Source organism: Xenia sp. Carnegie-2017, unplaced genomic scaffold (assembly GCF_021976095.1).
Source record: "Xenia sp. Carnegie-2017 unplaced genomic scaffold, XeniaSp_v1 HiC_scaffold_26, whole genome shotgun sequence".
In the NCBI taxonomy this organism is placed as follows: domain Eukaryota; kingdom Metazoa; phylum Cnidaria; class Anthozoa; order Malacalcyonacea; family Xeniidae; genus Xenia; species Xenia sp. Carnegie-2017.
Genome location: NW_025813489.1, coordinates 573802 through 823845, shown reverse-complemented (window position 1 = coordinate 823845; position 250044 = coordinate 573802). Strand labels below are relative to the sequence as shown.

Genomic DNA, 250044 nt, shown 5'->3' with positions numbered 1-250044 from the left:
CTTCTCGTCCTTAATACGTACAACCATTAATGTGCACATTAGTTCGTGGTCTTAATCGACCAAAAAACCTGAGTGGATATACAGATAAGAAAATAATACTCACCGGAGGCCGTCATATTTTCAGTAGTCGAGCCAAGTCTTGACAAATACGAATTTATTTGCTCATCTTCCGCTCCAAATAACCTAAAAAGTGTGAAACGAATCATCTATTCAAGACAACTCATTTAAGATTTATGTAACCACGGTTTAGTTACGTGAAATACAGTATTATTACAGTTTGAAAAAGCACGCTTTGTCTCATAACATCTTTAATAGAGCATTATCGTCGGCGTATGTGGTATTTAGCTTACGAGTTATTGGGTAAACAATCATAACTTACGTATGTAACGTACACCTGACATGACCAACTGTGTGATTTCCCATGCATTATAGACAGTGCTGGTGCAATATTTTTTAGCGCATTTTGATTTTCTTCCGATGTAACACGTAGAGCCCAAGGCCAATATTTGCATATAATATCTTCCCACATATATTTAACTTTATGTGGTTGTAAAAAATTCATATGCAAGTAGTGAGCATAGCCATAAATTTCTCCTCTGAACATGTTCAAAGTAGCTTGAGCAATCGAGTGCCTGCATCCAGCAACTTCAAGTCCAGTCTCGTCTTGGTTTTTCTTTGATTTGGAGACCATTTTGCAGCTTTCCAATGGGTGTCGCCACAAGAATTATCTTCATTCTATAAAAATGCTTTAACCTAATAATAGATTACTACCTTTCAATCCTACTTCATAACACATTACCTGAATTGACTTTGAACCAAGACTTTTAAATGAGAGTCCACAAAACTATTGTTTGCAATCAATACATCACGATAATAACACTGGACTGGACCCTGTGGTAAAAGTAAGTTATCAATTTAGAACACAAGCACTCATAAACCCAACAATGCAGGTAAAGAATCAAACATGAGCAGTAGGTCTTTTCTTGGATTTGTTAAATTGGTTCAATTTATTAAAACATAAAAGTATCTGAATCGTTTACAAAGGGTAATTCCATTTTACAAGTTTGAGAATTCGCCATCCAATATCACAAACCTTGGTACTTTGCTGAATCTGTACACTTTTGATTTCCATCAACATGACATGAATGTTGATCAATACTACAAGGAGGGCAATTTTTCCATGTCTGCTCATGAAGAAGGTCAATTTCATGTTGGCAATAGCTCCATTCAGCAAATGATTTTCTGAATGTGACTGAATTGATAACATTTTCCTAGTGAAACCAGTTCCAAATCAAAACATAGCACAATTATATACTATTTGTTGATTATGCAAAACCCCACTGTACTATAGTATAGTTCTCATACTTCAAACATACACATTATATGAAGCCTACAAAAATTGACATGTGCTTGTTACAAATTTTAAACAAATTTTCCTTGACTTCCCAGAATTTACCAAAATTCACAGAAAGAAATGATCATAAAGGATTATTTTGAAATCAAGATTTACGTCTTGTAGCTTTTGGTTTGCAAGACAAAAAATATACACAAAGTAAAAAGCACACTAACAAAGATATGTAGATAGCATAAAAAATAATCACCCTTCCTCTAGAGCTGGAAATATCTTCCAAACTTCTTACAAAAGCAGATTGTGATGACCCAGGCATCCTCTTTCTAAATGCATCCCACAAATTAAAGACATCTTGACTAAATATGTAATGAAAATTTTCAGGGCTACCAGGCCACCAGCCACTCTCAATTATACTGTCAACAGAAATTGGTGACCACTTCCATTGACAAGATGAGCAATGTACAGTGAACCAATTAATATCAAATCATCCTGTTGAAGAGCTTATACCATTAACTCTTCACAATTAAGGGAACTCTGCTCGGTTGAGGTAATATATTGCCAAATGTACTTGCTATTTCAAATTCTCACTATGCAAAATGACGTAGAAAATTGTATAGATAGGACATTACAAAAACCTAAATATTTTGAGAATGAAAAGAGGTATGCATAAACTGTTTTAGAAAGTACACTGTTATTTTCAAAGTTCTATTAAATGAAACTATAATTTAAGTAGTAAAATTTTTAAGTCATATGCCCTTTAAGAACTACTCAATTTCAATTGTCATTCACCGAGTCAAATACGATATTCAGAGCAATAGTAAAGTTTGTAACACAACTAACTCGTTGTTTTACAAATCCAAATTTATATTTAGGTGGCACTCCATATCCAAGCATACCGCTCGAACAACTTTTTGATTTTTTGAAAAATGGCTACAGAATGGAGCCGCCTGTAAATTGTCTACAAGAACTGTACGTTGACACTCGCCATAATCAACGGTTCAACGTAAAATACTTAAAGGTCTACATTTTTTTCATTTCAGTTACGACTTGCTGATGAAATGTTGGAATGAAGAGCCTCACGATCGTCCAACATTCACTGAACTCGTTGAAGAACTGGACGATATGCTGTCCAAAATGACCGACGAGGTATGTTTCCTTAAGCATAAAATGTTGCAATGGTTTGAAGCCAAAAATCCAGAATTAGTTTTACGAGTGGAAAACTCGACGAAGCCATATTAGCTAGATTACAAAAATTTGTAATTTTTTCAACCCAAAATTAAAAATCTTCAGACAATTCTATTACTTCGGGATTGGGGAATTGTAATCTAAGATGGCTTTGATTCCAAGAGATTTGATTTTTGGCTCCAAACCGTTTTTGAAAGTGTGAGGTTTGTAATCGTAAATCGTTTTTTTTAACAAACGTCTCATAACTTTAATTTATGAAACAACTGACAATGGGCATTTTCTTTAACAACAGCAATATCTTGATATTGGAGAGCTTGTTGGCCCAATGCAGCCACAGGAAACTCCGCTTCAAGAGCCATCAAGTCCAAGCGGGGAATCCACTTGCCCAAGTGTATTTTCACACATGCAAAAAGCTTCCGATGAAGATGAAAGTCCAAAAACAAGTCGTAATTCTGATACTACGTCATTTGAAGAAATTCGTGAGATTACGTTGAGCATTCCAGTTGCAGCCGACGTAGAATGTTGAATGTTACTGATAAGAGACTATGATAAAAAGCATATTTGTTAAGTAGTCAAATTTGTATGACCAGTTCATACACCAATAACTACAACTTTTCCGAACCCCCGAACCAACGCTTGCAAGCTATATTTATGTGTAATTATTCGGAAGTGGTTTTTGGGCGTTTGCATGACTTGCAACTACGCCATTCCGTTTATACCTTATAATCAAAAATATGACACAGTCACACACTACGTAACATAACATGACAATTTACAACATAATGTTAAATATGGTGAAACTGCTACTGCTAGAGGTGCTGACTGATAGAATCTTCATAGCAGTTACCACAGCTACAAGGATTGTACCAGTAAGCACCTCTACGAGAGTTACGTCAGTCACCACAGAGTAACATCTACTGAGAAAAAAACATCTATATATCAATTGAACTCTGGTAAATTTTACCAGACCTTAATTGATAAGTAGATATTTTGTTCTTTATTATCAAGTTTTGTGAGTTTTTTGAACTCATTACTTGCGACATTTAGAATTGAGACATCGATAGGGAGAGTTTTCAAGTTGACGGCTTTCGAACCAGTGAAAATATTTCACATATCAAATGTGTGTGATAAGTTTTAAAACTGCATGCCGTCATCGTTTCCAGTTGAAAGATACATCATGAACTAAACGACCCGTTCGCACTACATGTAGTTAACAAACCACTTCGGTCAGATAACACATATGCCACGTTGTCCAGGCAGGGTCACAAAATGCACTTGCAACTTCCGTAATAGTTACTTAGTACTTCAAAGTTATTTTGAACTAAAAATTCCTGTCATTGACAAATGCTATGCACAAAATTAGTGCAAGCAATTAATCGTTTTTCTGACGTCATGAGTATATAGCAATTAAACTAATAAAGAATGTCAAATACCACAGAAGCTATCCCGCAGCGTGCTAATTTTACATATTTTATTTGGCCATTATTTGATCGCACACATAAAGACTTTAATCCCTTTAGAGTGCATGTGAAGCAGATCTTGCTAAACTATTTGTATATGTGAAAATTTGAAAAGTTTCGACGAAAGGAAGGAACTTGAACATCATTGCTCAGTTGAAGATGTTTTGGTATGTGAAAGACGTGTGTATATATGTTTATTGCCGCCACGCTAGGCTTTTACAGCGTACGACCCATGCTTAGCATAGAGTCTATCAGTAAATCACTTAGTCATTCCGAACCTAACAAATGTAAGAGCGTACTGGCATGGTTTTGGGTTTTTCAACATCAGTATCATGCGTATGTTCATAGTTATATGTTTCGACCCAAATCCTGTAATCGTATAAAGCTATTGCAATGAATACTTGGGGGCATTTACACACCAATTATCTTAAAGAGTAACAATCCACCGAACACCACGATGCACAACATCATCCTACAGATTACCCTGCTGTAAAACACCACGATGTGGAAAGTCATTCTACAGACTACCAAACTACCATACACCACAATGTTGAACATCATCCTATAGACTACTACCCTACCAAACACCACGAAAGTTGATACCACCCCTGGCAGAACACATTTTTCTCCAACATTTTTCTTTAAAATGAAGACACGGTAAAACAGACAACTGGACTGACAAGATCGAAGACTAATGTTCACAAAGGTCGTCGTCAAACTTACAAGACGGTCAGCAAATATACGTGACCATGTCTTACCTATAGCAATTATAATAACAATAGCAGCCTCATGAATATTTTAGAGGTAACCAGTCAAATTTCAAAATTAAATTGGGCGGTGAGCCTCACGAACGCACTTTTTTCTTCTCAGAAGAACCTCAAATTAACTTATACCAGAATTCAAAAAAAATCTTAAGACAGGAAACGAAACATAGTTTCCCAGACAAGAGACATAGTAGAAACCTTCCTATTTCTTCAATAACGAGTACAGTAGTACTGCGCTTTATGTCTTCATTCTTTATTTAACACCGAAGGCGAAAATCATGATGAGAAAAATACTGGTTTTGATTAGAATGGACCATGAATGTAGGAATCTCAATAATTTGGTGAGCTCATATTCATATATGCCTGATCGCCATTCCCTGACACCCCTCCACCAATTATTGATCTTCCTATAAGCCCATGGAATAAACAACTCTCTTTCACTGGGAGGGAAGAAATATAAATGCATGAAAAATACTCTGAAGACTTACAAAGTCAACATACTATTTCGATAGTGAAAATTTACACTTTGTGTATAGTTGAAACAATGACCATATTCAAAACTAAGATCGTCACTTTTTTGACCGTCGCTCATCCGCCTCAATCTCAATAAATAGAAAATTTCAAAACCGCACTTGCGGGCGATTCAGATTTCAGAGAATTTTAAGTTGTCGTCACCAGGCCTTCGCATCGCTTGCTCGGACGTTACCGAAAGAATGTTAATTGGCAGTGGATGAAGGCTAAGAGAAGAAGCTATTGGTGAACGATTGTCAGTGAATTAACTCAAGATTGTCAAACTTCATCCTACAGACTATCATGCCGCCGAACACCACATTATGGACTCTCTCCTAAAAACTCTTACGCTACCGAGCTACGATCTTTGGGCATCACTTTTGTCACTTTAATGACTTTAACCGTACACCATATCCATACTACTGTGACCTATACTGCGTTTACTTCGACAGACGACATTAAAATTTTTCAGCCTCTATTTATAGTAGATACAATCGAACTGTACAAACGATGGGAAAGTTGCTTTCGGTTTCCAGTAATTAAGTGTTTCATTGTCCACAGTGCGTAAAAACTGCAACAACAAAACAATAATATCGTCATCCAACTAACAAGACTCATAGTAGAATTTTTTGTAAAATACACTCAACAGTCTTTATTACGTTGTTATGAAGTATTGACTATGTTTAAAGGTTATATCGTGGGCGCATGTGTACGTTCGCTTTCTTGCTCGTTGTTCTTTCCTTTTATCAGTGTTGCCAGATTGTGATCCAAAGTTCATAGATTTATGAACTTTTGATTTTATTATTTTGAATTTTATGAACAAAACGATTTTGTAAAGCGTTTCATGAACTTTACTAAAAATCAAAAACTTTTTTATGCAATTATCAGTAATAAAGACAAAGGTTGTTGTTACAATGAATATACACTGGTTTAGAGATTCGAGACAAAGCATAATTCATTCTTCAATGTTGATGTGGAGAGAATTTGATGTGGAGAGAATTTTTTCTTCTGTGAATGCAATCAAAACTAAAGAAAGAAATAGGTTACACACAAAGTCAGTCTGCGGCATTCTAAAAGTTAAGCAAGGAGTGAAAGAATCAGGAGGCTGTGTTAAATATTCTCCTTCGACCAATGCTTTAAGTCGTATGCAGTGCTGTAGAAAGGGGGGGCTCTTGAAGGAGGAGCCCCCCTTCTATCTTTGAAATGGGTAATTTTTCATAATTTTAATGACTTTAGCTTCCTCAAGAGAGCCCCCTCTGATAAATTTAGTTCTACAGCACTGGTCGTATGACATCCGACATTCTTTATGCTCAAGACTCTGACTCAAGCGACGAATCTGAATCAAACTAAGTACAAATGTGCAATTTGCATCATTATAAATTTACATGTGATTTAGCTTATTTCATTCATTTGGTGCAAATTATGCAATTTTTGTCGATTTGTGAGCATTGGTGGATAATATGTGAACTTTTTGAACATGCCGACATGAACTTATTTAAAATTCATCTGGCAACACTGACTTTTATCGTAATAAAACTTACTTTTATGTTTAAAGTGTTTTCTCTGCTGAAATATATCGTAATACTAACATAGAATTCTATTGGCTACGCTACTTGCAATCTATTTTTCAATAAATAACGAGTAACGAATGATAACGCATCAAGAATTCCAATAAACAAATAGCGAGTAGCGATAAATAAACATCGGGCTGTTGACACTGTCTCGTCTTTGTCTTAGGTTTCTGATTCATAAAGTGATTTTTATTTCATAAAGCAATTCTTGAGAAGAGTAAGGTTGCTACTGTCGTTTTAAGATATCTAAATTTAAATTTGATCTACGTAACTAAACATGCATTGAACAAGAGTCATTCATAAAGTATTAAAGAAAAATATAACAACCCTTGGGCCTTTTCTATATGAATACTAGTATTCTTCCACTAAAACAATTAGTTGTTAAATATATATGACGAATGTCAAGTGTCTACATTACTTACATATTATTTCCTGCGATGTGTATCAATGCTTGTAGCACAAGAGTAAAATTAACAGGAATTTTCAATTTTTAATTGAGTGATAATTCTATGGCAGCAGCCAATGCAAACGAAATTTCAAGGCCTCAAAATCGCTAGCGTCTTGTCATTGAGAATTTGGGTCACTATTTTTGCCTTGAAAAGTCAGCAAAATTATTTTTGTCAACTTCCTTTTCAGCTAGATAGCACAAACAAGAACTAACAAGAACAAACAAGTTCTTCTTACTATTTTACAGACCGTGTCGATCTTATGAGTTGACTCAACCAGAATTTACAAACCTGAAGTGCATGAAAATAATGTTTAGAACTTCTGTTGATATAATACTGCTTGTGTTTATTGGTAGCTACTACCTTTCAACAAATGCTATTTTGGACTACCTGTGATATAATGAGGCGAAAACAATCACTCTCGGTTCGTCTTCTTTTAAAATTATGCCGTTGATAATTATTGAGATCTCTACAGCGCTTTGTAGCTAGATCGAAAGAAAGAGAAAACCTCCTGTGGTTGGTCATGTTACAAATATATTATTTATAACTGTAAATAGCTTTATGAGGAACAACGGAGCGCTGAATTACCAAAATATTGCTCTGAATAGCGAAAATTTGTCGTGGGCAATGACAATAAAGTAAATCTTAAAAGAACTGGTGTTGGAAAACCAAAAAAAAAGATGGCTATCAAATTTGATGATACAATGCATACTTCTCACCAGGTGCTACGTCTGCTTAAATGAAGATACTAACTTATATTTACAATTTAGAAGAATGACATCACCCTCAATTAACTTCATGGAACTTTCTTTTCGAATGGATGTCTTGAGGACTATTCAACACACTGTTTTCATCTACAAAGATCAACGACAGAGGTCTTTTGGACCTGCAAATTGCCGTGTTTTTTATAGGCTTTGAACGATATCGAGAGAGAAACTAAGAGAATAACAGCAAATTTGTTTTCCACAAGCAATGTCATCCTTATATTGAGTGAAAAACTCGTCTGACGCCCACCACAAAAGAATCTCTGTCTGCCATAATGTCTATCAATGTTGTTTGTGAATTATGAGTGTAAATGCAAATGTATGTTTGCTTTCTCAAAGGTTAAATGATGAAATCAAATAGATGTCTAGCAATTTCTATCAGAAATAAAACTATTCCTTCACTACAACAATCAAAGCATTACTGTATTAATTGAGTTGACAAATTACTTGCTCTTCGGTCAAAGTAAAAGGAAAATGTCCTTAACTTGTCTCTGTTTTAAACGTCGCCTTGTTACCGTTTGCACGTGATGTCATTCTTCCTTTTGTTCATTATAAAAGAAGTAAATTTTGGTTTTCATTTAAGAAGACGTGGAACGTGATGACATGTTTCGAGTCACAATGCATTGTGTCGTTTAATTTTATAGCTATCTTTATATTGGTTTTCAACAGTTCTTTTAAGAATTACGCGATTGTTATTCCCCATGACAAATACGCTATTCAACGTATATAAACGTATATAAACGTATATATACGTTTATATACTTTTTTTTTATACTTTTTATATACGTTTTTAACCACAACCAAGTTTGTTTTACAAGTAGCTACAGTTAATTTTACTACACTAGGGGCATATATTTTTCATCATATAAGAGTAGATTCAAGTTTGCATACATAGCAAAGACTTTCTGTCAACTTAGAATAAACTTTCTTTCAACTTTCTACCCAGCAACACTACAATTTAATTCTGTGAGTGATAAATTTATTGGTAATACGAACGGAATTTCAAAGCATCGGTATAATTATAACAAAAGATTTTCATTTTCGTGCTTAATTAATGCTATGTACAAAGATTCTATGTTTAAAATTATCTTCGTGGCCAGCTACATGGCAATGCCATAAAACTGATTGCAGAAACAAGGCATAGCCACTTTAGTTTGGTTTATGACAACCAATGGTGAGGAGTTGAAATTGAAGTTAATTTTGATGATTAAAAATGAAATGTGATTTAAAGTTGATATTTTTGCTCTTTGCGATGATGTGCCTAATAAATTTTGCGAATGGTTGGAGTAGACGTCCTCGTTTTTCACTCAGAAGGTAAAATATGAACGGAGATCGTCTATTATGTATGAACAAGCCATATATAAGTGTGAATGAAATCAGAATTTGCGAGTCAAGTGATAAGTTCTAATGGTAAAGGATGAATTTTTAAGGCATGAAAAAAGATACTCGATTCGTCTTCTTTCATAATTATGTCGTCAATAACTATTGAGATCTCTACGGTGCTTTCTAAATTGACCGAAAGAAAAAGAAAACGTCCTGTTAAATGTTACCAATGTATCATTTATAATTAAGTTGACCGCTATTCACGAAAACGTTAATGTTTTGATGCTCATATTTGGTTTGTTTTAGGCCATGATATCACCAACAAAAAAATATTTTCCAAATTGACCGTTCCAATGGCTGCCCCCAATACTGAAAAATGGAGACATTTGCAAATATGATAAAGAAGTAAAAAAAAAAATATATGAAACCTTAAAAACCAAATAATTATATCAAAAAATATATCAAAAGTACTAAATAAGTAAATATGAGAGAGTTATGAGATTTACATATACGAGTTATGAGATTTATGTTACTTAGACTTGATAGAAAGATTTTTGTTTTGAACAGTTGGAACTTCATCAGTCTTTCAACCTCTTTTTGAAAAAAGGCCGTATTTTTAAGACTGCATATTTCTTGTTGGATTCTATATTTTATGTTTTATCATGGATATTTTAAGTGTTACCTTCATGGCGGTACAGTTTGTCTTCGGGCCCATCATATGCTACCTCATATTGCTGCTTGTACTGGTACCAAGCTGTTTGTAAAACCCACCTGTTAAGAAAAACAGGCTCAAACCAGGATGTTGTGTAATGCACAAAGGGACTTCGGTGGTCTCATTCGTTTCTACTGCCTCTACATTTTTGTCACAAATATTGGAAATCTCTTTGCAGCATAAACATTCCTCGTTATTGTCCATTATTTTGCAGTTACCACATTGACACCTGAATATGTTAAAAGAAAGGATCTTGAAAAGTAAATATCAAAATTTCAATAAAAATTGTATCTTACAATAAAAACTTTAAAATCTGAAGTATTATGTGTGTGTAGACGTGGTCAACTTCAAAAACGGCAAACGTTCTTTCGAGATCGAAACAATGGTCTAGAATAATATGACATTTTATTACTCACCATTCAAGATTGTCGCACCGAGATTCATCCTCAATATACACAAATTCCTGTTCTTCGTTGTCCTCAAACTGGCGAGCTTCTTCGTGTTCATCAGCCGGCCATTCGAGCTCAAACTGATATGGCCGAATATTGTTCGCTGGATTGTCTTCCATTTCACTATCGATTGGTGAATTAGGCCGAGGTTCTTCCAAAAAGTCCATTATAAGCGATTGTTTTGTTTTTTGTGCTAAGCTGTGCATTAGTATTTTACTTTGTTGTAAATACAACTCCAAATCGGTTTGGCGATATGACGTCAAAATAATTTCCGCTGACGCTTTCTGTGCCCACGCTGCTAAGCCTCAAACAACATTGTTCATTAAATGGTGATGTCTACTTCTGGGATATTTTGGATGGTTCTGTCATTACTGTAAGTATAGTGAACATGGCAAAAGCCTTAAATCAATGGTATAGCAAATGTGATCATTGTGTGTCTGAGGGGCGGAGGGGACAGTCTTTAGAAAGCAATGGATTTTAAAGGAACTTAATATGTCAGTACATTCATGATTCATATATGAATATGGTCCCCCACAATTATTACATTTGCTGCATCATTGTGTATGTTTTAAATATTAATACTATAGAGATTGCAGTCCGGGTAAATTCATATATTTATGTGTGTCATGTTTTTTCACTTTTGGCTAATGCATGAAACTTGGTTTAGCACTTAGATATGTAGATTTAAAAATGTAGACAATGTTTTTATAGAAGTGCAAATCGCAATATTCTTTACATGGAGTTACTGTTCACAAGGACCATCCTAATACTTTGTTTATTGTTAAAAGAAATGATAAAAGTAAGTTTTTATTTTGAAGTACCTTAATTAATTCCAAAATTTTGTGAACTGAGTCCATTTTATTTCTAATCTTTTTTAAAGAAGGATAAATTTTTGTTTGGAAAATCAAGCCTGTCTTAAGAAAATAAGGGCCTTCATGAAGTCAACTCATGTTTGAAGTTTGACAAAATTTGCAAAATTATAAGTTGCCCTGATTCTTTTTGCTTTAGCGAGAAGGTAAGTATTTTATTCTATGTTCTTATGTGTATGATGCTTAAATAGACAACAATATTTTCCAGTTTTATATTTTAATCACTACCATGTTTTGACTTAACTGTAAGTCTTCATATGAATGAATACGTTATTTATAATATAGAAATATGATACAAGTGAGATGATACTTAATGAGTACCTTGACTTTTTGTGAATGTGTTAGTTTTTGTCGGAGATTTTGAGACTTTGATCCTTGTGGCTAACTGTTTGCTGGTTTAACCAATAAAACATGATCTACATTCATTAAGTGTCAGCTCACTTGTATCATATTTCATATTATTAACCTGCATTTTAAATGTTTGTGATTAAAAATATAAACTAAAAATATTGCCATCAATTTAAAATGTTTATTTTAAGTATTTTATATTACGACTACAATTACCTTGGTTTTGAGGTTTTTTATTCCGTCCACCATGTTTTGTACAACGGCAGTCAAATACACGTACATGTCACTTAGTAAACGCCGGTGAAAATGATAGAGAAATTTGTATACGTGATTGCATCCCCTTTTTGTGTATGTTGCAATTGATAAGTTGCAACGTGCAAAATATATTGGTAATATAATTTGTAACTGCAAGATTTGATCTTGGCACATTTTCCTAAGCACTAGTGACATTGAAAAAACTTGGGAGAAACTCCTGATTTGACGTCATATCGGGAACATTCTACAAGAAAGCACTGCATTTGAAAGCATAACTCAAAAGCATAGCTATTTGTCGCATTACACGCGTGTTTCACATCTTGTTTCGTGGACGTTCATAAACTCCAATTTTAAACAAAATACGATGGACGAATTCACGTTGTGACGTACAGAAATAAGAATAAAAATGCTCAAAATAGTAAATTATTCAACGTTGAGTATCAAAAAAACCTAGCAAAGTCATACTTTCGAATTATAAAATGTATCTCAAAAGTTTCTAAAGTAAGAGCAACTATGTAAAAATGTACAAAGACATAAACATCATATACGTAGACACTTTTGGCATGTGGCTCATTATGTATTCTTCTTTCCACATATTTTTCTTCCTCTAAGTCTGTGGACTAAGCACAAGAAGAAATGGCATTTCAACTTACGTAGCTATAGCTATTTCTCGTACAAATCATGTAATTCTCGTAGTGTAAAAAACACCAAACGATTAATTCTGGAGCCTCTTACCCTCGATGCATTGTTACGTGTACTTATTTAAATTAGTTTTGATATATCACATAGTACAATAGAATAATATATGTAGTTCAATTTCTTACGACAAACCTTATCATTTATTCAGGGTGAACAAGTTGCAGTTGTATCAAAGCACAACTTACAGATTTGGTATTTCAAGGAAGAGATACTTCAAAGGTAATGTTTTGACAGCAATGAATACATTCACTGTATGTTCGCACTGGAAGCTGTAACAAACGCTGTAACCGTAAGCTTTAGCACGTCCAAATTAATCTCTTACGTATATATTTCTTGATGTCGTTAGGGATGGGCCGAGTCTTAGTAATTTTGCTGTAAATTATTTTGCAGATAGCGGATATCGCAAGGAATTGTTTAGATTTACATGCTATAACTCTTGTGTTGGAGGGAAATTGGCGGTACTTGTTTCTACGTCACAGCTTTAATCAAAAGTTCGTAGAAAAAAATAAAAAAATCGCAACTTTGAGCGGCTGCAGAACGAGTTTGAAAATGCCAAATTTAAATCTGTTTTCATATATACAATCAGAAAAGAGAGTTAAGCTAATAAAATAGGTAGTGAAAAATTAAATGCATAACCACTTTAAATCATTTTAAACAAAAATTACTCGTTCATTAAAATGTTAAAATTGTTGGTTGGCATATTATATTTCCATGAAATTGCCCTTTAGAAAGGAGAATAAAATGCACATGACCTCATATCACAGACATTTGTGTAGAGTCACATAATTGAAAGTGTATGCTGTATGTAGTTACATTTACAATGATAATTGGCTTGCAGTATAAGCAATTTAACCAAGACGTTCAGTAGAAATAAGTTATAATATGTGATTTAGTTTGTTCAAAAGCAATTAAAACTGCTAAAATGCAAAAAATACATTCGTACTAGACAATACCTGACATAATTTGTTTTCTGCCGTTCCTCCTGCGACAATTGAGATCTTTAAAGCCATTACAAACCGAAGCAAATGGTCGTGTTCAAAGCCTCTATACTTTGAATAATGTGAATGTTGTTTTTGCAATATCATAGTCATCTACGGCCGTTATCATAGTGAAAACAGCGAAATCGAAACGCGCGTGCATCATGAAATAGTTGGCCGCCATATTTGTATTGTCACCCGACTCGATGCAGTCATCAAGTTGCTCTCTGAACCAATTTTGGCACCAGTTGTAGAGCAAAACAGCCCTCATGGAGCCAAAACGGCCCCTCTTGTCGCCATTTTGGCTCTCATTGTTAACCAGTATGGCTAGCAGTTTCAAAATCCAAAACGACCTCATGCGGCCAAATTGGCCCGTATATTTCTATTTTGGCACCAATTGTAGAGCAAAACAGCCGTCATGGAGCCAAAAGAGCGGCTCTATTGTCTGTTTAGCCCTTATTGTAGTGGCATTTTAGCAATTTCAAAAGCAAAACGATCTCATGGGGCTAAATGGCCCTTTTCTTTTTACTGTATGAGTAAGTTATGTAGCTATCAACGCATGAAGAAAAGCAGTGTACGAAATGCCAAAGGTAATAACACTGAGTAAAATATGTAGCTATCAATGCATGAAAAACGGTGTACGAAATGCCAAGGTAGTACTACTGAGGTAAGTTATGTAGCTAATATCAATGCATAGAAAAACAGTGTACGAAATGCCAGGTAATGTGCTGAGTAAGTTATGTAGCTATCAACATGAGAAAAAACAGTGTACAAAATGCCAAGATAATGTTACTAAAGTAAGTTATGTAGCTATCAATGCATAGAAAAAACAGTGTACGAAGAAATGCCAGGTAATGTTACTGAGTAAAATACGTAGCTATCAATGCATGAGGAAAAACAGGTATTGCAAAATGCCAGAGTAATGCTACTGAGTAGAAATAATAGCAGCTATCAATGCATAAGAAAAACAGGTGTGCAAAATGCCAAGGTAATGTTACTGAAGTAAAATATGTAGCTATCAAGGCATGGAAAAAACAGTGTACAAATGCCAAGGTAATGCTACTGAGTAAATACGTAGCCTATCAATGCATGAGAGAAAAACAGTGTACGAAATGCCAATGTAATGCTACTGAGTAAAATACGTAGCTATCAATGCATGAGAAAAACAGTGTACGAAATGCCAAGGTAATGCTCATTAGTAAAATATGTAGCTATCAATGCGCCAGGAAAAATAGTGTACGAAATGCCAGGAAGTAATGCTACTGAGTAAAATATGTAGCTATCAGTAAGCATGGAAAAACGGTGTACGAAATGGCAAGGTAATGCTACTGGTAAGTTATGTAGCTATCAATGCATGAAAAACAGTGGCGAAAGGAAATGCCAGGTAATCATGCTGAGTAAAAATATGTAGCTAATAATGCATAGAAAAAACAGTGTGCTTGCGAAATGCACCAAGGTAATGTTATGAGTAAAATATGTAGCTATAATGCATGGAAAAACAGTGTACGAAATGTAAGGTAATGCTACTGGTAGAAATATGTAGCTAATGCAGTACATGGAAAAACAGTGTACGAAATGCCGGGAAGGTAATGCTACTGAGTAAAATATGTAGCTATCAATGCATGAAGAAAAACAGTGTGCGAAATGCCAAGGTAAATGCTACTGAGGCAAAATATGTTGGCTATCAGTACATGAAAAAACAGTGTTAACAAAATGCCAAGGTGTTACTGAGTGAAATAATGGCTATCAGCGAGGAAAAACGTTGTACAGTATAGGTAATGCTACTGAGTAAAATATCAGCAAGCTATCAATGCATGAAAAACTGGTGTGCAGAAATGCCAAGAATTTTACTAGATGAAGTTATCCACAACTATCAGTGCATAAGGAAAAACAGTGTACGAAATACAAAATTAATGCTACTAGTAAAATATGTAGCTATCAATGCGTGAGAAAACAGTGTACGAAATACCAAGATAATGTTACAGAGTAAAATATGCTAGCTATCAAGGGCATAGAAAAACAGTTAATACAGTACTTGAATAATGCTCTGATAAAATATATGTATCAATGCATGAAAAAGTGTGCAGTACCCAAGGTAATGCTACTAATTAAGTTATGTAGCTATCAACGCATGGAAAAACAGTGTACTGAGAAATGTAAAGGTGAAATGCTACTGAAAAAATATGTAGCTATCAATGCATGAGAGAAAAACAGTGTGCAAAATGCCAAGGTAATGCTACTGAGTGAGATTTACAGCCTATCATCAGCATGAGAAAAACAGTGTGCAAGAAATGCCAAGGTAATGCTACTGAGTAAAATATGCTTAGCTATCAATGCATGAGAAAAACGGTATTGCAAAAGAAATGCCAAGGTAATGTTACTGAGTAGGGAATGTAGCTATCAACGCTGAGAAAAACAGTGTACGAAATGCCAGGTAATGCTACCAAATTAAAGTTATGTAGCTATCAGCATAAAGGAAGAAAAACAATTAGCCGCGAAATGCCAAAGGTAATGCTACTGAGTAAAATATGTAGCTATCAATGCATAGAAAAACGAGTGTGCAAAATGCCAAGGTAATGCTGCTGAGTAAGTTAGTGTAGCTATCAACGCATGAAGAAAAACAGTGCTGCGCGAAAATGCCAGGGTAGTGCTACTGGTAAAATAACTATCAATGCATAGAAAAACAGTGTACAAAATGCCAAGGAAAATGTCTTTCTGAGTAAAATATGTAACTGCATCCGTGCACATAGAAAAAAGCAGTGTGCGAAATGCCGAGTAATGCTACTGGTAAAGATTTGTAGCGGCTATCAACGCATGAAAAACGAATTATTACGCAATGCCGGGGTAATGCTACTGGTAAAATATAGCTATCAATGCGAGAAAAAACAATTATTACACGAAATGCCAGTATTTACTGGAAGTAAAATATGTAGCTATCAATGCATGAGAAAAACAGTGCAGAAATGCAGGAATTGTGCTACCGAATGAAATATGTAGCTATCAATGCATGAGAAAAAGCAAGTGTTGCAAAATACCAAGGCCAATGTTACTGAGTAAATAATAAGCTATCAATGCATGAGAAAAACAGTGTACGAAATACCAGGGTAAACCGCTGCACTGGTAAAATAGCTATCAATGCATGAGAAAAACAGTGTACGAAATGGCAAAGATAATGCTGAGGTAAAGTTAATGTAGCTATCAATGCGTGAGAAAAACAGTGTGCGCAGAAATACCAAGGTAATGCTACTGAGAGTGAAAATATGTATCAATGCATGAGAAAAACAGTGCGAAATGCCAGATAAATATTTTTGAGTAAAATATGTAGCTATCATTGCATGAAAAACAGTGTACGAAATGCCAGGGTAATACTACTGAGGTAAAATATGTAGCTATCAATGTGAGAAAAACAGTCATTTTGCCGAAATGTAAGAATAATGCTACTAGGTAAAATATGTAGCTATCAATGCATAGAAAAACAGTGTGCAGAAATGTAAAATTAATGCTAATTAAAATATGTAGCTATCAATGCATGAGAAAAACAGTGTGCAAAAATGCCAAGGTAATGCTACTGAGTAAAAATACGTAGCTATCAATGCATGAGAAAAACAGTGTACGAAATGGCGAGATGAAATGCTACTGAGTAAGTTATGTAGCTATCAATGCATAATGAGAAAAACAATTAATATAAAATGCCAAGGTAATGCTGAGTAAAATACGTAGCTATCAATGCATGAGAAAAACAGTAATGCAGAAATGCCAGATAATGCTACTGGTAAAATATGTAGCTGTCAATGCATGAGAAAAACAGTGTACGAAATGCCAAGGTAATGCTACTGAGTAAAAATATGTAGCTATCAATGCGCCAAGGAAAAACAGTGGCCACGAAATGCCAAGAAGATGAATTTTACTGAGTAAAGTTATCTAGCTATCAATGCATGAGAAAAACAGTGTACGAAATGCCAGGTAATGCTACTGAGTAAAATATGCTTAATATCAATGCATAGGAAAAAACAGTGTACGAAAATGCCAAAGATAATGTTACTGAGTAAAATATGTAGCTAATCAAAGGCATAGAAAAACAGTGTACAAAATGCCAAGGTAATCATACACAGAGTAAAATATCATAGCTATCAATGCATAGAAAAAACAGTGTACCACGAGAAATGCCAAGGTAATGCTACTGAGTAAGTTATGTAGCTATCAACGCATGAGAAAAACAGTGTACGAAATGCCAAGGTAATGTTACTGAGTAAGTTATGTAGCTATCAACGCATGAGAAAAACAGTGTACAAAATGCCAAGATAATGTTACTAAGTAAGTTATGTAGCTATCAATGCATGAGAAAAACAGTGTACGAAATGCCAAGGTAATGTTACTGAGTAAAATACGTAGCTATCAATGCATAGGGAAAAACAATTAATGCAAAAAATGCCAAAGGTAATGCTACTGAGTAAAATATGTAGCTATCAATGCATGAGAAAAACAGTGTACGAAATGCCAATGTAATGCTACTGAGTAAAATACGTAGCTATCAATGCATGAGAAAAACAGTGTACGAAATGCCAAGGTAATGCTCATTAGTAAAATATGTAGCTATCAATGCATGAGAAAAACAGTGTACGAAATGCCAAGGTAATGCTACTGAGTAAAATATGTAGCTATCAATGCATGAGAAAAACAGTGTACGAAATGGCAAGGTAATGCTACTGAGTAAGTTATGTAGCTATCAATGCATGAGAAAAACAGTGTGCGAAATGCCAAGGTAATGCTACTGAGTAAAATATGTAGCTATCAATGCATGAGAAAAACAGTGTGCGAAATGCCAAGGTAATGTTACTGAGTAAAATATGTAGCTATCAATGCATGAGAAAAACAGTGTACGAAATGCCAAGGTAATGCTACTGAGTAAAATATGTAGCTATCAATGCATAATAGAAAAACAGTGTACAGAAATGCCAAGGTAATGCTACTGAGTAAAATATGTAATATCAATGCATGAGAAAAACAGTGTGCGAAATGCAAGTAATGCTACTGAGTAAAATATGTAGCTATCAATGCATGAGAAAAACGTGTGCAAATGCCAAGGTAATGTTACTGAGTAAAATATGTAGCTATCAATGCATGAGAAAAACAGTGTGCAAGAAATGCCAAAGTAATGCTACTGAGTAAAACAGCTATCAATGCATGAGAAAAACAGTGTACGAAATGCCAAGGTAATTTTACTGAGTAAGTTATCTAGCTATCAATGCATGAGAAAAACAGTGTACGAAATGCCAAGGTAATGCTACTGAGTAAAATATGTAGCTATCAATGCATGAGAAAAACAGTGTACGAAATGCCAAGGTAATGTTACTGAGTAAAATATGTAGCTATCAAGGCATGAGAAAAACAGTGTACAAAATGCCAAGGTAATGCTACTGAGTAAAATATGTAGCTATCAATGCATGAGAAAAACAGTGTACGAAATGCCAAGGTAATGCTACTGAGTAAGTTATGTAGCTATCAGCATAGGAAAAACAGTGTACGAAATGCCAAGGTAATGTTACTGAGTAAGTTATGTAGCTATCAACGCATGAGAAAAACAGTGTACAAAATGCCAAAGACAATGTTACTAAAGTAAGTTATGTAGCTATCAATGCATGAAAAAACAGTGTACGAAATGCCAAGGTATGTTACTGAGTAAATACGTAGCTATCAATGCATAGAGAAAAACAGTGTGCAAAATGCCAAGGTAATGCTACTGGAAGTAAAATATGTAGCTATCAATGCATGAGAAAACAGTGTACAGAAATGCCAAGGAATAATGCTACTGAGTAAAATACGTAGCCTATCAATGCATAGAAAAACAGTGTACAGAAATGCCAAGGTAATGCTCATTAGTAAATATGTAGCTATCAATGCATGAGAAAAACAGTGTACGAAATACCAGAGTAATGCTACTGAGTAAAATATGTAGCTATCAATGCATAGAAAAACAGTGTACGAAATGGCAAGAGTAATGCTACTGAGTAAGTTATGTAGCTATCAATGCATGAGAAAAACAGTGTGCGAAATGCCAAAGGTAATGCTACTGAGTAAAATATGTAGCTATCAATGCATGAGAAAAACAGTGTGCGAAATGCCAAGGTAATGTTACTGAGTAAATATGTAGCTATCAATGCATAGGAAAAACAGTGTACGAAATGCCAGGTAATCACTACTGAGTAAAATATGTAGCTATCAATGCATGAGAAAAACAGTGTACGAAATGCCAAGGTAATGCTACTGAGTAAAATAGCTATCAATGCATGAGAAAAACAGTGTGCGAAATGCCAAGGTAATGCTACTGAGTAAAATATGTAGCTATCAATGCATGAGAAAACAGTGTGCGAAATGCCAAGGTAATGTTACTAGTAAAATATGCTAGCTATCAATGCATAGGAAAAACGGTGTACGAAATGCAAGGTAATGCTACTGAGTAAAATATGTAGCTATCAATGCATAAAGAAAAACAGTGTACGAAATGCCAAGGTAATTTTACTGAGTAAGTTATGTAGCTATCAATGCATGAGAAAAACAGTGTACGAAATGCCAAGGTAATGCTCATTAGTAAAATATGTAGCTATCAATGCATGAGAAAAACAGTGTACGAAATGCCAAGGTAATTACTGAGTAAAATATGTAGCTATCAATGCATGAGAAAAACAGTGTACGAAATGCCAAGGTAATGTTACTGACTAAAATATGTAGCTATCAATGCATGAGAAAAACAGTGTGCAAAATGCCAAGGTAATGTTACTGAGTAAAATATGTAGCTATCAATGCATGAGAAAAACAGTGTACGAAATGCCAAGGTAATGCTACTGAGTAAGTTATGTAGCTATCAATGCATGAGAAAAACAGTGTACGAATTGCCAAAGGTAATGTTACTGAGTAAAATATGTATCAATGCATGAGAAAAACAGTGTGCGAAATGCCAAGGTAATGTTACTGAGTAAAATATGTAGCTATCAATGCATGAGAAAAACAGTGTACGAAATGCCAAGGTAATGCTACTAAGTAAGTTATGTAGCTATCAATGCATGAGAAAAACAGTGTACGAAATGGCAAGGTAATGCTACTGAGTAAGTTATGTAGCTATCAATGCATAGAAAACAGTGTACGAGAATGCCAAGGTAATGCCTACTAAGTAAGTTATAGAAGCTATCAATGCATGAGAAAAACAGTGTACAGAAATGCCAAGGTAATGTTACTGAGTAAGTTATGTAGCTATCAATGCATGAGAAAAACAGTGTACGAAATGCCAAGGTAATGCTACTGAGTAAAATATGTAACTATCAATGCATGAGAAAAACAGTGTACGAAATGCCAGGTAATGCTACTAAATCCAAGTTATGTAGCTATCAATGCATGAGAAAAGCAGTGTACGAAATGCCAGGTAATGCTACTAAGTAAGTTATGTAGCTATCAGTGCATAGGAAAAAACAGTGTGTACGAAATGGCAAGGTAATGCTACTGAGTAAAATATGTAACTATCAATGCATGAGAAAAACAGTGTACGAAATGCCAAGGTAATGTTACTGAGTAAGTTGTATGTAGCTATCAACGCATAGAAAAAACAGTGTACGAAATGCCAAGGTAATGCTACTGAGTAAAATATGTAGCTATCAATGCATGAGAAAAACAGTGTACGAAATGCCAAGGTAATGTTACTGAGTAAGTTATGTAGCTATCAACGCATGAGAAAAACAGTGTACGAAATGCCAAGGTAATGTTACTGAGTAAAATACGTAGCTATCAATGCATGAGAAAAACAGTGTACGAAATGCCAAGGTAATGTTACTGAGTAAGTTATGTAGCTAACATCTAGTGATGGAGTTAGTGTAAGTTAAATTAAATTATAGTTGGTCAATTTTGAATTGGACAAACCTTCTGAACAAAAAAAATGGTTATGAGTTTTTAAAGATTATGAATAAAAACAATAAAAGGCGTGCGGCGATTGGTCTATAGCTGTGTTTACACTTTTCATTAGCCTGTGCAAACCGATTTGAGCTCAACCATCAAATCAATCAAGCAAAGAGAATTTCCAAATAGACCATGAATACATGTTAGACGAAATAATAAACATTTCTTTTAAATTTGTTAATCTTGCATTATCGCTATTTCATAAAAGACACGAAAGAAACTTTTCGTGTTTCCACTGGCTTATGCTAACCTCGGAGACGTTGTGAGAACTCTCGTGTAGGGGCAACCTTGTGCTGATCTGCTCTGGTGTTTTCCTAAAGGTCGCCTCGGTTTGAATGAGCCTGTGGAAACCTAGTAAACACATTTTATTTCTTAAATAAAATTTTACAAACTAAACTGCCTCTAACGTATTTGGAAATGGAAATACATTGTAATTTATTTCGAAAACTGGCAACACCAATATTTTTATGAGTTGCTCGTTGCATCATATGTACCATCGGTAAAAGGAAGCGAAAAACCCTTTTAGACAAAATAATTATTGCACTGCAAGTAGCAAAATTTCAAAACACGTGTATCTATGTCTGAATAGACAATGGTTAAGTGTAATCTATTTGTTTTACGCAAAATCGAAGGAATTCAGGCAAACAGTTGTATTTTGTTTCCTTCGACGTTGGCAAACCGTTTTTTTCCTTTTCTTTTGTTCAAATACGTCAACCGCCTCAAGTAGGTTTATTTTAAAGAACTTCATTTGTCCAGGGATAAATTCTCGTATAATTATTCGTATAATAAGATACCATTAGATATTTCTCGACTGTGATTGGATGATGGCAGTGCAGTTTATCTGCAATTGCACCGTTAAAATTTGTAATTGCAATGCTGAAAATCTCTAATTGCACTGTGAGAGCTGTGAAAGCCAAACATACTTCTTTTTGATTAAAAAGACATGGTGGAAATTGTAAGTAAACAAGGCTTTCCACAATTGCAATCGTTTGAAATTCAAGAATTGCAAAAGAATGCAAAGAATAAAAACAAAACAGCAAGTACTGTTTTTTTGGTGAACATTCCGTGCCTCTTTCGTAGACAAAATAAAATTAATGCTTAAACTCTTGACGTTATCCTATAATATGCTGAAACACAATATGTTTTTGGATTATACCTTCGCATTCTCTTAAACACATATTTAGTTTGTAATTTTCTTTCTTCAGTTTGGTTTTCTTTCTTTAGACTGTTTGACAACTTCATTATTCAGCTCGGCGATTCTTGCATTTCCTTCGTCGATTTGCAGACGGTATTTATCTTCAAGCTCTTCCTCCCTATCTCGTTGCAGTTGAAGACATTTCGCCACCGAGTCGTCAACAGCAGTGGCATATTTTTTTAACTGCATTTTAAGTTCTTTGGTCTCGTCTTCAAGAACTGCGCATTTCATTTTAAAATCTTGTATCACGTCTACATGATGAACACAAAATTAATCGAATTAATTTTTTTCAACTCAAGAACGTTCAGTAATTTACGTTTCTAGTTACGTAATTTGAATGCTCTGATGACGTAATTCTAACGCTTGAAGGACTGTATTTTGACTAATGAGATAAATAACCGCTGATGGAGCTTCAAACATATGAAAGTTGGGAAAAATAAAACACAGACTTACCTTCGAATTCCTTTAAACCAGTGTTCAGTTTTTGATTTTCGTTGTTCAGTTTTAGATTTTCGCAGTTCAATTTTCATTTTCTCGGCGTTTCTGTTCAAGTAGAGCAGTCTCTTTTGTCAATTTCTCTTCACTGGCACGCAAATGTGCATTTTCACATATCACTTTTTCATAGTCGATGACATCAGATAACGAAAGACGTTTTTCATCACTGACTAAAGTTCAAAGAAACATAAAAGGACGTTTGATCTTTGACGCTTGAAGAAAGTCAATGCAGTTGACTTATTAGATGAAAAACTATGCAAAATAAAAAATTCACATGGACTTCGCTGTGCGCATGCCTTATTATGTTGTTACCCCAAGGAAAATGATAATTACGTTGCACATTAGATACTTTTACATAGCTTTCTCTACCATGCTTTTCCTTCAGGTTTCTAATGCCAATGACATCCACCATATCATCATGATGTTCTGTGTCCAAAGAACTGTTTTTCATCCGTTCATCAGCTACCTAAAATATTCGGTTACGCATAACTATTGACTTTAATTAAACAAGTAACAGCGTTGCAAGTAATTTTTAACTATAGCAATTAACATGACTAGAAACTGGACTAGAAAGAACAAAAAGTCGGGAAATTGGGGGGTAAAATACCCGGATCGCCACCCAAAAAATATCAGCGCGCAAGCCCATGACTTATCGTGAATTTTAAAAGCAGTTACTCGAGTCACTAGAAGCACCTCGTTCTCATAGAAGCGATAACGGAAACTACTATCTCCAAGAAATCCATCCCCAGTCCAAGGTCCGTAGTTTCCGTTATCGCTTCTATATAATGTGTAACCTTCCAACTGTTGCTTGTGTTTTTCTTCAAACTATCTGTGAGCTTTTGAAAAATTTCCTGAAAATATATATTTTATATGTTGTATAGAATATAAACTGCTTTGTATATCATTTATATTCATTCAACAACGAAGGTAACTAAAACGCGATTGTGATTGCCTATGAGAATACACATAATTCTCAATGTCTTGCCGTCAGCAAAAGATGTATGTAGGTGACGTAATTTTTTATGTGACAACTGTAAACACAAAGAGTAAAATGGCGGAATCTTCCTAGACATTTGAGAATCTTCCTAGACATTTGCCAAGGTTTACCAACGGATTTGGCTGAAACTTTTAAGGTTAAGGACGCAAAAACCCGAAAACAGCAACACGATCGGGAGTGTTTTTAACGATTTTTACGGGCGAGAACACAAAAGCAAACCATTAAAACCTCGTGAATAAATAGACAACCTCGTCTCACTCATTACTTCTTTGCGCATGTAGATCGTCCAGAGTCCTGAGAAGGACCATTGGTGTTGATGTTGACTGACGTTTTGAAAACCTTAGCGGTAGTCATCTTCAGAATCAAGTCACTTACACGATACAAATACAGAAATGCTTTATATGGATACCATTTATCAAATTCGTGATATCGTGTTACATCGTGGCGAATTTTCTTACCTGCTTTCGCGTTCTTCTCGACAGTCAGTTCATCCTGGGAGCGTTCGAGTTCGACGTAATTCTGTTTCATTTCATCTTCTGAATCAAATGAATTTGTTGATTTGTAAATGCCACTCTTTAATATGATAAGAATCGTACCCGGAGAGAACAATGTCCTAAATTGCGGATAGGGATGGGGGATAGGGGGATAGCGGTTGTACTCCACAGAAAATACACATTTAAATAAAACAAAGGAAAAAAAGAGTCTACCAACATATGCATTGCACGCGTAATCTGCAATTTTTTGAAGCGCAAAATGTACTGTCAACAGTATATTTGCGATTTGATTCTTCGTCATTCCTGTAGTCATGTCGCAATTAGTATAGGTAGTAGTAGTTTCGAGTTCGAAGGACGAGCGCTATTTTCAGTCTTTAAAAACTCAAAAGTGCATGTTTAGCCGTAATTGCACGGGTAACAAAACTACTACTTATAAATAATAACATACTTTAAGATATATTGGCTTTCAGCGGTTTTTAGCCAATCAGGTTACGGTATTTACAGGGCAATTATACTTTTCCACAGTGCAATGACAGATAAACTGCATTACAATCAAGCAATAACAGTCGAAAAATATCTCAAAGTATGTCAATCATTATATTTTTTGTAAAAGAGGAAAGGCGAAATTAAATTTCGACTTAAATTCAACGACATTCAAGTTTTGTACAAACTATGACATACAATCACGGCGGGTCATACCTTTTTGTTTAAAACAGGTTATTTGATCATTGGAATCAGCTAGGATTAATTCATATTTTTTCATCAAGTCAGCATTTTCCGTTTCCAGTCGAGCAATAGCTTCGTCCTTTGCGAGTATTTCTATCTCCTTCTCGTCCAAAACGAACTGCTTTTGCTCCAATACATCTTGATCAGAGATCAACGCATGTCTTAACTCCTCCACAAGCTTGTCCTGAATAAACAAATATAAGCATGTCAGATGTATGTATCCACTCGTGTTTACCGAGGTAAAAGCCGAGATCTAGACAATGTTCTTCCATCGTCTCCTTTTAGATGTTAATATACTCAATGGCCGTTCTTATGCTAAAAACTGTTAATAGACGTCAGGACAGATGATACGTCCAGTTATGTCAACTGTCAAGAATGAAGAAGGTTCGACTCGTCTTGTGACCGTTTTTATCGTTCCGACAAGTTTAAGCCGCGCAACAAAGAAATCCGTCTTAAGTCGTCCGTCGTAAAACGCATGATATTAACTGTCTTAAGCATAAAAACGGCCATTGATGTCTCTCGTGTTGTATGCACTGTTGACCGGATGTTAGTAGCATTTCTGCAACGTAAAGATGAGATCTCAATGTATTGTTCCTGTTGGAAAACTCCTCTCCGCTTTCCAGTTGCTGGTTCAATAACACTCTGGAGATTGTATCTTTCGACAATTTTATTGAACACACTCACAACTCTCACTCAAAAACTCTCTAATTAATTACATGTATTTATACTGATTGCTTCGGGCAAACTTCACAGCACTCCATTCATTAGGAACTAAGCTTGTGGGTCTTAATTATGAGTACATACTACACCTACCAGGACATACACCTAAAATAGCTGCACGTAAATCTGTTCTTTTCAATGGTTTTAATTTACATATTTTTTTTCGATGTCATGCAATCTGAATAACCCCAACTCTATCTGTATTCAAAAAGAATTCCTTAACAGTTCCTCTTTCAAAAAGGTAGCCCCCAGTCTCCCAGATGTTGTTTGGTAAAAGAAGATCCTGATTCCCGGAACCTGCGTTTTGTTGCACAGCACCCTTCGACATCTTGGTCTTCTTCGCAATTATATGCGCTGAGTCCAACTTTCATTACTCAGAGCAATTATTAAGCTCTTAATAACCCGAGCGCGAGGTCTTTACGGAGAAATATTGGACCGAAGTTTTTCCGTACAGACCGAGCACGTAGGGCGAGGTTCGTACAAAAAGACAGAGGTCCCATATTTCTCAGTTAAGACCGAAAAAGCGAGGTGATGGTGATTAAAAGGTTTATTATATGTCATTATTTGACCTGAAATGAAGCTTGCTTTCTTTCTCGTCCTTGCTGTTTCTTACCGGTTGGCTTTCCCTTTTCTAATTTTTGTCCATTAAAAATGAATCGTTTCAAATTATATCGTCTGGATAGTTAAACTGTTTTCAAGTGTTTTTCCTTCGAATCACATTCGAAAATGATTCTTTGTTTCGTTTATTTTGCGTTTTGCAGTTTGCATTACGAAGTTTGTTTACATTTGACTGTAAAATTACGCGTTTTGGACAGTGCTCGATTACGGGAAAATAATGGACCGGCAAAAATGTTTCTGAGCCAATCAAAGCATGCATTTTGCCTGAAGTGACGCTTGCCATGCAATAATTGACCTTTTATTTCTTCATTTTTCTCTTTTTATCATCTGTTTCGCCGGAACATGTGCACGAAGTGATCTGGTTTGCTGCGGGATACTTTAACATCGTACGGCAAATGACTAGACGGAATGTGAGCGTCATTACCAATATGCAATGTGAATATTCAAATCTCTTAAAATCATGCATTTTCGCAACTCATAAAACATTATTTATTGTAAACTCAAACGAAATATTGATTGGACTAAGACTTTTTATCCACGTTAGAATGATATGAAATTTGAAGAATACAGAAACACAAGCATGTAGCGGGTGTATGTTGGACGTTGACTTACAAACATTATGAAACGCTTCTGTACAGATATTGACATTCGACTAATTTTTACATCATTCAAAATCGAAAACCTTTTCTTATTCAAAGACCCAATCCCTGATTCAATTAAATCTATGGTGGTATATGAATTCAATTGCGCGGGATGTAATTCCCGAAACATTGGTGAAACTTCGCGCCATTTATCCACCAGAATCAGTGAACATATCACAAGAGACAAAACCTATCATATCTACCGACACCTTCTTAAATCTCACTCATGTAAAACCAACTATTCACTTTCTTGCTTCAAAATCATCGACACTGCCGACACCTCATTCACCCTTAAAATCAAAGAAGCACTACACATTAAAAAAACTAACCCTGACCTCAATGTTCAACTTTTTAAATTCAATACAATATTTTTTTCATAATACACGCGGACGCTCCCCATTAATTCATCTTATTTCCTTTTTATTGTTGTAATTTATTTATCATATTACTTTTATACAAACCTTGCATCACTTATTATTTCACTCATGCTGAAGATGGCATCATGAGATGTCGAAACATGTCTATTTTCAAAAAACTTGTCGTCGTTTATATTAAATGTAAATTAGCAATAGTGCTTTTACGAAATTATACTAAGGTCTTACTATGTTTGCAGAATTAATTTAGACAGTGCTCCACACACTGTAAACGATAGCGTCAATTAAATGTTCGTGTGAATACTTTGTGGTGATTTTGATTATTTCAAGCTCAAAATTCGGGATTGTTAGCGATACTACCAGCACAGAGGACGGGCAAAGTCGTACTACTTGTAATACGACTGTTGAATTTAAATAGTTGAATTTTAATTAGGTAAATACGTTGTCAATTCGTCTTACTGAAGCAATAGAAATTGTTGCAACAATGGTACTACCATCGTATTTTTATAAGTAAAACAAATTAGGCACAAGAAAAAGACTCGTGGCAAAGGAAAAATGTGGAAAACAAAGGTTAACATGCAGTAACATGGGTCACAAACCTTTGCAACATCGTCAGTTCCAATCTGTTCTTCGAAATCGACGAGTATCGCTTTGAATATTTCACTATCCCGTCGCTCGGTGCCAGCCTTATCACGCGCGCGGCACATTGGACATGAAACCTGTGTAAGTGACGGTGAATTGAAATGAAATAAGTAAATGACACGAAACAGATAGAAATGTGAAAATTATTACAATGATCTCAAAAACGTTTTGACGCCTCACAATTTTTGTGGTTCAGACCACGCATCTCAGAGATGGATTCTGGATGATTTCGTAGAAAAGGTACTCTGGTTTGACAATTCTATTTTTTTACAAGTGAATTCGATGGTTCCCTTCATTTACGAGGAAATCAGACAGGCTAACAAGATAAACTGAACTAGTAAATGGTGGAAAAAGGCTCATTTAATGTAAACGACGAGGTTTTGAAAATAGACATGTTTCGACACGTCATGATGCCATCTTTAGTATGAGTTTAGAATTACATAAATAACACAAAGTTTATATAAATGTAAAACGATACAGTAACATAAACATATAAATATGGATAACTTATAACAATAATAAGGAAATGAGATAAATTAATGGGGAGCGTGTTACAAACTAAATATTGTGTTGAGTCTAAAAACTTGAACATTGAGGTCAGGGTTAGTTTTGTTAATGTGGAGTGCTTCTTTGATTTTAAGGGAGAAAGAGGTGTCTGCGGTGTCGATGATATTGAAGCAGGAGGGTGAATAGTTGCTTTTACATGAATGAGATTTGAGAAGGTGCCGTTTATTCACAAGAATCAAGGAACATACCACAACAGGCAAAAACTCTTATATCTACCGTTACCTTCCTAAATCTCCTTCATAAAACCAACTTTTAACCCTCTTGCTTCATAATTATCGACACCGCAGACACCTCATTCTCCCTTAAAATCAAAGAAGCACTCCACATTAACAAAACTAACCATGACCTCAATGTTCAAGTTTTTAGACTCAACACAATATTTAGTTTGCAACACGCTCCCCATTAATTCATCTCATTTCCTTATTATTGTTATAAGTTATCCATATTTATGTCACTGTATCATATTACTTTTATATAAACTTTGTATTATTTATGTAATTATTCACTCACACTGAACATGGCATCATGCGATGTCGAAACATGTCTGTTTTCAAAAAACTCGTCGTTTACATTACAATCAAACCGAATGTCGTGTTCCCCTGAACATTTGTATCTTTTTTCAAGACCCAAATCCGATTATTCAGCTCATCAACTTCAATTTTATGTTCGCTGTTCATGCTTTCGACAACATCTTCATTTTTCGAACGCAACTCCTCCCTTACGCAAACTAATTCGTTTTGTACACGAAGCAACTCAATCTGAAGCTCATCCTTTTCCGCCACGAGTGTATCTTTCTCGTCCGTGGCATCAGACTCACTGGCACTGCCAATTTCCGTCTTCAATTTTGATTCCAAATCAACTATACGTGACTCTTTTACCTTCAAATCGTCGTTCAAACTTTCCATCGCCGACTCCATTTGCGTGATTCGTTCATTCAACTCCACATTTTCATTTATAATATCCTCGTTCTTTAGGGTCTTTTCCGCGACACAGTCTTTAAGTTCGCAAATTTGCGACGTGTTTTCTTCGATCAATTTGTTCAGACGCATTCTTTCTCTCTCGTTACTCTCGTCTTCCTTCTGTTTGTCTTGTAATTTCAACAAAAGAGCGTTCACTTCATCTTGCTGAATACGACTCAACTCTTTTTCTTTCTCGCAAATTTTTTACAATTAAAGATGATTTCTCGTCTATGAGCGCAGCCTTTTCTTTCAAATTTAACAGAAACGTCTCCTTCTCGTCTGAATAAATATCTGCAGTTTTTAAATTTCCTTCTAATCTTTGAAGTGCTTTAGTCTTCTCTTCTAAAGTTAGTTGCGCATATTGTAAAGTTTTTATTGTTTCCTTCAGCACTGCTGTGGTCTGCTCATAGTTTATAGTAGCTTTAAGTAAATCTTCCTCAAGTCTTACCCCACTAGATATACTAGATATAAGATCTTCGATGTCGGATTGCTTTTGAATAAGCTCCGTGGTCATTTCAGATAAATCGCTGCTTAAATTTTCCTTTTCTTTCAATTTCTTCCCGCATTCTGCTTCGAGTTTAAGCGCAGGAGCTTCGCTGTCTTTCAACATGCACTAACACGACGCTAACGTTTCCTTCAACAGACTCATTTCCGATTTACACGTTTCAATTTCGATTAAAAGTTTTTTATTTTCAATTATCATATTTTCCTTTTCCGAAATAACAGCTGCAAGACTGTCCTTTAAGACTTCAATTTCTTCGCCCATTTTTCTTTAGTTTCTTCACAGCGAATGTCACTTTTCTTCAGCAAATCTTCCACGTCTTCCTTACCAACATCTTTATCCAAACTACCAATTTCCTTTATTTGCAACTAGATTTGACGGAGGGGGAGAGGAAATGAAAGCAAAACGCTAAGACTATTTCATGTGAAAAACCTTGTGGTTTTCGTACAAAATAGCTTGAAGGCTTCTGCATTTATCATTGTATAATACAACAATTCTTGAATTCTGCTTTTGCATGTTATCAAGAACTTTGCTTCAACATATAACATTAACCTCGGGTCTGAGCAATTCTTGATATCATGCACAACGTCGTCCAATAATTATCAATAAACATACCAATTTAATCTTTTCATCTTGTTGTTCGACTTCATTAAGCAGTTTCCTTTTCTCCTCCTTGCATTTTTTCACCTCATCTTGCAAACTTGAGATTTCTTTTTCATCATTCTATAACGCAAATAAAAAAAATACAGTTTTGAAACTTCACAAGAGTTTGAACATTCCGCGAATGTCAGTGACGGGGGAAAAAAAGAGTCAAAATTATTTCGGGTAATCTGAAATTAAAGGAGGAAAAGCCGGTTTTGCATCGTTTCGATAGCTTTTTTAAAACTCTCGCAAAAAGAAATAAAAGCTGGCTTAGCACGAATATCGTCAAATCATTCAACAACAAAATATTTGTAGACTTTACACTTCAGGCAAAAAAAAGTTTATTTTGATCCAGCAATTTAAGAAACAAGAAGCACACACGAAAATAAAATAATCCATACCTCGGCAGATGATCGTTTCGTTTCAATTACAGAGCAAGAAATGGCTCTATAAAAACAAAGCGTACGTCCAAAGCATTCACGGACCTGCATACCATTTACCTAATCGTAAGATATATTAAAAATATCTCACCTAAAACTTGCCGTATTTTGTAAAGCGACATTAACTAAATTTCCATAAGACTATACTACACGCTAAAAAATGTAGTAAACTGAGTGAGATGATATGTGCAGGTATTTACAGGTCAGTGATGTTAATAAACCTCGTTTCATGTTGCAAGCACACCGGTTTCCAACGGCAACAAAGCTGTCATATTTTTATCGAAGTGTCCCCATTCCTTTTCGTCCTAACGAGTTGAATTTCATCTTCGGAAGAAATGAATTACCGATAATGACACGGGGCAAAGGTTAGGTTGGTTGGTAAACGATGGCATTAGCGAGCTATGACAACAAACTACGACACCTTGTCGTAGTGGTACTCTTGCAACAGCTTACCATTTTCTCCCTCACGAAGAGTGGAGTCTGAACAAATTTTTTTATCGCTGACGATTTCAAATTAAACATTGCAATGCCAGAAGCGTAATGGATCTAGTTATCTATATGGGAGATTGGGATGCATCTATGATGGAAATTGGTTTAAAAGATCCACCTACGACACAACCCTCTCACCAAAATTCTGACTGTTAAGAGCTAAAAGCCTACAAAAAACATATCAATGCGTTGAATGGGCACAACTTTTAGATACCCCGATGAATAGGTATATGTTGCAGATGATCTCACTGCAGATATTAACGAACCCAGGAACATTAATGAAGCATGGTCATGTGATCAGAAAAAGGAATGGATTGAAGCCACTGATGCTGAGTATATTTCACTGATGGAGAATAAAACGTGGGAGCTGGTATCTTTACCCAGTGGAAAGAATGTAGCTGGAAGTAAATGGGTTTTCAAGGTCAAGCGGAATGCTGATGGATCGATTGAGAAATTCAAAGCGCGTCTGGTAGCCCAAGGATACTCGCAAGCTGCGGGAGTTGATTTCTACGAGGTATTGTCGCCTGTGATACGCAACATTTCAATGAGGTCTTTACTTGCTCTGGCTAACTCTCTGGATTGGGAAGTTCATCAAATGGACATAAAGTCAGCGTTTCTACAAGGAGATCTTAATGAAGAGATTTACATGCGTCAGCCAGATGGGTATGTTGATAAAGGTAATCCTAATCATGTATGCAAACTGAAAAAGAGCTTGTATGGCTTAAAACAAGCAGCTCGATGCTGGAATTCCTTAATAGATCATTACTTGAAGACAAGTGGGTACAAACAAGCCGATTCAGACAAATGTTTGTATATGAAATCAATTAACTTTAGTCTTGTTTAATAATGATATCCTCAAGGGGGAGTGTTAGGAATGACGATACATGACATATGTATTAAACAAAGTATTATACATCTGGTCATAGTGCTAGTCACATGATCTAGTAAGCACTACTTATTGTATGCTAATTTATCTAATTTATTGTATGCTATATGCCAGTTGATTAATCTATGATAAACCTTTCACCTTTTAACTCTGCTATACCGGTCACAAGCCCGGGACTTGTAGCGTATAAGACTCTCTGCTTTTGAGTAGACTTGTCTGGTTTACAAGGAAGAGGAGTGGAAGGTTAATTTCTCAAATGTTGTTAGATAAGGTCGTTATTGTTTGTAGTTGTTGGTTATAGCGCTGTGCTATCATTCTCTTTGTTTACTTTAACTTGTGTTCTGCTCGACACCGCATGGCTTAGATCAACGTTCTTTATGTAACTTAAACTATTAAATATATGTCGTTTTGCTTCTGCTTTAACAATAAATTAACAGGCTCATTCTCAAAGGATGAGATTTCTAGGGAGACTCCATGGCATGCCTATACTTTAAAAATTTGATCTCCTGAAATTCAATAGAAGGATTCCTCCGTACATATGATATCCTACAAACACATGATATCCTACAAACACATGATATCGTACAAACACATGATATCCTACAAACACATGATATCCTACAAACACATAATATCGTACAAACGCATGATATCCTACAAACACATAATATCCTACAAACGTATGATATCCTACAAACACATGATATCCTACAAACACATAATATCCTACAAACACATAATATCCTACAAACACATAATATCCTACAAACACATAATATCCTACAAACACATGATATACTACAAACACATGATATACTACAAACACATAATATCCTTCAAACACATAATATCCTACAAACACATAATATCCTACAAACACATAATATCCTACAAACACATAATATCCTACAAACACATGATATCCTACAAACACATGATATACTACAAACACATGATATCCTACAAACGTATGATATCCTTTGCATTGCTTTTGTGGTTTATATGGGTTTACGAGTGGTGAATGCATGTTTCTTTGTCGTTTTTATGGACCTAATACGTAGTTTTGTGGATGTATTATGATTTCATTGCAGATTGTGGTTATGTACGTTTACTTTGAGTGTGTCAATTGGTGCTGCATTTCTGTTACCTGTATCAATCGTGAGCAACGAGTTCATGTTGATGTATCAAAGCAGTTATTATGTAAAATGGTTGAATAGTTCTCTAATTCATGGTGAGTTAAAATGATTTATTTAAAATACATCGATAAATACATTATAAGCTGTGCTAGAAATATCTAGAATTATGTGAAACTTATTTTATGGGAATGCTGCAAGTTTTGCTTCAATCTTTAGCCGTTAAATGAGGTGAAGTATAAAAAAATTGCCATGCTACTTTTGAATCTTATTCTCAAATTAAATTCTACATTTGGAGAAGTCAAGTTTTGCAATCGTGTTCTCATATATTACATAATTTTGTCAGGTTTATTTATGACAAAAGTGTGACATTGTATGTGCACTAGAGGTTATTTTTTTCTATTTAATTAGAGATTACCAGTTTTGACACGAAGCGAATAAATCTAAGCGCAGTGAAATCTTTCATTGTTAGATAACAATCTTCGATTTTGCTAAACTTTTTGGACAATTTTCTCAAACTTCATAACAAAATCAGTTTTGCCAAATACAACGTTTTCATTTTTATTATGATTGTTTGATAACAAGTATAATTATGAAATTTACATGCGATGATAAAAATATTATGGTGTACTCTACCAAAGATTTTGCAAATGCCTTCATTAAGAGCTGCAATTGTTATGTTAAGCCCGCCGCACACTGGTGAACTTGCCGCGCGTACTTGTTATTCGTGACAAGTGCGTTCGACAAAAGTTCCTAGTGTGCGCGGAAGTTTTGAACAACATTTGTCATTCGTGACAGATGAGTCTAATATCAAACGCGTTTGATATTAGACTCATCTGTCACGAATGACAAATGTTGTTCAAACTCCCGCACACTAGAAATTCTGTCGATCGTACTTGTCACGAATAACAATACGCGCAATTCAGTGAAATAAGTTCTTTGTGCCGCATAATCATCAATAAAAGTAGCGGGTTGGCAAATGTCTTTACCATATATGGTCGTTGTGGACACATGACATTTGCATGAAATTCGATATTCAAAATATTTGTATTGCAGATTTTAGTGGTTGAATATATCAGTTTCAGGGGCGTAACTGTTGGAGGGGTGTGGGGGGTGTGACACCCCCCAATTGCTGTAAACAGTGTTTTTGCAGGGCATATTGCCGTCAAGTGGCAGGGCAGTGTTCACGAAGTAGAAAAATTGCCATACCATCGAAAACAACTAAATGATTACTAAGTGGAAATAACAAACTTTCATTTTTGACAATTTTGGCTTATTTCTACAGGCTGAAACAGCGTGGTTACTAAGCTTGTAGCGTAGTCGCGTCAGCTAGTCGCTTTGAAAGTTCAACATGTTGAAATTTCAAATACGTAAAGAAGATTAGTAACATGGCCATACGTTTACAAAGCAATTTTGAGGATATTCTCCAAGCAATTTGCACTGAGAAATCTCAAATTGGTGTTTTGGAAGAAAAAAATGATCTTGGGCTGCTGCTTGATCCCGCCGACCGTCCAAAACTGTTAACTAATCTTCAGAAGAAAAAAATAACACAACACAAACAACACAAACAACGTATGTTTTCATCAATTTGGTACAAAGAATATCCCCATTTAGAGTACAGTATAAAGGCGGACTATGTATCCTGTTTTGTTTGTGCTCTTTTTCCGAGTGGACCAGGAAGAAAGAAAGCGTCAGATGCCTGGGTTACTGGAGTTCGATCATGGGATAAGATGAGAAGCGTGGGTAAAGATAAAAAAGGAAAGATGCAACAGCATTTCTCTTCCGAATCCCACAAAATTGCTTTGAGTGATTTGGCACACTTTGCCTGCAATATGAAAAACGTCGATGTAATGTTGGAAAAGAAGTTAAGAGAAGTAAGAATACAAGAAGAAGAAAACAATTTGCGAAACCAAGAAGCCATAAAGATCCTTTTAGACATCGCAAGAACATTGGCACGACAACAGCTAGCTTTCAGAGGGCATAATGAAAAGCACGAGGGAAACTTTATCCAAATATCAAATCTTGTTGCCAGGCATAACCCTAGACTTCAGTCATGGCTGTCAGACAAGAACATGATGTTAGTTTAACGAAATATTCGCAAAAAGTTTATTAAATAAGAAAACAACAAGAACTTATATATAACATACAACTGAGCCAGCGATTGTATAGAGCTGCGCCCGCAATGTCATATTAAAGTAATACTTGAAGTAACAAAATATCATAATGCTAAGTGTACATTAATAAATTCAACACTCCCACTCACTCAGCATCATACTACATCAAGGTAAGTCCTAGCTTAGAGCGAAGTTTCTCAAATTTTCCTTGTGGCAATGATTTTGTAAAGATGTCAGCGATCATTTCATCTGTTGGACAGTAGTTTACTTGAATAGTTTCATCTTCAACTTTCTCACGAACAAAATGAAATTTAATATCGATATGTTTTGTTCTTTTATGCAAAACAGGGTTTTTTGACATGGCAATGGCTCCTTGGTTGTCTTCGTTTATTGTCGTCGGATTAGGATCATTCATTTTCAGGTCTTTTCGAAGTTGCCGCAACCAAACACACTCTTGCGTTGCCAAGCAAAGAGCGATATACTCAGCTTCGGAGGTTGATAAAGCCACGGTCGGTTGTTTTCTGCTTGTCCAACTAATCGCACCAGTGGACATTAAAAATGCATTGCCAGACGTAGATCGTCGGTCTTCTGAATCTGCAGCCCAATCAGCATCCGAGTATCCTTCCATTTCTTCACCATTTGATTGATACAGCAAGTGCAATTTTATTGAACCTTTTAAATACCGAAATACTCGCTTAACGGCAGTTAAATTCCCTTCAGTTGGAGATGAGTTGAACTTTGACTGGGTATTTACGGCGTGAGCTATGTCAGGTCGAGTTGCTATAGCTGCATAGATTGCTGTCCATTGGAGTGGATACGGGTTTACAGTCTTGTAGTTTTTATTTGTACAGGATCTTGTTGATATACTGTTCTTGGCTTAGCATTAGCGAGCCATTCTCTTGTTTGATGTTCACTCCCAAGCAGTAATGGAGCTTTCCCATATCTTTCATCTTGAATCTTGCAGACAGACTTGCTTTCAGATTTATCATCTCATGTTCACTCTCCGTCAATAATATGAGATCATCCACATGCACAGCAACGATTGTAAGATGACGATTGATTTTGCGAACAAGCACACACGGATCAGCAGCGCTTTGTTCAAATCCCTGAGAAACCATGAATTCTTTTAGAGACAAATTCCAACATCTTGGGCTCTGTTTCAATCCATACAGAGACTTTTTAAGGTGATAAACAAGGTTTTCTTTTCCACGGACAACAAAGCCTTCTGGTTGTTCCATATATATATCCTCATCTAGTGTCCCATTTAAAAACGCAGTGACAACATCCATTTGATGAATAAACATGTTTTTTGAAACAGCAAATGCCAAGAGAGCTCGAATTGACGTGAATCTGACAACAGGTGAAAATGTTTCTTCGAAGTCAATTCCATACCTCTGTTGGAAGCCTTTTGCAACCAAACGCCCTTTGAATCTATCAATTTTGCCGTTCTCGTCATGTTTCACTTTGAACACCCACTTACACAAAATAGTTTTTCTACCTGGTGGTAGAGGTACCAGTTCCCAGGTATCGTTTTCCATTAGTGATTCATACTCTGAGTCAGTGATTCCTTCCACTTTTGAGCATGTTCGCTTTCAAGAGCTATTTTCAAGGATGTAGGCTCTTCAACCTGTGTTACATAGAGTGCTGTATGGGTTGTTGTCGACACATTGGCGTATTCATCATGATAATAAATTGGCGGTTTCTTCTCTCTTGCTGAACGTCTCAGCATAGTAGACTTCTCTGTTTCCTCTTTCTTCAGGTACAACTCGTTCTCTTGGTCCAACTCTAACTGCACTTCATTGGAATGCCCAAAGTCTGTTTCCCTAAAAATTATGTCGCGACGAATGAAGACTTTCCGTTTGTTTTCGTCATACAATCTGTATCCTTTTTGTTTCAAACTGTAGCCAACAAATCGCATTTTTTCAGCTTTTGGCTCCAGTTTCGGACGTAGTGAATGTGTAACATGAGCATATGCAATGCAACCAAAGATGCGAAGGTTAGAGACATCTGGTTTCTCACCATACCATCGCTCATATGGTGTAACTCCTGTTGCAGCTGTGACAATTCGATTTCTGATGTATGCTGCAGCTGAAATTGCTTCCTCCCAGAAACTCTTCGCAATTCCTGCATGTAAGATCATCGAAAGAGCAGCTTCCTGGAGCGTCCTGTTCATTCGCTCAGCAACACCATTTTGTTGCGGTGAATAAGGAACGGTTGTTTCGTGTCTGATTCCCTTTTTCTTGAGATAATCTTCAAATTCGTTGGACAAGTATTCACCTCCATTATCAGTTCGTAATGTTTTAATATGGCAGTCTGCTTGATTCGTTACTGCCAATTCCCATTCTTTAAATTTTGTCAGTACTTCTGATTTATATTTGATAGGGTAAACACTTACACATCTTGAGTAGTCGTCGATAAATGTCACAAAGTATTTTGCACCACCAAAACTTTCTGTATTCATGGGTCCTGCGACATCGCTGTGTACAAGCTCTAGCCTTTTTGTTGACTTAACTTCTCCCACTGCTTTGAAGGTTGTTCGATGTAACTTTCACTTTACACAGGCTTCACAAAAGTCTGGCTTGTTTGTCCCAGAAATGTCAATACCTGTCACAATAGCTTTTGAAACCATTGTCTTCATCTTGATATTTCCGCCACCGATGCTTGCTTTCTTCCTTCCTCAACTTTGCAGTCTAGACAATACACATTACCTCCTTATTGTCTATTTTTTTAGTATAAAAACAGAATCCTTACGAAGAGAGTTGAGGTCTTTGAAGGACTCCAATTAAAAGAAATGTCTTGATTATCTATCCACTTCCTATTTTCTTTTGAAGAAGTTAATATTTTTTTAAGAAGTTAAGAACTCCTTTGTTAACAATCCCTATTCATGGGCTTTATCAGGCACTCTACCAAAGACATTATTTCTCTTCGTCAAGAGAACAAGTCCAAGCGTGTATCCAAACCCGTGAGAGTAACTTTGCGTAGAATAGTAGTAAGGAATTTACTCAGTATTGCGTTGATAAACAAGAACGTCTAAAAATGTTAATCGATGGTTTAACTCTTGTTCAGTGCTGTAATTAAAAAAAGGTGCTGGGAAAAGAATATTTACAAAAATAATTGGCAATTTTCATCGTTACAAAATAAGGAGAAGTTACAATCCACGTCTATGCTACAAAGTAAAAACAGATTGGTCAAAATTACCAACCTTTTTTTGTCGCGACCAATTTTTAGATTGGTCAAACCTTTGTGACCACTAAAATATTGGTTATTTTAATAATAAAAAATTGGTAGAATTGTAAACATAACTGCACACGTCGGCGGCCATTGCGATAGCAGTTTTACTAACTTTAGTTTGGAACTATTTAAAGCATTCGATCTCCGAACATCAATAGCCCCGGTTTACGATCGTTAAACTTCATTGTCTTAAATTATTGGTATGCCAAAGAACTTCTAGAAGTTCGAAAAGACAATTAAACAATCGTCATAGCTAGTATTAAGCGAAAAGTTTTAAGCTCGTTTCTTTACAATGTAACAATGGTTTTACCTATAATAATACAAACTTTTTGTGAAAAAAGCGTCAATATAATGTGGCATTGTCACATTATTACGACATAAATTAAACGACGTTATTATATGGCAAGCGTCACTTCCGGCAAATTAGTGCGTCTTGATTGGCTCAAAAAGATTTTTGCCAGTCCATTACTTTCCAGACGATACAATTTGAAACGATTTATTTTTTCTGATGAAAACTAGAAAAGTGAAAGACAACACGTGCAAAACAGCAACGACGAGAAACAAAGCAAGCTTCGTTTCAGGTGAAATAATGTCATATAATATACTTTTTAATAAGCTCGCTTTCAGTCTTTACTGATAAATATCGGACCTTTGTCTTTTTTTGTACAAACCTCACTCTACAGGATAACTCTGTAAGACCTCGTTCTCGGATATTAAAAGTTTATTAATCTTGTCAAACGTGTTAAAAGTCTCTTCACATAAAAATGCACACATACAGGGAACAGACCGGTCTAAACAGTCACAGTAAACGAGTCAAGATTTAATCATGGCATCTCAGTTGTTAAAGCGAGCTAAGTGACTGATCTGTGAAGCCAGTAGCTATACGTAAAACCCCTTTGTTCTTGCAACACAAATTTTTATAGCAAAATAAAAAAGCCAATCGTGTAAATTCACGTTAACTGATGAAAAATATTGCATATTGCTGTAGACACACGGAAAGGAAAAAAAGATGATTTTCGAAGAAATCCAACTAATATTAGAAAAATTAAGGTAGTAAAAAAGAGAAATCAAGTTTCTGCACGTGGAAATTACACAGGTTGGCTTTTTGTTATAGTCATTTAAGCTCATGGCAATGAACAGATGAACAAATAAAATACTGAAGCAATCAACTTACATATAACGTAAACAGTAAACTGTATTTTAGATTAAAGTAAAATAAAGTTTAATTTAAATGTCAGCAAATCAAATGTGTTTTCCAAATGTACAAAGTATACATCTTTATCAAGTACATTAAAGCGTAAACAAATATAAGGATGTTGGATGCAGAGGGGTAACCATTTCAAAATATTACTTGGATCTTATATATTTTAGTTACTAATGCTTCTGTTAACTGTTGTTTTCTGAACTTATCTAACAAACCTTATATTCTCCTAGTTTGAAGTTTCACGTAAGACTCAAAATGCCGGACAGAAAGATAAAGAAAAATAGATGCTACTCTTTGGACAAAGGATTTTCAGTTATGGATTTAGTAACCTTAAACTATTCGATCTAATCCTCCCAGTCAATCATTCAAAGAACATCATAAACTAACCATCACTATTCCGTTATTAGACCATCTTCAATCATCTTTGAGCACTAGGTTTGACTTGGATAGTGTTAATGTGTACCGCGGATTATCTATCGTTCCCGTCAAAATGATGACTCTGTCGGACAAAGGAATTGATTGGAAAGAACAGTTTAAAAGTGTTGCAAAATTAATAAAATGGCCTTTTAAAAGTTCGCACAGTAAGTGTAAAAAATGCAACTTTGGACGATCATGACTTTGGATAGAAAAGTTCAATTTTATTTCTGATTTCAATTATAGAGTGAGGCTACTTCTTTTTATTTGGCCAAAAAAGTTTATGGGTCAAAATTCGTTGCATAAGTACTTTAAACTGTTGAACAGTGACTTGCAAAATTAACTAGCCACCAACCAGTGATTCTAGTTATAAAATAGCCGGAGTTCATATTTGACAAGAGGCTGGAGCCGGAGATGCAAAACCGTAGATTGCACAGCCCTACTGCCAGCAAAACGCAAATAAACATTATGTGAGCCACATTTTTACACAGCTTCATATTGAAATCATCTTTTGCAAATGCTCTATTTTTTCCCCCATTTCCAAATCGAATCCCAAAAGTTTCCCCCTATTTTTTGTTTTCTAGTTCATCCAACGGTGAGCCCGTGGGTGTTGTGGGCACCGTCGCAAGCGCTCGACTGGAACGAATGATTGCTGAAAAGAAAAAGGTCGAGGCTGAATTGGCCAACGCACAAAAGAAAGTGGAGAGTTTGACGAATGAGAATGCCAATGTGAAGTAAGTGAATACACGTTTTAAATGTTTTACTGTTAGTTACGCAAGGAATGATAATATTGAGAATGATGTTATTGATCAAACACATTGACATCGTTTGCGATTTACTCTTTTTTCATTTTTTCATGCCATTACACGTTTTTATTTAACTGTACGTGAAATAGCAATGTACAGCATAAGCTCCCGAGTGGATTCAACGTTGGGATTTGTCTAAGACTGATTTTTATGCCTGTATGTTTTATTCCCCACAAAAAAGTTGATTTCAATGGAAAATTGATGCAACAAAACATGCATGTACGAATTATGACTCTCTCGCTTATCGATCTAGCTAATTCACTGAGTTGCAGAGGTGATAGTCTACGTTTGGTTTTCGAATGTTTGGATTGGATTGCTGTTTTACGCTGTTTTAACTTAATTTTAATCAAAGTCTCGTTTTTTGCCACTATTCATGCTGGTCTCACCTTGACTCGGTAGTTAGACATGAGGATTTGGGTACGACATCATCGGCATTTTGGTTCGTTAATTCCAGTTAGTTTTATGCCTTGCGACAAGGTAGTAGTCAGAATAGTGACATATAGTGTCAAAGCTTTGATAAAGTATCCGTACAAAAAAGCTGCAATAAATTCTCACCTTGCATCTCTCCATTGGAAAGTTTGATACCGTTCATAAGCCAGTTACCCAAGACTACTTTCCAATTTTTGGTATTTGGTTATGTGTATTTAACATATATTTATCACTGACCCATATGTTTATGCGGAATGTTAAAATTGTTTGTCGGACACAACAAAGTTTATCAATTTGTCTTACCTTCATTAAGGAAAAAGAATCACGAGATCGAGTGTAAACTTTTGAAAGTTATGATGGCTGAAAATATCCAAAAGCCAGAAAAGGTTGATGTAGAAACTAAACATGAGTCGAGTATTGACGTTGCGACGGATAATGGACAGCAACCCGCCTTCGGGCAAATAAAGTGTAAAAAAAGCGAGAACGATGATGTCATTGTAGCCAGTGAAACATCAACAAAGTCGCGTGAAGTGAAATCTGATAATTTCAAACAACAAAAATGGAATGAAAATGAAAATTAAGTACAAGGAAAGCCGTTTCTCTATCAGGGGGAAAAATCTGCTTTCCGACCAACGGAATCGTTTTTGAAGGATGGATCAAAATTGGCCGAGCCGCTTCCCAGTCGAATGAAAACAAACAATAAAATTATCGGGTTGGAGCCACGGGTAGACCGCAATAGATCAGATGGGATGCAGGCTACCTCAAAAGACAGATCAGCTTTGTGATCCAACAACCCCGTTTCTAGACCAGCACGAAGGTTTGGTTCACAAGAAAAGAGAGGTCTGAATTATCCAAAGCACGACCCAAATAATGCACACCACAGTAATTTGGTTTGAAGAAGACGATAAGTGCGTAGAAATTTAGAGTATGAGTTATGTTGAGCATTCTGTAGCATTTTTAGTAACGCTCGATTTTTATATTTTACATATTTTTGATACAATTATCACTACGGTTTAATTATCTACTTTGCCTCTACAAATTATGGGCGTCGTGAACTACGATTGAACAACAGGCAAAAACACAATAGATCATTTATTTAATATATGTACATATTATAGATCGATTTACGTAATATACAGTAGTGCTTAACTTCGTCACTTTGAAATAACTTCAAAAAACATCGACGACTCTAATGCGTTATAAAAACACTGGCGGCATCTCATTTTATAGGAATCCTTCGCGGAAATCGTTTAATTTTTGACGTGGCATTAATTGTTTCTCTTGCAAATACGCAAAAGTTGTATGGATTCAAAAAAAAGTTTGTAATGCCTAAAAGTAAATATTCGGATGATCTCGTTTCGTAAGCCACCCATCGGAAATCTTGTTTTATAGAATGAATTTAGGGTAACGCTTTTCGCGCCCTGTTGGCCATTTAAAGCAACCGAAAATGGCGGATCTCCAATAATAGAGCAGCACAGGGTAAATAACACGTGAATATACAAGCAAAAGTATTTCGCTCAAAAACTTTGGCCATACATGAAGTACGTCAATATGACTACCAGTCACGGGCATAATGAGAACGTTAATTCGTACAGTCTTTTCTTTTGCGCCTGACAGAATTTTTTTTGAAAGTAAATGCATGATACCTGAACAGTAAATAGCGAAACCGAATACATGTTTTGAATTGTTATATTTGTTAAACTCTTTCTATAAAATTATTATAGTGCCTTACGTAAAATATATAATACCATGAGGATAATTCTGTTGGTTGAAAAATTCTTAAGAAAATGAAGCCAGACTTCCATGAAAAAACCCAACAATCACAAACTGAGTAAAATTTGGTGCGCGTCTGAACGCGATCAGAATTTATGTAATGAATAGAAAACATTGCATGCAAGCGCACTTTATGTTGCAGATAACCTTAAACCACCGTAAAGTGTTCCTTTTTATACATATATCACGATCGATTCGAAGAATAATCAAGACATTTTCATTTTGTCGTTTCACTATGAAATGAATAAGTGGATAATTCACTGGGATTCCGTACATGCCATGGCATTCTACAATACGACTGTCGAACGGTTTTGCTTTGAAGGTATAGCTGAAAAAAGACGCGACTGTTTTAATGGTTTGTTGCTCAATGTATGTTGCAAAGGAACTAAAAGATAATGAAGTAAGATCAAAGGAACTATCATCGTCGAGAAGCTTGTGTTTTCATCTTACTGTAATGATTTTGAAGAACACGATCACCGTAGTTATTTAATCAATCGCCTCTCTCAAATAGTGCCTGTAATGAATAAACGCCTTTATCAAATAAACGTGTATAACAGATCAACTTCTAAAAATTTATAAATTGTTTCAAAAAGAGAAAATACCACGGTGAATGATCAAAATAATAACTCTTTTGTCATGTATTAGGAAAATTGGGAATTAAGAACTATTCCGTTATTATGTTGACCATTCTCAATGGTATTTGCTCTTTTTAAAATAATTTTTAAATTTGTCGTCGCGATAAACTCTCTATTTTATTATCTAAAAATTTAATTTACGCTATGCGTTTTAACGGCATATGTACAGTCATCTGTTGCATTGTAATATTTGTGTCATTTCTTATACGTTCATTTGAAATTTTCAATACGGACTGGACTTTCTTTTGTTAAAGTGCGTTTGTTTTATTTTCAGATTCGTAAGAAACAACACATGGACGAGTTAGAAGCGGCTGTTCTCATTCAAAGTTATTATCGTCGTTATAAACAGGTGAACTCTCGTAAAGTCTACCTCAAGAAAGCTCGAAATGCATTGTACTACGGTGAAATTGTATGAAATCAAGTGGTCAAATTTTTTAATGCGTTTCTAGTGCAAAGTTTCAAAATTAAATTGGAGTTAATGGACTAATGAAATAAATGTATGAAACATTTTATTGTTCATTCAAGTTACGTATCAAGAGGTCGTGTTTTTTTAACTATCGTATACAAGGAACAAAATACCTGATTTTACATCCAATAAACATTAATGGGGGTTATCCAATGACCATTTTGCTGTACAATACTGCAATATGTGACCAAACGACATATCCTAAAAACAACAAAACGTATCGTAAATTTCAGGCTTACCATCTATCGTTTGTTTCTTGCAACAATACATGTGTCATTATATTATACAGAGCAATTTAACGTTCCCATCAATTTTAAAACTTTTCCTAGATGATGCGAAACGTTTAAATAAAAATTAGTGAGTTGCAAACTGAAGTCAGTCCGCCATAGAGTTTATCACACAAAGATGTCAAACTTAGCTGTAAAAAAACATGAAAAATATTTTGCACTTTACAACGCTATGCCAATTAAGAGCATCAAAACAAAACAAGAAATGAAAAAAGGGTACTCCGACGACAGGACACCGTGCAAGACAATAACATCAAAATGCTATGAAGTGATACGAGCACAAAAGAAACAGAATGAAAAAATAATAGCCACAAACCTCTCGCACAGTCAACTTCCCATTGTCTGTGTTATTTTTGGGTTCGGGGCAAGCAAATACGACTTTCTATAAAAACGAGTTTAATAATCAGTAATTAATGTTTATTACCAAACTATATTGTACTACAAGTGGCAACATGAAACTTACTTCAAAAGCTGTACTAGAATCGTTGGTATATATAGAACAATGACAATCACTTTACAAGTGAAGAAACATACGTACTTTGGTTCCTGGCGTGTTGCCAGTAACCATTAGTGTTCTCTAAAAGCAATAATAATACATTGAAATACAAAAGAAACATGCAGTACACCGTATAAACTCCTCCACCTCCCCAATATCCCCTCAGTAATGATGCGACGCAGATAAATGACAGAGAACATGGATTGTGAGCGGTATGATAAGATTCTTTCTCGATTTATGTTACTGAATTGATGAAGAGTTTTTATAAGAAATGTTTAGATGTCTTGATAGCCTTTCAACAAACTCACAATTTACTACAATATGCTTAATTATTCATGAGATGCATTGTTACTTTAAAAGGATTAATTTACTTTAAGATTACAATTTCGTTCATCATAAAAATATATAGCTACATGCTGTTTAAGTAAAATTAATCTAACCTCGCAATGCTCTTTCTTCGCCGAATATTTTAAATCTTTCAGGTATAATTTGGGAACGCTTGGCACAATCTGGGAAAAATGGAAAAGAATAATTTTATTAAGTAGTGGAGATCTTTTCATCGTTTTGTTTCCTCACAATATCAACATTATGTATCTCAACATGCATATATCTCAACAGAAAATTTCTAAAGTACAGGAATAAAGGTAGAAAACGGAAAAGTAGAAAACAGAGCTTTAACCTTGCACCACATCTATGCCATGTGCGCATTTAATATTTTTACATTTGGACCATGCTATCATTTTAAAGTGAAATACATATATCCACGCATGTCAAAAAATGCTTGTTGTTTCTAGACAATGTTTAGAACACTAATAAAGAAATCAAATCGCCAAGCAACAATGAATCAGGTATTATTATTACACGCTCCAGAAAGATTAAAGTTTTGACTGTGCTCCTGAATTACATGTGACATAATTTTCGCCATACTTATCACAACACTGTAGTATCCGTGGAAACTTTGCACTTAAATTAAATTTGATTATATATGCATATATATAGATGCATTTACCTCCATCTCAAGAAGTCTCAAAGACAACCATAGAATAATGAAAAATGAGTTTTCATTACCTTCCACAGCAAGGAAGAGAGAATGGGAGCACTGGCTCCCTCGGAACATGGTTGATGACGTCTTGAATAATATAAGATCACTCCAACCTAGAGTTAATAAGACGACAATCCAATTTTAAGCAACGAAGAAACTCTTCTTTAAAAGACTAGCTACATTTAATTTCATTCAATAAGTGTTTTCAACTATTTGTACATGTCACTCACACTGAGATCTACGATGCAAATAATAGCCTCGTTGTTTTCAATAACTACAACGATATTTCTTACAGAACATAAATGGAATGATCGTGATAATTAATTTCATTGCGCACATTTTTAAGTTTTAAGATTGATGTTTATTGTCTGCAGAACTTGATTTGCTTTGTGAAAATAGGTGAAAATTTAGATTGACATACCAAATGATTGAAGAGTATCACGCCAGCATTAGGAGGAAGCGTAGGTATATGAAATAACTTGCTCAGAAGAAAGACAAGTTCTTTCTGAAACGAGAAATGCAACTATAACATTAACCATGACAATAAGTTACGATCAGAAAAGAGTGAGTGTTGTAGAAAAATATGAAATGTTCTGCCTTTCTTACCTGTTTATTGGGCTTGGTGATATCTTCAAAAAATGTCCGAAAGAACAACATTGGATCATCAACTAAACATTCCCACAAAGTAGTCTTGGCGACTTCGGAGACTTTAAAAAATGACCAACAGACCATAAGAAAAATGAAAAAACAAAAAAGGGGAAATGATTAAGAATTCTGATCAGTTGGTTTGATCAAGAATGGTCGAAACTGTTAACAGTATAAACATCCTGTGTTGTACGAAAATGGAACGGTTCAATGATAAGCGTGTTCAACCCACACGCAACTTGCGATGAAGTAACAGACGAATTATCAAGAAGTCCAACAACGCGGGAACGGCTGACGACATTGCTGGGGGCCAAAAGTCAGTAGTTATAGGCAAAGCAGCGGCATCACGACCTGAAACGTTCAATAAGAGACTTGACAATAGCATAAAAAAATGAATGGTTACTCCGGAAATAGATTTCGTACAATGTAAGCATGAGCTCTAAAATATCAGTATGATCAGTATAGTTTGGTTCAACATGTGAGTAACATTTATACCTATCAGACATGCATTAATTTTGAAGCATAATGCACACCTTCTTCAGATTCGGCTGGTGTTGATGCTTCAAGTGATATGGAAGTGTTCGTAAAGTTGTAAGTAAGCATTTCTTTGTTTCTTCTTTTCTTTTTCCAATTTCGACGCTTCATGCATGTCTTTCTCCTTATCTTCTCTTGTCAACTCCTGTTCATTTTTCGTTATGTGAATGTGTGTATTTGGGTCCCAAGGACATTCAGGAACGGAAGGTGCAGACGAACCAACTGGAGGAGAAGGCAAAGTGAAATCAAGCTTTGGTAGAGGAATCTAAAAGCAAAATAGCGATAACAATAAACAACGTTTGATTTGTAAGAAAGACTGGGTTCTTCGCCTATACCTTGTGAAATTATGTTCGTTCTTTCACAGCTTAATGCAAAGGAATGAAAATATACCTACATATTAAATGACCAATAGCATGGTTTAATGAAAGCCCTACTAGAGTTTGCTGAAATTTATAGCTGCATTTTATCATATATTTTATTTTTTGAGCCATGACGTCACATGAATCGAATTGAGATGGCAACAGTTAATAAACGATGAAAGTACGTACGATATCTCTCTCAAATGTATGCAATGAGTATTAAAGAATTGACACTACACTTGGCTTAATGGTTCGAAGATAAACTGATAAACACACAATTAAATGACTCTATGCAAATGTTTGCAATAGAACTAGTTATTCTCCAGCGCGTGTAAGAATGGTTTTCACTATAGTTATACAACCTTTTACATATAAAAATTATATCCTATCACGAAAAGTTAGTTAGTAAATGGAAATATATTCTACACTGGTCTCGTTTACATTGAGCACATACTTGGCACCAACCTCCATTCGCGGCCAAACGTAATATCTGCTTCGCCATAATATACAGTATCTACATGTCAAATACATTTATTCTGGTAAAAGATGCACATAAGAACGTTAACAATCAATCCTAAACATCAAATAAATACACTTCACAAAGGGAAAAAATCTTACTTTGTCAATGATTTAACTTGGTTTTCACAATTGCCACAGGAGAGTTCCTTTTGCAAAATCTTTTCTACATTTTCTTGAAGATGTAAGCTTGCAACCAGAAACACGGCAGCTATATGAAAAGTAAATGACAAGCCCAGTAATAATGTACATAAAACGGAAAATTTATCCAGCTTCTACGACGACAAAGCTAATATAAAGACAAAATGGAAAGTAAAATTCATCACACTAAAAGTTTTGTCCTTATCGACACAAGAACATGTCGCTATGGCAATACTGTAAGTTTCCCCTCTTGCCTCGCTTGTTCTTGCACGACAACGTTGACGCTTCTTCCATTATGTTAACTATTCTACCGTCTACAAAACATAGGGCATTCCCGTTATTAATTCATATGGAAAAATGCAACCTTATGGAGTGCAAAAATACTTTGTTCATATATTCATTAGTCTGTCTTCTCTTCATATCTCTGCAGCAGATATGATTCTTCTTGATGATAACTTTGCATCAATTGTTACTGGCGTTGAAGAAGGTGAAATAATAATCAAATTCTCTTTACTATTACATAAAGCCAACTGAGGCTTCAGAAACACGACCTGACGATATGGTTAGCATCGTTCTCATTTCTCAAATATGCCAAAAGAAGACATCAGTGCATAAAGTAGCTTTATCAGTGTATTAATGGCAACGATTTTTTTATTTTTCAAAACCGAATTTGTTTTACTTTCTAGGTCGATTGATTTTGATAACTTGAAGAAATCCATTGCGTATACATTGACCAGTAATATTCCGGAGATCTCGCCTTTCTTGTTCTATATACTATTCAATGTTCCATTACCTCTTGGTGTTGTTACTATTCTTTGTATCGATCTGGGAACTGACATGGTAATTTAAATCTTACTCTACAATGAGACAAATATTTTGACCGTTTCAACTTAACAATGCATCAAGTGTAATCCGGATTACGTTTGTTGATCTCATACATGGGAATAATATGATCAGCATCAGCTCTTGGCTCAAAGAATCGCAATATTAAATTTTAAAAATTTTATTGTATAATAATTATAATAAAATTAATTTTCTTATCTCGCCATCAAACTTGATCATTATTACCCATAATGCACTGCTTTGTCAAAAAAGGGTTAATATACATTTAAAAAATCTTATCTCGTCATTAAAGTTTAGGATTATTATACATTACATCACAGCATTGTGAATTCTATGATTTTTGAAATGATTGAAGCATCAGCGTAGCGTTTTTTTGTCGTATGTATTGAAACACTAACATATTTATGTTAATTTATGAATTCCTACAATCGATTTTATGTTAATTATAAATAATCACGTCTTCTGACTATTTTTTGTTTATCAAGGTTCCAGCCATCTCTCTTGCTTATGAAAAAGCGGAAAATGACATTATGAAACGATTGCCTCGTAATCCACAATATGACAGACTTGTGAACCAACGGTAGACTATAATATATATTCATACTCCTAGATACACGTCGTCAAGAACTTAATAAATTACCTCACGTATTTACTTTATAGTTTAATTGCCATGGCTTATGGTCAAATTGGAATGATCCAGGTATGGAAACCATTTTTTTCGTACAATCGTATACGTTTGTTATAAAATACTCCCAATATGTGCGTATTTCACGTATTTGCTGCGAATTAGAAATTGTGATGTTATTATACACATATTTTTATAGGCTTGTGCTGGTTTCTTTTCATATTTCGTTATCATGGCAGAAAATGGCTTTTTACCTCTTCGTTTATTTGGTTTACGAAGTGATTGGGATGATAAAGATAATGTGTTTGTCACAGATAGTTACGGTCAACAATGGGTAAGGACAAACTTTTCAATAAAAACTACACTTCTCATTTCATATTTCAGCATAAATATTTTTTGTTTTGCTCTCCTTAGGGTTATAGGCAACGCAAAGAACTGGAATTCACTTGCCACACTGCATTTTTTGTCAGTATTGTTGTTGTGCAGTGGGCAGATTTGATCATCTGTAAAACGAGACGTTTATCCTTGTTCCAACAAGGCATGAAGTATGTTAGCCTTGCATACTAAAATAATAAACACAATCACAGTATTTTCATAAATTAATCTTTGCGTATTCCATTTTTAGGAACCACATGCTGACATTTGGCCTCTTTTTTGAGACTGCTCTTGCAGCTCTTCTATCATATACCCCTGGTATGGAGAATGGCCTTCGCATGTATCCTTTACGGTACGTAACATTTGTTTCATTGAGTTTGTTCGATTTCGAAATAGTTTTTACCTCATTTGCGCGTCTTTTTTTCCAAATGACATCATAAACCTTCGTTTGAATCTTTAAAAAATGGCTCTGTATATATTTTGTTTTTATTTAGGTTTACATGGTGGCTTCTTGCTATTCCATTTAGTATTCTTATTTTCGTCTACGACGAATGTAGGAAGACCATTCTCCGTAGATATAAAGGCTGTAAGTGAAGTTTCTTTTTAAATTTCAATCTTATTCCTTTCTCATCTCCTGTTTTTTGTTTTAGGTTGGCTAGACCAAGAGACCTATTACTAAAACTTCTCTCTCTCTTTTTTTTTTAATATATCTTTATTGCTTTAAGAACCATTATGATTGTGTTCTATTTTCCACACTGATATTTTGGCAGTGTTTAATAATTTGCACTTCCTGAATGATTATTTAACGATTTCTTTTATCCGAGTCTACAGTGATATGAAAACTGATTGGTGGAATGTATTGGTGATGACAGCAATCATATACAGTGGTCTTTTGAGGATATTGTATTGTTTGTAAACAATAATAACCTTTAGTTAGAGCGCACATTATGGGCAATAAGACCATTCCCAATGTTTCGAATGTTGTTTTACTTGATTCTTTGAGAGAGGAAACTTTGGTCCGTCGAATGAAAAAGAATGAAATATGTTGCAATAAGTTGTCTTCAAAAGAAAACTGTGTTATGCATTCGCTTTGTGTCAATACCAGTCAAACAGTTAGACGTTATTTATTTATACCCGATCTGATATTGGTTAGAAACTTTAAATCAATCTCTTATACTATATGTATCACTCCAGCCTTCAGTTTGCAGTTTCTTTGGTTTCATAATTGTTAAATAATTATTTTCTTGTTGCCAATAAAAAACAATGTGTGTATTTCAGATTTGACTTTTTTTTGTTTTTTTGTGTGACTGTCCCAATATGTCTGAAACTAAGGTTTAGAATAAGTGATGTGAAATTGTAAAAACTATAAAATATAACAAATACTTTTGAAGATTTTGGGCCTTCAACAGTACACCAGCTCATGGGAAAATTTTTATTAAAATCAGCTAAATTTAACTTTGACAGGTAAGATTGCCAAGTAGAATCTACGCTAACGAGTCGTAGGCAGATGTAGGTTCGCACAAATATGACAAGAAATGCATACGGTGGGTGCAGTCTAAGATTTTATTTGTCATAATTCTTCGTATCTTCATAAAGTGTTTATTGTTCCCAGTGGTTGTTCCGTAAAATCCCTGAAAGGACAATGGGACAAACTGACTATATATAATTAGGTGTGCATTATCGTTATCAACGTTTCGATAAAGGTTTTTTCTACGTAATTTTGTGATTGTATTTCATCAGTTTGAGTTAGAAAACAGGAGATCATCATGTCAGACTAGAAAAGAGAAGAATAAGAAACAATCACAGCCTAAAAGTCACAATGTGGCAGCCATTTTGGTAAGCTGATCCAAATGAAATTAGAAGCCTGAAAAAATGAAGAGACATCATATTGAATACAATTTATATTAATGTTTGCAGTAGAATTAAAAAAGCTTTGTGGAGGTGCACGTTAAGATGCTTGTTTCAGACTTGCTGAATATCGTAACTTATCAGATCGATAGTGCGTCCATGTTCTTAGGCTCGAAGTTATTGTTGCAAAAATCACTTCATTACGAATTACTCGTTTGATTGGGACTAAGGAGTAAGGCCCGTTTCAAACCTAGCATTTTACATGCGCTGAATGCATTAAAACAATAGAAGGTATCAGAAGGATGTTCTTTTTTTATACGACCTGCAGACAGCACTTCAATTCATTATTTTGCATTGATAAACGAGACCCTTAGGATTTAACTACGTCAATAACTCCATACTACGTCCTAAGTGCTTAAACTTTGAAGCGTTCTCGTTTCGTACATTAAAATTTATATGATGACTGACGACGACTAAGCAAGCATCGAGAGAAACTGAAATAACGATAGTTGCTGTCATCGAATGGTGATTATATAAGAATTCGGGAGAAGCTATGTGCAAGTTTTGACGGTTCACACTACGTATAACGTGAAATTTCACTATTTCAAAACGAAATTGTACGCCAGTATACGGACTGCCTCGTCACCACAGACAAGCACAAAAATTCTGTCATAATTACACATATGATGCAAAAGATCAAGAAAAGATTTATTTGAATTTATGGATATCGTTTATCGCATCATTCTACATAAAGGTAGGTTTTCATCTCGAAATTTAATGATTGTGAAATCAGAGACAACTATTCTTGACATTCAATCGAGCGATGTTCGTACTAACTTAATTAACAGCATAAACGAGTATTTTGGAACTTTTGTTTTGTGGACCACACATGCAACAATGCTTAACAAAGTTGGTTGAATATCAAAAGGAAGTTGTATAAAACAGTTGTGACTTTAACTAAAGGTAGTACTAACTGTATTCTTATTCGAAGGCTGAGTGAACTGCGTCTGACTGCATGATTAAATTTATTATACTCTTTTCAGTAAAGAAAGAGATAAATACAATTTTATGCTAAAATTACAATGAAATGTGAACCGTTACCAGAACGATAATTGGGGGGAGGGGCATATTCACATATGCACGATGACATGCCGTATTAGTTTCTTTTGAAATCCATTGTTTTCTTACGGATTATAAAATGAATATATAAATATGTCCCCCACCCCTCATTACCGTCTTGGCTCAGGCCTGCTTTTATGGTTATTGAAAACACGCTATTAAACGTAGAAATTTGTTTTGAGTCCAAAAATCCTAATCTTTAGGGAAAAGTTAATCTTTGTATTCATTCATCCTTTATTTACTCACCTTTACAACCACAGAGCGCCACACAAAAACAAGGTTTCTTAATCCATGTTTTTGGATATAGTCGTTCATATCTTGCGTAAAACGATGGACCAGTGCATTATGCTGTACTGACCATCCATCCCAGTTTCCTGGTAAACTCTAAATTGTAAATCGTAGATTTACGCTTAATTTCATTTTGTTGCCAAAATAATTTGCCAAAATTCTTCTGCGTACGAAATGTAATTTTCGTGCTTCAGTATATTTCATATATACCTTAGTGCTTCCATATACTTCACATGTAGATATGTAATGATACCACTTACAATAGTAAGATGTCTTATCTTTCAAAGTATATGCTTGAGTATATTCATCATACAACATTCCTACATATCCTTGTGTAGCAATTCCAGTTATTTTTACTAGTTGACCAAGATCAATATAAATTGTAAACGTGCTCCTTATTGAAAGCATTTATCGATGACTTTATTTATTCCCTGTACTATACTTGTCAATTTACAAGGTTTTGAATGACCCTACATAAACAAAACTATTTTTGAAACATTGGCAACAGTTCATAGTAACACATACAAAAAAAACCTGAAAATTGTTATTCTTTTTCATGTTGCAACCAACGTTTTGAATTATTATTCGTAGTTATTAAAAAATATTTGATAGAACTTACATAAAGCCATGCATTAGCAGCCATGTCAAACTGCAAAAGTACTCTATGAAGTCTAGCTGCACTAGGCTTATAAAGAGTTGAATAAGAAATGCTTGCTTTTATAACATTGTCGGCTATCACACCATATTGTAGACCCAATGCAGTATAACATCTTGTACCAGTTACAGCACATTTATAAAGAGCATTTATTTGATATTTATCGACCTGAGATAAATTTCTAGTTTTTCGAAGTTTGATATGCGAGCCAGCTGTTGCTTGAATTGTGTTTAACTTATCGTTCTTTGCTAACGTATTTTAAGGGAGGTGCATAATTGACGTTATGTCATAAGGAGAGTTGAGATGGTCAATTTTACCATGCGAATATTTATGAAAATTGTGAACCATGCCTATAAGATTGCATTATTGACATTTATGAAAGGCAACAGTTAGACATTGACTGTACATCAAATTATCATCAAATTATTTAGAGTGAAATACTTGTGCGTGTGAAGATCGATAATTAGAGTGGCTCATATTTATATATATGCATGGTATAAGCCTTTCAAAGAAGCTTAATACTGCATCTCATGTATTTATAACTACGAGCGCCCCTAATTATCGATCTTTCTACACTCATAGTGAAATACAATTAATTTTTTGAATATTTTTGTCATAAATAATTACATATGAATCTCTATCAGTTCTTGAGCATGTATGGAAAAAACCAAGAGTATGAATAATTTCGTGCAAAGCTGTGCAAACTGATTCACATCCAACACCAAGTGTATAACTTGACGATAATATTGCTTTTCCACATATGAATAGCAGCTGTAAACAAAATTAGTTTTTAAGCTTTAATTAACTTTAAATGGATAAGAAAATGTTTATCACATGCAATGTAAAATCAAATCTTTGGAAATAAAGAAGTTAAAAAAAAACAATTGACAGCTCTTAAACGAGAAAGTGAAGACTGTTCCGCCATGATGAAAAATATTAACTTTCCTGTTAAAGTAAAACGAAAACAATTGTAAATAAATCTATTGATGTAAATCGCTGTAAATGTGTGTGACTTTGATTTGAGCTTTGAAGTATTTCTGTATTAAAGAATTCACGTTAAAGACTTAGTGGCATCATGTGTGAAGTCATTTGTCATTTTAATGGAAGATTATGTTCCTGCATTAAGTTTGATCAGGTATTAAAAAAGTGCACAACAATGTACAAACGAAAAGACAAATGATCTATATTTCAAAATGATTGAAATTTAAAAGCATTATTTGTACGATTCCACTTAATTTAAATAAAACAGCGCCTGACGATCGTTCATTTACTGGAAATTGTACGTTGTACTGGTGTTGTCTACATACAGAAGGATCACTAAAGAAAAAATCTAAAGAAGAAAAATGTTACCAAAATTGAATGTTACTAAAGAAAACAAAAAAACTATACAGCGTTTATCGTGGATCAATTTTGCATGCGGAAAGTACAGTTTAGATGAAATTTCTGCAAAGAAAAAAATAGTATATCAAACAAAGATGTATTCTTATGGAACACAACCGTTTAGTTTTGGCAAAAAAACAACTGGAGAAGTAGTTCTGTCAAATAAAGCTTCTATTCCCCAGAAGGAGCGCAAAAAACAAGAACAAGGAGAAAGTTTGTTGGTAATATGTCAGAAGATTAACTACATAAAGAACAGACATAACAAAGTAGAGAAATGCTTAAGTAAATACCCAGAAAAAGAACCATTTAGATTTCATATTCCTGCATTTCCATCGAGAAAGGAATTTGTTTTACGAAAAAAACAGTCAAAGTCGGCGTCATATCTGGGATAAATTTTGTGTATTTAAAGAATTATATATAAATGAGTTTGATAAATTTCTGACAAAGCTGACATCGACAGTTATTTGCTGACAGTTTTGACAAAGTATCGTTCATGTAGAAAGAATTTTGCTGAACTAAATTTCAGCTCATTTTGAGAGGTTTGTTTTACAAAAATAAATATTACTAAAAGAACGAACATAACATTGCAAACACAGCTCTTATTGAAAGGTCTACGTAAGGTATCGTTTACGGAATAAAATTTTGAAATATTTTTTTTCTTCGTGGAATTTTTAGCTGTTCAAACATAGAATAGTATGGATTATCTACATCATGGTGACATCATACTTCCGATGAATGAATGTTTTTATCTCAAACCTTATCATGTGCACAGAAATGTTTATTGATAAAAAAATGCTTGCATTGATTTAAAGATTGTCACCTTGAAACAATTAAATCCTAAAAACAAACGTTCTTCGAAAAGTTTTCTACAGCAAGAGCTAGCAATTCATGAGAAATGATTTTTCAAAACTGCAGATACTTGGAAAGCTCATGACAGACAGAGATTTTTCAATTTTACTACCTTTGATAAATGAAATGAAGAAGTAATGGGAAAAAAAGTTTCATACGTACAATTGTCAAATGGGATGAATTATAGAAATGAAACTGTTCATTGAACTGTCTACTTAAATATACAAGAAAAAATTTAAGAAAATCGAGCATTGAAACCAATGGACGTTTGCAAGAATACCAAATTAATGTTTCTAAAAATGCGTTGAAATTAAAATCTGATTTTCATCAAGTCATCAAAAAGGAAAAAGCAGGAAAACAAGAGAATATGTGAAAAATTTTTTTTGTCCTCCTTTAAAAAACACGTCTTTGATATTTCTAAACAATCCAAAAACATCAGGAAATAACTGTGGTACTTAGTTTTTCTTAAAATGTTATCAATAATGTAAGATCTCAGAAAAGCGTTTCTTCTCTGAAAGTTGCAGATGAGATGTGGCATGTTCGACGACAATTTGTAAGATACAGCAAAATCAATTCCACAGAAATGTTAAAGATGAACGCCTTTCTATCTATTTGAGGTTTTCAGCTGCCCAATCCTCAATCGATTCATTTTTTTTCAAACAAGGAATAACCAATCAAAGTTAGAGGCAGCTCCAAAATGTGGATGGAAACCATGGAATTATTGTGAAAAACATATTGCCAAACACTTTTTCTCCACTGGAACGCTCCTGCCGCATAATTCTAAGCTTTGCAAAAAAGGTGTATTAAAAAGAGGCACAAATAGTAATCGTAAAGGAAAAAGTGAAGACAATTTATATGTTGGTCTGATAAGTGTAGCTGAAGTGAAAGGTAAAGGTGTCTTATCAAGAAAACAGTGTATCAAAGTACATAAATTCAAATACAAGATAAGATCGAATGATCTTTGAAAAGTGACAAAAAGAAAATAGAATTCGACGAAGATTACTTAAAAATTGATATCGACAAACTGATGGACATATATGAGCAAAAGGAAAGACACGATGATAAAAGTCCAATTGATTGCAGTAAGAAAGTACACAATAAAATTTTAGAGAAATCCTCATCTCCATTTAGAAAGAGTGATTCAGAGCGTCGGAAAAATTTTGAGCAATACGTAAGACCAGCTACAGCAAAACTTATATCCTATATAACGTTTACACGTAGAAACTGAATGTTTCTGAATAAAAAATGAATTTCCATATGATCTCAAAAGCACGAGATTTGATTAAGCATTTGAAATAAACGACAAAAAATTTTATCATAAACATGTTTCCACTTACATTAAGTCATATAACATTCTTGCATAAGATACATGATACGTGTTAATTAATAAAAGTACGTAAGAGGATAAGGTGTGATGAAATATTAGTGATATTTACATGACAAGTATAATATGAGTGTGGTAGTTATAAGTTAGAAGAAAGCAAGAAGCCTTACACATACGCAAACAAAAACCTGATCTCAACATACAACTTCAACACTTTAACACCATTTTCCAATTGTAAATATTCTAACTTATCTCTATCACACTCATATAATACTTGCCATGTAATTATCACTAATATTTCAGCACACCTTATCCTCTTACTTTTATTAATTAACACGTATCATGTATCTTATTATAAACTCAGCATTGTAAATAACTTGGACTCTGAAGGTGACTACCGCTAAGGTTGTCGAAACGTCAGTCAACAGACTGCTCATGCGCAGATGCTTTATCTGAAAATTTGTGACAGAGTTAGCTAATTACTCCATACTCGGTAGTAGTACATACAATTGGTCGTTGCCGTGACCATGAACTTGGAGAATTGGTGGAGTTGACTACGCATGCTCAGATTAATTCTCAATTAATTTGTGACGGAGCGAACTCCGAAATTGATGCTTGTATATGCGGTAAGCAAATTTTCAATCATATATTTTTGACACGCTTTTTGTCTTCTTAAACTTGTTTTGACAAATGCATATTAAAGTCGTCAACACTTTGTTACGCCACTCGTAATATCTGTGACAATGTTAGAGATGTTTCTCTTTTTATTCATAACTTTGTATCTGCATATTTTGTGCATAAACAATGCTCTGACATTTATGACAGATGTTCTAATTCGTTAATTGAGGTAGACGAAATACTTGAAAAATGAAATTTACAACAGTGAAACAAATTCAAGCGTGACAGAGAAGAAATGACGACGCCTGTTTTTGTATATGATTTGGAAATGTTTTATATACGTAATAAATTGGACAGCTGTCTCTATGCTTCGCGATCAAAAGAATTCCTTTGAATCGGAAAAGTTTACTTCATTCTCATATTGAAAATGACTTGATGTAAGTCGAAACATGTTTATGATAAAAAAGTTTGTCGTTTAGTTCAAATGCTTAAGAAAATGAATTATAATGACTGTATAATGCATATTATAAATCTTAACACGGTTTTTTATATGCACATGAAAAACACGTGACTTGGACGAAATGTTTACTATCTTACATAGTTAATTGCTTATTTTATAAGGAACAATTGCGTTAGACCATAACCGAACACTTATGGTCACAGCACTTTTTTTCTGTTCTGTTTGATTTGCAAACAGTTCCTCGACTATTTAGTCGGAAACCATATCGCCTTCCAAAAGATCTATTAGAAAAATGAAGTTTTTTGTGCATGGTTGCAGTGGCTATGATAAGGAGAATATTCGGAAACCATGCTTGTCTATTGCCAGTAGGTTAGGTTGTTTCATTTAGTGTTTTAAAGTAGCCTATACACAGTACAGTAGCTACTAAAAAAGACCATGTTATCTACAATACCAGTGATGAACTAAGCATGTTCTAATCACCAACGAGGATAGATTTTAATTGTCGTGAGCGTATTGTACTAAAGTATGAAGTATGAATAATAAGTTAAGCAAATTCTTGTTGTAAGTGCGATAAATAGGTTGATAAACATTGATATTTATAAAACTGAAACATTAAATACAGTGGAGCTTTTCATCGATTTCTGACAGCTTTCGACAAAGATAAGTGTCCGTTGTTTAGAGGCGTTAGCTGTGTAAAGGCCTTATGTTATTTCGCTTATTTTGATGCGGAGACCGTGTTTTATTGCCTAAAATACTCCAGTAGCCTTCATATGTATAATTTGTATCGTCATTTCAAAAAGTTGTCACTTCATGAAAGTCGTCATTTTAATCGTAGATGTCGTCTTTTCAAGGTTCTTTGTCCACGCTTTTAGTCTTGAACTCAAATATTAAAACAAGGAAAATTAAAAAATAAAGATATCCCTTATTTTCTAAAAATATATTTACTCGAATTCCAATATTTAAAGTATGTTTTAGTGTGCGTTTTAATAGTTTTGCTAATTGAGCAGGGGGGGCGCTTCTCCCCTGCCTCCCCCCTATAGCTACGCCACTGGTTTTCACTTATAGTATTTACCTTCGTGATCTTTGGTTGCATCTCCGCTATAGCAGCGGATTGCGTAAGATGATTGAAACGAAATAATAATAATACAGAGAATATGTCAATCATGTACATTTTATAGAGATGGGAAAGCTCTTTCTTTGGAGAATGAAACTTCTATGTATTTTTTCCAATTATGTATAGAAACTAAAAGCAATATAAAACAGGATATATATCTATTAAAATGTCCACCTGAGTTATCAGCTAACACATGGCTTTGGTCAAAAAAACAAATACTACAAATCTTATCAATGCTCTTTTATACAATTTAAAAACAGATTGTAGAGGGCAGGAAATTTAATACAAGGATAGTACAACACAAAAAACTCTCATAATTTGATGAAAATCAAATCTAGTTGAACTTATTTTACTCAAAAGTTATATATTTCAATGGTTCATCACAACTTTACAAAGTAAATAATAATAACAGTTTAATGCAAAAAAATCCACCAAAGAATTATGTGTTGCTTTTAAACAAGTAATTAAGATTATGAGCTGCTAGTTATAGACACCACAATGTTTATCAAAAGACCTTTTCTTCTATAAATTTTCCATAACACAAAAGCCAAACTGAACATAGTTGCAAAGTTTTTATACTTGATATGTAGGTAACCATGCATGTTTTATATTTCGTGGCCAAACAAATGATCGATTCAAGAAAACTACGTTATTATATAAACTAAAACAGCAAAGCACTTTATGACTTAACGTTTAAACTTAACTTATCACGTTAACTGTATTGGTGTTAACTTTATTTGCATTTTATTTATGATAATGTTATACAACCATTGTGCAGTTCTTGATTTTATGTGCAATCGTTATTATACATACTCCTTTACGTCTTCTTCTTCGGTGACATTCTTCACAAGTATAATACGGTTGAAAGCTCGTAGTCGTTTCCATAACTGTACGTAAACTTTACATTGAACGTACATAAAAACAAGTCCACCAGTAAAGCCTATGGCAACTACAACCAACTTAGTCCAAAATGGCCAACCAAGATGTCCTTTTCGAATTTCTTGAGCAGTGCGATCAATTAAAACCCACAGAGACCAAACAACGCACGTGATAGCAATAACATGAAATGACACAGAGCAAAGAATCTTTCTTCGTTCGCTGTGAGTCATTTTCAATGACTGCCACTGATTAAAAAAGAGATAATTTAATAAGAGTTAAAACAAATTTTGGAAAACGTCACACAGGAAAGGACGTATGCTTTCCCACATGAAGGAAAGTTGGGAAGCTTATCTTTAAACGAACTCTTTCGCAGAGTCAAACGTGAAATTTTTTGTCATACTACGTCAAAAATAGTCTATTAAAAAAATTTGAAATCATTTATGAGCTTTGGTTGAAGACGTTTTATTTACCTTTCGGAATGGTTTAACTTTAGCCTCCATGACAAACCGATACTGACATAATTCACACTTTTTGATATCAGAACTTTTAATCCACTTTTGAGGCAACTCTGGTGCACAAACATCAGTGTACCAGAACACAGACAAGGTCTGATCAATGTACTATCATTACTTTCTGTTCGTTCACAATGACAAATTCTACAAAACGCTCCATTGGATGATACGCTCGATATACAAGAAACACTTCGCTTAATGTCTGTTAGACAGCTATTTGATTCATGAAAACTGGTGACATGCATTCTATCACTTTCACTGGCAGTACTAGCTGAATCTGAAGGTACAGTTAATTCTTCTGGTGGTTTCTCGTCATTGTTTCTTGCAGGTAAGAACTCCTCTTCTTCACTTGCCTTTATAAAACATGACAACGATAAGATTAAAAACTTTGACATTATGAAGCATCATCCATTCAAAATTGGATGATATATTTAACATCATCCATTCAAAATTAGATGATATATTTAACATCATCCATTCAAAATTTTGATGTTTTGGATAATGAGGGGTTCTTCCATCACGCAAGTAACATTTACACTGTAATTCTGTTACTATACGTAGACTCAGGGTTTACTATTCGTAAGTACAGGGTTTTTTTGTGCTACTGAAGGGTAACTTCATAAAAAAAATATAAAGGCAAATGTGCTGTCATGCGAGTGACCACGAAAAATTGACGTTTTCTACAACATTTCAACAAGTACCATAAGTACAAATCTGTGAACTTTGACATAACATTAATTAGCAAGTTATTTAAAATACACGAAATAATACATCTCTTTCACATTTAATTTATGTTTGATTGGTGAAACACAAGTATGTGCCCCAAGATCTGCTTTGATACAGTTTGTCATCTCTCAAGGTAAAGAATAAATACTTATCAATGAAAAAATATATTTAAGATATTATAGCTCATCTTAAACATAATGTCTATCAAATTCAGTGGTGTAACCATGAAAATATATTGATATTGGTACAAACATGGATTACAAAATATCAAGATATAAATTGAAGACTTAATTAAAAAATCGGAGACCAGGTGGGCTTTTTATTATACTTTGATAATTATGAATACAATGCAAGGTTTAATAGACCTATGACTACAAAACAAAAACAGGTAGATTATTTTCTATAACAGACTCTTAAAGAGCTTATCATAAAAAAACGTTGCATGCAATTAACATTATTATCACACATATTTTACATGCTTTCACACATTCTCACATTTTTCACATATTTTACTAAGAATGTCTGTGATGAATATACATGAATGATTTTCTCATGTTGTATTTCCTATTTTCCTCAGATTATGTTTGGGTAAATGTTATACATGTTTTTCATCACAAAAAAATACTTGAAAGATGTAGAAAACTTATTTTTAATTTTAACAAGAAATTTGTTAAAATACTCTTTGTTAACTGTATCATCCATTGCTAAAATTTTAAGATTCTCATTGGGGGACAGGAATTTCACTTTTCACTGTTTTTGTTCAACGAAATATAATCCAAGGCCTTCATTCACCAACAGATTTATGAATTATTAAAACTGCATCATAAACAATTACAAAAAATGGCGACTTCTAGTTTGTTAATAATTTAACAGGTGCATGTGCTGGGAATCACAAAAAACCCCAGGAGTAAACCATTTCATTTCCCAACAACTCTTTTTCCTTTATATATGAAGATGATAAGGGAGCGACATATTAAAGCAGTACAATTGACTCTAGTTTTTGTTGGAAAGGAAAATTTGATGAAAATTGTTTTTTTTTGGTAGTTTAGATGATGGACTGTCAACCATACATTATACAATAAATGTAACATCATTCTCAATTCTAATAGTCCACATTATAAACTTTGTTTAGACATTGAGTATTTTGGTGATCAAATCGTCTGTTCCATATGTCCCGCCACAAGAAGTGTTTTAAAAGCTGGATTTTATCAAATGGCATAAGTGACAAAAAAAAACAAGAATATTTTGAATATTTACGTAAGAAAACAGTTCATAAAACAGATGATCTACAAAATGTGTTAAACGTTCCTAAACGGACGGAAGAGGGCTTAAAGCGGTTTGGGGGCGATAGCAAAATATGGGTACCTTTGACACCAACATATATATATATATATATTGTCCATATATAGGGGAGGTTTTCAATGGCCGCCCGTCGATACTATTGTTGAACTGAAATATGAGTGTAGTTACTCATAAACTTTTACAAAACGATTTCAACATAAAATTGAAGCCTTTCGTTACTATTAACTTTTAAAAGAGCATATTTACAGCAAAAAATCATTGAAGACAAAAGTTTTAAAAAATTGCACGCTTATATATGAAAACATTAAAATGGCGAACAATCAACGTACTTCCGTTTTATCAACTTGAAAATTATAGTTTAAAACGATGCTTTACGGGAAAACAATAAATTATCCGGTTGACATTTTCCTTATATCTTTACCATAGGTCTTTTCTAAAACATGTCAATAAAGGAGAAAATGCGTGATAGAATAAAATACGACGAGGGCCAGAGGTAGAATTTAAAAATCTATTGTAAATCGTTCAAGGCTATAGCACAACGATTAAGAAGATATGAATAATAACGGTAAATTTGGAGAACTAGTGTTTAAAAATATTCTTTAAATTTGTATATGGTATCGCTACTTTGCCTTGTTTCAATGACATATATGAATTCCGTGTGAAATTTGACGTTTTCACTTTTCGGAACGACATTAAAAAACAACACAAACCTGTTCAACAATATCTTTCTCATCGGCAGATTCAACGTGAACAGAGCGGACAGGCATTTTCTTCAGGAGGTCGAAATATGTATTAAGTGTACGCAAAAAAAATTGTTTATGTATTTCTTCAAAGCTCGCTCAGTTTCAGTTTCCGTTCAGGCTGCGATGTGCTAAACCCTTCGGTGTAACTAGCAACTAGTCAAGATAAAATGACAAGTAAAACTGAAACAGATATTCCGCAACATAAAACATATTTTCAGCGGTCAAATATACAGATATTTAAAAACGATGCCGTCCACCATTAATAGCAAATTGTCTCTTGTGCCTTGGAGGTGACACAAAGACAGCACATCTGCTCATGAGCCAATCAAATGACAGTAAACACAATGATAAGGCCATTATAGACCATGTGACACATAGTTATGCTTACGCATTATATTTCGTTTTTCTTAAGTCAAGCCAAGATAGCTACAGGAAGACGTTTTTTTATTTTTTAAATTAGGCATATTTATAAGTAAATACGTGCATACGTCAAATAAAACTCATCTCTTAGTTATAACATCAACAAACAATAGTAAGTTAGTTAAGGTGCATTCGTATGCTTGTCGATAACGAGCTTTTCTGCTCGAGGAAAGTAGAAAAATCGGTGAATTCAAAAATGTTTAACATTTGAAATAGCGAATAACAACAACCGTCTGGAGCAATCTGTTTGAATTTGAGTAGTCAACGAGCACTGTCACTAAACATGGAAAAGAAAGGAAAGTTTCAGTAGCAATGTCTTAATAACTTCAAATTTTCTTTGAAAGAATCATGTATTTAGTATTTCATACACAATATCAGGGCAGTAACCGCTATTCTCCTTTCAATATTTTGTACACAATAACATCACGTTCATTCCGATAGCGGAATGAAGACATTTTCAAATTTGCTCAACAAAAATCATACAATTGATATAATTTGACCAAAATACGTTTTACCAAGCTAAAGTGGTTCTTTTTTTCACAACAGAAAATAGCTTTAAACTAAACAAACCAACGTGTGCCACACTCGTTCATTAAACCCGAATATCTTGTCGTGTCTTTGACATTTAGAAGTCTTAAAAAAGCTGTGATAGTCAACTTTTTGATACTAGCTACATTTAACATTAGTTCACAGGACAAATGCTTAATTATACATCTCATAGAAAAACACGAGAAAAACCAGTTGCCGACATGGTTGAAAGTAGTATGAAGTTTAGTTCAGTTAAAGATATTTAATCTTTACGCTGCTCATCACAAGCAACAACAGATGGAATAACGCAAGAATTGTCATCATCGTTGTTTAACTCAATGGGCTGTAAATGAACAGAAGTGGAATCTAACTTTGAAAGTTGGTGATGTTCATTATATCCAGTGGTATGATTATCGTCTACAGCCATGGCAGTCTCCTCGGTTGAATCATTTGTTGAGTCTTGTAATAAACCATCACCAGGATTAATGTCAGAATCGGTTAGACACGCAACATTATCTTCGGCCACAAGTTGATGGGCATCCTCCTTACATGTCTCAGCCATGTACACAGGAGTTTGTGAAGATGTCTGGGAGGTTGCTGTAGGATCACTTGCCATGTTTTGGTCACTATGCAACAGTTCTTCAACCATTACACTTGTGGCAACATGAACTAGTGCCGAATGATCAACTGTGCTTTCTCTATTGACGTTTTCATTACTGGTGTCTACAGCATTAGCACTGGCTAAGATGTTTTCATCATTTGCTGGCACAGACACGACTTCAAACTGCTGATCATCACTAGTAATGCTCACCATCAATTCACAAGGGTAGAATCATCTGTTTTACACTTGTGAACACGTTTCATGTGTTTAGTCAACGAAGATTTTTCTTTGAAACATTTTCTGCAGAATTCACAAATGTAAGGCCTTTCGTCACTATGCGTTATCTGATGTCGTCGGACGTTATAAGGACTAGCAAAATCTTTGTTGCATATATTGCAGACATGTAAGGTGACTTGACTGGGATCCTTTGGTTTGGATTCTTTTTTTTCACAGGTAGCCGTATGTTTTCGAAGATCAATCTTATTTGGAAAGATCTCTTCGCAATACTTGCATTGAGTAATGGTATTGGCCTGCTTTTGGTTTTTGTTAGGACCGCACACTTTCTTCACGTGTTTACGTAAATGTGAAAGTCGACCAAAAGTGTGATCGCAAAATTCGCATCGAAACGGTCGTTTGTGCTCGTGCCTTGTTCGAATGTGCATGGTTAGAGTTGAATCATGACGGAACGCCGTGCCACAACTGTGAAAAGAAATAAAATAAGACTCTTTAACGATTTTTAACACATACAAGTTTTTCAAAACAAGTGAAATCACGCGTTCATTGTTACTGACTGGAAGAGTGATATGTATTTGAAATGGTTGTTTTCGTAGGAATTGGATAACTTTGAAAAAATTGAATATTATCTTCAGGATAAGAATTGTATTTTGAGGACTGGATAAGGATTGTCGAAATAAATGGAACGTAATACTTCTTATGAAAAATTCAAAGCTTGCAAACCCAAAAAGATTTTACAAAAGAAAGGCATGCCAGAATTACTTACTGTTTACAAACATAAGGTTTTTCTCCTGTGTGAATACGCTGATGAACAACAAGCTGGTGATAACGACGAAAAAATCGATTGCACTCTTCACATTTGAACTTTTCACGTCTGGATATTGAATACAAAGAAATGAGCAAATAGAAAATGACGTCACTTCACCACAAACATATATTTTACCAGTATGTATCTGCAGATGTTTCTTTAAGTCTGATGGATATTTAAATGCTTTATTACATTGATTACAAACACGAGGACCATTACTGAGACGACGTTTTCCAGATGATTGATTTACCACTGGAACTTGAATACAAAGAAAAATGTGAATAAGCAGCAGCATGTATCAAAGCTAAAATGTTTTGGGGATATATTATACTATACACAATAAAATTATTTTAATTAATCTCTCACTTGGCGCAGTGGTTATGGCTTCTTGCAACTCTTCTTTATGCCCTTCAACAGCAGCAGCTGCAGTGGTTAATTCATCATTTGCTTCATTTAGATCTTGTCCAGTGGTATTTACAACTTTCTCTGAATTATCTAAGAAAATAGATCATATACAACAATGGTTGACCAGCTACCAGAAGCAAACAGAATTTAATTCTAAAAATTTTTGTTAAAGAATACTGAATACAATGCTAAAAATTATGTTTATTAAGAAATGATAAAAATAGTTTTTATCCTAATAAGTAATAACAATATACTTTTAAACACACAGTTGGTAATTTATCACAAATTTCAATTGTGATCAAGCAAAGGTAGTGAATACCCATAAATTTGACTTACCTACAGAGTCTGATTGCACAGAGGTTGAAAATACTCCCTCTGGTAAAGAATCCTGATTAAGAACAAATGTATCACCTGAAGCTGTATTGACCAAGTTCAGGTTATTGACTACTGCACTGCCTGATTGCATGACTATTGGTATAGTACCCCCTTGGGTGACCAGATAGTAGGAACCACCATTATTATCAGCTTGTATAGTCGTAGAGCCTACTCCAGTTGATGCTGATTGAATACCAGAGGCAACATCTTGTAAGATGGTAGCTATTGATAAACTGCCTTGCGGGCAATTACCATCAGGTAATGAGGTCACTATAACATTACCTGCAGTACTACCAGAGTTAGAGTTGGCAAAAAGGTTTGACAACTGCTCGTGTGTTATAGTAACCATACTAGGGGTAGAACCATCACCATCTGTTGGAATGGTATTTTCTGATGTGTTAGTTTCAACAGCTGTAGCTTCATTTTCATGCTCACCAACCTAATAAGTGCACATACACAGTCTACAATTGCACTTACTAGACAAAAGGGTGCTGCAATAGACTCATTGAAAACCCATTCATATCAGGAAGATGCTAAATGACCAATAGACAAGTTGTAAAATATAAAAAAAAAATTTCTTCAAGTTATTTAGAGGGGAATCTTTTGATCTATTCTTTAGAACACATAGCACAAATAAAATTAATCTGTTACTGACCATATCACCGTCATTATTATCATTGCTTTCCAAAATTTCTTGTCCAAGTTCCATGGCAACAAGAATTGGTTCTAAGTAAGCTTATTGTTGTCCTTGCATATGTTCAGCTGTCTGTATATCACTAGTAGATGCAGTTGCAACCTCTTCATCATTGCCTGTTTCTTGTGTTCCATTTACTAACAAAACCCAAAACCAAAAATATCACCTTAAAATATTTGATCACTCATCATCCTGTCAATGTAAAGTTTCAATCAAGCCTTTGCGATGGCACATGTAAAATATTTGTTGATGTAAACGCAAATATCACTAAAGAAGTAAAAATTTTCTAACAGGGAAAATGTATCGATATTTTCGTAAATATTGCATTTTGCAATAATCAGATGGGAGCGTGGCAAGTACAAAATACACAGTGCTTTTTGGCCATAAATGAATGCGCCATATTGTCAACTTCACATTCAATGCATTAAATTGAACATGAACTATAGAATATCTTATATGGCTCATTCAAACAATATATTCTACGCACGCACAACTATAGAAAAGCTTGGGTTTGGCGCCACATCGCTATCACAAAGTGGTTCATTTTGAAGAAAGGACTGGGGCAATGATATTAATGAAAACTCTTTATTACAAAGGACTGGGGGAAAGCATAAGATATGTTTTTCGTTTTGAAGACTGGGTGCAACCGGAAGATTTGAATCAGTCTTCGAAGATCATAGAAGTTCGTGATCTGTACCTTCAATACTTAAGACCTACCGTGTGTAGTTTCAGTTATCTCTACCAAAGAAGTTGACTTTGAAACAGCTTGCATTGCTGTGGTCGCAGTGTCAAGTTGCGAATGTATGGGCTCGTTGGAGTTTGATATATGCAGATCGGTTGCCATTTGAATGACTGGAAATGTTTTTGTTGCTTATGCTAACTCAAACTTTCATAATATTGTTGAATTTTGACGAAAAATCAATGTGAATTTCTTTCTTCCTTCTTCGAGGCTGATAATTTTTTAGAGGAGGCTTATGAAGAGAATGTAGGGAAGGCATGGACGGCTTACATCACGTGGTACAATGAATTTAATTGGCTAAAGCAGAATTGTTATTTACATAATTCATTCCTGTTGTGATAAAACAATTACCCGACCTTCTCATCAGATTTTCTCCGAAGAGACAGCATAAAAAATTTGAAATTGTATTTGAATTGGTCTAGAGCTATGTTGGCAAAACACATCTGAGCTCAACCAATCAAATCGATCAAAACAATCAGTCAAAGAGAATTTGCAAATCGATCATGAATACATTTTAGAGGAAAAATTAAAATGTCTGTCTTTTATGCATTATTGTTATTTTATAAAAAAAATAAAAGATGTTTTTCGTGTTTGCACTGACTTATTCAAAACTCGGAGACGTTTGTGAGGACTCTCGAGCATGAACAACACTCGACCTTCGGTCTCGGGCTTGCACTGATCTGCTCTCAAGTTCCCTCAAAGGTCTCCTCTCAAAGATCTCCTCTCAAAGGTCTCCTCGGTTTGCATAAGCCTGGGCAAACACAGTAAACATCTTTTATTTTTTAAGTGAAAACTGTATTTCAACATTTGCGCAGCAAAAAAGGCGGGGAGGGGAGGGGCATAAGCATCCTAGCTACACCTGCTGCGCGGCCCTGATAAGTAGCTTCACATGTGCCACTTCGTGCGTTAAAGGTGGCAAATGGTGAGGACTGAGGAAATCAAATTCTGAGAGTTCGTGAATTTAAAAGTCTTTGAAAACAGTTATTGTCTGTCAAAGCAAACAATATGATTATTTACAAAATCAAAATAAAGGCATGAAAACTAATGCACAAGTTCTTCCTTACTTTCAGTGTGCAGCTTTTTTCAAGTCAAATGTTCTGCATCCGTGTTGATGTTGAAAATTATGATATCTAACACATAATGGTATAGGAAAGTCTTCTCGTGGTTAGCGAGAAGTATTGTCCTCAGTCACTTTAATGATTATTATGATTTGCAATAGGACCATAGAATCTTCGTCGTCTTTCTATCTTTGTCATTTGATTAATTTAAAAAGAGCAATATTGAATTATTGAAGTAAAAGCATGCAGCAATAGTTGTGGATTATCATTTCTAAGTATTGGCCCTAAGATTTGTCCTTTCATATCCTAATCCAACTGACTGTACAGAAATGGATTCTGTACAGTCAGTTTTCATGTGTAGAAATGAACAATGCACAAGGAAACGTCACATTTTTTGGCTTGACGACAGTGCACGAATAAAGACGACAAAAATTTAAGTACAATAATTGAGTATGGTTTTCACTAAATAGTTCTTGACATCTTAGGAAAGATGAAATTTTGCAATTTTTCAACTTAGTACCCTCCGGAGTTGTGCATATACCGCAATACAGGTTTAAATATAGCTAAGAAAGTTATCGTGCGCCAAGAAAGGTTATCATATACATATGCATTATTTACCTGCAGTGGATACAAGTTCTTCAAGAGGACTCAGAAGTTCCCACGAAGTTCCCAAGCTAAAGAGTTAAAGTTCCCAAGCTAAAGGTATGATTTTAACAAACAGGTTCGGTTCCATAACTACAGCTCCTTTGATCAACACCTGCTTTGTGTACTTTGTTATCTGTCAAAAAAATTTCTCATTTTCTTATGAAATATTTGAATTAGCAGCCATCGCTGTTATTGCTTGCACGCACGAACTTTCAATATCTCACATTGATCAGATAGTTTTTTGTTTTGATGATTTAAGGATTCATTCTCAACAGAATTTTAAGGATTCAAATTTATCCAAGTCACGTTTGATCTAAAAAGAAACCACATGAAATGAAATAAAGTCAAAGAGTTAAATATTGTTATTGTAGATGATATGTCAAACTTACTTCCATTAAAACTTTATCATTTTCTTCAATCATATTTTCACAATCATTTGTTAACTTCTCCAACACTTCTTTGATGTTGGACAATTTTTTATCCTTTAAAACATTATTGAAAAAATCATCATTGAAAAACGTGTCATTAAATAAAATAAAACATAGCAATAAACTAACCTTTTCATCCAGTAAAACTTGTTTTGTATCTCGATCTTTTTGTAGAATGACACTGTGTATAATTTGTTTTTCATTAAAATATGATTAAAATAAAACAATATTTATTTTACGAAACTATACTCATTTTTACATTTCTTTTTCTTTCTCAAGTAATTCTTGTTTCTCTTTTCTTAATTCCTGTAAAGTGCTTTCTTTTGCCTCATCCAGTATTTTATCTTGTTCCTGCAGTTTGGCAGCAAATGCTTTCTCTTGTTGTTCAACATAATCACAATGCTTGGGTACCAAGATCTTATTATCATCTTCCAACTTCCTTTGAGTCTCTATCATTTCTTTAAATCGTTTCTCTAATTCAAGGTTGGCATCCTATTAATTATGAAAAAATGATGACATGATCAATTCAAATTTATTATAAGTGGATTTCATTTATTATGCAATGGAAATAACGAGGAAAATAAATGAAATGATGCTATACCTTAAGTGTGTTGTTTGATTGTTGTGTGAACTCCTCTTTCTGTTTTAACTCTTTGTTCTCATGTTTCAACATCATCAAGGTCAACTGTAACGTCTGAAATCAAATATTTAAACTCCGTAAGACTAAATAGTTCAAGACAAAATATTCTAAGCAAAGAGTGTACCTGTTTGTCATTTGAAATAGCCAAAAGTTTGGATTCCATATCCTCTGAGCAAAGAAGCAATATCTTATTTCCATAACAAAAAGGAAAGTTTATGTATTACAGAAATTTCTATTATATAACCTGTATCATTCCTCAATTTATCTACATAAGTCTCCAACTTTATTCTTGTTTGATACTCTTTATCATATCTTGAACTTGTCTCGAGCAACTCTCTTTTTAATTTCATACAATCACCAGACAACATTTTCATTCCATGATTTTCTCTTTCTACAATTTTCTCCATTTCTGTTACACGATTCAAAAGATCAGATTTTGAATCTTCCAAGTTCTTCCGTAAATTTTTCTCCATATTCAATGCTCTACTTAGCTATTTAAAGCAAAAAAATGTGTTTTGTCACACTAATGAACGAACACTTTAAAAAATAAAATAATTTCATTTACATCATCAGCATTTTTTGCAACTTCATCTTGTGTGACGTACATTTCTTGTATGTTTAATACAACATCTGAATTTGTCATAGCATCACAATTCAATATTTTTCTTAATTTTTGAAAATTCTCCTCAGTTTGAGCCCGAAATCTTTCGCTTTCCCCAAGCGATTTTTGTGTTTTTGTCAAATCTTTCTTGAGTTTCATAAGTGTTTTCTCATTAAAAAATAACCCAGACGGTCATATATTTTCCCAGACGGTCATGCAAGTCAACCTCAAAAGTATGTTAATTCATTATATTAATTGGTAGCCTATCATCAATTGTTCTCTTTTCTTTGTCAAAGTTTAATTTCGTTATTTTTATAATATCTTTATTTTTATCACAGGTCTAGTCATTTACCTAAGATTTCTTTAGTGATGACCGCTCTTATGGTTATTTTCATCAGCGTCATCTTTCCATTTCTTTCGTGAGCTCTTATCATTATTCATTTCTACCGACATTTATAACGCATTTGACGATATCCTTTCTAACAGCGAAAAAGAAGATAAGAAAAAAGACTCGCTAAAGACTGAAGAAGTTTTGGGGTTAATTGAGTTGAACTCTGTCACACAGAATCAAGTTATTCAACAATGTCGCTCAGGACACCTAGTCGGCTTTTTACTCACCAATTGCGAAAACTTTTGCGAATATCATTCAGCCTTTTCGTCGGTAAGATTTTTTGATCCTGTAAACAATGTGTACACAAGCAATTATAATTATATATTGCGTTTGATTTTAGTGAAAGCATTTTTAAAATGGGATGGTTATCAATTCCTCGCTATATAGCATGGTGCAATGAAGTAATGAATGTTCAAACTTTTGGTAAAATCACCCCAGGCACGGTCCTCGTTCTCAATCCAAAAAAGAAATATCTTTCAATATTTAAGATCAATAAAATAACCCCAAGTGATCCTGGAAGTGTTTTCGATGATTTCGAAGAAGAGGAAATGTCCTCTTGTCAAAACAAAACGATTTTCAGTGAAGACAAGAGAACACAAAAACGAACTGCGTACGAACTAGGGCAACAATTCCCAAGATGGATGAAAAAATTATTGCAAGGTATGATTGCGCGAGTAAAATTGGAAAATTGGCCACACTTGGAATCGGCGAATGCTTTTCATAAAGCTCATATCAAAACAATTAAATCGCAAACATTTAAAGCAGCTAAACTGCACATTGTAAAATATATACATTTTTTTTAACGTCCTCAAAATATAATGCACACGAATAAAAAATATTTATTTTTTGTCCATTTTGCTTTTTGCTCTCTTCTGCTTTGAAGTAACTTTTACGTGACACTAAGCTGGTTGTAGAGTTGTGCCAAAAAATGGAGGATTAGTAATTTCTTGAATGATAATAACGTAATCACCTGCATCAATAAACAGGAAACAGAATATAAATATACAAGAAAGAACGTCAATCTCAAACTTGAAAATTGTTAGAATTACCAGGTTTACAGTATTTCCATTTATCATCATTAAGTTTTTCGTCTTTCTTCCCTTTTCTACGCTTCCCTTCTTTATAATCTGACACATCTGTTGTACTATTCTGGGCACTTCCTTTCTTAATGACTCGTTTCCATCTGTTAGTTAATAACAACATTATGATACCTCAATGAATATGAGAACAAGTACTTACAATTTAACATACTTTTGAGGTTGACTTGCATGACCGTCTGGGTTGTCTTCAGTAATTGAAGAATAACTTGGATTAATAGGAGGTAGAAAAAGATTTGTAAACGTTGCGCGACCGTTAATTGTACGTAGTGTATTGACACTTGGAAATATATAGCCATGTGATGTACTGGATATACCTACAATGTACATGAATTTGTCAAAGTCAAAACAAAGACAAATGTAGCATGTCCTTATACATACCTTCTGGTGAAACACCATAATCTGCAAGTGAGGAGTGTTGTAGCACACTTTCTTGGGTTAAATGACTTACAGCTGATGCTGAAGGACTGGAATTATTCTTAGATGTATCTCCTAATGTCAATCTATTGTAAATTGGTATACTAAGATATTATAAAAGAGAAAATTTATCAACTGTAATAGCAAAATCTTTGTACAATTTCTACATTTTTGTCTTCGGTTTCCATGGTGAGGGTTACTTCTTCTATCTTGCCATTAACAAAAGATTCACTATCTGGCAACATTTCTGTCAGTGAATAAGACTCTGCTTTAAAATCACTAAGTATAATAAAAGTGTTCTAGAAGAGTGGAGACCTGGAAACAAGTATGAAAATAAAAAGACAAACAAGCAAAACATACAATGGAGTGGTGATAATCTCTTCATCACTAAACTTTCCTTCTGATCGTTTATTTGATATTTTCACTCCAGCAGTAACTTGAAGAAGTCGACCTTCATCTAAATTTTCATTAGTATATAGAAGATGTAGAAAATTTACTATTTTTTCTCAATGTTCATTACAAAATTGCATACATTTATTGCATACAATATATTTGCCAGCAGGGCTTCCAGAAATCCACATTCCTTCATACTTTACTATCACCATTGCTAAGATATAAAGTAAATGATTTGAACCCAGGAGTATTTTTATGTGTCTGTAGACATAAGAAGGTTTGCAGGAATTGCAGCAGTAAACATGCATGTTGCTATGACAGGTTGCTATTTCCAATAATTATAAATTTGATAGTTTATAAAGTAAAACATGAATTGTTAACCTGTAAATTTGATGGTCTTTACCATGTTTCTTATGTTGATAAATTGATCCTTTGTAAATATCTCCATTTGCTTCAAAAAGCTCACCTTCTCCTAGGCAGCAAAAAATGAAGCAATGATATTGAGGTAAATATAATATAATATAATATAATATAATATAATATAATATAATATTTGAGCGATATTATACCATGTCTTTTGTCATCTTTCCATCCACCTTCATATTTTTCACCATTACCATAGGTCATAACACCAATACCACAAATTTCACCACATTTAAACTCCCCAATATACACATTCCCACTATAAGACCAGCTTCTGTAACCATTCTGTAACCAATATAGTTGCCAATACGTGTACACATGTTTTAAGATAAGCCGGGGTTAATCGTTTGAATATAATGAATCTTCCATACAATCTTGTACGTGACTTTCAATAAGATGATATGGATAATGTGGAGAACAATAAGGACATTCAATAAGTGTCGAAGAAGAATCTGCTGTCGGCGAATTGCCAACATGTCGTAAGTTGTTAGATTCATTTCTAGCGCTATCTGCAACAACGATCCCTGGAGATGTGAGGTTCTAAGTATAAGAAATAACGTTGCATGTTGAAGGAAGCAGCATTACATCGAGCAACAATGCATATGATGGTTGTGTTTGAAACAAAAGAAAACTTCACATGCCTTGCATAAATAAAGTGAAATCATGCTTACCTGAAATGAATTCATCCCAGCTCCTAACGGTAATCCGAAGGCAGTTGGGAAGCTAGCTGTAGGCTGAAGTAAAGAAATAAAAATTTCAAAATTGATTTATTTCATATGCTTATTTTTAGATTCCAAAATGTCAATTGACATTTTTAAATTGTTGGCTCAAATTGTTAAAATCACCTTAGGTCTCATGCGTTCTTCTTGCAAAAGGCTGTTCACTTTTTCGGTCTGAAATGAAATAACAATTTAGAGCTTTAAACAAATTCTTATATAAAGCAAAAATAGTACTAATATTGCAAATGTTAGTTAATGCAGCAAGGAGTACGGGAAAATTTATTTATTTGTGTGTGTATGTATATACGGATTTTTTGTCCCTTTTAAGCATCTTATGATTTGGCCATAAATGTTCTCTTAACACATCACTTAAAATTTTCAGCAATAATTAAGTTCGAAAGGCATGACAAATTCTTATTTCTTACTTCTCTTTCAAAGCGACGAGCAGTGTCATATGAGATTGATTTCTCTCTTCAAAATTTCATTCTCTTTCTGCAGCGTCTCATTCTTTTTCCTCAATTGTATTTTTCCTCGTTTTCACGACGGAATCATGCTCGTGGTTCTTAACCTTTAAAAGGTGGAATAACGGCATGTTATTAGTCCTGTTCATGTAAGAAAACAATTTTTTACAAGTCGATATAAACAAAACAGTTTGTTTTTACTTGTTTACACATAAATAAATATTAGCTTACTGAATCTCGCATCATGATCAACATTGCTTCATTATCCTGCTCTTGAACACGCTGACTTTCGATCTTTCGTTTTAATGATGATATCTCTTCCTCTGATTCTTGCTGTTTAGAATTTGCTGACGACTTGATTAAAGAAACCAGTGCATTTTTCTGTAAATCACACATCGCTTAGATACATTATTCAGTTCTTCTTCACTTTTCTCCTTTCTTTCATTTGTTTTTTCAATTCTTTCTTCAAGATGCTTCACTCTTTTTTAACGAATCTTGTAATTTCGTTTCAATTTCCACAATTTTATGGTCACGACTTCGAATGAGCTCATCTTTTTCGCGAATTTCTCTTGTCATTTTTTCCACTCTTGCATTGAGAACATCTTCGTCAACCTACCTATGCGATAATTTAATAAAGACATGAATAGAATGCCATCAAAACACAATTAACATTTTTTCAAAATACCAACGATGAATTTGTATTTTGCCGCTATTCAAACATTTGTTCGGTTCCGTTTTTTTTAACACCATAAATTAAAACATTTTCCACAACCAAAAGGGTACGGTGATTTCTAAGAACCAAAAGGTACGGTGCTTTCTTAGAACAAAAGATATGGTGAATTTTCAGAACCAATGGTATAGTGGTTTCTTAGAACCAAAAGGTATGGTGCTTTCTTAGAACAAAGGATATGGTGAATTTTAAGAACCAATGGTATAGTGGTTTCTTAGAACCAAAGGTATGGTGAATTTTCAGAACCAAGGGCATGGTTATTTCTCAGAACCAAGGGCATGGTTATTTCTCAGAACCAAAGGCATGGTTATTTCTCCGAAACAAGGGCATGGTTATTTCTCAGAACCAAGGGCATCGTTATTTCTCAGAACCAAGATCATGGTTATTTCTCAGAACCAAGGGTATGGTTATTTCTCCGAACCAAGGGCATGGTTATTTCTCAGAACCAAGGGCATGGTTATTTCTCAGAACCAAGGGCATGGTGATTTCTCAGAACCAAGGGTATGGTGATGAACATGAAATGGTAACTAATTTCATGTTGAAGAAAAAAACAGAAGCAAAACAAAGATATGGTGTTCAAAAAGATACGTGCATGTAGTCCACATACTGCATTGTACATGAAGTTTAAGTGTTGTTTAAAAGATACGTGCATGTAGTCCACATACTGCATTGTACATGAAGTTTAAGTGGTGTTTAAAAGATACGTGCATGTAGTCCACATACTGCGTTGTACATGAAGTGTAAGTGGTGTTTAAAAGATACGTACATGTAGTCCACATACTGCGTTGTACATGAAGTTTAAGTGGTGTTTAAAAGATACGTGCATGTAGTGCACATACTGCATTGTACATGAAGTTTAAGTGGTGTTTAAAAGATACGTACATGTAGTCCACATACAGCATTGTACATGAAGTTTAAGTGGTGTTTTAAAAGATACGTGCATGTAGTGCACATACTGCATTGTACATGAAGTTTAAGTGGTGTTTAAAAGATACGTACATGTAGTCCACATACTGCGTTGTACATGAAGTTTAAGTGGTTTTAAAAGATACGTGCATGTAGTCCACATACTGCGTTGTACATGAAGTTTAAGTGGTGTTTAAAAGATACGTGCATGTAGTCCACATACGCTTGCACACGAAGTATGGTGTTTTAAAAGATACGTGCATGTAGTCCACATACTGGTTTTGAACATGAAGTTTGGTGTTTTAAAAGATACGTGCATGTAGTCTACATACTGCGTTCTATGAAGTCATGGTGTTTAAAAGATATGTGCATGTAGTCCACACTGCGCTGTACATGAAGTTTAAGTGGTAGTTTTAAAGATACGCATGTAGTCCATACACTGCCTGTACATGAAGTTTAAGTGGTGTTTTAAAAGATACGTGCATGTAGTCCACATACTGCGTTGCACATGAAGTTTAAGTGGTGTTTTAAAAGATACGTGCATGTAGTCCACATACTGCGTTGTACATGAAGTTTATGATGTTGAAAAAACGGAAAATGGACACATTTTTTTACTTGCAAAGTCCACAATCAAAATGAAATTGGTAAAAAGCAAAGACATAACTCACCCTTTTTTCTTCTTCATGAGTCACATTCCTAACATCTTCTTTCCCATCAATAACATCATCATCATCATCAAGTTCGCGCGAGGCAATTTTCTTACCTAAACCTTTGAGACGTTCATTATCTTTTAATAGTTTTTCGGCAAAATATTGCTTGGCATTCATTGACCTTTCTATTCGAATCTTTTCCGTTAGGAGATCATTAACTTTTATCATTAGTTCATTGTCCTTGCCATTCAGTATTGACTGTAATTCATTGATTTGGTAATTCAGCTGACTTATTACGTCTTGAAGTCGAATCACCATTTCATATAATTCTTTGTTTTTCTGTTAGCACGAATGAAGATACAAACTAAAATCTAGTTAACCATATAAACCAAATGCTGCAACAATGACCAACCTTGCAAACATTTTGGTGCTCCATGATTGCTGTAGTAAGTCTTAACCATAAAATATTTATTCTTAACATAGACCTTACAAATGCATTGTAAGCCCTTTCAAGGTGCCATAGGTGCCCATTTTTTCGACCATGTACAGGGGCAAAGCTAAAATGCTAATTGGGGTTAGGGGTGAATAAACATATGTACAGCTCTCAATTAGCATTCTTATCCAATCATATATTGCATATTTCCAAGGTTTAATATTGCTGCATAAGGAACGAGATTTTCTAAACTCAAGAGTGTGCAGTGTAACAAGACGTGGGCAGAAAAGTTGTGTCCCCCTCCCCCTCCTTGTAATGGTGCGAAAAAGCTAAGGAGTTGGTTGCATTTCCTTAACAACAATAGAACAATGCTTGATAATATGCTGACCTACAGGAATTATTGTTATAACAAGAATACACCCTAATGAGGAAATGTACAATATTGGAACCGGTAAGACAGGAAAAAAAAGGGAAATAACCTCTGAATCTTTGATAGTGAAAGTAACAAAATGCATCATGGGAACGGGGAATCCCAACAGAATATTTTAAATTTTAACGATATTTTCAACCAAGGAAAGCTGTTCTTTATAGTTAAATTTCTCGGTATCATACGATGTATTCTCTGGAACATTCACAGCATACTTAGAAATAAGCGAACTATAGCTAGATTAAAGCAATTTTTTAAAATTCCAAATCAATAGTCAGTATTTGAAGACATAACTAACTTACTAAAGCAATTTTATCGCCACCCAGACCTGTGGCGACAATGTGATCCAGTGCTTCCCTTAATTTCATATTCTCCTGAGTAATTCTGTTGAAATCCTTCTTCGATATGCCAGGGTTTACGACATCGATTTTAAACGCCGATTGTGGTCCAATGCCTAGTTTTTTTTGCAAATACGCAATCCTTGCCTCTGCCTTGCTGAGACCCGTCTCCAAGTTCTCTGCTTTTGTTTGCCAGTGAGCGCGTTCTTCCAATTCACTGCAAATGCGAGTCAAATCTTGTACACCTTTCAAACGTTCATTCTTAACCATAAGTTCACGATGTTGCATAGTTATCACACGCTTCAAATCATCTACGTTTAAATCTTTAACAATCGACATACTTTACACTGTTAAGATGATATCAAAAGGTTTCTGTTAAAATGTCTGCAATTTTATACTCTGCAAATATAAATTTACACTCATTAATCAATCACCTCTACAAAAATTCCCAAAGGCTTACGCTTGTAGCACAGAGAAATGTATCTTTCAATGTGAAACACAGCCCTTAAAGCAAAGGGAACTTGTGAGTTACGTGCGGTTATATACCGCGGCACAGACTGTAGAAAATTATAATTAGACGATGCCTTCACTTTTATGACTCATCAGGGATTGACCTTGAACGGTAGTCAAACCAATCAAAACTTTCAAATACCTATTTTGTCAGGGGAAAACCCAAATCTCCAAAGCGTCAGAGCAGGAAAATCGAGCAGGACTTGTATGGTACGTTTCATTAAATATTTTCAAAAATATTTCTCACCTCCAATAACTATCACATGCATCTTTTGACTTAGTTGACCAGATCTTTTTGTGCGATTGATTATGATATTTTTGTGGTAATTACCGATTTTTTACCACAAATCATTTTTGCTGAGTAAGATCAACTCTCCAGAAATTTCAAAGCTGTGGCGTAAGTAATGTAAAAATGCTGTAATAGATATTTAGGATTTGAAAAAAAGTATATTTTGTTTCGTTTTCTATCTTCATTGTCTTCCTGTTTCAGTGTTTCTAAATCTTTCGAATAAAATATTTCTAATTATATAAAATTTACATAATTCTTTTTTCCTCGTATCATTTATACAGAAGTACAAATTTCGTCTCTGATTTTTTTAAGACATGCAGAATTCTGACAATTATTTTTTAATGAGTTTCAGTTTTCGGATATGATGCTAGATGTCTCCTAGAAACGAGTTTGCTTGTAATGTTGAGTATTTCGACAAATTTACTGTCGAGGTAACATGATATATTGATATTAAAATGGCCAACAAAATTCACATAAGAATATTTGTGTGTATTTTTGAGTAAAAGATTATGTCTTCTCAACGTACACCGTCAGTATCTTACCGTGTTCCCGAGCAAACGACTCGTCATTATCATGACAAATGCACTTTGTCCAACCCAGCCTTCATTGGGCCAAGAATGGCAACAATAAACAGTTCGGCAGTTGTAACTTATGAACAATGTCAAAAAGAGAGCACTGTCGTTAAAGACGAAATCTGGAGAAGCTCATGTTGTAAAGAGAGATGTCAACAAATAAAATGGTATGTCTTCATTTTATACATGGTTTGGTTAGGATTATATGGATAAAGTTGATGGTATACGGATGAAGTTTTAAGATGAAGATTTAGCACTCGAATAGAGGTTTACTTTATTTTTCAACTAAACAAGTGGGGCTAACAAGATGCCATGGCTAGATAAATTTCAGTTCATATTCGGAAGAAAGTTTGAATAAAAGCATAAACATATGATGAATAATTTTGTTTGAAGTTCTGACACAAAGCAAGTAACTATTTTGACTTTTATATTTGTAAAAATAAATTGTTTGTTTGTATCAACAAAGATAGCCTAATTTGCATGTGTAGTTTGTTATGAATTCATCAAGAGATCGACCACCCGGTGATTTTTAATTTACTGATGGTGGGGAATATAGCGAAACAATAAACTCTCACCCTCTATTTATTTAGAGCTGGGGATAAATAGGGAAATGAGTTGAAGGTAAATGACGGTGGGAGATGAATGAGGGTGGGGATAAATAAGTGTTTGGGAAAAATGAGGGTTAGAAGTAGATAACGGAAGGGGTAGATGAGGGTAAGAGGTAAATGAGGGTAGGGGTAAATGAGGGTTAAAGGGGAAATTAACGACATGTACCGTAATGATCATCTATAAAAAGATATTTGCAAGAAAAACTTCAATACCTGTAGATTCGTAGTCATAGGCAACCAACTGCCTCTCCTAAACGTTCAGCAGTGATGAAAGGGGTTTACTTTTTGAAGGAAAATTTCTGAAATCAAAAATTATTAAAACATTATTAGCTACATTCATCCACCTAAAGCGATCATTTATAGAAACACTAATGTGACAAATCACACTTAAATTCTTTGACGCACAGGATAAATAAATAGCTGCATCTCGATCCGTTATAAATTATTTGGCACCGAAAACATTTGCTTTAATATTTCTGCAAGGTTTGTTAGAATTTGATTAGGTCGCTTATTTACTGAAACCTGCTTCAAATGATTGTTGAGATGTCTTCCAATATAAAAAGTAAAGTAAATTCACGAGGGGAAAAGTTTATTCTAAAAAGCAAGTGACCGGTAAGATTATGTGTACGTTGACAGTAAATGAATTCTCAACCAGAGTTCTATCTGAACGTCATGTTTATTTTTGAAGAAAAAAGAGCTATCGATTTCTCAAAGTGAAGCGCACAATGTGTACAGAAAGAAAAAACGTATTGCAGACAGGGTAAAAGAATGATAAACTTTTTGTACACTCTTTGATTAATGCAGAAAATATTGACTAAATTTGAAATGTAACAGCTATAAATCACATGCTCTATAAATATTTTTAGATTGATCTAATGTCATCGGAGAAGAGCCTCAATCCGATGGTTTTGCTATATCTTGATGGACATGGAAAGGTTAAAGCTGCAGGTAATTCTTCTATCAAAAAGATTTTAGACTTGTGTAGAAGTTAAGAATTGAATTGGATTACTTTTGTGTTTAAAATACGATTGTCGGTATAGAAGTAATGTAATCAATTCATTTAAACAGGAACGCCCGGCCTTCGTCGAGAAATCTTGAATATTTCCCGAGATGCCATGTGCAAATATGTTGAAGACAATTCTTTGATTACAACTGACTCCCCAAGTACTAAGAAGAAAAGAAAACTGTGAAGACGTTTATCAAGTGCAGGAGATACGCTCTGATCTTGTTGATCCTGATGCTTTGGAAGAAATAAAACAAGGGACTTGGTCGTGCAAAGAGCTACGGAAACTGGTTTTAAATATGGTTCTCCCAAGAACAGCTGACATCGGTAAAAACTATTTTTGTATATTTGTGAGTAACTAATTTCTGATATACAACGGCAGACCTCGTAAATTCAAGATTGGTTTTAGACAAGAAAGGAAAACGGAAGTGGAAAGTGGCTAGAGTGAGAGACTTTCGGCTTAAAGCAGAGAAACCGTTGTTTTGGCCTCCTCACATCCCATTTGTTTCGCCATCTGCCAGGATTAATCAACCTTCAGGTAAATCAAGTGAATCAATCTTCAATATTTTCATTGTTTTTATTTACATATTGTACACCATTCTCAGAGGATGATTACGATGAAGAAGAATTTGATGATAAAACAGAACGCTCGAGAAAAATTTTAAATAAGAAAGAACTGATAGAGATCGCTCTATCGTATGGAGAATACGTTCATGAAGTGAGTATTATTGTTGTAGATTTAGTATATAGAAGACAACTCACTGCTTCTCTTAACTTTTGTTTAATTAGTTTACTGGACATGAAAAAAATGAAGAGACAACACAATCATTTGTCAAGGAAGACAAGAGGTACACACTAACCATCTTTTAAGAAATAATATAAGAACATTTAAACACGAACTGCTATTTGCTTTTATTCCCAAGAAAACTAATCGAGATGCGAATGTTGGAAAAGATACGTATACAAGCGAAGAAGATAAAAGAAGTGATGAGAGCGAGAAAAGAGGAGATTTCGAAAACAAATTTGTTGATAACGAAGCTGCATTAAATAACATAAAAGAGGATGAAAGGGTAAATGAACGTCCAGGAAATTACAAAAAACAGCGCACCAAAAATGAACGTTTTTTTCTATACCCATCAGGAAGAGGATACACAATTAGTGAATTTACAACAGATGAGAGACATGTACGAAAAGTAAGAAAACTTTTAGAAACTCACATTTAGTTTTTAAATTTCAAAACGATACCACAATCCATTTTAGAGAGAAATAGCTTGTATTGTTCGCGCAATGTTAAAAGACCCCCTAAAATATGTTGAAACAGCCTACGAATTGTTGGACTTAGCTGATACACATCAACATCCTATTACGAAAAATTTAAAGTATGAAATGCTAATGTTTATTGACTGATTGAACGGTTCTAATCTAAATGACAATTTGTTGATTCCTTAATAATATTTGAGTAGGTCACACGAAAAGACCTCATGGGCGTTCCACATGATTACGACACAAGTTGTCCTGAGACATTTTCAACGCTTTAAGCATTGATCCCAATAGACTTCAACTCGATTCATTTCGATACGGAGTTGCACATCAATGTCATTTGGCATCCGAAGTAATATTTTGCTCCGTAAATCTCTAAGTTTTTTTATTTATAAAAGAAACACATCTTTTTCTAGCGCTCACGACAAACAAGTAAAGCAATTTCAAATGAAGAAATTATAAAAGAAATACAAGATTTCAACACTGAAGGTGAACATTCTCAAAATTCAAATCACGAAGAAAATTCTTTAATATTAAACAAATTTAGAAAACCTACATGACAAGCAAATTATTCCCTTTTTTAGATGTTACCCTTACTAACACGCATGTTCAATGCATTGCTGGAGCACTTCGTGCGTCATTGGAAATATGGAGTCCCCAGTTTGAACTATTCCATATCTATTTTCCGTGTTTATGCCAAGTTATGGACAACGGAGGAATAGGCTACTTTAGTTTGACAGTTGGCATAACTTTTCAAAATAGTTATGTATTATGGAGCAAACATCTGAAAAGAGACCGACTAGAAGAAAAAAGCCAGCAACTACAATCAGGTCAATAAAAAATTGAATGTCTCATGTAAATGTTTCTATTGAATAAGTGAAGAAAATTCCTGACGATAATAGAAAACTATATCTTTGACAGGAAAGAATGCAGTGAAGAGAGTGAAAGGTGACATTCATATATTGAAAATATTTGACAAAAAGGAAAACGACAAAGGTAGCATCAATGCCTTTTTAGAGTGAACTGTTTTGATGGCATTGTAATATACAAGAGTGATGTCGAAACATTAAATGGAAGCAAGTGGTTGTGTGATACCATAATTGACTTTTTTTAAGGTAATGTGAAATGATTCAAATCTAACATATAGAAGGAAGCAATAAAAACATTACAAGCTAACTTAAATTTCTTGAATGCAATAGGTATTAATGCAAAACGGCAGAAAGAAAAGACGATGGGGAACAATATTATGTCTTTTCTAGTTTTTTCCAACAGAAACTACTCATGAAAGGACACGTGTAAGTGTCCGGTTAAGATTTCACCCTAGATTCTAGAGATAATTACATGTTATAATATTTGCAATTTTTTCAGATCAAAGCGACCATTAGATCTTTCGGGATGCAACTTACATGGAGTGAGGAGATACACACCTAAGAACATGTATCAATATAAAATGATTTTTATACCAGTCTGCGACATGTAAGAATTTTACAAAGAAAATCAGTTTCTACAGTTCAATTCTATGAGATACTTGAGACATGATATATTTTAAAGGACACATTGGTGGCTAGTGGTCTTTGAAGTTTTGACAAGTTGTTTATACGTGTTGTGCAGCATGGGTTGGAAGAATAAAACTGTTGCTTCAAACATAAGAGTAGATAAGATGCAGCTTTGTCACACTTTTGTCACAGAGCTCTTACCCGTGCCAGTTAGTTTCCAGTCCCCTGAAGTTGATCGGTGCGCGCGCATGTCAACCGGAAATAGGGTTTAATAAACATGGCATGGCATTGGATGGCGTGAAAATCGGAAATACGACAAAGCTGGAAGTTGCATGCTATTGACAAAGTAACATTAGATCCGTTTCCTTTTCTCAATCGAAGGTAAAAACGGTAGAAAACGAGGTAATTGCATTTTATAGCTTATACTTTATCGAAAGGTTTACATTTTATCTCTTGAAACAAATGGAATTGAATGTAGACATTGATCTGGCATTAAGAATGAACAAATTGCTTTTGGAGTCAGAAAAGAATGAAATAACTGTACGTCAAAGTTTGTTAGAAAATAAACTTTTAGACTGCTATGCAGGAGAAATTGCTGCAATGATAAACGCTGAAGTAAATAAGAACTGCAATGGATGCATGATTGACCACCTCTCTCAGCGTGAGCATGGCTGTCTCATGATGGAGCATGACGAGCGTATGTTGTTGCATTTTGATGATGCCTCGAAAAATGTGCCGATGAGATTGTGATCAAAGATTTTATGAAAAGCATTGAAGATGTCGACCCACCCGTTAACGGACTTGAGATACTAAAATATACTTGTAACGACTGGCTTAAAATATTTCTTTCAGATAAAATGAACAAACTTAAAAAACGAGTCATTCAACATTTGTAAATCTTTATTCATGTTGTTACATTAAATATTTGTTGCATTAAATCTGAACGTCAATCATGATGCCCTCTGTACACAGTTTTCTGAATGAATGAAATAAGAACCACCATATAAAATTGCTGCTTCCGTATGACAGTTTATATATAAACGCACCCATGAATTACAAACTTACATTACAAATTGACGGACAGCGGCATCAACACTTGCGTCCGATACACTACATGAATGAAGACTAAAAATCAATGACATGAAACGCAACCTGAGATTAAAATATCTTTAAAGGCATACAAACCCGCAAATTTACACTTGAATTTTCCCCGTGACTCCACTAACGGGGACAAATGGACAGTATGTCCACATTTAGCCTTGATGAAAAATCACACAGCGATTACATTTTTCTGAAAACGAGGAGATAGATTCTGTTGAAGATAAAAACATTCTCTAATTTGAAATAAACAGAAAGAGCTCGCACTTACTAATTTCAGGGTATTCTGTCTGCTGCATCGATGCCATTCTGCAAAATTTTCTGATTTGCGTGTCTTGATTTTTTGCAGAGTTTTTATCGTCTTAACACATACAAAACACTTTTAGTATTTCAAGTGGTTGAAGTACACAGCGCATGCGTTTGAGATGTGACCTTCGCTGCCATCTCGCACGTGTAAGTTAAAAATTACCATTGAATAGTATGACCTTGAATAATGAGGCGTGGGTAAGATCGGTGCAGAATCCTGCTGAGGGGAATGATGCAGTAAATGATAAGGACCAACGAAAGATGCCTGACAATGTGAATAAAGGAGCGGCATGAACAAAAGTCAATATTAAAGGGAAATGAAAAGAGCCTTTAACATACCGACATGATACAGTAAATGACCCTAGGAAAGATGCCTGACAATGTGAATAAAGTATCGGTTTGAACATGAGTCAATATTGAAGGGAAATTAAAAAGAAAAATCATGTTGTGAAGATAAGATCCTGCGGTGTGGGAGGGTATCATACAGAGGAAAGTGATGCAGTTAATTAATGATGAGACCCTCAGGAAAGATATCAAACAATGTACCAAAAGGGGTTACTGATTTGAACAAGCGTGAGTCTTACACTTGAATGTGATTCTATTCAATTCTTTACTCACAGTATGAATGAGACCTATTCTTCTTTAAAGAAAATCATGCGTTGGTAAATGATTATTCATGTGAAGGCCAACACTTTAAAAAAGGTGGAAAATGTTCTTGTTGCACACACAACTTGAACAGTGCTTCATAAACGTGTTAAATCTGTGTTAGGAGAGCAAATAATTTGAACATCATGGTTTCCATTGAGAAATATCCATGTTTCTGTGGTGCAGGCCTCGAGAGAATCGTGTCTAAGAAGGACGAACGGGCGTATGTTAAATGTAGAGGTGAAGGATGCACATTGTTCTGCCACGAAGAAAGGTACCATAATATAATGGATGCCTACGAAACGAAAGTCGCGAAAGAATTCAAACCAAACAAGTTCCCCCTGTGCAAATGCGGTTATCCAGGTAGTCTCATGGTCTCCCAATCGAGCAATAAAGACCCTATTTTCGTTGTCAATCTATCGTCGACGGAGAAAAATGTAGCTTCTTCCATTGGGGCGACGCGACTATGAATAGCAAGATCATTATGAAAAAAAGAAAGGTAGAACTGGATGACCGTAAGAGGAAAGAGCCTAAAGAAAAGGAACCTAAAACGGTCGCCGTTAAGAAACAGAAAAAAAGGACCAACCCATTCCAGGACGATGAATAAACACGAAACGTTAAGCAATAACAACAATGCATGCACCAACGGTTGATCACTGTAACTATAAAAAATTCACGCAATAAATTTTTTTAATGTATCGCTTTGAGTGTTTGTTCATTACACATACAATACCTTCCTGAACACCTGAATATGTTGTCTGTTTGTAAGTATTCAATTACTCTGTAGGAGTTCAATGAACATATACTATAAAATAAAGCATGATTTCACAAATTGCCATTACTGCATGAAAATCATCGCCAGATGATCATGGGAGAAAAAGAGTATCTAGAGCGTTTACGTGTTCGAGCCATCAGAAAAAATGTAAAGGCAAAACGTTTGCTGAAAAAAGTTCAGAAAGAAATCTCTAAAGATAAAACGGATATTTCAAAAGTGTTAAAATGGGTAAAAAAATCAACGAAGTTGTTGCAGCAAAGTGTTGAACTTGTGGAAGAAAGAAACAACATAAAAAATCAAACTAAAAATGATGAAAAATCTGTTAACTTTGTGCTTGAAAAAGTTTCGGAACGATATGTTCGTAAATTTGGCGCAAAGTCATGTATATTCCGTGCTAAGCTAGACGATCTATCCGTTCGCGATAAGCAAATAAAAGTCAAAGACATAATGACTGAGCTCGATGGCTTGTTTGACGACGCCATTCGTCAGGTAAGAGTGAAAAAAAGCGCTGTGTGACACAAAGCATCTTTTAATTTTATGTTAATGTTCCTAGGTAAAAGAACAGTGTGATTTTAGAACACCATTGGAAGATCGGCTTCGTGTAATGATTAGAACGGATGCTTTGAAAACACCAATCAGCACTAAGCTTCTTCCTGCCGCTGAAATTAACTCTAACAGAATTTTGGGTGAAATTACAAAAACTTTGCAGAGAAATGAGAAGATTCCTTTGGACAACTCGTTCATCATCGACCTTATTGGCGTAAAAGCGCCTGTTGGGAGTGGTAAGGCCTTCAAAGTCTTAGATTACTCTAAAGACAGTACTTTAAAAAAATTGATTGTAACTATCAAGAATGATGATAACCTATGCTGTGCTCGGGCTTTAGTTGTAGCCATAGGGATGGCTGACCACCATCCAAAATTAAAACAAATGAAGATGGGTAGACCTATACAAAAAAAATTAGCCTTAAAGTTGCATAAACGTGCCAATATTTTGCCTGGTAAATGTGGATTGAGGGAAATTTCAAAGTTTCAAGGTGTTCTTTCAGACTATCAAATTATTGTAATAGACTTTGATGCACGAAACACTTCAATTTATGAAGGGCCTAAAGAGTAAAGAAGCTATTGCTATACAAACACGGAGATCATTTCAATGTTATCAATCCGGCAAAGCTCCCAGCTTTTTCGGTAAAAGATTTTACTGTGAACATTGTTCAAGCTTTGTAAACAACTATATTAATCACCCATGTTTTGATGTCTGCAGCACATGTTTACGCAAAGGATGTGCATTAATTCCGACGGAACAGCGGGAATGCTCGGACTGTTATAAGTCATGCCGGTCAAATGCATGTTACAACCTACATAAAAAACAACGTAGATTAAAAGGACTTGATCTTCCCTCAAAATGTGACAGCACGTATAAATGCCGTACATGCAATGTCATTGTCAACAGAAATAGACAAGACGAACACAAGTGCGGAGAATTTAAGTGTCATATCTGCAAACAGCTGGTTGCTAGTGGGCATTTATGTTTTATTCAACCCGAACCAGCAAAAAGCCAAATGTAAACTCATTTTCTACGATTTTGAAACGGATTTTACAAGCGGTGAGCACGTTGTGAATTTTGCAGTTTTACAGTTCGCTTCAGGTGACGAACGTGTTTTCAAAGGATACAATGCGTTAAATGATTTTTGTGAGTTTCTGTTTTCAAGAGAGCATATAGGCTATACAGCAATTGCCCATAATGCCAAAGGATTTGACGCTGTTATCATTCAAAAATGGCTCATACAATATCGGCCGACATCCGATATGCATGTCATTCATTCTGGTCAGAAAGTAATGCAACTATTTTAAAAGATTATCAGATGACGCTAATCGACTCGTTAAACTTCCTAAGTATGCCTCTTTCCGATTTGCCTCGAACGTTTGGATTAGATCTGTCGATGTATTCGAAAGGCGATTTCCCTTTTAAATTTAACACACGAGAAAATCAGAAATACGTTGGCCCTATTCCGGCTCTTGAATATTATAGCCCCGACACAAAGTCAAAATGTAAAAGAGATGAGCTAATTGCATGGCATCAGAATTTAATTGATGAGGGATACGTTTTCGACTTTCAAAAAGAAATGTACAAATACTGTTCTCAAGATGTAACTATTTTGCGTTTGTGTTGCATGGAATTCAGAAAGTTGTTTTGGCCGAAACACATGTAGACCCATTTTGTTATTGTACAATTGCGTCTTCGGTCATGGCAGTGTTTCGTTCAAACTATTTAAAAGAAAAACCATTGGCATTGTACCTAAGAATTTTACCGTGATAGCAATAAACCGTATTCAAACAGTGCCATTGAGTGGCTGGAGTTTGTTTCCTTTCAAACAAAAGCAATATCAAACACGCTCTTCATAATGGGGAGAAAGTTATTTATGACTCGTTGTTAAACAAACATTATTATGTCGATGGATTTTGTGAAGACACAAACACCGTGTATGAGTTCTACGGAAAAGTTTATCACGGCTGCCCTTTATGCCTGGATTTGAAGAGTGAAAATCCTTACCGTACAGGTACAACGCTAAGAGAAGCATATAACCGAACCATTGAGCGTGAAAAAAGATTAACGGAGTTAGGATATAAAGTAAAAACCATATGGGAGCATGATTTCAAGCAACTCAGACAAACTCCTCAAATGCAGCATTTTTTAAACACACATGAATTTATAACAGACCTTTACCCTGCCGATAGCTTTTTTGGTGGAAGAGTTGAGGGTTTTAAACTGTTTCGTAAGGCCGAAGAAAATGAGAAAATCTTTTATAACGATTTTACAAGTCTTTATCCATTCGTTATGAAAAATCGCCGTTATCCTATAGGTCACCCTACAATTATTCGCAAAATTTTGAAGATCTTTCAAATTACTTCGGTTTGATTAAGTGCCGCGTTTTGGCACCGGCAGGCTTGTATCATCCCGTGCTCCCGATGAAAGTTAATGGTAAATTAATGTTTCCATTGTGTAAGCGATGTGCTGTAAATTCCTCGGCAGAATGTCATCATTCCGAAAACCAGTGTTCATTTTGCGGGACTTCTACGACCATTGAAATGAACAAGACAATTGAAAAAGGCTACAAAATTTTGGAGGTGCATGAAATTTGGCATTTTGAAGAAACATCGGACAGTTTATTTAGTGAATATGTAAATTTCTTTTTGCGGTTGAAACAAGAAGCTTCGGAATTTCCGGATTAGGTAAACTCAGACGCAGACCAGGCAAAATATATCGACGACTATCTAAAGCACGAGGGAATTCAATTGCGTAAGGAAAAAATTTTGAAAAATCCAGGGTTAAGAGCGCTAGCAAAACTTTGTTTAAACTCGCTTTGGGGTAAATTTGCACAACGTAATGATATGTTAATTACGGAGTTTATTCACGATCCGCTTGTATTTTACAAACGACTAAATAGTGCAGACACTGAAATTCACGACATGCAATTACTGAATGACGATTTAGTCGAAGTTGTATACAAGCGTGATTGGGAGTTTCAAAAAGAAAATAAAACAACAAATATTTTTATAGGTATTTTTACAACTGCATGGGCGCGTTTGGAGCTCTACAGTTTGTTAGATTTACTAGGAGAAAATTCGCTCTATGCAGACACAGACAGCTGTGTGTATGTTGCAAAGCCTGATTCTCCAAAGCCTCCTTTAGGAGACTATTTAGGAGATTTGACTGATGAAATTGGTGAAGGCGAGCACATTACTGAATTTGTCTGTGGGGGTCCTAAGAATTATGCTTTTACAGTTAGTAACGGCGAGCAACACTGTAAAATAAGAGGCTTTACATTGAATTTTAAAAATAGCTTGCTTTTAAACTTCGACACGTTAAAAGATATGATTTATAATTATGTTGAAAAACCGTCAACTGTACAAATAGAAGAAAGTAAAATAGTCAGGGAGAAATGGTCGCATAAACTTGTAAATAAAAATCAAATTAAGAAATATCAAGTTGTCTTTGACAAACGTATAATAATAGACGGAGGGGCCAATACCATTCCCTATGGCTATAATTGGTTTCCGTCAGCGGAAATTTCCAACAGTTTACCTCAGATCGCACGCGAAGCCATGGCTAATGATATTTTATTCACATCCGTGCATCCAACCGCACTAGAAAATTACAAAGAATGTATGACAGGTCAAGGTGAATGTAGCGAGTCGATTGATTTAATGGAAACCGACTCTGAAGACGAAGAAAGCTTTTCCGAAAGACAATCCGATGTGGAGTTTCTTGACGACATTGATCACTCCGACAATGAACTTTCGTTTTACAGACAGATTGATAATCAAGTATAGAGTCGAGACAGGTAAATTAATAAAGTGACATGCATATAATCAAACAGCGTTGAATAGTTAAACAGTTTCGAATCAATGACATGTTAACTAACAAACAAATATACATATTTTTAGACTGAGGTTGTTTGACACATTTCTACACTGGACAAGGCTAACGATGGTTGAACACGATACGCAGTCATTTCTATGTGATCGGTATGTACAGACGGGAAACAGCGACGACAATTGCGAACCATGCAATACATCAACATTATACAGACAAATATGGAAACTATCGTAGAAGGAACCAACACATAAAAGTTGACAGTTTTTTCTTTCGCTGGTGGAACTAAACACATGAACGATGAAGACGAAACCATTGATTCTGACAGTGACGGTGATAACGATAAAGACGAAGACGACAGCTGCGAATGAAATGGTGATGATGCTGATGGTGATAGTGAGGGTAACAGTGGTAATAACGACAGCAGAGGTGATGACTTTGAAGTTGAGAATGATATCGTTGAATGTGGAGGTATTGACGGCGTGGACGGCGACAACAGCAAAGATGTAGACAATAATAACAGCGACGGTGATGAGGTTGACATGTTAAAAAAAAAAATCCGTGAGGGGCGAACATAAAACTTTTGGCGGGACGACGGAACGTGAGATGATTTACACGGGGTGGACATAATCAACGACGATGGTAGAAGAGAAAAACTGACTGATGACTGAGGTAAACGATTGCTTGTGGTTGACGTATACGGAAAAAGTTGTGTCACAGACGAAAATGAGTTCACCGACAACAAATATAAATCTTTCTTTCGGGCTGGACACGGATCAAACAACACATTTAACATTGAGAAATTGACAGGACAGGACAGAGGGTTTTCACGTAAATCAATGTACATAAGTCTTGGGTACGCACGAATAACATCCAGTTCATTCACAGCTTTAATGTTGTTTCGTTTCAACGACAAAATCCGTATTCGTGCATCTTTTACCGTTCCGATAGGAACATGCTTCAGATCCATGTTAGAACAATCTAACATATGATATCGCTTCACATAACCGCATTTTTCACCGTGGTTTGCACAGCCATAAGGAAAAAACATACAGACAGCAAGGAATTCATTATGGAAAATTGGAAAAGTTACAAACAACTCTTGTGAAATATGAATGTTGCGAACTATGAATGTAGTTACAAAATGAATGAACGATTAAAAGACATGCCTATGCTTGTGAGGATTTTAAAGTAAACCCTCAAGTGCTTTTAAAATTTTCTGTCATAAATATCTGCTAAAGTATGATGTGTTCATATAATCAAAAGAGATTTTTGTTGTTTGATTGATGTAGATAATTAGAAAAATATTTAATAAAATTGTTCATTGTCCAATGTATTCTTATTGTGTGCACTTTGTTCACTATTTTACAAATACCTCCCATTCAAGCTAGTCGAATCATACCGTCTTTCTTTGAATATGTCAAAATGCTTACTAGCGCGAGTGGTTATAAAAGTGAAAGCAGAGCATGTTTGCTTTTATTTGCGAGACAATGGACGTACGTTTTAGAACACCTGCCAACTTTTATGTGTGTGGTCAAAGTCAGTCGGGCAAAAGCTATTTGGTTAGGTCGATGCTTTATAATTTAAATGAACTTTTTTATCCTGTTCCAAATAAAATTATTTACTGTTACGGCGAACGGCAAAGTGAATTTGGTGAAATGGAATCAAAATTCCAAACATTTGCTTCGTCGAAGGATTCCCGGACAACTTATTTGATATTCTGGAAGGTTGTCAAAACTCTTTAGTGGTCGTTGACGATTTGATGTCAGAATGTTCTAGCGATCAACGAATGTCCGATTTATTTACCCGCGGGTCACATCACCGTGGCGTCTCTGTCATGTATCTAACACAAAATTTATTTCCGCCTGGTAAACAATCCCGAACAATCAGCTTAAATTCCCACTACATGATCATTTTTAAAAACCCCAGAGATTCGCTAGGTATCGCAACATTGGCACGCCAAATGTACCCAAAGAAAACGAATTACCTTTTGGAGTCATTTCAAGACGCCACATGCCGCCCTTACGGTTATCTTTTGCTCGATTTGCATCAACTCACATCTGACAATATGCGTGTCAGAACAAATATCTTGCCCGGTGAAAAGCAGATTGTCTATGTACATAAGTGATAAGCATCGACATCAACAGTCATTTAAGCACCATGTCTAAACGAATTAGGAGCAATCTTCCATACCTACAAGTACTTGCAAAATCTAAGCCGAAAATTCGAAAGGTTATCATCGAACATGGACCATCTGATGTCATGTTGTGTATTTGTGAATGCGCAGTTAATGTGTTAAAAGGAACTGTACCGATATCTGCGAGTAAAAACGACGCTTGTTGAGGTATAAGAAACATCTCAGAGCCTTAGCGAACAAGAGAATTTCAAGAGCTAAAAGAAAAACTTTTAAATCAAAAAGGAGGAAATCTACTGAGCGCCTTCCTACCACCGGTTTTGAACGTTCTAGGGAGTTTGCTGAAATAATGAAGCATGCCAAGCGAATGATTTTAGTACCTGAAGACGTTTATAATAAATATGAACAAAAGCAAAAATTTGAAGTTTCGCCAATTACGATGAACATGATGCAAAAAGATACTCAACTCTCACACATCCTTCACCAAGACGGTTTAAGTGACGATCAAAGGCAAAACTTTTAACACAAACTTTGAGCAATTCCTTAATTTGAAGAAACAAAAAGATATTCAGATACCCACAGTACGCGTGATGGATACAACCGACGGGGAAGAAAGAAACACGGTAATAAACAACGAAGTGCGTACATTAGCTGACTCCGTCATTGTACAAAGTGTGCCGAAGACGATGCGTGAACGCGCAACAGCAATACTGCAGCGTCTCAAAACAAAACCAGATATAATAACTTGGGATGATTCAGGACAAGTCAAACTTGACGGTGTTATTATCCCTCAATCAAATATATCAGACCTCATTAGCGACGCCGTAAGAGGGAGAAAGAATTTCAATCCTACAGGTTCTAGAGAATTCTTTCGCGTTTTATCAAAATAAACATTCCTCGTGATTTGGTTCGGAACGATGTAAGATGGGAAGAAGCTCAAATGGAAACTTCGCCCGATGAAGAAGACGGAATAGCCTACCACAGAGGCTCAAGAACAAAATGACAACACCTAAAGCCAGCCCTACACTAAAGAAAACTCGCTTACGTTGGATAGACTATTAAAATTTGACATGTAAAGATTTGTTTTGTTTAAATAAATAGAGCAGTTGATATCAATTTCCTGACTGTTATCATTAGAATATGCAAATAGAAAACACAGGCAATTAGTTTACACAAAGAAAATTTTATTGATAATAAACGGCTCAAGCTTTTACAACAAATTTTATACTTGACTGAATGCTATCGTTTAGGGTTACACTAGTTTCTATATGAAAATGTCTGCTAACGAAACTTGATACCTTGTTATCGTTCTCAACAGTATTACCATCAAACATGTTTACAATCTTATTCATGCTATATCCTCGCACTCTATGGCTGAGGTAAAATATACAATATTGTCCACATACATCCGTCCAGATACTTTGCAATTGACGTTTATTAAACCCCCAATCATAATGTTTCAAATAATCTCTAAAGAACTTATGATATCGCTCTGGTGGTTGTCCATAGCTATCGAAGAATTCGGCTTTTTCTTCTGAAGGAAAGTAAAAGGCAACCCAATGGGTCCCCGGTTTTCCGCTTACATCCGTGTTTGCGATAAATCCTTTTGGGTAGCTTTCGATTTCTTTAGGCAGACGATCGGCTGGAAAAACGCCGAGAAATTTTTTCCTGTTACCGGATCGGATTTCAAAGCGGCCCATATTTGTGAGGTGTTCATTTATCCAATGTAGTCATAAACGACATTTCTCTCTCCATCGATTTGTATTATATTTTCAAACTCTCCATAGCAAACGAGGCTAACTGCATGAGTTGGCGGTGTCGTGAATTGTAAGTCAATGGCCAGGTTTCCTTTTGCACCGTGTTAAAATGTTCGGATGCACTGCACATATCGGGGTAAAGTCCGCGCCGAACAGGGCAAAACCGTTTGGGAAATCTTCACGCGTAATGCCATTGCCTGTGTCGTAATACATTTTCCCAGTGCCTGAAAACTGCGATAGAAATGCTTCTATAAATCTCGGATTCGCGCCAAAGGACAAATTGATTGGTTTAAATGGTACAGATTCACCATTTATTGAAATGCCTAACGATGAAATGTTGAAATGCTGGAAATTGAATGGGTTCTTTTTATAAGCTCCATTGAATGACGCACTTTCAACAAGACCAAAAACAAACGATTTAGGCACTAAACCATTGAAAAGGTTATCTTTTTGCAGCGAAGGGTTTCCAGAAGGAATAATAAAACTTTTACAGTCCACACGTCTTACAGGGTAAATGGCTGGACCTTTTTTCAGGGCAACTTCGTGAGCCAGAGATATACTAGGATTCACTTTGACTTTACGAACTTTAAGGTATGCATCTATCAATTTCACTCTAAAGGCTGCACCGTCCACCGATGACATTAAGACAAATTCGTCACTGGTACGGTTCATGACCACTTTCAAATCAACATAGCTAAGTAAGTAACGTTCACCAAAGAAAACATCGCAAAAGATAGGACCTGCCATATCAACAATTTTACTTCCCATGATAAACTTATTTCTTGTCTTCAAACCCTGTTTGGACTTGCGTGCAGGATCTGCATTATCCATCTGACCTGCAGTATCTTTGTAAAATAACGCAGCGGTGAGCTGTGATTGTTTGGCTGACGGACCATAATTTAAAAGTGTGCCGAGATATGCACGATATGGATATGTTCCTGTTGCTTGTGTAACTAACTTTCCTTTTAGAAACACGTCAACTTGCTTGAACAAACTGTGCAAGAAATTGTTTACAGGTCCAACTTTAGTGTCATCATCGATATCCCCACCATCGGCTTTTGTTACTTTCGCTCTAGCTACCAATATTGTCTTAGACATGTCAACATAATCTTCAGTGCCGGGCGCTAAAATGTAATTGGTCCATTTTCAGATACGCTGGACACAGGTTGATGATCAATCCAATGCCCTTTTCTAAACTGACTTGTGTTGGTGGGACAGAAAATAAATCAAGTTCGGTTTTTGTACATTCTGCAGATTTTGGATGAACGAAATCCATATTTAGCCGAAAATGTCCTCCGCTTCTTTAGCTGCTTTACGTCTCTTGGCTGAACTGTGAATGGCAATGGAGGTCGTCGCCTTTCTCTTTTTAGCTGGTTTTCTTGACCGTTTCTTTGAAGACTTTCCTCTTCCTGTTTGAGCAAACTGCTGCATTCTGTTTACAGCCATTTTCCCCATCTTTAGCAGCCTGATTTACTCTCGATTTTGCAGACTCTTTCACACTTTTCCCGGAGATAACATCGCCTAAAACGTTTGCTCCTGTGTTAAGAGCAATTTTACCCAGAGCTTTTGCACCGCTTTTTGCCAGAGGTATTACAGCTCTAGCTAAACTGCGAAATAAGCCACCAAGACCATAACCCACTTGCCCATATCCTCTTTGCCAAGGTGCTCCTTTAAACACAGGCGATGAACCGTATCCTCGTTGTTGGTTGAGATAATATTGAACATAACGATTTGTTAGAGTCATATTTCTTATGTAAAATAAGACGAAGCTTGCTTTCTGAAATGAAGTGTCACTATCGACTTCCCTCGTTCAAATGCGATGGGGTTTCCTAACTCGTCCCTTAAGAGAATTTCGATGTCCTCAAAAGATTTTGTTTGCACGGGTATGTATTGGATATTAGTGAATGTTCTTGAAACAATGTCTCCATATTTTCCTTGAATGGTAACTGCCTTTAGTAATTTTACATTGACGTCTCCAACAACTTGCGGTTGTACAATGTTGCAATATACATACATCATGACGGATCCGTGCAAATCAGAAGCATAAGGGCTTTCGGTTGTTTTTAAAATCTCTACGTCTTTTCCGCCAAAACCAAGTAAGACCGACATTCGTTGATTAAATGATATTTTGTAACCCTGTCTTACATGCACTTTAATTTTTCTGTGGGGGTCAAAGCTCAATTTGATATTGTCTTTTACTTCTTTGTAAAGAGTCTCATTAACTGATTTTACTAGGTCGAAGGCTTTTTCATACAGGCCATAGTCGACAAATACCGGAGTAGGTAGACCTGTTTTGTGAGTTACATATATATGTGTATCCAAACCTTTTTTCAACGTGTACCATGTATGAGGATATGTAATTGAATACAGTCCTACTTCCCAATTACCATTTAAATTCACAACGTGAGGTAGTTTTACGCGATAACCTGAAATCTTATTCTCAGGAAATACAGAGAGATGCATTACTAGGTAATGTCAGATAGAAGTGTGTCCCGCTCATCTTTAAGGTATAATGTGAAATGAAAAATCATGAAAACGGTTACGTTTTATATATGTATTTCCGATGCCGGTACCCATGAATTAAATTTGTTAGGGTAGCCAGACCACTTTACAAAATATTGTACATTGCCCCCTCTACCACGTTTCTTAAGTATTTTTCAATCTCATAAACATCGTCTTTCTTGATGACTTTTGAAGTTCTTTTTCATAAAATGTTCCTTGAAGTTCGTCCCCTTCATGATCTTTCAGTCTGTATACAGGAGGATTGCGTGGTATTTTTGACTTACAGTGAAAATTTCTTTTGAAAAATTCGGTAAATACCCTTCTCAAACTTTCGTTTTATTTTACTTATTCGTACTTGATCACCAATATCAAACTTATAATTTACATGCGTAGGTTTATTTAGTTTGCTTTCACCGTATAAATTTTGCCGAATTCTATCTTCATTTTCACTTGTAACGTTGATCGGTTTTCCTTAATGCTGCGATGCATGCTATGATTATAAGAATACAGTAGATCAGGAAGCATGTCAATGTATCTCATTGTTTTGTTTGCTGTGAAGTAGCGCCACATTTTAGTTTTCAGTGTACGTATCAAACGTTCAACGATGGATGCCTTCGTCTCGTTAAATGTATTAAACAAGGTAACGTTTTCTTCTGCCAAAGTTTCTTAAAGTCTCGATTAAAAACTCCGAGCCTTGATCCGTTTGAATGTGTGTCGGTTTACGTCCTGATGACAAAATCTTTTAAAAGCTTCTACCAACGACGATCCTGTTTTCTTTTTAATGGAACAGCCCATGCATATTTGGAAAAACATCAATACAGATAAGAAGATAGCGATAACCATCATTATACTTTTGCAAAGATTGCATGTCTGCAAGATCCAATTGCCACTGGTCGTCAATACCACTCACTACGACACGATTTCTTTCAAACTTTCTTCGAATAGGTTTATGCAAAGAGTATGCGTCTTGTTGCATGAGCCATTCTTTAATTCTTTCACGACTAATGTCATATATTCCTTCTGCCTTTACATCGCGGTACAAACGTTCAACACCTCCGTAGCTTCCAGGGCGTTTTGGATTGAAGTATACACTGGCTAAGTACTGGTCAACGTTACTCATGACAATGTTCTCGTGATAATAATTTTGCAATTAGATGTCAATTTCTTTTAACTACTCATTATCGATGGGTTCAATGTTTTCAGTTACAGGCAGTGTTTCTTCTATCGCATTATCTGTTGGAAGTTTAATTGCGGCGGGTCCATAATTTTAACAGTTTTACTTGTGTATCCTGCTTGCAAATGACCCTCAAGATTGAGATCGTTGCGTCCGAAACTTATACCCAAGCGAAACATTTTCTGACGATTATGATTTTTATCCCTTTTTGCATTTCTATTTTCACGTTTGCTGCTACCGATCCCCATTTTCACAATGACATGGTCATAAAACAACTGAAGACAAAATGCAATAACGTTGAAATTTATATTTTATTTTTTTGTCAAAGCAATTACATAGTTGATCTGTATTTCAGTTTACAACTACAATCAGCATAGTCAAAGAGATGTTGATAAAAAGGAGGACGTTTTGTCTCCGTGTACATTAACATTAGTTCTACCCAAGTAACACTAAACAGTTTGTCAAAATATGTCTTGTGAGAATTCGAAGGTCCACTGTACTTTAGAAACTTAAAGGCTTCACATATTCCATTCCAGACATGTTCGCGATTGATTGTTTCGACTGCACGAGCTGCAAAATTGAACCACCGATCTTCCTCAGCCATCATTTCTAAAACGTTTTGATACTCCGTCCAAGGGTCTGCTTTACTTTCATCCTTTTCAGCTCTTCGTAGCTCTTGAATCTTTTTACTTATAAAATCGACGAAAATCAAATTGATAAGATCACTGTGACTAACTTCTTCAAACTCAACAGTGTCTGCATATATCTGATTAAACATGTGTGCCATATTTTTGTTTTTTCAAAACGTCCAAAAGCAATGCAATAATAAACAACGCAAATAACATTTTTTAAGACGATAGTTCGACTATATAGTTTGAAGAATGAATACACAATGACATAGATCCGGTTTATTAACCAATAAAACATAAGGCGGCTCTAATGTTACTTTGTCAATAGCATGCAACTTCCAGCTTTGTCGTATTTCCGATTTTCACGCCATCCAATGCCATGCCATGTTTATTAAACCCTATTTCTGGTTGACATGCGCGCGCACCGATCAACTTCAGGGGACTGGAAACTAACTGGCACGGGTAAGAGCTCTGTGACAAAAGTGTGACAAAGCTGCATCTTATCTACTCATAAGAAGGTTGTTATTTCTATACATACTGAACTAACAGGTTGCCTCTTTTGATATGTACCGACATGTTTTCTAACTTCATAAACAGCTTTTTAACGTTAAGGTATCTCCAACACATAAAAGAAGAGCAACAATGGTCAGACCACATGGGAAGCATTTCAGAGCCTATTTATGCGGATGTAAGTCGAGTAATTGTTTGATAAGCATAAACACATTGATCTATAAAGTCAATGTATGGATATGTCACAAACGTTGTTATTTAATCACCATTCAGGTTGCAAGGCAAAAAAATGGTCACGATTGCGGCGTATATTTGTTAGAGTTTGCAAGAGTAATAATAAAGGAGGTATTTTGTTATGTAGACATTTGCTGTCGCAAAATACGCAAATAATTTAAAAGCAACATATTCCAGATAATTTTATCATATTTTAGGGATGCATCAACTCATCGATAGAAAATATAAACAGTGAGGGAAGACGTACGCAGCTAAAAGAGCTTCTTCAGTCCCTGTAACAGTCGACCTGTTTACACACAATGAAAAACAGGCGTTATATAAATGGTCAATGCTCGAACACTAACTTCAACGGTTAGTGTTTTGCTAACCGTTGAAGTTTACAGAAATAGATATGTCTGAATATAAATTTACTCGTGAGCAAACAAATTCAAACATTTTCAACGCAATATTTGTGGTAGTTATATAAGGTACAAGGATCATACAGCGTTCTCTGTCTTTGTAGATAATACGTAATTTATGCAATGTTCTATGAATGTACAGAGGCACACAGCTTGTGAAAGATCCACAATTTCTCAACAGATCAACAAGGCAAACAGCAATGCATCCATCGACATTTAAAATAAGATTGGGTTTCTGAAAAAAATGCACGTCAAGAATATCTTCAGAAAAGTCCAAAACAATTCTTAAACAATGGCAAATTTTGCCGACCATCAGTAAAAATGTTTGCGTTTAGATCGGAATTGTGTTGAAAGACTGAAAAAGTGCAAATTTTAATAGAAACATCTTTAACACAATACTGTTCATTACTTAGATATATAAGTATACCTTAGACGTAGTGACTTTCTCGACGCTCAGAGCAAAATTCAAGACTTCGTTCATGGGGAAATTAGCTAATGCAAATTCCTTGATTATTACAACACGTTTGTCAGGATTATTTATCTAAAATACAACACACTTTTATAAACGGTTTGATCATTATAGCACAGTCTACTATGACTGGGATATAGAAAGAAGAATCTAGTCTAAAATTATTAAAAATGCACAAAAATGATTTCGTGCAACATTTTAGAGATTTGATACTGAAAACATCGACAAGAAAAATTTGACACAAAACACTCAGACTCATTAAAAATACCGATTTCACTCGATGACCAATTCCCATGATCAGTTTTCCAGACTCTTTGTAATTGTTTACAAATTCCATTGGCGTTATTGCACTATCAGATCCTTCAGAAAATTGTTTGGCAGCAGCGTCCAATGCACCTCCAAATCGATCACCCTAAACAAACACTTTCCTTATTAATACGAACGATGCAATGGTAGGTTTACGTCTCTTTGTGATATCAACACAATGACGTTTGTTTAGTGACTTCTTATAAAAAAATTATAAAGTCATTCAAAATATCGATAACAAACAACACCACACGCGTTAGTAATGAAAATTTTGTGCAAGAAATCAACATTTCAAGCGAGATTAAATCTTTGCCAGCTCTAGCAGTGACAATTGTGTTATGTGCTCCAGAGACAGCTTAAAACAAAACTAAAGCTTACAAAAAATCAATTCCACGTTTGATTTGATTTTCGGTCAGTAAAACATTTCATTATGATGGAATTAGCTGCAGCGAATACTCCGCTGTTTGTCGTTTTTGTTTCATACAAGAAAAGCTTACCAGGTCCATGGTCAGCGGTAATCATCAAACACATTTCTAGGAATTTACAGGCGTACGCTGGAAGCCTAATGAACGTACGTACAATAACAAAAAAACTTAATAATAATGGTTGGTAAAAAACGTGGAAAGTCTATTGTTATTTGGCGAGTCACAGCTCGTAAGTTCAGCTAACTAAGCATTACCTCCTTTGAAACCACAAAGTCCAAGAACTCCTCCGACTCCAAGGTCATCCTAGAAAAAATACAGTAATATTGACGCTAAGTAAAGACCATTTGCCATAACCAAGGACATCGCTACTCCAGATTTTTTGTTTAGAACAACATGTACCTCAAATATTTTTGTAATAGGTACGCCAGCATAGAGTAATTCAGCTCCACGTTCGTCACAAATGCTTGACATGAATGACGAGGGCTTTCGAATAAGACCGAGCTCCTAAAAAGATTTTACAAGATTGTTGAGTTAACTTCACAAATAGGCCCTTTAAGGTAAGCAGAAATTTAACGACAGTGAGCCACGATACCTGTGCCCAGCTGTAATCCATTGGGACTGTAGGTGGAGTTTTATCAGGTTTAGGAATAAGCTGTCCTTTAGCTACGAGATCATTATAAACATCTCTATGGAGAAAAAATCACATAATTCATCGTACAAAATCTTACAAACATTGCATTTGGGAAGTAGAGAAACGTGATGTTTTTTATTTACGAAATATTCGAAAAAGAAACTAATAACACAAAGATGAGATTTTAGATTTTACCGTATCACATCAAACAAACTATCAAAACTCTCTGGTACATGAGCGCAAAGATCATTTCAAATAAAACTACTAAATATTTTTTACCTTATCATCAAGACGTTTAAGCTTCTTAGACACACATTTTGCTTTCTTTTGCTTGCTCATATCTCCTTCCCATTTCAACCTAGACGATCTACATTTTCAAACATGTAAAACTGCTTTTGCTTACGACACAATCCGTCTCATTTTATCTCTACCCCGCTACAAATGGTAAATATTCATTATAGTTGCTGCTCGTGTTTCATTTTGTAATGTTTAGTCAAATTCATATCCAAATCTTTAAAATATTTTCAATATTTTATTGTAGGATGCTTTCACAGGTTGTCAAATATTACCATGTTCTCATAAAGTTCATTAAGAATGCGCCAATGAAATGATTCGAAGAGTAATGTAAGTTGAACGAAAATCCAAAAATGAATCCAACTTTATGTATTACTGACTTTATACCCAACGTCATCTATGTATTACTGACGTTAAACCAAACGTCATTTATGCGCTACTGACGTTATACCGAACGTCATCTCCTGACATTGTCCAACAGTCAATTTTATGATTATGAGAAATATTTTTTCTGTCCTTTAGAACACGCTGTCCCATTTGTCGTGAAAGTTTTGCTCATAAACTTGAAAAGAAAACTCCATCGAAGAGACGTCACGGTGGAAGACATAAATGACAAGCAGCCATTAGATAGATTTACATTTTGTCCTTCGATCTGTATTTCTATATTGGCTGCTTTTAATTTGATTATAGAAAACGATGATTTGTGTTTTTATGATTTTGTTAAATTCCTCTGGAGATGTGTACATTGAACAAATTGATATATTTTGTTCCACGTTTAAGATTGTGTGATATTTTTCTTTTAGAATCACATCAGGTACACGTGCCAAAATTTATATAAAGTTCAATTTTATCTTAATCTATTATGTAACTTGTAAAAGCTCCAGTTTTTCAAATTAGTGAAATAGTTAGTCAATGCACACCTTTTTAATTTGTGCGTAAAAGATAATTTCTGTTTCTTATTTCATTTCTTCATATTATATAATAAATGATATAGTTAAGTTAATGGTAAATTTAACATGAATAGATATAGTCATGTATGCATCTTTGGTTTATGGCTATTTATAAATAAGCACAAAAGACTGATGTTTAGGAAAGCAATGATTTAACTATAGATATCCAAAAAGAATTTTGATCCAGTAATTATTTCTTTTTTGCTCTATGTATTGTAGAAAAGTTATTTTAAATATAATAATGTTGTCATGATTTGTTATTTTGTCAATGTTTAATGTCAAAATTTTCAAATTTTGGTCAGTTTTGTCCATGGTTTTGTCATTTTTCATTGTTCCATTCATATCGCTGACGCTGCTTTTCGTAAATATTCATTTTGATTACTGATTGGTTTAAAACAGCGGCGGGAATTTCATAACTAAACGCATGCGACCTAGTTGAATTACCTCGATTCCCTTGATGTTCATATATTTATCATAAGGTTCGTGAAGATCCAAGTACTTGCCGTAACCTTCTTCATCAGAAAAGTCAACCAAAGCTGGAACGCAAAATGACAACGAATGAATATAAGAGATAGGAAAAATGACACATTAGGTGGTAAAGGACAATAGATAATCAATAGATAGATAGATCGTAGGGCTCTAGCACAGGAAACGATCCGAATTAGAGTCTTAAAAAATAAAGGAAAAGGCTTCTGCCATTGATAAGAAGACCTATGGGTATTGTCATAACGAATTAAAACTTTCATCAGAATTGCCAAACCAATGACATATACAAAATTGAATAACTTGGTATTCTACAGTAAGTCTGTATGGCACGACAATCGCTTTTCTAATGAAAAGTGTAAATTTTAAATTAGCATAAGCTAAAACGTCATCCGGGAAAGCAATTCGTCACGCTCGAAAATATCAGACTTGGGAACAACACTATTGACGGTAAATAAATGTTTCGTAAAAACAACACTACAGGAAGAGCGGTTTATTAAGGCCCATTAACAATGTTCTGTTTTCATGACCTTCCCTCGTTGTTCATGAGGATGAGCGTTTAATGTTCATCCCTTTTGACGATTGACAACAATGTGAAAAAGTCTTAAAACAATACGTGGTGAACAACGACTTAGAGAAATGCTAAGATGACGAAAGATCGTGCGCGCGCAATCACACTTGCCGCGGGATGAAGCAGTGCGCAAATTTTTGAGCTTGAACCCTTTGATTACAGAACATATAAATGATGATCAAAAGTCGTGTCTAGTTGCAGGTTGAATTGTTTCCGTTATCTGTGTGCTGACGATGCTTATATTTCCATGAATTGACGTGACCGTGATATTGTGTTCATCCTTATATCATACGTACCCTTACTAGTATTGTGTTCATCCTTATATCATGCGTACCCTTACTAGTATTGTGTTCATCCTTATATCATGCGTACCCTTACTAGTATTGTGTTCATCCTTATATCATGCGTACCCTTACTAGTATTGTGTTCATCCTTATATCATGCGTACCCTTACTAGTATTGTGTTCATCCTTATATCATGCGTACCCTTACTAGTATTGTGTTCATCCTTATATCATGCGTACCCTTACTAGTATTGTGTTCATCCTATATCATGCGTACCCTTACTAGTATTGTGTTCATCCTATATCATGCGTACCCTTACTAGTATTGTGTTCATCCTTATATCATGCGTACCCTTACTAGTATTGTGTTCATCCTTATATCATGCGTACCCTTACTAGTATTGTGTTTATCGTGTGCTTACTAGTATAGTGCTTATCCTTATATAATGCGTATCCATACTAGTACTGTTTATTGTTATATCATGCATGCGTACCCTCACATGTCTTTTGCTAGTGTCATACATTTACTAACCTCAGCAGATGAGAAACCACACAGATCAAGATGTGCCCCAGATTGCGCCAAAGCACTTCCGGTATCTTTCTATAAATAATCAAACCAAAAACAAATCATACATACACGCGCGATACAAAGCAAATCTTCGATGCACGGCCTAAATATCCCCCTTCACTCACGGGCCATCCTGGAAATCATCCTTGCGCCCAGTTTCTATCAAATTCTTCTTGGGTTTCCTCCATTTCCTAAAACGAAACGTCTGGAACTGTTGGATTTTTTGTGATATGTAAATTACGTAGCTAACTTATGGTCGTTTTCTGATTTAGGGCCTGATTATATGGAGGCGAGCTGGCTCCATTGAACTAAAATACATGAAACGCTATCTGAAGCAAATAATTGAAGCTAAATATTACACACACGCGACATTACACTCAGACATGCGTGTGTAGTGTTTCGAGATTCTGGAAATTGATTAACTACACACGCGCGTCTGGGTGTAATCTCGCGTGTCTGGGTGTAAAATTGGCTTCAAGATTTTATTAGACTTTTCTATTAAGGCAGTGTTCCATGTATTTTATTTCAATGGCTGGCCCGGATAGCGAGCTAGCCCGATGATTTCAAGCGATTGAAAGGAGCCAAAACTTCAAGGTTAAAATTACGTTTGCGAAGCCACTACACGTCACTCCAGTTGTAATTCTCAAAATTTGAAATCAGGGCAAATTGATTGTTTCAATTTTAAATGTTTTGAGAAGTCATTAATACAGAATATTGCGAAATTGCTTGAGAAGATTTATCTGATGGTAAGTATTGAATCGTGTTCATTTGCCAAAATCATTTAACGCTTGGCTGAATCCCGGCTACCGGGCTCATGCGATCAGCCCATTACAAAAGATAAAAATCACGTGTATTTTCGTTGTTACGCAACAAACTCGCCTGTGTTTTATGACAAAGTTTTGATTGCTAATGAAGTTAATCACATACATGATGTACGGCCAATTTGTTTAACATTAGCAGGAATACATTAGTTGGGAGAATACATGGACGGTGGACAACTGCTTATCTACTTTACTCATCAAAAAAAGCTTCAATCGTTTTGAAAGTAAGCATGCGAAAAAGAAATGTTGCGAAGAAAGTCCATTTCAGTTTTAGAAGATCCTTTATTAAAAACAATGAAAGTTTCTACGTCAAAGGCACGTGAAACCAATGATGTCGGCTTACCTTATCAAGATCGACCAGCGGTTGGACACGTTGACAATAGTAGTAAAGGTAATCAAGGAGAACGATGATGTATCTAAAGTTAGGAAAAGAGGATCAGCGCAATCCAGTGGGCATAATTAAATAAGTGATCGAGGACCCAATCAGACTGACGGATTTAGGAAAACCTTATTTAATACAAAGTTACTGCATCGAAGCAAAACTCGCGTAAAGGAGACCTTAAAGTGATAAAGCGAAAATTAAATATAGATAAGATATGTAGTGCTTGTTCAAGGAATGGGCATTGACAGAAAATTACGACAAAATAAACTCGGAATCTTTATATAATTTGCAACTTGACTAGAAAATCTGAGTTATATGTTGAACTCTATCAAGAAAAGTACCCGGAAGTAGTCTTTATAGCAAACGCGAACTCATAGCAACCATGTTGTGGTGAATTTAGACTATCGCCTTAGCTTCTATGGAAACAAAATTTCAGTTTCACCTTTTGTATTCGTGTGTTTTCTTCTCTTTGGAATGTCGAACAAGCGGTCGAATGTTTCCAAATACGCAAGATAGTCTATTCTCTAGACAACACAAAAGAAAATAGTGAAAGTTCTCGAACGCCAAAGTGTCCTAATTAGGTTGTTCATTTCATCAAATCAACATGTCAATTTTATTTGTGTTTGGCCAATATAGCATACGAAGATTTCCACGAGAGAACTAAAGTAAGACAGGCATGAGATGCATGGCAATGCTTTCTTCTACGAACGTCAAACGCTTAAGTCTGTAGTCTCAACTATGTGTATTGGTGACTGCTCCGAAACCAACTTTGACAAAATTCAAATGAAGTTCACCGAACATCATGAGATCTTTCGATCCCTGAAGTGATAATCGCCTTCACTCTTCAGTCTGACATTAACGTAGTTGAATTACCTCGATTCCCTTGATGTTCATATATTTATCATAAGGTTCGTGAAGATCCAAGTACTTGCCGTAACCTTCTTCATCAGAAAAGTCAACCAAAGCTGGAACGCAAAATGACAACGAATGAATATAAGAGATAGGAAAAATGACACATTAGGTGGTAAAGGACAATAGATAATCAATAGATAGATAGATCGTAGGGCTCTAGCACAGGAAACGATCCGAATTAGAGTCTTAAAAAATCAAAGAAAAAGGCTTCTGCCATTGATAAGAAGACCTATGGGTATTGTCATAACGAATTAAAACTTTCATCAGAATTGCCAAACCAATGACATATACAAAATTGATTAAATTGGTATTCTACAGTAAGTCTGTATGGCACCACAATCGCTTTTTCTAATGAAAAGTGTAAATTTTAAATTAGCATAAGCTAAAACGTCATCCGGGAAAGCAATTCGTCACGCTCGAAAATATCAGACTTGGGAACAACACTATTGACGGTAAATAAATGTTTCGTAAAAAAAAAACACTACAGGAAGAGCGGTTATTAAGGCCCATTAACAATGTTCTGTTTTCATGACCTTCCCTCGTTGTTCATGAGGATGAGCGTTTAATGTTCATCCCTTTTGACGATTGACAACAATGTGAAAAAGTCTCAAAAACAATACGTGGTGAACAACGACTTAGAGAAATGCAAGGATGACGCAAGATCGTGCGCGCGCAATCACACTTGCCGCGCGATGAAGCAGTGCACGATTGACAACAATGTGAAAAAGTCTTAAAAACAATACGTGGTGAACAACGAAATGCAAAGATGACGCAAGATCGTGCGCACGCAATCACACTTGCCGCGCGATGAAGCAGTGCGCAAATTTTTGAGCTTGAACCCTTTGATTACAGAACATATAAATGATGATCAAATTTGAAAGTTCTAACTTCAGTAGCTGACCAAGAAATCGCGAACAACCTCTTTACGGTTCTACGTGATCACTTCATACATGAAAAGTGCAGTGAGAGGGTTTAAAACAGTTCATTTCATAATTCAACGACCGCAAATGATCGATAATTGGGCGAAGGGGAGGGGGGGCTGATATTCATATGTGCATGATGTGCCGTATCAAGTTCCTTTGAAATCCATTGATTTCTATGGATTATAGCATACATATATGAGTATGAGCCCACCAATTATCGATCCTCTGCGGTCCCAGTCATTTAGATATATTACTTGTGAGATTTATCAATTATCACGTTTAAATGGGAAATGTGATCGATTTTACTGGAAAATCGCATCTTCAGCTAAGGATGTGTTGGGTGTTTATGTTTATGTTCTTGGAATTTAGGTGAAACAAAGCAAAGAAAATAAGATTTCACCTTCACAAACATTCTTTTGGTTCACTGAAAGTCATGTGTCAATTCAATAGAGCTCAACCTCAATACTGAGTTTGTGTCAATACAATACAGAGTTTGCTTTTATTTTGGCTGAAACTGGACATAGCTAATTTGGTCAGAATTCCAGAGGGCCAAATTTCTAGTTCAATAATTAAATATGTCAAATAAAGCAAACCAAATCAATTTCATGCAATTTCTTTCAAGAAAATTTCATATTCCATGGTGTTTCAATGGTATCCAAAAAAACAATGAACAAAATATTTTCCCGAAATGAAATACATTACCCAATGGCTGTATATGCATTCATTCTAAATCATATCACCTCATTTGGATACTTTCTGTGATAGTCTTTGATAACACGTAATCTACTGTAGAATTCAGCAAACTCATTGGGCCCAGATAAAGCAGATATTTCTTCTTTCCTCATCCTAGAACAGGAAAGACATTTCAAAAGTATAAGAAATGAACCAACACAAATGAAATAAATATATTTGCAGTAACTGAATGTTTAAGGCAGCATAGCAATGGCAAATATGTAGTTCGACTCACATCATGCAACGCTAGTCGGCTAATTCTTACCTTAAATTAACTAAACTCATAAAAAACTATCAAAATGTCTATTCTTACCCATCATTATCATTATACAATGTCAGCAACGAGCTAGTAGAAGAGAGATATCTCTACAAAAAGACAGATGCACATTTCAATTAAATAGACAATGTGACTGGTGAGTTGATATACAAAATCAAATTCAATGTCTGGTGGTGTTGTGCAAACAAAAAGGCTAAATTATTTAAGCACAGGATTGTAGTTTTAAAGTTAACCTTATTTTTGTAAATGGATAAGCACTATAAGTCATTCAAGAGGTACAAAGAAATTGAATTATCTGGCAAACCTCTAATAGATCCCTGGCTCTGTGATCTGAATTGATTTGGTCTTTTGGCTGCGGAAAGAGATGTCATTTCGATGCAGTAAAAGTAAAGAGTAAATTTATGTTGAAAATATCGTACTGATAACTAAAGCTGATGAATACAGTCTGAATCAGTAGGTAAATTGTGATTGAATGATTTGGAAGACTAAAAATGCTTTACCGTCTGTTTCTTCAGTAAAAATTCTTCGGTTATCGCATCTTCGAGCCTCTCGAATTCTTCGTGCTGCCTTCGAAGCATTCTTGCAAAGGCTGCTGGGATGAAAGTGGGATCAAAATGTAAAGCCAAAACCAAAAGCCGGCATCCGATACAGTGATCCAATCTTGTAGTCCACCTGATCATACGCTTGAAAATTCAAGTCCGTAAATAAATCGCTACTCGATAATCCGCCAACTTTTAAGTGCGGCACGCCATTATTTGAATGAGCAGAAACGGTTGCATTAATAAAAAAGTACAAAATACGAGCTCATTATTAAACTGCTCAATTAGCAGAGCATGACAGCCCTCTACAGTCTCTACTATGCCAAGGATAATTCAACATAGTTTTCCATTTTGTATGCTTATACGCGCATGCGTACAGTTAAAAGCAGAACAGAAGGAAGACGGCAAGGCAGTTATATCTTCATTAGATCGATTTAAGGTGTTTACATGAGTCCGGAATGAGTTTCGATCCAAGGATAGCTAATCCACTTTAAAAGAAATACTATGTATGTTTACATGAATCCAAATGAGTCACAACTCGATCCGATCGAGTTCATTCTAGTTTCATTCCGGATCGAAATTTCATTCCGGATCGAAATTTACTTTTTATCATGTAAACGCATTGAGTTCATTCTGGAATGATATTGTGATTAATGACGAAGCACGCATGCCATGGGTATTGCCTTCGGCAAATTGAAGCTCATAAGTAAATAAAGAGGCTAAATGGGTTAAAATGAGTGCGAAGAAAAACAACAATTAGTTTCATGTAAACACAGATTGACATTACGTTTCGATCGGGATTGAAAGTCATTCCGGATTCATGTAAACACCCCCTAACAGACCATCAGTAACGTCCGAGGAAACTTGCTCAGAGGGATTCTCCCACACTAAATTCTGAAATGATACTGGATAGCTGAGGAAAAAAAGCAACTTTAAGGAATTCTTGACTTGCTATCAATCTCTCTTGGGATATACCTAATCTCAGGCAGTCACACACCAAAAGGAGATGATCGTGTATTGAAGGAATGAAGAGTATTGGGGAGACAAAATAGTTTGAGAAAGTTGAGCAATACTGTGAAAAAGTTGAACAGAAAAATAATGTAAAGATATTCCATTTTGACTTTTCTGAAGATGAGCTGAATGTCAAAATAGAAAAAACATTAGAAATAGGAAAATTGAAAACTCCTTTCCTATATTTTCGACTTTTTTTGAAAAACACAACTATGTAACAAAACTTTCATGATATTTCTACTTTTTTATAAAAAAATAAACTGGTTTGTAAAGTAAACATGCGAACAACGAAATTAAATTTTGCGTATGTCTACAGTCTTGCTATCTACAGTCTTGCTAAACACAAAAATAGATTAAATACTCCATCTCCATGGGCGAGTTCATCAACGCTGTATAAATATAAAATGCATTACTTTTTAAGCAACATGACTAAGCTATTAACACAAAAAACGAGTAAAGACTTTGCGGCAATTTAAAAAACGATCTTGGCTTTATCTCATCATAGTAACTCAAATGATAAGTTTGATACATTAAGGCCATTTTTGACTTCAGACATCTGGAATGCTGTCAATATGTATGGACAACAGTTGTATGACGCATGGCTAGTGGGGCAATGGCCCGCACATCAGTTAAGCTATAAATCATCGCTCAATAGTCCACTGAAACTGATAATACTCAATGGCCTTAAAAATCGATTGACTAAACTCGCTTTATCCAATTTACTTTCTATAAAGACATACCAGCGTACTGTGATTTGAAACTGTAACACTTAGAATAACAACAGCGCTGTAAAACCATTTAGAAAACCTATACGGAGACGGGAGTTGCTTTATCATGGAATGTGTAATGATGATAAATTTTGCATCAAAACGTACAGTGAGTGGTAACTACTGTTTCTCATTTTTATCGAAGAGCTTCCAAAAAGCTGCCTTCATTCTCGGTTTCAATGACAACAGCGCTATTATCATTTTCTCTAAAATTAGAGGTCAATTACAGCTTCAAAAACTTGTCAAGGAGGAAAGCGAGCAGAATAGGTCATTTCAAACTTCGCATAGGAACTGTTTTAAAAACAGCTGTACAACATGCGATTGCTTGACGATAAGTATTGCCGAGACAGATACATAAAGATGAAGACAACGGTTTCAATACCTCAGCAGTACGATATAGATTGTAGACTCTCGCCTCTGTCAATACTACAATCGTTGACGCTGCTAACGCTTTCGTCACTACCTTGATGACTCATCAGACTATCAAGATCACATAGCGGATTAATGTATCTTCTTCAACGTCCTCCTCCAAAGCCATGGCAGCTAGGACGTCATAGTAAGGATTATCGAAAGCCAATCTGTAACCGTTATGGCGGATGCCCCGCGTTCGCAACTCTATCTCCATCTCCGCTTGTTTTGCCGTTTTTCTCCGATTTTATTTTCTTCAAACGCCGCTGACGTTTACGGCACAACCACAATGTTATCATCAAAACCACCAGGCCAAGAGAACCTGAATGAGACACGCATTGAACATGAAATAATATCCACGCAAGGCCATCTTTTTAGCTATTTATATGCGAAATTGCCTGTCATAAAGAAGGTAGGAAAAAACAACAAGTCTTACCTCCACTCGCGCCAATTACCAGGGGAGAGTACACAGAACCATTACCAGGGGAGACAGACACATTACCAGGGGAGAGTACACAGAACATTCTCTGAATACAACACCCCGGAATAATAAGTACATCCAAGGATATTGCTTACAGCTTCTTCATCCAAACATGAATGCATCCTTCCACGAATGCAACCCGTTAGAGTAGGATCTCGCCATCCCGAGCATAACCACCAATAATACATTCTTCAGATCAGACATCGATTCTGACATCACTTCAATCACGAATTCTCAACAATAACTTGCAATTGCAATTTGCAAAGTGGGACAATGCGTTCCATCGCGAGCAACTAAAGTTATGTAATACATTACTATCGTTTACAGCACTTTTCTATAGCAATGAACTTACTTTTAGCGTGCGTGAAAAGATTGGTATATACGAAGGAATTTGACAGTGAGAAGTATTCAAATTATATCTACTTATCGATAACAAAAAATACCATATCGATTTATTAAAGTTGACGGAGCCTCCAAAGATGAAAATTTAAGATCAAATTGAGCACCTTATAAACGAAAGACAGATGTTGCCGATAGCTGTGAAGGTAAGCGCTTCTTACCTAAAATACGTGCAACAAAGTCGTGCCTAGTTGCAGGTTGAATTGTTTCCGTTATCTGCGTGCTGACGATGCTTATATTTCCATGAATTGACGTGACCGGAATCCTTCGTCTCGAGAGATGACGTAGTTCCTCATACATGTTATTGTATTTGGCTATCAAAACGGCAACATTGAGTTTCAACTGTTTTCGCCGTACCATCTCATCGAAATTTGTGAAGTTTTCCTTGATGACGATTTGAAACCTTCCCACACGCGTTAGATAACAAGTACCAGTCACGTGATGGCACACGTGATCAACATCACAATCGCAGCGCTTTCCGCAATTCTTTCCATAATTCTTCAGCATGCAATCACTGTTACACAAATGTCCTCGGTAACCTGGGGAGCAGGGGCAACGGCTGTCAATTTTATAACACGTGCCGATCACGTGTCAGAAACAAACCGGGCAAGGATGTTTGCAATCTTCACCATAAGTCCCATCTTCGCAGAACTAATAAATTGAAAGGAAGATGTGTTAAATATTGAAGTAAGATGGAGACACGTGAATAGCAAGAGGTACCTGTTGACAAGTGGCACCTCTGTAGCCATCGTGGCAAAGACATTGCCCGTTATCACCTCGACATTTCCTTGTCTGATTCCACTCACACGAGCACTTGTTTTGACATTCAATGCCCCATGAACGGTCGGGACACTTGTCCATACAACGACTCCCTGTGAATCCCGAAAGACACAGACATTTCCCATTTTATTTTATCACATGACGCACCGTTTTCACATAGACAGAAAATCCATATCTAATCACGTGACTGTAGTCCTAGAGTGATCTCATAAATCACCATCTGCACAGACATAGGTTATTTGACTTCATCTCATGTAATTGAAAAATGCATCGCAAAAATACAAACATACCTAAACAGTTCGCACCAAACTTTCCTTGAGGACAGGGCTTTTCACATTTTCTTCCAATAAAACCTTCCGTGCAATCACATGTTCCGTTCACTTGATGACAAGAAGCCTCGTTTGCGCACTCGCAGTCCAATGCACAATCCTGACCGTATTTACCTTCCGGACATTCATTCTCGCAATGGTAGCCATAGTAACCAGGTAAGCAGATGCATTTTCCTGTCACGTGATCACAGGAAGACGACTGACTCTGGGCACACATCCGCAAGTGTCAGTACAGTTCACCCCAAACGTCATTGGAGGGCACTTGTGTTCGCATTTATCCCCTATAAACCCCGCCAAGCAGATGCACCGACCATCATTCGGACGGCATTCGCCATCGTTTTAACATTCGCATGTCTTGAGGCATCGTAGTCCATATCGTCCAGGATCGCACGATCGACTACATCTAAAATGAGATCTTAGTTTTTGAAAAACAATCTAATTGCTATTATTTTCAGTCGATGTACATTGATGTCAAAGAAAAAATGTAATGAACGAACAAAGAAGTCAAAGCTCGAGAAAGGGAAAGAAACAAGTTGGGAAAATCTCATTGATCGAGTTCAAAGAAGTTGAGTCAAGAAGAAATCTGACATTGAACATAGAACATCGGGTTAAGAAGTCAGAATTCTGCCCAGTGGCTCTGCCCATAGAAGTCGAGTTAATAGGACGTCTGACATCAATATGAATATGTGATGAACCAAAAACGACAAGCAAAATCAGAGATAGATTTGTAGATCAAGATAATTTTGTGTCAGTCTTTAGAAAGCAATAAAGATGAAAAGTTTTACTCAACGCAAACAAAGAGAACACTATTACTGTACTGAATTTTAGCACAAAAACTCTCTAGTCACTTGGTTACATAAAACACTTACTAACCTAGGACCAGTGTAGCCCGCAGCACAAAAGCATTCTCCAGTCACGTGGTTACACGATACGTCCACGTGATGACCACAGCGACAATAATGAGCACATTCGGTGCCAAATAAGCCAGATGAACAGGTGTGAGAGCAGTTTCTACCTCTCCAACCAGCAGTACACGAACACGTGCCGTGCACTGGATCACACGACGCTCCATTAGCACATTCGCACTTCTTGTTACATCCATTGCCAAAATAACCGTAGGGACAGGCCTGCGCACAGGTGTGACCATACCAACCTGGTGAACATGTGCACGTGCCATTAAAGGGATCAGGTAGTCTCAAAAAGTACCTTCATGAAAACAGAAAACACTTCGTACCTGGAAGTCATATGATTCATCTGATCGAAATCTACTTCTAGAAAACTTTCGAAAAAATCCTTGCGGCTTGATGACATACGCATTTTTAATGACAAATGAGGCAGGGAAAAACCGCTAAATCAAGAGAAAAATCAAAGTATAATGTTTAGTTGAGAAGTATCATGTGACTCAAGCAGGATACGCAAGGCTGTTTTGGCGGTGGTTAATAGCTAGCAAGTTCAAGTAATGTACTTAACACTCTAATAACCGCCATGATAAATAGGGAACAATCAGAAGCCAAATGAATCTAAAAACAATCCCTATCGAGTTTCTGGTATTATTCACCGAAGTGAAATATAATTTAGGTTTTTGATTAGCCTGCGAAGGTTGTTCCGGACTAAAATCTTCAGCTTTAGGCATTGTCAGTAAAACAAATGTACAGGATCCGAATGTGGGCACAAAGGAAACAATTTTGTGTTTATTGAAATTTATATTGTTTATGCTATAAATCCAGTTCATACATAGAGATCAATGATAAAGATGGAAATGAAATGTGGTTAGAAAAAAGCTTTTAAAATAAAGTTTCCGTGCGTTGTCCGAAACAAGTTTTGCGATATGTTCTGATACAAGCAACGATTGCTTTACATGCAATGCTATTTTAAAAGATGTTTTCTTGTTTTGCTCGATTTATTTAAGAATAAATCTTTATTTTACATTGAATGTCAACTTGATTAAGAGAACTTTATGCGGAACATATTTTTTAAACATGGATTATGCAATTTCTAATACAATGCGGCTTCAAAATAGGCCACAAGCTCGTTTCTCAGTCAAATTGGCCAACAGTAACAGGAAAATTTCTCTGTTGATGACTTATTCACTCAGTTGCTTTATTTACAAAATTTAAGGTATAGTTAAATTTCTCTTGCTGTGCAGTCACTTTTTTACAAAAGTGTCTCCAAAGAAAACAACTTTAAATTGTTGCCACTAGAAGGCACTTAAACAGCAAGATGCCAAGAGCATGCAAAAATGAAGAAAAGAGATTGTGGCCACCAAACCTTCCAACAACTATCATTAAGATGTATGTACTAACAAGAACTTATTCAAAAGATCATCTCCATAATTGGCAAAATAATCTTTTGTTAGACAATGTAAACCAGAGCATGCACACAGTATTCGATCTCTGGTACAGCAGGAATGAAAATTTTTGAAAATGAAAGATTTCATGCCAGTGACAATGGTCTTTAAAACCAAGAAAAAACAGTTGGTTTTTGTAAAAATCTTAAAATACGGCAAAATATTGTCGTGTTTGCAAATGCTGATAAACCGAAAAGAAAGTTCAAGAAAACATTTACGGTGACACTGTAATGACTAAATTGTAGCATAAATTCTCTCAAGAAAATAACAACCAGCCACAGGAGGGCAATATTTTGATCATTCGCTCAAAGATTACTATATGCACTTGATTTTGTTGAGCGTTGTTTCCGTCCTTAAAAGTTGTTTAGCGTTTAAGGAGCGCTACAGAAAACCATAAGAAGTCATTTACCAATGTGAAAAGCAAGAACAACACAGAATAATTGTACAGCGAAAAGTTTTAAATTAAATGATCATTCTACCCCTGACTCATTCCATCAAGGCTTTAGGAAAATATTGCAGCATATGTACAAACAAGAAACTTGAAATTATTCATCGTGATAAAAGCAATCTTTGGAATAAACGCAGTAAACTGTACATGAAGTATATCCACTCGCGCAACGTTTTAAATTACCGCACGCGTCAGCAATCAAATAGCAAAGCAAGAGACAACCGTTTTTGTATCATTAGATGCCTGGAGATTGCTTTGGCAAAATTTTGAGAATTTTAATTTCTTTTATTATATATATACCACAGAATAGATATATATCTATTCTGTGTATATACGCTCTATGGTATTGAGCACTTTTATTCACTTCAAAAAATTTTATATGTATTGCACGCCATATTAAGTGCCATCAAAATCTATTGTCTTAAACGGATTTATGTTATATATTTATGAGCGTTTGCCCCCCTATCCCCATTCCTACTCCCATTTAACGTTTTGCGGCGCTGTACTGGTAATATATGGTATAATTAAAAACATAAAACTGCATGTTATTTTGTACATTTTTATCTGAAAGCGACGATTTCAAGCACACTGTTTCATTCAAAGGATATAACGTCATAATCATACTCTGAATGATTTTAAACTAATGTTCTCACAAATATGGAAATATACTCTGTAGCGTGTAGGGCTGGAGAGAGAAGCTATGCCTTGGAACGTAAAGCACTCGTAGTTTATGTGAAAATAGTCCCAGAGAACGCACAGAAATCTTATTTTCGAGTATACTATCTAGCGATTATCGAAAGAAAGTTGAAATTATGCACTCGTAAGATGAAATTATGCACTCTGAAGGGTGAAGAACAACACAATAAAGACTGATTTAAGTGATTTTGAACTTAATCATACACAATTGCGCATAAACAACTTAATTAAATGATAAGGGAATCAACATACTATATCTGAAAATTTGTTACCATAAGTTTATCAAGGGCAAGTTGCACAGACATCCACTTCTCTGAGCGGCGATCAATTAAAGCAGCGAAACCCTTTTCTCTCTCATCAGGACTGCAAACAAAGAGTGAAACGATTAACTTAAGAAAGAGTGAAACCATTTGTATATGAAATAAAGAGGACATGCATGTTTGTAATGAAAATTTGCATAGCAATGAGGTGGTATAAGCGTTTCTTAATTCTTTAATTTATCTTAAGAAATTTCAGTAAAACTTAGGTAAATATTCGTTTTCTTTTTGAATAAAAAGCTAGCAAAACTACGTTTATCAAGCCGTGAATAAAATTTCACAAGAACAATAAAATTCTTAAATGTCCCTCTCCCAAAAATTATTTCACTTAAAGAATACAGCCTTCATGTATATTGCTCCTATTTGTTTGAAAATGAGCATTTATTGGGGAAAAGAATCGAAGACAACTTGAGTCACAGAGTCATTTAGTAGGAACATAATTTTTTTGTTAGAGGGGAAGTTTTATAATTATCTAGAATGTTTTGGTGAAAAACAGTTTTATGAGTGCCAAGACTTTGTGAACACGTGACTTACAAAGCAAATGAAGACATCGAATTAGTTCTTTTTCGCTTTACCATCCCAAACACAGCAATTTATGACGCTTGAAGACGTTACAGAGGCATTAATTAGCTAAAATCAACACTAATTTTCAAATTTCAAAATTTCGCTGTTATAGTTGATAGCAAATTATATGTCAGAGTTAAGCCCAAATTTGGTCAGTTGTTGCTAAATGTGTTGCTTTGCATCATTTCATAGTATTGAATACGACAATAATTTCTTTTCAGAGTATGTGGATGAATTATTTGAGAGTGTAATGCTGTCAATGAAAGACAAAGACGCATTATCAAATTCACAAAATCTTTTGAAAGAAATGTCCCCACCACCAATGAATGTCATGCTGCAAAAGCAACCCAGATCTGAGGTGCTACTAAAACAGATCCGTCGAAAATGCATTGTGGTCAATGATGTCCCCCGCTCAATTCCAGGTAATTAATAATGATTATATAACATGTTGTAGCTAAACATGGTTTGAAAATCATTTTAAATAATAAAAATGTTTTTGTTTCATGCCAGCAGCTACCAGTGTGCCATTCTGCGACTCTTTTTGGAATAATCCACAGTCTATTAGTGTAATATTTGTCAAATTGCGTCGTTATTAGCAAAATTATCATATTTTTAAACGTTACTTAGCAACAATGACAAGTGCATTTCTAGTGCCAGGCATTACGCAGTTTAGTCGGGCTCTGAAAATTCAGCCCGACCAAGAAGTAAAATCTATAGTGGAATTATCTGCAATCTGATTGGTTGACAACAACCGAGCAAACTCAAATGCGCTGTTTCGCAACATCTAGTCGGGCTCTGAAAATTCAGCCCGACCAAGTAGTAAAATCCATAGTGGGAATATCTGTAATCTGATTGGTTGAGAGTAGCTGTGAACACACTCAAACATTTAACAACATCTAGTCGGGCTCATTTTCAAAAGCGTGACTTGAATTTTGAGCTTTCGAAATATACTTTCGGAAATCGTGATAACTTACATTACAATGGCTTCGGCTAACGAAATCGATATAATAAGTGAACTGCAAAAGAAACCATTTTCTGTTCGACAATCAGGCGAGCAAAATATACTCGTAAAGCAGCGGCCAATTCCAAATTTACAAGCGACTACAGGCAATAGAAGCTTTCAGGAAAGTTGGTACTCGAAGAAAGATTGGCTTTGTTGTAGCTCAGAAAAGAATGCATTGCTCTGTTGGCCTTATCTTTTATTTTGCCCTGGATCGTCATCTTCATGGACGCAGACGGGATTCAAAAACATGAAGAATTTCCTATCCAATTGTTAGACCTACGGTTTTCATCCTTGTGTTGACTGTCTCATGTCACAAGCTAGACGTGAAGAGTTCAACGTCATACATTCGGTGAATAATTTATTTGTTTCTTCAACCACTCAAATTTAGTGTCACAAGTTCTAATTGAACAAGCAGAATCTATAAAAAAGGTTGACGTGCGGACAAAGTTATCTAAAATGAGATGCACGAGGAATGAAGCCGAATCTAATGATTCTAAATACTTTAAAGTTCTCTGGAATACATGGCACTGAATTTCTGAAAACGGGAGTTTTTTCCAGTGAAAGAACCGTTGTTAAAAGTTCTTAAAAACAGGCCTGCGAACAAAAAATAATAATCGGAAAAATTTAATCACTGTGAGTGAAAATATGGACTTTATTGTAGAAGCTACCAAAATTTCAAAGAATTCGGGGTAAACGCTGGCCAAAGTTTGTAATATGTGCATTATCACAAGAATCGTCAACTGAATAATCGCCTAATTTATGCTGCCTTGCAACTCCTTCAATTCTCAAATTATCTATATTACTATACCAGTTTCATGTATGGCCGTCTTTGAACTAATCAAACTAGAAACCGACTGTTCGTTCGTATTGTATGCCATTTGGGTATAGTCACATTCAAAAATGTAATAAAGACGTTAAAGTCCCGCATGATATATGATTAGTCGGGAAATCAAGAAATTAACGCCGTCTAGCTGTAATGCAATTATACAACGATAAAGTTTGTCAGTCAACGACTCATCGCATAGGACTTCTTCGCTCAGATACTGACCGTAGAGCATTTTTATTAATTCCAGCAAATTGCAACAAATGTAAAAAATAAGCGACATTCATGCTATGTTTACTCGAATCACTGCACTTAATGCTTAATATTAACGAGATAGTGCTTCTCAACACCTCACTTTTAATATATTTCAAAACTAATAAAGCAGTCAAAATCTACGTAAAAGCTATAGCAGGAATTCAGAACTACCTTCATTTAGGAATCCGTACCATATCCAACTGTTATCATCACCTTTATCTTCCAAGCTTGCTAAATTCTCTCTTTCATCCATAACCAAAATCTACGTATCTCTGATGAAGCATTTATTTTCAAGCGTTTCTTACAGCAAAGAAATTTATTGTAGAACTCATCATATTGCATTTATTGAGCACCCTAAACTCTGAATAAGGTATTAAAGACCAATGATATGCGATAAGAGTCAATAATCTTTCAGCTAAATCATATGGCGTTCAAAAGCAATGTCAGGCAATTGAAATTTACTTTACTTTGACTTGTTATGAAAATTTTATATTAACTTTTAACACAAATTTGCATATTCAATTGATATCGTTGCCCAGTCAACCACAGTGAAACGATATCAATAGAAAGCCCTAGTAGTAACCTAAAAGACATTTTGCTATGCAGTTGCTAAAGATTCACAGTGCGATGTATTTATTCTTTTAATAATCTTAAATCCTGATCTTCCATCCAACGATCACAGTGAACTGTAAAAGCTCGCCAAGCATTCTTTCTTCTTGCTTTGGAGTTAATCTCAGAGATGCTATATTACATAAAGTTGTTTGTGTTTTCCACTGATAACGACATTGATTGCATACTTTTAAATTTGTCGTGACCAGACCATTTAGTTGCATCAACCTTGCTGATAGAAATGAAAAAATCTATTTGTTGACTTTGGGAAAGTAGCTTCAAATATTACCAGTATACAGGGTGTATAAAAAAATGAACAAACAGGCGCGAGATCTACCAAAACGTTTGGGTGGAATAGGTAGTTGGACTTCCACTAGTTCATCTGACAGTAAATTTTTGCAAGTGAAAATAGTGCATGTTACCGAGAGCACTTTTGAGATCTTTTCCGACAAAAATGTCAAAGCTAAAGAGCAATTGCAATGCACAGGTTTAAAATATGGTAGATGTTCAAGCTAACATAGTTTTAGGACTGATTTGGCATTTTTTCCATCCGCACGCGAACGCTTGCCATCCAAGACGCGGTTTATTTTTGCTACTTTGCTACTTTCTATTTGCCGTTTTCAAATCATCATCAACTATTCATATTTCCATAATTTAATGTAATATTTATGTATAATTGATGAGTATTATGAAAAAATAGCATTTAATAACGAAAAAGTAAAAATTATGCGCAATCTGAAAGGTAAGCGTTCGTTTACGCATTAAAGCCAATTTTCCTAACGATAGCTTAAACAACATGTGTCATAATTCAACCCTGTGTGTTCCAATTTCTTCTTAAACCTTAGTCATTTCTAGAATCATTTTAGCTAATTTTCTGCTTTGGAAGGCGCTTTGATTACTTAACGTATCGCCAAAATTGTTCACTTTACAGTGATGAACATGAAACTTTGTATGATTACTAAGTTCACCTAGATGAATAATTTTGGGTATGGAACCATGCAAATTTTGCACTTGACGCTCAGGGGCTGATTACATGAGCCCGGGTAGCCGGGATTCAGTCAAGCATTAAATGAATTTGGCAAATGGATACGATTCAAAACTTATCATCAGGTGATTTAACCAAAATGATTTAACACATCGCTGAACCCGGCTACTGGACTCATGTGAACAGCCCCTTATTAATGAGTATTCTCAAATAGCGCCTCCATGAAAATGAGGCTGATCATTAAAATGCTAATTAATGACTAAATTTCAAAAGAAAAAACAAAATCAATAAGAGAGTTATTTAGCAAACACGTTTCGTCTAATACGCCGTGAAATTTTCGCGAGGGATCTGAGTCTAGGACGCCACCACGTCGTAAAGTATTTATGATTTAGCAAAGCTTTTGTAGGACTCCTGCAAATGATAGTATGAAACAAGTTTCATCTATTTCGGCATTTTTCCTGCTGGATCGTGTTTTCCGATTATTTTAAACTAATTTTTTGATAGCAAAAATATACTGCTGTTTATTCGTTTCAATAAAATTATAAATAAAAGCAAAATCACTTTCTGAAATATTACCTGACAAAAACAAAATTTAGTAAGAAAAACTGCTTGAAAAGATTTGCTTTTACTGTTTACAAAAAGTAATAAGAAATTTTGTAATTAAATTTATGTAGTGAAAGTAAAATATAAGATACAATGAAAAACTGCTTTTGAAGCACGCGTGAGTAGATTAACTACGAGTCTGAAATAAGCATTAAAAAGCAAAAGTATCATCGTGAAATTCTTTATGTTTTAAATCGCTCCGGGTTTTGTTTTCAAAAAACAGCGCACAATAATTTGTCAATTACGGAACGATTGTAAACAAATTTCAAAATAAATTTAAAAGATGAAAAATGTCTTGTATTTGAATAATTATGTAATACTGTATGCCATTTATGACCTGCATGTCAGCAGGACGCCCGATAAAAATGAACCATAACAATTTAGCTACATTACATATCAGAGGTGAGTTTTTTTGTCTCATTTTGACAACCCATTCATGTCATTGAGAAAAATATTGACAAAATAATGAAGTAAAATATTTTCAAACATAAATAATGACTGAAAATTTTCGTACGTTCAAATAACTCCGGGTACCCGTAGGGTAACTGGTTTTTTAAATTTGCCCGTGTTTTTGTTTTTTGTCGGTGTTGAGAATTGGCAATTCCACATTTCTGGCATAACAAATATTGGGGAACAATTATTTGGTATTGCCTTGGTTAATTTGCCTTTGCAATTGTAAAGTAAATTAGTATGACTTGCTGGGATTTTAATTCACCAAAGTTTTCCAAAGTGAACGATTGTGTTTAATCAGAATGATTGCAAAATACAAACTATATTTGATTATTATAACACGAGATAAAAATTATATTGTGCCATGAAAGCTTGGAATATCGTTATAATATAAAACTTCTTTACGTCAGCAGGGCTGCGAATGCTGAGTTTATGTCGTTTTGAACTGGATATATGACAAAATAAATTTTACATGGATAACAACACGAACTGATCAACATGCAGAAAAATGTGTATACAATTATAAAACTTTCCACATGAAAGAATTTAATGCTGCAAAATAACGATAAATAGGCTGTCGTTGAGCTTACAAATCAACTGTTTCCATCTGTAAAATTAAACAGAATTCGAAGAAATTCCACATATCATGTTGAAACGTCTCCAGATTTTTTACGATATATACGAGTACAAAACCCTACCCAATTTGCTTTTTAAAATTGTGGAGCTGTGTAATTATGAAAATTATATCTTTATAATATTGCCTTGTGTTTTCTGTTGTGTATTATATCATATTGTATTTTTATCAATTTTTCAAAAATTTCCCGGCAAATTGCTGTAACTTGCCCGACTAGACCAAAGATTGAACGAATTGCGGGGTTGTCTCTCACACACACACACCCTACCTCCCCTCAGAAGTTTCGGTCCTGTTTATATTCATTAGTCTGACTACGCATTGAAAGAATATAACACATCAAAGGAATCCGATTCAAGTTAAAACACAAGACAATAGAAACTCTGTATAAAGTAAACATTATTTAATCTTATGTCTGAAATTAATTTTATGAAAAGATTTTCAACATGTAATGGTTTCCCACGTTGGCTTACAAACAAATTTATCAATATCTATGACTAGACCTCTCAAACATAACCGTGAAGAAATGACACAACCTGTTATTTAGATTCTTTTCCAGAGGATGATAAAGACACTTTTGTGGATTGTGATATGTGATGTCAACACAACAACAACAGCGGGCAATGTTACCGATTTAAAGTTACTCATTTGTGGTACAATTTGCCAATATGTATCATACAACGTGTTCAAGATACATTTTACCGGATGTTCTAAAGTGAACGCAAACAATTGGTGAAAATTAATTTTTTGGAAGAAGTGACCAAACTGGACCGGGCAGAACAGGGATTGTGATGACCCAAGAGCAACTAAAAGTCTAGACGCGATTAAGAGCCCAATATCACCCTCAGGGAAATATGTATTTAGATAGAATGAATACTTTTAAGAATATTAGAAATTTATTTAATAGTTAATAGGACGAAATTTGATCTTCCTTGATATTTTGCTCCTCAAGTTTGGCTTTTTTCGTAAGGTACTAGTTTACCGGACGTGACGTGTTCTTAAGAGCACGGTGCATTTCAACGCTTAAGAAATATAGTGTAAATTCTATAATAAAATGCATGATGTGATCATTTATTAATTATTCATTTCATTTTAATTTCCCTCACGATGTCCTCCAGATTAAGATATTCAACTTGATTTGGATTCTTTCATATTGGACTACATTATGGAGATGGAAGCATTGCTGTTTGATACCACGCATCTCAATCACGAAAATTCACTCAACACAAGTTTAATAAAAATAAATTTCTCGACTTTGCTGCAGATTTCAGTTATGTCACATACATGAATAATCAATAACCATATACCATGATAATCATATTTATTATTAATAATTTTATATGATATTTTATATGATATTTTATGATACCATGCTGTTTGCCGGTCATGACATTTAACAGAAAACTTATTTTACCCTATTGACCTTGCTTAAAACTTTACCATAAATGGGGCTCATTCGTAAAGTTTATTACCACAATACACTACCCATATTTCATGTTTGGGATGGAACTTAGAAAAATTCTCACTATGTTATCTTGTAACTGCCTTTATCTATTTAACACTGTAACACAAAGGTCAGATGAATATAGTAATTAATTCTAAAGTATCGCTAACTGTAGATGCACGCTTTTGGGGTAAAACGCAGATACGGACGGACGAATGACATTTGTGAACCAGCAGATGATCTAGATGATGTGCACCTCAAGGCTTATCCGTCAGTGATGAGTGATCCGCATACACGAAAGGATAAAACACGAATATGGGCAAAATAAGTTTTAAGCTGTTTCAAAGCTTATCTAACGCAGATATGGTTTGAGGCTTTTTCAATGATCGAGAAAATTGACTGAAGAAAAACAAGAACAATTATTATTTGATTTATAAGAATCATTTCTTTTATTCGCTATTATACATTAGCAAAAAATGTTATGTTAAAGTGTCTATATTACCAATTTTAGCCCCCATTTTTAGTAGCTAAATTAAAAGAATAGCATTTGGGGATTCCATTTCTGCAATTATAATTTGAATGTCAGCATCTGATTTCCATAAATTATTTTATGAACGTTCACAGTTGCCATTTTCAGCCATATTTTTGCGAACTTTTTGATCGTATGATAAGGAGTTGTGACGTAGATGGTTGAACACATCCAATCAACATGGCATATTTTACTAGTAATCTATACAAAAAAACGCGATGGAAACGTTGTGTTGCTGGGCCAACCTAATCAAGTTGGTTGCGCCAGTCACACAAAAAATAAAGGAATATCTATTGATTTGTTTCCTAACGAAGAAAATGAGTGGCAAGGACGCGAGAAATAGATAAATTTAATTTAGTGGGTAAACATTGACAGGCTTTGGGGCTTTCTCTACCTCGCAGGCTTTTTTCCATATTTTGAGGATTCTTGTTTCGACCTTAATTTGAGTGTGCTAGTGAAACTGATAAGAATATTGACGAAAAATGCATCCAACCATTGATGTGGCCGGTATACCAGAGCCGTAAGAAAAGCAGGTAACCGATCGAAAGCAATGACAATGACAACAAAGTCCAAGTTTACGATTATGATTAACTATCCAGTTTAATAATATACTGCCATAGGCGGCCCAGAATCTGTTTGGGCTTTTTATGCAATCGATTTATGTAGTAAATATCAGTGTTGCCACTCACTATTTTACAAATTCCCAAGATTTTGAGCAAAAAGTCCCAAGATCCTTTAAAATATCCCAAGATCCCACACAGTCGTTTCTGGGGGACCCCTTTGTCATGGGTACACGATTAGCCGCACTAATGAACGCTAATGTAAGGACTGGAATGAATTGATTTTTGTTTTAATTTTAATTTCATAAAAATCGATAGTTTATGTATATAAGTGTTGAAATGATGAAATATAGTTGTCAAACTTCCACTTTAAAAATTATTTTCAATATTCACTCCCTCCTGATTTCTACTGTTCAATAGTAAAGACAACCAAGAAATGCAATAACAATTAATAATATTTTCGATCCAAAGAAATGCTTCAGCGTTTTATGGAATACACGTACATTAATTTAAAGAATATCCACGGTAAAAGAACTTATATTATGTTCAAATAAATATCAGATTCAGACGGCATCTTCAGTGGGAGGGTGTGAAGGTTGTCAAGCTTCTTTATAAACACGTGTCACACTTATTTATAAATTCATAATACGAAATAATATTACCTATAAAATATTTAAACAAAATATCCCAAGATTTTACAATATTTCGAAAAAAACTCCCAAGATCCCAAGCTTGAGCAGAAAATCCCAAGATCTAGGGAGAAATCCCAGGGCGTGGCAACACTGGTAAATATATTTCTTGATTTATATGCAATTTTTGTCACGCTTGCTATCTCGCGTGAGTTACACGTATGTATGGTCTTCAAGCTATTAGCCATATTTTAAAAAGGTAGGCAAATCTCAACACAAAAAAAAGAAAGTGTTTTCTTGACGATGAATTATCGTCCACCAGCGGTGTGAAGTAAACATCTATATAAATTATAAGAGCGTGACCACAGTACAGTATGTAGCTACTATTCAAGACCGTGACTTTGTTAGTCTAATGTTGCCGAGAAAGTTGTGTATGACCTCATCAAAAACTTGAGATATGGGTTTATCGTTAAAATGAACCTCAACAAAAGAAGCAAATATCTTATCTGCGAGAAGCGACAATATTTCATTTCGTGAACATTATCACATCTAACAATCGAACAAAGTTGGCATTTTAAAAGAAATGTGTTTAAAACAAATGTAGTGTTAATAAACAATGTCAGTTGTGTAGAAAGCAATGATATACACAATGATTTGTTTTTTGTGCGAGAAAATCTAGGTTTTGACGATTGGTAAGTGTGATTTTTTAAGTCTAAAAATGTTAAAAACACTTAAAACAGTCAAAATTATCGTAATGACAGAGTACCAAAAAGGTTTTGAATTGCAAAATCGTCAAGACTACTAACGGTTGAGTTTACATAATTAATTGAATTTACTCATGATGAACAATTTGGTTATAATAAACAAAATGAATTTGCAGGAAATGTTTGCAAAAAGTATTGTGTACCAATTAATTTCTACTCAATTGGTATTGCCGCATTGGTTGTTTCGACCTAAGTAAATTAGTTTATCTCAGACCAATCTTTATATCATATTTTTTTGGTGTTAACATTCAAATTGTTACAGTGATGTGTCTAAGAAATTTAATTCTATAAAACACTTAAGCATTTCCTCCTTTTCGAAAATGTTTTTGTATCGTAGTTTTCACTGATTATCTTTCGTGTGAAAACAGTATTTATAAAATAAAAACAAGAAAACGCGTGCGGTGATTGGTCTAGAGCCGTGTTTGCATTAGCCTGTGCAAAACACATCTGAGCTCAACCAATCAAATCCATGAAAACAATCAACCAGTCAAAGAAAATTTGCAAATCGATCATGAATACATTTCAGAGGAAAAATTAAAATGTTTGTCTTTTTCGCATTATTTTTATTTTATAAAAGAAATAAAGATGTTTTTCATGTTTACACTTGCTTTTGCAAACCTCGGAGACGTTTGTGGGAACTCTCGAGCAGGTGCAACCAACGGCTTGCACTGATCTGCTCTCGAGTTCTCCCAAGTCTCCTCGGTTTCCATAAGCCTGCGTAAACACAGTAAACATCTTTTAGTTCTTAATAGAAATCAAGAGAGTAAATGATGGAAATATTATGAACTATATATTTGAACAGTAATAAACCGGTATGTTTTTAAAAGCAAGTATACCTGACCGCTTGTTCGCTCCAGATCTTAAAAAATCATTGGTTTAACCATTCAAAAACCATTAATCTTAAAAAAACCATTGGTTTAATCATGGTTTAACCGAGTTTGAATATACATCACAGCTATTTGTAACCAAGAGATGGCGAGGAAAATGTATTTGATATCAAAGTCTGGACAGTATAATTTTGAAACGTAGAACGAAAAGTTTTATCACGGAACAGAAGTGAAATTTAAGAATAAAAAAACAATTCAACAAGTTTACGTGCTTGATGACTGAATTAATTAAAGGACTTCTTGCTATTATAACAAATAATATAATAATAATTACAATAATGTAACGTAACAGTACAATTACGATAAGAGCTGATTTTGCATTAACACTTCCTTAGGAAAAAGATATAATTATACGAAAATGCAACATGCTTATGCATCTCTTTCGGCATGGTTGAAGACATTTGACGAGCATTGAAAGAAAGGTTTATTCAATCAACACAAATTCCACACAAGAAAATAGAACATGCAGTTTTTGACGCAGGTTTTAATGCAAAATCGCAATTTTCAAATACTTATTTTCAATAAATTAGTTGGGGGAGTAGATTTTCTAACGATTCTATCATGCCTATTGGTAAGGTTACGAACGTTTGTAACACTATAGCTAAATACCTTTTTACTCTGAAATATCATCAGCATGCATCCTTCATATAAATAGACGTCGATCACAATTCAAGTTCGATCTCTATCTATCAATATTGAGATATATATACTATACAATAGAGTCTATACGTGAAAATTTGTCAACACGCCTTTATACACTGGATATCAACAAGAAAGTTTCCTTTGTAAAAGTACATAACGTTCAGAAGAAAGTTCAATGTTTTTATTTAATTTTCGACATTACGGTCTTATAATTCATTGTTTTCAAAAAACAAACAACGCATGTCATCATAGAAATAGGTTTATCATAATTTAACAAAAGTATTCGTATCGTTTCCAAGTAATTTCAATCTACTTGAATCAGCTGTTACGAACGTCCCGACTAATAATAAAATGGCCGCTTTTGGTTCAATTGCTCGTAACAAAAGGAGTAAAACCTTGTGGAGAAGTTGTTGTCAATTCTTAAAATATTTATTTAATATACTAATAATTTTGATATAATCGTTATAACATAAATGTTTAAATATTCAAACTTATGTAGACAACTGCTTTCAGACTTTCAGTGACTCTTTCGTTGATGGATAGGATATATATCTGTATTCTTTCATTATTTTCTTAAATAGTTCGTCTTCTTTTACATGAGCTTTCTTCTGATGTGGACTTATACTAAGCACCAACATCACTACAACGTTCGATTTTCGGCTTATATATGATTGCACAATGAAGTACGATTAAACGCTTGTGCGTAAACTGTGGTCAGTTGATTAACCATGTATCCTGTAAGTTGTTTGTGGTCAGTAGGTTGACCACGTCCTATACGTAAGCTTTCCTGTTATTGTGGTTAACATACACATGCATGTATGAGTAAGGCATTTTACTAATTAGTTAACTAATAATATTTAAGTATATACCAATAATAAGTATCATTTACATGATTATGTATTATCATGTAACACCCTTCCCCTTAAAAAAAAAGAAAGATTGAAAAGCTTTCTTTAAGATAATAATGTTCTAAGGTCGTGAGAGACAATCAGCGATGAGGTTGTCTCTACCTTTAATGTGTTTGATAACAAGGTTGAATTCGGATAATAATAGACTCCAACGGAGCAAACGTTGATTCTTGTTCTTCATTTTACTGATGAAAACGAGAGGGTTGTGATCGCTAAAAACTTCGAGAGGATTTCCACATGAAGAAACATAGACATCAAAGTGTTGTAGGGCCAAGATTAGAGCTAAACATTCCTTTTCAATAGTGGAGTAATTTTGTTGATGAGTATTAAATTTTCTTGAAAAATAACATACCGGGTGATCGACACCATCCTTGCCTTCTTGTAACAAAACTGCTCACTTGCATCGACAGCAAGTTTGAAGGGGCGTTGAAAATCTGGAGCGGACAAAACCGGGGAATGTTGTAATAGGGCTTTTAGCTGGTCAAAAGCGTTCTGGCATGAGGTTGTCCAAGTAAAATTGACATTTTTCCGTAGCAAATTGGTCAACGGTTCGGTTATTGTTGAAAAGTTTGGGCAAAATTTTCGATAATAGCCAGCCATACCGAGAAAACGCATTAAGTGTTTCTTTGAAGTGGGCTGAGGAAATTTGGAGATCGCTTCGACCTTAGCATTGACTGGTTTTACTTGACCTTGTCCGACTACATGTCCAAGATATGTCACATGACCACATCCAAATTCGCTTTTCGCAAGATTGATGGTGAGACGAGCCTCACATAACCTTCGAAAAAACTGCCGCATTATTTTTAGATGTTCTCCCCATGTATCACTATAGATAATTACATCATCAATATACGCTTCACATCCTTTGATGTCCATTATGATGTGATTAATCAAACGTTGGAATGTCGCTGGAGAGTTTTTCATACCAAATGGCATGACTTTATACTGAAAAAGTCCCTTGGGTGTAACGAATGCAGATATTTCTTTTGCATTGTCGCTTAATGGTATCTGCCAAAATCCTTTTAGAAGATCGAATTTGCTTCGATCATTATATGAACATTTAATGATCGAACTGACTTTTATTATTTTACAAAGCAGTATTTATCTGTCAGGCAACTGACAGATAATATTTTATTTGCTGACTATATACATCGACTAAAAGGCAACTGACAGATAATATTTTATTTGCTGACTATATACATCGACTAAAAGGTGTTAAGTTACATGACGGCATGCACTAAACATATCGGAACGTTTATTTAAAATGGTCTATATATATATAAGGTATAGATATCTATATATCTATACCTTGAGTATACTCTATACCTTGAGTAACAACCACGAATGAACTTAATGATCGAACTGATTTTTATTATTTTACAAAGCAGTATTTATACTATTTATTACAAACAACAAACAATACTATTGGCAGGAGTAGTTCCTCTGTTTACACTATATATGGTATATAAGGAAATTTAACTAACGTCAATAACTGTTCCTTGGCTCTTAGCCGTGTGGGAACGGATACATTAATAAACTAAACTACGCACATTCTATTTCCTTAACATGTTTTTGTGGTTTATGAGCATGACTCAACACCAATTATTTCCAAAATATTGCCAATACGGCAGTTGTCAAGTAGTTTCATGCATTCTGACTTACTCTGCAGCGAAAGTAGTGTTTGCAATTCAGTTATTGTATGTGCATATGCTTAGTGTGATGAAGCAATTAAACTTGCAATACCTTCGTATTGTTATTCCACATACCGCTTTTTACGAATAATAAAGAACTCAGAACGTTAACATATTTAGCTTTATTATAGAGCAATACAATGGAAGGAGAACAAGAAAGTTGACAATGCGCATACGATGATGTTTTTTTTTACAAAAAAGTTAAAGTGGGTAAAATCGTTTTCGCGGCAAGAGGATAAAACAATTCGCGCGCGTAACGATGGTGACATTTAATATTTATCTTTCAGTTCACGTTTCACGTAACTAATTTCAATATGACTGCTGTGTTCCGATCTCTCGATTTAGCTACAAGTCATATATCTAGTGATGCTAATGGCCCTTGTATTTCTTGCACAAGTTTAACAAAATACACTTGTTTAAAGTGCAAAAAATTTATATGTACAAGGTGCTCTATTTTTGAAGACGACGAAGAGAGTGTTGGTTGGAAAGCAGGACGAGCGGTTTCTCGTTGCGATGCATGTTTTCGTGAAAAGATTGGGAGTGAGGAAGTCGATCAAGAAATTGGTAGGAGTACATCTTCTCGGGCGAGCATACGTTCATTTCGACTGTCCTCTTGTGAGATCACCGAAGGCGAAGTTATGGGTCCAACTGAAAGGTATGTATGTAAGTTATGAAGTATGAAATCCATTTATGGTATGTAAATATGCTATGGTATTTTATAGTATCATTGAGCTTAATAAATAGTGTTATTATTTCTATTATATATGGTTGTCATTGTAAATTTTTTAAAATTCTGGCTTAAATAGTGTTAGAAATGTGTTCATGGAAGTAGTCCTTTACTCGTTTGAAACAAACAGGTTTATTTTAACATAGATTTAGAAAAAGCATGTTAGATTTAGTTAGATTTACTAAGGTATTTTATTTATACAACTTTTGCATACAAATGCACATCATGCTAGGTATTGATATTACTAAATTAACAGTCATAATTTCTACAAGCCATCACATTAGGGAGTCATTACTTGTTTACAGTGCAACTTCTTGTTTCTCATTACATTTGTTACAATTTGGTTTTTTTCTTCATAAAGCATTTTTATTTATTATCTGTTCTTTGCATGGTCGATAGTTTGAAATTTTGATTAATTACAAAAAATTGAATGAGTAAATCATGTTAAATTTAATTTAACTTTGTTTCTTTTTAGTGTGGAATATGATGAGTTTGAACATGATTTACTTGATCAGTCAAATGACGATAGTGATTTGAAAGAAATTGATGAAAAGAGAAAAAAGAGACCTGGCCGTAAGTCTACTTGGAACCCTGATGATGTAAATGATTTAATTGACATCGTTTTGAACAGTGATTATTACAAAAGAAAACTTATATTCACCAATACAAAGTGCCAACGAAATAGTGAGAGTTATGGGGAAATTTTAAGAGAGCTGAAAAAGAGAGCTTTAGCAAGAGGTAGTGAGTTGAAGTCCAGTGTAAAGCAGTTACGTACAAAGTTCAAGAAATGTGTTAGTGACTGTAAACATGCTGCGCTTACAATTAAAAATGCATCTGGAATCAAATGTTTTCAAGAGAGTCGTGGTCTTGGGGACTGGTTTAAAGCATTGTATCCTGTAGTAAAGACCAGAGATTCTTGTAATCCAGGTCTGGCCATAGAGCCAGATACGTTTGGAGCATCGCCAAGTCCATCTAATTCTGAAGCTTTAGATGATGATGAAACGTTAAGATCTTTGGAAGTAACTTTTAAGACAACTTTACAGTTTCGATAACAACAGGAAGCAGGGCTGGATTAACCACTCGGGAGGACTGGGGACCACCTTATGCTGGATGGCCTTTTTTTACCACATTGTTGAAAGTCCTTTGCACCTCTAAAAAGCAAATAGACATTCATTTCATTTGAGATTATAACTGGCCTCTGTCCAAGGTCTGGCGCTGGTCGTTGTTCAACACCATTAGTCCATTGTTATTACAGACATTGGACTATTTCTCCTGTTGTCGTCACTTGTATTATCAGTAAGCAATTTGACTAATCGGGTGGGCGATCCCTTTTCTCTTGTTTTGTTGGTGGTCAAGGACCTGATCTATTATGTCCACCCCTTAATCCGGCATTGACATGAAGCATATATGAGATGCACTAGCCGATTCTCTAATGGTGTTTACCATAAGTTAGAACAAAAACCAAAAGAAGATACTGCTCAACATGAAGAAATGGGAACTAATAAAAAAATCCAATTCATTCTTCACGCATAGCATAAATCGACGAATTGTGAATACAGCTTGCTAATTTTTCATTCTTAGATACGAGCAACAAGATTAAATCTCTAAATTAATTAGATGTTGATCAGCCAAGTGAAATTAATACAGAAGGCCGTGTCAATTTTTTTAAAATCACTACTGAGAATATGTCTGGCCCAATTTGCTATACAATCCATACTTTCGCCAAAAGTTCGACTCGTTTTTTAGCTCCTTGACCCAACAGCATGTCGTGAAAAGTCAAAACAAATCTAATATTGCCTAAACAAACACTCCAAATCAACTATATTGTGAACCCTTCTGGATTTCTTATCAATTCCTTGAATATCAATTGTTCACCTACGTCACTTTTTTATTTCATATAGTCCCACATAAAGACGAGGAGAGAAATGTTTTGAAATCAATCAAACAAAGTAATATTGATAACATGCCACGGACAAAAGATGACTCAAGTCCCTTTGTACTGTTGATGAACAAACTGTCGCAGACATTTCCGTCGAAAACGAGGCAAGAAAACAACCACTTTTTCATACGATAGTCCTTTTTCATCGCAAGCATTTCAATTTTGTTTGGAAATTATCTTTATCGACAATACGTAATTGACTGTCTTAGAGAGGAACTTGTCGAGTTGTTAAAGATAGCCAAGGGGACTTTCGGAGATAAAGGTTTTAGAGGAAAGAAAATAGAAGAAATCGTTAAGCGAGTTATGAAAATCACTGTTTGAGTACATAAGCAGGTATGATTCAATCTTTACAATGATTTGTAAGCGTTTAAATATACTAAGACTACGTTTACACTACGCCGGAAAACGTGACGGCAAAATTTGACTGCGTTTACACGTTTAAATTCACTGTCAAAATTCGTTAGTTGTTTGTGAAAGAGGGCGCCATTTCTTATTTTCATATTGCTAGATGTTTATAGGTCAAAACAATGATTTGTAATAATTACAACGACACCAGTCATTAAAAGCTTTCCAAAACATAAAATGTTCCCCATTTTCAACTATGCGCTTCAGACCGATCCGGAGTAGTGTAAACGTAGTCTAAGTAGACAAAAGCTGCACTTTTAATCCTCCTTTTTCATACTTACGATATAACTGCTAAAACATTAAATAGACTATTGTTAAAAATCGACCAACCTAACACGAGCATATTCATCATTAAAGTTGCATCCGAGTCCAAGAATATTTCACTGGAGGATTAACTCGATGAATATCACGTTGGATATCGAATTTTTCATACCTTTTTTAGTTTACGCAAGAATGCAGAACACGCATTATTGTTTTATATAAAAGCCCATCTGTGTAAATCTTTAGTTAAAGTTGAAGAACATGTTCAAAATTAAAAGCGACGGTCATTTTCCTTCTCTCTCTCTCCGTCCTACATTGATGTTTTAACGATACGCTCTAAGTGATCCAAGAATATCGTCGTGGTTTACAAGAATTTTCAAAAGGGGTCATGAATTATTAAAGTTTGTTCAGACATGTGCATTGGAAGATAAAAGTATTTTTATCGAGTAGCTGTATTTCACTTTTTTTTATACCAAAAGTTAGCAACTCTGCTTCATGTAATTTCAAATCAAACGGACGAGAATATACTCGAGTATGCTGCATATGCATAAGAATAGAGAGGGCAGTAAAAATGCTGTTCTGATATTGAAGACATGTCGTTTCGCAGACACGTTTACGCTTAGCGTAACTATTTTTCATTATCATATCGATATCTAAAAAATTTGTGGTAAGCGTAATTGCGAAAGCTTAGAATTCAGACGCCATTTTGAAATGATTGATTGATAATTAGAGGGCTTATGACATCCAAAGATATTTCATCCTTTAATGACGTGCATAATATTCAGGTATCTCTCTGTTCTGCTAAGTGATCATACGTGATTAACTATCTTTTTTGGTTAAACATTTTTCAGAGGTGTCATGTTTCGCCCAATCATGTAAATCTACGGACGAAAGTTGAAGTGTAGCAACCGCGATTAATTTGGCGCGCCTGGCATGACGGTCCACCCTCTTGACTGGAGATGATTACTCTAAAATTGCTATTTCATCTAGCCATAGCTATAGCTCATGTACTTTATAATTTCAGTCATACGGTTTTTGTCTGCCCAGGCCTGACGTAAGATAGAAATAAACTCGGCTAAATCATTGTTAACGGTTTTCTGCGCAACGGTTAAATGTGACCTTGAAAGTGCCATAGGAACTATCGAAATACAAAAGATAGTAGTAGAATAAGCTTCGTGTAATCAAATAATAAGTCTTTATAACACAACATGTACCTAAAATTATTTCAGTTGATCCGATATGATCTGTAATATTTCGACAAGGCTGACGGGAAGTTTTATCAAAGCGTTGTAGAAAGACTTTTAAAAATAAGTGAACATACTTGGCGTTCATCCTATTGGACTTGTTAAGCTAGTGTATAGTAGCTACTGTTGCTAAATGGCGTGTGAAAAAGGATGCGTTGTTAAATGTCACTAATGCTCATTTTTGTTGCTTCGTTTTAATAGAGTCCGTGAATTTATGTCACTGACAGATTGGCCTAAATTGAGAGACACTAAAAGAAGAAATGTCCAAACAGCAAGGAATGCTACTTTTCAGCTGAGTTCATTATTTATTTACTGGCGGTTACATGAAAGATGTTTTTTTGCGTTTTTGTTCACTTAAAGTCCATACAACCTTGGCAATCAATAGATGACTTGTCGTGTTAGACGTTCTGTAAGGCTAAAATATCGCTGTAATGCAAACCAAAAAGGGAGAAACTTTACTAAAAAAGAAAAGAAACTTTTGCAAAACAGAGGGACGTTCTTGAAAATTTGTTCATACAATTACGTATGCATCCAGGAAAATTTCATATGTTCATAGTTCGGATTGTTTATAGTTGTGTATTTATTGTTATTTTGCTATAAATGAATGTACAATTTCATTTGTTGTGCAGATATTGTTATTTCGCTGTACATATAGCTACTAAGGGGTGTTTATCGTTTTTTACACACTAAAATTCCCTTGTATTCTTGTGTGTACGGTTTTGCATGATTGTGAAGTTCGTTACATGTTTGTAAATGTAGATCGTCCAGGTTGGTATAGTCCTGAGAAGGACTGTTTTTGTTGTTGTTGACTGACGTTTCGGCAACCTTAGCGGTAGTCATCTTCAGAGTCAAAAGCTTTGTCTTAGTCATCTTCAGATTCAAACCATTTACTTTATTGTAAAGTTACTCTTAATTTGTTTCGTTTGTTTCCACTTCTGATATTTTCCGTTGTGCATAGTCGACTTGTAGCTCAAGATTTGTTTCTTTTCTAATGCATGCAAAAGATGCCAAATTCTTTTTATTTCATAAAGGCCATCATTCAATATGCGTTCGCACATTTTCTATTTACCAAAAACCTAAAATCTCTAGCTTTATTTTAATCCACCGTGAATAAACAATGTTTGAGAGTTTATTTTTTTCGATTGAAGTCATGAAAACGTAGATAAACTAAATTCCCAGAGATTTAGTCAAAACAATGTCATCACTCATAGCATGTGTATTTCTTAAAGTTTAATTGATAATGTTCAATGCAATTTAACTTAAGCTGACCGTGTCTCTCTAATAAAACGTTTTTACGACCGTGGTTATTTATGCCGAAAACTGGCATAGCTTATATTTGTAACACATTTTTCTAAACACTTTAACACCGTTAGCATTCTCATCACTTCTTTAAACTTGAACTGACCGTGTCTCTCTAATAAAATGTTTTTACGAACATGGTTATATATCCCGAAAACTGGCATACTTTATATTTCGACCACATTTTTCTAAACACTTTAACACTGTTAGCATTCTCATCACTCGTTTAAACTCAAACTAACAATGTCTCTCTAATAAAACGTTTTTACTACCATGGTTATATATGCCAAAAACTGGCATACTTTATATTTCGACCACATTTTTCTAAACACTTTAACACTGTTAGCATTCTTATCACTCGTTTAAACTCAAACTAACAAGGTCTCTCTAATAAAACGTTTTTACGACCATAGTTATATATGCCGAAAACTGGCATACTTTATATTACTACCACATTCTTCGTTTTATTACAGAGACATTGTTTAAACGTTTTATTACAGAGACATTGTTTAAACGTTTTATTGCAGAGACACTGTTAGTTTGAGTTGAAACGAGGGATGAGAATGCTAACACTGTTAAAGTGTTTAAAAGAATGTGGTAGAAATATAAAGTATGCCAGTTTTCGGCATATATAACCATGGTCGTAAAAACGTTTTATTAGAGAGACACTGTCAGTTTAAGTTTAAACAAGTTATGAGAATGCTAACAGTGTTAAAGTGTTTAGAAGAATGTGTTAGAAATATAAGGTATGCCAGTTTATTGCCGTTACACATACCGTTTTGTTTACCATTAGCAAGAAAAGAGATTGCACTAGGTTTAATTAATGATTTATTTATGTCTTTATTGTGTGTTTTCTAAACTATGTTTAAAATTGATTGCAATTCTTCCAGATGGCAACAACGATAAGAAAATTTTCAGGAAAATTCTCAACAAGACAGAACTAACCGAAATCGTCGTTTCCTATTGGAATTACAGTACAGACTTAAGATAATACTTTGAATAATTAAATGTAAAAAATGTTAAAAAAAGAAAATAAATTGTCCTAAAAAGAATACGTCAAATGTATCTTTACGATAAGTTCTCCACACTTTATGTGATTATTACACATCCTATTAATAAATTGATGTGTACAGTTTAATGAAGAAAACATCGAAGAAGAGTACCAGGACATGGAAAAAGAAACTGAAATAGAGGAAATAAACGAGAAGAAAGCACACGAGTTCGAACAAGAAAAGAAGCATGAAGATATCGACGAAGAAGAAATTCAAGATAAAGATATGGACTACCAGCACAACACAGAGAAATATCTTAAAGAAGAAGAAACGAAGATAACGAAATGAGAGTATATAATTTCAAGATAACTAAATGGATTGAAATTTTCCTGAACTAAACAAGCTCTTCTTGGAGCTTTTCTGAACTAACAAGCTCTTACTTCAGTTTCTTCGCTGTTGATTTTTTGAATGGAAACTTTCAAATATCAAGAAACAGTCAAAAAATAGGAATTTATCTGTCAAATAAAATACTATCGATGTCTCAAAGTATAGTTGTTGTATTTTTGTTGTGTCATTTTGAATTATGAAATTGCGTGGTGACAGGCGCCGTGTGGTTTGCCAGATATTTTTATTGGAATTTGACAAAGAAAATCAAACTGAAGTAATATCAAACTGAAATTATCGACAAAGCAAAACAACCTGCTCACAACGAAAAAACTTACAAACAACATATCACTTAGAAATGTCTTAATTTCTACGACAGCAATTAATGCAGGTTGTATAAATAATTTATTGAGAATGATTATATTACAATGCATTTTACAGGTGTGGATATTTTGCTCTTAGAAATTGAATAGTCTCGACATGGATCAAAATTACAAAAACCTTTGAATTGAACAGAGTATGAAATAAAAGCACAAAAGCTGCTTATTAATAAAGTAACTATATCTTTTCGCCAAATGATATTATTTAACATCAAGTACTGTATTCATCGCGTGTGTTGTAATCGAACTCCATTAAATAGACGGACGAAACGAAGGAACTAACTTTGTGGAATGTGGGATAGTTTTAATCTTATAACAACATGCGTTTTCATTCTTGACAGTCATGTTATGACACTGAGCAGTGAACATTTGCTGAATATTCTTTAAGTGTTCTCATCGACGAAACATTGACGGTATCTACGCATTTATTATAATACAAAAAGCATATAAATACGGTTCTAAAACGTGTGAGTACAAAGAGAAATTAAAGACAGTCGTGGTTTCATATATTGTTGGTAATCTCAAACCGTCGGCAAAAATTTCCTCAAATATTGAGTTTGAAATATAACTTCGCTCATGGCTTTGTTATCTGAGAGAATATTCTGTTACTATACAATCTTTATTCTGCTGTCTTTCATGGTAAATCATCGCGTTAGGTCATCTCGATTTCTTCCTACTGTTGTATGGGATCATTTAAATCCAATGTAAGTAACGCCATATTGCTTAGACTGTTTTCATAAAACTGCTTGATTACACAAAATGACGCTCTGCACTCTAGGCAAAGCACTGATTTGACTGTCTGTTTATATTGATGAAAGTACGATGTGTTGAACAATTGCCTCTGTTCTAGAAAAATTTATTTAAATAAAGTTTCATTACGTAAAAAGAATTATTATATAAATATTAAAGTACAGAATATAATGCTTAAAACAGCCATAAAGAAGAGAAACAATATATGTTTTTTCTTTGTGGCTGTTTTACGCATTATATTCTGGGCTTTAATATTTATATTTCGATTACGATTCCCGCCTAGTTGCATGAAACAACTATCATGGAAACAGCCGTTTTACATTCGTTTTACATGCAAGTTCATGATTTCATGGATAGTTCAATTTTATCTGTAGCTTGGCGACCATTAAAATATTTTTCAAACAAACAGAAAAATAAAAAAAAAACAGTATCCAGATTTCGTGCAATTGAAGTGTTTTTCTTTATTCGCTATTCCCTCGTAAGAAAATATATACCTAATTCTTTGAATCCATTTGTTAAAAATTACATTTTCTTTTAGCTTCAAGACAAAGCTAATCCAGGAATAGCGAAGTTGAAATATCTGACCGACAAGTGTATTTGTACCTGGACAAAATAGCCAGCACACACGCGCTTTGTTTCAATCTGGAGTTCTAACGTGACTTTAAAGTCGGAATAGTTCAACCTGTCCCTGTGTCCGTGTACGAACGACTATTATGATCCAGGTAAGGGCTTATTTATTCACAGCTCGAGAACTTTGAGATAGGAACGAGTTGTTTCACTACATACATAATATTAGAAAAAGCAAGATTTTGTATCGAGCTAGTACTTATAGTGGAGTATCTTCTTTTCTTCCATATCTTTAGAGAAAATATGTACGAAGTTCTACGGTCCTAAAGTTGACAGTCGTCTTCATGACTTCATCTACGGACTTGCGACCATGACTCGTGTAAATGTGCTCAAGGTAGGATAAACAGTTGATATCCATGTGTAGTATCATGGATAAGAAATAACAATTGTAAATTTTCCACAGATAAATGCAGTTTCTGTAAGCCTTCTGATGACGCCTACGTCGTGATTAGACAGCTGTGTCGAAAATATCACTCCAGTAAGTCTTGTGTTTTATACAGAGGTTCCATATTTTCATGTAAAGTAATCATGACAAGAAAGTCTCATAGTTGCCATGAATAAAGTTCGCCTCAAGCATCAATGCAACATATTGTCGATTGCTTGTGTTTTCCAACATTAAACATCAAGTGTTGGGAACGTAAGAGGCGAAATTTTGTCTGACTACATAATTCCAATTTTAGGTTTTCGAGGAGTACTACGGTCCATTAATGAACCGTAGTACTCCTCGAAAAGTCCGACAGTTTTACAACCTCCAACAGGCTCTGGCTACTATAAAAGGATGGAATCCAGTATGGAACCCAAAATATTTTATGGTGGATTACTCATTAGCAGAAATAGGCGCGATAGAAAAAGTTTTCCCGATGTACAGGTTTGTGTTTGCGACTTTCACAGGTTGCAAGCGCTAAAACGGTGGGCTTCAGCAAGCAAGAATGGATTGTCATATGAACAGCAACAACACTTCCTTCTGCAAATGAAAAGATTGCTAATGTCAGTACCAAACAGGAGTACGACAAGGCAGTAAAAGATTTTCGAGAGTCCAAAGTGTATAAAGAATGCAGCAAGATGAGAGAATATGTTGACCGTACGTGGTTTTCTTGCGCTGTCAGATGGGCACACGCTTTTCGAAAACAGCAAGTCACCAACATTGTTAATACTAACAATGGCGTTGAGGCTCAAAACAGAGTCTTTAAATACGAATACTTACCCCAAAGTATTGACAAATCTGTGTATGGTATTGCGGTGATGTTGGTTAAATCTTTCATTCCCGATGTTCTTCAGCACTATTTGGATGCAAATCTACGACTGAGCAGCGCCTACTGCAAGTACAACCCATCAATCCCAGAATACTTGCACAACAGACCTCCGCACTCTTTGAAATGTTGCCTTAAAAATCGATACGCTTCAGCCATTTTCAAACAGGACGACATAACTCCGGTTAATTTAAAGAAGGGCACGTTCAATGTCAAGAGCGAGAGCAATGTTGGAAAAAAACATTTCATAGACTTCCGAGAACCAAGTTGTACCTGCAACATATGGCACACTACCCATTTCCCTTGCAAACATTTTTTCGCAGTTTTTTCTTTCTATGACGAGTGGGATTTCGAAAATCTTCCAGAAGACTACCGAAATAGCGTTTTCATCACTCTCGACAATGAACCTCTTGGATTGCCACAAGATACTACGGCAGAAGAACTAGAGGAAGCCAATACGTCATCATGGAGCACCATCAAAAGAGACGTTGTTTTGCAAGAATCGTTGTCTTCTGATAACAAAAAATATATCCACGACATACCCCACGAAGAAACAGTTAAATTTGAAACTACTTCAAACAAAAGTTCCAAAAGGCTCAGAAAGATCTTGCAAGAACAACTGGGCCAAATACACAGTATGACCTTCCTGATCGACAACGAGACCACTCTACAAGAAGCAGTGCAAAAAGCTGAAAGCTTGAAACAGTTTCTTGAACAAAACTTTCCACAGAAAATGGTTTGCCTCTTCGATTGAGTCCTGTGAAAAAAAAATTAAAAGGTTACCGAGACAAAATACCATCAAATCTTTCATAAGGCCCTACCTCCCAGACGACGCAAGACAAAAAAATCTACACCATTTACAATAGATCTTACTAATGTGGGCGATGAAATGGCACAAGTAAGACAAGTTATTGAATTGCTTTCTTGTCATTTCTTAAAAAAGCTTCTCTCAAATCATTACTTTTATGTTTAAAAAATTTCTTATCCGTCCGAAAAGAGTAAAAAGACAAAAGCACTTATCTTACTTTCCAAGATCTTATTAAAGTATTGTTTCAAAAGTAATTTTCACTAGCCATTAGATATACAATACAAAGGGCATCACCAAATTGTGGGTTTTTGTCTTCTAAATCGCACTCATTTTGCCATACTCGAAAACAACGTTTGAAAAGTTGTTCGTAATTCTTTAGATTACATCTCGTCACGAGTATTTTCTTAAAGTAGTCTTTTTATTTTCATAGGTATCCACTAATGTGCAAAACCAGGAGAATGAAAAAAGCAATTCAAGCAGGTACAAACACATAGCAATAGAGAAATATTGAATGGAGAAAAAATTTTCCAAAAATATTTGTGCAATGATGAGAGGGGGGTAGTAACATTTCAGTGTAGTATTTATATTTACTATGTAGTAATTATTTAATATGAGTGACATTTTGATATTTACACAAAATTATTGCAGGTGGAGTTTGTGCCTGTAATAGATAAAAGAAAAGCAGACATTCAACTAAAACAAGATTCCTCCAGCAACAAGTACATATAGAAACCTTGAAAATTAGTGGAAAGAACTTACGATAATTCAGATGTCAATCATATTCCAAATTTCAGAACAGACCATTCTATATTGAGGCCTCATTTGCTACGAACACCTGAATACTGCTGGTGTGATGAAGATGCTATGGCACAATATTCTCTGGTAGGTTGTTAGGAAACTTAAGTGAACCTTTTATGAACAGCATACAAAGTCCAAGTGATCCAGAAATGTTTGAACTTGTGTATAGTGCACATCAGCACATCATTAGAGATGTGTATAAGCACATCATTAGAGATATGCCATAATGACAATCCATTATTAAAGTAAATGGTTTGAACTCCTCATTTGACTCTGAAGATGACTACCGCTAAGGTTTTCGAAATGTCAGTCAACAACAAAAACAATCCTCTCAGGACTATACTAACCTGGACAATCTACATCTACAAACAAATACCATTATTATTGCAACTTTATTGCAGGTTATGTATAGTGGAATAGAGTGGAATTGTGTCATTGCATAAATAACAAGAGAATGCCAGGCACATGTTTTTCTAAATACAACATTTTACAATTTTAGGGCATTGAGCAACCTCTATATGTCATTGAGGTTACAGTTCATCCCTACCCAGGTAAACTTGTTGAGATTTGGGACAATGCGTACCATCTGGACATACACCCAGTTCATGAAGATGAAGAAGGCAATTGCTATTTCCGTAGGCAAGCAAGTCTCGTACAGGTGCACATCCTTAAAATGCTTACAAGAAACTATGCACAAAAGTAGTTTTAGAAATCATCATTCACCCATCTGTAACATGCAAAACGACCTCTGCTTAAACATAAAACTTGGTGAACTTCCATTAATTGACCATCTTGCTTTCAATAGTACAAGCATTCCGATATATATGAACAAAGTAAAGAATAAGTGAGACAATTTTATGAAGGGATCATTAGCAAGTATGTAATTATTGCCCATTGGCCTTTCAAGATAAAATTTGGTTTTTGACCTGTGCATTTCTTTCCCTCATTTAAATCCAATTTAAACATATTTGTTAGGTTGAAAGATGAAGTTCGCCTGGCAAAAGCACTTCATGTGAATTTAACTAGAAGAAAAATTGAGAAACATGAAATAATTTTTCTTCAGATTCTTCCAGAAGAAAAGTCTACAAACATTGCACGCAACAACCAAGGAATTCCATCCCACTTAAAACATAATTCTTACATACTTCTTATTTAACATTAAAGTTGTTATAAATTATTATGATGCTCGAGTTATTGTCATAATTCTGTGAAACTTCACATCAACATTCATCTGGGTTTTAAGAAAGTGAAGACATGTTACTTTGAAGGAAAGATTGCCAACCCTTTATTTTTTGCCAGGCAAAAGTTGTATATCCTGCTTTTAGTAGTGAACAGTTAAAGAAGTGTGATGCAGTGGATGTGATTTAAGATCTTTTGATAGTAAGATCGTGTGATGCAGTGGATTTGATTAAGATCTTTAAGGTATTGCCAGTACACAGAAGGCCTTCTCAAGGATTTAATTTGTAATAGTGAGGGCATCTGCAGCTATTTCTCGGCTGTGTTGAGTCTGAAGATCACTTAGTTTCTTCTTTAAGATGGACAAACCAGACAAAACAATGTTTTCAGGACGTAAGGAACCACAACTCTGAATACAAATACAAACATCTCGGACAAAGTGACTTTGATGTCCGGCAATGATAGCTATCTATGGAGTAACATGACAAAGCCACTTGACCTAAATTTCACTATGTACTTGCTTTATACATAAAAATACGTGACAAACAAACTGATTCATTTACAAGCCTCAAAACTCATGCTTCACTATAACCTGGATGACTGGCATAAAGAATCAATTGATTATTGAAAATTTACCTCAACGTTAAAGTAGAATTTGTCCGGCCTTCCTGTTGGATCAAACGGCGCTTGGTCTGGAAGATAAAACATTTTATTAACTTCTGAAACATGCATTCGTAAATTTTCAATGCTGGCATGGTTTTAAAATATTGTAATTGTTCCTTTTACATACATTCATCCTCTTCCAACAGCGAATATTCACTTTTCGGCCTGCAAATTTAATGGTTTCCATCATTTCAGAACTAAGATTGACATAATCAGTGATATGTTTGTAAATGTATATCGTCCAGGTTGGTATAGTCCTGAGAAGGACTGTTTTTGTTGTTGTTGACTGACGTTTCGACAACCTTAGCGGTAGTCATCTTGAGAGTCAAATGACAAAAAGCAGTCATTCTCAGGACTATACCAACCTGGACGATCTACATTTACAAACATGTAACGATACTCCCAGGTTCAAACCATTTACTTTATAATCAGTGATAGTTAAAGCAACATTACAAGATCCCATACCGCACAAACATTTATTTGATTACATGGAAATGAAGAAAGTGCAAATGAAAACAATATTGTACAAAACCTACAAAAATACAATAATATTATGTACCATTCCTCGACTTTGGGATAAGTTGTGTGTCTGAGAGCAATGTCAGGATCATACTCAAATGCAACACCAGCTGTAGGATTCCATTTTGCATGCTCTTTTGCAAACCCCTAAAGATCAATAAAATATGGCTATCAAAAGACGATATGTTTGAAGAAGACAGAAGCAGATGAACATAATACAGCATACCTTCTTGGCAAAGGCATGTAACTTTAGTTCCTGTTCAAGAAAAATATTATTTAAAGGACTGCAAAAATGTTAAGGGGTAGGATTTCACAAAACTCAGCACAGGGTTGAGTGTTCACAGCCAATATTTGTATAAAGACATGAAGACAGCGACAGCAAAAACATACAATTTTTTTTCTCAAATTTAATTTGTAAGGTTGGTCACATGGTGTAAGGTTGGTCATATGATGTAAGGTTGGTCATATGGTGTAAAGTTGTATTTAGAATAATATACATGAAAAAATTTCTCAATTGGTTATGAGCAGTGCAATTTATTTTTGAAAACTGTGCTCCTAATTGGTTATTCAAACAAAGAAGTGATCTTCGTAAGAGCCAATCATAATACAATATTTCGAAGGCGGGAAAGTTTAAGTTATTGTAAACAAAGCAACTACAATGGCTGGCGAAGTTTCAAGTTGATTTTCTTTGGCGAACGAGTTTACAGTTCACCGTTTTCAAAGTATTTCTGTATGAAAACATGAACACTGCTAAAAGATATCTTGTTCTTGTGCGCGGAAGCTATGGTGTTGTGAAAAGTAATATTTGACGGAATTCAAAAATACGAGTCGGTCGATATTTACAACTTGCCGGCAGGATTGAGAAATTTTTTCATGTATATTATTAATAAGTAATAGCATGGTTTCACGTGCAATTTGGGAAAAACAGGCACTCGTCCTTCAGACTCGTGCAATTTTGATAGTCTTTGAAAAACTCACTCGTGCATGTTTTTCCCGAATTGCACTCGAAATCATGCTATGACATATACGAATCCTACCTGAGTGGCAAATCGAAGTGAACATAAGGTTTCCTGGAAAGAGTCCTCGCGAGGAGAAAAATTCAGGAACATCAAACTGAAATATGAATGTATTATTTAGATACACTAACTATCACAACTAACACATGTTAATACTTCATGTCATCTACAATGACGTTTGTACATTGATGAAAATCTGATACACATATATTCAGTAATACCAACCTTTTACTGTTACCACCAAGAGAGTTTTGCAACAAATGAGTTAATTTCGAGTTTCTATAAGGCACGTGACTACCCTAAAATGTATTTTAATTTATTTGATTATCATCTCTCTACACAGTATAGCTACGTATGATTGAGTAAAATTTAAAAACAGACGCAAACATACGGTGGCTCACAAGGGCCACCACACAAAATAAAAATATTAATACACACACAAAATAAAAATACACACACAAAATACATTATACACACACAATATAAAAATACACACACAAAATAAAATACACACAAAATAAAAATACACACACAAAATACATTATACACACACAAAATAAAAATACACACACAAAATAAAAATACACACACAAAATATGATTGCGGGCGCTTGCAGTGTCGGATGGTCTGACTATCATATTATCAGTTTGTAATCAGATATGTGTAATTCACTAATTGTGATTTTAACATGTGGTCGACTTGTCGTCGTATTTAACTGTTTCAACTGCGAAACATTTGAAATTACATTTGGAAAGGAATCGAAAGCAAGCTCTTGCATAATCCTGGCATAATTATGTTTTGTGCCAACTGTGGTGCACAATCACTTGACGAAGCTTCTTTTTGTCACAAATGCGGTGTGCGTTTGGGAAGATTAACTTTGCCAAAATGTTCTGAAGCGTCAATGACGAGTAGCGTCTCTTCTAGCAGTTGCCCTTCGAGCTCTGCAAGTCCGTTAACTTCAACTTCAAGTACCCCAAAGCTGTTTATAACTGGTACAGGACAGGCTAGAGCAATAATGTCCTTTCAAAGGACAACACATTAACCTTAATTTTAACCAGAATACGGGGAGCAATATCGTAAGCAACTTTGAAATAATTGATCACAGTGAAATCAGTGAATTTTGTTATGTACTCTGGAAGTTGGAACCATTAGAACTTTGAAAACAAAAGCGATCAATTACGAGCAATTCCGAGGAAACCGACACTGCAAGCGCCCGCAATCATATTTTGTGTGTGTATTTTTATTTCGTGTGTGTATTTTTATTTTGCGTGTGTATTTTTATTTTGTGTGTGTATTTTTATTTTGTGTGTGTATTTTTATTTTGTGTGTGTATAATGTATTTTGTGTGTGTATTAATATTTTTATTTTGTGTGGTGGCCCTTGTGAGCCACCGTACAAACATTTATTTTCTGGAATAAATAATCTAAACATGCAATTTTTTATTGTTGAAATTGCAAAGAACGGTCTATTGTTGCAGATGTATATATTTTTCTTATATTTATGTAATGTTTAAAAATCGCATTGTGCACAGCGTTAATCAATAAAATACAAAAATCATATCTCCTGTCAATGAATTAAAGTTCATCCATCATAAGGTAAGTATATGCTTACCTTCTTAGCCAAGAAGTTGAAGACTATACCCAAATGTGTGAGGCTCTAGTTTATGTCATTAGCTTCCTTAAGTCTTAATCCTGTTGATCCGGATTGACTTATTCTTTCAGAACCCGCCAGATCAACCAAACTCAATACCCCTGAAAAAATTTAGCTCATCGTCATCGCAAAACAATAGATAACAATTTTGCAGATTCTTTTGCTACTGAATATATAATAAATATCGAGGACCCATTTACAGCCACGGCGCCAAAGAGAGTGGGGACTAGAGCACACACCACCCCCCACCCCACTTTTTCCCCAGATAAAGTTTTTGCTAACATTTATACATTTTAGCTAAATTAAAGGCAAGGTAAGACGTAGTATATTTAGTTAATATATGTCTTAAGCCTGTTTTCCAATAGCCACGTATCGTAACGTATCGTAGCAAAACGTAACAGGGCGCATGCTATGATACGTTACGACACGTGCCTAGTGGAAAACAGGCTTTACCCAACCCCCCTCCAGATTTGATTTCGCTGCGCAGTCCCTTTTTTGCCGCGTGGAAACGTGTTAAAGCAAAATAAAAGCTGGACTAAACATATAGAACTAAGTCGATAGTCAACATCCATATTCTAATATGACGAACTATTTCAAAAATTCTTAAACTGAAAACAAAAACATAAATATGCATAATCCTGCCTTGACTTAGTTCCCCAGTAATCTCATTACTCCCGACGAGTTTTAGTTGAAAGACAGAGTGACTTCTCGACGAGCGATCGTTACAGTTTGTAGCGGCCACAGAACGATTTTCGTAAGCCTTTCGAAGTAAACTGGACACCTAGAGTATGAAAATTTTACAATATAGATAAAAAATAACAATAAACAACAGCAAAAAGTGAGTGAGACCACACTCATTGTAATCATGTTTCTTAAAGAGTAAATATGCCATGACAAGCTCACTTACCTAAAAATGACGTACGTAACAAAATAATAGGGAGCTTTAGCAAAGACTACGAGTACGACTTACGTCATTTAAAAGGGGAGTTGGGAATAAACAAGAATCAAATATTAAAATAATATTACTATTATTTATTATTTATTATTATTATTAATAATAATAATAATAATAATAATAATAATTTACAGTTTAATATTAATATAATATTACAGTTATAATATTTACAATAATAAATATTATAACTAATAATAATATTATTATTCTTATTATTATTACAGTTTATATATTTACAGTTTTATATTATTCAATAATATTGATATTATTTTAATAGTATCATTAAATAGTATTTATCCGTTAAATAGTATCTAATGTTATTTTTAAAGGGCACATGACTCCAAAAATTTACTATTCTAATTATATTTTGGTTCAATAGAACTTTAAAAATGGCAGTGTATTTTGTAGAACTGTTTATGCATATCGTAGATATTGCGATATTAAAGTTTTTAATAACCGATTTACACTTTTTCCGTCACTTTCACAATGAGTTGATACAAAGTTTCCAACATCCTTTAGTTTCAAGGCAACTTTTTGTCAAAATTATGAGGAAATTTTTTATATCATTAACTCCTCACAATAAAAGAAGCTTCTGTTCGGTTAACAGCAAGTATACCTGCTCTGTCAAATTTTCATTATGCAATGTGACGAAAAAACGTTTTTGTAAAGCGTCCATTACACAAACTACAGTATCTTGAGAGTGAAACGTGATGTGAATAAAGTTATGTTCATTGAAAATATAATCTAAATAGCACAATTTTCGAGTCGTACATTTTGAATGACTTTACGTTTATTTAAGATAAAGTAGATGATTTTCTAACTCCTGGAGATACATCAGTGTACCGTAACGCTTTTTAACGATCGTCTCAATATTACTAATGTTTGAATTTTCAATATGAACATAATAGCCCAACATAAGACTTTTAAAAAAGCAATCACAATAATAAAATATAAGGTTTTTTCATTAATAACGTTTCGTCTTTAACTTAAGACATCTTCAGATTATATGGGATAAATTATATACGTAAGGTTTTAAATACAAGCATATATTACAGGCTGTTAAATTACATGTGAGGGGAGTAGGAAGTTTAGATGACGGAATTAAGGGAGAATGGCGGTATATTAAAGAAGGTGAAGGGGGATTGAGTTGCCTTGGGTGTTAAGAGAGGGTATAAGTTTGGATATAAGAAGGCTTTCATGAATCATAAGGTTATAATTGTCGGAGGAGGAAGAGAGAATTGAGAAGTCATTAAAATTAGCAGAGTGAGATGTATTTCTTATATGGAAAGAACTGCAGATGGTGGTGGACATAAGGAAGGTTTCTCTGTTAATGGAGAGATTCCCAAGTGTTCCGATATTCTGGTGTGTAAATGACGCGTGGTTTGACCCACATACGATACAGAGCAGCATCGACACCTAAATAAGTATACAATACCAGATCTCAGGAGCTTGGGAACCATATCTTTAAAAGGAAAGAATGAGGAGAGACGCCTGGAAGAACGAAAAACAAAGCGAACGTTGATATGAGGAAAGGCAGCATTGCAGAGTCGAGTGATTTGAGTGCGAATCTGAAGACAGTGTAGGTCAGTGAATCGGAGACAGAAGTACATGATTTTCTTAGGAGCATTATCTTGCTTCTGTCTACACTTTCACTGGCGTCATTTACACCAGAATATCGGAACACTTAGGAATCTCTCCTTAACAGAGAAACCTTCCTTATGTCCACAACCATCTGCAGTTCTTTCCATATAAAGAAATACATCTCACTCTGCCGATTTTATGACTTCTCAATTCTCTCTTCCTCCTTCCTAATGTAATTTAACACCCTGTAGTTTATGCTCGTATTTAAAACCTTATGTATATAATTTATCTCATATAATCTGAAGATGTCTTAAATTAAAGACGAAACGTTATTAATAAAAAAACCTTTTATTTATTATTGTGATGGCTTTTTTAAAAGTCTTATGTTGGGCTATTATGTTCATATTGAAAATTCGCTTTCCGTCTGGCAAATCTCTGGCCAGGATTTTAATGTTTAAATGTTTATTTTGGATGAGTTTGATGATATTATTACTCCTGGTTGTACATCAGCGTGCCTCAAAGCTTTGCGTCAAGGATATGTCATTGTCACAGCTGGATATCAATATTAAAATATTAATATTAAAGCAACTGTTACAGTAGCTGCGTACTTAATACTTAAAGTAAGGAAAATTCATCTACTTTTCTCTAACATTTTATTTACTGTTTCGTTTTACTGTCAAATTTCAATCCCCTAAATGAGAAATCTCACACCATTATTGTCACGTTATAAATTTATTATCTTCTAGGCTCTCGATCCTGTTGACATTGCTGTTGTCACCCTTGGTTCAGCAAAGAACTTTATCATACAAGGTGGACCTCAACCATGGGTTCATGATAGATCAACACATTATGAGAAAGGTACGTAACCACGTCATTTATGGTTTCATGTCAGATCTACACATTATGAGAAAATTAATCACATCCATTGTATTACTTTAGTAACTAATTGCTGCCACGCATCAGCGTGGCAGCACACTAATCTTGACATGTCTCGGCCCATTCCTCTACTCGACCTATATAGAGGTAAAATCTCGATTTGTGTCTGTCTGTTAACATTTCCGGGGGGGGATTTTTACGGAATAAAGGCTCCATCGTCATAATAATCTTTGACCGTACTGCCACAGAATAGATATATATCTATTCTGTGGAGGGGGGAAGAACAATCACAATAAGGTAGAACCTTTCGGAACTCCTGTCAGTTTCTCTTTCATTTTAAATGTCTGGAATCCGAATAGATATGCGGCCTAAACAACGTTATATAGTAGATACCAAAATTGGTGATTATCATTCATATCGATTCGATTCACCGTGCCGTATTCAGTCGGTTCCATTTTATCTTGCGCTCTATGGTCAGACGGTGAGCAAAATATAGTGTAAGCATGTATTTATTGTCGTTCGAGCTTTTACTATTACTTGAAATATCGGTGTGGATTTAACAAAACGTCAAAAATAATTTAAACGCATGTTGCGAGTTCAACCATGAAATATGAATTATGAATATGATGAAACGTTTGCTCTTTGCGATAACTATACATCATTTTATCGCAGTCGCACAGAATCATCGGAAAAAAGGTTCTATCAAAATGTTATAAAGGAAATAATGGAAACAAAACTACAGTTTTATAATATAGTCCGTTTCTACGTTTGTAAACATGCGGACGATTGTTCGGTTGAGTAAACAACGTATCATACTTTTAATCAAAAGCATTTTAAAACTCAAAAGAATCAAAACAATCAAGACATTTAAAAGAATCAAAAAAATGTTTTCATTCAAAATGGCAAGGATTTATCTTTTAATTTTATAATGAAAACGTATGACTGACGAGAATCGATTGAGCATTGAAGCACTCACCTCCATATAAGGTGAACTGTGCGTCGTTTGTGCATACCGATTGGATAGAAATTGAATGCTATGATTAAACGATCGTGACTAAAACACCACACGAGTACATACGAGTACATACGAGTAACATACGAGTACATACGAGTGACATACGACTATTTTCTGGTCAACAAATGAGAAACAACACAATTTCTTCAATACATTGATATTTGCGTTTATTTTTCCTTGTATTTGTGTGGACTTTGGGGCAACCATTTGATGGATTTAAATGCTGAAAAGGTATTTTACTTTATACTACATTCATTTGTATGTTTTATGAAAGCGATAAAATAAACAACGTATAAATAATGCTTTCAAAACGTGCTACATGAAATAAATGTACATTATATATATTTGAATTAAATGAGAGTTGCACTGTTACGTATAGTCCTGAGACGGACTGTTTTTGATGTTGTTGACTGACGTTTCGACAACCTTAGCGGTAGTCATCTTCAGAGTCAAAATGAATGTATAATCTTGTCATTGAACCAATGACTTACGAGCGATTAACAAGCTTGGATCATCAGCCAATTTACAATACAGGATTGAAGAGGAAACCGCTTAGATAGTTTAGCACAGACATCTTAGCAGTGCTTTTTAATGAACAAATTTACAGCTACTTTATTTAATATAATGTGTAATCACCCTATACAACAAATCAATTTCATGGCCATAATCACTGTATGTATAATGTATGTAAATAAGATCATCAGCAAATACGATAAAGGTAAGTTATTTTTTCAGGCTTATTACATTGCCTTCTCATATTCCCCTTTTTATGATAATGCAACAGTTTTTAAATATTATCTTTTTTTGTAGATTTCTACATCTGGGTTATTAATTGAAGAATCAAGAACAGACTTTCAAAATACTACGATTTACGCTTTCAATAATGGAAATGCTATGAATAATGACTGCAACGACTGTACCATTCAAGTTTGTATGTGTATAAAAGTGAGTCCTCGCTAAAACAACTGAGTAACATGAATCCAGGTGAAAACATATGATATACTAACAAAGAAGCACAGGGAGACTTAAGAGATACATATATGACACCATATAACGATTTGTATTGATGGATGTGTTGATCTTGTGCTGTTATAAACAAGAATGAAATTTGAAAATTTCATTTAAGCTCGGTTAACATGATTTAATTGTTATTGGCGAGTTCTAAATGACAATATGCAAATTTTGTAAATGAGCTTTGAAAACTGTTCATCCAATTATTCCATTTTGAAATTAGCATAATTATACGTACATACAGTGTTACTTCTTGCATCTACTTCTATAAATTGATTTATATGACAATTTGAAAATAAAAGATGACACAATTAGCTTGTCTTTATGCAATGACAAAGTATACAGTTGTTGCGGTTTCTTGCTGTATTTTTATTTTTACCATTCATTATATTGTTTATGGCAGATGATAAATGATGGAAAACACGCAATAGCAGTTTCCAAACTGTTTTACCTTACTTGGTGGAGGGGCAGCACTTCCCTTGCGATAGTAACTCCTAGTTATAATATATTTTGTACTTCATTGAACTCTGAGAAGTGAGCTCTGATCTCAATAAGAACTGATGTGATACCACAACATTCGTTCGGTGAAGCTCTCTGCATTATTATCACGTGACTTGTAAGGAGCTCGGGGAACAAAATATTGTGGTTACAATTGGCAATAATCCATCACAAACTAATAACTATCCAGCGAGCTCTAATATCACTTTGATTTGCCTGCATGATACCTGCCTCAACTCGTGAATGTCCAACTACCCGAGATCACGGATCGTACGTTCAGTTTACAGGATTGTCAGAGTCCTAATAAAGAGGTATTTGTTACGTATAATTAGTAATTGTTCATTTGTTTGGTACCTCTAGAGAAACATAAATGTTTTGTAACTTTAATGAAAAATTTTTCTGTATACATAAATGAGGAGAACGAAAATTGTCATGTTAAGGATGTCAAATATAGATTGGTAAATACAAATATGTTTTGTGTTATCTGTTTCATTTTCTGCAACGCATCTATGTATGTTACCATGTTTGTTATATTTAGTTCCACGTACGAAGTCCTTAAGATCTGAAACTTTCGTATTTCATTGAGAGACAATAAAAATCGTTTGTTTGATAAATTTACGTCACTTAAAATTATTTGGACAAGCAGCAGCTATGATATGGCTTCATTTGATCGCAGTAATGAAACTGACACTGAAATGACCTATGAAGAAGATATGTTTGGGCCGTACATGAAAATGATTTGTAAGTGATAAACATTCGTGTGATGCTTAAATTATGCGAATATTAAACAACATGAACATAATATATTTTATGAATAATTAATGTCATTAAGTATTACCAAGAAAAATTCCAGATAAATTCACCAGCATATTAATATGAATTGCTAATTTTTGCGACACAATTCTGCAATCCAGCTAATCTTACGACGGTTTTTCCTTCTATATTACTGAATTTTTTTGTTATTGGAATTATTGAAATTAGTGGAAATGACGATCTTTTTCGAAACAATTTTAGCCAATAGTACGAAACTTCCATCGTTCACAACGAACATCACGAAGGTCGAAGTTGAAAACGAGTCTCGCAAGGGAAAGATTCTCTGTAACGTGTTCAGTGTTGAGGACAACGACTACTGGTTCACACGAGAAGGGAAACGCATAACGAATTGCAAAAAATATCGTTACAAGAAGAATAGATGTCTGAGAATAAAAAAGATCACATGGCTGACGCTGGGTGAATATGTTTGCTGGGCAAGAAACAAGGCGGGAGAAGTGAGCAGAATAATAAACGTTGTTGTCGTGGGTAAGTGATTAAATGCCTTCGATCCTTGATCACGACAATGCTATACCTTCAACTTTCTTTTGATTTGTATTTTCTGGTTTTCTTTTTGACAAAGTTCTGGCAAAGACTTGTAGTTTGTGCTTTCCTGTTTTCCTATTATGTTTTTTTTTTTTCAGACTCACGTGTAGACAAGATCACTAAAGGTAAGTGCCAAAAACATTCATTGCCACTATTTAATAACAACTTAGACTGTTACAGCTGAAGCTGCCGAGAGTCTTCTGATTTTCTGTGGCCTTAGCGACTTAGCCTGATTGTAAAATCAGTTTTTCTTAGGATTGGAGAATAGAAATGTTGTAAAATTGCTTATATTTCGTGTGCAAAAAGGGCAATCCTATAATATCGAGTATTCAGAATCTGGAGTGGCTATCATAACGACATACCTCTCTTTTGTTGACATTCATTGCTCTCTCTAAATGTTCATAGATTTTGCACCCGTTTTTCTATTTCCGCATTTGATAAAAAAGAAACACAAGTACTTTCCTGTTGGAAAACGGTTTTCAATGAACTGTGAAGCTAATGGACGACCTTCACCAAAGGTGCAATGGTACAAAAACGGTCAACTTATGTCGTAGATGCCGGATGGAAAAAACCCTCTAGCGAGCGATACACAAGTATTAATATTTCACGATGTAAATCCAAAAGACGACGGATCTTACCGTTGTTTTTTATGGAACAGAGTGGGAAATATCTCTACAACATACAAAGTACTAGCAAAAAGTAGTTACTAAAAAAAGGTTGGTTTTATGCTTTTCCTTTCAGATAGGCCGTGGCCATGAAACCAAATTGTTTTGTTTCGTGATACACAAAAATATCACTTTTCCGTGATACACATCATTACCATTACACAATAGGGAGTTTTAGCAGAGCCAACGAGTACGACTACGAGTACGATTTACGTCATTTTGGCGCGAAAACATTGTTGCGACAACAAAAACACGTAGACGTCATCAATCTGAGTACGATGTTTTGTAAAATTCGTAGTCGCACTATGATGTCTTTTTAAGCAAAGTAGGTATATTTCTTCATTGTGTAAGAAATTAGTTTACAGTACTATTTTCGAGCATCCGGCTTTAATTTAGAACCCTTTTGAGCGTAGATGTATATTAAAAGGAAAATATGACCTGCAAACTTTCATGTATTTCGTTCGCAAAGTGAAAGGTAAACAAACAATAAAATAGTGCAAATATATCGTACATAAAACTTAAAATAGAGATTTTTCAGTCTAAAGAGTCCTATATTCTCGCAAAACCAGTATCATCGATTCTTTGATATCATTATTGTCAAATGAGCGTAGCTGCTTCGCAAACGTCGGTGTTTTACACAATAAAAAGGCTCGTTCTGTTGTCTACAACTAAAGCAAAATTTTGACGAAGCGACAACGACAACAAACTTCCTCGTGCCATTCCCTTACACGGTCAAATTTCGTACTCGTAGTCGTAGTCGTACTCTTGCTAAAACTCCCTAACACCATCAAACAACAAGGCCAACGTTAAAACTTTGGACGTAAATGAATATACTATATCACAAATACAATAGTTCATCTTTTCAAAATACCATCAAACGGCAAAGCCAACGTTAAAACGTAGGATGTAAATGAATACATTATATCACATAAAAAAATTCACCTTTTCACAATACCAACCAGCTCCAAGGCCAGTATTGTCATGTCCAATGATTATGTGATGAAATGGACTTAAGAAATCAGCTGTTTCCACTTGAAATATATCAGTTCTTCCTCGATCAAAATTATTATCATTATCATTTCTTAACACCAGTCTTCCACTAGTAGACGCACTCCTTACATCACCAGTAGTCACGTGAACTTCACAAGGTACACCTAGCAATAATATAAACCGTTACACATCTTTAAGGAAAGATAGTAATACCCTCGTAGAACCAAATAGCAAGATGTGACTGGCGATATGCATATTACCCTGATATGACGATGTACCTGGAGTGATCTGACTATCGTCTTCATTCTTTGCAAGCCAGGGGTAACACGGGAATACATGTACCTTACCACGAGCTTCGTCTTCCACTGTTACCTGAGGACATAAAAAGTCACAAGTGAAGGATAAGGAAAAGTCGGAAATTGTAAAAACAATACAAAGCATTGTGACATGGTAAAAAACAATGAAAATATTTTGTCCACTAACCTTCTCCAAGAACCACGCTGGTCCAAGACCTTTATTGTCATGACCAATGCGCACTTTTTTTAATTCTCCCAGATCGATGGCATCAAAGCGAAAGGCATCCATCCTTTAACATACGTCAAAAACTCTAAATTACTGTGGAAGCATCATAAAACGATAAAAACGCAAATATACCTTCCTCTCTCAAAGTTATTTCGAGAATTATTCAATACATGTTCTCCTGTATCCCCATTAGTACCAAAAATAGTAATAGTTACATTGGCATCAGTCCCAGACCCCCGCACGTTTCCAGTGTAAGTACAAATCTTGTATTTAAAATCTAAAATAGATTGTACATAAATAAAATAAAAACGTTACCAAGTAAAAATGCAACATTTAAGTTTACTTTTTCTTGTATCTGTTGACTTCTTAGTTGCAATCAATTGTCGACGTATTTGTCCATCGCCTTCATCTTTATCCAACCATTGATTACAAAGAAAATAAGTGACATATCCATTAACTAACTCAGTTATCCTTATCTTAGTAAAGAATAAATACAGATCAATCATCATATTTATAAAACGATAAAAATTCAATCAAATTAATAACGTAACAATGTACTTTATTTAGATACCATCCAGGACCAAATCCTGTGTTGTCATGTTCTACACTGTAGCAATAATATATCAATCACTAAGACTAATTTCTTCACTTTAGTTTTAAAAACGTTTAAATCAATTGTCTTACATCATTTTCCTTAACTTTCCAAGATTTGTCGACTTTATCTTGAAGCGATCAGTTTTTCCTCTTTCAAAATTATCTTTGTCTCTAACATTTGTAAAGGATGTAATTACACATACGTTCGTTTCACTTCTCCAACATCAAACATTGTTCGTTCATAGATTTTTTAAAAAGTTAAAAAAACATGCTGACCTGTTTCGTTGGCGCCAAATAGAGTCATGTAAACCTTGGCATCAGTTCCTCCACCACGGACATCTCCAGTCTCTACACTGACTTCATATACTAAAAACAATAAAATCTTAGCACCAGTCCCCTTACCACGGACATCTACAGTCTCTACACTGACTTCATATACTAAAAACAATAAAATCTTAGCACCAGTCCCCTTACCACCGACATCTCCAGTCTCTACACTGACTTCATATAGTAAAAACAATAAAATCTTAGCACCAGTCCCCTTACCACGGACATCTCCAGTCTCTACACGGACTTTATATACTAAAAACAATAAAATCTCAGCACGAATCCCCTAACCACTAAAAACAACAAAATCTTAGCACCAGTCCCCTTACCACGGACATCTCCAGTCTCTAAACTGACTTCATATACTAAAACTAGAACCTTAGTACCAGTCCCCCCACCACAGACATCCCCAGTCTCTATACAAATTTCATATAATAAAAACAATCAAATCTTAGCATCGGTACGAAAACCAAAGAAATCATTAGACATGGTTACACTCAACTAATTAATCTTAAACTTAAATCAAAAGAATATCAATGAAGAATGTACAAACCAGTTTTTACAGGTTTTGAAGTGCCACTGTTAGCTTGCAATTGACGCTTAATTTGACAATCACTCTCAAACAACGACAGCCATTGAAAACACGGAAAACTCCAGACTTTCTTGTTTTGCATGTTCTTCACCAAAACTTCAGAAAGAAACCATCCTTGTTTTCGTTCAATACCATCATGCTGAAATAATATAATAAAAAATAATAATAATCACTTATATTTATACAGGTTTTCACATTCAGAAAATATATATTCTGCCATCAATCAAACAGCTGTACCTAACTAAAGTACGTTTAATCTTAGAAAGTGAAAAAGTTAAGCAAGATTTATAAGCTTAAAACTAACAGACTCTACTTGCTACAAGTTGTGTAGCACTTTAATTGATCATTGTTACAATTAGAAATCATGAGCAGTTTCATTTTAAATAACAGTAAGCTTTTCTTCGCCCCTTCGTCCTTTTCGTCTATTTTTATCTAGTAGGTTAAAAATTAGTGTTTGTGGAACAGCAAAACGTTTCCTGTCAACTTCTGTTCTATCTTTTGATGATTTTACAAGCGTCCTTTTTCCCAAGTATTTTTCCTGTTGTATATGCTGAAATCGATCTTCAAATAATTTTAGCGTAAGATTGTAGAGAACTTCAAAGGCATCTACGTATGTCTATTCTTTGTTTACAGTTCAAATTCATGCTATCCCAATTTCGCGAAATTTCTATATCAATTTCTGCAGCCTTCGTGGATATATTTTGAATATATATTTGCATACGTAGCTATACAAACGATTATAAAAAGAAACTAGCATTGCGAGATCTGCGTCTGTACTTTAGTCTGAACATCAGATATCCACCAATGACATTCCTACCACTGACCTACTTCTCACCTTTAGTACATAGAAATCACCTTATTTTAATTTGGTCTTAACATCAGATATCATGGTTTTATTGATACGAGCTGTTGCGTGAGGTAAGATAATGATTAATGATAAAATCAATTGTGGTAAATTAACAGCATCTTTATTGTCATCATCTTCATAAAAGACATTAAATTGATTTAAGGCAAATTTGAAGTTAATTTCGTTACCTGCTGCCGTTCACCGTGAGAAATTTCTAATTCTTTAACTTGTTCACGAATGTTATTCACTATAACTTCAGCATCAGATGCTTGCTGATTTACCTAAATAGAATAAAAACAACATTATAAAGTGATTTCGCCAACCATGATTAAAGTGCTTATGATGCGAAATTTTCGGACCTTTTTTTACTAACTTGAGTAAAATTACAGCTGTAAAAGGATTTTCAGCAAACATTAATTTGATCTTTTCATATAGATTTTACAGGCGTCGGAAGTTGCAATTTGTGGCCATCTTGAATGAGGTTTTAACCTCCATGTTTACTCAATCTGACCTCATAGCTAGAACATATTCTTAACACGGCAACAGTAGTTACAGTAAACTTGTTCATGTCCATACTCGTTGTGACGTTAAAATTACGTAAGCAAACAAGCAAAATCTTTGGTGTTAACATTTAGCAACTTCAACTAAACGCACAATTAACAAAAACATGCCAAAATGCTTGCTTATAAACATCTGGGGGCAGTTAAAACGTTAAAAAGACACATCATGTTCTACATGTAATCTAAAATTAGAAAAACCATACAGTTAGAGAAACTTACATCGACATGTTGCTTAACTTTCTCTGCTTCCTGAGCTCCACGCATTATAGCCTTCTTGTCAATATTTCTTTGTTTTTTCCTTAAATATTCAAGCATACAGTTTAAATCACAATTAAACATTAATAATAAAACATTATTATATTGCAAAACATTCAACTTTCACCATTCAAATATCTATACATAACATGAATATTTATCAGGTTCTATACTTACAACTTTTCCATTGTTTTTCCAACATTATCCATGTCGTCACGTAATGTCTTGTTTTTACGAGATATTTCACGCAATTGAATTGTACATTGTTTGATATCCGTCCTAAGTTTTGTTAGTGTGCTATGGTATTCCCTTTCCTATCAAACATTTGTTGCAATACGTAAAACTATAAATAATCAATCTCTAATAATGAAAAAAAATAAACAAAAACTTCAACTTATATAGAATAAGTACCACGACATGCAAACAATTTTAAATAATACTAAAAAAATCAGAATAAAGACGTCCTGTTTTCTTGATATTCAAGTTAATAGAAGAGTTTAGACACAGAGTAGGCAATATTCCAATTGGTCTGACGATGTCTTTGGAATAAAGATGAAATATCACCTACTTTATGTAGGTCGAAACTCTTGTACTATCTTGAATATCAAGAAAACCGGGTGTCTATTGCGGAATTTGTTTTATTTTGAATTAGAATATCAATGATGAGTTTCATTTAGATAAATCCAAACAAAAAATATTAATAACCATCTTACCATAGTTTGATTTTCTTTCTTTAAGTTGTGATTTTCTTCAGACAACCTTACGTGTTCGCTGCTCTGTTCAGCAATCTTTTCTTGCAATTGCTTGACCTTCGTTAAATAAATTTTTCAGCTATTTAAGTCGTAAAGCTTAAAAATTATATTAAGTGTATAAATTGTATTTGTGATTTCACGAAGCGTCTTAACAAAAACCTTTTGTTGTTGTGCGATTTCCTGTAATATCACTCTTTCCTCTCGTTGTACTAAAAATTTAATAAAATACAGAATAAGAATATAAAAATACAGATGGTGTTAAACTGTCAATTATACCTAAATTCAAACATTGTTGGTCGTTTTCTTTCAAAGTGCGTTTAATATCATTGATTATATGAACATTCGATGTGTGATCCATTTTTAGTTGAGCTAATTCATCACTGAAATGAAGAATTGCAATTATTTTTAAGAAATAAATATTTACTTACTTTTTGTATGATTAATACATAAAAAAACTGTCGATCAATCATATTTATAAAAAATGCTTTCAAGGAATTGGTGTCCTAAAGTTTTTCTAAGAAATAAGATAATCATTAACGCTCTCATTTGAATCGATAGAATCTCGTCTTGGCTATCTACTGCTGTTGCCTCCTTTAAAACACAATAACTTAAAATGATATTAATTCTATTCGCCCGATGCGTTTCCCATATAAAGCATGTTTATAAGTAAGCAATATTATGCACATTATACCTCACATGGTTCAGTAAATTACAAACGCTATCCACTTCTTTTTTCATCAACATACGTTCATGATTTGCCATCTGTTTAGCCACTGACGTTTTCCGTTGCGATTCTTCCAGCTGTTTTAAAGTACTTTGAAGATCTGCGTCTGTTTCATCTTGTTTTGATTGAATATTAGCCATAGCAATCTCTTCAAGATGCAACTTTTCACGAACTAATGGGCTGTAATCAATTGAAAATCACGTAGCCAGAATGACAATGGGGGAGAGGGGCATATTAAGTGCTGTAGAAGTGGGGCGATTGGGGAGGAGCCCATTTCATTTTGAAAGATGAGTGTTAAGGACAGAATTTGCAGGAACATTGCCTTTAAGAAACCAGCATCCATTGTCTTACATTTTTTTGCCAAAGGTTGCTCTCAAAGTTGTCGAAAAGTGTAAATTGAGACTTGTCGAGGTAGGTACTGAAAGATAATGAGCTAATTTTAAATCAAAGGTCAAAGCTCGAAACTCTAAATAAAACGAAACTTCTATTTTGAAATCGAAGTTCTTACCTTAAAGTGAAGTAATTCTAACTTTAAATCGAAGTTCTAATTTCAATTAAGTCGAAGTAGATCTAAACTTTAATTAACGTTCTAAATTTAAATGGACTTCTAATTTTAAATCAAAATTCTAAATTTAATTAGAGCTTCTAATTTTAAATCGAAGTTCTAAGTTTGAATCAAACTTCTAACCCCAATCGAAGTTATTATTTTAACATCGAAGAATCGAGATATTGTTTATATTTTAGGAAAATGGCAAAGAGATCCCGGTTGAAGTTTCTCTACATAGGCGTGTAAAACACAACAACAATCCAGTTGCTTGATTATTTCGAATGTGGGCCATCCTTGAAATTTGTGTTGGAAAGACCAGAAGCTCATATGGATTTGTTTGACTACATCAGTAAACAGGAATTTCTAACGGAAAAAATAGCAAAAAGAATATTTCGCTAGGTACTTGACGCAACGCTCCACTGCGAAGAGAAAGGCGTTTTCCATCGCGACATAAGACGAAAATATAATATTGGATCTGAAGAACAAAGTTGCAAAACTGGCTGACTTTGGATCGGGCACACAGTTGCATAATTTCGAATACACTGAATACGAAGGTAAAGGAAGAATTAGCTTTTCAATCATCTGGGAGTATTCATACATTTACTGAGATGGCGAGATAACATACTATTGTCAGTGAAACACAATGACAAGCATACAATATACGGCAAACCAAACACTTTCTCACAAAAACATGAATACGTTCAATCTCTTCACAAGTTAAAACATCAATACACCCACTCTTCCCTTTAATAAAAAACATCAATAATAGTCACGTTTACCCTTCAATATCAACACCTGCCAATCAGGTTCACATAATAGAGAATCCGTTTTTGAATAAACACAGGAACGCGTTCTCACTGTCCACCAGAATGGTTTACAAAGCAACGATACTTAGCACGTCCAGCGACGATATGGTCGCTCGGTATTCTACTCTACGATGTGCGGAGATGTACCGTTTGCAAACGAAAGTGAGATCAAAGATATGGAACCATGTTTCAACATGGCGCTCTCGCAAGTTACGCATCCTTTATTATTTTTTAAAGTCAGGAGAACAAAAGCGCTTTGCTGAGGTGCAACTCTCTAAATCCTTACATCGAGTTGCTTAACATCTCATTATACACGAGGATCGACGATAGTTCTTATGAAGTCAAGCTTAAAACAAAGTGAAAACAGCTCTGCTAGTACTTCATGCTAAGCCGAGAAAAATACACACTTCACTGTATTTACACCATGCCTTTTTTGTTTACAAATCCAAACGTTCTCTTTATATATAGCAGTAGTATCGTCTATAGATTGCATACATATTTTATAATAATCATATTTTTCATCATTTTTATGATAAATTCTATAAAAATATTCTGACGTACCACGTACCACGTACCTACGTGATGCACGTGGTACGTCACGTATCGTACCACGGAATAACGTCGCTACGTTATCTAATGATAATAATGTACGAGAATACATTACACTATAGTACTATTTTACTTAATAGGTAAAATAAGAAAGATTACCTTTATCATGATTCTGGATTTCTTTATCCGTGAGTCGTCTTAGTAAATTGTGATGCTGTTCCTGATGACGAAAGACATTGAGTATTCTTGATACAAGCGTGTCTCTACCTTTACAAACTTCTATTAAAGACGTCACACAAAGCATGTCTTCTTTCATTAAAATCTATATCATGTAAATGATACAAAACTTCAACACGTACAAATCCCTGGAATATTAAACAGCTCAGATTAATAAATACCTCTTTAAGACCAAAATATTCCTCCACTGGCATTATCATTTCATGCTGCAAAAAACATTTTAAAACAATATACATTAGTACGTAAATGATATGACAAAAACAACTGTTATGTAAACCAACCATGTATCTAGCTGTAATTCGTATCGTTCCTGCTTCAGTTCGTGAATGTGATGCTCTGAGTTGAAACCAGTCATCCACAACCTCACCTTTAGTTAAGATCTGTAGAGCGACCGTAACAGTTGCTAAAAAGACAATGCATGAAAACGAACGGTAAAAGTAATTCATCATCAACAATTTACCAAACAAAAACTCACCAATGTCATGATCTTTGGATTGTTTGTTTCGATAAAAAATCGCAACCGTAAAAGAGACAATATCCTCAGGAATATCGCTATATAGGGGAAAATGGAACCAATGTTACTTGACTTTTTAACTTGAATACAAAGTAATATTTGAATTACTTGAATATAAACTGTTCATTTCATAAGGGATTTTCTCCCTCGATAACAGGCGTTCTACATATTCGAACTTCATTCAGTGATACAACACAATAAGGATGGTACGATTTATTTCCTGGTAGATTGTGTGCCTCTATGATAGTCAGTTCCAGGCCTCGTAACTGTTTAACGTCCGAGCTAGCCATGACTTGAGTCGCCGTCCACCGAGATTTGCAGCAAAACTTTCTGATGGCTTGCATCCAGTCCTAAAGAGGCATCTTCTTGCAGAAAATTCGAAGAAATAACGTCATTATGAACATATTAAATATTTAATGCTCACGTTCGCTTCATCATAGGTGTCGGCGCACAAATAAAACATCTGAGTATCACCAAAGCGGACTGCTATCTGAAAACAATTTGGCCAGACGCGAAGTGCAAAGAAATAAGTTAGTTGAAAATTGAAATAACTTGATATAATTAATATATACCTTCCAAAAAGACTTTCTTGAACCTCGAAAACAGTTGAATATCTAAGATCAATCATTCCTTTTGGTCTTGTTCTCTAAAAATACAAAATTATAAAGAATCATGAAAATCGTTATATTAACTGAAATTTTAATTTAACACTCACCGATTGATGTTCGAAAAATAGCAATTTTTCATCTTCAGAACAAAATACATGCTTTTCCATTTCTTAACAGTATCTAAAAAGGTATTGATGATTCTTAAACAAAAAAGAAAAAATAATATCTTCTTTATCTATAAGAGGGAGGGCGTGGAGTAGAGTTGGTAATGACAGTAGCCACCTGTACAAGTTGCACCTATATAAAGGGAAGAGGGTGGAGTAGAGTTGGTTGTGAAAGTAGCCACCCTCAAAATTTGCACCTAAACAAGTGAAGAGGGGTGGAGTAGAATTGGTAGTGACAGTAGCCACCTAAACAGGTTGCACCTCTAAGATTCTTTCATGTAAACAAAAGTTAATACCTTCTTTATCCGTAAACCATTACAGAGGGGTGTGTGTGACAATAGCCCTGCCAAAATTGCACAATAAACAAAACAAGTCAGGTGATTAAAAAGAGATACTTCCGTGGAAGTTAGAAAAATTGCTGACAGCAACTTTGGCACCCTGAACAATAAACACTGGTGCCTTTTTTAACCAAAAACCCTGATTTCACAGACTTTCCAACTTTGGATTCAAATGTAGACTAATAAATAGGAGTGACAGGAGTGTCCTCGTGGATATTCAAATCAGAAAACCACTTATCAATGTAAGTGTAGAAGGTGGGGTTTGGTCTTTCTGTAATGGATAAGTAATTTAAATACATTACATACTTGTACAGCTTTATACTTCATGACAAACTTATGCTTGTAACTGGATTTCCAAGAGATAATCCTTGTTCAATAAACTCTTTCTTGTATCCAAACTGTAATTATACTGTAATTAATACTGTCCAAACTGTAATTATACAAGCTCAACAATCACTAAGATTTAGAAGGTAAAGGTATAGAACAAAAATACTAGTACATACTCTTCAAACAATCTTCCACCAAACAAATACTGAAGACCTTGTTTTCTGATTAAAAATCGTGACACTCCATTATCATCTCTAAAAATGAAAAATTGTGATTGTAATAGATTCAACACAAGAGCTTCCGTTCTTCCAGTTTCCGGATTTCAGATATTAGGGCTGACCCAACACAAAGTGAAAAATCACCAACTCTTGCAGAACTAGAACGAATCAGAAAACTGCCAACAACACCTTCTACGAGAAAAATACAACTTTATTGCACTTTAGCTCTTATCTATAATCACATTTGAATGAACAATGTTTAAACTTATCATCATTATTTCTTGTGATGAGTGGTATTCATTACTATTTATGTATTCAAATATGTCGACAGAAGTTATTATAATATCGATAAAAAAGGATGAATGATATAACTTAAATAGACATTGTCATTATACCATTCATCAGCAGTTCATTAGCCTCATTTGAAAGTTTATCAAAAAACCATCTAATAAATATAAAAGACCATTGAACTTTGAAAAGAAAACCAACAGTAAAATTGAAAAATCATGAATAACATACGGCCTGCCAGCATGAGGACTAAGGTAGCTAACTGGTGTACCTTGTTTTTGAGACGATCTTCTGAGGTTTTCGATCCAGTTTGCCATGATACCAACTGAAAACAGAACAAGATTTCATCAGGAAGCAGTAAGATAAAGTAAAAAAGATCATTAATCTTAAGCTAAGAAAATTGGCCCTTGAGACGAATAAAGATTAACAGATCTATAAAGATTACGAGGACTGTTTTCATTAAAATTACCATTTCTTTTTGGGGGGTGACTCAGAAAATTATAAGAATTGGGTCTGCTATAGTTTGCATCATAAAATGTCACTGTCATTCTACCCAATGTCCCAAACGTAATTAAATCAAATCAAATCAAATCAAATCAAATCAAATCAATCTTAACCATCAATCAGTCAAAAATAATTTGTAAATCGATCTTAAATATATTTTAGAGGAAAAATTAAAACATTTTTTTTGTTTTAATTTTGTCTGTTTCGCATTATTGTTATTTTATAAAAGAAATAAAAGATCTTTTTCGTGTTTGCACTCGCTTATGCAAACCTCGGAGACATTTGTGAGAACTCTCGAGCAGGTGCAACCCTCGACCTTCGGTCTCAGGCTTGCACTGATCTGCTCTCGAGTTTTCTCTAAAGTCTCCTCGGTTTGCATAAGCCTGTGCAAACACAGTAAACATTTTTTATTTCTTAAATGTCGTACAGATTGGTATCCCAAAAAATTTAAATAAATATTATTTTTACCTATCTTTATATTCGTGTAATAAAGCGTTAAATTGTTAGGAAAAGATCGTGATGGAGCAGTATTTTTAAGAACTGTGTTCCACAATATATTGATTATTTTCACCGATTGGCAAGGACATTGCTGATTGCTCTCAAAATCTAGTAGTATGAGTAAGTTTAAAGCAAGTATGATTTTAACACATGCTACTGTGGTTTAACTCACCCAAAAATAAAATATATTTCATTCTGTAAAAATTGAAAGATTGTAGAACGAAAAGTAATTATCATACGCATTGTTCTTATAATTTCATAAAAAAATCTAGTTAACAGTAAGATATCGACAAAATTAAATACACGGCCAATTTAGACTTTTCATCTTGATCCTTTGGTTAGCATGGTCTGCAAGGGTGTTTAACTGAAATTGAGAAAATTTATTTTAGCCCAAAGTCGAGTTACTTTTGTATATGATGAGTTCAGCCACATTTCTTGATTTTTTCGCTGTTATCCAGTCAGAAATTGAAACTTAACGCTTGTCTCGGTGCGTAAATTTATTACATACATGCATGGTATGTAACTATACTAACTAACGCGTAATACCGTCACATTTTGTATATTCTCATGATATAATAAAGTAAAATTCATTAAATTAAACTTCAGAACAATGTCGTCATTTATTTTCTTAGAAATCTATTGTTTTTACAGTAAGTAAACATCATGTGGTAAACACATAGGCATTAGGCGGCCAAATGCCAGCTGGCTACCCGGCTATGCCACAGATAATATGACCTTTGACCTTAAACCCTTGACCAAAAAGACATACGTTTAATGACCTTTGACCTCTCAGTCCAAAGAGGTTCAGACAAATACGTATTTACTATAAAACGGCCTTTAATAGGTTACTTCTCGTCCTTCTTCTTTCAAAATCTCCTGTGCAAATTTCCCAGTTTCAATAGAAACATTCAATAGCTTACTTTAACTGTTTATACTTACCGAAATGAAACCCATGTCACAACAACTCCAGTAATTGCAAGAATAGCCAAAAAGCCGATGACTATTATTAATATTGCTTTTTGTCCAAACTCTAAAATCAAGTGTGTAAAAACAACTCCATTAGCAGTTTAGCACTTAAATTTACGGTAAATGAGGCATTAAATCAATCTCATTAAGTTAACTTAAGGCCTTATACTTCGAATTTAATTCAGACAAATTTAATTGGATGTTCAATTCGTGACAGTTCGTCGATAGATCGTGCTCACGGTTGTTCATTTCGAAAAAGGCAACCTCACAACTTCAACTGTCATTTTACCCTCGTTTTTGCAAACTAGCGTTTTGGATGAAATTACCATAAAAAATAACAATTAAAGCAGACATAATTTATTTTAATATAATATATCAACATACCATCGTTTAAGTGAACAGATGGATTAATTTGATTTGTTGTAACCATAACTTTAGAATGATTTCTATTTAGAGAAGGTATAGTCATCGAGATTTTGTTGTAACTGGAAGCTGGGAAACAGACAAAGAAAAGATGGACATAAATAGCCATCCTACAAAGCAATTAGAAAGCTAAAGCTACTGTGTAGGGAGGGAAAAAACCAATTCTTAAACATTTTCGACTAAACATCGAATGTAGACGTACATAGTGATGCATTTTTTATAAGATTGTTGACTTAATTATCGCTTGTGTTATGATTAAAGCAAATAATCAGTAAATTATCTCAAGCTTTATTTCTATTTTCTCACTCCTTACATAAGAAAGGACAATTTAAAAAAGCATACATAATTTATTGTAATATAATATACTAACATACCATTGTTTAAATGAACAGTTTGATGTATTGGTGCAACCGCAGCAGTGAAAATTTTATTTATAGGTTTTGTCATCTTCGTTGTAATGTTGATATAATCGAACTCTAGTATATGGAAAAGTCATTTAAGAGAGGCTTATTTAGGGTGTGGCAAATACCATATACAACACACACCCACTTTGATACCCCTCAGGGGTGTTTAAGTGGTCACCCGAGAGGCCCGCGTTTTAAGGGGCCCTACAAACAGCAAAGTCTTTTTCGTTTCTATACCGCCTTATAATGTCGCTAAAGGAAGACAAAATCCCAGCACGAAACATTACATTGTAATTATTACATTATAATTATTGCAATTATTAAATTATACTTATTGTTATTAGTACATTATACACATTACGGGGAAAGGTTGAGTGCTTTCGTCAGGTGTCAAATTGGCGTTTTGTTTTCAATGCCTGATGATCGAGGGGGCCTCAATATTTTGTTTGGAAGGGCCCCATGCAAGTTTGATCCACCGTTGGCCCTCCTGTTATGAAAACATAAAGCAACTGTCGGGGAGGATGGGTAAAATCTGTTTTAAACATACGTACGTGTGACAAAATCACCTCACCAAAAGTTGATTTAAAATTGCTTAGATTAAAATTTACTAGGAAAGTTTTGATTCCTAAAGTTTTGCAAGCGCTTTCTCAGGGCCTTGTTGACTTTCGAAATAAAGAAAATGCGAAATTCGTTGTACTTCGCTGTTAACAAAATGTCCTACCTTTTGTAAATGACGACATCGTTGGTGATGGTGATAACGTGCAGCTCCTTTTAGAGGACGCTAAAATTCAATCATAAAATTTCTTACATAAACAAAAATAGTTTCTCCAAATAAATTTGACAAAAATATTGAGGCAATTTCCTGCCCTGCGTATTACAGGGGTAGGCCTTGTTTGCGACTTCTTTCGCCTTTGCGACACACTTGAGTCACTGTGCATTTGGCTTTTGCTTTTCTTACTCTACATTTTAGGAAAAGGAAAAGTTGGCTGTTTTATTATATTTTTGCCTGAATTGTGTCAGCCTTCAATTTTGAGGGCTCCGCATTCAATTTTCACAATATTTTGGTCATAGCAAATATCTGCTGATAAAATCACTAATCAATTACCTGCTACTTCACCTGACAAAACACTTTGTTCGGCAGGTGTTGCAGATTCCAAAGTCCTGTTGTCTGATGGATCTAATGATAATATCAATGCACAAGTAAAAACAACAGCACAATTTAATTAGAGCCCTATGTAAGATATTCCTAATATTTTACCCTGCAACTCTGATGATGCCAAAAGGTTATCGGACTCAACAACTTGTTGGGCAGAAGTCACGGAACCAAATTTCATCATATCTTCTGATTCATCTACGTAATCACAATGCATCATACTACATCACACTACATCACAATGTATCACAATCCATCACAATGTATCACACTACATCACAATGTATCACACTACATCACAATGCATCACAATGCATCTACAATGCATCACAATGCATCACACTACATCACAATGTATCACAATCCATCACAATGCATCACACTACATCACAATGTATCACAATGCATCACAATGTATTACAATGCATCACACTACATCACACTACATCACACTACATCACAATGTATCACAATGCATCACAATGTATTACAATGCATCACAATGTATTACAATGCATCACACTACATCACAATGCATCACACTACATCACAATGCATCACAAACCGTTCCTTATAATCCTTGTTGCGATTTCTTATTTGACCAAGACTTATCTAAAATTCAAACAATCAAATAAAAGTCTTGAAATCATGAATTGCCTACAGCATTCAAGTACATATCACTGTATTGGATTTGATAGAATAAAAACTATCTTGAAGTTACTTTGTGTCTGATAGTAACATTACTTTGTACAAAGTGTACAAAGCAAGAAAAACAACAGCCAAATGACATATAAAAAAACCTTTTTTTAGTAATAACATTAAAGAATATTATAATTCCTGTGTCTGATTGCAGTTTAAAAGAAAAATTATTTACATCAATATAAAGCCAATGATTCCAAATTTGATAAAATGAGAATGAATGATTTCAAATGAAAATTATGTTTAAGTAAAGATCATTTTATACACCTGTAAATTCACATTTTCAATTGGGTTACATGAAAGCGCGTCTACTGCGGATTTAGCCATTTCTTCTTTAGGAAATCGAACAAACCTGCAGTGTGCACACAATTAATAAGTAAGAGAATGAAAGACATCGAGAATAATTTCTTATACAACAAAACTATCTAAAATAGTTCCAATAGTTTATAAAACAATATCTTGAGACACTACACTCACGCAAACTGGTATCCATGGAATGATTCTACTCCTGGTCTTAAAGTGCACATACAGTTATTTTTAGTTTTTTATTCTCAAATAGATTTTGGATAAATAATACAAATGCCGTTTACAGAATTTGAATAACTTTTTTCGTTTTTGAGTTATCTTTCGGCAAAGATGCGAATAAAACCTAAATTTCAACGTTTTGTAAAAAATGTCGAGAGCTCTAATCCGTGGCATGGGACTTACTTGTGACGTCATTTAAGGAACACAGACTGACTACCAAAACAACTTACACTGTTTATGCATGTAAACAAACACAAAAATGCCAGATCGATGTGTAGTTTTTGGTTGTTCTAACGTAGCCAGTTCGGAGAAAGGCATTTCACTTCATCGCATACCATTTTTTAACGACGAAAGAAGCGAAGCTAAGCGTAGGAGAAAGCGATGGGTCAACTTTGTGAAAGCTACTCGCGATAAGTGGGTCCCCACAAAGAATTCCGCAGTTTGCTCGGAACACTTTACAAAAGATTCGTTTTCTCGGCAATTCGGCTCGCTTTCTGAATCAGAAAGTAATTTTGCACCTCGACTCATTCGGAATCGTTGCTTACCCGAGCATTTATCCTCGAAAAGATGACAATGAACTTACAACAAGAGATCGCAGAATGGTGAGTACGTTAAAATTATACATATGCATATCTACATTTTACCTGGAATCTGTGTGAGAGTATATTTCATAAATACATGCCATTTTAGATGAAAAAAAAGTGGATGTCTGATTAAAAATGGTGAAGCTGTTGTAAGAAATGTAAAAGTTGCTTAGGATTTTGGTAAAATTATTTAATACATTTCTCCTACTGTAGTCAGACTGTTAACGACAAAATTCTTCACTTTGATGATACAAGTATGAAACTTTCTCACATTCTTACTATGCCTGTTGTATAAGAATATACAGGGAAATTGCAGATTTCTCTGAACTTTTTTTTTTACTACCGACGACGTCATCAAACACGACATTCGCAGAACTCGTTTTAAATGTAAAATATGGGCTGGCCCTATATCAAAATTTTGTGTTACTAGGCATAGTAAGAATGTGAGAAAGTTTCATACTTGTATCATCAAAGTGAAGGGTTAGCTGTTTTTTTGTCGTTAACAGTCTGACTACTGCCAGATATCATGTGTTTAATGCCATAATAATGAAAGCCATAAGAAATGATTACCATAAAATAAAATTTTGAATAATTTGCACATTGCTCGTCCAGGGTATGTTGAAGATATTTATCAAGTGTTGTGCTCTGCACTCATTGATGAGGAAACATTGAGAAAAGCCAAAGGTGATCTTTACGAATGACTCCATTGCCAATGAATTCTATGTTGGACAAGCAATCAAAAAGTGAAGCTATCTCAAGAAAACGTCAGTCTACATCAATACCAACAGTCCTTCTCAGGACACTATTAACCTGGACGATCTTCATCCACAAACATGTTACGATACTCCCTGGTTCAAACCACTTACTATGAAATTACTGATGTAATTGGGTAATTGTTGAAAGACCCACATTGGTTAAAGACTCAAATGCGAACTTTTGTCCGTCAATTTACAAGACGTACAACGACATACGTAACTAATCATACAAAGACATTGAGTTTATCGCATCATGGTAGAAAGTATGCCTGCAATCGTCAACAGGCAAACAGCTCTGAATTAATTGCAAGACTAACAACTTTTGCTTTGAGTCAAAGACGTTTTCAACCTCATACTTTCGTTTGCTTTATTATTAAGCGAATGTACACCACCGGGAAAGACGCTACACAAACACTTTCGTTCGTCGGTGTTCACTAAAATAAATCTGAAAAAGAAAAACCATACTTTCCTTGAATGACAAATCTTCTCATTCTTCTTTCATAGGAGCCATATGTCTTTCTCTTTATTGAAACCAAACTGATAAATATTAAATGACATCAGTCAATTTCCCCCACTGGAGATATTTTTCACATTCAAATGTAAACGTATTTCCACATATATGTACATTTTCCTGGGCTTCCTAATGCCCGACACCTTTATTCAACGGGGCTTTTACAAGTGGAAAAACCATGCATCTTTGAAAAAACAATTGCTATAACTTCTATTCAAAGACTCGAGTAACTCCGAAAGAAGAGACTACAAGAATACTGACTGACTAAACATTGGGAAAGATAATATGGTTGCATGGTATTTCTTCGAAATGGTCAAACATAAAAGGTTTATTTAGTAAGTGAAGAAAATATGGAAAAACATACCCAAGAACACCGTTATCCAATGACATTGAAGGGGTCAAATTCCTTGGATGCGAGAGCAAACATTGTTTAACATTATCGATGGCAGGATTCCAGTAATTGAACAAAAACTATACAAACGTTCGTTGAAAATACTATTAAATAGTTATTTAAACGAGAATAAAATACTTGAAAAAATACCATCGTATTTCTTGTAAGAACAAGAACTTTTAATACCTTCTCCTCAATTTCTAGTAAACTTGGATTTGGCCCACAAATAACGCAAAGTTCTACACCCTCCACAATCTACAGAAAGTAAACCAAATACTATGCACAGCCTTGACACTGCTTGATTTATTGACAGAATCATGTTCGGCAAAGGAGGATGAAAAATCATATCTCATGTTTACAGATGCAAGTCATGATAACAGAACTTGCAGCCGTGGCTAAAAAAAAGTGGAAATAAACTAGATAATATGGTTGATTGTAAGCAATAAAAATATTCTACACCTGAAAAAATGCGAGTCTGTGAGCACCCTATAAATACATGAAAGGATGTTTGACAACAGTAAAATTTAATGTTCCTAGTAAAATTTAATCACTATTTTGCATGAGTAAAGTTACACATAGTTGTCACGTGATTTGTTGCACTCAGGCAAAAATATTTTATATATGAGATTCGGATGTTTAGCTAAAGTTGGGTTTTTGTTTGAAACTATCAAAATTTGAAAATCATCACAGCTAATTGTAGTAGTTATTTTAGTGAATCAATCGACTCAATAATTGTTCTTGATACATGTATGTTACTATTATATGGATAGACGACGATAGAAATAAAAACAAAAACATCACTTTGACTTACGGAGGCTGACGTAGAATCATAGTAACATGACGTATATTTTTCTTGGATAACAGACAGTGTTACAGAATGGAAAAGGAAAGACGCCTGGAGTTGAGTACTAAAAACAAAAAATAAAAAGCTAGCCAGCAGTTATTAATGAACTACAAGATATGGTTATCAGTTGCAATGTCCCAAGGAAACGACATTTGCCAAAAATCATTCTTACAGATCACTTAATGGAAAAATAAATACGCCATACGGTGTTGTGTTAAAACAAACAACTCGAAAACATAAATTTATAAATTTTAATAGCAGTTGTTTCAAATTTATCGCAAATAAAAATACGTCAAATAATTTGATTCTTTCAGCCATTCCGATAGGAGAAACAACAGAGCCATATCTTTTCATCTTCTTAAGGCACAAAAAGGAAGAATTGATTGACCTCATAAACTCAGAGGCGTGGCTCTCACAATAATTGGGACGGGGGGTAGAGGGCGCAATCTTTTTACGTATTTATGTTCTGCCGTATGAAGTTGCATTAAAATCAATTGTTATCTGCGGATTAAAACATGCATCTTTGAATATTGCTCCCCACCTCAATCATCCATGCTACGTAGCAACGTTTCTGTATAAATTCGGCGCTATTGTAACCAAAAAAAGTTTCGAAGAACTGAAAAATTTGCTCGTATCATGTTTTTTTTTGGGAAAAAAATTTGCTTACCTTACACGAAGTGGTAACATAAGATAGGATGGGTGAAACTTGCAATATTTCCTAAAAACAAGCGATAGTTACACAAATGTAGCAGAAGTTTACAATCATTGTATCCAATATCAATAAGCCCACTCAAACACTCTTTCATATAGGCAAACCTTTACGTTTAATAACGTACTTACTGTAAAAATTCTCACCAGATTTTTATTGTACGATGTCTTTACAATAACATCAAACTGGAAACGCAAACAAAAGCAAAGAGTATTGAAGATGTGCAATGTCTCAATTACTATGTCATAATTATTTCTCTTGGAAATACACAAGAATACATATTTAAAATCTAACGTATACAGCTAGCTACTAAGCATAGATAATGATGTTTAATACGTTCTAACACTTGCTTTTTTAAGCAGCGTAGCCACTTGATAGTTGGAGGGTACGAATGTTCAAATACATGCGTGTATCTGCTTATTTAGTTCCTGCTAAATTTAAGGTTTGTAACGTTTTGATATGGTTAATAAAATTAATATCCAAATATTCACTACTTTAACTATCGAGGTCGTTGAAGCTTTCTTTCCCTCGAAGTTTTTTATACCGTGACACTAGGCTTAGAGACAACTTATGACGTGATGAAAGGGAAAATTTTTGCTAACAAAGAGTGCCCTCTCACAAAAAAGATATAAAGAGAAGTCGTTAAGAAAACTTGGGAAAATGAATTACATTTTTTTTTCTTTATTTGGTACTTTTATGAACAGCAATCTAACAATCTCTACTTTGCTACGCTGCAATAATATAAATAACATAACTTACATGTGTTTCAGAGCGTAAATCAACATTCTTTTTTTCAAACTTATATAGAAGTTGAGAATCAGACACTTCCACTTTAAGGAAAGTTACAGTGATGGATAATGATGTTAAACGAACGGACACGAAGTTTGAGTTTTTCACAACATAACGATTCTAGATAAAAATAAACATACGACATTAAAAGAGCATTTGTTATACACTCACTGGAAGAGGAGGGTGGCAGAAAAATGGTCATAAAAAGTTGTTGTAACTCTTTACGCACAGTGGCACTGACATGATTTATTTTAAGTGGGGATATCCGTAAAGATTATAAATAAAACTGGAGGTGGCATTGATGATGTTTAAGGCGACGAGTGAATTGGGGGCAAATTTTGGTCCGGATTAAAACAAGAAGTAAACAAATGATGTTTTTGCCGTCTGCTTCTAATTTTGAATTCTTTTTTAATGTATTTTAGTAAGTTTTTTATAATCTTTTGTACGAGCATTAAGAAAATTTGTCATTTTAAAGCGTTAAACTGTACGCGATGAAAACTTATGTTGTTTTTCGTTGTTTTTCTTTTTACAACCCCATATTCACATAGTTTAACAATTTTTAACATTTTTCTGGTATGGATGACAAATATATGTTTTTTGAAGTCCGTTAGCGGTTGAATTAAAGACGAGAAAGGACTTTTATCAAGCAATGATTTACGGACTTATATAATTTACCTAATAAGTATAAAAGCAATACAAACAAGTTTTGCAAAATACGAGTGGTTTAAACCATCTAAAATTACGATAAAAAGGAAAGCGTTGTTAAACAATTAGATTTGGATAGTATTTACTATAGTATTTACCCATAATATATACAAAAAGTAAAAAAGAGTCGGCTATTGTAGCTGAACATCCGGGAACTTTGCTCCCCGAAAAACGCGTACCATATTTTGAACTATAGATTATATTACGATGCCACCTCTAGTATTACTTATAATCTCTATGATGATATCCCCAAAATATCACTTCAATAATATGCATGTAGTATTGGAGATTACTTAGAAGTTAAGGCACAGAAAAAAAACATTTTCCGTGTTTCTATAGAGTTATAGAAACATACGGAAGGATTGGAAGAAACAAGAAATTGCGTGGCAAGCACGAGCAGGAAGTGGAGAGTCTACAAGCAATTTCGAGTATCTACGTATCTCTAAACTTCAACATGAGTTTGACGAAACAGATGAAAAGTCTTTTGTTTTCTTCATGAAAAACCTTTTATTAATAATGTTAATAAGATGTATTTGCTCAGTTCATTTTAATTACATATTATTTATATTTTTGCCTTTTGAAGTTACCAAAAACCACGCAAACTGCAAGGAAATGATACTAGAGAAACACTGTTTTTTGAGCATTTAACTAATCAACGCCCAAATCAAAAGGCAATTTTACAATTCTGTGCCATATATTATCAATAAAGATCGTAGTGAGAGCAACTTTGAAAAAGGGGAAGGCACTAACACACGCAGGGAAAATAGTTGCTCTTCAGGAAAGGATTTTTTCAGACCGCAGGCAAGTTTCAACTTTTTAACATTTCATAAATAAAAAAAATAGATTTACCTTAATGAACATATAACCACTATAATTTGAAAAGAAGCATTGTAATCATGGACATATAAAGCTTCAGCGAACGAGTTCTTGGAAAGAGGAAAAAGCACAACTCCACTTATCAGCAGGGTCAAAATTATTGCAATGGCCGCCTTCAACTTCCTTTAACAAAGAAAACAATGTCCAGTTATATATTTGATTTAATTACAATGTTTGAAATTTGAAACATAAACTGAGGTCTAACAATGAAAGGAAAACGTCAGTTTGAAAGAGCTTGAGATCAATTGTAATACCAGGTATGCAAAACCAGCTTGGATAAAATTAAATTGAAATAACTCAAAACAAATACTACAAGCAGCTTGGAGTTTTTAAGTCTTACTATGCAGGGTCTAAAGTTTAAGGTCTCAAATATTCATTGAATAGAGTAACTTTGTTTTGGATACTAATTTAACAAGTTTAATTCACTTGTCTCCCAAGAGGATACCACATTTTTTCTAAAAAGGGGCAGAAATTAATGTTTCACTGGTCTCTTATTTCATTCCTTTAAGTAGTGCTACAACACAAGTCTAGTTTTCTATAAATGAGAATACACACACCAAACTAAGATTCAAGTTATAACAGCAAAAGACAACAATATTTCGATTTTATTTCAAAGTGATTATCAAGCTAAGTGACTATTTACAAGCAAGCGTAATCTTAAATAATCACTTTGCTTGATGACTTCCAAATAAAGTCAAAATATTGCTTTAAATCTTGCCTCTTGCCGCTACCACTCAAAGCTTGAATTTACAAGATAATGTTTTTTGGATTTTGTTAGCTCATATATTTTTTTAAATTGTCTAATGGAAAAGATTTTTGGACAAGTCTGGTATGTATCCATAATAATCTGATTTGGAATACTAGATTAACAGTAGTCAAGAGTAAAGTAAATGGTTTGAACCCGGGAGTATCGTTACATGTTTGTAAATGTAGATCGTCCAGGTTGATATAGTCCTGAGAAGGACTGTTTTTGTTGTTGTTGACTGACGTTTCGACAACCTTAGCGGTAGTCATCTTCAGAGTCAAAAGACAGTCAACAACAAAAACAGTCCTTCTCAGGACTATACCAACCTGGACAATCTACATTACAAACAAGTAGTCAAGAGATAACAAATTCTAAAACCCTGGCATCCATGTGCATACAAGAAAAATTCAAACTTCAGACCATGTACAGGGTAAATTTCAGCACATTATCATTAGTAATTTTTTAGAATTGAAATTCATTATTTTGTAGTGAGTGGAAAATGGAAAATTGCAAAGCACAACTAATTTTGCATGTGAAAACTGTAACAATAAACCAAACTAAACTATGTACTTGCTTGCACTTCTTCTTTTCAACAAGAAAACAAAAACCTAAATGACACTCATTGTAAGATGTCTGTCAAAATTTTAGTTATTAAGCTTTAATGTTTGGATGAAATATGTACATCAACAAAACTAAAATAAAAAACCCAAAAGCATAATAATTTCATATCACACTATTCTTTCCGAGAAAAATATTTTTTGCTCATTCTTCAGGAAGAGGAGATTTAACAAAACATTTAGGGAAATATGCTTCAAAAATTAAAAATTCAAGCCAATTAAAACATGAATAGGGCTTTATCAGGCACTCTACCAAAGACATTATTTCTCTACCTTTTAGTAGTTTCCTTATCTTCTCGAACGCCATGATGGGGTAGGAAATAACCGGTTTCATGAGCACCAAGAACTGGGTCAATAATTCCTCCTTTCACTTGATCTTTGATAATTGTATCGTATTCTTGCAATAAGGGATTATCTTTATCGAGACGAGATTTCAACTGGTGTAATCGTTTCAAACACATACCGTAACAGTCTGATTTTGGAATATATTCCCCCTTCCAAGGTAAGTTCACTTCATATCTCCCTTCATCCTCAAGATATTGTATATTCTTCAGAAACTCCTGATCCTGTGATTCGTTGGATTCTTTGATTCCCATTGATTCGATCTCCCAAAACCGTTTCAAGCATTCATGTAATTTGAGTTCTCTCTGTCAAGCGGAAATTCCTTTGAAAAGAGTAATCTTCGATGATTAAATTAACGTTTGAAAATTTCAATTAGCTTCACCATCATTCATCTGTCCAGTGATAATCCAGCCAAATTCACTATTAATCACAACAGGACCACCTTCACTTCTTATAATCTCGCCTGTCATGATATCAAAATAATAATCTGCTCCAATTAGAATGTCAATGTTGCTGTCCGTCTTTCGTCCAGAGAGATATTGGTATCGAAAGCTGCAACTCCATCAGATGAGGATAATGATTGAGATCAATTGTTGTTGTTAACGGAGAGCAAATATTTGGGAAGCAAAGAGCTGTTATGATTCGATTTCCATTCTTTCCTTTCAGGGACAAATGAACCAAGTCGCATTTTTGCTTTGTGAAATGTTGGTTGCCAAAGGTATTTAAGTTAACAACCTCCTTTCTGATGGGAGCTAGTCCAAGCCGGGTTTTTAATGAATTTGTGACATAAGTGCGCTGACTACCGCTGTCCAAAAGCACGCGAACAGGTATAGGAATGGAACCATTCCCACCATTGGCGTATGTAATAGCTGTTTGCAGAAGAGCTTGATTATGCGTTTTTGCCGTATTCGTCGTTAAGTAATTATCTCCATCAATCATAGTAGCTGTGCGAACGTTGTTTCCTTCCTTGCTTTCTGTTGGGTTGTTTCCAGTGGGGGAAAGTTTGGGATCATTTGCATTCTTTTGTTGAGGAGGCGTAAAACTTGACTTAATCACTTCACAAATCGATTGATGATGAGCCCCATGACAACGTCTACATTTCTTCTTTGACTCGCAATTTTTACTGAGATGCCCGATTCGCAGGCATACAAAACAACGATTGTCTCTCCTCAATATACTCTTGCGATCATTCACATCAGTTACTCTATCACACGATGCCGAAAAGTGTGGCTCTTTACAATAAACACATTGAATATGTTTACCTGAAGTATTTTGAGTCGAAAAGGCGTTCACCGTAGGTATTCTGGGTGTTTGGTGCTGACCTCCAGAATATTTTCCATGCTGTGGCTGTGGACTTGATTGCACTCCTTCACTTATCTCCCGTGCCTCGATCTCAGTCTTTATTGTATCCAACAACTCATCAATTTTCCAAACGTCTCCCGACGATTTTCGGGCAATTTGTAGACGAATGTCACTAGGTAATTTAGTCATGATAATCGGGATAAGCATACTACCATATTGTTCAGAAGAAACTCGATAATCCTCGTACATGAACGCATCCTTTATCGTATATGTATCTTACTTGGCTAGTTCTACCGTTGGCACAAGCTTGAATCTTTAAAATTTCATCCATGTGAGCTGCTATGGTTTGCTGGGTTTTCCCGAAGCGATCGTTCAAGATTTTACAGCAGAGTCGTAATTTGCATTAGTTAATGTTAGACCTTTAATGGCCCTCGCTGCGTTTCCCTCGAGAAGCGATTTCAGATAGTTGAATTTGTTTACCTTCGAAATGTTTGGATTACTGTGAATCGCACTATCGTACAGATCCCAAAACGAACTCCACTCCGTAACCTTGCCACCATATTTCGGAAGCTCCAGCTTAGGAAGCTTCGGCATATTTGATTTATATTGAACCGTCGTCGTAGTGTTGTCACTCGTTACATTTCCTTCGTTTACAATTTCGATCGTCGCTTGATTACTTGAACCTTCGATTAAACCATAGTTTTCCGTCGCATTTGCCAAATTTTCGTTAGAATTCTCGATACTTTCGTTTTGGCCAGGGTTTGACATGTTCGTCAAATTCGAGTTCGATATGGTATCGTTGACATTCGTATCAACGAGCCTGTCATTCTTAGCGCATTTAATATACCTTTCGATTTTTCGTTTTATACTCATAACTCTATCCGAAATTTCGGCCGAGTCCTCGATTTCACCTTGTATTTCATTGACATCACACGTGTTCAATATTTCTTCGTCGAGTTCACTTAATATTTTTAGTTTCCTTTCGAGTTGTTGTGCGATGATTTCGCTACGTTCTACAAGGTCCTCATGTGGTGGCTGTGATAACAATTCAACTGACTCTTTCTCGAGTTTTGTACACACTGCGCGATGTCCTTTTCTTCTAGCACGAAGCCTTTCCAATTTTTCCTTGTCTTCAGTCGACATTTTCGTAAGAAACGAATATGGGCGACTTTATTTCGTTAAAGCCGCCCCACGTTGGGCGCCATGTCATGCACGTTGCATGATAAAATCGCTATTTTTTACAACGAAGTCGTCAAAAGAAAAACACTACATAATTCAACAACAACAACCCGAAATCTTTTATTTTAAAACAACAACACCGCCCTTCTGTAATAATCCCAAAGTGTGAATCACGTGAAACGCACGCGCTACGTCACAACAAACAAAATAAAACAACTGTTCATCACAGGAGAACTGTTCATCAACTGTTCATCAACTGTTCATCAACTGAACTGTTCATCAACTGTTCATCAACTGTTCATCACTGTTCATCAAGACATTTCTTTTAATTGGAGTCCTTCAAAGACCTCAACTCTCTTCGTAAGGATTCTGTTTTATACTAAAAAATAGACAATAAGGAGGAACTGTTAAAATTGTTACTCATGTAATAAAATTTTATCTCAGATGTATAGACATGCTATTTAGCTCTTCGCATGCATGTTTTTAAAAGAGCTGTAAGTTTGTGTTAAAACATAGAAGAAACAACTTTTAGGAGTGATTAATTTTTTTTAGTATCTGTAACTAAATGTTACATCAGCTTCTGGAGTATGCTCGCTCCCAAGGAAGTATTTTTACTCAAAATAATCAGATTTTGAATATTTTCCTGACACAAAAAATTGGACTATAAGATTATAAACAAATTACTTTAACTTACACTTAATAAAGCAATAATTGTAAGTAGCAATAGAACAAACACCCCACCACCAGTCCAAATCAACAGCCAAACGTGACGGTGTAGTTTTGATTTAGAATCCAGGTTGCATTGATCAGGTAAAGATGGAGAAGTAACTGCTGTGGTTGTGTGCTCCTACTATTAGGTATAGTAGGAAATCTTGAAGATGGTAATGTTGCCGAAAACTCTGTAAATATGGTTGATGAGAAGAATGAGCTCATCTTTTCGAAAAATTAACATAATGCTTTCCACTTGGCCTGATTGTAGACGCAACTGCTCTCCCCTTTGTGTCGAAAAAAACGAAATTAAATAATGCTAAATGCCTTTTAATTTATACAAGATTTTTAAAAGTTAACGAATCCAATATTTGGCAATGTTAAGTAGACATGAAATGCTACCAAGCATCACAAAAACTATCATTGGAAGAATGCAGTCAGCACAATGCAATCAGCAAGTTTGAATTTTTATGTAAAATTTCATATTGTTAGCTTTATCCGATTTCTTTTCAATTAGACTGCAAAAATTAAATGTGTTAAAATGAAAAAAAACCACGCGTGCTGACTTGCGTGTGTGTTAAAACAACACGAAAAACGCTTCAACATCGATCAACAGTTCTTTTTTCTTCGCAATATGTTTTTTGCATTATAAGCATGTTATACTTTAAACTATGGGCTGAACATTTGCAAAACGCAAAAAAGTAAACTTGAAAAACTTAGTTACCCTTTGTAGAGGCAAAGACACTTGATTGCTGGATTGTCGGTGAGAGGGCCTCAATGGAACCTAGTATAACAAAATTTGCTTGCATAATATTCATTCTAGAATTATTCTAATTCAGGGGCTGGTTTACAAAGCCTGCATAGCGTTATTCAATGGATAGCAAAATATTTCAAACTTGTAGAAATGGTGTTTATATTTTTGTTGCGACAAAAAAATTTAGTAATCTTCGAAACAATATTTTATTTCAGTGATTGAACATTTAAAATTGTATAATTTTCTTTCATAAGAGATTTTTTGAAAGTTTAAAAATATTTGCTATCTAATGCAAAGCTATTCGGCCTTCGTGCAACCGGCCTCTATTGTTTGCATAATACATCATGATTGCCTTCAAATGAACATCATATTTTTGTTAACTTTAACTAATCAAAAATTTGAATTAGCTTATTCTCTCCTCTTTTAGATTGAAATAATTTATTTTTAATAAGCAACTTTTACAACATTATCATGTAATGTAGCTACATTTTAAATATCAGAAAAACCACACGGACTACGGAAGAAAGCCAATGTTGACGATATTCTGATTTGGTAAAAATTCTTTAGAAAATGTTCTAGAAAACTTTTTAACTTACGGACTTATAATTACTTTAAACAATAATTTTCACTGCAAGTAGCAAGCAAAAAAGAATGCACACTACAATTCGACACTGCAAAATGGAATAATTCAAAGAATAGATAAAGATACCGTTTTTAGTAGAAGGCATATCGGTTGAAAACGTTGTTGAAAACCTTGATAAACATGATGTGGGAACTAAAACAAAAGCGTAGGTAAACATAATAAGATTTATTTTGCAATTCTTTTGCTTTGGGAACTTTATGCATACTTTTATAACTGTTTCCTCTAATTATTTTAATATAAAAATGCATCCTGTTGCCATCACATGCAAGGACAAAAAATTGAGTTTTGTGACAGTTCTCACAATGACACGATACTTCAAGCAAGCTCAGGAAACTGTTAGTTAGTTATGAATTTCATATTGAAGAATTAAGCAAATTTGACAACTTAATTTTTCATTTGTTTTGGTGCTTAAACTAATGAGCTGGTGATATTCGCATATTTTATTTTAAAAAGTTCTTAAAGCAATGTTTACGAAAACCTTTTTTTCACGAAATTTATTACCTAAAACAATCATATACATTGCAAGCACAACCAAAAAAATGCACAGTTTAACGGTGAACAACGCTGAAAAAACATTAGAAAGTTACTATTTCTAGAAGTAGAATTTCTGGATAGCTTTATAGTTGAAAATGCTCTCGGCATTTGGTATATCATAACTTTTTGCCCCAATAATTTACATTTAAAGATCATTAAAACGGCAACATGCATAATAAAGATAATGTCTATGCATGAAGAAGTACCTAGCCACAAAACAATGAACCTAATGAATAAAATCAAAGCTTACCAACGATATACACATTGATACTCCTCGAATAGTGTCCCATTGAGCTATGAATGATTAGTGTATATTCCCCATTATAACTGCTGTTCATATTAATTAATTCTAAGGTTAATGGTTTATAAATTTTCAGATGGATTTGATGATGATGATATGAAATTCCGCTGTTATCAAAAATGTCTGCAAGTAATCTACGGGAAGAGGAGCCATAGGCAGTGAACATCCATCTCCGATACATAAAGGGGGAAGAAACTTTATACGACCAAGTAATGTTTATAGTTGTTCCTGGTCGAAATAAAAATGTTTCGTTCTTATTTTCGATTGCTATATTTCCTGTAAATAGAAGAGTATTTTTGCATCAGAAGTCACTGAAGATTCAAAAAAATTAAAATTATATGAGTTATAATACCTTTGCAAACAGAAATAAAAATTGTAAAAAAAACAATTCCAGATGCAGCTTTCATTGTTCTTCCTAAAACGAAATAGTTTTTGCTCAAAATTATATGCAGCATTTTAAGTATCTTTTAAAAAACTTTTGTATAACAATCAAACGAAACTAGCTTAATAGTTTAAAGTTAAATCAAATATTGCCATGATTGAGGGATCTAACGGTCTATATTGCTTGAATGGTTTTGTGTTAAACATCTTATTTGATTTGAATAATTCTGGAAAACCTCTTTTGAACCATTGGACATTTTCAACATTCTGTCAACATATTCTCTTGCTTTTTCATGACGTACTGTGTGCCACAAAAACATTGCACCAAAGTATGGCACATTCTCACCAACACTTGTTCGAATCTTTTCAATCTTGTTTCCAATTCATGTACACTTTCCTTGTCAATTAATTGTGCCTTTTTATGTGCATAGATTAATGCCATCAAACAACACAGGACAACTTCTTCACTTTCTTGGATGGATTCAAATTCTCTAATGGCTTCTGACACACGATCTGCAAGTCAATGTAACAACCATTATGAAGTATTGACAATACAGTATATTTTAATAAATATCATTGGATCATTTTAAATACAAAGAAATAGAGCTTTTAAGCAAGCAAAAGCTAGTTTAGTGATGGATAAGAGACCAACCACTATAAATTGACATAAATTCTGCTGGCAGAATGTAAAGCTTCATATGTGAAATGACAGGAGACAAAATAAAGTGAAAATTTTCTTATTTGAAGGGTGCAGTATACACAGACAGTTTTAAAACAGTCAAAATGCATCAAATGACAAAGTACTAGTAAAAATGGGACAATCAATTACAAGAAAATCTAGAGAAAACCTGTTGCCATGGACTATGCAACGCAACAACTGCAGAATGAGAACGACAATACTCTACATTTTTAACAACAAACCTTCCATCAGTATTCCAAATGCTTTCCAAAATGTCAAAACCGGATCACCTCCGTGCTTCTGCAAACCTTGCAAACACACGTTTTGTAGGTGCGTGTAAAATCTTGCTCGACAATAATAGTTGATACTGCCCTGTTGCCAAGTAAAATATTGCACTTGCTTGAGTCAAAATATAATTTATATTTCTGCAACTAATGTTAGAATTATCTATAAGACGAAACATACCAGTATTAGAGTATCTGTAGATGCCATAGTTATTCGTACGAATTAATAGTACAAGCTAGATTTTTGTGTTATCGTTTTCTGCCATTTGCTGACATCTCTTTATCACTCTGTATTGTTGACTCTCGGCCCAGGCTACTTCTATGTGCGCGTGGTCAATATAAAACTCTATAAATAAATATGGCCGAAGAAACTTCATTAGAGCAAGAAGCATTGAAACGGCGAGAAAAGTTAAAAGCATTGAGGGAGAAGAGTGCTGCTGCTGAGGTATACTATTAATTATAGGTCTTAATTGTTTATTTCAACCGTCAGGTTCATCGTATCATTTTTTGTCAAAGCCAGTTACTGCACTCTCAAAATGACAATCATCAATGTATCTACTCAGCCTATATTCTCAGTATTCTGAAAAGTATGCCTTTTTTTGACGAGGTCTTCAGTTTTGTATGATGGCATTATAGTAAATTGCTTTATACTGCGCAGATACACACAATGCAATCAATAGTACTGATCCATCAGTAATCATGAAATTCAATATAAAATTATAAATGTTGGTTTGGTTACGCAATGAATGAATGAATGAAAATCTTTATTTTGACACGCTGGCCTTGTCAACTGGGGTTGATTTCCACAAGGGGCGTGCTGTTGTTCAAAAACAATAACAAAAATTTACTATTCAATAAATTATCTACAGAAGAGAAGTTTAAATATTTACAGACTTTATTTTATTCCATCAGTTACATGTTAAAACAAACAAACAAACAAACAACATTTGTCTACCGGCAAGTATTAATCCCCGCCAGGGGGGTTGACCGGTCCATGAACTTTTCTACGCCAAACGTCTCTATCTCTCGCCATATCTCTCGTTATACCCATCGCCTTCATATCACTGTTCACAGCATCCATCCATCTCTTTCTCGGTCTACCTCGTTTGCGGACTCAATCAACATTCATATGCAACGTTCTACGAATTTCAGCACTTTCTTCCCTCCTTTCCACATGCCCAAACCACCTCAAACGCTGGCGCCTTACCCAATTCTCGATACACTCAACACCAACTCTTTCTGTAATCTCTTCACTTCGAATCCTATCCATCAACGTTACACCACACATCATCCTAAGCATTCTCCTTTCCGTCGAGGCAAATCTTCTCAGGTCCTCTGCTTTCGGCGCCCAACACTCTGCTCCATATCCCAAAACACTTCTAACACATGCCTTGTACAATTCTCCCTTCTGCTTCAACGAAGTCGACTTTCCGCACAACATTCCCGACAACTCTCTAAAACTCCACCACGCTGCTTGAACTCTGTTCCTCACCGCTTGCTCGCACCCTCCACCATCATTTAACACATCGCCCAGATATTTAAACTCCGATACACCTTCCAAACTCACGTCACCCAGCTCAAACCGTTCAATCGCGACTCGCCCACCACTTCGACACGTCCACTCACTTACCTTGTCAATCACCTGAACATCTTCCATGAACCCCTTACTGCATTTCCCACACATTGTCGAATTCCTCCAACTCTTTCCCACACACACCACATAGCCATTTATCACTGTCCTTCACCTCCACCTGCCTCGAGCATCTCATGCCTTCGTCTTTGCCTCATTCACTTTCAGTCCCTTGACTTCTATTGCCGTTTTCCATTCTTGGTATCATTCCATGACTTTCTGCTTCGACTCCGCCACCAAGACAATATCATCTGCATAACAAACACCACCATCCTTCTTTTCTCCTCACTTCCTCTGTCAGTACATCCATCACACAAGCAAACAGTAACGGCGACAAGACTGAACCTTGATGAACACCAACTTTTACCTCAAAAACACCAGATCTAACACCTTCCTCTTGAACCGGATGTAATCGATCCTATCTGCTTCAGTCCGCGACTTTCTCCACCTTTTAAATGCCAACTTCTTCGCGCCAATCACTTCCTGACCGTTCCATTCCACCATTCCTTCCTTCCTTCCTTCCTCCACCCCACGTCCATCCCTGTCCACCCTCCCATTCAATGTCCTGTCCAAACAGTCCTTCTTTCCTTCACCCTCCTTCCTCTTCACCTTCATTCCATTCCATTCTTTCTTTGTGCTGGGTCCATTCTTTCCTGTCACTTTTGCATCCTTCCGTTCCTCTTCTTCATTCACCAGTATATCCATCACCGTCCTACTGTCACCAGATTCATACGTCACCTTTCTTCCTTCTTTCCATATTCACTACCACCATCCCACAACTCGCTGCTAACTCCAATATAGCCTCGCCTTCAGCATTCATATCACCAACTCCAAAACCTCCATGCGCAGTATCCTTTTCTTACGCTTCCCACATGACCGTTCCAATCACCAAGCATCACACATCGCCCTCTAATGTGCTCTCACTGCATACACGCTGTCATAGAACTTTCCTTCTCCTCACTTCGTCCAACCTGCGGAGCATACACCACAACGAAACTCACAACTTCGGCCTCAATAAGTACATCAACTCTCAGGACTCTGTCCAAACACTCTTCACTGCTACAACCGACTTCAATCCTCTCTTATCCAAAGCCAACACCATTCGTGCCACTTCCGTTCCCCTTCCAACACCACTTAAATCTCGCTCCATTATCTTCACCCTTTATGACTCTCGTACCTTCACCTTTAAACCTTACCTCCTGAAACCCACACACATCAACTTTCCTTCTCTTCAACATGTCCGCCACTTCTGCACTCCTTCCCTTTATTGTCCCAACGTTCACTGTGCCTAACCGAAGGGTGACACTTCCACCAACATTCGATCCGGAGATTCTTCGCACCCCCTGCTCACTGAAGGGCTGCCGGGAACTGGGGGCCATGTCTTCTTTTCCAAAGCTCATGAATTTTGTTGGAGCAAAAGTTTTACGGTAGGATGCCCTTCCTTACACCAACCCCTTTTAGTCGTCTTTTACGACACGCAGAGGATACGTTGGCGCAATTCTAAGCCGGCAACCACGGCTGCCATCTTTGACAGCCCAAGTGAAATATAGTAAATAATTACCAAAGTTCCATGCATTACATAAATCATTGATAATTGCATCAAATAACGTCCCTTTGTTATAACCATTTTGCTGATCGCCTGAAAGATGAATAGCTAAGAGCTGCAGTTTCCAGAGCACAGGTGACCCAGATGATCCACAATTGGTATCCGCGACATAATATACAAAGGGCGGTTCGATATGGATAATTTTTCGTGGCTAAATTGTTTTGGCATTCCCAAGGGATGTTAAAATATAAATACTTGATCATCAATCTTTGCTGGAAGTTTCTCGATGTATTCAATGGGAGAAATCAAAGGTGAAAGTGAAGCAAGTTCATTTTCTTCAATGCCAATAACTGAGTAATCAAGATACTGGCTCGTACGAAAAATTTTGCCTGGTCGCAATTGAACTAGACAACCTTGGTTCTCTCTTTCACAAAGAAAAATTCCGATGGAGCCTTTAGCATCTTCTTCACAGCTCACAACATGGTGATTTGTGATAACACATTTGTATGCAGTGTTGAATATTTTAGCTTTGACATAAAATCCAGATCCTTTTCTCAAAATCTTTTTGCCTGTTTGAAGACATCTCGTTTCGCAGTGTATCATACAAACGGCATTTTTACAATTCGTCAAATTTTCAACGCGCATCAAACCATCTCCTTGGCAGAGAAAACTTCATTGCTTCGCAATTTTTCTCCAATTCATTCATTTTCAGATATATGTCGAAATAATGAGGGACTCAATGACGAATAATTCAAAGCCTCAAACGATGCTGCTTTAATTATGTTTTTATTCTCATCGACGTAGAGACATTTTGGTAAACAATACCTTTGCTCATCGGTGTAGAGACATTTTGGTAAACAATGCCTTTGCTCATCGACGTAGAGACATTTTGGTGAACAATACCTTTGCTCATTGGCGTAAAGACATTTTGGTGAACAATACCTTTGCTCATCGACGTAGAGACATTTTGGTGAATAATACCTTTGCTCATTAACTTAGAGACATTTTGGTGAACAATACCTTTGGTCATCGGCGTAGAGACATTTTGATGAACAATACCTTTGCTCACTGACGTAGAGACATTTTGGTGAACAATACCTTTGCTCATCAACGTAGAGACATTTTGGTGAACAATACATTTGCTCATTGGTGTAGAGACATTTTGATAAACAATACCTTTGCTCATCGGTGTAGAGACATTTTGATGAACAATACCTTTGCTCATTGGCGTAAAGACATTTTGGTGAACAATACCTTTGCCCATCGACCTAGAGACATTTTGGTGAACAATACCTTTGCTCATTGGCTTAGAGACATTTTGATGAACAATACCTTTGCTCATCAGTGTAGAGACATTTTGATGAACAATACCTTTGCTCATTGGCGTAGAGACATTTTGGTGAACAATACCTTTGCTCATCGGTGTAGAGACATTTTGGTGAACAATACCTTTTGTCATCGGCGTAGAGACATTTTGATGAACAATACCTTTGCTCATTGGCGTAGAGACATTTTGGTGAACAATACCTTTGCTCATCGGTGTAGAGACCTTTTGGTGAAAATACCTTTGCTCATTGGCGTAGAGACATTTTGATGAACAATACCTTTGCTCATTAACTTAGAGACATTTTGATGAAAAATACCTTTGCTCATCAGCGTAGAGACATTTTGGTGAACAATACCTTTGCTCATTGGCGTAGAGACATTTTGATGAACAATATTTTTGCTCATCGGCGTAGAGGCATTTTGATGAACAATACCTTTGCTCATCGACCTAGAGACATTTTGGTGAACAATACCTTTGCCCATCGACGTAGAGACATTTTGGTGAACAATACCTTTGCTCATTGGTATAGAGACATTTTGGTGAACAATACCTTTGCTCATCGGTGTAGAGACATTTTGATAAACAATACCTTTGCTCATCGGTGTAGAGACATTTTGGTGAACAATACCTTTGCCCATCGACGTAGAGACATTTTGGTGAACAATACCTTTGCTCATTGGTATAGAGACATTTTGGTGAACAATACCTTTGCTCATCAGTGTAGAGACATTTTGATGAACAATAGCTTTGCTCATTGGCGTAGAGACACTTTGATGAACAATACCTTTGCCCATCGACGTAGAGACATTTTGGTGAACAATACCTTTGCTCATTGGTGTAGAGACATTTTGGTGAACAATACCTTTGCTTATTGGCTTAGAGACATTTTGATGAACAATACCTTTGCTCATCAGTGTAGAGACATTTTGATGAACAATAGCTTTGCTCATTGGCGTAGAGACATTTTGATGAACAATACCTTTGCTCATTAACTTAGAGACATTTTGATGAAAAATACCTTTGCTCATCAGCGTAGAGACATTTTGGTGAACAATACCTTTGCTCATTGGCGTAGAGACATTTTGATGAACAATATTTTTGCTCATCGGCGTAGAGGCATTTTGATGAACAATACCTTTGCTCATCGACCTAGAGACATTTTGGTGAACAATACCTTTGCCCATCGACGTAGAGACATTTTGGTGAACAATACCTTTGCTCATTGGTATAGAGACATTTTGGTGAACAATACCTTTGCTCATCAGTGTAGAGACATTTTGATAAACAATACCTTTGCTCATCGGTGTAGAGACATTTTGGTGAACAATACCTTTGCCCATCGACGTAGAGACATTTTGGTGAACAATACCTTTGCTCATTGGTATAGAGACATTTTGGTGAACAATACCTTTGCTCATCAGTGTAGAGACATTTTGATGAACAATAGCTTTGCTCATTGGCGTAGAGACACTTTGATGAACAATACCTTTGCCCATCGACGTAGAGACATTTTGGTGAACAATACCTTTGCTCATTGGTGTAGAGACATTTTGGTGAACAATACCTTTGCTTATTGGCTTAGAGACATTTTGATGAACAATACCTTTGCTCATCAGTGTAGAGACATTTTGATGAACAATAGCTTTGCTCATTGGCGTAGAGACATTTTGATGAACAATACCTTTGCCCATCGACGTAGAGACATTTTGGTGAACAATACCTTTGCTCATCGGTGTAGAGACATTTTGATGAACAATACCTTTGCTCATCAACGTAGAGACATTTTGGTGAACAATACCTTTGCTCATCGGCGTAGAGACATTTTGGTAAACAATGCCTTTGCTCATCGACGTAGAGACATTTTGGTGAACAATACCTTTGGTCATCGGCGTAGAGACATTTTGGTAAACAATACCTTTGCTCATCGGTGTAGAGACATTTTGGTAAACAATGCCTTTGCTCATCGACGTAGAGACATTTTGGTGAACAATACCTTTGCTCATTGGCGTAAAGACATTTTGGTGAACAATACCTTTGCTCATTGACTTAGAGACATTTTGGTGAACAATACCTTTGCTCATCGGCGTAGAGACATTTTGGTGAACAATACCTTTGCTCATTAACTTAGAGACATTTTGGTGAACAATACCTTTTGTCATCGGCGTAGAGACATTTTGATGAACAATACCTTTGCTCATCAACGTAGAGACATTTTGGTGAACAATACCTTTGCTCATCAGTGTAGAGACATTTTGATGAACAATACCTTTGCTCATTGGCGTAGAGACATTTTAGTGAACAATACCTTTGCTCATTGGCGTAGAGACATTTTGATGAACAATACCTTTGCTCATTAACTTAGAGACATTTTGATGAACAATACCTTTGCTCATCAGCGTAGAGACATTTTGGTGAACAATACCTTTGCTCATTAACTTAGAGACATTTTGATGAACAATACCTTTGCTCATTGGTGTAGAGACATTTTGATGAACAATATTTTTGCTCATCGGCGTAGAGACATTTTGATGAACAATACCTTTGCTCATCGACCTAGAGACATTTTGGTGAAAATACCTTTGCTCATTGGCGTAGAGACATTTTGATGAACAATACCTTTGCTCATTAACTTAGAGACATTTTGATGAAAATACCTTTGCTCATCAGCGTAGAGACATTTTGGTGAACAATATCTTTGCTCATTAACTTAGAGACATTTTGATGAACAATACCTTTGCTCATTGGCGTAGAGACATTTTGATGAACAATATTTTTGCTCATCGGCGTAGAGGCATTTTGATGAACAATACCTTTGCTCATCGACCTAGAGACATTTTGGTGAACAATACCTTTGCCCATCGACGTAGAGACATTTTGGTGAACAATACCTTTGCTCATTGGTATAGAGACATTTTGGTGAACAATACCTTTGCTCATCAGTGTAGAGACATTTTGATGAACAATACCTTTGCTCATCGGTGTAGAGACATTTTGGTGAACAATACCTTTGCCCATCGACGTAGAGACATTTTGGTGAACAATACCTTTGCTCATTGGTATAGAGACATTTTGGTGAACAATACCTTTGCTCATCAGTGTAGAGACATTTTGATGAACAATAGCTTTGCTCATTGGCGTAGAGACACTTTGATGAACAATACCTTTGCTCATCGACGTAGAGACATTTTGGTGAACAATACCTTTGCTCATTGGTGTAGAGACATTTTGGTGAACAATACCTTTGCTCATTGGCTTAGAGACATTTTGATGAACAATACCTTTGCTCATCAGTGTAGAGACATTTTGATGAACAATAGCTTTGCTCATTGGCGTAGAGACATTTTGATGAACAATACCTTTGCTCATTAACTTAGAGACATTTTGATGAAAATACCTTTGCTCATCAGCGTAGAGACATTTTGGTGAACAATACCTTTGCTCATTGGCGTAGAGACATTTTGATGAACAATATTTTTGCTCATCGGCGTAGAGGCATTTTGATGAACAATACCTTTGCTCATCGACCTAGAGACATTTTGGTGAACAATACCTTTGCTCATCGACGTAGAGACATTTTGGTGAACAATACCTTTGCTCATTGGTATAGAGACATTTTGGTGAACAATACCTTTGCTCATCAGTGTAGAGACATTTTGATAAACAATACCTTTGCTCATCGGTGTAGAGACATTTTGGTGAACAATACCTTTGCTCATCGACGTAGAGACATTTTGGTGAACAATACCTTTGCTCATTGGTATAGAGACATTTTGGTGAACAATACCTTTGCTCATCAGTGTAGAGACATTTTGATGAACAATAGCTTTGCTCATTGGCGTAGAGACACTTTGATGAACAATACCTTTGCCCATCGACGTAGAGACATTTTGGTGAACAATACCTTTGCTCATTGGTGTAGAGACATTTTGGTGAACAATACCTTTGCTTATTGGCTTAGAGACATTTTGATGAACAATACCTTTGCTCATCAGTGTAGAGACATTTTGATGAACAATAGCTTTGCTCATTGGCGTAGAGGCATTTTGATGAACAATACCTTTGCCATCAACGTAGAGACATTTTGGTGAACAATACCTTTGCTCATCGGTGTAGAGACATTTTGATGAACAATACCTTTGCTCATCAACGTAGAGACATTTTGGTGAACAATACCTTTGCTCATCGGCGTAGAGACATTTTGGTAAACAATGCCTTTGCTCATCGACGTAGAGACATTTTGGTGAACAATACCTTTGGTCATCGGCGTAGAGACATTTTGGTAAACAATACCTTTGCTCATCGGTGTAGAGACATTTTGGTAAACAATGCCTTTGCTCATCGACGTAGAGACATTTTGGTGAACAATACCTTTGCTCATTGGCGTAAAGACATTTTGGTGAACAATACCTTTGCTCATCGACGTAGAGACATTTTGGTGAATAATACCTTTGCTCATTAACTTAGAGACATTTTGGTGAACAATACCTTTGGTCATCGGCGTAGAGACATTTTGATGAACAATACCTTTGCTCACTGGCGTAGAGACATTTTGGTGAACAATACCTTTGCTTATCAACGTAGAGACATTTTGGTGAACAATACCTTTGCTCATTGGTGTAGAGACATTTTGATAAACAATACCTTTGCTCATCGGTGTAGAGACATTTTGATGAACAATACCTTTGCTCATTGGCGTAGAGACATTTTGGTGAACAACACCTTTGCTCATCGGTGTAGAGACATTTTGGTGAACAATACCTTTGCTCATCAACGTAGAGACATTTTGGTGAACAATAACTTTGGTCATCAGTGTAGAGACATTTTGGTGAACAATACCTTTGCTCATTGGTGTAGAGACATTTTGGTGAACAATACCTTTGCTCATTGGTGTAGAGACATTTTGGTGAACAATACCTTTGCTCATTGGCGTAGAGACATTTTGGTGAAAACTACCTTTGCTCATTGGCGTAGAGACATTTTAGTGAACAATACCTTTGCTCATCGGTGTAGAGACATTTTGGTGAACAATACCTTTGCTCATCAGTGTAGAGACATTTTGGTGAACAATATCTTTGCTCATCGACGTAGAGACATTTTGGTGAACACTACATTTGCTCATTGGCGTAGAGACACTTTACTGAACAATATCTTTGCTCATCGGTGTATAGACATTTTAGTGAACAATACCTTTGCTCATTGGTGTAGAGACATTTTGGTGAACAATATTTTGCTCATCGGCGTAGAGACATTTTGGTGAACAATACCTTTGGTCATCGGCGTAGAGACATTTTGATGAACAATACCTTTGCTCATTGACTTAGAGACATTTTGGTGAACAATACCTTTGGTCATCGGCGTAGAGACCTTTTGGTGAACAATACCTTTGCTCATTAACTTAGCGACATTTTGGTGAACAATACCTTTTGTCATCGGCGTAGAGACATTTTGATGAACAATACCTTTGCTCATTGGCGTAGAGACCTTTTGGTGAAAATACCTTTGCTCATTGGCGTAGAGACATTTTGATGAACAATACCTTTGCTCATTAACTTAGAGACATTTTGATGAACAATACCTTTGCTCATCAGCGTAGAGACATTTTGGTGAACAATACCTTTGCTCATTGGCGTAGAGACATTTTGATGAACAATATTTTTGCTCATCGGCGTAGAGACATTTTGATGAACAATACCTTTGCTCATCGACCTAGAGACATTTTGGTGAACAATACCTTTGCTCATCGACGTAGAGACATTTTGGTGAACAATACCTTTGCTCATTGGTATAGAGACATTTTGGTGAACAATACCTTTGCTCATCAGTGTAGAGACATTTTGATAAACAATACCTTTGCTCATCGGTGTAGAGACATTTTGGTGAACAATACCTTTGCCCATCGACGTAGAGACATTTTGGTGAACAATACCTTTGCTCATTGGTATAGAGACATTTTGGTGAACAATACCTTTGCTCATCAGTGTAGAGACATTTTGATGAACAATAGCTTTGCTCATTGGCGTAGAGACACTTTGATGAACAATACCTTTGCTCATCGACGTAGAGACATTTTGGTGAACAATACCTTTGCTCATTGGTGTAGAGACATTTTGGTGAACAATACCTTTGCTCATTGGCTTAGAGACATTTTGATGAACAATACCTTTGCTCATCAGTGTAGAGACATTTTGATGAACAATAGCTTTGCTCATTGGCGTAGAGACATTTTGATGAACAATACCTTTGCTCATTAACTTAGAGACATTTTGATGAAAAATACCTTTGCTCATCAGCGTAGAGACATTTTGGTGAACAATACCTTTGCTCATTGGCGTAGAGACATTTTGATGAACAATATTTTTGCTCATCGGCGTAGAGACATTTTGATGAACAATACCTTTGCTCATCGACGTAGAGACATTTTGGTGAACAATACCTTTGCTCATCGGCGTAGAGACATTTTGGTGAAACAATACCTTTGCTCATCGACGTAGAGACATTTTGGTGAACAATACCTTTGCTCATCGGCGTAGAGACATTTTGGTAAACAATACCTTTGCTCATCGGTGTAGAGACATTTTGGTGAAACAATGCCTTTGCTCATCGACGTAGAGACATTTTGGTGAACAATACCTTTGCTCATTGGCGTAGAGACATTTTGGTGAACAATACCTTTGCTCATCGACGTAGAGACATTTTGGTGAATAATACCTTTGCTCATTAACTTAGAGACATTTTGGTGAACAATACCTTTGGTCATCGGCGTAGAGACATTTTGATGAACAATACCTTTGCTCACTGGCGTAGAGACATTTTGTGAACAATACCTTTGCTCATCAACGTAGAGACATTTTGGTGAACAATACCTTTGCTCATTGGTGTAGAGACATTTTGATAAACAATACCTTTGCTCATCGGTGTAGAGACATTTTGATGAACAATACCTTTGCTCATTGGCGTAGAGACATTTTGGTGAACAACACCTTTGCTCATCGGTGTAGAGACATTTTGGTGAACAATACCTTTGCTCATCAACGTAGAGACATTTTGGTGAACAATAACTTTGGTCATCAGTGTAGAGACATTTTGGTGAACAATACCTTTGCTCATTGGTGTAGAGACATTTTGGTGAACAATACCTTTGCTCATTGGTGTAGAGACATTTTGGTGAACAATACCTTTGCTCATTGGCGTAGAGACATTTTGGTGAAAACTACCTTTGCTCATTGGCGTAGAGACATTTTAGTGAACAATACCTTTGCTCATCGGTGTAGAGACATTTTGGTGAACAATACCTTTGCTCATCAGTGTAGAGACATTTTGGTGAACAATATCTTTGCTCATCGACGTAGAGACATTTTGGTGAACACTACATTTGCTCATTGGCGTAGAGACACTTTACTGAACAATATCTTTGCTCATCGGTGTAGAGACATTTTAGTGAACAATACCTTTGCTCATTGGTGTAGAGACATTTTGGTGAACAATACTTTTGCTCATCGGCGTAGAGACATTTTGGTGAACAATACCTTTGCTCATTGGCGTAGAGACATTTTGATGAACAATATTTTTGCTCATCGGCGTAGAGGCATTTTGATGAACAATACCTTTGCTCATCGACCTAGAGACATTTTGGTGAACAATACCTTGCTCATCGACGTAGAGACATTTTGGTGAACAATACCTTTGCTCATTGGTTTAGAGACATTTTGGTGAACAATACCTTTGCTCATCAGTGTAGAGACATTTTGATAAACAATACCTTTGCTCATCGGTGTAGAGACATTTTGGTGAACAATACCTTTGCCCATCGACGTAGAGACATTTTGGTGAACAATACCTTTGCTCATTGGTATAGAGACATTTTGGTGAACAATACCTTTGCTCATCAGTGTAGAGACATTTTGATGAACAATACCTTTGCTCATTGGCGTAGAGACATTTTGATGAACAATACCTTTGCTCATCGACGTAGAGACATTTTGGTGAACAATACCTTTGCTCATTGGTGTAGAGACATTTTGGTGAACAATACCTTTGCTCATTGGCTTAGAGACATTTTGATGAACAATACCTTTGCTCATCAGTGTAGAGACATTTTGATGAACAATAGCTTTGCTCATTGGCGTAGAGCATTTTGATGAACAATACCTTTGCCCATCAACGTAGAGACATTTTGGTGAACAATACCTTTGCTCATCGGTGTAGAGACATTTTGATGAACAATACCTTTGCTCATCAACGTAGAGACATTTTGGTGAACAATACCTTTGCTCATCGGCGTAGAGACATTTTGGTAAACAATACCTTTGCTCATCGACGTAGAGACATTTTGGTGAACAATACCTTTGGTCATCGGCGTAGAGACATTTTGTGAACAATACCTTTGCTCATCGGTGTAGAGACATTTTGGTAAACAATACCTTTGCTCATCGACGTAGAGACATTTTGGTGAACAATACCTTTGCTCATTGGCGTAGAGACATTTTGGTGAACAATACCTTTGCTCATCGACGTAGAGACATTTTGGTGAACAATACCTTTGCTCATTAACTTAGAGACATTTTGGTGAACAATACCTTTGGTCATCGGCGTAGAGACATTTTGATGAACAATACCTTTGCTCATGGCGTAGAGACATTTTGGTGAACAATACCTTTGCTCATCAACGTAGAGACATTTTGGTGAACAATACCTTTGCTCATTGGTGTAGAGACATTTTGATAAACAATACCTTTGCTCATCGGTGTAGAGACATTTTGATGAACAATACCTTTGCTCATTGGCGTAGAGACATTTTGGTGAACAATACCTTTGCTCATCGGTGTAGAGACATTTTGGTGAACAATACCTTTGCTCATCAACGTAGAGACATTTTGGTGAACAATAACTTTGTCATCAGTGTAGAGACATTTTGGTGAACAATACCTTTGCTCATTGGTGTAGAACATTTTGGTGAACAATACCTTTGCTCATTGGTGTAGAGACATTTTGGTGAACAATACCTTTGCTCATTGGCGTAGAGACATTTTGGTGAAAATACCTTTGCTCATTGGCGTAGAGACATTTTAGTGAACAATACCTTTGCTCATCGGTGTAGAGACATTTTGGTGAACAATACCTTTGCTCATCAGTGTAGAGACATTTTGGTGAACAATATCTTTGCTCATCGACGTAGAGACATTTTGGTGAACACTACATTTGCTCATTGGCGTAGAGACACTGAACAATCTTTTGCTCATCGTTGTGAGACATTTTAGTGAACAATACCTTTGCTCATTGGTGTAGAGACATTTTGGTGAACAATACCTTTGCTCATCGGCGTAGAGACATTTTGGTGAACAATACCTTTGGTCATCGGCGTAGAGACATTTTGATGAACAATACCTTTGCTCATTGACTTAGAGACATTTTGGTGAACAATACCTTTGGTCATCGGCGTAGAGAGACCTTTGGTGAACAATACCTTTGCTCATCAACTTAGCGACATTTTGGTGAACAATACCTTTTGTCATCGGCGTAGAGACATTTTGATGAACAATACCTTTGCTCATTGGCGTAGAGACATTTTGGTGAACAATACCTTTGCTCATCGGTGTAGAGACCTTTGGTGAAAAATACCTTTGCTCATTGGCGTAGAGACATTTTAGTGAACAATACCTTTGCTCATCAGTGTAGAGACATTTTGGTGAACAATATCTTTGCTCATCGACGTAGAGACATTTTGGTGAACAATACATTTGCTCATTGGCGTAGAGACATTTTGATAAGAACAATACCTTTGCTCATCAACGTAGAGACATTTTGGTGAACAATACCTTTGCTCATCAGTGTAGAGACATTTTGATGAACAATAGCTTTGCTCATTGGCGTAGAGACATTTTGGTGAACAATACCTTTGCTCATCGGTGTAGAGACATTTTGGTGAAAATACCTTTGCTCATTGGCGTAGAGACATTTTAGTGAACAATACCTTTGCTCATCAACTTAGAGACATTTTGGTGAACAATACCTTTGCTCATCAGTGTAGAGACATTTTGGTGAACAATATCTTTGCTCATCGACGTAGAGACATTTTGGTGAACAATACATTTGCTCATTGGCGTAGAGACACTTTAGTGAACAATACCTTTGCTCATCAGTGTAGAGACATTTTGATGAACAATAGCTTTGTTCATTGGCGTAGAGACATTTTGATGAACAATACCTTTGCTCATTGGCGTAGAGACATTTTAGTGAACAATACCTTTGCTCATCGGTGTAGAGACATTTTGGTGAACAATACCTTTGCCCATCGACGTAGAGACATTTTGGTGAACAATACCTTTGCTCATTGGGTATAGAGACATTTTGGTGAACAATACCTTTGCTCATCAGTGTAGAGACATTTTGATGAACAATAGCTTTGCTCATTGGCATTAGAGACACTTTGATGAACAATACCTTTGCCCATCGACGTAGAGACATTTGGTGAACAATACCTTTGTCATCATTAGAGACATTTTGATGAACAATACGCTGCTCATTGGCGTAGAGACATTTTGGTGAACAATACCTTTGCTCATTGGTGTAGAAGACATTTTGGTGAACAATGCAGCACAGCATTGGCTTAGAGACATTTTGATGAACAATACCTTTGCTCATCAGTGTAGAGGCTTTTTGATGAACAATACCTTTGCTCATCGACGTATTGAGACATTTTGGTGAACAATACCTTTGCTCATTGGCGTAGAGACATTTTGATGAACAATACCTTTGCCCATCGACGTAGAGACATTTTGGTGAACAATACCTTTGCTCATCAGTGTAGAGACATTTTGATGAACAATACCTTTGCTCATCAACGTAGAGACATTTTAGGTGAACAATAGCTTGCTCATCAGTGTAGAGACATTTTGATGAACAATAGCTTTGCTCATTGGCGTAGAGACATTTTAGTGAACAATACCTTTGCTCATTGGCGTAGAGACATTTTGGTGAACAATACCTTTGGTCATCGGCGTAGAGAGACATTTTGATGAACAATACCTTTGCTCATTAACTTAGAGACATTTTGGTGAACAATACCTTTGGTCATCGTAGTAGTTGGTGAACAATACCTTTGCTCATTAACTTAGAGACATTTTGGTGAACAATACCTTTGTCATCGGCGTAGAGACATTTTGATGAACAATGCAACTGCTCATGGCGTAGAGAGACATTTTGGTGAACAATACCTTTGCTCATCGGTGTAGAGACATTTTGGTGAAAAATACCTTTGCTCATTGGCGTAGAGACATTTTGATGAACAATACCTTTGCTCATTAACAAGACATTTTGATGAAAAATACCTTTGCTCATCAGCGTAGAGACATTTGGTGAACAATACCTTTGCTCATTGGCGTAGAGACATTTTTGATGAACAATATTTTTGCTCATCGGCGTAGAGACATTTTGATGAACAATACCTTTATCATCGACCTAGAACTTTTATTTTGGTGAACAATACCTTTGCTCATTGGTGTAGAGAACGCATTTTGGTGAACAATACCTTTGCTCATTGAGAAGCGAGACATTTTGATGAACAATACCTTTGCTCATCAGTGTAGAGACATTTTGGTGAACAATACCTTTGCTCATTGGCGTAGAGACATTTTGATGAACAATACCTTTGCTCATCAGAGACATTTTGAGTGAACAATACCTTTGCTCATCGGTGTAGAGACATTTTGATGAACAATACCTTTGCTCATCAACGTAGAGACATTTACGGTGAACAATACCTTTGCTCATCAGTGTAGAGACATTTTGATGAACAATAGCTTTGCTCATTGGCGTAGAGACATTTTGGTGAACAATACCTTTGCTCATTGGCGTAGAGACATTTTGGTGAACAATACCTTTGGTCATCGGCGTAGAGACATTTTGATGAACAATACCTTTGCTCATTAACTTAGAGACATTTTGGTGAACAATACCTTTGGTCATCGGCGTAGAGACATTTTGGTGAACAATACCTTTGCTCATTAACTTAGAGACATTTTGGTGAACAATACCTTTTGTCATCGGCGTAGAGACATTTTGATGAACAATGCCTTTGCTCATTGGCGTAGAGACATTTTGGTGAACAATACCTTTGCTCATCGGCGTAGAGACATTTTGGTGAACAATACCTTTGCTCATTGGCGTAGAGACATTTTGATGAACAATACCTTTGCTCATCAACTTAGAGACATTTTGGTGAACAATACCTTTGCTCATCAGTGTAGAGACATTTTGGTGAACAATACCTTTGCTCATTGGCGTAGAGACATTTTGATGAACAATACCTTTGCTCATCAACGTAGAGACATTTTGGTGAACAATACCTTTGCTCATCGGTGTAGAGACATTTTGATGAACAATACCTTTGCTCATCAACGTAGAGACATTTTGGTGAACAATACCTTTGCTCATCAGTGTAGAGACATTTTGATGAACAATAGCTTTGCTCATTGGCGTAGAGACATTTTGGTGAACAATACCTTTGCTCATTGGCGTAGAGAAATTTTGGTGAACAATACCTTTGGTCATCGGCGTAGAGACATTTTGATGAACAATACCTTTGCTCATTAACTTAGAGACATTTTGGTGAACAATACCTTTGGTCATCGGCGTAGAGACATTTTGGTGAACAATACCTTTGCTCATTAACTTAGAGACATTTTGGTGAACAATACCTTTTGTCATCGGCGTAGAGACATTTTGATGAACAATGCCTTTGCTCATTGGCGTAGAGACATTTTGGTGAACAATACCTTTGCTCATCGGTGTAGAGACATTTTGGTGAAAAATACCTTTGCTCATTGGCGTAGAGACATTTTGATGAACAATACCTTTGCTCATCAACTTAGAGACATTTTGGTGAACAATACCTTTGCTCATCAGTGTAGAGACATTTTGGTGAACAATACCTTTGCTCATTGGCGTAGAGACATTTTGATGAACAATACCTTTGCTCATTGGCGTAGAGACATTTTTGTGAACAATACCTTTGCTCATCGGTGTAGAGACCTTTTGGTGAAAAATACCTTTGCTCATTGGCGTAGAGACATTTTGGTGAACAATACCTTTGCTCATCAACGTAGAGAAATTTTGGTGAACAATACCTTTGCTCATTGGCGTAGAGACATTTTAGTGAACAATACCTTTGCTCATCGGTATAGAGACATTTTGGTGAACAATACTTTTGCTCATTGGCGTAGAGACATTTTGGTGAACAATACCTTTGCTCATCAACGTAGAGACATTTTGGTGAACAATACCTTTGCTCATTAACTTAGAGACATTTTGGTGAACAATACCTTTGGTCATCGGCGTAGAGACATTTTGATGAACAATACCTTTGCTCATCGGTGTAGAGACATTTTGGTGAACAATACCTTTGCTCATTGGTGTAGAGACATTTAATAAACAATACCTTTGCTCATCAGTGTAGAGACATTTTGGTGAACAATACCTTTGCTCTAAAAAATGATCCATCGTATACATTTGCACTGTTCTTAAATGATCCCTTATATACATTAGCACTGTTCTTAAATGATCCCTTGTAACCGTTACCTTTGTTCTTAAATGATCCCTTGTGTACATTAGCATTGTTCTTAAATGATCCCTTGTACCCATTAGCATTGTTCTTAAATGGTCTCCCTGTCCCTCACCTTTCTTTTGTAACGACCCCCTGTATCTATTACTTTGACAGTCTGTTATAAGTAGTGTACTACATAATGAATCCCGTCCGCGATCATCACACAATATACTATACATCATATAATATACTATGTATGTTAATCCTTGTTTATCCTTCCACCACCAGGCATCATTGCTACTACAAATGCTGAAGCAAGATTCGGCAAACATCGCATCAAATTGCTTCAAATTCAACTCACTTCAAATACGTCAACTTTTGGACTTTTATCAGCCAGAGAGGGACAAGCCTCCCGTTTCTTTGGACCTCATCGAAAAAGCAGTTAGTATTGCGGAGAGAACCGCTGACCAGAGCGCCCGCATTGATGGAGATGAAGTAAATCTTGAAGAAGAATCGGAACTACAATTACCATTCTTACTTCCTGACGATAGTTATTTCGTCGAGAATACTTGCGGCGTGCCACCAGGATTGAAGGAGTTAGGAGTTCCTTTCTCCTCTAATTGCCCCAGGTAGCTGGATTGGATAATCTCAATCCTCGTGTTTCGACCCGCCGAATTCATCGAGAAACGATCAAGTTTCCTTTTACCAGTTTTATTCATGCTTTCCGATGTTTTTCCTGCAATGTTTTTCCAAAATTTTAAAAACATATAAAACATATAAAGAAGAGCTTTCGTAGAAGTTTCTTTCTAGATTAAAACTTTTCATGGAAAATTTACCTATCCTTAGCAAAAATAATTTAATTTGACTGTAGTTAAAATATATAATTTTTATGAAATAAAAATCTTCCAAAGGTTCATTACCAACTCAATACTTGATATAAGAAAAATGACACAATTGCTGATCAGTTATACTTCGAATTTTATACATACATATTCATCATGTTCCTCATTGCTCTAAATTGCCCTATTTACATATTCATCATAATACTGATGTTAACCCTAGCTCTTTCGCCCATGTTATACGTAGTTATTTCTAAATCTCGTAATGTTCTTCATTGCTCCTCATTGTCCCTTCTAAAGGTTTATGCAAACTTACAATCCAACCAAAGGCATCCGGATACTGGACAGTTCATTTTGAGGCTGTTGAAGGTAAATTTGCTCCATGATGTTCATTTGTTTTTCAAAAGATGATTTTATGTTTGCTCACGACAATTTTCTTTCTCTTTGAATTTTTAGTAACCGAGGGTCCTCCTTTAGAGGTTTGTTTACAGTATACGTATGTCTTTATCTTGAACTTATAATCCTTAATCACAGGATTAAGTTTTATATCATGTGAATAACTCTTACAAACCTTGGGATTATGTTTAAATCATGTGGCGAAATTTTTAATTGCGTAAGTGTAGATTCGAATTTTTCATTCGCGGGCTCCATGCGACTCAATTTTAAATCATGGAATTGGATATTTGTGTGAATGATCTAATTGTGAAAGATTATGTACATTCTTTGGGCTGAATGAAAAATCTCTCTCCATAGGCTCAATCCTATGTCACGGACCTAAAGCCATGGATTGAATCTTAAATCCAGGGGATTTTATCTTCAATTAATTTAACGGTTTTTATGTTGTTTATTTTGTAGACTATTAAAATTACTTTAAATAAAGGAAACAAGGGAATGGGCGTCAGCATCGTAGCTGCTAAGGTGAAAATCTTCAATTTCTTTACTTCTTCTCCCGCCGCGGCTATCATTAAGTTTGTAATGCCCCTAGTCTATCTCCCCCTGGCATTATCAGGCTGGTATTGGTCCCAAAATTCCCCTCTCCCTGCTCTTGATGGTTGTACAATCGTTGAAGGAGTATGAATCAAAACTATGTGTACCAACCCAAGTCCTCTCGTTAGTAAAAATCCAGGAAAAGAGTTAGTCCTGCATATCCAAAAAAACGCATTATATTTCAGGGCGGCGGTCAGGGAAAATCTGGTATAAACGTTAAAGAGGTTATTGCCAATGGACCAGCTGCTGTGGTACGTCGATTGATGTTTTGGACATTTTTAAGAATTCTTTTTATTGGATAAATTGATAATTTTTTTTTGTTTTCTTTGTGTTTTAGGATGGCCGTGTGAGTCCCGGTGACCAAATCATTGAGGTTGACGGCGAGTCCTTGGTTGGGATAGAACAAGAGGAGTATGTATTTTCAGAGTTTTTAATTTTTAAGTGATGTCTTATGGAAAAACCCCTTTTTTACGATACCTGAATAAATCCCAACATCGTGATGTTATTATTTACGTATAATATTAAGATATGAAAGAAACTAGAACTGTCTTTTGAAATATCAGCACAGTCTACAGTTAGTATTGTAGTTCAGTTGGCAGACATTGAAGGGAATGATTATCCTGTTACTATACCTGAGTACATCACAACAACGTGATGTTATTATCTATGATATTAAAGATATGAAAGAAACTAGAACTGTATTTTAAAATATCATCATAGTCTACAGTTGGTATTGTATTCAGTTGGCAGACATTGAAGAGAATGATTATCTTGTTACTATACCTGAGTACATCACAACAACGTGATGTTATTGTGTATGATATTGAAGTATGAAAGAAACTAGAACTGTGTTTTGAAATATCATCATAGTCCACAGTTGGTCTTGTAGTTCAGTTAAAAGAACATTGAAGACAATAACACAATTTTGTTATTTATAATATGTTACGTACAAACAGAAGACTACAGTAGAAATCGCTACATCATCAACGTGTATTTTTCCTTATTTCTGTTTCTTTCTTTTTAAAGTGCTGTGAAGATTTTAATAAAATGTGGCTCCATCGTGAATTGGACAATTGCAAAAGGAGCTGCGGAAGGTCATGGTGTCGTGAAGATATTGAACGATGTCTTTTATAGGTCAAAACAACCAATTCCTAAATTGGTCAAAAATACCAAAAACAAAAATGGTAAATTTACCAATTTATTTGACCAATTTTATTTGGTTGTTTTTACCATTAAATAAGCATTTTTTTCAGGTGCATATCCATGACCATTTGACCAATATAGAGGATCTTTTTAACTAAGCTAAAGAAAATCAATCACACAATTAGAAATAGCACATTTTTTGCAAACACAGAATACTTAAAACCTCTACTACATGCCATTAATTAACACTACAAAAGTTTTCTACTTCATAGAAGAAATAAAATTATCGACAAAAGTTGGCAATTGAGCCTTACAATTGCCACTCGAATTTAAAAGCAAATGTTCTAAAAGAATAAATACATTTTTGCCATGTCCATTAACACCTTTAGGATACTCAGCATTAAAAGTATAAAAAGAACTAAGTAAAATAATAACTGCATTGACAATATTTTCCGTTTTCAGCTTTGCCACAATCATCCCCTCAGCCACCAACATTATTGAATGAATGTTTCTTAACGTTCCTGTTGATAGGAGTCTAGGAGACGAACTTTTGTTAATGATCTCTTGAACTTCCCCTAATCTTTAACCCTTCAACAGAGATAAAATTATTCATCAATTTTTCACACATTTATGCAGAAAATATTATTTGTGACAATACCAACTCTTACATCAACAATGTCCCAAAATAGCTTTTTGTTCATATCTCGATGGGTGCGTTGGTCATCTAACACAAAAGGCAAACATGCCATTATACACCGGTTCTTCACCTCTAAAATAATCAACATAGCATAGAATGAATATATTACCATTATCACTCTCTAAAGCATTAACACTTCAGTATAAATAGGGATTTTAACTTATTGATTTTTACACCAACCTTTCTCATCTTCAACTCGAAAATCCTCCAGCTCTTCAAGGATAGTGCTGACATTCTTTTGCTTTGTATTTTTAATAGCAGACAGCATTTTATATCTGTGCAAATTCCATCGTTCCTTCATATCTTGCACAACATCACTCTTCTCCAAAATACATCCTAACTCTGCTTTCAGCTGGAAAAATTAAACCAAAAACTAATTATCTTTCTCTAAGTAATTGTGATACAACTGACAGTTTTGCTTACTAATGGACAGCGGCAGATTAATAATTGGCAAAAACTCATATTCATAAATTCATATGCTACATATAATCTGTTGAAGATTTTCTCATAGAGAAGATCTTGCTGTTAAGTTTGCCTACAAGTGACGGTGTTGGGTTTGGTTTGAATTGTTCTTACTCGCCTGAGTTGGCATCTTGTTTAATCTTAGATTATTACATAGATATTGTAAAAAAGTAAGTGGTTTGAAACCGGGAGTATCGCTACATGTTTCTAAATGTATATCGTCCAGGTTGGTATAGTCCTGTTATTGTTGTTGTTGACTGACGTTACTACAACCTTAGCGGTAGTCATCTTCAGAGTCATTTGACGAGAAAATATTGAAATGTAACCTGCAACACAAGGCCCCCGACAAACTTAAGGCGGTAGAGATTAAAAATACTGAAATGCTTTTACCTTTCATGACAACAAAGAACAAAGATAAATGAGTTCCCTTTCCAAAACCATCACCATTCATATAGATCTTACACACATCTTGTAACCATATTGAGAACTGTAGAATGGTGCACTGTACAATGCTGTTTTGATACCATTAATGGCGTCCTGTCTTTTCCTATTGTAGTTATCTATTTTCCAAAGTAACGTACCATTGTAGCTGTGTATGGCTTTATTCGACCCCAGTGCATGCGAGCCACGTTGCGCTTCAAGGTCCGTAATCTTCACCGTGTTTCTAGCTAGTGATTCATCAATTTGATCTAAGCGCTCACGATATCATAGTAAAGTTGAGGAATTTTCTCTCACTTGTCGTTCGAGAGTTGGAATTTTATCACGCATCAAAGAAACCTCTAATGACGAGTTGGCATTATTACTATCGTTATCACCACGAGCCTCGAGACTCTCAATCCTTCTTTCAAGACCTGTAAGTTTACCCACTAACATAACAAATTTCTCTGAAAGATCTGCACGAACAGCAGTAACTTGGTCAGCCATGTTTTGAACAGCAGTGGTAAACTCTGGACGTGGTACATAGTTACTTAACTGTGTAACAAATGCCATAACATATCGTAACAGGAGGCTCACATGATCAATTAGATTGTCATTCAAATGTTGTCGGATCTCCCTTCGTTTTATAGTCTGTGAAAAAGACAAAGATAATACCAACATATTCCTCACACAAAATTACAAATTAGCTACAATAAATCGATGTTTCAAAACAAATATAATTAAATATAAATATTGAAATATAATTAAATCTAATAAAATTATAACAACCAGGGTGTTAATAAAATCAAGTATGCGAACTTGTAATTCAACAGTACAAATGTAGAATCATGTCAAGGGTTCTTGATGAAAATTTTGTTTAGAAACAGTTTCAAAGTTGAATACTTCAGTGCGGACATGTGATAACAAATCATTTTATATTCTCTTACTTTATCATGGTTACATCCAATAGCTTGAAATTCACATTTAGTCGGCACTTCATCACATGTCGTACTTTGATGTTGTTCAATATCTTTCCTTGGTATCTTTTCTTACAATATTTACAAACCACAGGATAATACTCACACACATTTTCCATGTGATCCTAAATGTTAAATGAAGTAAACAAAACTTAGAAAGTAAAATACGGTATAATGTCTTGAAATATAGAAAGATGGTGGGTAACAAATGATAGACAAAAATATAATGACGTTTAAAGTCATACAATTTTATAAATATTGAAACAAGAGAAAAGCGCTCATTTAATTTACTCCTGTATTTTTGTGCAAACAGTCCAACGATATGACCCAACGGGTATAAATACATCGTAATGAACACAGATTAGCACTTTTGGCTATATCTCAATTCTATTTTCCTTTAATCCGCCTGAGAATATTCCGCATACCTTAAGTAAAGCATACGGGACATCTTTACCACAATATTCACATTTTACATTGCGATATTCACATTCATTCTTCAAATGTTCACCAAGGAGAGAGCGAGGTAACTGAATGTTACACTGCTTATGTACGCAGCTGATGAGCGCATGCTCACAAACTTGATAATGACCCTGACAAAAAAAAATTAATAAGTAAAAATACCAAACTTTTTTAATAAATTTATCAACTCACTTCCAATTCTTCGTAGTTGCCAAACCATTCACATTGTTCAGAAGGACAATGTAAACGAATACTTTTCAACTCACGTTTCGTAAAAGCATCAGGGAAAACCTGTATATAAGTTTCATAGAAGTTCAAAGATTAGTGTAATAATTGCATATTAGTAGATGAAGATGTTGAGAATGGAAGAATATTTTACAGGAGTTTCTCAATCAACAATTGATAAAGCTGTATGGAAGTTTCCTTTTAAAACCTTTTAAAATTTTTCTTGATCTTCAGGACATTTTGGATCAGGATCTCTACAGATTAAAAGAACATGAAAATAAGTAGCAAAAATGTTAAATGTAAAACAGAGATCATGTTGAAGAAACCGAACAGACAATCTTCGGTAAACTGCTTGAACTATGATGAACGTAAATTTAGGTTCTAATTATCATGTTTAAGTGAAGTATAACAAGCAAAAATGAGCGCTGCTGACATCCTCGATGTCAGAGTTTCGGAATACGTCGTGTATAAATGAAATGTAAGATACCACATAGAGATAAAAAATCACGACGCCTAGATAAGAGAAACTACATAGGGGCATGTAAATCCATATGGCAATTTAGGATATATGATCACACATCAGCTTATACCTGTGGTTGGAACACACGATACAACATTGGATGAGATACAACATTGCAAATAATCTATTTAATCGACAACTTTAAACCACACTTTCAGTTGACAGTTTTGACAGAAAATTATCTTACCCAGGTATAATGTTAATACAAGATTGACAAAACAAGTGTCCACACATTGTCTGCATTGGATTGACAAGGAGGAGATGACAGCGAGTACAAATATACTTCGCGTTGATTTTTTCTCGATCTTCATCACGTATTTTGATTCCAGGCATCTTGGATGAGGGTAAATCTCCTCACACTGCAGAAAAGAGAGCACTCCATGTTATTGTTTGTTACTATTTGTATAATAAAATAGAGACTTCGTCGTGCTTTTCATTTAGCACACGTTGACACCTGAGGAGTAGTCTGCCGAAATGCATTCTGTGGTTTAGTTTCATAACAGTTTTTTTAGAACTATTGGGTTAGTTTTCTGTGCTTAAAACAGTTCTTTTAAGAACTATTGACTTATTACTTTTGCCATTCACCATGGTATTTGCGATCTTTAAAACGATTTACGATCCGTGTCCAAGTGCTATTTAGCATGCAGTGTCATTTTAGAGCGCAAGTGTTGTAGTATCGACTTGAACTCTTTAATAAAAATTCATTTTACATACCACGAGGTAATTTACATATCACGTGATTCTATAACAATTTGCATATGAATATGAATGTAAACAAATCTAACGTGAGTATATCATAACATTCCCCTTTCTCTAATGTCAAGTAGCTACATATTAATAAGTCTCTGTGGGGGTTTGCTAATTCTTCCTGATCTGGTTATGACAATATTATCTTGTGGTACTGCGCAACAAGGGGGTGAAGTTGTCCTTGCTGGATCGTCTGGCAGCGGTTCAGTTTCTGAGTAAGTTGTAAGGTCTTCTGTATCTGTGTTGGTGAAGTCTTCATTTGTGGTGTTGATATGCCTTCTGTTGCAGCGATAGGTGGCTCCATTGCTAGCTTTGACTTCATATGATCTTGGTTCTACTAGTTTCTGTGTAACAATAGCAGGATCCCAGAGTTTGGTGGTTGGATTCTGTATCCGTACACTCTGGCCAATAGCAAGATCTGGTCGATCGCGGGCTCTTTTGTCGTATCGCTGGACATGGCGTTGTCTGTGCTGAGAAATGTCTTGTTGAGCGGTCTGGTGAAAGGAACTCTTGAACGAAAGTCCATCGTCGATTTTACGTTGGAACATAAGTTCCGCTGGTGAAGGTACTGTAGAGGAAATTGGTGTGTTTCGTACAGCCAAAAGAGCTAATGCTGGGTCTTGATGCGTTTCTTTGCATTTTTGTAAGGTATTCTTCACAGTAGCGACGAAGCGTTCAACTTTCCCGTTAGCTTGATGGTAGTGTGGACTACTGGTTGAGTGTTCGAATCCATATTCCTTGGTGAAATTCTCGAAGTCTTGTGATGCATACTGAGGGCCATTGTCACTCACTAATTTTCGGGGTATGCCAAACTCAGAGAAAATGGCCTTAAGTTTGCTGATGATGTCTGAAGATCTGGTTGATGATAGTTTCCTCACAACAAAGTATGAGGAATAGTAGTCGACAAGTAACAGGTAGTTGGCATTGTTCCAGTGATACAAGTCTGATGACACGACTTCCCAAGGTTTCAGTGCTTCTTGTTGAATTATCGTTTCTTTAGGATTTGAAGTTTGGTGTTGCTGGCAGGAAGCACATCTTTTTACCATGTCCTTGATGTCTTTGTCAATGCCATGCCAGTAGACAGCTTGTCTAGCACGAAGTCGACATTTCTCGATTCCTTGATGTCCTGTGTGTATCTGGTGAAGTATCTCGGCTTGCCATGTCTTTGGGATGATTACACGATCACCTTTCATGAGAATACCATCATGTACAGCTATCTCGTCACGGAAATTCCAGAACTGGTGAAGGTCGATGGGGCAGTTTTGGCGATGCTCAGGCCATCCTACCATGACTTGTAAACATGTTAAAAGTATTCTCCGTTAGACCGATGTAGATTTCTTTGTGTTTGGTTAGTGTGTTGGTGACTGTGGCTTGGTAGACTACCCCTTTGGTTTGGCATTCTCCTTTTAGTGGGCATTCCTCTTTTTTCCGGCAGTTGCATTTTCTGTCTGTGGTGGCGTTTATCATCGTTTCTTCTTTGGTTAAAACGGTCTTATTGTGTGTAGAAATTATCGTATCGATGTTTGGCAGGCAACTGTAACTTAGCTTAAGTGTGTTTCGGTTGAAGATTTTGCTGAGTGGATGGTTTTTTGGAAAGGACCTGTTGATTATACTAAGGAACTTGTGTCCGATGTCTGTGTGGACATTGGAGTTGTATGGTGGATTGTACCAGGTGATGTTTCTATTTCTGTTTCTGTTTATTGACTTTCGTGTGGTTTGTGGGCTGTATTGTAATTTGTAGTTAAAGCCGCTTTTTGTTAGTGCTTCTTGGTATGGGTGTATGCTTGAGTCGAATGATTGCTTGTTGGATGAGATTCTTGAGAGCCGTTGGTTGATGGTTTCCGGGATTCTGCGTAGGATAGATGGAGGGTGGTTGCTGTGAATGTTTATGTACTGAGGAATGTTTCCAGGTTTGTTGTATGGCTTAAAGGAGTCAGATCGTAAATCAAAGGTGATGTCAAGGAAGTTCACGGATTTCTTATTTGCTTCAATGGTTAATTTCAGGTTGTTTTCGTTGAATATTCGGCACAGTAGTTTCTTGATTTTTTCTATCGTCTTAGGGGGAGCATTGAATGCACCGAGGCCATCGTCGCGATATAAACCAATGTTATTTCTGTAGTCTGTAGGAAGTTGTGAGAGCAGAAATGAGCCTACCAACTGGCATGTTTCCGCTCCGTCAAAGCTACCCATTGTTACGTCGAAATTTGAGCTGCTGCCTTTCTTGCACCATGCTTCAGATCTGTTGAATAATAGGGAATTCTTAGCTTGTGTGATTATACGCTTGTCTTTCTCTGTTATTTCTACAAATTCGGAAGAAAATTCCAGGGCTTTGTGTAGAAGGTCGTTTGATATCGAGGGGTAGAAATCAACGACGTCAAAGCTGATGAATGACTGGGAGCGTTTGTTGGGGATGCTTTTGAACCATTCAATCACTGAGTCGCTGTTTTGCCATTGTTTTACGCCGGTGTGTGCTATTATTTTGTTATTGATCCTATTGAGAATCTTTCTACTGATGATGCCAATCTCGGATTTTGTTGGATTGATGAGTCGCGATGTCGGGTTGTTGTTGAAGTTTGGTTTGTGGTCTTTTAGTGTGATGAAGCAATTTTTCTCGGCTAGAGCGTCGATTCTGCTTTCGAGTTTGAGGTCTTTCGCTATTGATTTCTCTTCCCTAATGACTTCGGTTTTCGCGTCTGGTGAAGCTTTCTTATAGTTTTTGGTTATGTTACTTTGGAGGAGCTGTTGGTATGTGTTCGGATTAATGCGGTAAAAGTTAGTTGTTTTATCGGCTGGCACAAATAGCATATTGTCTTTCTTGATTTTGTTCATATCTTGGCGTAGATTGTTTTGGAAGGTGGAAGTTGAGTTTTGGAAGTTAGTATTCTGAACAAGTGATAACATTCTTTCTTCGAACTCGCGCAGTTTGTTAATTGGTGGTGGTGATTTTGTGGTCTTAAATCCGAAAGTCTCTTTTTGTGTCGGTGCGATGTTTGGGTTGAGGAAATGATATGCTTTCCATCTCATGCGTTGTAGGAAGTTTTGAGTTTTTTCAATCAGGCATCTCAGGTATACGTCTGGCTGTGCTATAGGGATGTTCTTCGTCGAGTATCCAAGGTTTGTGGGTTCCATATCGATATGTAGAGTGCTCAACAATAAAGGAGCGAAATATAATGGGATTTTGTGATAGAAACTATCGCAAACAAAATCGTACGGTTAGAGTGCTCAATGCCACGGCAGAGCGGTATAATTGAAAATATATATATATATGGAGTTCACTGGCTAAAACTCCTATTACATCCCGGGCGGAGAGAGAGTGCGTCTGCGATGCATTATGGTCAGTGTAGTGGATAAAATGGTATTATTCAACTAATCCCATTTATCCCAATGATTTATATTCAGTGAACTGTAATAACAACAATTAAATGAGATATGATCTTCGCACTTAGCTGGACAATTTAAGCAATCGTCTCAGGACCTGAAAAAATCAGGTGACTCAACGGGATTCGAACCCATGACCTCTGCGGTGCCGGTGCAGTGCTCTGACCACTGAGCTATGAAGTCACACAGTGGTGAGCAGGTCAATATTGTTGGGCTCATGTTTTCTCGTGAAATGAATGTCATGTGAATGTTTTTTATGCTGAGACGATTGCTTAAATTGTCCAGCTAAGTGCGAAGATCATATCTCATTTAATTTCAAAACACCGCACTGCATAAAAAACATTCAAATAACAACAATGTTGTAATTACAGTTCACTGTTTATCATTGAAAATGATAAAAGATAAGATTAGAGGGTCAGCAAAAAACGATGTACATGTTGTATGAGTTCATGCTACGTAATTGATCGCTGAATACGAAAACTTTTTTCTGCACTCGTCAAAAGCAGGTATGTTACGTATGTATTCTCCTTTTCGTATTTACTGTTTTTGTATTTAAATTGTAATCAATTTTTGACTTTTAAGTTAAGCAACTGAATTAAGAAACTACAACCATGCTTTTAGAGTGTATAATGCAAAAGGTTTGTAAGCAGAATACAGGAAATGGATAGGACGTTATGACAAAGTCAATAAGAGCCAATGCTCTTGATGCACAAACAAAAACTTTTTATCCTCCTTTGGAGGAATATCGTTTCTGGAAGCGTTATCTCTTGTGCGGTAGAAAAACTTGCTGCTTGGAGAATTCTGTTTCCAGGTTTCTACCTTCCTGCGCAGGGACTCTTGATCGTTTTTGCAGTCCTTAAGGGACTCTATTGCGAGTGCCTCTGCTGTCCTGAGAAGTTTGTTAAAATAAAACAGTGTGGTGTCAAGACAAATTGTGCACAAATAAATCTTAAATATCATAACGAAGAATACATACTTTCGCGCTCCCATGTAAACAATGTCTTGTTTCGTTGCTCACAATCAAAAACGGATTTCCAAAAAACTCAATTGGAATATTTCCCTTCTTGCTTTCAAACACTGGCGCTGCTAGAAAAAATAAATGATATGTTTTTTCAGCATTTTGTTTGTCTTCAAGTAAAACATTCTTATTATACTAAGCTATGCAGATGTGTTAGATAATAAAATGTATTTAAAAGAGATAGCAAAATAATTGGCGAGTCATTGAACGGTTTTTCCTAATGAGTTTTTGTTAATATAGATAGAAATGACTGTTAGATTCGATTCTTCTAACTCCATAGTGGAATGTCTTTGCGACTATAAAATGTTAATTGGTCATGCAATATTAAAGAAGGGGGGGGATGTAGCAGGCTTGGCTGCCCAATTTATGCGTCGGTTGAAAATCTCTTGGTGTTTTCTCGCTTTAATTTGGGGTAAGATGCTTGATGCGGTTGAGTTGATTACCTGTAAGTGAAAAACGTTTATTGCCCCTTGTTTTTGAGTGGTTGTCAGCTTTCACAAATGAGATAGAGTGAATTACCTAAATTCAAAAACCTCTTTCACTTTTCAAATATATTAGCTAACGCGTGAAATCAATTTATCAAGGTTTACGTATTACGGCCTTTGAAAGTTAACTGTTCAAGAATTACAAAAACCTTTTCCAGCCGACAAAACATGATCTCGTAGACTTAGCTATATTAGCTTTATAATGACTTTGAAATAATGTCAAAATATTGCTTTTAGATTTTGTTTCTTGCTATTATAACTGAAATTTTGAGTTTACATGATGATGTTTTTCGGAATATGTTACAAATTGTTTGCAGTTTGGTGCAACAATTGAAAACAAACTACGAGACCTGAAACTGTTCAAGAAGTTCTTCCATTTGCTCCACCGTTCCATCAATGTATCCTGTGCAGTAATTTTCCAGAATTTGCACACTTGCGAGTTTTTCTCTAAGGAAGTTTACTTGTTTATTTGAGCATTCTGCAGATTCACGCTGAAGAATTGTCTGCGCCATATACTGAGTATGAAACACGAAATTTGTTCCTTAATATATTTTAGTCTGTTGAAATGTTTAATAATGAGTCAGAGCAAACACTCGAACGCTTATACGTCTTTATATAAATTTCATTCCACGAGCCAGTAATGTGCCCACTTTTGATGCGAGGTTTTTATATTTTTTCTTAACTAGGTGGAGTTAAGGCGAGACCTATAAAGCACTTGAAAATCGCAAGTACCTATACGTAAGAATGAAGAGTGCGCGAATATTGAACATATAAATTAAGGATAGGCTATTTAGGTGCAGTTAAGGCGAGACCGATAAAGCACTTGAAAAACGCAAGTACATATACGTAAGAATGAAAAGCGCGCGAATATTCAGCATAATGAGTATAGGCATTGAGGATAGGCCATTTCCTACGATCTAAGTAGTAACTTCTAGATTTAATCTCATACGTAAATTTAACGTCACAATGCGCGTTTGAAGTGTGATTTGTTATAAAAATGACGACAGGTTTTGAGCAGAATACTTAGGATTAGAATACTTTTGAGCATCGACAATATCTTATAGAACATATTACAAGCAAGCTCAATAACAAAGAATAATATACTTCACAATGCGCGTTTGCAGTAACATTCGTTATAAAAAAGACCGCATATTTTGTAAAAGCCAAATGAACATATAATACAATGTGGGCGCTGTGCTGTATACTTTGTTACCGATTAGAATATTTTTGAGCATCATCAATATCTTTTAGATCTAATATTGCTTTAAGAATAGAAACCATTTGGTAATTTTAATTAAGTTTTATCGTGTTGCAATTAATCATGTCATCCAATAGCAACCTTCGTTCATTTTATATCGTTTCCGGTTTACACGCGCGCGCCCTGTTTACTTCCTAGGACTGGAAACTAATTGACACGGGTAAGAGCTCCGTTTACTTCCGGGACCATACCTGCACCATAACTACTCAAAAACAGAGCTTTCTTTAAAATTGTTTTTATAGTTCCTAAATGTTGCTTTTTTAAGAGTTTTTCCAGAGAAATAATTGTTGCAATGCTTTCAGATTTAGCAGATTGGCTGAAACACACCTGACAAATTCGACAAAAGAATTTTACATAAAAGTTTTACCTTATACGGGAATGAACATTGTTTGTCCTAGTGAAGCGTCCGTTAACACGTGGCGATCACGCCCTTTGTATACGGATTCGCTGTATGAAAACCTGTGGCACGTGAACAAAGCGGGATACGACAAATGCGAAGTGAATGACGGCGGTAAACTTCTCTTGGTGTGCAATAATCCAAGTTATGTCAAAAAATTGCAGTTAGGATTTCATCCGCGATACTCAGCTAAAGAGCCAAGATTTATTCCGGGAAAACATTACTACTTTATAAGTAAGTGATTTCATTTTAGCAATAAATCCATTTCTATTCAAGTGGCTAGTGTAAGGTTCGTAAGTCCCATGCCCGACTAACTTTAATCGACTAAATGATCAAAATAACCATCACTTAATAATGTTTGTATATACAAGGTACAAGCGTTGGTTATCCTGAGGATCTTCAAACCCGGAAGACTAGTGGGCCTGATGGACATTGTTTAACCAATCACATGAAACTTCACATCTATGTTTGCAACCCTAAAGTTGGTAGGTAGCCAGACATGAAGGAGTCAAACATTTAGTGTTTCAAGTGTGAAAAAAACAAAACTTTTTGTGAATATTGCAAAATTAAAACTCATTCCTTGTTGTACTGACTCTATTTGAAGAAGTAGGTACATGTAAGTATATCACAGTATGTTTGTAATTCAGAGACATGCATCTGGGAGCCACCAATATGCGAACCACCAAAAGAGATTCAATACCGAATGGAAATGATCAATGGTGTACTACAAAGACCAAGACTGCCAAGCCCACCAACAACTGAGAGCACATCATCAATAACTAAGTTGAAAAAAATAACAATTACTACGGGAGCAACATCTGAAGTTTTGCCCCCTCAAACACTGCAGTACAGAGAAGAATGTAAAGATGAAGGTAAAGATAATTTAGGCTATTAACTGGATCTCTTTACCATGCCATGAGAGTAACTAGCTCACTCAGTCAAAATTATCTGAGCATGCACAGTCCACTCAACCTTTTGTCAGAGTTTATGGTTATGACATAATAAAACTGGATTTACAAGTACCGATTCTAGAGTAAAAAGGTCTCTTACTTTAAATCCAGCACAAAGCGATTGTGTAGCTGTTATACTTTCATTTTCATTCGAGAGTATAAAATGTAAGTTTACAAGTTCAGTAGCTTAAGTAGTTTTTAAATTAAACTATGAGTATACTACCACCTATTGATCTCATTTACCAAGACAATTTTTTTTTGGTTCGTTTTATTGCCTCCGTTCATTTCGTGATGAATTTTGTTCTTGGTGGTGTCATACTGTTATGACAGTACCAAGAACAACGAAGAACAAGTATCATGGAGGTGTCATACTGTTATGACACCACCATGAACAAGAAGAACGAGGCATAAGATAAGAGGAATATTACCTATATAAAGAAAGATAGTGGAAGCTATGTTTTTTAGTGGATACGTGGATACGCAGTGACGAGTTTAAAGAACGAGGCATAAGATAAGAGGATTAGTTTAAAGAACGAGGCATAAGATAAGAGGACTAGTACCTATATAAAGAAAGTTAGTTGAAGCTATGTTTTTTAGAGGATACGCGGATACGTGGATACGCAGGGACGAGTTTAAAGAACGACGCGTAAGATAAGAAGATTATTACCTGTATAAAGAAAGATAGTTGAAGCTATATGTTTTAGTGGATACGCGGATACGTGGATACGCAGTGACGAGTTTAAAGAACGAGGCATAAGATAAGAGGACTATTACCATATAAAGAAAGATATTTGAAGCTATGTTTTTTAGTGGATACGCGGATACGCAATGACGAGTTTAAGGAACGAGGCAAAAGATAAGAGGACTAGTTTAAAGAATGAGGCATAAGATAAGAGGACTAGTTTAAAGAACGAGGCATAAGATAAGAGGACTATTACCTATGTAAAGAAAGATAGTTGAAGCTATGTTTTTTAGTGGATACGTGGATACGCAGTGACGAGTTTAAAGAACGAGGCATAAGATAACAGGACTATTACCTATATAAAGAAAGTTAGTTGAAGCTATGTTTTTTAGTGGATACGAGGATACGTGGATACGCAGTGACTAGTTTAAAGAACGAGGCATAAGATAAGAGGACTATTACCTATATAAAGAAAGATAGTTGAAGCTATGTTTTTTAGTGGATACTCGGATACGTGCATACGCAGTGACGAGTTTAAAGAACGAGGCATAAGATAAGAGGACTAGTTTAAAGAACGAGGCATAAGATAAGAGGACTAGAACCTATATAAATAAATTTAGTTGAAGCTATGTTTTTAGTGGATACGCGTAGACGTGGATACGCAGTGACGATTTTAAAGAACGAGGCGTAAGATAAGAGGACTATTACCTATATAAAGAAAGTTGAAGCTATAATTTTTAGTGGATACGCGGATACGAGAATACGCAGTGACTAGATTAAAGAACGAGGCATAAGGTAAGAGGAATAGTTTAAAGAACGAGGAATAAGATAAGAGGACTATTACCTATATAAAGAAAGAAAGTTGAAGCTATAATTTTTAGTGGATACGCGGATACGTGAATACGCAGTGACTAGTTTAAAGAACGAGGCATAAGGTAAGAGGAATAGTTTAAAGAACGAGAAATAAGATAAGAGGACTAGTACCTATATAAAGAAAGATAGATGAAGCTATGTTTTTTAGTGGATACGCGGATACGTGGATACGCAGTGACGAGTTTTAAGAACGGAAAAAGATAAGAGGACTATTACCTATATAAATAAAGTTAGTTGAAGCTATGTTTTTTAGTGGATACGTGGATACGCAGTGACTAGTTTAAAGAACGAGGCATAAGATAAGAGGACTAGTACCTATATAAATAAAGATAGTTGAAGCTATGTTTTTTAGTGGATACGCGGATACGTGGATACGCAGTGACGAGGTTAAAGAACGAGGCATAAGATAAGAGGACTAGTTTAAAGAACGAGGCATAAGATAAGAGGATTATTACCTGTCTAAAGAAGAATAGTTGAAGCTATGTTTTTTAGTGGATACGCGGATGCACAGTGACGAGTTTAAAGAACGAGGCATAAGATAAGATGACTAGTTTAAAGAACGAGGCATAAGATAAGACGACGAGTTTAAAGAACGAGGAATAAGATAAGAGTGACGAGTTTAAAGAACGAGGCATAAGATAAGTGGACTAGTTAAAAGAACGAGGCATAAGATAAGAGGACTAGTTTCAAGAACGAGGCATAAGATAAGAGGACTAGTTTAAAGAACGAGGCATAAGATAAGAGGACTAGTTTAAAGAACGAGGCATAAGATAAGAGGACTATTACCTGTATAAAGAAGGATAGTTGAAGCTATGTTTTTTAGTGGATACGCGGATACGCAGTGACGAGTTTAAAGAACGAGGCATAAGATAAGAGGACTAGTTTAAAGAACGAGGCATAAGATAAGAGGACTAGTTTAAAGAACGAGGCATAAGATAAGAGGGCTAGTACCTATGTAAAGAAAGTTAGTTGAAGCTATGTTTTTTAGTGGATACGTGGATACGCAGTGACGATTTTAAAGAACGAGGCATAAGATAAGAGGACTAGTACCCATATAAGAAAAGATAGTTGAAGCTATGTTTTTGATTGGTTACACGGATACGTGGATACGCAGTGACTAGTTCAAAGAACGAGGCATAAGATAAGAGGACTAGTTTAAAGAACGAGGCATAAGATAAGAGGACTATTACCTGTCTAAAGAAGAATAGTTGAAGCTATGTTTTTTAGTGGATACGCGGATGCGCAGTGACGAGTTTAAAGAACGAGGCATAAGATAAGAGGACTATTTTAAAGAACGAGGCATAAGATAAGAGGTTTAGTTTAAAGAACGAGGCATAAGATAAGAGGACTAGTTAAAAGAACGAGGCATAAGATAAGAGGACTAGTACCCATGTAAGGAAAGATAGCTGAAGCTATGTTTTTTATTGGATACACGGATACGTGGATACGCAGTGACGAGTTTAAAGAACGAGGCATAAGATAAGAGGACTAGTACCTTTATAAATAAAGTTAGTTGAAGCTAGGTTTTTTAGTGGATACGTGGATACGCAGTGACGATTTTAAAGAACGAGGCATAAGATAAGAGGACTAGTACCTATATAAATAAAGATAGTTGAAGCTATGTTTTTTAGTGGATACGCGGATACGTGGATACGCAGTGACGAGGTTAAAGAACGAGGCATAAGATAAGAGGACTAGTTTAAAGAACGAGGCATAAGATAAGAGGACTATTACCTGTCTAAAGAAGAATAGTTGAAGCTATGTTTTTTAGTGGATACGCGGATGCGCAGTGACGAGTTTAAAGAACGAGGCATAAGATAAGAGGACTATTTTAAAGAACGAGGCATAAGATAAGAGGTTTAGTTTAAAGAACGAGGCATAAGATAAGAGGACTAGTTAAAAGAACGAGGCATAAGATAAGAGGACTAGTACCTATGTAAAGAAAGTTAGTTGAAGCTATGTTTTTTAGTGGATACGCGGATACGTAAATACGCAGCGACTAGTTTAAAGAACGAGGCATAAGATAAGAGAACTATTACCTATATAAAGAAAGAAAGTTGAAGCTATGTTTTTTAGTGGATACGCGGATACGTGAATACGCAGCGACTAGTTTAAAGAACGAGGCATAAGATAAGAGGACTAGTTTAAAGAACGAGGCATAAGATAAGAGGACTAGTACCTATATAAAGAAAGATAGTTGAAGCTATGTTTTCTAGTGGATACGTGGATATGCTGTGACGAGTTTAAAGAACGATGCATAAGATAATAGGACTAGTACCTATATAAAGAAAGATATTTGAAGCTATGTTTTCTAGTGGATACGTGGATATGCAGTGACGAGTTTAAAGAACGATGCATAAGATAAGAGGACTAGTTAAAAGAACGAGGCATAAGATAAGAGGACTAGTTTCAAGAACGAGGCATAAGATAAGAGGACTAGTTTAAAGAACGAGGCATAAGATAAGAGGACTAGTTTAAAGAACGAGGCATAAGATAAGAGGACTAGTTTAAAGAACGAGGCATAAGATAAGAGGACTAGTTTAAAGAACGAGGCATAAGATAAGAGGACTAGTTTAAAGAACGAGGCATAAGATAAGAGGACTAGTTTAAAGAACGAGGCATAAGATAAGAGGACTAGTTTAAAGAACGAGGCATAAGATAAGAGGACTAGTTAAAGAACGAGGCATAAGATAAGAGGACTAGTTTAAAGAACGAGGCATAAGATAAGAGGACTATTACCTGTATAAAGAAGGATAGTTGAAGCTATGTTTTTTAGTGGATACGCGGATACGCAGTGACGAGTTTAAAGAACGAGGCATAAGATAAGAGGACTAGTTTAAAGAACGAGGCATAAGATAAGAGGACTAGTTTAAAGAACGAGGCATAAGATAAGAGGGCTAGTACCTATGTAAAGAAAGTTAGTTGAAGCTATGTTTTTTAGTGGATACGTGGATACGCAGTGACGATTTTAAAGAACGAGGCATAAGATAAGAGGACTAGTACCCATATAAGAAAAGATAGTTGAAGCTATGTTTTTGATTGGTTACACGGATACGTGGATACGCAGTGACTAGTTCAAAGAACGAGGCATAAGATAAGAGGACTAGTTTAAAGAACGAGGCATAAGTTAAGAGGACTAGTACCTATATAAATAAAGTTAGTTGAAGCTATGTTTTTTAGTGGATACGTGGATACGCAGTGACGATTTTAAAGAACGAGGCATAAGATAAGAGGACTAGTACCTATATAAATAAAGATAGTTGAAGCTATGTTTTTTAGTGGATACGCGGATACGTGGATACGCAGTGACGAGGTTAAAGAACGAGGCATAAGATAAGAGGACTAGTTTAAAGAACGAGGCATAAGATAAGAGGACTATTACCTGTCTAAAGAAGAATAGTTGAAGCTATGTTTTTTAGTGGATACGCGGATGCGCAGTGACGATTTTAAAGAACGAGGCATAAGATAAGAGGATTATTTTAAAGAACGAGGCATAAGATAAGAGGTTTAGTTTAAAGAACGAGGCATAAGATAAGAGGACTAGTTAAAAGAACGAGGCATAAGATAAGAGGACTAGTTTCAAGAACGAGGCATAAGATAAGAGGACTAGTTTAAAGAACGAGGCATAAGATAAGAGGACTAGTTTAAAGAACGAGGCATAAGATAAGAGGACTAGTTTAAAGAACGAGGCATAAGATAAGAGGACTAGTTTAAAGAACGAGGCATAAGATAAGAGGACTAGTTTAAAGAACGAGGCATAAGAAAAAGGAATAGTACCGATATAAAGAAAGATATTTGAAGCTATGTTTTTAGTGGATACGTGGATACGCAGTGACGAGTTTAAAGAACGAGGCATAAGATAAGAGGACTAGTTAAAAGAACGAGGCATAAGATAAGAGGACTAGTTTCAAGAACGAGGCATAAGATAAGAGGACTAGTTTAAAGAACGAGGCATAAGATAAGAGGACTAGTTTAAAGAACGAGGCATAAGATAAGAGGACTATTACCTGTATAAAGAAGGATAGTTGAAGCTATGTTTTTTAGTGGATACGCGGATACGCAGTGACGAGTTTAAAGAACGAGGCATAAGATAAGAGGACTAATTAAAAGAACGAGGCATAAGAAAAGAGGACTAGTTTAAAGAACGAGGCATAAGATAAGAGGGCTAGTACCTATGTAAAGAAAGTTAGTTGAAGCTATGTTTTTTAGTGGATACGCGGATACGCAGTGACGAGTTTCAAGAACGAGGCATAAGATAAGAGGACTAGTTTAAAGAACGAGGCATAAGATAAGAGGACTAGTACCTATATAAAGAAAGATAGTTGAAGCTATGTTTTTTAATGGATACGCGGATACGTGGATACGCAGTGACGAGTTTAAAGAACGAGGCATAAGATAAGAGGACTAGTTAAAAGAACGAGGCATAAGATAAAGGACTAGTTTCAAGAACGAGGCATAAGATAAGAGGAATATTACCTATATAAAGAAAGATAGTGGAAGCTATGTTTTTTAGTGGATACGTGGATACGCAGTGACGAGTTTAAAGAACGAGGCATAAGATAACAGGACTAGTTTAAAGAACGAGGCATAAGATAAGAGGACTAGTTTAAAGAACGAGGCATAAGATAAGAGGACTAGTTAAAGAACGAGGCATAAGATAAGAGGACTAGTTTAAAGAACGAGGCATAAGATAAGAGGACTAGTTTAAAGAACGAGGCATAAGATAAGAGGACTAGTTAAAAGAACGAGGCATAAGATAAGAGGACTAGTTTAAAGAACGAGGCATAAGATAAGAGGACTAGTTTAAAGAACGAGGCATAAGATAAGAGGACTAGTACCTATATAAAGAAAGATAGTTGAAGCTATGTTTTTTAGTTGATACGCGGATAAGTGGATTTGCAGTGACGAGTTTAAAGAACGAGGCATAAGATAATAGGACTAGTACCTATATAAAGAAAGATATTTGAAGCTATGTTTTCTAGTGGATACGTGGATATGCTGTGACGAGTTTAAAGAACGATGCATAAGATAAGAGGACTAGTTAAAAGAACGAGGCATAAGATAAGAGGACTAGTTTCAAGAACGAGGCATAAGATAAGAGGACTAGTTTAAAGAACGAGGCATAAGATAAGAGGACTAGTTTAAAGAACGAGGCATAAGTTAAGAGGACTAGTACCTATATAAATAAAGTTAGTTGAAGCTATGTTTTTTAGTGGATACGTGGATACGCAGTGACGATTTAAAGAACGAGGCATAAGATAAGAGGACTAGTACCTATATAAAGAAAGATAGTTGAAGCTATGTTTTTAGTGGATACGCGGATACGTGGATACGCAGTGACGAGTTTAAAGAACGAGGCATAAGATAAGAGGACTAGTTTAAAGAACGAGGCATAAGATAAGAGGACTGTTACCTATATAAAGAAAGTTGAAGCTATGTTTTTTAGTGGATACGCGGATACGTGAATACGCAGTGACTAGTTTAAAGAACGAGGCATAAGATAAGAGGACTAGTACCTATATAAAGAAAGATGGTTGAAGCTAAGTTTTTTATTGGATACACGGATACGTGGATACGGAGTGACGAGTTTAAAGAACGAGGCATAAGATAAGAGGACTAGTACCTATGTAAATAAAGTTAGTTGAAGCTATGTTTTTTAGTGGATACGTGGATATGCAGTGACGATTTTAAAGAACGAGGCATAAGATAAGAGAACTATTACCTATATAAAGAAAGAAAAATTATAGCTATGTTTTTTAGTGGATACGCGGATACGTGAATACGCAGTGACTAGTTTAAAGAACGAGGCATAAGATAAGAGGACTAGTTTAAAGAACGAGGCATAAGATAAGAGGACTAGTACCTATATAAATAAAGATAGTTGAAGCTATGTTTTTTAGTTGATACGCGGATAAGTGGATTTGCAGTGACGAGTTTAAAGAACGAGGCATAAGATAATAGGACTAGTACCTATATAAAGAAAGATATTTGAAGCTATGTTTTCTAGTGGATACGTGGATATGCAGTGACGAGTTTAAAGAACGAGGCATAAGATAAGAGGACTAGTTAAAAGAACGAGGCATAAGATAAGAGGACTAGTTTAAAGAACGAGGCATAAGATAAGAGGACTAGTTTAAAGAACGAGGCATAAGAAAATAGGATTAGTACCGATATAAAGAAAGATATTTGAAGCTATGTTTTCTAGTGGATACGTGGATACGCAGTGACGAGTTTAAAGAACGAGGCATAAGATAAGAGGACTAGTTTAAAGAACGAGGCATAAGATAAGAGGACTATTACCTTCTAAAGAAGAATAGTTGAAGCTATGTTTTTTAGTGGATACGCGGATGCGCAGTGACGAGTTTAAAGAACGAGGTATAAGATAAGAGGACTATTTTAAAGAACGAGGCATAAGATAAGAGGTTTAGTTTAAAGAACGAGGCATAAGATAAGAGGACTAGTTAAAAGAACGAGGCATAAGATAAGAGGACTAGTACCTATATAAAGAAAGTTAGTTGAAGCTATGTTTTTTAGTGGATACGCGGATACGCAGTGACGAGTTTCAAGAACGAGGCATAAGATAAGAGTACTAGTTAAAAGAACGAGGCATAAGATAAGAGGACTAGTTTAAAGAACGAGGCATAAGATAAGAGGACTATTACCTGTCTAAAGAAGAATAGTTGAAGCTATGTTTTTTAGTGGATACGCGGATACGCAATGACGAGTTTCAAGAACGAGGCATAAGATAAGAGGACTAGTTTAAAGAACGAGGCATAAGATAAGAGGACTAGTTTAAAGAACGAGGCATAAGATAAGAGGACTAGTTTAAAGAACGAGGCATAAGAAAATAGGAATAGTACCGATATAAAGAAAGATATTTGAAGCTATGTTTTCTAGTGGATACGTGGATACGCAGTGACGAGTTTAAAGAACGAGTTATAAGATAAGAGGACTAGTTTAAAGAACGAGGCATAAGATAAGAGGACTATTACCTGTATAAAGAAGGATAGTTGAAGCTATGTTTTTTAGTGGATACGCGGATACGCAGTGACGAGTTTAAAGAACGAGGCATAAGATAAGAGGACTAGTTAAAAGAACGAGGCATAAGATAAGAGGACTAGTTTAAAGAACGAGGCATAAGATAAGAGGGCTAGTACCTATGTAAAGAAAGTTAGTTGAAGCTATGTTTTTTAGTGGATACGTGGATACGCAGTGATGATTTTAAAGAACGAGGCATAAGATAAGAGGACTAGTACCCATATAAGAAAAGATAGTTGAAGCTATGTTTTTGATTGGTTACACGGATACGTGGATACGCAGTGACTAGTTCAAAGAACGAGGCATAAGATAAGAGGACTAGTTTAAAGAACGAGGCATAAGTTAAGAGGACTAGTACCTATATAAATAAAGTTAGTTGAAGCTATGTTTTTTAGTGGATACGTGGATACGCAGTGACGATTTTAAAGAACGAGGCATAAGATAAGAGGACTAGTACCTATATAAATAAAGATAGTTGAAGCTATGTTTTTTAGTGGATACGCGGATACGTGGATACGCAGTGACGAGGTTAAAGAACGAGGCATAAGATAAGAGGACTAGTTTAAAGAACGAGGCATAAGATAAGAGGACTATTACCTGTCTAAAGAAGAATAGTTGAAGCTATGTTTTTTAGTGGATACGCGGATGCGCAGTGACGAGTTTAAAGAATGAGGCATAAGATAAGAGGACTATTTTAAAGAACGAGGCATAAGATAAGAGGTTTAGTTTAAAGAACGAGGCATAAGATAAGAGGACTAGTTAAAAGAACGAGGCATAAGATAAGAGGACTAGTACCTATGTAAAGAAAGTTAGTTGAAGCTATGTTTTTTAGTGGATACGCGGATACGAGGATACGCAGTGACGATTTCAAAGAACGAGGCATAAGATAAGAGGACTAGTACCCATATAAGGAAAGATAGCTGAAGCTATGTTTTTTATTGGATACACGGATACGTGGATACGCAGTGACGAGTTTAAAGAACGAGGCATAAGATAAGAGGACTAGTACCTACATAAATAAAGTAAGTTGAAGCTATGTTTTTTAGTGGATACGTGGAAACGCAGTGACGATTTTAAAGAACAAGGCATAAGATAAGAGGACTGTTACCTATATAAAGAAAGTTGAAGCTATGTTTTTTAGTGGATACGCGGATACGTGAATACGCAGTGACTAGTTTAAAGAACGAGGCATAAGATAACAGGACTAGTACCTATATAAAGAAAGATGGTTGAAGCTAAGTTTTTTATTGGATACACGGATACGTGGATACGGAGTGACGAGTTTAAAGAACGAGGCATAAGATAAGAGGACTAGTACCTATGTAAATAAAGTTAGTTGAAGCTATGTTTTTTAGTGGATACGTGGATACGCAGTGACGATTTTAAAGAACGAGGCATAAGATAAGAGAACTATTACCTATATAAAGAAAGAAAAATTATAGCTATGTTTTTTAGTGGATACGCGGATACGTGAATACGCAGTGACTAGTTTAAAGAACGAGGCATAAGATAAGAGGACTAGTTTAAAGAACGAGGCATAAGATAAGAGGACTAGTACCTATATAAAGAAAGATAGTTGAAGCTATGTTTTTTAGTTGATACGCGGATAAGTGGATTTGCAGTGACGAGTTTAAAGAACGAGGCATAAGATAATAGGACTAGTACCTATATAAAGAAAGATATTTGAAGCTATGTTTTCTAGTGGATACGTGGATATGCAGTGACGAGTTTAAAGAACGAGGCATAAGATAAGAGGACTAGTTAAAAGAACGAGGCATAAGATAAGAGGACTAGTTTAAAGAACGAGGCATAAGATAAGAGGACTAGTTTAAAGAACGAGGCATAAGAAAATAGGATTAGTACCGATATAAAGAAAGATATTTGAAGCTATGTTTTCTAGTGGATACGTGGATACGCAGTGACGAGTTTAAAGAACGAGGCATAAGATAAGAGGACTAGTTTAAAGAACGAGGCATAAGATAAGAGGACTATTACCTTCTAAAGAAGAATAGTTGAAGCTATGTTTTTTAGTGGATACGCGGATGCGCAGTGACGAGTTTAAAGAACGAGGCATAAGATAAGAGGACTATTTTAAAGAACGAGGCATAAGATAAGAGGTTTAGTTTAAAGAACGAGGCATAAGATAAGAGGACTAGTTAAAAGAACGAGGCATAAGATAAGAGGACTAGTACCTATATAAAGAAAGATAGTTGAAGCTATGTTTTTAGTGGATACGCGGATACGCAGTGACGAGTTTAAGAACGAGGCATAAGATAAGAGGACTAGTTAAAGAACGAGGCATAAGATAAGAGGACTAGTTTAAAGAACGAGGCATAAGATAAGAGGACTATTACCTGTATAAAGAAGAATAGTTGAAGCTATGTTTTTAGTGGATACGCGGATACGCAGTGACGAGTTTAAAGAACGAGGCATAAGATAAGAGGACTAGTTTAAAGAACGAGGCATAAGATAAGAGGACTAGTTTAAAGAACGAGGCATAAGATAAGAGGACTAGTTTAAAGAACGAGGCATAAGAAAATAGGAATAGTACCGATATAAAGAAAGATATTTGAAGCTATGTTTTTTAGTTGATACGCGGATAAGTGGATTTGCAGTGACGAGTTTAAAGAACGAGGCATAAGATAATAGTACCTATATAAAGAAAGATATTTGAAGCTATGTTTTCTAGTGGATACGTGGATATGCAGTGACGAGTTTAAAGAACGAGGCATAAGATAAGAGGACTAGTTAAAAGAACGAGGCATAAGATAAGAGGACTAGTTTAAAGAACGAGGCATAAGATAAGAGGACTAGTTTAAAGAACGAGGCATAAGAAAATAGGATTAGTACCGATATAAAGAAAGATATTTGAAGCTATGTTTTCTAGTGGATACGTGGATACGCAGTGACGAGTTTAAAGAACGAGGCATAAGATAAGAGGACTAGTTTAAAGAACGAGGCATAAGATAAGAGGACTATTACCTTCTAAAGAAGAATAGTTGAAGCTATGTTTTTTAGTGGATACGCGGATGCGCAGTGACGAGTTTAAAGAACGAGGCATAAGATAAGAGGACTATTTTAAAGAACGAGGCATAAGATAAGAGGTTTAGTTTAAAGAACGAGGCATAAGATAAGAGGACTAGTTAAAAGAACGAGGCATAAGATAAGAGGACTAGTACCTATATAAAGAAAGATAGTTGAAGCTATGTTTTTAGTGGATACGCGGATACGCAGTGACGAGTTTAAAGAACGAGGCATAAGATAAGAGTACTAGTTAAAAGAACGAGGCATAAGATAAGAGGACTAGTTTAAAGAACGAGGCATAAGATAAGAGGACTATTACCTATATAAAGAAGAATAGTTGAAGCTATGTTTTTAGTGGATACGCGGATACGCAGTGACGAGTTTAAAGAACGAGGCATAAGATAAGAGGACTAGTTTAAAGAACGAGGCATAAGATAAGAGGACTAGTTTAAAGAACGAGGCATAAGATAAGAGGACTAGTTTAAAGAACGAGGCATAAGAAAATAGGAATAGTACCGATATAAAGAAAGATATTTGAAGCTATGTTTTCTAGTGGATACGTGGATACGCAGTGACGAGTTTAAAGAACGAGTTATAAGATAAGAGGACTAGTTTAAAGAACGAGGCATAAGATAAGAGGACTATTACCTGTATAAAGAAGGATAGTTGAAGCTATGTTTTTTAGTGGATACGCGGATACGCAGTGACGAGTTTAAAGAACGAGGCATAAGATAAGAGGACTAGTTAAAAGAACGAGGCATAAGATAAGAGGACTAGTTTAAAGAACGAGGCATAAGATAAGAGGGCTAGTACCTATGTAAAGAAAGTTAGTTGAAGCTATGTTTTTTAGTGGATACGTGGATACGCAGTGATGATTTTAAAGAACGAGGCATAAGATAAGAGGACTAGTACCCATATAAGAAAAGATAGTTGAAGCTATGTTTTTGATTGGTTACACGGATACGTGGATACGCAGTGACTAGTTCAAAGAACGAGGCATAAGATAAGAGGACTAGTTTAAAGAACGAGGCATAAGATAAGAGGACTAGTACCTATATAAATAAAGTTAGTTGAAGCTATGTTTTTTAGTGGATACGTGGATACGCAGTGACGATTTTAAAGAACGAGGCATAAGATAAGAGGACTAGTACCTATATAAATAAAGATAGTTGAAGCTATGTTTTTTAGTGGATACGCGGATACGTGGATACGCAGTGACGAGGTTAAAGAACGAGGCATAAGATAAGAGGACTAGTTTAAAGAACGAGGCATAAGATAAGAGGACTATTACCTGTCTAAAGAAGAATAGTTGAAGCTATGTTTTTTAGTGGATACGCGGATGCGCAGTGACGAGTTTAAAGAACGAGGCATAAGATAAGAGGACTATTTTAAAGAACGAGGCATAAGATAAGAGGTTTAGTTTAAAGAACGAGGCATAAGATAAGAGGACTAGTTAAAGAACGAGGCATAAGATAAGAGGACTAGTACCTATGTAAAGAAAGTTAGTTGAAGCTATGTTTTTTAGTGGATACGCGGATACGAGGATACGCAGTGACGATTTCAAAGAACGAGGCATAAGATAAGAGGACTAGTACACATAAAAGGAAAGATAGCTGAAGCTATGTTTTTTATTGGATACACGGATACGTGGATAGGCAGTGACGAGTTTAAAGAACGAGGCATAAGATAAGAGGACTGTTACCTATATAAAGAAAGTTGAAGCTATGTTTTTTAGTGGATACGCGGATACGTGAATACGCAGTGACTAGTTTAAAGAACGAGGCATAAGATAAGAGGACTAGTACCTATATAAAGAAAGATGGTTGAAGCTAAGTTTTTTATTGGATACACGGATACGTGGATACGGAGTGACGAGTTTAAAGAACGAGGCATAAGATAAGAGGACTAGTACCTATGTAAATAAAGTTAGTTGAAGCTATGTTTTTTAGTGGATACGTGGATACGCAGTGACGATTTTAAAGAACGAGGCATAAGATAAGAGAACTATTACCTATATAAAGAAAGAAAGTTGAAGCTATGTTTTTTAGTGGATACGCGGATACGTGAATACGCAGTGACTAGTTTAAAGAACGAGGCATAAGATAAGAGGACTAGTTTAAAGAACGAGGCATAAGATAAGAGGACTATTACCTGTCTAAAGAAGAATAGTTGAAGCTATGTTTTTTAGTGGATACGCGGATGCGCAGTGACGAGTTTAAAGAACGAGGCATAAGATAAGAGGACTATTTTAAAGAACGAGGCATAAGATAAGAGGTTTAGTTTAAAGAACGAGGCATAAGATAAGAGGACTAGTTAAAAGAACGAGGCATAAGATAAGAGGACTAGTACCTATAAAGAAAGTTAGTTGAAGCTATGTTTTTAGTGGATACGCGGATACGAGGATACGCAGTGACGATTTAAAGAACGAGGCATAAGATAAGAGGACTAGTACACATAAAGGAAAGATAGCTGAAGCTATGTTTTTTATTGGATACACGGATACGTGGATACGCAGTGACGAGTTTAAAGAACGAGGCATAAGATAAGAGGACTAGTACCTACATAAATAAAGTAAGTTGAAGCTATGTTTTTTAGTGGATACGTGGAAACGCAGTGACGATTTTAAAGAACGAGGCATAAGATAAGAGGACTGTTACCTATATAAAGAAAGTTGAAGCTATGTTTTTTAGTGGATACGCGGATACGTGAATACGCAGTGACTAGTTTAAAGAACGAGGCATAAGATAACAGGACTAGTACCTACATAAAGAAAGATGGTTGAAGCTAAGTTTTTTATTGGATACACGGATACGTGGATACGGAGTGACGAGTTTAAAGAACGAGGCATAAGATAAGAGGACTAGTACCTATGTAAATAAAGTTAGTTGAAGCTATGTTTTTTAGTGGATACGTGGATACGCAGTGACGATTTTAAAGAACGAGGCATAAGATAAGAGGACTATTACCTATATAAAGAAAGAAAGTTGAAGCTATGTTTTTTAGTGGATACGCGGATACGTGAATACGCAGTGACTAGTTTAAAGAACGAGGCATAAGATAAGAGGACTAGTTTAAAGAACGAGGCATAAGATAAGAGGACTATTACCTGTCTAAAGAAGAATAGTTGAAGCTATGTTTTTTAGTGGATACGCGGATGCGCAGTGACGAGTTTAAAGAACGAGGCATAAGATAAGAGGACTATTTTAAAGAACGAGGCATAAGATAAGAGGTTTAGTTTAAAGAACGAGGCATAAGATAAGAGGACTAGTTAAAAGAACGAGGCATAAGATAAGAGGACTAGTACCTATGTAAAGAAAGTTAGTTGAAGCTATGTTTTTTAGTGGATACGCGGATACGAGGATACGCAGTGACGATTTAAAAGAACGAGGCATAAGATAAGAGGACTAGTACCCATAAAAGAAAGATAGCTGAAGCTATGTTTTTTATTGGATACACGGATACGTGGATACGCAGTGACGAGTTTAAAGAACGAGGCATAAGATAAGAGGACTAGTACCTACATAAATAAAGTAAGTTGAAGCTATGTTTTTTAGTGGATACGTGGAAACGCAGTGACGATTTTAAAGAACAAGGCATAAGATAAGAGGACTGTTACCTATATAAAGAAAGTTGAAGCTATGTTTTTTAGTGGATACGCGGATACGTGAATACGCAGTGACTAGTTTAAAGAACGAGGCATAAGATAACAGGACTAGTACCTATATAAAGAAAGATGGTTGAAGCTAAGTTTTTTATTGGATACACGGATACGTGGATACGGAGTGACGAGTTTAAAGAACGAGGCATAAGATAAGAGGACTAGTACCTATGTAAATAAAGTTAGTTGAAGCTATGTTTTTTAGTGGATACGTGGATACGCAGTGACGATTTTAAAGAACGAGGCATAAGATAAGAGAACTATTACCTATATAAAGAAAGAAAGTTGAAGCTATGTTTTTTAGTGGATACGCGGATACGTGAATACGCAGTGACTAGTTTAAAGAACGAGGCATAAGATAAGAGGACTAGTTTAAAGAACGAGGCATAAGATAAGAGGACTAGTACCTATATAAAGAAAGATAGTTGAATCTATGTTTTTTAGTTGATACGCGGATAAGTGGATTTGCAGTGACGAGTTTAAAGAACGAGGCATAAGATAATAGGACTAGTACCTATATAAAGAAAGATATTTGAAGCTATGTTTTCTCGTGGATACGTGGATATGCAGTGACGAGTTTAAAGAACGAGGCATAAGATAAGAGGACTAGTTAAAAGAACGAGGCATAAGATAAGAGGACTAATTTAAAGAACGAGGCATAAGATAAGAGGACTAGTTTAAAGAACGAGGCATAAGAAAATAGGATTAGTACCGATATAAAGAAAGATATTTGAAGCTATGTTTTCTAGTGGATACGTGGATACGCAGTGACGAGTTTAAAGAACGAGGCATAAGATAAGAGGACTAGTTAAAAGAACGAGGCATAAGATAAGAGGACTAGTTTAAAGAACGAGGCATAAGAGAAGAGGACTAGTTTAAAGAACGAGGCATAAGATAAGAGGACTATTACCTGTATAAAGAAGGATAGTTGAAGCTATGTTTTTTAGTGGATACGCGGATACGCAGTGACGAGTTTAAAGAACGAGGCATAAGATAAGAGGACTAGTTAAAGAACGAGGCATAAGATAAGAGGACTAGTTTCAAGAACGAGGCATAAGATAAGAGGAATATTACCTATATAAAGAAAGATAGTTTAAGCTATGTTTTTTAGTGGATACGTGGATACGCAGTGACGAGTTTGAAGAACGAGGCATAAGATAAGAGGACTATTACCATATAAAGAAAGATAGTTGAAGCTATAATTTTAGTGGATACGCGGATACGTGGATACGCAGTGACGAGTTTAAAGAACGAGGCATAAGATAAGAGGACTATTTCCATATAAAGAAAGATAGTTTAAGCTATGTTTTTAGTGGATACGTGGATACGCAGTGACGAGTTTAAGGAACGAGGCATAAGATAAGAGGACTAGTTTAAAGAATGAGGCATAAGATAAGAGGAATAGTTTAAAGAACGAGGCATAAGATAAGAGGACTAGTTTAAAGAACGAGGCATAAGAAAATAGGAATAGTACCGATATAAAGAAAGATATTTGAAGCTATGTTTTCTAGTGGATACGTGGATACGCAGTGACGAGTTTAAAGAACGAGGCATAAGATAAGAGGACTAGTTAAAGAACGAGGCATAAGATAAGACGACTAGTTTCAAGAGCGAGGCATAAGATAAGAGGACTAGTTTAAAGAACGAGGCATAAGAGAAGAGGACTAGTTTAAAGAACGAGGCATAAGATAACAGGACTAGTACCTATATAAAGAAAGATGGTTGAAGCTAAGTTTTTTATTGGATACACGGATACGTGGATACGAGTGACGAGTTTAAAGAACGAGGCATAAGATAAGAGGACTAGTACCTATGTAAATAAAGTTAGTTGAAGCTATGTTTTTTAGTGGATACGTGGATATGCAGTGACGATTTTAAAGAACGAGGCATAAGATAAGAGAACTATTACCTATATAAAGAAAGAAAAATTATAGCTATGTTTTTTAGTGGATACGCGGATACGTGAATACGCAGTGACTAGTTTAAAGAACGAGGCATAAGATAAGAGGACTAGTTTAAAGAACGAGGCATAAGATAAGAGGACTAGTACCTATATAAATAAAGATAGTTGAAGCTATGTTTTTTAGTTGATACGCGGATAAGTGGATTTGCAGTGACGAGTTTAAAGAACGAGGCATAAGATAATAGGACTAGTACCTATATAAAGAAAGATATTTGAAGCTATGTTTTCTAGTGGATACGTGGATATGCAGTGACGAGTTTAAAGAACGAGGCATAAGATAAGAGGACTAGTTAAAAGAACGAGGCATAAGATAAGAGGACTAGTTTAAAGAACGAGGCATAAGATAAGAGGACTAGTTTAAAGAACGAGGCATAAGAAAATAGGATTAGTACCGATATAAAGAAAGATATTTGAAGCTATGTTTTCTAGTGGATACGTGGATACGCAGTGACGAGTTTAAAGAACGAGGCATAAGATAAGAGGACTAGTTTAAAGAACGAGGCATAAGATAAGAGGACTATTACCTTCTAAAGAAGAATAGTTGAAGCTATGTTTTTTAGTGGATACGCGGATGCGCAGTGACGAGTTTAAAGAACGAGGTATAAGATAAGAGGACTATTTTAAAGAACGAGGCATAAGATAAGAGGTTTAGTTTAAAGAACGAGGCATAAGATAAGAGGACTAGTTAAAGAACGAGGCATAAGATAAGAGGACTAGTACCTATGTAAAGAAAGTTAGTTGAAGCTATGTTTTTTAGTGGATACGCGGATACGCAGTGACGAGTTTCAAGAACGAGGCATAAGATAAGAGTACTAGTTAAAAGAACGAGGCATAAGATAAGAGGACTAGTTTAAAGAACGAGGCATAAGATAAGAGGACTATTACCTGTCTAAAGAAGAATAGTTGAAGCTATGTTTTTTAGTGGATACGCGGATACGCAATGACGAGTTTAAGAACGAGGCATAAGATAAGAGGACTAGTTTAAAGAACGAGGCATAAGATAAGAGGACTAGTTTAAAGAACGAGGCATAAGATAAGAGGACTAGTTTAAAGAACGAGGCATAAGAAAATAGGAATAGTACCGATATAAAGAAAGATATTTGAAGCTATGTTTTCTAGTGGATACGTGGATACGCAGTGACGAGTTTAAAGAACGAGTTATAAGATAAGAGGACTAGTTTAAAGAACGAGGCATAAGATAAGAGGACTATTACCTGTATAAAGAAGGATAGTTGAAGCTATGTTTTTTAGTGGATACGCGGATACGCAGTGACGAGTTTAAAGAACGAGGCATAAGATAAGAGGACTAGTTAAAAGAACGAGGCATAAGATAAGAGGACTAGTTTAAAGAACGAGGCATAAGATAAGAGGGCTAGTACCTATGTAAAGAAAGTTAGTTGAAGCTATGTTTTTTAGTGGATACGTGGATACGCAGTGATGATTTTAAAGAACGAGGCATAAGATAAGAGGACTAGTACCCATATAAGAAAAGATAGTTGAAGCTATGTTTTTGATTGGTTACACGGATACGTGGATACGCAGTGACTAGTTCAAAGAACGAGGCATAAGATAAGAGGACTAGTTTAAAGAACGAGGCATAAGTTAAGAGGACTAGTACCTATATAAATAAAGTTAGTTGAAGCTATGTTTTTTAGTGGATACGTGGATACGCAGTGACGATTTTAAAGAACGAGGCATAAGATAAGAGGACTAGTACCTATATAAATAAAGATAGTTGAAGCTATGTTTTTTAGTGGATACGCGGATACGTGGATACGCAGTGACGAGGTTAAAGAACGAGGCATAAGATAAGAGGACTAGTTTAAAGAACGAGGCATAAGATAAGAGGACTATTACCTGTCTAAAGAAGAATAGTTGAAGCTATGTTTTTTAGTGGATACGCGGATGCGCAGTGACGAGTTTAAAGAATGAGGCATAAGATAAGAGGACTATTTTAAAGAACGAGGCATAAGATAAGAGGTTTAGTTTAAAGAACGAGGCATAAGATAAGAGGACTAGTTAAAAGAACGAGGCATAAGATAAGAGGACTAGTACCTATGTAAAGAAAGTTAGTTGAAGCTATGTTTTTTAGTGGATACGCGGATACGAGGATACGCAGTGACGATTTCAAAGAACGAGGCATAAGATAAGAGGACTAGTACCCATAAAAGGAAAGATAGCTGAAGCTATGTTTTTTATTGGATACACGGATACGTGGATACGCAGTGACGAGTTTAAAGAACGAGGCATAAGATAAGAGGACTAGTACCTACATAAATAAAGTAAGTTGAAGCTATGTTTTTTAGTGGATACGTGGAAACGCAGTGACGATTTTAAAGAACGGCATAAGATAAGAGGACTGTTACCTATATAAAGAAAGTTGAAGCTATGTTTTTTAGTGGATACGCGGATACGTGAATACGCAGTGACTAGTTTAAAGAACGAGGCATAAGATAACAGGACTAGTACCTATATAAAGAAAGATGGTTGAAGCTAAGTTTTTTATTGGATACACGGATACGTGGATACGGAGTGACGAGTTTAAAGAACGAGGCATAAGATAAGAGGACTAGTACCTATGTAAATAAAGTTAGTTGAAGCTATGTTTTTTAGTGGATACGTGGATACGCAGTGACGATTTTAAAGAACGAGGCATAAGATAAGAGAACTATTACTATATAAAGAAAGAAAGTTGAAGCTATGTTTTTTAGTGGATACGCGGATACGTGAATACGCAGTGACTAGTTTAAAGAACGAGGCATAAGATAAGAGGACTAGTTTAAAGAACGAGGCATAAGATAAGAGGACTAGTACCTATATAAAGAAAGATAGTTGAAGCTATGTTTTTAGTTGATACGCGGATAAGTGGATTTGCAGTGACGAGTTTAAAGAACGAGGCATAAGATAATAGGACTAGTACCTATATAAAGAAAGATATTTGAAGCTATGTTTTCTCGTGGATACGTGGATATGCAGTGACGAGTTTAAAGAACGAGGCATAAGATAAGAGGACTAGTTAAAAGAACGAGGCATAAGATAAGAGGACTAGTTTAAAGAACGAGGCATAAGATAAGAGGACTAGTTTAAAGAACGAGGCATAAGAAAATAGGATTAGTACCGATATAAAGAAAGATATTTGAAGCTATGTTTTCTAGTGGATACGTGGATACGCAGTGACGAGTTTAAAGAACGAGGCATAAGATAAGAGGACTAGTTAAAAGAACGAGGCATAAGATAAGAGGACTAGTTTAAAGAACGAGGCATAAGAGAAGAGGACTAGTTTAAAGAACGAGGCATAAGATAAGAGGACTATTACCTGTATAAAGAAGGATAGTTGAAGCTATGTTTTAGTGGATACGCGGATACGCAGTGACGAGTTTAAAGAACGAGGCATAAGATAAGAGGACTAGTTAAAGAACGAGGCATAAGATAAGAGGACTAGTTTAAAGAACGAGGCATAAGATAAGAGGACTAGTTTAAAGAACGAGGCATAAGAAAATAGGATTAGTACCGATATAAAGAAAGATATTTGAAGCTATGTTTTCTAGTGGATACGTGGATACGCAGTGACGAGTTTAAAGAACGAGTTATAAGATAAGAGGACTAGTTTAAAGAACGAGGCATAAGATAAGAGGACTAGTTTCAAGAACGAGGCATAAGATAAGAGGAATATTACCTATATAAAGAAAGATAGTTTAAGCTATGTTTTTTAGTGGATACGTGGATACGCAGTGACGAGTTTGAAGAACGAGGCATAAGATAAGAGGACTATTACCATATAAAGAAAGATAGTTGAAGCTATAATTTTTAGTGGATACGCGGATACGTGGATACGCAGTGACGAGTTTAAAGAACGAGGCATAAGATAAGAGGACTATTTCCATATAAAGAAAGATCGTTGAAGCTATGTTTTTTAGTCGATACGCGGATACTCAGTGACGAGTTTAAGGTAACGAGGCATAAGATAAGAGGACTAGTTTAAAGAATGAGGCATAAGATAAGAGGAATAGTTTAAAGAACGAGGCATAAGATAAGAGGACTAGTTTAAAGAACGAGGCATAAGAAAATAGGAATAGTACCGATATAAAGAAAGATATTTGAAGCTATGTTTTCTAGTGGATACGTGGATACGCAGTGACGAGTTTAAAGAACGAGGCATAAGATAAGAGGACTAGTTAAAGAACGAGGCATAAGATAAGACGACTAGTTTCAAGAACGAGGCATAAGATAAGAGGACTAGTTTAAAGAACGAGGCATAAGAGAAGAGGACTAGTTTAAAGAACGAGGCATAAGATAAGAGGACTATTACCTGTATAAAGAAGGATAGTTGAAGCTATGTTTTTTAGTGGATACGCGGATACGCAGTGACGAGTTTAAAGAACGAGGCATAAGATAAGAGGACTAGTACCTATATAAAGAAAGATAGTTGAAGCTATGTTTTTTAATGGATACGCGGATACGTGGATACGCAGTGACGAGTTTAAAGAACGAGGCATAAGATAAGAGGACTAGTTAAAAGAACGAGGCATAAGATAAGAGGACTAGTTAAAAGAACGAGGCATAAGATAAGAGGACTAGTTTTAAGAACGAGGCATAAGATAAGAGGACTATTACCTGTCTAAAGAAGAATAGTTGAAGCTATGTTTTTTAGTGGATACGCGGATGCGCAGTGACGAGTTTAAAGAACAAGACATAAGATAAGAGAAATATTTTAAAGAACGAGGCATAAGATAAGAGGACTAGTACCTATGTAAAGAAAGTTAGTTGAAGCTATGTTTTTTAGTGGATACGCGGATACGAGGATACGCAGTGACGATTTAAAGAACGAGGCATAAGATAAGAGGACTAGTACCCATATAAGGAAAGATAGCTGAAGCTATGTTTTTTATTGGATACACGGATACGTGGATACGCAGTGACGAGTTTAAAGAACGAGGCATAAGATAAGAGGACTAGTACCTACATAAATAAAGTAAGTTGAAGCTATGTTTTTTAGTGGATACGTGGAAACGCAGTGACGATTTTAAAGAACGAGGCATAAGATAAGAGGACTGTTACCTATATAAAGAAAGTTGAAGCTATGTTTTTAGTGGATACGCGGATACGCAATGACGAGTTTAAGGAACGAGGCATAAGATAAGAGGACTAGTTTAAAGAACGAGGCATAAGATAAGAGGACTAGTTTAAAGAACGAGGCATAAGAAAATAGGAATAGTACCGATATAAAGAAAGATATTTGAAGCTATGTTTTCTAGTGGATACGTGGATACGCAGTGATGAGTTTAAAGAACGAGGCATAAGATAAGAGGACTAGTTAAAGAACGAGGCATAAGATAAGACGACTAGTTTCAAGAACGAGGCATAAGATAAGAGGACTAGTTTAAAGAACGAGGCATAAGAGAAGAGGACTAGTTTAAAGAACGAGGCATAAGATAAGAGGACTATTACCTGTATAAAGAAGGATAGTTGAAGCTATGTTTTTTAGTGGATACGCGGATACGCAGTGACGAGTTTAAAGAACGAGGCATAAGATAAGAGGACTAGTACCTATATAAAGAAAGAAAGTTGAAGCTATGTTTTTTAATGGATACGCGGATACGTGGATACGCAGTGACGAGTTTAAAGAACGAGGCATAAGATAAGAGGACTAGTTAAAAGAACGAGGCATAAGATAAGAGGACTAGTTTAAAGAACGAGGCATAAGATAAGAGGACTAGTTTAAAGAACGAGGCATAAGAAAATAGGATTAGTACCGATATAAAGAAAGATATTTGAAGCTATGTTTTCTAGTGGATACGTGGATACGCAGTGACGAGTTTAAAGAACGAGGCATAAGATAAGAGGACTAGTTAAAGAACGAGGCATAAGATAAGAGGACTAGTTTAAAGAACGAGGCATAAGAGAGGACTAGTTTAAAGAACGAGGCATAAGATAAGAGGACTATTACCTGTATAAAGAAGGATAGTTGAAGCTATGTTTTTTAGTGGATACGCGGATACGCAGTGACGAGTTTAAAGAACGAGGCATAAGATAAGAGGACTAGTTAAAAGAACGAGGCATAAGATAAGAGGACTAGTTTAAAGAACGAGGCATAAGATAAGAGGAATATTACCTATATAAAAAAGATAGTTTAAGCTATGTTTTTAGTGGATACGTGGATACGCAGTGACGAGTTTAAAGAACGAGGCATAAGATAAGAGGACTAGTTAAAGAACGAGGCATAAGATAAGAGGACTAGTTTAAAGAACGAGGCATAAGATAAGAGGACTAGTTTAAAGAACGAGGCATAAGAAAATAGGATTAGTACCGATATAAAGAAAGATATTTGAAGCTATGTTTTCTAGTGGATACGTGGATACGCAGTGACGAGTTTAAAGAACGAGGCATAAGATAAGAGGACTAGTTAAAGAACGAGGCATAAGATAAGAGGACTAGTTTAAAGAACGAGGCATAAGAGAAGAGGACTAGTTTAAAGAACGAGGCATAAGATAAGAGGACTATTACCTGTATAAAGAAGGATAGTTGAAGCTATGTTTTTTAGTGGATACGCGGATACGCAGTGACGAGTTTAAAGAACGAGGCATAAGATAAGAGGACTAGTTAAAGAACGAGGCATAAGATAAGAGGACTAGTTTCAAGAACGAGGCATAAGATAAGAGGAATATTACCTATATAAAGTTTAAGCTATGTTTTTAGTGGATACGTGGATACGCAGTGACGAGTTTAAAGAACGAGGCATAAGATAAGAGGACTATTACCAAAGATAGTTGAAGCTATAATTTTTAGTGGATACGCGGATACGTGGATACGCAGTGACGAGTTTAAAGAACGAGGCATAAGATAAGAGGACTATTTCCATATAAAGAAAGATCGTTGAAGCTATGTTTTTTAGTCGATACGCGGATACGCAGTGACGAGTTTAAGGAACGAGGCATAAGATAAGAGGACTAGTTTAAAGAATGAGGCATAAGATAAGAGGAATAGTTTAAAGAACGAGGCATAAGATAAGAGGACTAGTTTAAAGAACGAGGCATAAGAAAATAGGAATAGTACCGATATAAAGAAAGATATTTGAAGCTATGTTTTCTAGTGGATACGTGGATACGCAGTGACGAGTTTAAAGAACGAGGCATAAGATAAGAGGACTAGTTAAAGAACGAGGCATAAGATAAGACGACTAGTTTCAAGAACGAGGCATAAGATAAGAGGACTAGTTTAAAGAACGAGGCATAAGAGAAGAGGACTAGTTTAAAGAACGAGGCATAAGATAAGAGGACTATTACCTGTATAAAGAAGGATAGTTGAAGCTATGTTTTTTAGTGGATACGCGGATACGCAGTGACGAGTTTAAAGAACGAGGCATAAGATAAGAGGACTAGTTAAAAGAACGAGGCATAAGATAAGAGGACTAGTTAAAAGAACAGGAATAAGATAAGAGGACTAGTTTAAAGAACGAGGCATAAGATAAGAGGACTATTACCATATAAAGAAATAGTTGAAGCTATGTTTTTAAGGATACGTACGTGCAGTGACGAGAACGACATTAAAGAACGAGGCATAAATAAGAGGACTAGTACCTACGCATAAGATAAGAGACTAGAGGTAAGTAGAAGCTATGTTTTTAGTGGATACGTGGAAACGCAGTGACGATTTTAAAGAACGAGGCATAAGATAAGAGGACTGTTACCTATATAAAGAAAGTTGAAGCTATGTTTTTAGTGGATACGCGGATACGTGAATACGCAGTGACTAGTTTAAAAACGAGGCATAAGATAAGAGGACTAGTACCTATATAAAGAAAGATGGTTGAAGCTAAGTTTTTTATTGGATACACGGATACGTGGATACGGAGTGACGAGTTTAAAGAACGAGGCATAAGATAAGAGGACTAGTACCTATGTAAATAAAGTTAGTTGAAGCTATGTTTTTTAGTGGATACGTGGATATGCAGTGACGACTTTAAAGAACGAGGCATAAGATAAGAGAACTATTACCTATATAAAGAAAGAAAAATAAAGCTATGTTTTTAGTGGATACGTGGATATGCAGTGACGAGTTTAAAGAACGAGGCATAAGATAAGAGGACTAGTTAAAAGAACGAGGCATAAGATAAGAGGACTAGTTTAAAGAACGAGGCATAAGATAAGAGGACTAGTTTAAAGAACGAGGCATAAGAAAATAGGCTTAGTACCGATATAAAGAAAGATATTTGAAGCTATGTTTTCTAGTGGATACGTGAATACGCAGTGACTAGTTTAAAGAACGAGGCATAAGATAAGAGGACTAGTTTAAAGAACGAGGCATAAGATAAGAGGACTAGTACCTATATAAAGAAAGATAGTTGAAGCTATGTTTTTTAGTTGATACGCGGATAAGTGGATTTGCAGTGACGAGTTTAAAGAACGAGGCATAAGATAATAGGACTAGTACCTATATAAAGAAAGATATTTGAAGCTATGTTTTCTAGTGGATACGTGGATATGCAGTGACGAGTTTAAAGAACGAGGCATAAGATAAGAGGACTAGTTAAAGAACGAGGCATAAGATAAGAGGACTAGTTTAAAGAACGAGGCATAAGATAAGAGGACTAGTTTAAAGAACGAGGCATAAGAAAATAGGCTTAGTACCGATATAAAGAAAGATATTTGAAGCTATGTTTTCTAGTGGATACGTGGATACGCAGTGACGAGTTTAAAGAACGAGGCATAAGATAAGAGGACTAGTTTCAAGAACGAGGCATAAGATAAGAGGACTAGTTTAAAGAACGAGGCAAAAGAAGAGGACTAGTTTAAAGAACGAGGCATAAGATAAGAGGACTATTTTCTGTATAAAGAAGGATAGTTGAAGCTATGTTTTTTAGTGGATACGCGGATACGTGGATACGCAGTGACGAGTTTAAAGAACGAGGCATAAGATAAGAGGACTAGTACCTATATAAAGAAAGATAGTTGAAGCTATGTTTTTTAATGGATACGCGGATACGTGGATACGCAGTGACGAGTTTAAAGAACGAGGCATAAGATAAGAGGACTAGTTAAAAGAACGAGGCATAAGATAAGAGGACTAGTTTAAAGAACGAGGCATAAGAAAATAGGATTAGTACCGACATAAAGAAAGATATTTGAAGCTATGTTTTCTAGTGGATACGTGGATACGCAGTGACGAGTTTAAAGAACGAGGCATAAGATAAGAGGACTAGTTAAAGAACGAGGCATAAGATAAGAGGACTAGTTTCAAGAACGAGGCATAAGATAAGAGGACTAGTTTAAAGAACGAGGCAAAGAGAGGACTAGTTTAAAGAACGAGGCATAAGATAAGAGGACTATTACCTGTATAAAGAAGGATAGTTGAAGCTATGTTTTTTAGTGGATACGCGGATACGTGGATACGCAGTGACGAGTTTAAAGAACGAGGCATAAGATAAGAGGACTAGTACCTATATAAAGAAAGATAGTTGAAGCTATGTTTTTTAATGGATACGCGGATACGTGGATACGCAGTGACGAGTTTAAAGAACGAGGCATAAGATAAGAGGACTAGTACCTACATAAATAAAGTAAGTTGAAGCTATGTTTTTTAGTGGATACGTGGAAACGCAGTGACGATTTTAAAGAACAAGGCATAAGATAAGAGGACGGTTACCTATATAAAGAAAGTTGAAGCTATGTTTTTTAGTGGATACGCGGATACGTGAATACGCAGTGACTAGTTTAAAGAACGAGGCATAAGATAACAGGACTAGTACCTATATAAAGAAAGATGGTTGAAGCTAAGTTTTTTATTGGATACACGGATACGTGGATACAGTGACGAGTTTAAAGAACGAGGCATAAGATAAGAGGACTAGTACCTATGTAAATAAAGTTAGTTGAAGCTATGTTTTTTAGTGGATACGTGGATACGCAGTGACGATTTTAAAGAACGAGGCATAAGATAAGAGAACTATTACCTATATAAAGAAAGAAAGTTGAAGCTATGTTTTTTAGTGGATACGCGGATACGTGAATACGCAGTGACTAGTTTAAAGAACGAGGCATAAGATAAGAGGACTAGTTTAAAGAACGAGGCATAAGATAAGAGGACTAGTACCTATATAAAGAAAGATAGTTGAAGCTATGTTTTTAGTTGATACG

The 250044-nt window shown here is 35.3% G+C and overlaps 19 protein-coding genes and 13 long non-coding RNA genes across 50 annotated transcripts; 14 read left to right on the top strand and 18 right to left on the bottom strand.

Annotated features, from left to right (window-relative positions):
• Positions 1 to 22860: 22860 nt before the first annotated feature.
• On the bottom strand, positions 22861 to 23785 carry LOC124453879. Its single transcript, XR_006951249.1, has 3 exons — positions 23687 to 23785; positions 23276 to 23487; positions 22861 to 23073 (listed from the first exon to the last, which is right to left on the bottom strand). It is a non-coding gene; the product is annotated as an uncharacterized LOC124453879 (long non-coding RNA).
• Positions 23786 to 24142: 357 nt separating this feature from the next.
• On the bottom strand, positions 24143 to 28613 carry LOC124453932. Its single transcript, XM_047004758.1, has 4 exons — positions 28487 to 28613; positions 25508 to 25718; positions 24773 to 24850; positions 24143 to 24168 (listed from the first exon to the last, which is right to left on the bottom strand). The coding sequence occupies exons 1-4, from the start codon at positions 28592 to 28594 to the stop codon at positions 24143 to 24145; spliced, it is 423 nt and encodes a 140-aa protein (XP_046860714.1). The 5' UTR covers positions 28595 to 28613.
• Positions 28614 to 31242: 2629 nt separating this feature from the next.
• On the bottom strand, positions 31243 to 31648 carry LOC124453942. Its single transcript, XR_006951260.1, has 2 exons — positions 31601 to 31648; positions 31243 to 31280 (listed from the first exon to the last, which is right to left on the bottom strand). It is a non-coding gene; the product is annotated as an uncharacterized LOC124453942 (long non-coding RNA).
• Positions 31649 to 41673: 10025 nt separating this feature from the next.
• LOC124453930 lies at positions 41674 to 42926 on the top strand. Its single transcript, XM_047004757.1, has 2 exons — positions 41674 to 41844; positions 42659 to 42926. The coding sequence occupies exons 1-2, from the start codon at positions 41756 to 41758 to the stop codon at positions 42924 to 42926; spliced, it is 357 nt and encodes a 118-aa protein (XP_046860713.1). The 5' UTR covers positions 41674 to 41755.
• A 5546-nt stretch (positions 42927 to 48472) lies between these two features.
• On the bottom strand, positions 48473 to 49290 carry LOC124453869. The gene is made up of 3 exons (XR_006951240.1): positions 49201 to 49290; positions 49024 to 49096; positions 48473 to 48488 (listed from the first exon to the last, which is right to left on the bottom strand). It is a non-coding gene; the product is annotated as an uncharacterized LOC124453869 (long non-coding RNA).
• A 174-nt stretch (positions 49291 to 49464) lies between these two features.
• Positions 49465 to 52359, top strand: LOC124453929 (sodium/potassium-transporting ATPase subunit alpha-2-like). Its single transcript, XM_047004755.1, has 9 exons — positions 49465 to 49475; positions 49926 to 50079; positions 50568 to 50662; positions 50743 to 50782; positions 50907 to 51041; positions 51122 to 51252; positions 51333 to 51434; positions 51577 to 51668; positions 51733 to 52359. Exons 1-9 carry the CDS (start codon positions 49465 to 49467, stop codon positions 51759 to 51761), a joined length of 789 nt encoding a protein of 262 aa, XP_046860711.1. The 3' UTR covers positions 51762 to 52359.
• Positions 52360 to 55250: 2891 nt separating this feature from the next.
• Positions 55251 to 56678, bottom strand: LOC124453928 (zinc metalloproteinase nas-4-like). The gene is made up of 4 exons (XM_047004754.1): positions 56663 to 56678; positions 56264 to 56322; positions 55583 to 55763; positions 55251 to 55342 (listed from the first exon to the last, which is right to left on the bottom strand). The coding sequence occupies exons 1-4, from the start codon at positions 56676 to 56678 to the stop codon at positions 55251 to 55253; spliced, it is 348 nt and encodes a 115-aa protein (XP_046860710.1).
• Positions 56679 to 59522: 2844 nt separating this feature from the next.
• Positions 59523 to 64821, top strand: LOC124453883. Its single transcript, XR_006951251.1, has 3 exons — positions 59523 to 59600; positions 62943 to 62987; positions 64583 to 64821. It is a non-coding gene; the product is annotated as an uncharacterized LOC124453883 (long non-coding RNA).
• LOC124453882 (E3 ubiquitin-protein ligase MARCHF1-like) lies at positions 60963 to 65200 on the bottom strand. Its single transcript, XM_047004720.1, is given in 4 exon segments — positions 60963 to 61861; positions 62087 to 62178; positions 62181 to 62481; positions 64867 to 65200. Coding segments are annotated over 4 exon segments (771 nt in total). The 5' UTR covers positions 64924 to 65200; the 3' UTR covers positions 60963 to 61540.
• A 1782-nt stretch (positions 65201 to 66982) lies between these two features.
• Positions 66983 to 67559, bottom strand: LOC124453803. Its single transcript, XR_006951195.1, has 2 exons — positions 67449 to 67559; positions 66983 to 67147 (listed from the first exon to the last, which is right to left on the bottom strand). It is a non-coding gene; the product is annotated as an uncharacterized LOC124453803 (long non-coding RNA).
• Positions 67560 to 72074: 4515 nt separating this feature from the next.
• LOC124453800 (reticulocyte-binding protein homolog 2b-like) lies at positions 72075 to 80665 on the bottom strand. The gene is made up of 7 exons (XM_047004637.1): positions 80425 to 80665; positions 73694 to 73752; positions 73428 to 73554; positions 72719 to 72965; positions 72599 to 72642; positions 72436 to 72528; positions 72075 to 72326 (listed from the first exon to the last, which is right to left on the bottom strand). The coding sequence occupies exons 4-7, from the start codon at positions 72945 to 72947 to the stop codon at positions 72090 to 72092; spliced, it is 603 nt and encodes a 200-aa protein (XP_046860593.1). The 5' UTR covers positions 72948 to 72965; positions 73428 to 73554; positions 73694 to 73752; positions 80425 to 80665; the 3' UTR covers positions 72075 to 72089.
• Positions 74222 to 75732, bottom strand: LOC124453802. The gene is made up of 4 exons (XM_047004640.1): positions 74945 to 75732; positions 74718 to 74880; positions 74516 to 74649; positions 74222 to 74436 (listed from the first exon to the last, which is right to left on the bottom strand). The coding sequence occupies exons 1-4, from the start codon at positions 74960 to 74962 to the stop codon at positions 74356 to 74358; spliced, it is 396 nt and encodes a 131-aa protein (XP_046860596.1). The 5' UTR covers positions 74963 to 75732; the 3' UTR covers positions 74222 to 74355.
• Positions 77420 to 80024, bottom strand: LOC124453801. 2 transcript variants are annotated; one of them, XM_047004638.1, is made up of 3 exons: positions 79675 to 79848; positions 79281 to 79601; positions 77420 to 77588 (listed from the first exon to the last, which is right to left on the bottom strand). In XM_047004638.1, the coding sequence occupies exons 1-3, from the start codon at positions 79741 to 79743 to the stop codon at positions 77442 to 77444; spliced, it is 537 nt and encodes a 178-aa protein (XP_046860594.1). In that variant the 5' UTR covers positions 79744 to 79848; the 3' UTR covers positions 77420 to 77441. The 2 variants fall into 2 exon arrangements, with proteins under 2 accessions (XP_046860594.1, XP_046860595.1); XM_047004639.1 differs by having other exon boundaries at positions 77505 to 77592; positions 79675 to 80024.
• Positions 80666 to 83512: 2847 nt separating the features above from the next.
• Positions 83513 to 84639, top strand: LOC124453927. Its single transcript, XM_047004753.1, has 6 exons — positions 83513 to 83769; positions 83852 to 83980; positions 84048 to 84160; positions 84232 to 84290; positions 84410 to 84512; positions 84583 to 84639. Exons 1-6 carry the CDS (start codon positions 83742 to 83744, stop codon positions 84637 to 84639), a joined length of 489 nt encoding a protein of 162 aa, XP_046860709.1. The 5' UTR covers positions 83513 to 83741.
• A 655-nt stretch (positions 84640 to 85294) lies between these two features.
• Positions 85295 to 86168, top strand: LOC124453805. Its single transcript, XR_006951197.1, has 5 exons — positions 85295 to 85532; positions 85624 to 85650; positions 85720 to 85817; positions 85902 to 85997; positions 86071 to 86168. It is a non-coding gene; the product is annotated as an uncharacterized LOC124453805 (long non-coding RNA).
• Positions 86169 to 87029: 861 nt separating this feature from the next.
• On the bottom strand, positions 87030 to 87382 carry LOC124453806. Its single transcript, XR_006951198.1, has 2 exons — positions 87264 to 87382; positions 87030 to 87174 (listed from the first exon to the last, which is right to left on the bottom strand). It is a non-coding gene; the product is annotated as an uncharacterized LOC124453806 (long non-coding RNA).
• A 9981-nt stretch (positions 87383 to 97363) lies between these two features.
• Positions 97364 to 99032, bottom strand: LOC124453925 (uncharacterized protein F54H12.2-like). Its single transcript, XM_047004752.1, has 2 exons — positions 98729 to 99032; positions 97364 to 98412 (listed from the first exon to the last, which is right to left on the bottom strand). Exons 1-2 carry the CDS (start codon positions 99030 to 99032, stop codon positions 97364 to 97366), a joined length of 1353 nt encoding a protein of 450 aa, XP_046860708.1.
• Positions 99033 to 102396: 3364 nt separating this feature from the next.
• LOC124453924 (ATP-citrate synthase-like) lies at positions 102397 to 104817 on the bottom strand (the record flags this gene model as incomplete). The annotated part of the gene is given in 10 exon segments (XM_047004751.1): positions 102397 to 102970; positions 103163 to 103276; positions 103473 to 103616; positions 103762 to 103865; positions 104008 to 104072; positions 104190 to 104208; positions 104211 to 104238; positions 104335 to 104439; positions 104528 to 104621; positions 104762 to 104817. Coding segments are annotated over 10 exon segments (999 nt in total), but the record flags the coding sequence as incomplete, so codon positions are not given.
• Positions 104818 to 104911: 94 nt separating this feature from the next.
• Positions 104912 to 105806, top strand: LOC124453804. Its single transcript, XR_006951196.1, has 3 exons — positions 104912 to 105010; positions 105108 to 105190; positions 105383 to 105806. It is a non-coding gene; the product is annotated as an uncharacterized LOC124453804 (long non-coding RNA).
• Positions 105807 to 106166: 360 nt separating this feature from the next.
• LOC124453923 (splicing factor 3A subunit 3-like) lies at positions 106167 to 112341 on the bottom strand. The gene is given in 10 exon segments (XM_047004750.1): positions 106167 to 106346; positions 107681 to 107749; positions 107842 to 107907; positions 108881 to 108953; positions 109362 to 109374; positions 109377 to 109443; positions 109793 to 109884; positions 111542 to 111600; positions 111800 to 111852; positions 112264 to 112341. Coding segments are annotated over 8 exon segments (486 nt in total). The 3' UTR covers positions 106167 to 106346; positions 107681 to 107749; positions 107842 to 107856.
• A 3598-nt stretch (positions 112342 to 115939) lies between these two features.
• On the bottom strand, positions 115940 to 118762 carry LOC124453922 (multiple epidermal growth factor-like domains protein 10). Its single transcript, XM_047004749.1, has 5 exons — positions 118746 to 118762; positions 117347 to 117683; positions 116439 to 116682; positions 116089 to 116267; positions 115940 to 116019 (listed from the first exon to the last, which is right to left on the bottom strand). Exons 1-5 carry the CDS (start codon positions 118760 to 118762, stop codon positions 115960 to 115962), a joined length of 837 nt encoding a protein of 278 aa, XP_046860705.1. The 3' UTR covers positions 115940 to 115959.
• A 15640-nt stretch (positions 118763 to 134402) lies between these two features.
• Positions 134403 to 136008, top strand: LOC124453921 (the record flags this gene model as incomplete). The annotated part of the gene is made up of 2 exons (XM_047004748.1): positions 134403 to 134917; positions 135465 to 136008. Coding segments are annotated over exons 1-2 (885 nt in total), but the record flags the coding sequence as incomplete, so codon positions are not given.
• A 1134-nt stretch (positions 136009 to 137142) lies between these two features.
• On the top strand, positions 137143 to 139455 carry LOC124453863. The gene is made up of 2 exons (XR_006951234.1): positions 137143 to 137261; positions 139040 to 139455. It is a non-coding gene; the product is annotated as an uncharacterized LOC124453863 (long non-coding RNA).
• A 4522-nt stretch (positions 139456 to 143977) lies between these two features.
• On the top strand, positions 143978 to 145274 carry LOC124453920. The gene is given in 3 exon segments (XM_047004747.1): positions 143978 to 144119; positions 144122 to 144244; positions 144247 to 145274. Coding segments are annotated over 3 exon segments (1293 nt in total).
• Positions 145275 to 145982: 708 nt separating this feature from the next.
• LOC124453866 lies at positions 145983 to 146665 on the top strand. Its single transcript, XR_006951237.1, has 3 exons — positions 145983 to 146047; positions 146123 to 146210; positions 146626 to 146665. It is a non-coding gene; the product is annotated as an uncharacterized LOC124453866 (long non-coding RNA).
• A 23-nt stretch (positions 146666 to 146688) lies between these two features.
• LOC124453865 lies at positions 146689 to 147303 on the top strand. 2 transcript variants are annotated; one of them, XR_006951235.1, is made up of 3 exons: positions 146689 to 146784; positions 146932 to 147002; positions 147102 to 147303. It is a non-coding gene; the product is annotated as an uncharacterized LOC124453865 (long non-coding RNA). The 2 variants fall into 2 exon arrangements; XR_006951236.1 differs by having other exon boundaries at positions 146932 to 147303.
• Positions 147304 to 157329: 10026 nt separating this feature from the next.
• On the top strand, positions 157330 to 159017 carry LOC124453860 (fibroblast growth factor receptor 1-A-like). Of its 2 annotated transcripts, none has more exons than XR_006951232.1 (4): positions 157330 to 157397; positions 158101 to 158385; positions 158541 to 158567; positions 158848 to 158877. XR_006951232.1 is itself a non-coding variant. In XM_047004706.1 (4 exons), the coding sequence occupies exons 1-4, from the start codon at positions 157743 to 157745 to the stop codon at positions 158994 to 158996; spliced, it is 546 nt and encodes a 181-aa protein (XP_046860662.1). In that variant the 5' UTR covers positions 157640 to 157742; the 3' UTR covers positions 158997 to 159017. The 2 variants fall into 2 exon arrangements, 1 of the variants encoding a protein (XP_046860662.1); XM_047004706.1 differs by lacking the exon at positions 157330 to 157397 and adding an exon at positions 157640 to 157827 and having other exon boundaries at positions 158848 to 159017.
• A 1791-nt stretch (positions 159018 to 160808) lies between these two features.
• LOC124453810 (structural maintenance of chromosomes protein 4-like) lies at positions 160809 to 181258 on the bottom strand. 16 transcript variants are annotated; one of them, XM_047004646.1, is made up of 45 exons: positions 181176 to 181258; positions 179592 to 179741; positions 178964 to 179017; positions 178791 to 178841; positions 178091 to 178187; positions 177466 to 177765; positions 177253 to 177359; positions 174991 to 176914; positions 174781 to 174865; positions 174380 to 174426; positions 173920 to 174012; positions 173767 to 173838; positions 173540 to 173620; positions 173383 to 173442; positions 172632 to 172733; positions 172219 to 172326; positions 171808 to 171898; positions 170839 to 171232; positions 170138 to 170191; positions 169974 to 170023; positions 169537 to 169614; positions 169340 to 169431; positions 168992 to 169038; positions 168639 to 168711; positions 168496 to 168569; positions 168348 to 168413; positions 168032 to 168273; positions 167885 to 167961; positions 167691 to 167812; positions 167571 to 167615; positions 167332 to 167494; positions 165622 to 165688; positions 165238 to 165450; positions 164823 to 164926; positions 164706 to 164755; positions 164508 to 164603; positions 163972 to 164108; positions 163759 to 163837; positions 163168 to 163260; positions 162094 to 162271; positions 161490 to 161579; positions 161304 to 161384; positions 161178 to 161226; positions 160963 to 161095; positions 160809 to 160882 (listed from the first exon to the last, which is right to left on the bottom strand). In XM_047004646.1, the coding sequence occupies exons 29-42, from the start codon at positions 167691 to 167693 to the stop codon at positions 161338 to 161340; spliced, it is 1365 nt and encodes a 454-aa protein (XP_046860602.1). In that variant the 5' UTR covers positions 167694 to 167812; positions 167885 to 167961; positions 168032 to 168273; positions 168348 to 168413; positions 168496 to 168569; positions 168639 to 168711; positions 168992 to 169038; positions 169340 to 169431; positions 169537 to 169614; positions 169974 to 170023; positions 170138 to 170191; positions 170839 to 171232; positions 171808 to 171898; positions 172219 to 172326; positions 172632 to 172733; positions 173383 to 173442; positions 173540 to 173620; positions 173767 to 173838; positions 173920 to 174012; positions 174380 to 174426; positions 174781 to 174865; positions 174991 to 176914; positions 177253 to 177359; positions 177466 to 177765; positions 178091 to 178187; positions 178791 to 178841; positions 178964 to 179017; positions 179592 to 179741; positions 181176 to 181258; the 3' UTR covers positions 160809 to 160882; positions 160963 to 161095; positions 161178 to 161226; positions 161304 to 161337. The 16 variants fall into 16 exon arrangements, with proteins under 16 accessions (XP_046860602.1, XP_046860599.1, XP_046860598.1 ...); XM_047004643.1 differs by lacking the exon at positions 169974 to 170023 and having other exon boundaries at positions 177466 to 177534; positions 177739 to 177765; XM_047004642.1 differs by lacking the exon at positions 169974 to 170023.
• A 4882-nt stretch (positions 181259 to 186140) lies between these two features.
• Positions 186141 to 188599, bottom strand: LOC124453919. The gene is made up of 4 exons (XM_047004746.1): positions 188277 to 188599; positions 187559 to 187624; positions 186820 to 186879; positions 186141 to 186286 (listed from the first exon to the last, which is right to left on the bottom strand). Exons 1-4 carry the CDS (start codon positions 188506 to 188508, stop codon positions 186141 to 186143), a joined length of 504 nt encoding a protein of 167 aa, XP_046860702.1. The 5' UTR covers positions 188509 to 188599.
• A 19539-nt stretch (positions 188600 to 208138) lies between these two features.
• Positions 208139 to 210608, top strand: LOC124453875. The gene is made up of 7 exons (XR_006951246.1): positions 208139 to 208343; positions 208854 to 208922; positions 209010 to 209032; positions 209409 to 209471; positions 209726 to 209791; positions 209878 to 209951; positions 210567 to 210608. It is a non-coding gene; the product is annotated as an uncharacterized LOC124453875 (long non-coding RNA).
• Positions 210446 to 214111, bottom strand: LOC124453874. Its single transcript, XR_006951244.1, has 8 exons — positions 213888 to 214111; positions 213662 to 213826; positions 213207 to 213361; positions 212233 to 212910; positions 211561 to 211732; positions 211352 to 211450; positions 210771 to 211271; positions 210446 to 210691 (listed from the first exon to the last, which is right to left on the bottom strand). It is a non-coding gene; the product is annotated as an uncharacterized LOC124453874 (long non-coding RNA).
• Positions 214112 to 221634: 7523 nt separating this feature from the next.
• LOC124453917 lies at positions 221635 to 222618 on the top strand. The gene is made up of 3 exons (XM_047004745.1): positions 221635 to 221957; positions 222095 to 222208; positions 222371 to 222618. The coding sequence occupies exons 1-3, from the start codon at positions 221705 to 221707 to the stop codon at positions 222616 to 222618; spliced, it is 615 nt and encodes a 204-aa protein (XP_046860701.1). The 5' UTR covers positions 221635 to 221704.
• The last annotated feature ends 27426 nt before the right edge of the window (positions 222619 to 250044 follow it).

Excerpts from the sequence above, each read along its gene's own strand:
- LOC124453930 (XM_047004757.1), top strand. The coding sequence starts at position 41,756 with ATGATTGCTGAAAAGAAAAAGGTCGAGGCTGAATTGGCCAACGCACAA. Across the intron at positions 41,845-42,658 it reads AATGAGAATGCCAATGTGAA|GAAAAAGAATCACGAGATCG; the intron begins GTAAGTGAATAC and ends ACCTTCATTAAG.
- LOC124453925 (XM_047004752.1), bottom strand. The coding sequence starts at position 99,032 with ATGACTCTAACAAATCGTTATGTTCAATATTATCTCAACCAACAACGA. Across the intron at positions 98,413-98,728 it reads TAAAGATGGGGAAAATGGCT|CGCCCGGCACTGAAGATTAT; the intron begins GTAAACAGAATG and ends ATTACATTTTAG.
- LOC124453802 (XM_047004640.1), bottom strand. Across the intron at positions 74,650-74,717 it reads CATGCAAGTCAACCTCAAAA|ATGGAAACGAGTCATTAAGA; the intron begins GTATGTTAAATT and ends ATTAACTAACAG. Across the intron at positions 74,437-74,515 it reads ATGGAAATACTGTAAACCTG|GTGATTACGTTATTATCATT; the intron begins GTAATTCTAACA and ends TTATTGATGCAG.
- LOC124453917 (XM_047004745.1), top strand. The coding sequence starts at position 221,705 with ATGAACATTGTTTGTCCTAGTGAAGCGTCCGTTAACACGTGGCGATCA. Across the intron at positions 221,958-222,094 it reads AAAACATTACTACTTTATAA|GTACAAGCGTTGGTTATCCT; the intron begins GTAAGTGATTTC and ends TGTATATACAAG. Across the intron at positions 222,209-222,370 it reads TGTTTGCAACCCTAAAGTTG|AGACATGCATCTGGGAGCCA; the intron begins GTAGGTAGCCAG and ends TTTGTAATTCAG.
- LOC124453928 (XM_047004754.1), bottom strand. Across the intron at positions 55,764-56,263 it reads AGTACAACGTACAATTTCCA|CTGCTATTCATATGTGGAAA; the intron begins GTAAATGAACGA and ends TTTTGTTTACAG. Across the intron at positions 55,343-55,582 it reads AAATATTCAAAAAATTAATT|GCATGGTTCACAATTTTCAT; the intron begins GTATTTCACTAT and ends GCAATCTTATAG.
- LOC124453927 (XM_047004753.1), top strand. The coding sequence starts at position 83,742 with ATGGTTCTCCCAAGAACAGCTGACATCG. Across the intron at positions 83,770-83,851 it reads CCCAAGAACAGCTGACATCG|ACAAGAAAGGAAAACGGAAG; the intron begins GTAAAAACTATT and ends GATTGGTTTTAG. Across the intron at positions 83,981-84,047 it reads CAGGATTAATCAACCTTCAG|AGGATGATTACGATGAAGAA; the intron begins GTAAATCAAGTG and ends CACCATTCTCAG.
- LOC124453932 (XM_047004758.1), bottom strand. The coding sequence starts at position 28,594 with ATGTGCCGCGCGCGTGATAAGGCTGGCACCGAGCGACGGGATAGTGAA. Across the intron at positions 25,719-28,486 it reads GAACTGACGATGTTGCAAAG|GACAAGCTTGTGGAGGAGTT; the intron begins GTTTGTGACCCA and ends TTGTTTATTCAG. Across the intron at positions 24,169-24,772 it reads CGAGAAGAACGCGAAAGCAG|GAAATTTTTCAAAAGCTCAC; the intron begins GTAAGAAAATTC and ends ATATATTTTCAG.
- LOC124453860 (XM_047004706.1), top strand. The coding sequence starts at position 157,743 with ATGGCTTCATTTGATCGCAGTAATGAAACTGACACTGAAATGACCTAT. Across the intron at positions 158,386-158,540 it reads AATAAACGTTGTTGTCGTGG|ACTCACGTGTAGACAAGATC; the intron begins GTAAGTGATTAA and ends TTTTTTTTTCAG. Across the intron at positions 158,568-158,847 it reads TGTAGACAAGATCACTAAAG|ATTTTGCACCCGTTTTTCTA; the intron begins GTAAGTGCCAAA and ends AAATGTTCATAG.
- LOC124453922 (XM_047004749.1), bottom strand. Across the intron at positions 116,268-116,438 it reads GTTTGGTGCGAACTGTTTAG|AATGTCTGTGTCTTTCGGGA; the intron begins GTATGTTTGTAT and ends AATAAAATGGGA. Across the intron at positions 116,020-116,088 it reads GAGGTGCCACTTGTCAACAG|TTCTGCGAAGATGGGACTTA; the intron begins GTACCTCTTGCT and ends TCAATTTATTAG.
- LOC124453810 (XM_047004646.1), bottom strand. Across the intron at positions 165,689-167,331 it reads AATCCAGAATCATGATAAAG|TACCTACCTCGACAAGTCTC; the intron begins GTAATCTTTCTT and ends ATTATCTTTCAG. Across the intron at positions 164,109-164,507 it reads AGAAAGAAAATCAAACTATG|GAAAGGGAATACCATAGCAC; the intron begins GTAAGATGGTTA and ends AATGTTTGATAG.
- LOC124453929 (XM_047004755.1), top strand. Across the intron at positions 50,783-50,906 it reads GTCAAATTGGAATGATCCAG|GCTTGTGCTGGTTTCTTTTC; the intron begins GTATGGAAACCA and ends ATATTTTTATAG. Across the intron at positions 51,042-51,121 it reads ATAGTTACGGTCAACAATGG|GGTTATAGGCAACGCAAAGA; the intron begins GTAAGGACAAAC and ends TGCTCTCCTTAG.
- LOC124453801 (XM_047004638.1), bottom strand. The coding sequence starts at position 79,743 with ATGTTAAGAATAAATATTTTATGGTTAAGACTTACTACAGCAATCATG. Across the intron at positions 79,602-79,674 it reads AGCACCAAAATGTTTGCAAG|AAAAACAAAGAATTATATGA; the intron begins GTTGGTCATTGT and ends TCGTGCTAACAG. Across the intron at positions 77,589-79,280 it reads CTCATGAAGAAGAAAAAAGG|GTTGACGAAGATGTTCTCAA; the intron begins GTGAGTTATGTC and ends TCGCATAGGTAG.
- LOC124453919 (XM_047004746.1), bottom strand. The coding sequence starts at position 188,508 with ATGTATCGGAGATGGATGTTCACTGCCTATGGCTCCTCTTCCCGTAGA. Across the intron at positions 187,625-188,276 it reads TATCAATGTGTATATCGTTG|TTCCCACATCATGTTTATCA; the intron begins GTAAGCTTTGAT and ends CTTTTGTTTTAG. Across the intron at positions 186,880-187,558 it reads TATGCCTTCTACTAAAAACG|GTTCCATTGAGGCCCTCTCA; the intron begins GTATCTTTATCT and ends TTGTTATACTAG.
- LOC124453800 (XM_047004637.1), bottom strand. The coding sequence starts at position 72,947 with ATGGAGAAAAATTTACGGAAGAACTTGGAAGATTCAAAATCTGATCTT. Across the intron at positions 72,643-72,718 it reads TAAATTGAGGAATGATACAG|AGGATATGGAATCCAAACTT; the intron begins GTTATATAATAG and ends TTCTTTGCTCAG. Across the intron at positions 72,327-72,435 it reads AATCAAACAACACACTTAAG|GATGCCAACCTTGAATTAGA; the intron begins GTATAGCATCAT and ends CATAATTAATAG.